Here is a 220,019-nt window from a genome sequence, read left to right on the forward strand (position 1 = left end):
AACTGGCCAAATGATTTGCAATGTGCATGATTCTTTTAAAAAGGGAAATGTAGACCAGGAGTAACAAAAATCAAGGCTATAGGCCTTGTTATTGCTAAAGCAGCAATCAATGACCCCAAGGGCAATTGCAGCATCAGCAGATCCTGTAAAGATGCAACCTCATGAAGAGGGAGGTAGTCAGCCAAGCAGCCACAGAGAGGGAAAGCAATCTGACCAGTGGAAATCTTCTAGAACAGGCAGTGAACTACATCTACCCTTGACAGATTTTAAGGTCAGGTAAAGCTGAGACAGAAGAAAAAAAAAAAAAGAAAAAACTTCTGGCCATTGAAACACTTAAAAAAAGGCACAGAAGAATATTTCCCAAAATAACTTTGTGGCAAATATCTTACTCTAGCATTTAAAGCATCAGTTGATACTGCAGCAGCTTGTCCTTTGGATGACAGAAAGAAATGCAAGCCTATATGATAATCAAACCAGTTAGCTACCATTCTGATAAATACATAAATTTTAAGCATTTATATTATTAGGGGCTGGATAAGGAAATGAATGATGCTGTTCCCTAACTCTGACAGCAGTTGCTAGGATCTGCAGACCCTGCCTGGAAAGGAACCCTATTTCCATATCTAGAAAGAGAGAAAAGAAGATAAAAATCGAGACACTGATGTGGTCTTGGTGGTCTCTTTAGACCCTTCAGATTATTTACACAAGAGGCTTTGTGTGGGGACTTCCCTGGTGGTCCAGTGGCTAAGAGTCTGTGTTCCCAGTGCAGGTGGCCTGGGTTTGATCCTTGGTCAGGAAACTAGATCCCCCATGCTGCAACTAAAGATCTCATGTGCCTCAACTAAGACCCAGTGAAGCCAAATAAATAAATATGTTTTTAAAAAAGGCCTTTGTGCTCGGTCCAGTTCCTGAAGCTGCCTTTCCTTCCTGCTCCATCTGCTGTACCAGTACGTTTTCCTGAGACTGACTCTTGGTTGGGATGTTATTTGTGTACCTGATTTGTTGCACAGATGTTTACTGGTCATTTGCTGTGTGTTTGACACTATTCTGGGAAATCTGGAGGGATCCAAAAAATATGTTTGTCCTGAGTTTACAACCTAGGTGGGGCTTAGAACATACTCACATCAAGTTAAAACAAAATACAAATTAAATAGCAGCCAAAACAACTCCCAAACAACACAAAACTATAACACTATGATTATATGACAAGTGAATTGTATGAATTTGGGAGCTTTAGTGACTTGGGAGGTTTTATGAAGAAATTAAGTCACATAGGAGCTTGGAGTGGTAAGGAGGTCCTTAAAAGCAAGAGAGAATGGTGCAAAGCAAATGCATGGGGGGCTTTTTTGCAAATATACAGTAAGACCTCCTTCCGGGCAGACCAATCACAAAAAAAGCATGCTTTTCTCCCAGCCCAGTCCATGATGAACTTCAATGCTGGCTTGTCTGGAAGAACTTGGCCTAGATTTGATCCCCTCTTGCCCTTCCCTTCCACAGGCTGCATTAATACAACACAAGACCATACAGCCTTCTGTGGTGACTGGAGGCTTAGAAGTGTGAGATGTTTTGGGTGTAGTTAGCCCAGGTTGGCTACAGCCAAGGGCTTGAATTGGCAAAAAAGGGAGAGAAAATGGAGATGTTTCAGGGCCAGAGTATGGAGAAGTAGAAGCAGAGCCCTAAAGAATGAAGGCTTATGAGGATTCAGTATAAGTTTTCAGGCAGGGAAGGGCTCAGATGGAATTGTTAAGAGTGCTCACTGGAGTATGGCCATTTCTCAGGAGTTCTGCTGAGCAATTTTTACTGCCGAGGCACTGAGCTGGGAAATCTTTCTTGGTCCTGTCTTTATAGGACAGTATTTACAAAGCTAATTTCCCACCTCGTCTTCTAGGTCATTTTATTATCAGTTTTTTTTCCTTGACTTTTAAGGAAAAAATTAATTAAAAATTTAATATATTCACATGCCATATATGTTTATACTCAAAAGTATATATACTATAAAGTTTTATCACTAACCTCTCTGTACTCACTGGTCTCCCCCTCTACACTCACAGAGGTAACTGCTGTTAGGAGCTTTTTTGTGGCAAATGCAAAGGTGAATATAGCAAATCTATAGTCTTATCTACCTTTTTGATGCTTCCCAGGTGGTGTATTGGTAAAGAATCTGCCTGCCAATGCAGGAGCTGCAAGAGATGCAGGTTCGATGCCTCAGTTGAGAAGATCCCCTAGAGAAGGAAATGGCAACCCACTCCAGTATTCTTGCGTGGAAAATCCCATGGACAGAGGAGCCTTTGGGTGTACAGTCCATGGAATCACAGAGTCAGTACACGACTGAGCACACACACACACATACCCTTTTTAACACAAATGATAGTGCTTCCTTTCCTTAACAGCAAATTCTAGTGATCTTTTCTAGTGTCTTTTTAAGACATTAAGACAGTTGTGCTGTTGACTGCAGTTAACAATAACGAAGCAGCTGGTAGATTGAGGTTTTATTCTGTTACTATATTGAGGGCCTGATATTCAACTTATAACAGCCTAAGAGTTAGGATTGACTTTTCTTTTGACAAACCAGGACACCAAGTTATTCCCTCATTTTATACACAAGCAAAGTAAGGTATTTAAATGACACCCAGGAATGCCAGTTGTCCAGTCTGTCCCTTATGAGTGCCTAGACTGTTGCTTAAATGTGGATCCTGCGAGTAGGAGGTAGGAGAGGAGGCCGAAGTGTGTCCTAGCATAGTGAGTGAAGGTTATTTACTTGGCCGTTTACCCCACAAGGCTGTGAGTCTCTGGAGGACAAGAATGTGCCTTATGTATTGTGGCAGCGCTACTGCCTAGCACTGTGCCTGGTACATAACAAACACCCTGTTTTTGGAAAGCTTTGGAACCTGATTCACAGTGGATATTATTGCAGAAAACAATTTTTCTATTTTTGTCCTTTGTAACATACTTTAGTATGTTGAATATTTATGACTTTGTTTTGCTTTTCCAGAATGAATATAACAATTACCAATTTTTGAGCACTAATCATGCATCAGTCATAATTACCAAACACATCTCATTTAACTAACTATGATGACTCTGTGGCTTGAGTATTCAAATCATTTGGCAGATGATGATGAAACGAGTTCAAAGAGGTTAACTAACTCACCCAACTATACAGCTAGTGAGCTAGAATTCAGAACCAGGTCAGTCTGACCACAAAACCAGTGGCCTTGACCATTCAAACATAACTATATGTCACCTACTTCTTGAAAACCACAAGGAAAGCTCAGCCTCTGGTCATACTATATGAGTGAGAAGGCTGAAGGCAGGCTCAAATCAGTCTTATCAATATTTAGCATTTTGTATCTCCAGGGTTTTGATAACCATGAGTACTTGAGAAGGAAACAATAATAACAAAACAGGCTTCTTGTTTACAGGGGTTGTTTTCTGAGTTGCGACTAATCCTAAAGCCTACCTATAATTTGTATTGTGTTGTTCCGAGTGCCAAAAACTTCTACAATATATGCAGAAGGCTGAGGTGCTGACATTGACCTTGATGATGTTATACTGAGCAAGATGTAATGTCAGTATTTGCTGTCACTTCCTGACAGGGTGCATTTCAATGTATCTCTATTGGGAACCCTTAAAATAGAACAGTGGAGAAGGAAATGGCAAAGCACTCCAGTATTCTTGCCTGGCGAACCCCATGGACACAGGAGCCTGGAAGGCTACAGCCCATGGGGTCACAAAGAGTCGGACACGAATGAGTGACTAATACACATTAGAACAGGGTATGTTGTTCAAAAGCAAAAAGTAGGTATTTAGTATTAAAGGAACAAAAAAGTGAGTCGGCAGTGTTACGTGTAACACGTACTTTCTTTATTCATCCTTTCAGTAAGTATTTGAGTTTCTACTTCCTGCCTGGCACTGTTTGGGGGCATTGGAGATACAAGCAGTGAACACAAACAAAAATTCCTGTCTGTTTGTAACTTATGTTCTAATGGGAAGAGACAAAAAGAAAAGTAAAACAGAAGTTAGATGTTGAGTAGTCTTATGGAGAAGGATGGGGAAAGGGAGTATAGGGGTTTCCCAGATAGCTCAGATGGTAACGAGTCTGCCTGCAATGCAGGAGACCCAAGTTCGATCCCTGGGTTGGGAAGATCCCCTGGAGAAAGAAATGGCAACTCACTCAGGTATTCTTGCCTGGAAAATCCCATGGGCGGAGGAGCCTCCTGGATGGAGGAGTCCATGGGGTTGCAAAGAGTTGGACATGACTGAACGACTAACACTATATGCTCATCACCACCATGTTAAATTTAACTTCCTAAATTGTTTATTGCAATTGTGACAAGTCATTAATCTTTGGCCCCCTTCTCTGAGCATGCTGCATTATGCCTTGGATTTGTGTAACATCTTGTAGGTCCTGCTTTCTGTGCATACAGTGTGAAACTCCAGTAACCACTTGTCCTGATATTCACATCTAGTTTCTTGCTGGCCAGTTAGTTTAGCTTGAATCTAGACTCACATATAATGCCTGGAGGAGGTATTCAAATAACCTTGAGAGTTTGCAGAGAATCAGAAGGGGCAGGGGAACAGAAAACAAAACAGGACCTCTTCAGGTAAGTTTAGGTAGAATTATCTTTATTTCTTTACTGCTGGCCTAATCACTCTGGGAGTGAAACACAGATCAAGGGCATCACACAGCCTAGAGATGGCTGGAAGGAGGTTCTGGGTAGGTTATTATAGGTAAGACAGAAGAAAGAAAGTGTAATAATGTGTCAAGTGAATGAAGCAAGGGTGATGCAAGAGGTGGTGGTGGTGGTGGGGACAGACACTTTAGCCTCTCATCAGATACTTACCCCCAAGACAACTCCCTACCCCAACAAATCCAGAATAACAATATTCTTCAATTGTGACAACTGCCAGTTTTGCAATCACATGTGAGTGAGACTAAAAGCATTTTTGGAGAACCGTGTTTTGTATTAATCTACCATACAGTTTAAGTAAGAGTGTCATTGCCAAAGCAACTTCAAGACAAGCTCCAGGAAGCCAGAGGTTTACAAAATAAGGCCATAGCTTAGAAAGGACAAAGCCAGTGGAAGGACTTTCCCTGGAAGTTATGTTAGCTGTTAAGAGTAGCGATGGTGCGCCATCAGGCTTGGGCAGAGACAGGAATATCGGGAGTAGCTGTAACGGTGATAATGAAGTCACGGCCTCCTCTCCTTGTGAAGTCAAAATCATTTAAAAAACCAGTGATGCTCACGTCATCCGTGGTTGAGGCCTCCCTTCGGTCCTTAGGGTAGAGTGCCGCCTACCTATGGCTCCGGCCAGCGTAAACATCGAAACCCTCTCAAACGCGGCCGGTAGGGGTCCGATGCTGGTTCCGCCAAGGCCTCTGACCTGGGCCTGGCCCTAAGACCAAGAGCTGGGCGGGGACCACTGGCCGGCTCGGTTCTCCCCGCATGGCCTGCTGGGAGTTGTAGTTCAGTCGTCGAAGAGCCGCGACAATCCCAGTCCCTCTCTTCCGCTTCCTCCCCGCCCCGGATGAGTTCGCCAAACGGGAACCGCTGGCGGGTAACCAGAGAACGAGGGGCTACAATTCCCAATAGACCGTTGCTCCCAGTGCGCAGCCCCAGGTATTCCAGACCGAATGTCGGACTCCAGCGCACGCGCACACGCGTCGGGCGGTGGCGGGATTTTGCCGCGTGCGCTTTCCCGCCCCAGTCCGCTAGGCGCTCGCTGCGCCTCGGTCGACCCTTGCCAACCCTCCGTGTTCTCGCTCTCTCGCGGCTTCGCGCGCCCCTCCTTCTCCCTAGTTTCTGTTAGAGCCCAGGCCACGCCCGTTTCCCGCCTCCTGTGCCTGGCTCGTTCCTGCCTCAGCCCTGCCCTTTTTGCGCCCCTGCTGCTTCTGCTGGAGGCGGAGGCTCCATGTTGTCCCCTCAGCGAGCGGTAGCGGCTGCATCGGGAGGAGCAGGTGAGGCGCCCGATTTCCCCCGAGCCCGCTCCGTGGCCACCTCCACCGCCCTCGCTGCTGTAGCTCCGAGGAGATCGCACGCCCGCGCCGCCGCCCTTCCTCGTCCCGGGACTGGGACCGCGCGTCCCTCGTTGGTGTCCCTTGGCCGGCTTATATTCGGGTCCAGGGGCTGCTCGCGGGGTCCGGACGGTAGGGCGGGGGCGCGGCGCCTCCTCGGCCACCGGCCTTGAGCGGCCACCTTCGGAGGTCGGGCCCTGCGCTCGGGGGAGACTGTTAGTGCCCCTCGGGGCTGCTGCAGCCCGCCTGAGTCGGCCCCGAGGGTCGGTGGTCCCGGGGCGTCGTTCCCAGGCTTCGCCCCGCCGGCCCCGCCCTGGCTGAGCTGGGCGCTCTTGGCTGCGGTCCCGTCCCTGCCTGGGCGCTTCGCACCCTCGCGGGCCGAGTGGCTCTGGCCTTGTTAACGGGCGCAGGGAGCTGAGAAAATATTATAGATGCCGTATTGTTCAACCTTTCAAAAAGCTGTGGAGGGCTGCGAAGTGTCTTTTGAGTTGGAAACTTTATTTTTATCCAAACGACCTTGAGTTACAAGAAGTATTAAGAAGGTTGATTTTCAACCCACGCTTATCTCTCTAAAGGAGATAATAGAATGTGGCCTAAATTGATTTTTAAGAAGTTCTTTTAGTACATGTGGTACAATACATGTGGTTCTTTTGCTTTCTTGAAGACATAAAGAATAGTGAAAGTATTAAATAAAAACAAATGGTCACCATAAATTCGTGGGTTTTGATTTCATCTGTCATTTTACCTGACTTTATTTTGTTTGCTGTGTGTGCTGTTGAAATGGCCAGACCAAATCTAAAGGCAACAACAGAACATTGAAGACTCTTCAATAAATCCCAGCCCTGAAATTTGAACACGAAGTTGATAGAATGTTTTGGGAAGGAGAGAAAAAAACTTAACGGACCAAAAACGTGGTTTCACGTTCTGGCTGGCTTTTGGAGAATCAAAGCCTACATAGTGTTAAGCCGAGACACGTATTCAGCATTGCATTGTTGAGTTTCAAATGAGTGCTTTTTTTCAGTCCCCACGGAAACTAGCTCACAGTGTAGAAATCTCTGTTGCTGCTTTAACACCTGTCCAGGAAACGCTTGACTGAAGATCTCTCCCTAATGAGGCATTAGGTTCCCAGAGCAGGTTGTTTTATTAGCTATTGTTTACTGTCTTGTTGGAGTCATTAAGTTAAGAAAAGTAGTAGTAGAGGAGAAATGTGATGATGTGTGCTAGCATAATTGTTTTAGTTTTCACTAAACTGGGCTTGTTGTTCAGTCGCTAAGTCGTGTCCCATCCTTTGTGACCCCATAGATGGCAGCAGGCCAGACTTCCCTGTTTAGAATAGGCTTTTGTAGAATTGGTTTTCTAAGGTGTAGCACATGCATTTTTTCATTTTTTTGATTCCTAAGTCATAAAAGATATACTCACACTAATTATTTAAAATGAAATAATGGAGACTTGTAAGAAGAAATGTCTTTCTACCTCCTCAGTTCCTCAGTGGTAGCCATTACTCACAATTTGGTCATATAGTCTAATATTTCTTTGAAATATTAGGGAACCCTAGGATGTATGAACTTGTTTGAGAATTGGTTTAAAAAATTTACCTCTGATGACTAGGCATGCCTTTAAAGTTTCTGTGGCCTTATGTTTCATATTGAGAAATTGTTTAAACAACACAACTAGAGTTTAAAGTTAGTCTGAATTTTAAAACATTTTCCTGACTTTGAGATTCTAAGAGCATATTCTCTAAAAAATATCAAGGGGGAAACATGATGGGAAAGCTTTTAGTTAAAAGGAGAAAAAAAAATCTTTTAGTTGCTATAGAGCTGTGGTTCCCAGCTCTGCTGCACATTAGAATAATTCAGAGTTTTTAAAACTTGCTAATGCTTTGAGCTCACTCACAGATTCTGATTTAACTCATTGAGGGGCCAGGTGCTAGTGAAAAAACTCCTAAAACCCAAGTAATTTAATTTTTATATTAATAGATAATCACATTTCCCTATAGGCGGTTGCTTAATTTGAATTGGTTTATTGCATTATAGGAAGTATAATTTGTAATGTCAATATTTTTGTATTGAGTTGTTACTCTTCTGGGCTTCCCCAATGGCTTGGCGGTTAAAGAATCCGCCTGCAGTGCAGGAGACAGGAGACGGGGGTTCCATCCTTGAGTTGGGAAGATCTGGAGGAGAAAATGTCAACCTACTCCAGTATTCTTGCCTGAAAAATCCCATGAACAGAAGAGCCTAGCGGGCTACAGTCCATAGGGAGGCTAAAGTATATTACAAATTAGAAAGTAGGTTTTACAGAATAGTAGGTGAAGAAGCAGAGAAGTAGATTAATTATGTCTTGAAATGATAAGGAATCCAAATCAAATATTGCCAGTTAAGAAAGTCTTATTCAACTGGAATACAGATGATTAAAACCTTCAGGTAACCAGGTTGATTTTGGTGGTGGTCTTATTTTTAGGGTTAAGTCAAATAAGGTGAATATTGAATTCCTTCTATTAAAAAGATTTTTTCTCCTGTAGTATAGGCTGGCATCATTTTTAGATTCAGTCTTTGCATTTCTGACATAATTGATTTTCATAAATCCATGAAGCACTGCAAAATTCTTAATTGACTAAGAAAAAGTGCTTTTTTGTTCAGCATTCTGTGCACTAAGCATTCTGTGGAGGCTTCCCTCATAGCTCAGTAGGTAAAGAATCTGCCTGCAGTGCAGGAGACCTGGGTTCCGTTCCTGTGTTGGGAAGATCCCCTGGAGAAGGAAATGGCAACCCACCCCAGTATTCTTGCCAAGAGAATTCCATGGACAGAGGAGCCCGGCAGGCTCTAGTCCGTGTACTTGGCAAGAGTTGGACATGACTTAGTGATCAAACCATTACCTGTGCTAAAATACAAAAATTTTCTAGGACACATGACTTGAAAATAATCTTCCTCGTAAACCTTTTAATTAATTAGAATGTAAATTTCCCCTAGTATTCTACTGAGTTGTGTTTAAATAGTATTTTCATGAGAACAACCTTAGAAATATATGTGTATCTACCAATATACTGCCTTGAGACAAAAGGCACTCTCACCATCAGCAAGAAGGAGCCACACCCAGTAGTTCTAGAGTTGGCTGAGAGCTTCCCTGTACCCTTGTATATGATAATGTGTTTTCTTTGGCGTTCTCTGTGAATTGGGAACTTTAAAAGACTGCCAGCAAGAGCAAGGCATGAAAATGGTATGCTTCTGTTTTTGGGTGTGTTGCTTTTGCTCTTTAGAAAATGTGGTATTTCAAAAGGAGAATGGAAAACTCAGGTCATAATTTTACCCTGAGTCATGCACGCTGCTCAGTGAAATGTTTCTTTAAGTATAGTTAGGATTTGCTTTTCAGAACTCTCTGGACAGTAAGGATGAGAACTGAGGCTCGCTCTGCCCCGGTGGTTTTTAACCCAGAGTGGTTTTGCCTGGTTGGGGCACTTAGCAATGCCTGGAGACATGTATGGGTCTCCCAATCAAGAGGGAGAGCAATTGATATCTAGTGAGGAGAGGTGAGAGATGCTGCTAAATATCTTACAGTGAATGGCATAGTTCCCCACAACAGAGTTATCCACCCAAAATACCAGTAGTGCTGAGGTTGAGAAACCCTGGTCTAAACTGTTGAATTGATCTACTAACTTCTGTCTGAATTACCTGAAATAGCAATTGTGATTGCTTCCAAATAACTGGTTTTGTTGAGTTTATCACTGTTTTCAAATATTTGAGGAGCATTTAAACTTCTTTTCCCCATAATGCTTTTTCTGATAGAACTTGTTTCTTAAAATGTATGTTTCCCATAGGGTCAGAAAGGCCACTTATAATTCAGTAGTCTTATCTACTTTTATTTAGTCTGTGCTGCTACGTTGTTTTCTTCTGTCCTTTAAAAATTCAGAAATCTAGGAAGAATTAGCGTTGTAATTTGCATAGTCTCTACAAATTTTTCCCAGTAATAATTAATTTCACTTGTTAGTCTTTCAACCATTCTATTTGTCTGTCCTTTTGCTGAAGTTGTTCAGTTGCTAAGTTGTGTTCGACTCTTTGCGACCCCATGGACGGCGGCCTGCCAGGCTTCCCTGTCCTTCACCATTTCCTGGAGTTTGCTCAAACTCACATCCATTAAGTCCAATTATACATCGATTAAATAAGCATATTTAAACCTAGTGATTAATCTGGATTAAGGTGTGTATTAAAAAGGAGAGGCCAAGTCAGGGCTCAGAAAAAACTTCCATGTCAGTTATTGGAATCCTTTATAATTATCCAAATATTTTCAACATTTCTACATACTTTGAAATGGTGACTGACACAGTGTTACTCTGAGCTATCTACAGCACTAATAATCGGCAGTATAATAGTTTTACCACTCACCTTTTTTTTTTTTAAATTAGGTTTTAAGTTCACTAAACTTCAGTTTTTCCTAAACTTAGGTTTATAAGTTTACTTAAATGTAAACAGATGGTCTGGGAACTGGGATCCTACAGACTCTGTGGTGCCTCCTCCCAAAAAAAGTGTATACGGAGGATAGATATGACTGGTCAGGCATATCTTTTGTATGTGTATAAAATGTCACATCTGTTGTTCATGTAAGCGAACATAATAAAGCATGAACTCTTCATATACTAAACAAATATTAATTGTTCATATAAGTGAGTGTTAACTCAGAAAATGTTGCCAACTTGGAAAATGATTGCTTTGCTAAGGGAGAAGGCATATAAGGTTGCCACTTAAAGGTTTTTCTAGCACCATCCCTGGAGGTTAGATCTCCGGTATGATTCCTGAGAAATGGAAGTAATTTCACTGCAAATGGGGTGTCCCTCCCCCTTAAAAAAACCTCAGGTCTTTTGTGGAGCCCTTCCTGTACACGTTGCCTTTTTTTATCATGAATTTTGATCTGTTCTTTAGCCAGGCCTATACAATTTAACTTAACCTAAAGCACGAATAGGTTCCATAACAAGTTTGGTCAATTTAGATAATTCAGGAAATTTTCAGTTGTTCAAGAGGCATTGAATTTTAGAGCTGGAAGATGGCTTTACCTAACTGCCTAATTTTGTAGAAGAAACGGAGACACAGGTAAGTAAAATGATTTGCTCATGCTGTTGAGTAATGAAACTGGTATGAAACTGGGCCCTGAAGTCTGGCCTTTCCTGATTGTTAGGGAAGGCCCCTCTCCTGTACATACTCCTTCACTTGCATAACAATCTTTGCCAAACCAAGAGCTGAAGCTATAGAAGGAAGAAATGATAGGGTTTGGTGGTACATTGCATATGAGTCAGGAAAGATGTGGAGGCCGAAAGGTAGAGATTTCAAAGAGTGGAGTAGCTGACAGGATTCACTTTGATGATACTAAATGACTAATGATACTATATACAGAGTTATAAAATGGTAGAGTTTTAATCTTGACTCATTTTACTGTTGAGACTGAAGGCTGGACATGCCCAGAATCACACAGGTTGTTAGTGGGAGAACTGGAACAGGAACTTGCCCTCTGACTCTTATACCCATGTATAAGTATTTCTATGTAATACTCCTCCAAGAGTGGGCTGATGTCTGGAATATCCAGGTAAATGTGTGCCTTGGCAGTTGCACATTTGGACCCAAGTGCAGGTTAGAAATTAATGAAGTTGCATCACCAAAATAGAAGGTGTAGTGAAATTAATTAATTAATGGGCTTCCCTTGTGGCTCAGCTGGTAAAGAATCCTCCTGCAATGCAGGAGACCTGGGTTCAATCCCTGGGTTGGGAAGATCCCCTGAAGAAGGGAAAGACTAACCATTCCGGTATTCTGGCCTGGAGAATTCCATGGATTGTGTAGTCCATGGGGTCGCAGAGAGTCAGACACGACCGAGCAACTTTCAGTTTCAGTGAAATTAATGAGTAGAGGGCTCAATCAGGGAGAGGATGAGAGCTGCACGAGGCTGAAGCAGGGCACTGGTGGGTATCACAGGCTGAAAAGGGGTTGATAAAGAGGCTGGAAGGGAACTAGGAGTGGGCACCGTTGTAGAGTCCAGAGGTTTTAACAAGTGTTAGAAGTCGTTGGCCATTGTGTTCTATCACAGGTGTAGAGTTGAATGAGAATCAAGAAAGGCCTATTGCATTTGGCAGGCGAGGTCACTGATGAACTAGAGAATGGTTTCACCAGAGAGACTGAGAGGAAAGTCAGCTGGCAAGGTGATGAGAAGGGAACGGGTGGATGGATGAGTGTGTGAAGACAGACATTCAAGGAGGCTGACAAAGAAAGGGGACTGAGAGGAGGAAGGGGAGAAACTGACTTTTACCACAATTCTTTACATGTACTGTGGGGTTTAGTGTTCACAATACTAGGAAGCTATTATTCTGTGGTAGATACTGGGCCTGAATGTGAGTTTCCTTACTCCCCAGGAGCTCATTACAGTATAAAGTTGTAATGAGTAGAATAATAGTATGTACTAGTATTTTTTTTAATTTATTTATTTTAAATTGAAGGATAATAGCTTGGCAATATTGTGTTGGTTTCTGCCACACATCAGCATGAATCAGCCATAGGTATACACATGTTCCCTCTTCAAACTCCCTCCCACCTCCCAATAGTATTTACTAGTAGTGGAAATAGGAAAACAGGTTCATTTGATTGAGTCCATAATATGTGTCATACGAGCTTCACAGGTGGCTCAGTGGTAAAGAATTCACCTGCTAATGCAGGAGCCACAGGAGACCTGGGTTTGATCCCCGGGTTGGGAAGATCCCCTGGAGAAGGAAATGGCAACCCACTCCAGTATTCTTGCCTGAAAAATCCCCTAAACAGAGGAGCCTGACGGGCTACCGCTCGGGTTGCAAAGAGTCGAATGTAACTGAGCATGCTCGCAGTATTGTCAGACACTGTTGCTTTGAGATGGTATTAGTTTTATAAATAAATGGAACTACAAATGGTAGATGTTTATCCACAATCACATTGTGACTAAGAGGTGGAGTTTGCTTGTTTATTATGCAGATGTTTACTAGATGTCTCCTCTCTGTGGGCACTGTTCTGGTTCTTGGTGGACATAGCATTGAACAAAAGAGACAAAAATTTCTGTCCTCATGGAGCTTACATTCTGGAGGTGAGAGAGTAAGGAAGCAAGCCCTGTGGACTCTTTTGCTTTTTAGTGTAAAGTGATGGGCTACGAGAGGAGTGGGTGGGAGATCAGCACTGGGAGGGTAAAGGTGAGTGATGAAGGATGAGCAAGTGTTTGCTGGAGTCAAGCGGAAGCACATTTCAGGCCGTGGAAAGAAATAGTTGAATAGGCTGTATATTTGAAATTTTGAAATTGGAACAGCACCTGGATCCTAACTTTCTCCTAGGAGGAGTATAAATTTACCTAGGAGGATGAGGAGAATAAGGCAGTAGGGTGAATGGTGAAAGGCTTTGACTTACAGAATTAAGATTTTAGCTTTGAGCCATCAATCCGTAAAATGTTTTTGATAGTTTTGTTACGTAGTTGCTGATATGATATGTTTATGTACTGTAATGAAGGTGTTCAGCCCTAGGGAATGATGTGACAATTCAAAGCAACACTCTGGGGATGTTGACTTGAATGATCAACCTGATAGGCAGGAAATGTTGGAAGCTGGCATGGCTAAAGGAGAGGGCCCTGAGGTTTTGATTAAGGGCTTTCTTTACAGGATTGGGGGGATCTGAGATGCAAGGATAAATGAGCAAAGGACATTTACATGATACCTAAAAATAAGATTTTTTCCTTGGATGATCAATAATATAGTTTTATTGTCTTAGGAAGTGAGAGAGAAAGATGGTATGGTGAAAAGTGAGTACCTCTGTTTGAATTATTGATGCGTATGGTTCAAAATGATTTTTCCCTTAAGTGAATCCAAACTGAGATCTTTTAAAACCCTGTGTGCCTAGTATACTGTCAGAGAGAAATGCAGGATCTCCCCAGCTCCCTCAACTAAATATAGCCTGGTTCTCTTCCTTTTCACTTTACTATAGGCAGAAAGAGGAAGAGATGAGGAAAGGTTTTATCTTTTTTTTTTTTTTTTTTAAAAACTGTCCTTAGTGGTCTTCATCTTTTCTTGAAGTGCAATTCATTGTGTACAACTGCATACATTTTTGTTAACGGAATTTTTCTATCTTGTTTGTAGCTTAGGTAACGTTATCTTCCATGCCTGTTGCCCTGACAGTACCACCTGCATCCTCAGGGTGGTAGCTTTCGACTATATTACATACATATTCATTCTTGTTTAACAGTTGTTTATTGTTTGCCTGCTTTCTGTTGGAAATTCACATTGCTCAGTAGACTTTAATGGTGAAATAGATGAAATGGAAAGAACCAGTATTGTGAAGTCCTGGGGGACTATTGTATTGGTTACTCGGTTTGGCTGTATCTCATAGACCCTCCAAATAAGTCCTTTAAACAAGGTAGACATTTTCCTTTCATGTGAAAGTGAGCCAGCAGTGGCAGTTGTGTGACACTAAGGCCTCAGCCCTACCTCTCTCGTTGCTCTAATATTCCCGAGGTGTTACCCTCACGTGCCTGGTCCAGGGTGACTTGCTCCTCCTTTTGCATCTAACCAGCAAGAAGGAGGAAGATGCATGATCTGAAAGTTGCTGTGTCATTTCCAGTCAGAACTGAGGCACATAGCGATACCCTGCTTACAGGGTTGGTTTGGAAATGTGTTTCTTCTGAGCATTTATATGTCCAGCTAAAAATACTACCGTAGCAGCAGGAGAAAAATGGATGTTGGGGGAGCAACCAGCCATCTCAGGGACTTTGGTACTGCTTTGAGTACTGCACAGCACTTAACCCCGTGCCTTATCCATAAAGTATGAATAAATTGTTCTCATTTGTTCTTTTATATGAAAGACTGAAGGTCTTCAGGCCCCAGATTCACCTGCTGTTACGTCAATAAGAACTCCAAGAGATTATTCACAAAAATGTTTCCTTTTTGTAATGGGAAATAATGGGAAAGAAAAGTGTTAGTATCTGTGTATTATAATGCCAGCATGACATTTAATCTATAGTTACAGGTTGTTTTCCAGTAGTTCGCAAAAAAAGTAAAAAGTGGCAAGCCTTTTGTTGCTATCTGATACTGTAAGTTTAAAAAATGAGCAGCAGTGCATACCTAAAGGGTAGAGTCTGGCAGTCAGGCTGTTTTGTCTAGTCTACTTTGCTTGCTATGATCATTCAGCCTTCAGTGCTTCCCAGATGAAAGGGTTTCTGGGACCGTATGTATGATTTTGGCCATATCTACCTATCTCTACTATGCTCAACTTAATATTAGTCCTTCAATTTACTTTAATTCATTAGTTTTTTTTTTTTAACTTAGCCTCCTTGTAAGCAATACTCCACTAAAACATGGTTTTGTTTCCTAATACTCATTCGTAATTTTCTGATATTCATTAAATACCCAATTATTAGAATCTGCTTGCTAATGCAGGAAACATGGGTTTGATCCCTGGGTCGGGAAGATCTAGAGAAGGAAAAGGCAGTCCACTCCAGTATTCTTACCTGGAGAATTTCATGGATAGAGGAGCCTGGCAGTTTAGTCCATGGGGTCACAAAGAATCGGATGTGACTTAGCAACTAAACAACTAACAACAGGTGTCCTTTTAACTACCTAAGAACATCTCCTTTAGTACAGGAAGTAGTGCTTTGCCTCATTTAGTAGGCGCCACTGCTGCTTTTTTTTTTTTTTTAGTAAACTTTCCATAAATCCACACAGCTAAGTGGCTCTGAATTTCAAAGAATTATCTTTGTGTTTTTAACCCTAGAAGAGAAACCGAGTTAGTGTTAATTTTGAGCTAAAAAATTGCTTGCCTCTAAAACCTTGACAAGGTTTTTAAGAGTCATCTGCAAAGCATAGTCACCTACAGATCTTTTCCAGTTTTCTCCAGGACCTGTTGGGACCTGTTACTTAACTTTTGTAGGCCTTAGTTTCTTTATTTTTAAAATGGAGCAGTCTTATTTACCTCATAGAGTTCTAAGGATTAAGTAAAATGATGTATGTGAAAGGCTTGGCAGTGGCAGGTGCCCTTTCTACTCTTGGTGGACTTTTGGTTTATTTTCAGTTTTGGACCATTTTGAATGAAGCTGATGTGAACATTCTTGTGTGTATGTCTTTTGATGGATATACACATTTATTTCTCTTAGGTATATACCTAAGAGTGGAATTGGCTGGGTCATAGTTATGTTTAGTTTTAGTAGATACTGCCTAGCAGTTTTTCAGAGTGATTCCATTCCCATCAAAGTGTATGAGAATTACAGTTGTATCATTCTGATGGGCAAGCAGTGGTATCTCCTTATGATTTTGATTTACATTTCTTTGTTAAATAATGGTGTAGAACATTTTCATATGATTATTGACCATTTGGATATCCTTTTAAAATGAAATGCCTGTTCATAATCTTTTGCTTGTTACTCTTCTTAAAGGTGGAATAGTTGTCTTTTTCTTTGGGATTTCTATAATAATTCTGGATATGAGTCCTTTGGATTTAGGTGTTAAAATATTTTCTTTTAGCCTGTAACTTGCATTTTTACTCCCTTAATAATGTCTTTTAATGAACAAAATTCTTAATTTTAATGAAGTCTAATTAATTTGTCTTTTTTTTTTTTCTTTTATGGTTGGGTGCTTTTGTGTTCTGTTTAAAAAGTTTTTACTCTTCCATGCTAAAAATACATATATTTGAAACTTTTTTTTTTTAAATCTCTATAACAACATAGGTGATGCTATGGAGAGTGGAAAGCCTGGTCCAGTGCAGGTTGTTTTGGTTCAGAAAGACCAACATTCCTTTGAGCTAGAAGAGAAAGCCTTGGCCAGCATCCTCTTACAGGACCACATCCGAGAGCTTGATGTGGTGGTGGTGTCAGTGGCTGGTGCCTTCCGAAAGGGCAAGTCCTTCTTTCTGGACTTCATGCTACGATACTTATATTTCCAGGTAAAGTAGAGTTATTTCATTTCAAATTAGAAAGTGGAGACTTTTGTGTCCAAAAGAGCAAACTCACCTCATGAGTTATCCTTGATGTGTAAAGTTACTTGAATAAGTTTTAATGGAAATTTCTTATTTCTCCTATAGAAGGAAGGTGGCCATTCAAACTGGTTGGGTGACCCAGAAGAACCGTTGACAGGGTTTTCATGGCGAGGGGGCTCTGACCCAGAAACCACTGGAATTCAGATCTGGAGTGAGGTTTTCACTGTGGAGAAGCCAGGTGGAAAGAAGGTAAGGAAGAAAAAGACTTACAAACTAACACAGTGAAATGAAAACCTTAATGTGTAGTCTGATAACCCAGTTAAAATGATTTTTACCAAAATGATATAAGTTCAAGATTTAAAAACAATGCATGAATGTAGTTTAAAAGGTCAGTGGTAACATAAGGCTTCCAAGATGACCTAGTCCTCCCTCTGCTCATTTTCACTTCCCAGAGGCTAATGCTCTCAACTGTTCAGACGTTACTTTACACTCTTACTCCTGTCAACATTCACTCCACCCACCCCTCCAGCTGTCAGCAGCTCATCTCATGAGCCTCATAAGCTTCAGTTGCAGAGCTTCTCCCCAGATTTCTTTGTAAGGGTCAGCTGGAGTAAGTTTATGTGTCTCCTCAAGTGGAAAGAGAGAATTTGGGGTTATGACTATTTCTTAAATAGGCTTTAACCCCTTCCTTCTGTTTTTAGTCTCACCCTAAAGCATGTTTTCACGGTTGGTTGTGCCTCTCATTTTTTGAGTCTTTCCAAGGCTTAAGATTTTGTATCTGTCCTTCATGTTGTTTGGTTTCAGCCTTTTCCTCAAGTCATTAAATATTTTGGGAGATGGAGAATTGATGGATGACTCTTGATCAGTGTTTCCACAGCTTCTGTTTTATTTTATGAATTTCCGTATTATTTCTTTAAATATTTTGTTTCTCTCTGTTTTAGTGAAGTTTCAAGAGAAAGGTATATTAGAAAACCCTCTAATTTTTTTTTGAATGCTTAGATATGCATACAAAAAAATGTGTAGCAAAATAGAGAGATTATTACACTTTTTTTTTAAAAGGAAGAGAATGTAGAGAATTCCCTGGCAGTCCAGTGATTGGGGCTTTGTGTGATCACTGCCGAGTGTACATGTTTGATTCCTGGTCAGAGTACTAAGATCCCATAAGCCGTGGGGGCGAGGTGGTGGGTGGGAAGAGAATGGAGGAAAAGGAGGATTTTTTGAAATATAACATTAGAAACTTGTGCTTGGAAGAATCTTTAGATATTATTTTATCCATTATCTAATTTTTTTAGCAGCTTTATTAAGATACAATTGATATTCCATTTATCCCCTCCCAAGTTTTGTGCTTTTGTCATATATTTTACTATAATAACATTGTTTTTATTTTTTTTAATTATGTTTAAATGGGCAGTTATCTTTTAAAGATATTTAAATAATAAGAAAAAAGCCATGTATTTACACATGCAGTTGCCATTAACTGTACTTCACTTTTTGCGTCCAGATTTCTGTGTCCAGATTTCTATCTATTTTTTGTGTTCATTTTTCCTTCCGCTTGAAGGACTTCCTTTAATAGTTCTTGTAGTGCTACTCTTCTGGTGCAGAATTCTTTTAGCTTTTGTTCTGTGTCTGAAAAGTATTTCACCTTTGTTTTGAACATACTTATGTTGGGTATAGAATTCTAGGATGGGAGTTTTGTCTTTCAGTGCTTCAGAGATGTCAGTCCCCTGCCTTTCTGCTGACATTGTTTCTGCTGACATTGTTTCTGCTGACATTGTTTCTGCTGTTATCCTTGTTTTTGTTTGTCTCTGTGTTTTATGTGTCTTTTTTGTCTGGTTGCTTTAAAAAAATTTTTCTTTATCATTATTACTTTTTTTTAGCAATTTGATTATGATATGTCTTTGTGTATTTCTCTTTATGTTTCTTGTGTTTGAATTTTGTTGAGCTTTTTGAATCTGCAGGTTTATAATTTTTATAAAATCCAAACATTTGGGGGGGCCATTGCTTCTTCAAATATTTTTTTGTCCCTTATCTTCTTTGGGGATTCCTATTACATGCATGTCAGGCTGCTTGAAGTTGTCCCATAGCTCACTGATGCTCCATTCATTTTAAAAAATTTTATTTCTCTGCTTCCTTTTGGATAGTTTCTGTTGCTAAGTCTTCTAGTTCACCAGTCTTTTAAATCTGTTGTTAATCCCATCTAGTGTGTTTTTGTCTTTAAGTATTTTTTCTTCATTATTTATTTTCACTGTACTGAGTCTTAGTTGTGGCTCACAGGACCTTTGTCATGGCCTGGGGGCTTCTTGGTTGCGGCATACGTGTGGTGTCTAGTTCCCTGACCAGGAATTGAACCCAGGCCCCCTGCATTGGGAGTGTGGGGTCTTACCTGCTGGACCATCAGGGATGTCCCTCATCTAGTGTATTTTTCGTTTTAGACATTGAGATTTTCATCTTCAGAAGTTTATTTTAGGTCTTTTTAATGTTTTTTATGGCACTTAATTTTTTGAATGTATGAAGTACAGGTATACAGAATACTGTTTTAGAGTCATTTTCTGTTAGTTTTATGTCTGTGACAGTTCTGGGTTAGTTTTAATTGATTTTTATCATCTGGGTGATATCTTTGCATCTTCATTTGGGTCATATCTTTGCATGCCTGCAAACTTTTGGTTGGATGCCAGATGTGTGAATTTTAACTAGTTGGATGCTGGATATTTTTGAATTCCTGTAAAATACTTAGCTTGTTATATGGGATGCATTTAAGAAATTTGGAAGCTGATGGATCCTTTTTGGTCTTGCTTTTAAATTTTAGGGTTTGTTAAATAAGACAGCTGTATTTAATCTAGAGCTATTTTTTCCTGACTACTGAGGCAAGACTTTAGAATTACAGGGCTTTTGTAGCCTGACTGGAGGGAAGAGGTGCCATTCTTGGCCCTCTGTGAGCAGTGAGTACTCTTCCCTCTAAGCCTTTTGAATGGCTCTTTCTCCAGCGCCAGGTAATTTCCTTATTCACAGGAGCCTGTCAAAGCTCAGCTGAACACTTGATGGGGACTCTCTGTGATCCATGGTGTTCTTTGTCTCTGTAGCCCCTCCTCTCAGGTGCTCTGCCAAAGAGTCCCGCTGCCTTGGTCTCCCTGACTCTCAGCTGTATTTTCTCAACTCAGGGACTCTGTGGGCTCTGCCTGGGTTCCCCCTCCCTGGGCCTTAGCCAGTTAGCTGTGCCCCCTGTAGGGCTCACCTCCTCTGTTTCCTTTCTCTCAAGGGTCATTATGCTTTGTTACCTGATGCCCAGTGTCTCGCAACTGTTGTTTCATAAAGTGTTAGTTGCTCAAACATGTCTGACTCATTGTGACCCCATGGACTGTAGCTCACCAGGCTCTTCTGTCCATGGAATTCTCCAGACCACAATACCAGAGTAGGTTGCCATTTCCTTCTCCAGGGGATCTTCCCACCCAGAGAATGAACCCTGAGTCTCCTGAATTCAGGCAGATTCTTTCTTGTCTGAGCCACTAGGAATAGTAATCATCAAATGAATATGTCGTATTTTATTTACCCATCTCCCTATTGGTGGGCATTTAGATTGTTTCTTTTTTTTCATTTTGTAATCCCTGCTATAGTGAACAACCTGAAAAATGTTTTTGTGAGTAGTGTGCAAGCATGTCTCCAGGCCACAGTTTTTTGAACTGTGTCCATGACCCAATAAAGTGTAGAGAAATCAATTTATTGCTTATGACCAGTTATTTTTTTCAGATTAGTTTTTCATTTTATTGTTTTAAATTAATTATTTTATTTTAATTGGAGGCTAATTACTTTACAATATTGTGGTGGATTTTGCCATACATTGACATAAATCAGCCACGGGTGTACAGTTCAGTTCAGTCACTCAGTCGTGTCCAACTCTTTGCAACCCTATGGACTGCAGCATGCCAGGCCTCCCTGTCCGTCACCAACTCCTGGAGTTGACTCAAACTCATGTCCATTGAGTTGGTGATGCCATCCAACCATCTCATCCTCTGTCATCCCCTTCCCCCGCCTTCAGTCTTTTCCAGCATCAGGGTCTAATGAGTCAGTTCTTCGAATCAGGTGGCCAAAGTATTGGAGTTTCAGCTTCAACATCAGTCCTTCCAGTGAACACCCAGGACTGATCTCCTTTAGGATAGACTGGTTGGATCTCCTTCCAGTCCAAGGGACTCTCAAGGGTAATAGCCTCAAGAGTCTTCTCCAACACCACAGTTCAAAAGCATCAATTCTTCAGCGCTCAGCTTTCTTTATAGTCCAACTCTCACATCGATACATGACTACTGGAAAAACCATAGCCTTGACTAGACGGACCTTTGTCGGCAAAGTAATGTCTCTGCTTTTTAATATGCTCTCTTGGTTGGTCATAACTTTTCTTCCGAGGAGCAAGCAGAATTTCATGGCTGCAGTCACCATCTGCAGTGATTTTGGAGCCCCCCAAAATAAAGTCTCTCACTGTTTCCTCTGTTTCCCCATCTATTTGCCATGAAGTGATGGGACCAGATGCCATGGTCTTAGTTTTCTGAATGTTGAGCTTTAAGCCAACTTTTTCACTCTTCCTCTTTCACTTGCATCAAGAGGATCTTTAGTTCTTCTTCACTGTCTGCCATAAAGGTGGTGTCATCTGCATATCTGAGGTTATTGATATTTCTCCCGGTAATCTTGATTCCAGCTTGTGCTTCATCCAGCCCAGCGTTTCTCATGATGTACTCTGCATATAAGTTAAATAAGCAGGGTGACAATATACAACCTTGACGTACTCCTTCCCGGTTTGGAACCATTCTGTTGTTCCATGTCCAGTTCTAACTGTTGCTTCCTGACCTGCATACAGGTTTCTCAAGAGGCAGGTCAGGTGGTCTGGTAGTCCCATCTCTTTAAGAATTTTCCACAGTTTGTCATGATCCACACAGTCAAAGGCTTTGGTATAGTTAATAAAGCAGAAGTACATGTTTTCCTGGAACTCTCTTGCTTTTTCAGTGATCCAGTGGATGTTGGCAATTTGATCTCTGGTTCCTCTGCCTTTTCTAAAACCAGCTTGGACACCTGGAAGTTCGTGGTTCACATACTGGTGAAGCCTGGCTTGGAGAATTTTGAACACGGGTGTACATGTGTGCCCCATCCCGAGTCCCCCTCCCACCTCCCTCCCCACCCCATCCCTCTGGGTTGTCCCAGTGCACGAGCTTTGAGTGCCCTGTCTAATGCATCGAACTTGGACTGTTATGACCAGTTTTCTAAAAATAAGAACTAGAACGTATTAGAGTATATATAGAACAGATAAAAATTAAGTTTCAGCTTTATACATGTACATATTTGGTTGTAATGTAAAATATATTTCTTACTGTGTGTTCTAGTCAAAAATATTGGAAAGTCTCTTAAAAATTGAATTACTAGGTCTGAGAATACCCATTTCCTCTATTTCTCACTATTGTGAAACTGTTCTTGAAGGTTGTTAGGGCATTTTACTGTTCCACTACATGATATATGAATGCCATTTCCCTCCAAATATCCAGCACTTTAAGTATACATATGACTCCCACTCCTCAAAGAGCTTGTCTTTAGTATTTCTTCTTTTCCCTCTAGTTAGCCTCATTTTTCTTATTAGCAGATGTTATGATTTTCTTTTTCATTGAGATATAATTTGCCTACAATAAAATTCATCCTTTCAAAGTATGTAATTCAGCTATTTTTAGTACACTTACAAGACTGTGCAAGTATTACCATCTAATGCCAGAACATTTTCATCACCCCCAAAAAGAAACTCAGTCATGTCCCATTTCCCTCTTCTCCCAGCCCCTGGCCACAACCGATCTCCTTTCCTCCTCCATGTTTGCTGTGTCATACAGATGGAATCGTATAAAATATGGGTCTTTTGTATGACCTCTCCCAGCCAGCCCAGTGCCCTCAGGGCCCTACCATGATGTAACATATATTGAGACTTGACTCATTTCCATGGTAAAATAATCCAGTGTATGGATATATACTCCATTTTGTTTATCCATTTATCAGTCAAACAACATTTAGCCTGTTTCTGAACCTTGGTTATTGTGAATAATGCTGCAGTGAATGTGGGAGTGCAGATATCTTTTCGATTATTGCAAGTTATATAAGGATGGTAGGTACTACATCTTTTTTTTTAAATTTTACATAAATCTCACTTTTAAGGTGGGAGTAGGTCATTAAGTTCCTTTTGGAAAGTATGAGGCTTCATGAAACCTAGTTACGTAGAGTGAATGATAGCTTTGATTCTGTTGCTTTCATTTGGCATCTGTGGTTGTGGTCTCTTTTTCGTGAAGATTGAAATAAATGTTTGTTTTTCTTTTACCAAATGACCAGAAAATCCTATAAATTAAAGAGAAGTATTCAGCTTTGCAGGGAAATGCCAAAAAGGCCATGTGTTTTATTTTTATTGGATAATGCCTGAGTTTAAACTAAGTCAATATTTTAAATTTGTTTTTCAACAACAAAAACATCCACAGGGCTGGCTTGAAAAGTGAGCTAATTGGCTCTAACATTTGGCTGTCTTGATTGTTAGGGTGATTTTCCTCTCTTTTCATATTGCTCTGTACACCTCTGTTCTGTACTTTCTGTCAGAGCAGATAATCTTTTTCAGCAAAGTTCTCTGGTCAAAAAAAACAAGACATCTAAATACTTATCTTTATTGAGAAAAATCTGCAAATAAGTGGACCTGTGTGGTTCAACCTGTGTTGTTCAAGTGTTAACTGTAATTGTGCTTTTCTGATAGAACCTACAAGCATGTGCTTCCCCCTTCTCACTTTAACATATTTTGTGTGTGTGTGTGTTTTATAGGTTGCAGTTGTTCTGATGGATACCCAAGGGGCATTTGACAGCCAATCCACTGTGAAAGACTGTGCTACCATCTTTGCTCTGAGCACCATGACTAGCTCTGTTCAGGTAAAACCACTTGACTAGGAAAAAATTTTGTAGAAGAAATAAGATAAAGAGGACACATCTAGTTTCAGCTATTGTTCTGCTATCAGAATTCCTATGGTGATATGTAAATGTTCTTTTTATACTACAGATATAAGTGAAGCTCTTTTAAGCTCAAGAAGCAGCCTAAATTACTAATATTTTTCCACTTTGGTCATAAATATATATAGTATATTCCAGGAAAAGTCTGAAAAGTGGAAATTGAAGTTAAATCAGTTGTATTATATGGAAATGTAGATTTGGTGAAAAAAGTAAGAAAACTGTATTTTAAACTATAAAGGAAAAATTATGCGATTTCAACCTTATATGCGTAGTTCTCCAAAAAGACAGATAATATTACTGTTTAAACAGACCTCATATTCTTATATGCAGACCTTTAACTGTACAAGCTTCTGTTCACTGCTTTAGACTTACTTGGGATTCATCTGAAGTAGACTAGAGTAGTATCAATCTGAATTTTTGTTTTCTAGATTTATAATTTGTCCCAGAACATTCAAGAAGATGATCTTCAGCAGCTGCAGGTATGTATTCCTCATAAAAATGTTAATAATGTCATTTAAAAGTTTTAAGGCCAACGTGCGTTTTACCACTGAGTAGTTTCAGCAAAAGATTGAAATGTGGAGGAAGGTGTGGGTTCATGCTAATCCTTCACTCTGTGTATCTATGATTGGAGTGGTCAGGGATGCTGTTACTGAGTTAAGCAGGGGACTGAAAAAAGTGAGTAGGTAAATCCTGCAGATATTTTGGGGGGAAAGTGGTGCAGGGGAGGAAACAGCAGGAAGAAAAACCTTGAGGTGGAGTGTCCTTGCTGGGATACAGGAACAGCAAGGAGGCCAGTGGGTGAGGTTGGAGGGTGAGACAGGAGAAGGGCAAGTGATGAAGTCAGAGAGGCAGGCACTCAGCTTCCTGTGATGCCCTGCTTTGTAAGGACTTGGGCTCTTCCTCTGGGTGAGATGGGAGCCATGTTTTGATCAGAGGAGTGATATTGCTTGACATGTGATAAAAGGATCATGGTGACTGTTGTGTTTAGAGTCTATTTTAGAGGTGCAATGATGCATTCAGTGAAACTGCTTATGAACCTACTGCAATAATTCAAGTGAGGCTAAATAAATTAATATTTATAAAAGGCATAGGGTCATTGTTTGGAATAATATGTGCTTAATACATGCTAGCTGTTACTTATTAAACCTGTTACTGTTATTAGTCATTGTCCTCTCTTCTCCATAGCAGCAGTTCTTACATGTTTTTCCTGTAAAATCCTCTTCTTTGGGTATCCCAGAGTTGGATGCGGCCTGGCATGCTTCTCGAATTCTACTTCTCCCACTGACATTCAAGAAATATATCAGAATACTAGAGTGGGGGTGTCATTTATTATAGAGATTACCTTGAGTTAGTTTTAATTTATATTCCTTTAAAAAAAACAAAATAATTCCGAAATTCTGGCTTTTAATGTTGCTATTAGCAGTTACTTGTACTTCATAATTGGTGTTTCTACACCAGTGCCATCATTCAGTGGTTGAGAGCTGTTACTCCGTGATATGTATCCATCAAAACTTGAGTTTGATATCTTTTCACCTGAAACTGACTCCTTTCTAAGCTCCTTTCTTTCACACATTTTTTGGAATACCTAATTTGTGTGAGGGCTTCCCTGATGGATCAGTGGTAAAGAATCCACCTGCCAGTGCAGGAGACGTGCGTTTGATCCCCGGGTCAGGAATATCCCCTGGAGAGAGAATGGCAACCCACTCCAGTGTTCTTGCCTGGGAAATCCCATGGACAGGAGCCTGGCAGGCTGTAGTCTATGGGGTCGCAAAGAGTCGGATCTGGCTGAGTGACTAAACAGCAGCAACAACAGTTAGTGTGAGGCAGTGGACCAAGTGCTGTAGATACACTAGTGAGTGAGGTAGACGTGATTCTTTATGGATTTTGTAGTCCTGTCAGCGAGAGGGTGCAGAAATGACTAGGCGTGAATGTGCAGAAATGACTAGGCGTGAATGAGGTATCAGGACTACTGCACACGTGTCACAGAGTGCCATAACCTGGGTGGCTTAAAACAGTAGAAATGTATAATCTCACAGTTGTGGAAGCTGGAAGTGATATGTGTGTATAATATGTATGAAGACTTCCAACCATTTCCTTAGTCATCAGCCCCGCTCCCTCACCTCCTCTTTCAGGGTAACTGGTGCTTTAATTTCTGAGCCTTTCAGGGATTCTGCTGAGAGACTCTGCTTGTCAGTTTTTGGCCCCTGCCTCATAGATTTCTTATTGTTAGTGGGGTAAGAAAGCCAAAACCCAAGACAGTTCTCATTTGTTCTCCTTCCAGAGTGTTTGTGACGACTCTTCTTTTTCACACCCTTTCTCTTCCTCTCTGTCCTGTGAGTTTATAACTTTTGCACTTCATTTTGCTATACTTTCTGGTGCAGGTTCATGAAGAAATAGAGGTAAATGTGTAAACCCTAACTTTAAAGAATTCATTCATTGGGTCATTACAATGGCATGCATTCTACAGGTCTGGTACATGCTGTCCTCGGTGCTGGAGGTCCCATAGTGCACAGAACATCCTTGCCCTCATGGACTTTAAATGCTAGTAGTGAAATAGATACTAATCAAGATAAGTAAAGGTGTAGTGTTTTAGATAGACAAGTGAGGAGAAAAATTTGAAAGGACATGGGATAGGAAATACTGAGTGGAGAGATGTAATGTTTTTAGGTAGATGGCCATGGGAGGCTTCATTAGGAAGGAGTCATTGGAGTAAATACCTGAAGGAGTGATGTAGCTGTTCAGGTGTGTGGCGGAAGGACATTACAGGCAGAAGGAAGCATCACAAAGGCCCTAGGATGGCAGTGCATGCAGCAAGTTTGAGGAATATCAAGGAGGGCCAGTGTGGTGAGATCACACTGTAGGGTCTGGCTTTTATTTGCAATGAGGTTAAAGGGTTTCGAACAGAGGCATCATGTGGTCTGACTAACCTTACGTATAACAGAGCCACTGTGGCCGCTGTATTGAGGAGAGTGTGGCGCTGACACAGTGAGAAGCTATCACAATATTCTAAGCCACGTGGAAGTTGCACATGGTTGGATTTTGGGTTTGCCAAAGAATTGGGATGAGGAATTTGTGAGAGAGGAGTAGTCTAGCTTATTTTAAGGTTCGTGACTCCTGTGAGAGTGTAGAATTTTGGTCTCATATAAATAGTATTCAGTCTGTTAAAAGAATTATTTGCTACAGAATTACCATTAAAATACTGCATGTAATATTGCCTTACAAACCATAACTCTTCTTTTTTAAAGCTCTTCACAGAATATGGTCGTCTGGCGATGGATGAAATTTTCCAAAAACCCTTCCAGGTAGACTGTTAACTGTAAATATAAGTCACATCTTTGTTTTAGTTCGTAGATGAGCAAACTATAATCCACAGGCCAAATATGGCCAGCTGCCTGTTTTTATATGACCTGTGAGTTAGGAATGATTTTTTTTACATTTTTAAATGGTTGAAAAAAATCAAAAGAGGAATAATATTTCATGGCATGTGGAAATGATCTGAAATTTAAATGTCAGTTGGCCATAGTGAAGGATTTATTGGAACACAGCTACACTCATTTGTATTGTCCATGGCTGCTTCTTGCTACAATAGTCTGAAATATTTACTCTCTGGCTCTTTACAGAAAACGTTTGCTGACCCCAGCTTTAGCTAATTGCTTTATGAGGGTGAGAATACACAGTAACCTCAGTAAGGTTAAAGGATCTCTAAGCGTTATTTTTTATTTTAGTTTTTATTCCTGTCTGACGTTAATACATAATCATTTTATGATTAGCTAGTGCTGTTTTTTTTCTTGTCCTTCACCATTTTCTTCATACTTGCCTTTTGAGCAGACACCTGAATTTAGCATTTTCTCATCGGTCTATTTTCATCCATCTCTTCCTCTTAATCCATGAGGTCAAAAATATCAGATGGGATATACTGACCTCACAAATGGCTAATACATGTCCTTCTAGTCTTTATAGGGTTTCTAAGACATTACAGGGTAGAATTGGGTAGAAAAATCCTTAGCACATTTTCTTGCCCCTTTTGAAGAAGCTGGCGTTTTGCAAAGAAGTGTTTCAGTGGTTATTTTGAAAATAAATTTGCGCAGTTTTATAATGAGTTCTGCTGTTTTTCTAAATAGACACTGATGTTCCTGGTTCGAGACTGGAGTTTCCCTTATGAATACAACTATGGATTACAGGGAGGAATGTCATTTTTGGAAAAGCGTCTACAGGTAAATAGAAATATAGTCTTCTGAGGAATTACCTAAAAGTAGTGATAACTTTCTCATTTGCCTTTAGCTACTGAATATAAAGGGATTCCCTCATAGCTCAGTTGGTAAAGAATCTGCCTGCAATGCAGGAGACCTGGGTTCAATTCCTGGATCAGGAAGATTGTCTGGAGAAAGAAATGGCAACCTACTCCAGTATTCTTGCCTGGAAAATCCCATGGCCTCTGGACCTCCTGGCCAGCTACAGTCTGTGGGGTCACAGGAGTTGGACATGACTTAGCGACTAAACCACTCACCACCACTGTATTTAAAGCGGATTATGGAAAATTACATTGTGTGTTAAACACTTAGGAATTTAATTAGCACAAACTGATATTATTCATGGTAAGGTTATAGAACCCGTGTATATAACTCACAGGGATTGGAGAGAAAAACCCAGGGCGAAAGCCCGAGCTTTGATTGCAATTTCCATTTCACATTTCACATGTGAGTCTATATGTGCTTTTGGTTTCCGGTGTGGATACAAACAGGCTTAGCCTGTTTTCCAAAATTAAAACACAGGGATCCTTTGTCAGTCACTGCTCACTGGTTCATGCCCACAAGGCTTTCCTTGTCCTTCATGCCCGCAGATCTTTCCTTATTCTTCTTAAGTCTTGTATAATACTCTTTTAAGAAACTCTTTAGTACCTGTTCTTAGATAGCTCTAGGAGCCAAGCCATAGTTAATCAAATTTATGCATTTATTGCTTCTCAGGGTTCTGAGTTTTCTCACTGGACAACACCTGGGCCACTATGATCTTTTAGAGTTGGAAAGCCTTCTTCCCTTTGTCCTGTACTAGTGAGTGCTGGTTAGGAAAAACACATGGTCGTTTGTAAATTGTTGGCCTTATTGGCAGGTGAAAGAACATCAACATGAAGAAATTCAGAATGTCCGGAATCACATCCATTCATGTTTCTCCAGCGTCACCTGTTTTCTGCTACCACATCCGGGACTCCAGGTGGCCACAAGCCCTGACTTTGATGGCAAATTGAAAGGTGTGTTGCAAATGATGTTATTTATACATGTGATTGTTATCTTTGGAATTAAAGAGGGACCAGAAAATATCAATTATGAATAGTAAATGCTTAACAGAAATACTATGTTCTTTTAGAAAGAGTAGTGTTTAGAGTCTAGTTCAATTTTTTTCCCCTACCTTAGTGTGACCATCAGAATTATATTATCTTAGTTTCTCCATCTGAAATGGTTGTGGTAATACCCATTAATGATCTTTCTAAGAATGATGTTGTGATTCCTGGTTTACAAGAGATAAAAATGCTAGGTAAAGGAAGACTTAACATTAGTCAGCTCATTTTTATGAAGTAAAACTAAAGTCCAAAGCAAAGGTGGTATGATGCGTGGCATGGCTATTGTTTTCATCTTATTTGTTATTATAGCAAACTTGAGTCATGAGTTACTATCAGGAAGTGCTAACCAGAGAGTAGCTTAGAGAAATCAGAGGTGGGACTCATGGATTCCATTGTCTTATTTGTGTTCCATACTCACTGAAATCTTGAGTCATTTAATGGCTAGTCCTCAGTTTACACATAGGTTTAACCAAGCATTTTTGTTTATAAACTTAATCTGAGCTTCTTTTGTTGTTGTTCAGTCACTAAGTCCAGTTTGACTATTTTTTCGACCCCATGGACTGTAGCCCGCCAGACTCCTCTGTCCAGGGGATTTCCCAGCAAGAATACTGGAGAGAGTTGTCATTTCCTTCTCCAGGGGATATTCCTGATCCCCTGAGATTGAACCCATGTCTCCTGCATTGGTAGGTGGATTCTTTATCACTGAGTCACCAGGGAAGCCCGTTTGAGCTTCTTAGGTTCCTAGTAAAATTGAAATAATAGCAGCTGCCATGTTTAGAGGCCATTTGTGTTCCCAGCTGTCAGTCTATCCAGGCTGCTGTGACAAAATATCATAGACTGGGTAGTTTATAAAAAACAGAAATTCATTTCTCAGTTCTGGAGGCTGGATTTCCAAGATCTGAGTGTCAGCATGGTCCGGTGAGGTTGTCTTTCTGGCCTCAAAACTTCTGGTTGTATCCTCTTGCAGGGGAATGGGCTGGCGAGTGTGGTAGGATCTCTTTCACAGGAGCAGTGATCCCACTTGGCTTCACTCTCATGACCTAATCACTTCCCAGAGGCCCCGCCTACTAATACTGTTGCCTTTAGGGGTTAGAATTTCAACATGTGAGTTTTGGAAGGACAGAGACATTCAGACCATAGCAGCAACACTACGTGGAGTAGGAAATGGCAGCCCACTCCAGTATTCTTGCCTGGAGAATCCCAAGGACAGAGGAGCCTAGCAGGCTACAGTCCATGAGGTCGCAAAGAGTCAGACACAACTAAAGTGACTGAGCACCAACACTGTGCTAGTTACTTTTATACTTAATGCTCCCAGTAATTCCATGAAACTGATATTATCTCCTTTATCTTACAAATGAAGAAACTGGCTTAGAAAAGTTACATAACTTGCTCATAGGTGGTGGGGCAGAGATCCACATCCAGATCCTTCTTGCTCAAAGCTGTAGTGTGCTAGAACAGAAGTTCTGCTGTACTAGGCAGGTCACTTAGAGGATTTACACTGTTTAGTTACTAGAACTTGCCTTGTGAAGTGGAAGGTTTTTATTACTCCGTATTAAACATAAAATCCATAATTTTCAATTTATGTAACTCAGTGGATTCAAGAAAGTTAATATGCTTGTTCAGCTTAAGATTTACATTCCAGCTGGTCTTATTATTGCAAAAAAAATTGAGTCTGAAAGGCTTATCTTTACCTTCTATTTGTCACCTGTGTGACATTTTATGTGGTTGGCAGCTTTCCTGAGTGGGAAACTTCCACAGCCTATAGGTTGGCAGTTCAGAAACCCAAGGTTGGGGCCTGCCTTTGGAGAGAAATCTGCTTAGGCAACACTGGTGCTGAAACAAAAGCAGTTACGAGTGAATTCTCTGAGTTGAGTAGGTGAGAAAGTTGAGTTTGTAGGTGAGGTGTTTAGGATTTTAACGCTCCATTATTAGACTTGCATTTACCAAACCTGAGCTCTGGTGTATTCATCACTGGTAGGGAAGCAATCCAGTGGGGTCTTAACTGAAGATGTTTAAGAGAGGGTGGGTGGGAGTGACTCCTCATACCTTTTGTCTTGCTTTAGGGTGGTTTCAGGTTATTGGGCGTAAACATACATAATACACAAACATGACATTCCTCCATATTATTAAACATCTAAATATTTCATAATATTCTGTTTTAAAATTAATTTCCATCATGTTATTAAATAGGAAGAGCTTTTTAAAGTTCTGTAACCCTGACTTTTGAAATTTTCTATCACTTTTGGGTATGCATTTTATGTTAGTTTCCTAGGAACTGCTGTAAAAAAGCGCCATAAACTAGATTTCTTAAGAAATTCATCCTCTAACAGTTCAGGAGACCAGAATTCGAAAATCAGGGTGTTGTCAGGCTAGGTTCCTCCTGGAGGCTCTTGAGGGGAATCTGTCCTGTGCTTCTCTTGGTGGTTGCTGGCAGCCCTCGGCATTCCTTGGCTTTTAGCTTCATCACTCTGCTTCCTGCCTCTGTGGTCACATGGCCACCTTCTCTGTGTTCTCTCTTCTCACAAGGACACTGCTCTTTGAATTTAGGTCCCACTTTCATCCAGTATGATCTCAACTTATTACATCTGTAAAGCCTCTAGTTTTAAATAAGATCACATTCTGAGATTCCAGATAGACATGCATTTTAGCGGAGGACACTCCAGAGTACACAGATTTACAGATATGAAGGGTTTGTCACTAAACATTAAGGGTGCTAAGCTTCATATTATAAAATAGGGAAAAATTCTATATAAGCAAGCTTTAGTCTTATAGTTATTCACTATGCATGATAAAACTATAAAACGCATTTTTAGGGTTAAAATCCTCTTTTGCTACATGGAAAGGCAAGTCACAAAGGAAGAAATACAGATGGTCAAGACATAATTCATGAAAATATGTGCTGCCTAACAATAATCAAGAAAGTGCAAATGTGTTGGTACAAATTTGTATAGTCTATACCACAGTAACAGCATTGTAAATGTTCACATCTTTTGATCCAGTATTTCACTTTTCGGAAATTTTCCTAAGGAATTATCCATATATAAGTAGATAAAAATATGTGGACAAGAATAGTACCACTGCTGCATTATTATAATAGTGAATTATTGGAAGCAACCCAAATATATATTTCTGAGGAATTGGTTTAATTATGGTACATCTCACAAAGGGATGAAAATGAATAATTTAAAAGGAAAAGTAGATAGATGGATCTATCTGTATTTACATAGAAAGATGTTCATGATATGTTGTTAAATGTGGAAAGTACAGAGTAGCATATATTGTATGATCCTAATTATTTAAAAGTGAATATTTATGAGGTTTTTTAAAAAGGAAGGATTTGAGAAATAAAAATTTCCTTTTTTATTTCACTTTAAAAATATGTTAATAGTTTGCCCTTGTGTGTCTTTTAAGGGAACTGTAGTCATTAGGAGGGTTGTTGATGAAGAATTCTTGTTAGCTCTGCAAAGGTATATGTAGACGGGTATTTTTTAATTTTAGGGAACCTTTAAAACAAGATATTGAAGGGTTTTGAGTGAAGAGCAAATTGAGGATGTTGCATTGCAAACAGTGTGTGACTTGTGAATATTTGGCAAGTGCTTGGTTGAAACCCACATAAACTTCATTGTGGGGGACCTTTAAGTAGAGTTGATAACATTTCTGAGAGTTAAAAAAAAATACCTAGACATTGTGTTTTCTCAAGCATATACTTGTACAGTGACTTGGTTGAGATCCTATAGCTCTGCTCTATATAACCTGGATAAGACATTAGCCTGAGAATGTTTAGGGGTAATCCAGAAAAAGACCTTCATGTAGTTTTTGTAGAACATTTAAATTTATTAAGAACTGCATTCTGAAGCTGTTTCTGCAAATGTTCCCCTAATTACTTCAGGGATTGTTTTACTGGTCTTACTTTATTTTTTAAAAGAATAACCATTTATTCAAAAGTGAACACCTGCCAGACACAATCTTAGTTATGGTATAATCAGTGCTAAGCTGCTGCTTCCTACAGTAGTTAGCTAGGAGATTAGCTCATTTTTGAGACTCCTTTCAACAGACACAGGATGACTGTCATCACCATAAAGAAAACTATCTTCCTTTTTTACTAGAGCAGAGAGACCTAATACAGTAACTACTGAGATATTTAGCTAGAAATTAAACAGAAGACATTGTAGGGAGCAATCTTCTTGAACGCCATGAGATGTTGAGATTGTCTAAGTCATGTGACAGTAGTTCTTGTCTGTTCTTAAATCTAAAACTCATATTTTGGTACAGCCTTCATAGAAACATTAATAGCTGAGGGTCTATTAAATCTGGGTAAAACCTTGGACAATACCATTTGTGGTGTCTAGGTCCTGCTATTTCTTGTGTGAAATATTTCTGAAGCTCTCAGTCTTCACTTCCACTTTTCCCTTTCATGCACTGGAGAAGGAAATGGCAACCCACTCCAGTATTCTTGCCTGGAGAATCCCAGGGACTGCGGAGCCTGGTGGGCTGCCGTCTATGGGGTCGCAGAGTTGGACACGACTGAAGCGACTTAGCGGCGGCAGCAGCAGCAGGGTTTCTTTAGTATATGCAAAGCAAATATAAACATATATAGGATAGCACATTATTAATATGTACACTATGTGTTTTTCACTTCAGGGTTTTAAAGAATTTGTCCCACTTTTTCTTTCTTAAAATTTTGAGGTCCCATTTTTTCACATTATAATTTATAATCCAGTTTCAGTTCAATTCAGTTCAGTCACTCAGGCATGTTGACCCCATGGACTGCAGCACACCAGGCTTCCCTGTCCATCACCAACCCCCGGAGCTTGCTCAAACTCATGTCCATCGAGTTGGTGATGCCATCCAACCATCTCGTCCTCTGTCGTCCCCTTTTCCTCTTGCCGTCAATCTTTCCCAGGGTTTGAGTCTTTTCCAGTGATCCAGTTTGGATCCAGCTCATTATGGTTGTCCCAGAGCACCAACTTTGGGTGCCCTGTTTCATGCGTCGACCTTGGTTGGCACTGGTCATCTATTTTACATAGGGTAATGTACATGTTTCAATGCTATTCTTTCAAATCATCCCACCCTCATCTTCTCCCACAGAGTCCAAAAGTCTGTTCTTCACATCTATGTCTCTTTTGCTGTCTTGCATATAGGGTTGTCATTACCGTCTTTGCTTTATTTTTAAGGCTATCTGTATTATTGCATGTAATTGTAATTCATTCAGTTTCATTGTAGGATAAACAGTGCCTTCTGTGAATATAACAATTTATTATCAGTGAAAGTTTAGGCTTCTCCAGTTTTTTTGCTATTATGAATAGCACTGCTATGAACATTCTTGTGGATGTGGATATATGGGAGTTTCCCAGGTTATGTGCTTAAAGCGGGATTGATGGATAGTTGAAATATATATATCTTCACCTTAGGTAATGCCAAATTGTTTTTCAAAGTTCTTATTCCAATTTACACTCCCTTCATCAGTGTTATAAAAATCCCCATTGATCCATATCCTTGGCAACACTTGGTATTAACAGCCATCTTAGTTTTGTTAAATTAGTGATTATAAAATAGTATCTCATTGTGATCTTAAATTGCATTTCTCTGATTACTAATGGGGTTGAATACCTTTTCATGTATTTATTTCCATTCATGTTTCCTTTCCTCTGAAATTCTTCTTGTCTAGTTTTCGATTGGGTGTTCTTTCTCTGCAATGTCAAGATTCTATATGTCTGTTTTAAGTTGTGAACCTTGTATTCTGTCTTCCATATCTTAGTTTTCTTCCTCATTTTGCATCATCCAATCTCTCTGTGCTGTTCTTTGGTATATTATTCAGATCTTTTTTTTTTCCTCCAGAGGAGATTTGATCTGTGTTTGCTTCTTCGGGGAGCTAGGGGCTTACCAATCCAGGACCATTGCAGTCCCGTTTCAGGATCCAACTTAATTCAGAAATTATTTTTGCACAAAGCTTGTTATCCCATTATAGTGAATGGCCTCAAACGAGCCACAGCTTCACATGTACTCAGCTCAGTGCTCTGGTTTCAGCTCACTCCCCACCTACTCAGCCCCTTGCAGCTCTCTTTGTAGACTTCCAAGTCTACAATGGAATAGAATGTATCTTTTGCAGGATCTTGTTAGGAACAAGATCCCTTCCGATTCTCTGATGTTTAGTACTGTCAGAAGCAGAAGCTGCAAGATACGATTTTTCGCCAATCAAAGTCAGTAAAGGTTTTAAAAACAATAAAAATCTTGTACATTCAGAGTAATGAACATGCCTTCTCATATGTTGGTGATAGGGGTATAAATTGGTACAATCTTCTACAAAAGCGGTTTAGCAATATATGAGAGCCTTAAAAAGGAAGGGGAGGGTATTTTAAATGTTAATTATGATTGTCTGATGGTGGGTTTTATGGATGGTTATTATTTTTTTAATAGTTTTGAATATTTTCCAGAAATTTATATTTTTCTCACATACCTAGTAATACTCCTAGAAGACCCTATAATCTTTAAAAATAAAATAACCTGAAGTTTTTTCTGTGGAGATTTTTATGGTGATCCTTGTAGCTGGAAAAAATTTAGTAAACCACTTTTGTTTTATTCACTGCTCTATCCCCAACTCTTACAACAATGCCTGCCACAAAAAGGTGGTCAAAATCTGTTAAATGAATACATAAGACTGTCTCCATTTTGTAAATCTGGGTTATGCAGTGTTAAGGAGTTCCTACCTTGATGTGAGTTCCTGTCTACTTTATTTTTAGCTGATAGTTTGAATTATTTGAATTCAATAACTTGAGTTACAAAGATGCTGGATCATATAGATCAGATTCCTTGCATTTTCATACTTGGGCCAGCTAGTTCTCACTTTGAGGAAAGAGCTCTGTTTAATAGCTTCCTGAACCTTCTGTGGGAACTCTATAGAAGCTGGAAAGAAGCTGTCATGTTTCCTGAAATAGTAGTCTTTTCCTTTTGGGGTGGCCCAGAGAACCTCTCTGAGGAGATAATAGAAAATAAATATCATGAGGTTCAGGTGCTTCTACTTCCTTTAACGTTAAAAAAATGAACAAAAGTAAAGCAAATGGATAAATAGCAATTTATAATGCTTTTAAGGGGGAGAGTGAGGGTGTGGCAGAGGCCTGGCCTGGGAGAACCTGAAGGGTTGATAAGGATTTTCCTGAAGATCTGTTAATGAAATTCTTTTTTTTTTTTTTTAAGATTTTTTTTTTTGGATGTGGACCATTTTTAAAGTCTTCATTGAATTTGTTACAACACTGCTTCTGTTTTATGTTTTGGCTTTTTGGCCACAAGGCATGTGGGATCTTAGTTCCCTGACCAGGGATTGAACCCCCACCTCCTGATTGGAAGGTGAAGTCCTTACCACTGAACTGCCAGGGAAGTCCCGTAAAATAAAAAGTAAAATTTCTGGAACGGTGTAGGGAGTATACTGAATCTCGCAGAGTGAAAACCAGGGTAGCGATATTCTGCATATTCTGTTATGGACTAGAGAGGACTTAACACTGCAGAGGAGAAGGAGACCGTACAGGTCATTGCCAGGAAGGGTCAGGCTCACAGCCTGGGACCCCTGCCCCTCTCTTTCAGCTAGCAGATGTTAGAACAACCAGATAGACTGAAGATTGTGCTTTATGCTTCCCTTGGTTGAATAAATCTATTTGGCTTATTGTTTCCTTTTTCTTGTTCCTGCGAACAGACATTGCCAGTGAATTCAAAGAGCAGTTACAGACACTGATACCGTATGTGTTAAACCCAGCCAACTTAATGGAAAAGGAGATCAATGGCTCGAAAGTCACCTGTCGGGGACTGCTGGAGTATTTTAAGGTAAATATGAGGTTTTCACTATTAAAATATTTGACTTTTGGTGAAACTGATACAGGTTATGAACTAACTCGGTTCAGGTATTTTAAAGCTTGGAGGAAGTAGGAAGGAAAAGCCTTTTCAGACTCCGTTGTCCTTCCAGGAGTGGGCCGCTGGGTGGCAGTATTGATCTAGGCACCAAATGGATGTTCTCTGCACTCTCTTAGAGGAGTGATTACTGTGGCTAAAGGAAGACTGTTCCTCAAGGAAGATGGTGTGGAGAGGAGGTGGTTAGGAAGTTGCTGTGAGTAGGAGACGGCACCTAGATGTGACACGATTACCTTCCGGCGGATGGTCACTCTGCCCGCAGGCAGTGGTGAGGCCAGCGTGCACGGGGAGTCTGGCGGGAGCCATAGCCTTGGTAGGCGTGTGCTGCTTTGAGAACATTTTTAGTTAACTAAAAAAATGCTAACATGCACTCAAAGGTGTGCTGTGTTTTTGCTAATTCCTGGGTGTGGATCTAGGTCTTTAGGAAAATGCAGTTGTATGGTCACTGTTTCCGAAAAGTAAGCTGCAGTTAAATATGATGAATGGTGTTTTTCATAATTGTTTTTTATGTTTGTATTCTAAGGCATATATTAAAATTTACCAAGGAGAAGATCTGCCTCACCCCAAATCCATGCTTCAGGTAAGCAGTTCTTTGACAGTCCTGGTAGTTCCCCTTTTCTTTTTTTAAAAAACTTTTATTTATTTTTGGCTGTGCTGGGTCTTTGTTGCTGCGCGAGGGCTTTCTGGAGTGGGGGTTACTCTTTGTTGCAGGCCACTGGGCTTCGTTGCAGGCCACTGGGCTTCTTTCTGCGGTGGCTTCTCTTGTTGCAGAGCCTGGGCTCTGGGGCATGCGGGCTTCAGTAGTTGTGGCTCACGGGCTCGAGAGCATGGGCTCAGTAGTTGTAGCACACAGGCTTAGTTGCCTCGTGTGTAGAATCTTCCTGGACCAGGGATCGAACCTGTGTCCCCTGCATTGGCAGACAGATTCTTTACCACTGAGCCACCAGGGAAGGTCCCCCCTTTTCATTATGCTGAGGTCTGTTCAGGTTTAGCATGTTTTCAGCAGTGTGACTGCCTTCTGATTTTCTTGTCTGTATTCATGGTGATGGTGTTAGAACAAAACAACTTCTCCCCAAACGTACTGTACCCAGGTTAAGGATACCCCATTCCGTTAGACAAATCGTTTTCCTATTGCTTGTTGTCTATTTTCATAAAACATGTCCTGACTTATCTATTTACTAATCAAGTTTTTCACTTTCAGCAAGTTTTATTACCAACATTTTGATGTTTTCCAGATGTCATTTTGTGAATACATATGATTTCTGACTTACACATGCTGAAGATAAAGTTGTTTATTGCCAAATGTTTATTTCTTTAGTAGACAAACATTTTCACAAAGAGAGTTAGCATGTGGGATTGGTATTGTAAAGATAAATTTTTTCTCTTCCAAGTTACATCTATTTCTTAACATATAAAATTGAAGCAAAGGAAATATTTTCAGAGGTTTAGTTTTATGACAAAGATTCTTATGTATGAGAACATTTTTTGGCAGAAAATCTGGCAGAAAAGGTGTATTTTATTTAATCAGTTGGATTGTGAGAAAACCTGAAAAATAACAGAAGAATCATAAAGAAGGAAGAATGAGGAATAGAGTGAAACAAAACTTCTGTTTCGTTATTTGTAGAAGAATATTAAAAGAGAAATAATTTATAGTTTGTGGTTTTCTTTCTTAAAAGGCCACTGCTGAAGCCAACAATTTAGCAGCTGCAGCCTCTGCCAAGGACGTTTATTACAACAACATGGAAGAGGTATGTTGACATAAGTCTTATTCTGAAATATCTAACCTGGGCAATATTTGTAACTTCAGAAGTCCAAGCTTGATCCTGCTTAGTGTATCTTATGATGATGAGGCAACATTCTCTTACAGTGTCACTGCTCTCACTGATCAATATCACCCTGGTTACTAAGTGTGCTTTTCAGAAGAATTGAACCCAGACCTTTATTGATCTTAGTCATCATTTTAAAGTTCATTTCTAGTATCGTAAAATTTCTAAGCTTTTCAGCGTTTTCACTTGTTTTATTTGGCACTTGTTTCTGAAGGATTCTTTACCGCGTTCATTCTTTATTCTTGTCAGGTTTGTGGGGGAGACAAACCTTATTTGTCTCCAGACATTCTAGAGGACAAGCACTGCGAATTCAAACAGCTTGCTCTGGACCATTTTAAGAAGACGAAAAAGATGGGCGGGAAGGATTTTAGCCTTCGTTACCAGCAGGAGCTGGAGGAGGAGATCAAGGAACTCTATGAGAGCTTCTGCAAGCACAACAGTGGCAAGAACGTCTTCAGCACCTTCCGAACCCCCGCAGTGCTCTTCACGGGCATCGTGGCTCTGTACATCGCCTCCGGCCTCACTGGCTTTATTGGTCTTGAGGTGGTGGCCCAGCTGTTCAACTGCATGGTTGGACTGCTATTAATAGCGCTTCTCACCTGGGGGTACATCAGGTACTCTGGTCAGTATCGTGAGCTGGGCGGTGCTATCGATTCTGGTGCAGCCTATGTATTAGAGCAGGTAAGTGGTGCCAGCCCAGGAGGCTGACGGTTGATAACAGATAGATATCCATGCTTCTGTTGTAAAATGTCTCCATTTGGAAGAGTTCGATAGTGATAGAAGGCGTGAGAAACATGCCTTTTTTGTTTTTGATTGGCCTTATGTTTTATTATCATTCTTTAGGATGTTAATGTTTATTCCTAATATTTTGTTTCCATGCCTAAAACCTGCTCATTATGCAGAAAACTTTCTAACTTAACATACATTGTGTTCTTCACGGGAAACTTTTAAATACGTGTTCATCAGACATAATTCCTGTGTGATTATCTCCCACATCCAAGGTTAGCTTGCTTCACTGAAAGTCATGAGCTTTGAAAAATATGAATTTAGCAAAATGTTCTGTTTTGAGATCTGCCAGTGGATGGCATCTCTTTCACTTAAATCAGTTCATCAAACCAGTGGCTTTTGACGTTGACGTGATCTCCAGGTTTACAGATTTGGGACTCTGCTTTGTTTTGCTGAGTAGCAGGAACAGATCAGTTAAGTTAGAAGCTTGTGGTGAAGGCTGGCGAGCTGCCCACCCACTAAAGGTTCAGCTGACCTATTTTCTGGGACATTAGCAGCTGCCACAGGCTCCCTGACCCCTGCATTTTCATTCCCTAATTTTCTGTCTCAGTGTAGATAGAGATTTTTGAAAGTTTGTCTGTAATGGCTTGTTCTTTTGACACTGTGCTGTAATTTTATTAACTGACATGTTGAATAAATGGACTTTTGCAGGCCACTTCTCACATCGGTAATTCCACTCAGGCTGCTGTAAGGGATGCAGTTGCTGGGAGACCACCCTCGGATAAAAAGGCTCAGTAGCATCCTAATGAGAGGATCAGACAAGAACCGTTCTAGCTCCCTCTGATTTCTGGGCTTCTGCGACGGCCACAGGTCCAGGTCTTCAGGAACGCAGACCCGGGACCATCTGGGAAGAGCTGAAACACGGCACTAATAAATGAACAGACCTCTCCTGTGGTTTCAGATTCTTAAACACACTTCCATTTCCCTTGGAAGCATTTCTTTTCCTTGCTGGTGTAGATCCAAGCTTGTGTCTGTTTTCTTATTACTCTCTGCTTTGTGCACTTTATGGGGGAAAAAGCTAAAAGAACAATGGAAATGCGATTTTAAGTCCTTTATGTGCCGCTTTGTGCCTTTTAAGATTGAACCCATGCTTTCGAGGACTTGATCGGGAGGAAACTGAGGACACTCAAATGAAAGATGCTGTTTTGAGGTGAATTGTCAGTTTGTTTGTACCGTACTCTTTTGAGGAGGATTCCTTTTTTAAAAGTTTACAAAACTTGGCAAAAGCCTCAGAACTAAAGATTGACTAAAAATGATGCTATTACAGTTTTTACATCTTATGATATTAGAGAATTATGTTTGCCACATAATATGGAAAAATTGTATTTAAATCTACCATACACTGAAATTTAAGGTCTGTTTCCTGACAGGCTGGCAGTTTTGTTAGAACATATTCTGGTTTGTTTGTTTTGCCTTCATTCATTCCTATAGCTTCTTTCTAGAAAAGAGGCAAACATGCCTTGAAAAATCAGAGCTGCTCATAATGAATGAGTTTAATTCTTTAAGGAAAAAAACTTGAGTTTAAATGAACCATGTGACCTCTGATAAGTCATCTGAACTTGTGCCTTGGTCAGACTCGCTGATTGTAGGTTTATGTACATATGTGTATTGTACATAACTCACACACAGTTGTCATTCATGAGGACAGAACTTCATCAAGGACTAGAGGAAGGATTTTTACCAAACATGCTGCCTTTAATTGATGTCCTGTTTCATGTGGCTTAGCAGTACATCAGGTCTTTATCCACAATGTTTATTTCAGTCTCCTATTCAAGGTCTGGTATTTTTAATAATGAAGCTAAAACTGTCAGTTTTACTTAGTGAATCATCCTTTATTTAACTTTATACGTGACTAGTCTGGTAGCTTTAAAATATCTTTGGCTTAGTCAGGACCAAGTCCCACCCAAGTATGGATATATAATATCTAGAAAGTATCTAAATTCCTTATTTACCTTGATTGTGTGGTAAAAATTTTTGTCTATCAGTTGCCTTTTCCTTTGTTTATCATGGTGAATTGTTGTGGATTTTAAAACTTCATACAACTTGCCTGCAAGTGTTTATATAAGCATTCAGGTATATGAGCCTTAATTCTTACAATAATTTTTTTGTTGTGGGAAGGAGGTAGGGAGTTTTAGGCAAATTCTGAGTGTAAAATTCTATATATGTGAAGTATGAATGGATGGTGGAAAAAAGTCTTCTAGTCTGTCATCTCTTTATCAAAGAGTATTTCTCTTGACTGTTTTAACACTTGACCACTCAAGTATTTTTGTAAGTTTTGAATTAATTCTAAGTGTTTAATGTATTTTTCATATTTACATACCATCTTGCCCTGAAGTTCTTGATATTTTATTCAATCATGGTTAAATTTTAGAAAAATTCCAACTTGTTCTAAAAACTGTTTACTTGCATATCAATAATACTTAGCTTTATTAAATTAAAACCTTAGTTTTGAAATTTTGGTGCATTTTCAGGTGGCCTGTTATCTTCCTGAAGGTTGATACTTATTTGCTAAAGGCCTTACAGATGTTGACATACTTAGCTTTTAATGCACTGTATAAGCACGTTTATAGATTTCAAAAAGAGTTGTCTAGAATTATCCTACTTTTAATGGTGAGAAAAGGATGCTATGTTTAAAACTTATTTCAATACTAACATAATAGATTTTTCAAAAATAAAAAACATGCGATCATGTATGATTTAATGAAAGCTTAGAATTTAGTTACTGTTTAAATTCACCAAATTTCTGTTTTGATCATAAAGGAATAACTTTGTTTAATTACCTTGGGGAGGCCTTTTTTTGGGTCTTACTTTTTCTGCCTCTGGAAATTGTTTATAGTTTTCTCAGTGAGGATTTTTATGAGTTTCCTTTGGCCTCTATTTTTTTTTTTAAGAGAATTGATGATTTTATATCAACATTTCCAATAAAGGGTGCATTCTCATTGCTCTCTATAAGTAGTCTTGGGGAGGTTTATGACCAGGTTGAAAAGAATGCCTTTTCCTTCTTACCTCCCCATAGCTGTTAGTTTGTGGGTCAGGGACGTTACTTAGGACTGTAAGGTTTTGCCTGGTGTTTGTTTCTCTGCCACTCCTGCCTTTCCACACAAGCATTTTTAGTTTGCACATTCCTAAGAGTATATGGGACACATTCCTACTAACATATGAAAGGTTTTCAGAATTTTCTATGAAAAGAATTCATTTTAGGAGAGGTTAAATTTTTTTTTTTTAATACTTCCAGTTAGCTTCTAAGTAAAAATAATAGAATCAAAATTTCAATTCTTTCACTGAGGACTCTTTCTAGATTGATGTGTAGACAAAATGAGGGAAAACTATCATGTAAGATGATGAAACAGCCTCAGAGTCATACCTTATTTTAGCAGTATACCAAGAAAGCTGTCACGTGGAGGTCTATGTAGTTTCACACTTGGTAGAGTTGCTTATGAGTATTGTTTTTGTTTTACCTGGTGTTTCGTTTTTTTCTCTTTCGTGAAGTAAAATGCTTTAGGTGAACAAAGAGACAAACTGCCTCGTACTAGCAGTGCATTTAACAGGTTATACCTAGCGTTCCACCTGGCTTATGAAAATGGTGTCTTGGATAAGTATGTATGAGTTACAGAAAAATTACGTAGTTAATTTAAGTCCAGGCAAAAGTGAGTAAAAAACAAATAGTTTTATTTTTCCCTGGTTTTTTAAACAAAATAATGTAACTTATATGGATACCTTAATAGAGCTATTTTTCCCCCATGAAACTATTGAAATGTAATTTAGGATTATTTAGAATGGCTGCCATCTAAGGTAGCCAACATAGGTTGCATCATTTGGCTTAATGTTTAGATCCATCAAAATTTTAGTCAAGGAATAGGGGCATAGTGAAGAAAAGCTTCAGTTACTAACATACTATTTGTGTAGGTGGTGTTTTAAAATGACATTCCAAAGCCTATTTGTAAGAGACCTTTTGCAGTTGAATAGTTTTCCTTTTGTGAAGTCATATTGTAGCTGTGTTTTGAATGGTGGCTCTCTTCTCTCTTGATCTGCATAAAACAGCCCTGGGAGGCATGTTTAAAAAAATTCAAATTGCTAGCTTTGTACCCAGGGATTGCCTCTGGATCTGGGTCTGGGTTATGGCCCTGGAATCACCACTTTTAAAAACAGCATCATAGGTGATTCAGAGACCACAGTGGGAGAGACTGCTCTGAGGGATGGGAAAGTGCAATTCAGTGTTGCCTGGAGGCAAGTGGACACCTTTTGCCTGAGGTTCAGAATAGATGGTCTCCTGCCGGATACAATCACTGAGAGTTTAGTGTTAGGAGTAACAGGGATGCATTTAATCCAGAGGATTACCCAAGCTCTAAGAAAATGTTTCTCTAAATGAGAAAGTCCTAGTGCCTTCTCTGAAAAGTGAATGTACAAGTATCCTATTTACCAACAGGTGTACTTAGGATTAAAAAAACTAGTTTGAAAGTTGCTTTTCTTTGAAAAAGCAAAAATTTAGCACTGTGACTTGAACCTCTGAATCTTTTCATGCATAGAAAGCCGTAAGCCATAAGTAAAAATGAACAAAAAGGACAGAGAGGATCATAATTTTGAAAATTAGTGACAGAGTACCCCTTACCAGGGGCTTTCGAGATTAATCTAAGGGCAGAAAGATTTTAGAAGAAATTTTTCTTCTTGGGAAAGGAATCTCACATGCCAGAACTAAAATTATAAATGTAGTGTTCTTATGACCAGGGGAAGATGCATCTGATTCCCAAAGTGTTCCAATTTAGATACATAAATGCTGTCATGGACTTAAGCCTTAAAGGAGTTAATACTAATTTTGAGCATATACAAATTTTCTTCTCTGATTCTCTTTCTTTAAAAAAATGATTTGTTAAAAGCACTTTCTTCCTCCTAGACTTTTTGAATGGCTTTAAAATTTAATATACTTTTTAAAAAGTGCAATGGATTAGATTATGCTATTAGTATATTAAAAGCATGTTTCTCTTTCTTAGTTTTAAGGTCATTTAATGGAATAAAGATCACAGCACCGTGTTACTTGTGTTTCTCTTTTTTCTTTAATATGGGAAGATGTGTTAAGTAGATTTGGGCTTGGTAAAGTGAATAGGATCTCTAAGGGAATGAAGACTTGGTGTCAAAGTTGGCAGTGGTAATGTGGTTTGAGTGAGTCAGCTTTCTCTGTCCTGCAAAATAATACTGCACTAGTATCTTAATCTCTAGCATAATACCAGAGAAAGCTGTGCTGTTGACAGTATTGCATAAAATGGAGCACAAATTTTATAGTTACATGGACTTGTGAGGACCTTTGAATTTGGAGCACTTTCATTTAGTTGCCCGATCTGGAGCCAACTGGTTAAATGGTTTGTCTCTGGGAGTGGGGTGAAGTAAATACAGCTCTACGGAAGGCTTTCCCTTTCACTGGTGACCTTGGAGGCAGTGAAGAAATTGTTTGAACTCAAATACTGACTGATGACTTTACAAACCCTGTTCAGCCCTACAATAAAAAGGTTTCTTTCCTAGTTTGAAACATACACTGGTGGGGTCAGCAGCCAGCCGGCCATCCCTGGTCCTACCAGGTGGGTGTTGCACTGAGTTCACAGTTTAGTAGGAAAGGGGCAAACTCACAAGTTAATGTAATACGGAGAGTATGGGGAGTGTTGATCCCTCCATCAGTATAAGCTGGGGAGAAGAAAGGAGCAGGGTGGGGAAAGTGGTCATGTGTGGGTGGGGAGAAGTCAAGCAAACGATGACTTCTCTTTGGTGCATTGGTAGACACTTGCCTTTGATTACTATAAACAGTTTGCCAAAGATAAGTCCAATACTGATTAGCTTAATAATTAAAAGAATTTTTTAAATGAGGAAGCATTTTGTTTTAATTGGATGTCTAGAAGTTAAGCTGGCATGAATTGAAATGTCGACAGGACTATGATCTGTTTGCAGTAGCTGCATCATTTCCCCTTGCAGGTAGATTTCTTCCGTGCTGCTGAGGGGGACAGGAACAAACGGTTCCAGGCTTACCTCATTCCACTTTACTCTCCTCAGAGGAAACAGGCTATTTGACCCATTGCCTGTTACAAGGTGTGTTTGTATTTTATATATATACAAACCTCCATCTTAGAGGAAGATTCTGACTGGTCTGCCTTGGGTCATATGCTCCTTTCAGGGTCCCTGGCTGCCTTGAGGGCTGGGGCGTGATAATGAGCCAGACGTAGGTCATGTGTGTCCCTACTTAGGATGATGGGGGGTCCTGTGACTCGTGGCTCCACCAGAACCAAGCAGAGTCACCAAATGAGAGAATGCTGGACAAAAGCAAACGTCCTGTGCAGTTGTCAGTTCCCCAGACTGGCCATTTAGTGGAATGAGAGCCTGGAACATCTCGGGAATGTGCTTTTAAGGGGAAATAGAGATGGTTATGCTGCACATTTACTAGTGGAAGCTCTTCAGGGCCTCTCAATAGGGGTTTATTCTCACCTCTTCAGTAGGGCTTGAGGGGTTGCAGACCTAGGCAATTCATGAGGAAGTTACACTTCACCTTTCTTTCCTAAAAGCCTGATTTTTCTGGTCAAAGCGAACTGTCAGTGTACTTACATCGATTGCCCTGAATGACCTGGATACAGATCAAAAGCCTATTCACTTGGCTGGTGGGGTACATTTCCCCTGAGGAGCGATCTGGTTTGGAGTTGCTGTTCCACATCAGAGCTTTCAAGTCACATAATGCTCTGGATTCTGCTCCCTTAAACGCGGTTTGTCTGCCCACACTTCCTCCCCTCTCCTGCTCTCCTCTTGCCCTGGCCCTTGCTTCTCATACCTGCCCCACCTGCTCAGAATCCCTGCAGGGTCTTTTAGGTCTGCTCAGCGTGTTGTTCTGTAGTTGCCAAGTTGTGTCTGACTCTGTGACCCTACGGACTATACCCCACCAGGCTCCTCTGTCCATGGGATTTCCCAGGCAAGAATAATGGAGTGGGTTGCCATTTCCTCCTCCAGGGGATCTTCCCCATCCAGGGACTGAACGTGCATCTCCTGCATTGCAGGTGGATTTTTGACCGCTGAGTCACCAGGGAAGCCTTCTTGGCATGTAACCGTGTGCTGTTTCCTCCCACTTTCTCTGTTACTCCTTCCTCAGAGACAGCACGACAATGGATTCTCCTGGAGGAGAACCCTCAGCAGGCAGAGAATGGAGAGATGACAAGTAATGAAAAATTTAATATTTTCCACCTGTCACAAGAAGAATGGGCCTCCTTAGCTGTGGCTGCAGAAAAGACTGGAAGAAGCTTCATAGGCAGATAGCAGTTTGATCCTGGCTGTTTGGAACTTGGCCGTTCACGCACATCATGATGATGGACTTGGAATGGGGCTTAAGGACAGACTGCCTTGCTGATGATGGCGGTGGCAGCACGTGGTAGCTTCTCTTGGGGCTTGCCTACAGAGCTCCACTTTTGAGAGCTGTGTGAAAGGTGAAACCACACTTCCTGACATCTCTGCCGCTCAGCAGGGATGTTGTTTTTCCTGGCACAGTCACAGGGAGGGGGGGGCAAAGAAAGTAAAAAAAAAGTGACATCTGGGCTGATTGAAAGCAAAGAGTAAAGCGAGGCAGGAATAGGTGTGGTTTCCTCAAAACCAAAACTTTCCATTCTGGGTTTGGACGGCCTTACAGATAATCTCTTGCTCAATACACATAATACGATTTGTTGGGTGAGTAGTATGCAGATAAAACTTTGGTGTTTATTTCAGTGCCTCTGACCTCCTTGCTGGGAAACTGGTTTGTGGATAAGCATGTACCTTTCCTCCTGTTAACAACAGCCAACAGGTCCCCAGTGAGGACTTGCCCCAGGCCAGACATCAGGCTCCCACTTTATTTGCCTGGCTTTATCTGTTGCTCTCCCTTTGGGGAATGTATTTTTATTATTACACTGTGTGTGCTCAGTCCTGTCCGACTCTCTGCAACCCCATGGACTGTAGCCCACCAGGCTCCTCTGTTCATGGAATTTTCCAGGTAAGAATATTGGAGTGGGTAGCCATTCCCTACTCCAGGGGACCCAGGTATCAAACCCATATCTCGTGCATTGGCAAGTGAATTCTTTACCGTTTGAGCCACCTGAGAAGCCTGGCAGCAAAGCTGTGTATATTTTTATACATTATCTTACATACTGTACAATATCATCACCACTCCAGTTTGCAGATGAACAAACTGAGGCTCCGAGAGGGAAGGGTGCTCTTGACCTTGTAGGTAGCCAGGTTCAGGATTTGGCCAATGGGTCCTGATTCCAAGCTCAGTGCCAGCAGGGAAGGGGCAAGAAAGAGCGATGTACCAAAACTGCTTTTACCCATGCAAAGTCACAGCCCAGGGCACAAGGGCCTGTGTTTAGTCATTCATTCCTTCATTCATGAAATGCCTACCATGTGCCAGGTTGGTGCCAGAATTGGGGGATATCTGATGGCTTGGGGCGCAATAGTTAAAAATACTTTCTGCTAGGCCCTTGCTTTTAAATGGCTTTAAAATTTAATATACAGTCCCCCCTTATCCTAGGAGGATGTGTTCCAAGATCCCCAGCGGATGCCCCAAACTGGAAGTCCGGAACCCTAAAATAATATCAGTTTATCCACAGTTCTGTCTCTCCTTGTTTTTTTATCCAGCGGAGGGCAGATAGAGAACTCGTGGATAACGGAGGTCTACGGTAGTTTTAAACTGCAGGATAAACCCACTTGAGGGGATGAACAAATTGATTGCACTGCAGTGCGATATGTATAGATGGGTATAGGAGAGCTTAAAATAGTGAGTAGGGGTAGCCCCGAGCTGGGTTCAGGGGGCTACTCTGTTCAGGGGGCGGAGGGTGTGCGGAGAGGGTTCGGGGTGAGCAGAAAGCATCCTGGCCTGTCTGCCTCAGAGGCCAGAGCAGTCTGTCCCTGTCGCCCTGGGGCGTGGAGCTCTGCGAGGCTCTAGTCACACGGGGAGGGGCCGAGTGACCTCACGCTGGCCTGGACTCTGCGGCCATTTAACTGGTTCCCATCCTGGTGGAGGCCGCTACTGCCTTCCAAGTTCGCGAGGTGGGTGGAGCGGTACTTCCAGCTCTTAAGGAGGGTGAGACGCTTGGGGTGGCTCTCCCGGTATCCCAGGGTGTGTGGGGGATGGAGAACTTGGGTGAGACGGGAATAAACAAGTTAGTTCTGTTTAGCTGAGCATAGCGGCCGGGGAGGAAAGGCCGTGCGCGCGTGCGCGAGCGGCCCCGCGGACTTTCTGGGGCGCGGCCGCCCGGGCAGGTGACACCGATCGAGCTCCCCACCGCTGCACCGTCAGCCTCTCCGGTATCAGGTGAACGTTCCTGCCCGCCCTGCGAGGGTTCATGGCCAGGTGCCAGGGCTGGGAGGGGACCGGCAAGGACCTGGAACGGAGTGAGCTGGTCGTTGCCGGAGAATTTGGAGATCAACTGGGCACGGTCTCCTCCGCAAGAAGCTACTGGCCCCTGGGGTCTTGGGGACGCGGTTTCTTGTTACTGACGCTGACTCCCCGCTCCCTCCTGCCTCAGGCATTTACACATCTGATAAAGTCAACTCCAGCCTGAAATCGAGGGCCCCCATCACCCAGGAAGATGCGTGCACCCTTTGTAAGTAAGGCAGGCGTGCGTGGGCTGGGGGTGGGGGCCGTGGTTGGGCCGTGTTTGGGTGGGTCTGAGTCATCAGAGAACGGGTCCTTGAGGATGTGCGGGCCACACCTCCATTGGGCGGTGGGCATCAGGCGTGAGAGGGTCAGTGGTTAGAGTTGTCTTAGTGTGAGTACTTGTGTGGGTAGGTCCTGTTTGCCTGAAACAGGAGCGGGGGAAGGCAGGGCCAACCTGAGCTGGGAGGCAGTAAGGAGAGACTTGCTCTGCCAAGGGCCAAGGCCCTGTCTGCCTTCCTGAGTCAGACCAGAGCACCTGGAAGGGCTCCTGGAGCGCAATGTCTGGGACTGCACCTGCTGCCACCCCCCCCCCACCCCGCCTGGGTTTGACCACAGGGGCGTTTTTCTGGCCTCAGCTGAGACACTTCATGGCGCCCTGCCAGCAGTTTTCCAACTTTGACTTTCCCTATTTCTAATCTGGGATGTGGTTCAGAAATCATAAAGGGGCTTAGCACATGCTTCCTTTCAACTTAGCAGGACTGGCTGCAGAGAAGTTTTGAGCCTGGCTTTTGAGGAAGGTATCCCTGGGATTGTGTTTCCCTAACTGTGGCACTTTGATCACATTTCCAATCCCAGAGTGACGATTATGTGACTTAATACTTCTGAAGTGCTCAGAACAGTGCTTCGCACCCATGTTAAGTGCTCACCTGTAATTCATTGTTCTGATTATGATTATGTTGTTATTATGATTATGATTAAGGTTTAATCCTTGTAAAGAGCTTAAGGCAGTGCCTGGTATTAGGGTGTACCTGGCATATTTGATGCCGGGAGCAGTCATTTAAAAACATCCCTCTTCCTTATCTAACAACATTATTTTCAGTAATAATCATGAAGTAAATATTAGTAATGGCCAGGAAAGAAACACAGTAAAGTTGCTTCTGTTGAGCTTTGAATATGAAATCATGCCGGTGAAAAAATAAAAATTGAAAAGTAGGGTAGATGTTATAGAGAAAAATAGAAGTAATGGATTAATAGTTTTTAGTTGCATTAATGTAATTTAGAAGAAAACTTGTTCTTATAGTTAGGTTGGTTGGTTATAGTCATGAATAATGACAACATTATAGTTTCTGTTTTGAAACTTTTTCTGAAAAGTTGTCCTTGACTGTGACAAAACTGATCTTCTTTGCATATGCAACTCTCAGTAGAGGCAGACTTGTCAATCTATCTTTGCTCACAGTTGATTGAAGAACACTTTTTATTAATTTCAAAAGTCTCTCTCATATGAAACAACAGATATACAAACAGGAAAAGCCTTAAACAATAGAATCGGTTTGTCAGAGATTCATAACAATCCCATTTTGTAATAAATTCCAGAAACTGCAATGCTGCCTATGTCTTAAAAATTTAATTCTAGTGGCTTTAATTTTGAATTTTATTTATGTTTGTTGATCTCTAGGTTTTTTGTTTGTTTGTTTTGTTTTTTGTCTGTGCCGTTCAGCTTGCGGGGTTTAGTTCCCTGACCAGGGTAGAACTCAGGCTCTAGACAGTGAGATCGGAGAGTCCTAAGCACTGGACTGCTAGGGAATTTCTGATTTTTTAATTTTTATTTTTAAAATTTATTTTATTGGAGTATAGTTGATTTACAATGTGTTAATTTCTGCTGTACAGCACAGTGATTCAGTTATATATATATACACACACATATATTCTTTTTAATGTTCTTTTCCATTATAATTTATCACAGGATATTAACTATAGTTCCCTGTGCTATACAGTAGGACTTTGTTGTTTATCCATTCTAGTGGCTTTTAAATATATCCACATTTAAAACATTTTGACTAAAACATCTTCACCAGAAAATCCATCATAAGTTTTTATTTTATTTGGTGAAATTCTCCCAAGTTTTTCATCTTTGGCAAAAATCAGAGAAAATGGCTGAATGATGGTGAACTTTGACATTTATTTAATCCATTGCTTTAGAATGAGAGTTTAGTTCCCAGTGAAATTGATTCAGACTTTCAGACACTTCTCTTTTAATCTCTTTTCTTCTGGTTCTGGGAGCGCAGATGCTTGTCTTCTGTTTAAACACAGGAAAATGTAGGGAGGGATTGGTAGCCCAAACTGTTAGTGAACTTGAACCATTCTGAGCCATTCAGAACTTACTGTTGGAGCGGACACGTGCAGCTGAGTCTGTGTGTGTTGGAGCTTCACTGTATAGCTAGGTGTTCTCTGATTAGATTTCCACATAGAAAACTAAGCTTTTCAAAGAACAGGAATGTGAACTAATTTAAAGCTCGCATACATGTTATTAAATCTCAGCAGGAATTGCATGAGTTAGAACTTAGACCATTATCACTGATACTGTTTAAAAGTGTTGGCATATGGTGATAATAAACAGCAGACTGACTCTTGGTATGTCTTATTGTTTTAAAATTCTGTACGGACAGCTCTCGCCTGTTTGTCTGCACCCAGAGGATGGGTGCACTTTCCCCCTCTATGGATGCCACTGCCTGGCTCTTGTGAGTGTGTGTGTGTGTGTGTGTGTGTGTATGTGTGTGTGTGTGTAAGTGTGTGCTTTGTCATATCCAACTCTTTGCAACTCCATGGACTGTAGCATGCCAGGCTCCTCTGTCCATGGGATTTCCCAGGCAAGAATACTGGAGTGGGTTGCTATTCCTTTCTCCAGGGGATCTTCCCAACCCAGGGATCAAACCCACATCTCCTGGATGGCAGGCGGATTCTTTGCCACTGAGCCACCTGGGAAGCCTGGCTCTTAGGACTTGACAATTGTTAGTTATTCTGAAAGAAGCTCCTTGGATCTCCCTGAGTTGGGGAGGCTGCATGTCTACCGTATGGGCCCACATTTCTCCAAGCCGTTTAGTCCAGCCCTGAGGCCTCCAGGTCAGTGCCACTGTGTTCTATTAATACATTTGCTTAGGAGGTGTGGTCCAAGAGCTTTGCCTTCCCTTCTTCATGCATTCTGTCCTTAAACCCATGGCTTGTTGAGCAGCTTCTGCTGGGTAAGTGAAGATCCAAAGGGCATCTGAGGCTCTAGATATGCAGAAATTTTTAAAAAAATTTATTTCAAGCTGGAGGATAATTGCTTTACAGTGTTGTGTTGGTTTCTGCTGCACAACAACATGAATCAGCTATAAGTATACACACATCCCCTCCCTCTGGAGCCTCTCTCCCACCCCCACTCCCATCCCACCTTCTAGGTCATCACAGAGCGAGCCCTGAGTTCCCTGTGCTGCGAAACTGCTTCCCGCTAGCTTTCTGTTTTACACATGGTAGTATATGGGTGTCAGTGGTACTCTCTCAATTCATCCCACTCTCTCCTTCCCCTCCTGTGTCCACACGTCTGTTCTCTACATCTGCATCTCTGTTCCTGCCTGCAGATATGCAGAAATTGATGGGCCTGCTCTGGGCTCTGACCTGAGACTCTCTTATGGACCTCTTCACCACCCTCTAGGTTTGCCTGACATCCTGACAGATCTCTGTGGAGCTAGTTAAGGTGCAAAGGGGAGGAGGAAGAAGCAGATGCTTCAGGCAGGGCAGAGGTTCATCTGCACCGTGGAGGGGCTTGAGCAGGAAGCAGAGTGTTCCTCTAGCCCACAAACCTCTGCTGAGAACGTTGTATGTGCCTGGCTGGCTGCCTAGTCCAGCTGGTGGGCTGGGCAGGGAAATTGATCTCTCCTTTCCCGGGGGCTCAGCCCGACAATTATAGTCATCCTTATAGACAAACTGGTCTGTGGCTGATAAACACTCTCTGCTGGGAAGTCAGGGGGAGGCGCTGAGGAGGCGGAGACAGGAGGAATGAGTAGGAATTTGCTAGCAAACAGTCAAGGGCCTACAGGCCTAGAACACAGTGATGCAGAGGCATAGCTCACCGTGGGGGTGATGAACAGATGTCAGAAGCTTCCTGTGAATTACTGGGTGCAGCAAAGAGAACTTGGCCTTTGGGTTCAGGAAGACCTGTAGTGTAATCCTGGCACCACTTCTTTTTAAAAATAATTTAGTTAATGAAGTTATTTTTGGCTGTGCTGGGTCTTTGTTGCCGCGTGGGCTTTTCTCTAGTTATGGCGAGTGGGGCCTGGTCTCCAGTTGCTGTTCGCAGGCTCCTTATTGCTGTGGCTTCTCTGGTTGCAGAGCACAGGCTCTAGGGCAGGCGGGCTTCAGTAGTTGAGGCTCCCGGGCTCTAGAGCACAGACTCAGTAGCTGTGGGGCCCGGGCTTAGTTGCTCTATGGCATGTAGGATCTTCCCAGATCAGGGATTGAACCCATGTCTCCTGCATTGGCAGGTGGATTCTTTACCACTGAGCCACCAGGGAAGTCCCCTGACACCACTTCTCGGGAGTTCTCTTGGGCAGGTTACTTCCCACCTCTGAGCTGTTTTCTGGTGGTTAAAACAGGGCTGCTGTAAGGATTCCAAGTAACTTGTGAAACACCCCAAGGGGTGTCTGGTGGCAGCAGTGGTGGTTCCCAGATGAGTTCAGGGAAAGTCCTGGTTCCCATGGGCTGAGGTTCAACACGTGGAACAGGTCTGGGGCTTGTGGGAGGGTCAAGAGCCTGGGAAGGTGGATGAGTTTTGCCTCCTTTTTCCAGGATACCCATGACCTTTGGGCTGCTGGGGCTGGACTGGTGCCCGACTGGAACTGCCACTGTCCCTCTCCCAGAAGCTGGGAGGGAAGAGGTGATGAGTCAACCCAGCCCCTCCTCTACCTTCTTGCTGGACCTGAAGCTGGGGAGTCTGGCCTCCCCCTTCACCCAGTTCGCTGCACCCACCCAGCCTGGGGCATGAGGTTGGGACTCTCTAACAGGTTTTAAGTGGTTTTTAGAGTTCTCACCCCCGTTATCTCATTCCTGACACAAACTCTGCTAGAGAAGCTCAGAGAGGTTAAGTGATTCCTGAAGGTCACACAGCAATAGAGCAAAGGGGCCTCAGTCTCAGGTGGACTGGGCTCCGCTTCTGAAAACGCAGTCTCAGACCAGACAGTATTGAGGGTGGGCTCCTCCGGGGTTTCTTTTCTTCCTAAAGTCTTTGCATTAAAACTCCCAACTCTCTACCAGCAAAATCCGTTCTCAGCACCCTCCGCAGACTTCAGGGTTTCACTTTTGTTTTGAATTATGTGCCTCTCGAGGGTTTCCCCAGAGTATCAGAAATGGAGTGGGTGAGATGAGGGATTTCCACACTCACCACAGCATGTGACTTGGGAACAAAGAGAACTTGCTCTCAGGCTGGGTTTCACAACCTCCGGAGTGTCTCCAGTTGGTCCTGGAGCTGTCTGTGAACCTTCCAAATCAAGAATAATAAAAACACCCCCAAGAACAGCGGCAGCAAAAACTGCCATTTACAGAACACTACCTATTTGCCAGGGCTTCCTAGGTGGCGCTAGTGGTAAAGAGCCCACCTGCCAATGCAGGAGACACGTGTTCTATCCCCGAGTCAGGAGATCCCCTGGAGGAGGGCATCGCAACCCACTCTTCTTTTCTTAAAAAATTAATTTGTTTATTTTAATTGGAGACTAGTTCCTTTACAATATTGTGGGTTTTGCCATACATTGACATGAATCAGTCATGGGTATACATCCGGAACCCCCCTCCCACCTCTCTGCCCATCCCATCCTTCAGGGTTGTCTCACTGTACTGGTTTTGAGTGCCCTGTTTCATGCATCGAACTTGGACTGGTCATCTATTTCACATATGATAATATACATGTTTCAATGCTATTCTCTCAAATCATCCCACCCTTGCCTTCTTCCACAGAATTGAAAAGGTTGTTCTTTATATCTGTGTCTCTTTTGCTGTCTTGCATATAGGGTCGTTGTTACCATCTTTCGAAATTCCATATATATGCGTTAATATACCGTATTGCTGTTTTTCTTTCTGACTTACTTCACTCTGTATAACAGGCTCCAGTTTCATCCACCTCATTAGAACTGATTCAAATGCATTCTTTTTAATAGCTGAGTAATATTCCGTTGTGTATATGTACCACAACTTTCTTATCCATTTGTCTGCCAATGGACATCTAGGTTGCTTCTGTGTCCTAGCTATTGTAAACAGTGCTGCGATGAACATTGGGGTACACATGTCTCTTTCAATTCCCACTCCAGTATTCTTGCCTGGAGAATCCCATGGACAGAGGAGGCTGGTGAGGTACAGTCCATGGGGTTGCAAAGAGTCAGACACTACTGCAGCGACTGAGCATGCACCTATGTACCAGGTAGTGTTTGCTTTACAGATACTAACTTATGTGATCCTCAGGACAGTCTCCTGAATCATGTGCTGTAATTACCCTTATCTTAGAGAGCTGAGGGAACTGAGGCTGGGAGTTAGGTAACATGCCCAAGGCTACTCGGCTAATAAGTAGTACAGCTGGAATTTGAACCCTGGCTGTATGACTTCAGTGCCCCAAGGCTGTAATCAATATGAAGTTTATAAAAACCAAATGCATCCTGATTTAAAAACAGCAGTCATGCTCACTAGCCTACTTTCCGTATTTTTTTGTACACCTGAAATATTTCATTAAAAAAAAACCAACATTGACAGCCTCGTCAATAAATGGTGCTGGGAAAACTGGACAGCTACAGGTAAAAGAATGAAATTAGAACACTTCCTAACATCATACACAAAGATAAACTCAAAATGGATTAAAGACCTAAATGTAAGACCAGAAACTATAAAACTCTTAGAGGAAAACATGGGCAGAACACTCGATGACATAAATCAAAGCAAGATCCTCTGTGACCCACCTCCTAGAGTAATGAAAATAAAAACAAAAGTAAACAAGTGGGACCTGATTAAACTTAAAAGTTTTTGAACAGCAAAGGAAACTATAAGCAAGGTGAAAAGATAACCTTCAGAATGGGAGAAAATAATAGCAAATGAAACAACTGACAAAGGATTAACTTCCAAAATATACAAACAGCTCATACAACTCAATACCAGAAAAACAAACAACCCAATCAAAAATTGGGAAAAAGACTTACACAGACATTTCTCCAAAGAAGACATACAGATGGCTAACACATGAAAAACACATGAAAAATTCTCAACATCACTCATTATTAGAGAAATGCAAATCAAAACTACAGTGAGCTATCACCTCACACTGGTCAGAATGGCCCTCATCAAAAAGTCTACAAACAAAAAATGCTGGAGAGGGTGTGGAGAGAAGAGAGCGCTCATGCACTGTTGGTGGGAATGTAAATTGATGTAGCTGCTATGGAAGACAGTATGGAGAGTCCTTAAAAAACTAGGAATAAAACCACCATATGACCCAGCAATCCCACTCCTAGGCATATACCCTGAAGAAACCAAAATTGAAAGAGACACATGTATCCCATTGTTCATTGCAGCACTATTTACAATAGCTAGAACATGGAAGCAACCTAGATGTCCATCGATAGATGAATGGATAAAGAAGTTGTGGTACATATACACAATGGAATGTTCAGTTCAGTCGCTCAGTCGTGTCCGACTCTTTGTGACCCCATGAACTGCAGCACGCCAGGCCTCCCTGTCCATCACTAACTCCCAGGGTTACCCAAACTCATGTCCATCGAGTCGGTGATGCCATCCAGCCATCTCATCCTCTGTCGAACCCTTCTCCTCCCGCCCCCAATCCTTCCCAGCATTAGGGTCTTTTCCAATGAGTCAACTCTTCCCATGAGGTGGCCAAAGTATTGGAGTTTCAGCTTCAACATCAGTCCTTCTAATGAACACCCAGGACTGATCTCCCCTAGGATGGACTGGTTGCATCTCCTTGCAGTCCAAGGGACTCTCAAGAGTCTTCTCCAACACCACAGTTCAAAAGCGTCAATTCTGCGGCACTCAGCTTTCTTCACCGTCCAACTCTCACATCCATACATGACTACTGGAAAAACCATAGCCTTGACTAGAAGGACTTTTGTTGGCAAAGTAATGTCTCTGCTTTTAAATATGCTATCTAGGTTGGTCATAACTTTCCTTCCAAGGAGTAAGCATCTTTTAATTTCATGGCTGCAGCCACCATCTGCAGTGATTTTGGAGCCCCCCAAAATGTAATATTACTTAGCCATAAAAAAGAATGCATTTGAGTCAGTTTTGGTGAGGTGGATGAACCTGGAACCTATTATACAGAGTGAAGTAAGTCAGAAAGAGAAAGATAAATATCGTATTCTAACACATATATATGGAATCTAGAAAAATAGTACTGAAGAATTTATTTACAGGGCAACAATGGAGAAACAGACATAGAGAGTAGACTTATGGACATGGGGAGAGGGGAGGAAAGGGTAAGATGTATGGAAGGAGTAAGATGGAAAATTACATTACCATGTGTAAAATAGATAGTCAACAGGAATTTGCTGTGTGGCTCAGGAAACTCAAACAGGGGCTCTGTGTCAACCTGGAGGAGTGGGATGGGGAGGGAGACGGGAGGGAGGTTTGAAAGGGAGGGGATATATGTATACCTATGGCTGATTCATGTTGAGGTTTGACAGAAAAGAGCAAAATTCTGTTAAAAATATTTCTTCAATAAAAAATAATACAAAAAAAAACAACATTGCAAACTTCTGACAAGGGGGCCAAATGGGGCTGAGCGTGGGTGGACTGGAATGCTTCCTTAGTGGTCCTGAATGAAAGAAAAACATTCCTTTTGCTTTGTTTCAACCCTTGGGTTGAAAATTCCTCTGAAAGTGCCTTTCCTTTTCCCTCTGGTCCTGTGCAGTGCCCGCACCTGAGGGTCTCACGCTGGCTCTGAGTTGCAGGAGTGAATGTGGGTTATCGTGCAGGGGCAGATGGGGAAATCTGCTAGAGGGCTGGGCAGTGTCCCTCCTCCTTTTGGTGGGGATGAGGTCGGGGGTTCAGGTTCCTGAATGGCTACTTGTGGGCTGACTCTGGGTAAGTGACCTCATCTCTTAGTCTCAGTTTCCCCAACTGCAAAATGAGGTACGACTGCCCCTCTCTGTCTAGTCTTCTCTGCCCTACGGACACCCTCTCCTGTGGGTCTCCCTCTGGGCTGCACAGTAGAATCACCCGGAGGCTTAAAAAAAAAAAAATGTCAGGCCTGGGGTCCACCTCAGGGATTCTGCTTCTGACCCAACACTAAGATCGCCCTGAGATGCCCGCACTGCTGTGGTTTTGCTCCTGTCTGCCCCCACCCCTGTTCACCTGTCTCCATATGTCTGCTTTCCATCTATCTGCTTTTCTGCCTCCTCTGATTGCAGCAGACTGGGAGGGTTAAGAGTGAAGGATTTGGGGGACTTCTCTGGCAGTCCAGTGGTTAAGACTCAGCGCTTCCACTGCAGAGGGCACAGGTTTGATCCCTGGTCAGGAAATACCATCTGCCACATGGTATGGCCAAAAAAAAAAAAAAGTGCAGGATTTGGGTTTGAATACATGCTCCCCCTCATTTTTCAAGACTTCGATAAAAATCTCAGGTGCTGCCTTTCCCAGGAGGAGGTCCTCTCCTCCTGGTCTCTCTTATACCCATTTCAGCCAGGTTTTTGCCTCCAGCTCCCAACAGGAGCTGTTCTAAAGATCAGCAGTGACCTTCACCCCAGGCCCCTCCTCTGACCTCCCGACTCACACGTGCAGCTGCCCCGCTCCAGGTGGACATTTCAACCCGGTGTACCCTCCCCGCCAGCACCCAGCCCATTCGGCCCCCTGGAAACCTTGAAGTCACATTTCACTCCTCTTTCCTTCAAACCCTCCCTCATCGAAACAGCAAATCCTGTTAAGTCTACCTTCAAAGAAGTCCAGAATCCATTATTTCTCATCCTCTGCTGCCCCCATCTTGTCTGAGCCATCAACTTCTCTCTCCATCCTCCATTCTCCTCTCTCCCCCTCCCCGCTGCACTCCAGCCACGCTGGCCTCCAGGCTGTTCCTCAAACACACTCCTCCCTGGGGCCTTTGCTCAGGCTGTGCCCTTGGCCTGGATGTTCCCGGCGTCTGCGGGGCCCACTCTCTGCCTTCCCTGACACCCTTAGACTGTTGCAGCCCGCGTCCCCCACCACCCCCACCACATTGTACTCCAGACCTCTTAACCCTGTCCTACCTTTTCTTTCTTTCTTTTTGTTTTTATTTGATATCTCTTCTATTTGATATCATCATTTACTGGGGCTTCCCTGGTGGCTCAAACGATAAAGAATCCTGCTGCAGTGCAGGAGATTCGAGTTTGATCCTGGATCAGGAAGATCCCCTGGAGAAGGGAATGGCCCCCCACTCCAGTATTCTTGCCTGGAAAATCCCATGGACAGAGGAGGGTGGTGGGCTACAGTCCATAGGGTCATAAAGAGTCGCACACGACCGAGCAACTAAGTACACGCACACTGAGGCTTTGCATGCATTTGAAGAATTTCTCTCTCTCTCTCTGATACTGAACAAGAGCTCTATGAAGACAGGTATCTTGGCTTTGTTTGTGGGCATAGCCCAGGTACCCGGCTCTGTGAGCCTCTGTTGAGTGAATGAGCAAATGAATGAGTCCTTTGATCCTCCCAGGCAGAGGTGAGCATCCCCAAGGTGAAAGAATTCTCAAGGGGTATCGTTGACCAGTTACACCACTTCCCTGAGGTGGGAGAGGGTGTTTGTTAAGGGCAGGGTGATTCTGCATGCATGCTGGCAACCTCCTCTCCTGTAATTTGGGCAAGGCTCGGGTCTGAGACCACAGCTTGGGATAAAGGCTGGAGGCTTGAAGTCAGGAACCCAGTGAGTTCTGGAGCCCATCAGCGTTAGAGTACATCACATGCTTGTTTTACTGCTGTTGTCACTGTTGTCATTGTCCTGGACGCCCTCAGTGCTTTATGTCTGCCTTTCACAGATGTAAGAGGAGCTTAAAGATATATACAGTTGGAATGAATAGGTGGACATATTTGTGATAAATACAGTAACACAATGGTAGAATCTAGGTGGTGGGTATATGTTCACTAAAAAATGCTTTCAACTTTGAGCATTTGAAAAATTTTCATAATAAAGTGGAGAAATAATAAAGTTGGAAAGTATGCTATAAACTTAAAAATGCTCATTGCAGAAAAGCTGGGAAATGCAGAAAAATAGAAGGAAACAAAATAATCACAACAACCACCCTTAGCCCGAGCACCTGGAGGCAATCTGTTAGGATGTTGGTATATATCTTTCTAGTCCTTTGTGTATTTATTTTGTTACATAATAGTAATTGTAGGGATTACCCCAGACGCGCACACTGATGTTTATCAAACCTTCCATTGTTTTCTGATTCTAAAGCAAATATATATGTATTTACACTTTTGGAAAACTAGAAAAGAATTAAAAAGAAAATTCATATCCCAAATCCCACCACCTAGTAATAAATACTGTTTAGATTTTGGTGTCTTTCCACAATTTTTTTTTTTAATGTTGGTTTTCCTTTTGAAACAAACTTAAAAAATACCATTTTGTGTAAAGGTTTTTTTTTTTAAACTTAAAAAATTGAGTTATCCTTGATTGTAAAGCTTTTTTATTGACCATTATATTATGGATATTTCTTGTGCTTAAGTATTCTTTTAAAATATAACTTTTAAAACATAACTGTACAGTATACTATATAAATATGGCAGAATTTAACTAATATCTTTATGTAGAATATTTTGGTATCTAATGTTTTGTCATTAGATATGAGTTTGTGACATCTTTTGTAGGCGTTTCAGGTTATTATTAAGATCTGGTCTTTAAAGATGTGAGTCAGACAATATGAATATATTTAAGATTGTGTGCAGTTGTGCATACTAAGTTGCTTCAGTTGTGTCCGACTCTTTACGACCCTATGGACCGTAGCCTGCCAGACTCCTGTCCAAGGGATTCTCTAGGCAAAAATGCTGGAGTAGGTTGCCACGCCCTCCTCCAGAGGATCTTTCTGACCTAGGGATCAAACCCACGTCTGTTATGTCTCTTGCATTGGCAGGCAGGTTCTTTACCACTAGTGCCGCGTGGAAGCCCATTTTTAAGGTTAGTGATACAAATTGCCAAATTGACCTTCAGAAAAGTTGTATTGATTTATACTCCTATCAACAGTGACTGTGGGTACCGGTTTACCTGCATCTTTTCTTATGTTTAGTATTAGTATTTCCCCTGAAACCGTTTTTAATTTACTTTTATTTGACTACTATTGGGATAGAATAAGTTTTCTTGTTAGTGGTAATACATATTTCTCTTTTTAAAATTATTTATTATACCCTGTCTCCGTTTTTTTTTCTGTTTCAGTGTTTAAATTTTTTCTTGATTTATGAAAATTCTTTATATATTAAGGCTGTCATTTTCTTCCAGGTAGTCATGGTAGTTTGTCTGTGGTGTTTTTTTCAGTGCACAGAATTTTCTGGTCTCGCTCTTTTGATTACAAGCAGCCCACTTAAGCTAGCTCAAGTAAAGAAGGTTTATTCTAAGGACATATGTGGAGGGGTAAGGGGAAAACCTAAGTACAGGAGCTATAATAAGGCTGGACCTCCCAGGGGCTGGGAGGCAGTTCAGGATGATGGTGATTCCAGGCACTCCGCAGCTGAAATTTGTGCATCTCTAGTGCTCCACCCATGGTGTGACTCAGCTAGCTGTTCTTGATGTGGCTGCTTCCTTCTCTCCCACTGCCCACAGAGGTCTTCTGCTTGGTCAGAATGGGTGTGAGAACTCCAACCCTTGGTTTGGCCTGTGGTTCACTGGGATCTCTCTTGCCTCCTCCATGTCATGATGTTTCAATTTTAGCTCTTGTGTCAAAAGCTATTTTTTTTTAAATTACTTGATTCAGATTTTTGAGAGTGAGAGAGAGGACCATGGAGGATCACAGGACGCTGACCTGCTTGGGGTCTGTGCCTTTTTCTAGTCCAGCTGGTGGAGGCTGGGATGCAGTGGTCACATGGTATAAAATATGGCTGCAGGGGCAGTTGGGATTGTGGGTGGTCATTTTCTCTTAAAAGGGAGTATGAACATAATAGGCAATGATAGAAAGTTTAAATAAGAACTTTAACATTTTTTCAATCATAAAAACTTTTTCCCCCAAATGTTTATTATTCATTTATGTATTTTTGGCTGTGCTGGGTCTTCATTGGTGCGAGGGTTTTCCTGCAGTTGCGATGAGTGAGGTCTACTCTCTAGTTGCAGAGGCTTCTCTTGTTTGCGAGCACGGGCTCTACCGTGCGTGGGCTTCATTAGTTGTGGTGCCTGGGCCCTAGAGTACAGGCTCAATAGTTTTGGCACACGGGTTTAACTGTTCCAAGGCATGTGGGATCTTCCTGGATCAGGCATCAAACTTGTGTCTCCTGCATTGGTAGGTGGATTCTTCACCACTGAGCCACCACAGAAACCTATAAAAACTTTCAATCTTTTACTTTATGCCTTTTTCTTTGGACTTTATCTTTAGAATGTCTTTTTCTATTCTAAGATCTGACATGTATCCACCTATATTATTTTAGGTTTTATTTTGTGGTTTTATGTGTTATTAATACATTTAAATGTTAATGATTTTTAAGCATTATTAACATGGCAATATTTACAGTCTTCAAATGAAAGATGGTTTTAAGAGGTTTTGGTGACAGAGAATATTCACCTTTTCCAATTAAAAAACTGCAAGGTCATCAGTATGAAGGATTTTTTTCTCATTTAAAATTATTAAAAAAACTTTTATCACAAAAGTAATTCACATGGATTAAAAACAATAAAATAATATAATATAAAATGTAAAATCTCTGAATCCCAACCCCCCACTGTATATAGTATATAACAGTATGGTATATTTTCTGTAGTTCGTACATAGTGTATAATATGTTTTTGCTTATAAGTGTACAACGTGTTTTTTTTTTTTTTGCAAAAACCGAAGTTTTTATTTTTCTATTTAAAAAATGACTCCAGGCATCTCAGAAATGTTGACCTAACTTCCAGTTTACCAGTCCTCTCTTAAATTGTATCTAGTTGTTCGTTAAACCCATTTATAGAGACTTTACTTTCTTTTTTTTAAAATTTATTTATTTTAGTTGGGGGCTAATTACTTTACAGTATTGTAGTGGTTTTTGCCATACATTGACATGAATCAGCCATAGGTTTACACGTGTTCCCCATCCTGAACCCCTCTCCCACCTCCCTCCCCATCCCATCCCTCTGGGTCATCCCATTGCCCCAGCCCTGAGCATTTGTCTCATGCATTGAACCTGGAATGGCGTTCTGTTTCACGTATGATAATATACATGTTTCAATGCTATTCTCCCAGATCGTCCCACCCTCACCTTCTCCATTGGGGTATAGTTGATTTACAATGTTGTGTTAGTTTCAGGTGTACAGCAAAGTGAATGTGTTATATGTATACATATACCCACTCTTTTAGATTCTGTTCCCATATAAGCCATTAGAGAGTATTGAGTAGAATTCCCTGTGCTATACAATAGGTTTTTATTAGTTATCTATTTTATATATAGTGGTACGTATGTGTCAATCGCGACCTTCCAATTTATCTCTCCCTACTTCACACCACCGCCTCCCCTCCACCCCGGCCCCGGAGCCATAAGTTTATTTTCTACATCTGTAACTCTATTTCTGTTTTGTACATAAGTTTATTTGTACCCTAGTTTTAGATTTCACATAAAAGCAATATCATATATTTGTCACAATGATGTTTTTTAAACAAAAATGGGATAATATTTTCCAACTTGTTTTTTCGATTGCTTCTGTGTCTGCTCATGTAAAACCAACCTGTTCTCTCTATTGGCTGTATATACATACATATATAAGATAATTCATCTCACTGGTCCTTATTAATGGTCGTCTAGGAGAAGGCAATGGCACCCCACTCCAGTACTCTCACCTGGAAAATCCCATGGATGGAGGAGCCTAGTAGGTTACAGCCCATGGGGTCGCTAAGAGTCAGACACGACTGAGCGACTTCACTTTCACTTTTCCCTTTCATGCACTGGAGAAGGAAATGGCAACCCACTCCAGTATTCTTGCCTGGAGAATCCCAGGGATGGCGGAGCCTGGTGGGATGGCGGAGCCTGGTGGGCTGCCGTCTATGGGGTCGCACAGAGTCGGACACGACTGAAACGACTTAGCAGCAGCAGCAGCAGCTTGTTTTTCCAATACGAATTGCGGAGGCCAGACATTGTTCCCCATTTGCTTGCTAAGGAAAATGGATGTTACACAGCTCATTATAAACTGTGCTTTTGTGGAGAGGATAAAGACTTTTTGTTCTGAAATCCTGTGGGCGCAGAGTCTCAACTTTGCCATTGTCATTGCCTGTGTCGTGTGGGAGAGCCCTGGTTACTGCGCTCGGAAGAATTGCTGGCTTCCTGCTGCCTCACCTGTTCCTGGGGGAAGAACCACCTGGCATAGCATACAACTAAATTTTAGGGCTGTGTATCAAGCTAAGTGAGAGATGGATCACTGTTGATCCAAACTTAAGGGCCAGAGAGTGAACATTTTACTATGTCTGGTCTCTGTTGCCATAGAGAAAAAACAGCATTGGCCACAATGTAAATGATCGGGATGGCTGTGTGCCAATACAACTTTATAGATGCTGGAGTTTGAATTTCATATAATTTCTGGTGTCACAGTATATTCTTCTTTTGACTTTTCCCCCAACCATTAAAAAATGTAAACATTATTCTTTGCCAGCAGACAAAAATAAGCAGAGGCACACAATGGGCCCAAGGACTGTAGTTCTCATACTTCTAAATTTATAACATGATTTCTTGAGTTTTTAGTTTTGATTCAGCACAGTTGGCTGTGTGTATCATTAAGCAGTTGTTTCTCCAGTTAGAGTTTAGTGAAAGAGTGTGAATTATTCATGTCTTCTCTTCATGGCAACCTGTCCTCACTGGTCCTTGGAAGACCCCTTGTCTTCTCTTTACTTTTAAGTTCCATCATATCATCATTTTTCTCTCCATCTTCCCAATGGCTAGCTAGCATCCTAACATGTTTAATATGTGTTCTTTAGTTTCTAAAATGATGTGTGTGTTTTTGAGATTCTTTTGTTGTTGCTTTTTAAAAATAATTTTTTGGGGCATGGTTCTGATAAGATGTGTATTATTGGTTTGTGTGTGTGTGTCTTTAATTTATATAAGTGGTATTTTGCAGAGCTCAGTCTTCATTTTTCCATTCAGCACTGTAGCTAAGATTGTCCGTGTGGTCATGTGAACATCGAGTCCTTGCTTCTAACTAGTGCACAGGGCCCCATGGGTGAATCCATCCCTTTTCAGATCATTTTTGAAAAGAAGTTTCCTTGAGTGGTGGCATGTTTTAAGCTAGTGCATATTTGGAAATATGTGCCTTTTGCCTTTTATAAGAGAAAGGCAATATGATTGAATATTAAAAAAATCACAGCTTTTTTGCTTTCAAACTGTAGACAGCCATTTTTCAAAATTAAATTTTATTGATTAAAAAATTAAGGTCAAATTTACTTCCTTTGGTGTTCAGTTCAATGGGTTTTGATAAATGTACATACAATTGAGTAACCATTCACCATGATCAAATGTAGAACAGTACAGAAACTGTCATTGCTCCAAAATTCCCTCATACCCCTTTCTTGTCCACCCCTTTTAGCCCCTGGCGATTGTGGATTACTTTTCTGTCCTGTGGTGATGGCTATTCTGGAATGACATATAAATGGAATCACACAGTATGTAGATTTTCTACTGTATGTAGATTTTTGGTATGGCTTTTTTCACTTAGCATCAGTATTCAGTGTTATAGAGTCCGAGTTTCTTTGTAGATATTTTTGTTGCTGTGTGTGTGTATGTGTGTGTGTGTGTATATATATATATGGTAAACATGTTTCTCTGCATAAGTCTTCTTTCATTGTGATTTGCTTGGGACACAGTGAGCTCCTTGGGTCTGCATACCTACTGGCTGCTTATTACGTGACAGCATATTAAGTGAAAATGTTAGTCGCTCAGTTGTGTCTGACTTTTTGCGACACCGTGGACTGTAGCCCACCAGGCTCCTCTTGTCCATGGAAATCTCAGGCAAGAATACTTGAGTGGGCTGCCATTCCCTTCTCCAGGGAATCTTCCTGACCAAGGGATAGAACCTGTGTCTCCTGAATTGCAGGCAGATTCCTTAACGTATGAGCCACCAGGGAAGCCATCATATTATTCAAGTCCAAAATGTCTCCTTTTCTAATCTTTAGGCTCCCTGAGGCCTGGGTCTCTGCCTTGCCTTTATGTCCTGGCTTATTCATGGAAATACCCAGTTAAATTCCCTTCTGGGGATCCTTGAAGACCTCCTAACTCTTACCCAACAATTAATATACATTTTTTCCCTTTGTTTTGGAAAACAAATGGGATTTGTAAGTTGTAACCATTGTCCAGTGTTCTGAAATAGATTCTCAGAAAGGTCTGGGTGCCTTTTTCTGGGAAAATAAATTATAATTGCTGCAATAAGACAACATGATTTGTCTGTATACTTCCTGCCACATGGGATGCTTCTTGGCAGTTTTAGTGCTTCTATAAATAGAAATGAAGTGCCCTTGACCCTGCTTCACAGCTATTCCCACTGCCCATCATTGCTATCCTAGGGGAGGCCATACATGGGGGAGTCCACACTCCCTACTCATCTTTGATAGAATCTCTCAGTCAGACCAGAGTTTGGAGGTGGGATGTGGGCAGGCCCCTATGAGTCTGTCCCCTAAGAGCAAGGGGTGAGCGGGAGAGGACTCGAACAATCTCTGAGGGGCTCTGCCTCCAGGTGTCCCAAAGAGATTTACGGTTGGTTTGGATGAGAGAAGCTCATTCCCCAATTCTGGCCCAGGTCAGAGTGCCCCCACTTGCAGCGCTTAGCACAGTGTCTGGTGTTGGGACCTCGGTGCATTGAATGACAGTGATCCTGAAGCTCTCCTGAGTGTTCTCAGGCTCTAGGCCACTGCTCCCATCACAGGGCGGGGCTCTGAGGAGCATTTCAGCATCCTTCCCACCTTCCCCTGCGCACGCACACACGTACACCCTCACTCCCACACACGCCCACTGTGAAGTAAAGAGAAATATGTATTTAGTCTTGGTCCCGGGTTCCTGCTATGGAGCTTCTAAAACCCGAGTAACTTCCTGAGCGGTGAGGGTGAGAGGAATGCATTTCATGATTCAGAAGAAGCCCCTTTCAACTGACCAGGTGATCAAAGACCTGGAAGTAGCATTAATCACCAGTGGGCAATGATCTAATCAACCAAGCCTACATGATGAAGCCTCCATAAAACCCCTAACATGGGGTGTTGTTGAGAGTGTGGAGGTGCTGGAGAGCAGTGGTCCCCACAGGGGTCAAGGATGCTCTGAATCCCTTCCCCCACAGCTTGCCTTCTGCACTTCTGAGTTGCATATTTTCTAATAAACTGGTCATCTAGCAAGTAAACTGTTTTCCTGAGTTCTATGAGCTGTTCCGGCAAACCGCTGCACCCAAGGAAGGGGGCTGTGGGAACCCCCAGTGTACAGCCAGTTGTTCAGAGCACAGGTGACAACCTGCAACTTGCACCCAGCAGCTGAAGCTCAGTCTCCTGGGACTGAGCCCTGGGGTCTGCGTTGACCCTGGGCTGTCAGCGTCAGAACTGAGTTAAACTGTGGGACACCCAGTCAGTGTGCACCGAGGACTGAACTGCTTAGTGTGGAAAACCCACACATCCGGCATCAGAAGTAGAAGAGTGAGCACAGTGCAGAGGAGAGTTTTCCTTTGCTTGTCTCACACACACACACACACACACACACTCTCTCACCCGCAGGATGAGCAGCCAGGGGGACATTACTGCCTGAGGCTGACACCACCTCTCTGCCAGGCTCTGGGTCAGGTACGGGAGTGTCTGGAATACCACCCCCACCCCCGGTTTGACGCCTCTGCAGGGTCCCCAGGGGTCAGCTTTAGTCAGATAACCCGTGTGCTTGCCTGTCGGTCACTGTGGTGGTCAAGACGATGGCCTGGGAATCAGGTGGCCTAGCGTTGAGTCCTGGTCACATCACTCAGGGGCTGCGCAGTTTTGCAAAACTTTCTTTCCTTCTCTGAGCCTTGATTTCCTCATTCATCACATGGGGTTCACAACAGTGCCCACCTCATAGGAAGGTTGTGTGAATTTATTGAGCTGCACCTGTGAAACACTTAGCAGAGTGCTTGACTCAGTGTTCATTGGAAGGACTGATGTTGAAGCTGAAACTCCAATACTTTGGCCACCTGATGCGAAGAGCTGACTCATTGGAAAAGACCCTGATGCTGGGAAAGATTGAGGGCAGGAGGAGAAGGGGACGACAGAGGATGAGATGGTTGGATGGGATCACTGACTCAATGGACATGGGTTTGAGTGGACTCCGGCAGTTGGTGATGGATAGGGAGGCCTGGCGGGCTGTGGTTCATGGGGTCGCAAAGAGTCGGACACGACTGAGAGACTGAACTGAACTGACTCAGAGTTAGAGTTCAATAAATAATATTAAGAGTAACAATAAGCAATCCCACTCCTAGGCATATACCCCGAGGAAACCAAAACTGAAAGAGACACATGTATCCCATTGTTCACTGCAGCACTATTTGCAATAGCGAGAACATGGAAGCAACCTAGATGTCCATCGACAGATGAATGGATAAAGAAGTTGTGGTATACATACATGCTGGAATATTACTCAGCTATAAAAAGGAATGCATTTGAGTCAGTTCTAATGAAGTGGATGAACCTAGAACCTATTATACAGAGTGAAGTGAGTCAGAAAGAGAAAGATAAATATCGTATTCTAACCCGTATATATGGAATCTAGAAAAATGGTACTGAAGAATTTATTTACAGAGCAACAATGGAAAACAGAGGTAGAGAATATGGACATGGGGAAAGGGAAGGAGAGGGTGAGATGTATGGTAAGAGTAACATGGAAACTTACATTCAGATAGCCAACAGGAATTTGCTGTATGGCTCAGGAAACTCAAACAGGGGCTCTGTATCAACCTAGAGGGGTGGTATGGGGAGGGAGATGGGAGGAAGTTTCAAAAGGGAGGGAATATATGTATATCTATGGCTGATTCATATTGAGTTTTGACAGAAAACAGCAAAATTCTGTAAAGCAATTATCCTTCAATAAAAAATAAATTAATTTAAAAAAAAGAGTAACAATAAGGTAGAAGCCCCAGCGAATGAAGAAACCTTTTAGTTGTGCACTTTGCAAGTTGTAATGACAGGTGGGCAGGCCCATAGTCCTTGGCAGGTGTGTAAAGTGGGCCGGGCACCGGCGTGGCTGGGCGGGCTCAGGAGGACGTCCTGGAGAGCTGTGAGATGAAGCCCGCTGAGCTGCTCCCTCTGGGCTGAGCCCCACCCTGGTTCCCAGCTCTCCCATCACCTCTAACAGGCTTCTTCTTGGTTTTGCAGCCTGAACCCCAGCCTGGAGACCTGATTGAGATTTTCCGCCCTTTCTACAGACACTGGGCTGTCTACATTGGCAACGGATATGTGGTCCACCTGGCCCCACCAAGTAAGGGCACCCAGGGCCTCCACTGTGCTGAGGCCGGAGCAGAGGGAACGGGGGAGCTGTGGGTAACCAGGGACCCCAACATTCTTATTCTCCAACAAGACTTCAGCCACATTGGCCTCCTTGCAGCCTTCCTTCCTGAGTTCCTTGCTTTTGCTCTCTCTTCTGCTTGTGATGCTCTTTCCTGGCTCTCAGCACAGCTGCCTCCCCTTCATCATTCAAGTCTCAACTCAAATGGCCATTCCTGGGAGTGGTCCTCCCCAGCCTGAGCGAGGGCAGCCTCCCCTGGTCATCCTCTCCTGTGTGACTTCACTTAATTTTCCCTATAGCCTTTTCAAAACCTAAAAGTATCTTATTTCTTCTATTTGTTTATTGTCAGTGTCCTTTCACCAGAGCATAAACTAGTTGAGGGCAGGTGGGCTGTCTAGTGCATGTTCCTCTTCAGCACCTTGGACAAGGCCTGACACAGAGTAGGGCCTCAGTATTGAGTGACTGTGCTGAGTGTGTGTAACTAATGAACAGGAGGCAGGGAAGGCATGACAGGGGTCTTGGTGGACAGTGTGACACCCATCACTGAGTGAGCGATGCTCCTTAAAGGGAAAAGATGCTTCTATCTACATCTTCTCATTGGAGCTTCACAGGAATCTTGTGAAATAGGTGAGGCAAGGGGGACTGACCTCATCTACTGAGAAAATGGTGGAAGTCATAATTGGAAGGAAACTTAGAGAACAACCCAGTACTAATGAGAGCAAACACTTGCTGGGCACTAACCCTGTTCCAGGCACTGGGGGAGGCACCTTACCTAATCAGTTTCTTAAATCCTTGCAGCTCCCTGTCCACCACTGTAGGCACAGGTGGAATTTACTGGGCCTTTTCTACAGGGAATGGGGATGCAGAGAAGCTAAGCAATTTGTCCAGTCACATAGCAGGAAAGTCCTGGATGTGGGACTCAAACCCTGGCTCTGACTCTATTCCCTGCCTTTAAACCTGATGCTCTACTCTCAGTTCTGAGGTTTGCCCAAATTCAGTCATCAAGTGTTTGCCAAATCCAGATGCCCCTTCTCCAATTGTTTAATTAGTATTTTCTTTAATAGACTAACTTTAAAAAGTAAAATAATTCTTTTAAAAGGAACTTTTAAATTCCTATATTGATGTGTGTTCATGAATCCATCTTAGCTTGTATCTGTGGATTTGCAGCATTGGCTCAGCTACGTTAAGTGACATGTCAAGACCGTGCAGTGGTGGAGCCAGAATCAGCCCCCATTGCTTCTGACTGTCAGCCTGTGGCCGCTCTCACCAGGGCGGCACCCAGCGTGTGGAGTGTAAGAAAGCCCTCGCTGTTGGGTGTTGACTCTGAACTTGCAACCCTGGAGCTGGAACCTCCTGAAATTCTGTGCCCCAGGCACCTAGCTGGCCTCTCCTCAGCCCCAGCCCCCTACCTGCCCGCCGAGGGGCTGAAGGTGGGTGGGTCTCCGGAGCTCCCCTGATCCAGTCCCCACGCTGACCCTTTCCACAGTCTCAGGGCTCAAACACAGCATCATCTATTTATCTCACTGAATCCTCTAAGCACCACCTGCCCTACTAGGAGGAAGTCTGAATTCCTCTGATTTTCCAAATCTCATAGTTGTTCTCACGGCATAGGGGTTCAGTCCCCTTTGGAAAGCCAAGCAGAACAGGACCTGGACTCTGATCAGACCCTCTGGCCATTGCTTGTTACTGTCACATGGCGTCACAGTGCAAGATGGGTCCTGCCCCGTGTAATGGAGTGCTTCCCGTCCTAGGAGAGACCTGGGGGTTCCCAATCATGGCAGGGCCACAGAGGCTCTCTGAGGGGCATGAGCCTCCTCTGTGATGTTCCCTGGGGTCCACCTCTTTAATGCAAGCCCAGTTTTTGGTCATCATACCCTCCCTACATGATGTAAGCTGGTGACCTCAAGAGGGATCTCTGTGTGGGCACCAACTTTCACTCCACACCATCCTGGTCCCTGTATTGGCCCCAAATCCCTTTCTTCAAGGCAGTTTCATGTCTGGAAATCTGTTGCACCTTCCAGCCCCTCAGCATTGGCCCAGGGCTGTGCCAGAGTACCGCTTGAATCTCCCTGGTGTCATACCTCTAGGAGCAGCCGTGGGGTTTTGGTCCCTTTGCTCCAAGGGGAATGGGATCCGCTCCCAAATCCATCCACCTTTTCTGCAGTAATCAGCTTTGTGTGTGTCAGGGAAGTGGAGTCTTGGCGGGATCACAAAAAATTCACACTCTCTTCTCCCAGGGAGGTGGGTGTCCTCAGAGCCCGTATTTGCTCAATCAAGAGGGCCACTGGAATGTCACAAGGTGTACAAGGCCAGCTTCTCTAGGTTAAAAAAATCACAACAAATCATGGAACCTCAGTCCTCATTTCAGATAAGGAAACTAGAGACCAGAGACCACAAGAGTCTTATCCAAAGCCATATAGCTCTGACCCTGACTCATCTGCTCATCCCCTTGTGGATGTGGTGGATGCTAGGCTGGGGGCCGGCCCAGGACCAATCGTGTTCCTCGTCCTGAATCCACAGGCGAAATCCCAGGAGCTGGTGCGGCCAGTGTCATGTCTGCACTGACCGACAAGGCCTTAGTGAAGAAGGAGCGGCTGTGTGACGTGGTTGGCAGAGACCGGTACCACGTCAACAACAAGCACGATGGCAGATACTCGCCACTGCCTCCCAGCAAAATCGTCCAGCGGGCAGAGGAGCTGGTGGGCCAGGAGGTTCTCTACAAGCTCACCAGCGAGAACTGCGAGCACTTCGTCAATGAGCTGCGCTACGGGGTGCCCCGCAGCGACCAGGTGAGTCCTCAGTGTGTCCCCATCCCCATTTTCTCAGCTGATGCGGGCATCAGTGTGGACTAGGCTGGGGTGGAGACAGGCGCACAAACAAGACAGTATCGCAGAGACAGAACTCTGCCCTTAAGAACATCATAGTCAGGGTGGGGACAGGGGTGAGGTGATGGGCACGGAAGGCAGTTGGGGTTAGGGGATGCTGCCTGAAGGCGTGAGCACAGGCCTCACTGTCAGCCCGGTTGCCCAGCCCTCCCTGGCTGCCTGGCCCTGACATGGACCCTTCCCACAGCCCCAGAGGCAGGTTTTATATTGTTCTGCTTTACAGAGGCAGTGAGCTCCAGAGCGCTTGTTGGTGGCCTTTACTGTCATCAAACAAATCTGTGTTATCTCTTTTCCTGAGAGCTGTCTCCAACTGTGCTGATAAGTAGCAGACGTGAGATTTGAATCCCAGGTCTGTTTGACACAGCTTTTCCTGCTTATAAAAAGTACTGTGCTCAGTCTGGCTGTAACCCAAGGGGCAGTCCAGGAGCCCCCAGGGGATGTTTATTTACTTAATTGATTTTAGCCATGGCCACTCTCTTTTTTGAATCACTGCTCCTGGGAAACTAACTGCTCCTCATTTTCTCTCACTTCCTCCCCTCCTTTTCTGGCCCTTCCTCTCCTTTTGTGTGTGTGTGTGTGTGTGTGTGTGTGTGTGTGTTGTGACAACATTATTTCCAAAAGTTCTTAGATACCAGTTGATGCAAAAGAGTATGATTTTTCTTTTTTTTTTTTTTTGATGAAAGGTGAAGTTAAGATCCATCAGGTTGTTGATTTTCATTACTTTTTAACTTTTTGAGATTTCGTCTCTTTCTTGGTTAATGTGGTGGTCAAGAGTGTGGGCTTCTGGAGTCAGGCAGACCTGGGCTGGATGTGAGCTCTGCCTTTTGTCAGCTTTATGGCCTCGGGGATTAATTCAAGTTCTCTCAGGTTAAATATCATCTTTGGTGGTTTACTCGCTCAGTCGTGTCCGACTCTTGTGACGCCATGGGCTGCAGCCCACTAGGCTCCTCTGTTGATGGGATTTTCCAGGCAAGAATACTGGAGTGGGTTGCCATTTGGTAAAGTACAAGTGATGATATTGATCTCGGAGGGTTACTGTGTGAATTAGATAAGAGCATCCTTATGCTTAGCATAGTGGCAACTAAGAAAATTCTCTTAATAAATTGTGGTAGTTGAAGTAGTCATAATGGTCCTCATTTTCATTCTTTCTCTTGGTTCACCCAGTGTCTTGTCCACTGTCTGGGCCACAGTGACATCCTGGGAAAGCATTTACCAGCAAGGATAATGCTCAGCCTTCTTCCTCATACTGCTGATAACCAGCAGTGTTTACTACACTGACCTGCATGCAGATTAGTTCATCCATATATATGTATTCAGTTCAGTTCAGTTCAGTTCATTCGCTAAGTCCTGTCCAACTCTTTGCGACCCCTTAGCCTTGACTCAGTTCAGTTCAGTTGCTCAGTTGTGTCCGACTCTTTGCCACCCCATGAACTGCAGCACGCCAGGCCTCCCTGTCCATCACCAACTCCCGGAGTCTATCCAAACCCATGTCCATCGAGTCAGTGATGCCATCCAACCATCTCATTCTCTGTCGTCCCCTTCTCCTACTGCCCCCAATCCTACCTAGCATTAGGGTCTTTTCCAATGAGTCAACTCTTCCCATGAGGTGGCCAAAGTATTGGAGTTTCAGCTTCAACATCAGTCCTTCCAATGAACACGCAGGATTGATCTCCTTTAAGATGGATTGATTGGATCTCCTTGCAGTCCAAGGGACTCTCAAGAGTCTTCTCCAATACCACAGTTCAAAAGCATCAATTCTGTGGCACTCAGCTTTCTTCACCGTCCAACTCTCACATCCATACATGACCACTGGAAAAACCATAGCCTTGACTAGACGGACCTTTGTTGGCAAAGTAATGTCTCTGCTTTTAAATATGCTAGCTAGGTTGGCCATAACCTTCCTTCCAAGGAGTAAGCATCTTTTAATTTCATGGCTGCAATCACCATCAGCAGTGATTTTGGAGCCCCCCAAAATAAAGTCTGACACTGTTTCCACTGTTTCCCCATCTATTTCCTGTGAAGTGATGGGACAAGATGCCATGATCTTAGTTTTCTGAACGTTGAGCTTAAAGCCAACTTTTTCACTCTCCTCTTTCACTTTCATCAAGAGGCTCTTTAGTTCTTCTTTACTTTCTGCCATAAGGGTGGTGTCATCTGCATATTTGAGGTTATTGATATTTCTCCTGGCAATCTTGATTCCAGCTTGTGCTTCTTCCAGCCCAGTGTTTCTCATGATGTACTCTGCATATAAATTAAATAAGCAGGATGACAATATACAGCCTTGACGTACTCCTTTTCCTCTTTGGAACCAGTCTGTTGTTCCATGTCCAGTTCTAACTGTTGCTTCCTGACCTGCATACAGGTTTCTCAAGAGGCAGGTCAGGTGGTCTGGTATTCCCATCTCTTTCAGAATTTTCCACAGTTTATTGTGATCCACACAGTCAAAGGCTTTGGCATAGTCAATGAAGCAGAAATAGATGTTTTTCTGGAACTCTCTTGCTTTTTCGATGATCCATCGGATGTTGGCAATTTGATCTCTGGTTCCTCTGCCTTTTCTAAAACCAGCTTGAACATCTGGAGGTTCACGGTTCACGTATTGCTGAAGCCTGGCTTGGAGAATTTTGAGCATTACTTTACTAGCATGTGAGATGAGTGAGATAGTAAAAGAACCAAGAAATATTCATTTATTGTTCATTCTTTCTACAAACATCTTCCTGAAAAATGAAGCAGCACTAACTAGACACATGCTATTTCTCTTCCTGAGACTTTAGCCTGATGCGCCACTCATACACCCGAAAAAGGCAAAACAGCATCAGTAATTCTACTGGACCCCCTTCAGAGAACATGAAAGCAGGATAGACTACAAAGCAAGAGGAGGTGCCATTTAAACTGTTTCCAAAGATTTCCTCTTTTACTTTTTGGTCTAGATGAGGGTTTCTCAGCCTCAGCACTGTTAACGTTTTGGGCCATTGACAATGAAGTTAAGCCTACATTGTCCTGACTTGCTCTGTGCATTGCAGGATGTTTAGCAGCATCTGTGGCTTCTACCCTCCAGATGCCAGTAGCCTTCCCACCCCCAGGTGGAAGAGCCAGAATGTCTATAGATACTGACAAATATCTCCCAGAGGCCAAGCCTGTCCCCTCCTTGAGAATCACTGGCCAAGGCAAGCAACGATCATAATACACGGTGTGGCCAAATTAAAATGCAGCTTCCGCACTTGTCCCATCTCACCAGAGAGGGTGGAAGTAGCGGGTGCTGGACAATGTCCAGCAGTAGTTTTCTTTGTAATCGCTGTCAAAGCAGCAACTCTCTTTTTCATTTAACTCATGAGGACATTTGTGTTTGTGTTAAAAGAATCTGATTAGTCATTATGTTTATTTGTGTTCAGCCCTTTAAAGCAGACTAGATTTTCCTTCAACAGACTACATGTGACTCGTCTAACTTTCCAGCTAGAAAGGGAAGCAATGGATTAAAACTAAAATGTAGTTTGTGCTTTCCATGCCTGAGTATTCTAAAACAGATTCTCCTATTTTCCATCTACCTACCTAAAAATACTCAGGTTTCAAGAAATGTATATTTAGTAAGCTTTTATAAATAAGCCTTCACACTGAATAGTACTTTTTAACAAAAGCAGCTAGGAGGTACACACTCAGGCTGAAGTCTATTCTGTGTCAGATAAAATTTTAAGATAAGTAGAAATTGAAGATTTGGCCAATGGTAATGTGTATATTTCATAAACCTGGATAAATTGTAGGGCGTTATTTAAAAATTACTGTAAATATTAAAGCCAACGTGCTGTCAAATATTTTATAAACATTCTTAGTTTGTAACCGCTCATAGTCTAAATTCAGTTGCTCTCTGAGTAATATTACTCTTCTTATATCCACTTACAACATTGCTGAAAGTAAAGAAAGCACATTCAAATTGTCTTTTTCCTAGAAACAATTCCAGGGCTTAACTCAGAGTGGACGTTTTAGCATAAGCAGCTAGTTGTCTGCAGTCTGATAGAATTACACTTTGCCCACTTAAAAAAAAAGATAATGAAGGACAATTTTTCTCTTTCATAATATTCTGATTGAAGACCTCTGCTGCACACCATGTAGCCTATTTTCATGGTCAGAACTCCTGCAATTTCAGCACAGTGGCTGGGCTGGACCTAGCAGCCTTGCAACAAGAAAATCATCAATGGCATCTGAAGCACTGTCATCAATAGCACTGTCTCTCCCAGGAAGATCATTCTTTCTGTAAAATTTGCACCCTCGGGATTAACTATATACTACACGGTAATCCAAGTCTATGCCCCGACCAGTAACGCCAAAGAAGCAGAAGTTGAACGGTTCTATGAAGACCTACAAGACCTTCTAGAACTAACACCCAAAAAAGATGTCCTTTTCATTATAGGGGACTGGAATGCAAAAGTAGGAAGTCAAGAAACACCTGGCATAACAGGCAAATTTGGCCTTGGAGCGCAGAATGAGCAGGGCAAAGGCTAATAGAGTTTTGCCAAGAGAACGCACTGGTAATAGCAAACACCCTACTCCAACAACACAAGAGAAGAGTCTACACATGGACATCACCAGATGGTCAACACCAAAATCAGATTGATTATATTCTTTGCAGCCAAAGATGGAGAAGCTCTATACAGTCAGCAAAAACAAGACTGGGAGCAGACTGTGGCTCAGATCATGAACTGCTTATTGCCAAATTCAGACTGAAATTGAAGAAAGTAGGGAAAACCATTAGTCCACTCAGGTATGACCTAGATCAAATCCCTTATGAGTATACAGTAGAAGTGACAAATAGATTTAAGGGACTAGATCTGATAGAGTGCCTGATGAGCTATGGACAGAGGTTCGTGACATTGTACAGCAGACAGGGATCAAGACAATCCCCATGGAAAAGAAATGCAAAAAAGCAAAATGGCTGTCTGAGGAGGCCTTACAGATAGCTGGGAAGAGAAGAGAAGTGAAAAGCAAAGGAGAAAAGGAAAGATATTCCCATCTGAATGCAGAGTTCCAAAGAATAGCAAGGAGAGATAAGAAAGCCTTCCTCAGCAATCAGTGCAAAGAAATAGAGGAAAACAACAGATTGGGAAAGACTAGAGATCTCTTCAAGAAAATTAGAGATACCAAGGGAACATTTCATGCAAAGATAGGCCAATAAAGGACAGAAATGGTATGGACCTAACAGAAGCAGAAGATATTAAGAAGAGGTGGCAAGAATACACAGAAGAACTGTACAAAAAAGATCTTCACAACCCAGATAATCACGATGGTGTGATCACTCACCTAGAGCCAGACATCCTGGAATGTGAAGTCAAGTGGGCCTTAGAAAGCATCACTACGAACAAAGCTAGTGGAGGTGATGGAATTCCAGTTGAGCTATTTCAAATCCTCAAAGGTGATGCTGTGAAAGTGCTGCGTTCGATATGCCAGCAAATTTGGAAAACTCAGCAGTGGCCACAGGACTGGAAAAGGTCAGTTTTCGTTCCAATCCCAAAGAAAGGCAATGCCAAAGAATGCTCAAACTACTGCACAATTGCACTCATCTCACATGCTAGTAAAGTAATGCTCAAAATTCTCCAAGCCATGCTTCAGCAGTATGTGAACCATGAACTTCCAGATGTTCAAGCTGGTTTTAGAAAAGGCAGAGGAACCAGAGATCAAATTGCCAATATCCGCTGGATCATCGAAAAAGCAAAAGAGTTCCAGAAAAATATCTATTTCTGCTTTATTGACTATGCCAAAGCCTTTGACTGTGTGGATCACAATAAACTGTGGAAATTTCTGAAAGAGATGGGAATACCAGACCATTTGACCTGTCTCTTGAGAAACCTGTATGCAGGTCAGGAAGCAATAGTTAGAACTGGACATGGAACAACAGACTGGTTCCAAATAGGAAAAGGAGTATGTCAAGGCTGTATATTGTCACCCTGCTTATTTAATTTATATGCAGAGTACATCATGAGAAACGCTGGGCTGGAAGAAACACAAGCTGGAATCAAGATTGCCGGGAGAAATATCCATAACCTCAGATATGCGGATGACACCACCCTTATGGCAGAAAGTGAAGAAGAACTAAAGAGCCTCTTGATGAAGGTGAAGGAGGAGAGTGAAAAAGTTGGCTTCAAGCTCAACGTTCAGAAAACTAAGATCATGGCATCTGGTCCCATCACTTCATGGGAAATAGATGGGGAAACAGTGGAAACAGTGTCAGACTTTATTTTTTGGGGCTCCAAAATCACTGCAGATGGTGATTGCAGCCCTGAAATTAAAAGACGCTTACTCCTTGGAAGGAAGGTTATGGCCAACCTAGCTAGCATATTTAAAAGCAGAGACATTACTTTGCCAACAAAAGTCCGTCTAGTCAAGGCTATGGTTTTTCCAGTGGTCATGTATGGATGTGAGAGTTGGACAGTGAAGAAAGCTGAGTGCCACAGAATTGATGCTTTTGAACTGTGGTGTTGGATAAGACTCTTGAGAGTCCCTTGGACTGCCAGGAGATCCAATCAATCCATCCTAAAGGAGATCAATCCTGGGTGTTCATTGGAAGGACTGATGTTGAAGCTGAAACTGCAATACTTTGGCCACTTCATGCGAAGCGTTGACTCATTGGAAAAGACCCTAATGCTGGGTAGGATTGGGGGCAGTAGGAGAAGGGGATGACAGAGGATGAGATGGTTGGATGGCATCACTGACTCGATGGACATGGGTTTGGGTAGACTCCGGGAGTTGGTGATGGACGGAGAGGCCTGGCGTGCTGCAATTCATGGGGTCGCAAAGAGGCGGACACGACTGAGCGACTGAACTGAACTGAACTTTTTGTATTTAATTACATACTTTGTACAAAGCATGAACACAAACAATGAGGCTATTGTTGTTTTCCTTGATAAAGTACCTTTTGTATGAACTGGCTCCATCAGCATTTCTTCTCACACTATGAGGTTCTGTAAAGAACTGGGGGCTTATTATTCCTACTCCATTATCTGCAGATCATTGCTCCCACCCTGACACGTAGCTTAGCAAAGAAAACACTGGATATAAGTGGTTATATGCAGGTTCCTGAGCAAGAACGAAACAGCCACGGCTGCCATAAAGCCAGCCTAATTACCTTTAACAGGAAGCTCTAAAGACTGACCGACAGTGGAACTTCAGTCAGTTGCTTCATTCAAGCTTTTGTCCTCATGTGTTCTGCTGCCAAGGATACCAGTTCTGGGTACTTGGTGATGTTAGTTACACTGGTATATTTCCTGGAATTTCACATAGCTTTGCTGGACACATTTATGGCTCAGATAAGCCTGGGCAGTGCCAAGATACATATTTTTTAACCACTGAAGCTTTCCAAATTGTTCTCTATGTTGGGCATGTATGAGTTTTGCAGCCACAAAATATACAACCTTGACAAGCTCTGTGCTTAGGGTACCAAGGGCAGAGTTGGCGGGTCGTGTAAGGATGTGGATTTTGGGTTCCAAGTCCACATTTTCACCCTTTATATTATTGAGATTTCTGATATATTGTCTCACTGGATTTCCTGGCATCAAACCATTAAGAAAATATTTTCCTTTTTGAATCTTGATTCTGCTTAAATGCCTGGTTTGGTTTCAGGGAAGATTTCTTGATCCATGTTCATGATACTGTCTTAGTTAGGAGAAGTACGGTTTTGCTGATTGCGGCATTGTGCCTTTATTGCAGTTAGTGTTCTCTAAGTCCTAGTGAAATTATGCCTAAAACTAATGACTTACTTTATTCTTAGTTGGAGTTCAGGAAAGAGTGAAATTTGACATATGTTCAGTTTTTACCATGAAACTTACTTTTGCCCCAGTGTTGTTTTCTTTTTTTTCTATTATAAGCAATACAAGTCAGATATCTTAATAATTTAAAGCATAACATCATCACTCTTTTTCCTAGTTGAGTCATATATTTAAGAACACGCAAAGGTCAATGGTTGGCTGGACTGTGCTCTGGGGATTCAGCAAGGATGAAGATAAGTGAGGGATTTGTAGGACAGAGGTCAGAGTTTATTGAGGATCCAATAGCAATTCCTTTTCAACTTTACACTTACTTCAAGAGCTCCCTGTTGGCCAGCCAGGATTTCAACTATCTGGCTTGATCTCCCTGTCCTTTCTACAGCCACCCTCTGGGGCTCTGTCTTCTTTAAAAACTCACAGGGTCAAAGGAGTTTCCCTCTTCATGCCTGTGTACTTTGTTGGCAGCTGGCCCCATCCATCAATTCCTTTCCCATCCTGCCCTTCTCTTCCCATTTCCCTGCTGATATTTGTTGACTCCTGAGTTTGTCAAAGAAGCTAAGGGGCATGTCCAGCTCCCTGAGCTGGATGTCCTTGTTGAATGTACAGTCTGTTCTCAGCTTCCTGACACAGTCTGACTCACTGTCCTCTCTCTCTTGCAGGTCAGAGATGCCCTCATGGCAGTTGGCATCGCGGGAGTGGGCCTTGCAGCCATGGGCCTCATTGGAGTCATGTTCTCAAGAAACAAGAAACAAAAGCAGTGACTTTATACAGTCCTGTCTGCAGTGACTTTATACATTGAGGGGGTCTTGTTTTCCTAGAGGGTTTCTGCTTTGGTTTGTAGTTTTCATTCTATTTTACAATAAGCTTTATTTTCGCAGAATAAAATAAAGCCCAGTAAGGAAAGATTTTATTGGGGATAATGCATCAAGAACTGCCTGGCATGAAGTCTGTTCAGGGTGCAGCAAGGCTCTGTTCCTGCTGATGCCAGGCTGTGCTCTGGCTCTTCGGTGATTTTCTCTCACTTTCTATTTGTGGGCTGTGCTCTTCACCTGCAGGAAACAAAGTCCAGCTCTGGTTATCTCAAGTAATGGGTGTTTCCAGTTGTGTAGATACAGGTGGGCAGTAAGGGAGACAGACAAACCTGATTGATATGCAAGAACAGGAACCAAGGGAATCCAGGACCCTTGACCTGGAACTAGACCCAGGCTGGCTTCCAGGAGTCAGCAGCTGGAGTCTGTGGATGTCCAGTGGGGCTCAAACCAAACCAAACCACAGCCATAATGAAAATTTTATGCTCTGGCCAATCTTGTTTAAAACCTCCTCTGCTCTCCACAGCTTTTCTCTGCCTTATCACTTCAACCCTGTAGTGGTCCTGCGTGCTCTCCATTTGGGGCTTGTCACGACCCCCAAGTCTCTGATCCCATACCCTCTCCTGTGGCTTCTCTTCCCATATCCGCTCAGCTTCATCCCTACCCCTGGCCTGCGAGGCCCTCCTAGCACAGGCTCCTGAGAGAGAATCTGATTGGCTCACTCACCACACTGAGCTGTCTACTGATTGGTTCACTGCCATGGTCAGGTGGCCCCACTAGACCAATCAGCTCTGCCCAGTGGAGCCAGGTCTCGTGGTACAAGGCTGCCTCAGACCTTATGTATGAAGTGTGGGTGTGGATGGTCCTATACCTGACCTGCCTGCTGCTGAGGCCTCTGGGGAGGGGTTAGGGAAGGAGCTACGACCATTCGTGATTGGTCACTTGGGATCTGCTTCTGTTACTCGCTGGGCTTGGAAGATGTTCAAAGTGACCAGTTTCCTGAAAGGGGCTTTTGTGGGCTCCTCAGAAGTACCCTGCTGGGGCCAACTGTCGTTCCTTCCACGGGCAAGTCATCTCCTCCATCTTGTTGCCTATGTTTCCCTTGGCAGCCTTGGTTGTCTGGGGACCATCTGTCTGTGAAATCCTGGACAGAACTTAGAAATGGCTCCTTTCTAGTTCCCTCCTGCTTGGACCATACCTGATATAGGAAAAGCTTGTGCTCATTCTTTCCCCAGTGTTGACATAAGAATAGTTTTCTCCCAGGTAGTTTCTTTTAGTTTTATCTTAGCTCTATTGATACAACATCTCATGCCCATTTTCAAGTTTGCCAAGCCCAAGGGACACAGGCAAAAATTAAAGGGGAGTCTCTTGAAGGCCCTTCTCACACACTGGGCAGAATTGATGTGGACCCATGGAGTATATAGATCTCCAAATTAATTATGGAATCAAAAGGAATGAGGTAGACTAAATACAAGAAAGCAAAACAAAAGCACCCCGTTCAATAAAAAAATAATGAAACATTACATATAGAAAGTGGGATTTGTGGAAATAATCAGATAAGATGGAAGAACTAATTCCAAATATGTTGATAGTGACCATAAATACAAATGAACTAAAGTTGCCAAGTAAAAGACAAACATTATACTGAATTAGAAAACTAATCCAGGGAATACTGTTTACAGCAGATACAATTGAAATATAAGGACATAAAGGCTGAAGTTAATAAGATGGACAGTTTATGTGACAAGTCATTTGACATCTTGAAAACATTAATGTTATCAAGGAAAAAAATTGAGGGTGTGTATAAACTGTCCTAGACTGAAAGACATGTTGGAGACAAAGTAACTAAATGTGAGAAAGGACTGTAAAAGCAATTTGGGTTTACTGGGGAAATTTGAATGTGAACTGGATAATGAAGAATATTAAGGAATCATGAATCTTATTAAGTGTGATAAAGGTATGAGGTTTATGTAAAACACATGACATAAAAAATAGATGCAGATAAAGCAAACATGACAAAAAATAAGATTTTAACCCATGCATTAGGTATATGGGTAGCCATTTTACTAGTACTTTTGTATATTAAAACATTTACATAGTAAATACCTTATAAATAGCTGGAACTTGAAAATTTAAACAAAATAAAACTTTCAAAATTATTTCAATAAATTTTATAGTAATATTTTTAATTAAAAGAAGATATACTAGGCAACTACTAACTGAAAACTGGTTAATTAGTTGATACTAATTAACTGAAAGCTGGCGTAACTATATTGATATCAGAAAATATGAGCTTTAAACCACAAATGATTACTAGACAAAGGATGAAAAGTGTGGCATAATAAGAAATACACTTGGTCTTTGTCCTTGGTTCTTGGCCAGAGCTCCTAAAACCCTCAGAATTTCCTTGGTGATAGGCTTTATCGTTTGCTATTTCTAAGGAGACCCCTTTGATCAACCTGAATTTGTACTAATGGGGTGACTTAGACCCTAAGATAGCCTTAGGATGGGGCTGGTCATCAGAAAGACCCAGTGATTAGAGGGTTGGAAATTTCAGGCTACTGATCTCTAAGAAGGGAACGTGGGAGAGGGTGCTGAAGATTAAGATCTATAAAAACTGTTCAGCGAGGAGACTTGATGAACTTCCTGGGTGGTGAACATACCATGGTATCCGGAGAGTGGCTGCCTAAAGAGGACATGGAAGCTCCTCGCCTCCTTTGCCCCCATGCCTTGCCCTCCACCTCTCTTCCATTTGGTTGCTTCTGAATTGTATCCGTTATAATAAATTGGTAAACATTTAAAGTGCCTTCCTGAGTTCTGTGAGCCATTCTGGTAAACTACGGAAATGTAGGAGGGGTTTTGACAAAAGTACAGGTGAGTGGTGAAAGACATCTGATGTGAAGAAAGACAGTCTTAGGGGACTGAGCACTTAACGCTGTGAAGTCTTTGTTTAGTGTCAAAACTGAACTGATTCATTGAGCACCCAGTTGGTGTCTGAAAACTCAGAGAATTAACTGCTGGTGTTGAGAAATGCTCCACAAAGATTCTGATAAAAGTTTTAACTTTCTAGGAAGGTATGATATTAATAATTCTAAAATTGTTTGCATCTAATAAAAATCCTAAAACAGATATTAAAAATTTTGGTATGTTGTAAGGAGAAAATGACCAGTTCACCATAGTGGGAGATCTACATACACCTCTCTCAGGATCTGATAAATCAAAGGGACACAAAAATCAGTTAAGATACAGAAACTTCGCAAAACATACAGACAAGCTGATTCAGTGAAACACAGATTCTTTCTGACCACACACAAAGGAATGCTTACGAAAACTGACCATGCCCGAGTAGGAGGCAGGTGGCCCTTTAGGAGGCATATCAGACCTCCTGGGAGTCAGGACTCACTCTCTGACACACACATACTCTGCACATACAGTGCACTCAGACACCTAGCTTGTGTACATCACTCTGACTCACTCCCCTGCTGCCTGTCCACCCACACTGCCTTCTGGACCCCCTCTCCAGCTCTCCTTTGTCCTCTAAAGAGCGCCTTTCCAGCCCAGTCATCCCAGTAAAGAGAGGGACTTCTCACCAGTGCAACAAGGGCTCCCAACTGTTTCCTGCAAGTCATGAACAGAGGGAGCCTGCAGGCTGGACTGGGGCTCTTTGAGGGTCAGGTTCTAGAATGTTCCCTGCCAGGGCTCCCCTCTGCCTGTCTCTGGTTTTCCTGTCTCAGGCCAAGCCAAGGCCAAGACTTGGAGACCTGACTGAGATTTCTGCCTTTGGCTATGAACACTGGGCCTTCTCTGTGAGCAATGGCTATGTGAGCCATCTGGCTCCCTCAAGTAAGGACGGGTTCTCTGTTCAAGCACCAGGGTTGAGGTGGAGAGTGGGAACAGTTGCACCATCATGTACTTGTTCTCACTTCAGTGCCTGGCACAACAGGCACTCAAGGACCATTTGCTGAATTCATCATGCTTCCGACCTCCACGGTATACCGAGGGCTTGTCTTCATTAGAAGTGAGTTCATGGAGAGACTGTTGACTATATTGCATTAGAGAGTGGGGTCAGTTCCAACCAACCCCTGGTTCTTGGGAAGCATCCCTTCCTGGGTCCAGTCTCCTATATATTAGTTGTTCTGGAGGGACGAACAGGAATAAGACACAGTTACTTCCTTTCAATAATTAAACTGGCTGCACAGTGTAAGGAAAGGAGTGTGAGCCTCCCAACTAGACAGAAGCAGTTTGGGATCCTCGGTCTCCTGCTCCCTGACTGTGCAACTTGCACACGTGACTTCCCCCAGCCCCTGCTAAGTTCAGCTGCACCCTCTGGAGAGCAGATAATAATCCCTACCTCTGGGCTGTGTAGGGATGGAGTGAAGGCATTCGTGGGGAAGCACTGGGGCAGGCTTGGCCAGGTCCTAGACCAACTCCTTGCTTCCTTCCACAGCATCACGGCGTTAAAGAGAATGCCCAAACCCTGGAAACCACTTAATAGCAAAGAACTAGCCAAATAAAATAGATGTCTGCATTTAATGGCATGTTATTCAACTATTAAGACAGCTGGACAGCACATGTGTGTATACACATGTATGCATATGTGTTTATATATATATATGTTTATATTCAAAATAAGTATAAAAGTAGACTTATTGAAGAACATTTACAAACAGTAAATTTACCCTTTTCAGTATACAGTTCTTTGTTGACAAACTCACATATCTATGTAACCATCAGCAGAACACAGATCATAGGCGAGTCACTCACCCCTAAAGTTCCCCCATGCCTCTTTGTTGTCAGCCAGCCCCTCACCCCCAGCTCCACACCTCAGCTCCTGTGATCTCTTTTCTCTCCTTATAGCTTTGCCTTTTCTAGAATGTCATATAAATGGAATCATACAGAAGCTTGCTTTTGTGTCTGGTTTCTTTAACTTAGCTGAATGCGTCTGATGTTCATTTATGTTGTAGCACGTGACGTGCTTTGTTCCTTGTTACTGCTGAGTGGTATTCTGTTGCATGCATGTGCCAGCCTTTCTTAATTCACCAGCTGAAGGACATTTGTGTAGTTTTTGACATTTGACAATAATTATTACAGCCACTATAGGTATTCCCATACAGGTTTGTTTGTGTGCATGAACATGGATTTTAATTTCTTTTGGGTAAACACTAGGTGTAGCATTGCAGAATCATAAACTAAGATTATGGCATCCAGTCCCATCACTTCATGGTAAATAAAAGGTGAAAAAGTGGAAGCAGCGACAGCTTTTATTATCTTGGGCTCCAAAATCCCTGCGGACTGTGACTGCATCCATGAAATTAAAAGTCTCTTGCTCCTTGGAAGGAAAGCTATGACAAACCTAGACAATGTATATATTAAAAGGCAAAGACATCATTTTGCCGACCAAAGTCCATATAATCAAGGCTATGGTGTTTCCAGTAGTCATGTCCGGATGTGAGAGTCAGACCATAAAGAAGGCTGAGTGCCGAGGAATTAATGCTTTCTAACTGTGGTGCTGGAGAAGACACTTGAGAGTCCCTTGAACTGCAAAAGAGATCAAACCAGTCAATCCTAAAGGAAATCAATGAACATGCCAATGAATATTCATTGGAAGGACTGATGCTGAAGCAGAAGCTCCAATACTTTGGCCACCTGATGTGAAGAGCCAACTCATTGGAAAAGACTCTGATGCTGGGGAAGATCGAGGGCAAAAGGAGAAGAGGGTGGGAGAGAATGAGCTGTTTAGATAGCATCTCCAACTCAACGGACATGAATTTGGACAAACTCCAGGAGATGGTGAAGGACAAGGAAGCCTGGCATGCTGCCGTCCATGGGGTCACAAAGAGTTGGACAGGACTTAGTTACTGAACAACAACAACAATGGTAAGTGAATGTTTATTGTAAAATATTGCCCAGTTGTTGTCCAAGTACCTCACAGCATGCGGGAGCGCACGCCCTCTACTGGGGAAAGGAAGAAGCCCTCGAGATTGCAGGAGGCACTCAGGGTGTGTGGTCCCTTCATCTGTTAGTTTTCCCTGGCCCTGGCACCTCTATTTCTGAACTCTTTCCACTGAAGGTAACTCACTAAATTGCCTTTCTTCCTCCCCCCTCACCCCTTCCTTCTCATCACACTGTTTCCCTAGAAAGACTCTCCTCTGTCTCCTTCTCTCTAGGTAAGAATGTGGACCTGTGAGAACAGTGGAACTCGAGCCACAGAACAAATGCATCCAGACTTTTGCACCAAGGGACCGTCAAACTCCACCAGGGCTTCTGGCAACATGAGGCCATGTCTGCAGGATGACCCCTCAGATGCCTGCCTGAAAAAGCTCAATGCTGCCAGGACCTGAAGCCATCCCTTTGAAAGTGGTCCCCAGGAAGGATGGGGCCACTGTCTCCAAGTCTCTGTTGGATATAGAAGCCCAGCTTCCAATCTTACCAGCTGGCCCACCCCTGCCCATGTCACCATGTTGGTGAACACAGTGGAGCTGGGCTGAGTACACTGGTCTTCGGGGATCATCCTCACATATCTACTGCATCCTTTTGTGTTTTCAGAGTATCCATGTCTTTATCTAGAACCGTTTTCTGACCAGTGCTGTTGGGACTTGGAGTGGACTACCCTCAAATATATTACGATAGAACATTGCTTATTTTGAATTAAAGTTAGTTAAGAAATGGCCAAGGCAAGAGGGATGCTCTGACTCTACTTTCTGATCCCTTAAAAGCAGGAAATACACACCTCATGTGAAAGGTGCCCTTGCTGTACCTGGAGGTAGAAAGACATCCTTATTGCCAGGGACAGGGAATCCGGGGGAAGAAGCTTGGATAAACACCTCGTTACTTCTTTAGTTTACCATCCCAAGTGCAAACTCTGCTTAGATTCCTCACTAATTGAACACTCAATTCCCAAGTTTTGGGACTTCCCTGGTGGTCCAGTGGTTAAGAATCCGTCTTCCAATGCAGGGGACTCGGGTTTGATCCCTGGTCAGGATACTAAGATCCCACATGCCTCAGGGCAACTAAATCTGCGCAGTGCAATGAAAGAAAGCCTGCAACCAGAGCCAGCCTTCAGCTAGAGAAAACCTGTGCACTGCAACCAGGAGCCCTTGTGCTGCAACAAAGACCCAGGGAAGCCAAACAAACAAACAAACAGCAACAATAACAACAACAAACCACCCAAAACTCAGAACACACTAGTTTCTTTGTCCTGTCAATTTCTCACAAATGTATTGTTTCTTTGTCTAAAAACGTCTAAAAGCTGCCTGCTTTGGCTACTTCTTAGGGACTGTTTCCATGAGGCCTCTGTGTGTACGCATTAAAATGTTTTTCTCTTTCTCTATGAGTCTATCTTGAGTTGATTTTATCATTCAGTTCAGTTCAGCCACTCAGTCGTGTCCGACTCTTCACGACCCCACGGACTGCAGCATGCCAGGCTTCCCTGTCTATCACCAATTCCTGGAGTTTACCCACACTCATGTCCATTGAGTTGATGAAGCCATCCAACCATCTCATCCTCTGTCATCCCCTTCTCCTCTCGCCTTCAATCTTTCTCAGCATCAGGGTCTTTCCCAATGAGTCAGTTCGGATCAGGTGGCCAAAGTATTGGAGTTTCAGCTTCAGCATCAGTCCTTCCAGTGAATATTAAGGACTGATTTCCTTTAGGATGGACTGGTTGGATCTCCTTGCAGTCCAAGGGACTCTCAAGAGTCTTCTCCAACACCACAGTTCAAAAGCATTAATTTTTCAGTGCTCAGCTTTCTTTGTAGTCCAACTTTCACATCCATACATGACCACTGGTAAAACCATAGCTTTGACTAGATGAACCTTTGTTGGTAAAGTAATGTCTCTGCTTTTTAATATGCTGTCTTGTTGGGAGCTGTTCGTTCTGGAACTACTGCCGGATGACAAAGTCATGACACCGCTCAAGAAGAAACTGCAAAGCAGTTTCTCTCCTGGATCGAAACCTTTACTCCTTCCTGTTTCTATGCTTTTGTTGTGGCTAACTCTGTTTCATTCTTTGATGGCTGAAATTGTAGGGGTTTCCATGATGAGGTCATGAGAGTCCAGGAAAAATAAAAATGATCCCTTGCCCCAGAGAAACATTCCTGATTAAACCTACTGAGACCCCTGACTGGTGGGTCCCTATCATCCAGCCAGGGAATAAGGCCATGATCATTTGGAAAACAAGCCCTAAGCCTATTGTGACCTGGCCTCATGAGGAGATTGTTATTGATGACTGGAAAATTTGGGTCATGTATCCGGGAAAATTACAGAAACTAAGCCAATTGCCTTTTCCCCTCAGAATCTAAGCATAAACAGAAAAGATATATATGAACTGTATTGTAAATAGTTTCTAGGTAAACTGCAAAAGACTTGCCCATGCCAGAAACAGTCTTGTATGATGTGAGTAGATGGTAAACAAGCCACCGCTGACAATGGCTGTACTATGAGAAACTTTTACCCTTAGCTACTGCTATAGTACTTATTCACTGAAGCAAGAAGCTGTATCCGCTGTAGTAGCAGGCTGTACAGAAAAAGTAGATGGAATGATATGATTCATAGACTATGTTCTAGTAAAATAAAAATAGGTTTTGGGGTGAACATGTAACCAAAATGTGACAATAGACTAGGAAAAAAAACTTTTAACACATCTTAGAATCAGGGGATGTTGATCTGAATGGAAAAAATATTGTAAGAATCATTATGTAGAAGATCATGTGCTATATAAATAGAGACTAAAGCAATAAAGATTATGGTCCTTGGGCCATCAAAAACTCTCTGTCTCCTTTCTTTTCCTTTCGCAGACGCCGTTCATCCCTTGGGGACACCTGGACCAGCTGGAGTGGGACTCCGGCACTGTCTAGGTTGGTCAAAGCTTTTCTTCCAAGGAGCAAGCGTCTTTTAATTTCATGGCTGCAATCACCATCTGCAGTGATTTTGAAGCCCCCCCAAATAAAGTCTGTTACTGTTTGCACTCTTTCCCCATCTATTTGCTATGAAGTGATGGGACCAGATGCCATGATCTTAGTTTTCTGAAGGTTGAGTTTTAAGCCAACTTTTTCACTCTCCTCTTTCACTTTCATCAAGAGGCTCTTTAGTTCTTCTTTGCTTTCTGTCATAAGGGTGGTGTCATCTGCATATCTGAGGTTATTGATATTTCTCCTGGCAATCAAATACCAAAAGTCACAAAAACGTCCTTCAGCTGGTGAATAAACAAACGCTGGGACATGCATAAAACAGGATACCACTCAGTGGTAAGAAGGAACAAAGCACGTCACGTGCCACAACATAAATGAACGTCAGACTCATTCTGCTAAGTTAAAGAAACCAGACACAAAAGCAAGCTTCTGTATGATTCAATTTATATGACATTCTAGAAAAGGCAAAGCTATAAGGAGAGAAAAGAGATCACAGGAGCTGAGGTGTGGAGCTGGGGGTGAGGGGCAGGCTGACAACAAAAGGGCATAGGGGAATTTAGGGATGAGTGACTCTCCTATGATCTGTGTTCTGCTGATTGTTACATAGATATGTGAGTTTGTCAGCAGTCTAAGAACTATATACTAAAAAGGGTAAATTTACTATTTGTAAATGTTCTTCAATAAGTCTACTTTTTATATTTATTTTGAATATAAACATATATATATATATATATATATATATATATATATATATACAAACACATGCATACATATGTATATGCATATGTGCTGTCCGGATGTTTTAATGGTTGCATAACATGTCATTCATGCAAGGGCTTCCCTTAGAGCTCAGCTGGTAAAGAATCCGCCTGCAATGCAGGAAACCCTGGTTCTATTCTTGGGTAGGCTAGATCTGCTGGAGAAGGGATAGGCTACCCACTCCAGTATTCTCGGACTTCCCTGTTGGCTCAGTTGGTGAAGAATCCACCTGCAATGTGGGAGACCTGGGTTCAATCCTGGGTTGGGAAGATGCCTTGGAGAAGGGAATGACTACCCACTCCAGTATTCTTGCCTGGAGAATTCCATGAACTGTATATCTATGGGGTTGCAAAGAGATGTACATGACTGAACGACTTTCACTTTCACTTAACATGCCATTACATGCAGGTATCTGTTTTATTTGGCCAATTCCCTGCTATTCCCAGGGTTTGGGCATTCTCTTTAACGCCGTGATGCTGTGGAAGGAAGCAAGGAGTTGGTCCAGGACCTGGCCAAGCCTGCCCCAGTGCCTCCCCACACATGCCTTCACTCCATCCCTACACAGCCCAGAGGTAGGGATTATTATCTGCTCTCCAGAGGGTGCAGCTGAACTTAGCAGGGGCTGGAGGAAGTCACGTGTGCAAGTTGCACAGTCAGGGAGCAGGAGACCGAGGATCCCAAACTGCTTCTGTCTAACTGGGAGGCTCACACTCCTTTCCTTACACTGTGCAACCAGTTGTTAACTATTGGGAGGAAATAGCTGTTTCTTGCGCCTGTTCGTCCCTCCAGAACAACTAATATATAGGAGACTGGACCCAGGAAGGGATGCTTCCCAAGAACCAGGGGTTGGTTGGAACTGACCCCACTCTCTAATGCAATATAGTCAACAGTCTCTCCATGAACTCACTTCTAATGAAGACGAGTCCTCGGTATACCGTGGAGGTGGGAAGCATGATGAATTCAGCAAATGGTCCTTGAGTGCCTGTTGTGCCAGGCACTGAAGTGAGAACAAGTACATGATGGTGCAACTGTTCCCACTCTCCACCTCAACCCTGGTGCTTGAACAGAGAACCCGTCCTTACTTGAGGGAGCCAGATGGCTCACATAGCCATTGCTCACAGAGAAGGCCCAGTGTTCATAGCCAAAGGCAGGACTCTCAGTCAGGTCTCCAAGTCTCGGCCTTGGCTTGACCTGAGACAGGAAAACCAGAGACAGGCAGAGGGGAGCCCTGGCAGGGAACATTCTAGAACCTGACCCTCAAAGAGCCCCAGTCCAGCCTGCAGGCTCCCTCTGTTCATGACCTGCAGGAAACAGTTGGGAGCCCTTGTTGCACTGGTGAGAAGTCCCTCTCTTTACTGGGATGACTGGGCTGGAAAGGCGCTCTTTAGAGGACAAAGGAGAGTCAGAGAGGAGGTCCAGAAGGCAGTGTGGGTGGACAGGCAGCAGGGGAGTGAGTCAGAGTGATGTACACAAGTTGGGTGTGAGTGCACTGTATGTGCAGAGTATATGTGTGTCAGAGAGTGAGTCCTGACTCTCAGGAGGTCTACAATGCCTTCTAAGGGGCCACCTGCCTTGTTCCCTGGGCAAGTGATATGAGTGATGGAGCTCCAACCTGCAAAGCCCAACATGCCAGACATGGTGCTCAACATGGAGCCGCATTATCATCATTCCTGAGAGTAAGACCTGTCACTGCCCCACTTGACAGATGGGAAGACTGAGGCTCATGGAGGTTAGATGGCCTGTCTCACCTGTAAGTAGAAGAGCAAGAGCGAAACCTAGTTCTGAATGTTTCCAGTGTTATGCCCTTCATGATCCCAGGACATCCCAGGCCATCCTGGAACAGCTCAAGTCTGGGCTCCAGGCCTTGAGCCGGCTAGGGATCACAGAGTGTGGTTGGGGTTGGCAGTCGGCAGTGCCTTTCTGGAGTTTGCAGGAGCAGGAGGTATGTTGCCTTGGTCATACTCAGAATGCAAGATACGCCCTTCCCGCAGGAGTTTCATTTCAGGAATGCTCTGAGGTCAGCCAGCACCACAGCTCCCTGTGACCTGGCTGAGTCAGTCACACCCTGACCAGGGGAATGAGCGACTGCTATGGGCAGAGGATGCCAGCTGACTATGGGGAGACATGGCTGAGAGCAAAGCCTTTGATTATAGGAGTCAAGACTCAACTTGGCCTAAGATGCGACAGTTTGCACATTAAAAAGAATAATTACACATAGATTGAACCATATCCAATATATTGAAATCTATGTGCTCATAATGATATTTTTAAATTTATTTGTCACCTTTGGAAGGTATGAAAGACTCACCATATCATTTGAAAAACTGATAAACAAAGGAAAAGATCCAATCAATCATTTCTTAAATGAGCTATACTCAGGGAACCAGATGAAAAACTGCAGCAAAATCTAAAGTAACAACATAACACGGAAAAGGTAGCCATACTTATGTAGGCAAATGAGTAGAAAAGTTATCTGGAAGGGCACACACCCAGCTGTCTAAAGGAGAACTGTCTATATGGGAGACGATGGTGGAAAGGGATTTTAAGCCTTAATGCTGACAGTTTCGACTGGGGTTTGGTTTGGTTTTGTTGTGGTGTTCTTGTTATTGTTAACAGGGAAAATGTATTTACATGCTACTTGTGAAATTAAAGAAATTAATTGTTTTTTAAGTTCGGGCTTTGGAGTAGTTCCTTTACCACAGCATTCGAGTGTGAACTTGGGAGTAATTATTCCTACTTCACAGCTTCCCTGGTGGCTCAGCGGTAAAGAATCTGCCTGCAATACAGGAGATATAAGAGACGTGGGTTTGATCCCTGGGTTGGGAAGATCCTCGGGAGGAGGAAATGGATACCCATTCCAGCATTCTTGCCTGGAGAATCCCATGTCCAGAGGAGTCTGGTGGACTACAGTCTCTAAAGTTGCAAAGAGTTGTCACGACTGAGCAACTGAGCATGCACGCACACATTCCTACTTCACAGGGTTGTTTCAAAAGCTAAATAAAAGCCTTTCTCATACTGCAGGCTGCAGGGAGCACTCAGGGAGTGTGGATATTTTTGAGCCAGAAGGGAGAAGGAACACGAGGAGGACGATAAAGGGATGGAGAGAAAGCAGAGGGGCTGCTGCGATGGAAGATGAGGGGGGATAAGGATGCCTTCTGACAGCCCACTCGGGCCCACCACTATGAACCACTCTCCTGGTCCCACTGATATGGAGGTGGAGCTGGGCTCCCTGAGCCCACCATTCCTGCCTCCTCAGGACTGCCGGCAGGAGTGCTCCCCACCCAACCTGGACCCTCAGGCCTCAGCTTGTACCTGCGCCCCTCTGAGCCAGAGCTGCAGACCAACAAGGAAATCACCACCAACTGAGTTGTTTTTTTTTTTTTTTTTTTAAATAAAAGCTTATCTGCAGTTTAGACTGACCAAGGCCATCTTTTCTGTCAAGATGATGTTTGTCTGTTTTGTTGCCTGGACGTCCAGCCTTTATCGTTTTAAGAGTTTGGTTTTTCCTCTGACGCTGCCCAGGCGTACAAATCTTTAGAAATGTGAGTCAGAGTTCACGTGAGAACTGCTCTGTCTTTAAGCAGGGCCAGGCTATGTGCCAGATAGACAAGCAGGCCCTGAAAAAGAGCCATCAGAGTTTGAGATGTAGGTTCAGAAGCAGCTGGTGAGGTCAAGGTCATGGTCAACACTTGCAAAGTTTCAGGGCAGAGAGGAGAGGGGAAGAGGGCAGAAAGTCAAGCCAGGTGGCGTGAGGCAAGGCAGGATGGAGAGGCAGAGCACAGGTGAGAGAGTTTCACCAAGGAGGAGGAGCCCCAGGGAGACCCCAAAACTGGGACTGTTTTGCACCAACCTCAAAGTTGATGGAATAAGACCAAACAAGTCATCAGAGACACATGGCCCTGCCACACCCTGGAAAGAGTGTGAGCCTGCTCAGCTACAACGATGGCAGGAGACAGTTTCCCATTTCTCCCTCTGGCCCGCAGTTCAGAGGCACGTTCTAGACCAATGGAAACCCCAAATCCATGACAGCCTGGGTGTGGAGGGGCTTCTCTTTTAGGTACTGGAATGCTATCCTCCCCAAAGCCTCAAATAAATATCTCATACAACCTGTTCCAACCTGTAACACCCTGGGCAAACTGGGCGGGGGTGGAGGGTGGGAGTAGGGAAGGGCTTTAGGATCCTCATTGTTAGGCATGTGGCCAGGGAAGCAAGGACCAGTAACCTACCTTCTTCAGCTTTTTAGTGAAATATGCTAAGTCGCTTCAGTCATGTCCGACTCTGTCCGACCCCATAGACAGCAGCCCACGAGGCTCTCCCGTCCCTGGGATTCTCCAGGCAAGAATACTGGAGTGGGTTGCCATTTCCTTCTCCAGTGCATGAAAGGGAAAAGTGAAAGTGAAGTCGCTCAGTCGTGTCCGACTCTTAGCGACCCCATGAAAAGGGGGGCTTTATTTTCAGGATGCAAATGGACAGGAACTGGGACTGGACGTCAATTCAGCATCCGCTGCTCTCTGCAGACTGTCTGCTCTCACAGCTCACGTGGTCTTGCTCCCCTGGAAACTCAGCCTCTCTCAGCATCTCCACTCCATTCTCTGATTTCAGAGGACAGTCTTAGAAGTAACCCTCATCTTCTGTTCCGGAGGCAGTTAGTGCCGTTGGCTCAGCTGATTATCTCCTGAGTCCTTTGGCCCATCCCCACTTGAGGATGCTGGACACCTTTGAGTTGCCAGCCTGGAGTCACATGATCATGGTTCATCCGATCAGTGCCATCCCCTTGCCATGACATCACAACCCTGTTTCCCTGAGCAAGAAGATTCGCTGTGCACTTTTCAGCGAAAGAAAACTCAGATAGGGCTGGCAGAGTGAGTAACCTAGTCTTTGGTTGTTGAGACAGCAAGAAATGTCACTGTCCCCATGCTGGGGCTTGTGGCTTTTCACCTAATCCAATTTGTTCAGGGTGTTAGAGAATCAGACCCAAGAGCCATGTGGCAGTCAGCAAAGCAAGAGCTGGTGGGCTGGGGGTTCTGCGTGCCCCTGTACTGTCCATAAAGGTGCTGGGCAGAAAAGAGGCCAAAGTGCCCCCAACTGTGCAGAGGGAAGATAGGGGTACCAGCCTGTTCACAAGCAAGACTACAGCCTAGAAGACATACATTTTTGATCTTATGTGTGTTTGTATGTGTGTGTGTGTGTGTGTGTGTGTGTATGTGTCTACACTCAGTTGCTCAATCATGTCCAACTCTTTGTGACCCCATGGACTGTAGCCTGTCAGGTTTTCCTCTGTCCATGGAATTTTCCAGGCAAGAATACTGGAGTGGGTTGCCATTTCTTCCTCTAGGGGATCTTCCTTACCCAGGGATTGAAGCTGAGTCTCTTGCATCTCCTGCATTGGCAGGTGGATTCTTTACCACTGCACCATCTAATGTAATTAAAAATATATATATGCATAATTTTAAATATATATGATTTTTAAAATGTATAAAACAAAAGATAAGCCTCTATGCTCCCACCTCCAGACCTTAACCACCCAGATCCCCTCTCTAGAGGAAACTTTATTAATTTCTGATAGCCTTCCAGGAATATATTACACTACATATACTTTTTAATGAGTTTTCTTAATATTATATCTATAGAGAACAGTCGTAAGTGTAAGACATAAGAAGTAACAATAAAATACCCGTGCACCAACTTCTAGTTGAAGAAAGAGAAAATAACCAATATCTTAAATAAGGCCATGACGCAAAAAAGTCTGTATATAAATATTCACAACAGCATTATTCATAATTGCCAAAAGGTAGACACAACCCAAACTGATGAATGGATAAAAAACATTAGTATATCCATACAATGGAATATTACTTGGCCATAAAAAGAAGGAAGTAATGATTCATGCTACAAAGGGGAGGAAACTTGAAAGCATATTAGTGAAAGAAACAGGTCATAAATGCTACCTATTATAAGATTTTGTTTATATGTAATGCCCCAAATGAACAAATATATAGGGACAAAAGGTAGGTTCAAGATGGTTTAAGATTAGGGGCACAGGTGGTGCTTGGAGATGATAGCTAAAGGGTATGGATCTTCTTTTTCAAGTGGTGAAATTATTCTAAAATTGATTATGGTGATAGTTTCACAAATCTCTGGATATACCAAAACCCACTGAATTATAGACTTTAAATGGGTGAACTGTATGCTATGTGGATTCCATTTTATTTTGTTTATTTATTTATTTATTTTTCCTAACAAGAACGCTGGAGTGGGTTGCCATTTCCTCCTCCAGGGGATCTATCTTCCAGACCCAGGGGTCAAACCTGAGTCTCCTGCATCTCCTGCTTTGGCAGGCAGATTCTTTACCACTGAGCCACCTGGGAATCCCTATGTGGATTCTGTTTAAATAAAGCTGTTATAAAAAAGTTAATTCTATTTCCTCTCCCTCCTAATACTGTTGTGGACATGCTCCTGAATTTAAGGGCTTGCTTTTTAAAAATTTTTACACATATAAAGATATCCCTTAATGATATTTAAAAAAAATTGGTAAAAACAGAGTCAAACATCATACATTCTACAACTTAATTGTTTTTGCTCGTGATTAGGTTCCATGTTGATGGATTGCAGCCATTGTTCATACATGTTCACAGTATTCCCTTTGTAGAATGTAGCACAGTTAATTATCCTGTCTCATGTCAGTAGACATTGGGGGTCTTCCCAGGGCGTCACCATTACCGACCAAACTACCCTGAGCATCTTTACATGAGCCTCCTCGAGCACCTGGAAGTTCTTCTCTGAGCGGGGGCTTCCAAACGTTTTTGACCAAGATTCACAGTGAGAAATACACTTTATAATGCATCGGGATATATATATATAGACTTGACATATGTAAGTAAAAGTCTTACCAAAAATTTACCGAAAAACAAGACGAGATTCATTCTGATAAAAACTATTCTCTACATACTGTTTTATTGAATGATTTTTAAAATACTGACTGTGACTCACTAAATAGAAGTTATCACTCGCTAAAGAGTTACAAAGCAGAGTTGCTGGGTTGTAGGGTATGACCTTTGGCTTGGTTAGAAAAAGAATGGAAAATGAAGCTTTTCACTGGCAGAATACCAGAGGTGTAACTGCTCAGTATTTAAATATTTGCCAGCATGTTAGCTGCAGCATACAGGATCTTTCAATTAACATTTCTGTAATTACTTATGAAGTGCCTCATTTTGTCATGTGTTTGTGAGACATTTGTATTCACTCCTCTGTGAAAAGCCCATTGATGTATTTGTCCACTCATCTGCTGGGTTGTCTTTTCCTTATTGATTTCTTTATACAAACCGAATACTAATCCTTTGTCAGTTTTTGTGTTACAAATATCTTCTCTCAGATGTTGCTTGCCTTTTCATTTACTTTATTATTCTTATTTGATGGAATCAAATTTACCTTTTTGTGCTTTATTATTTTTTTCTGTATTATTTTTGCTACAAAATTACAGAAAGGTCATTAAGATGTTCTCCTGTATTTTCTTCTAAAAATTTTATACTTTTGCCTGTGATGGTTAATTTTGAGCCAACATGACTGGGCCAAGGTATGCTCAGATAGCTGATACAACATTATTTCTGGATGTATCTGTAAGGGTGTTTCCAGGTGAGATTAACCATTTGAATTAGTAGACTAAGTAAAGACCTGCTCTCACCTGTGGGCAGTGAGAAATGTGAAACAAAATGGAATCACAAAGGTCAAGTGTTTTTTAATGGAACCAGAAGGCCATTAAGTAGGTGGACCTTTCCCACATCCTACTTGGATGGAACTTGAGCTTTTGAACTGGGTGAAACTACAAATTCCAAGGACTCTGCAAAAACACCTAAAACTTGCTGTGTGAGTGTGTGCTCAATTCTCCAGGCAAGAATACTGGGGTGGGTTGCCATTTCCTTCTCCAGGAGATCTTCCTTACCCAGGGACTGAACCCATGTCTCTTGAGTCTCCTGTACTGGCAAATCTATACTTTACCACTGCACCACCTGGGAAACCCCTAAAACTTATCATAGCAACAGGTTTTCACCTTGCTCTAGTCATAGCTTTAGTAATCCTGTTCAGCCAGGTCTAGCTTCTGCATCCAGCTCCAATTAAAATTCTTTGCCATGCAAGCCTCCCTTCTTTGTCTTTAAAAACCCGTGATTCTTACTCCCTTCAGTTCAGTTCAGTTCAGTTGCTCAGTTGTGTCCGACTCTTTGCGACCCCATGAACCGCAGCACACCAGGCCTCCCTGTCTATCACCAACTCCCAGAGTCCACCCAAACTCATGTCCACTGAGTCCATGATGCCATCCAAACATCTCTTTCCCTGTCATCCCCTTCTCCTCCTGCCCTCAATCTATCCCAGCATCAGGGTCTTTTCAAATAAGTCAGCTCTTCGCATGAGGTGGCCAAAGTATTGGAATTTCAGCTTCAAAAACAGTCTTACACAATGGAATATTACTCAGCCATTAAAAAGAATACATTCGAATCAGTTCTAATGAGGTGGATGAAACTGGAGCCTATTATACAGAGTGAAGAAAGCCAGAAAGAAAAACACCAATACAGTAATACTAACACATATATATGGTATTTAGTCAATCTGTAAAGATAACCCTGTATGCGAGACATCAAAAGAGACACAGATAAATAGAACAGTATTATGGACTCTGTGGGAGAGGGCGAGGGCAGGATGATATGGGAGAATGGCATTGAAGCATGTAAATTATCATATGTGAAATGAATCGCCAGTCCAGGTTCGATGCATGATACAGGGTGCTTGGGGCTGGTGCACTGGGATGACCCAGAGGGATGGGATGGGGAGGGCGGTGGGAGGGGGGTCCTGGAAGGGGAAAACATTTACACCCATGGTGGATTCATGTCAATGTTATGGCAAAACCAATACAATATTGTAAAGTTAAAAAATAGAAAATAAACTAATTTAATTAAAAAAAAAACCAAAACAGTCCTACCAGTGAACACCCAGGACTGATCTCCTTTAGGATGGACTGGTTGGATCTCCTCACAGTCCAAGGGACTCTCAAGAGTCTTCTCCAACACCACAGTTCAAAAGCATCAATTCTGCGGCGCTCAGCTTTCTTAATAGTCCAACTCTCACGTCCATACGTGACCACTGGAAAAACCATAGCCTTGACTAGACGGACCTTTGTTGGTAAAGTAATGTCTCTGCTTTTTAATATGCTATCTAGGTTGGTCATAACTTTCCTTCCAAGGAGTAAGCATCTTTTAATTTCATGGCTGCAATCACCATCTGCAGTGATTTTGGAGCCCAGAAAAATAAAGTCAGCCACTGTTTCCACTATTTCCCCATCTATTTGCCATGAAGTGATGGGACCAGATGCCATGATCCTAGTTTTCTGAATGTTGAGCTTTAAGCCAACTTTTTCACTCTCCTCTTTCACTTTCATCAAGAGGCTCTTTAGTTCTTCTTCACTTTCTGCCATAAGGGTGGTGTCATCTGCATATCTGAGGTTATTGATATTTCTCCCGGCAATCTTGATTCCAGCTTGTGCTTCCTCCAGTCTAGCGTTTCTCATGATGTACTCTGAATATAAGTTAAATAAGCAGGGTGACAATATACAGCCTCGACGTACTCCTTTTCCTATTTGGAACCAGTCTGTTGTTCCATGTCCAGTTCTAACTGTTGCTTCCTGACCTGCATACAGGTTTCTCAAGAGGCAGGTCAGGTAGTCTGGTATTCCCATCTCTTTCAGAATTTTCCACAGTTTATTGTGATCCACACAGTCAGAGGCTTTTGCATAGTCAATAAAGCAGAAGTAGGTGTTTTTCTGGAACTCTCTTGCTTTTTCAATGATCCAACAGATGTTGGCAATTTGATCTCTTGTTCCTCTGCCTTTTCTAAATCCAACTTGAACATCTGGAAGTTCACAGTTATGTATTGCTGAAGCCTGGCTTGGAGAAGTTTGAGCATTACTTTACTAGCGTGTGAGATGAGTGCAATTATGTGGTAGTTTGAGCATTCTTTGGCATTACCTTTCTTTGGGATTGGAATGAAAACTGACTTTTCCAGTCCTGTGGCCACTGCTGAGTTTTCCAAATTTGCTGACATATTGAGTGCAGCACTTTCACAGCATCATCTTCCAGAATTTGAACTAGCTCAACTGGAATCCCATCACCTCCACTAGCTTTGTTTGTAGTGATGCTTCCTAAGGCCCACTTGACTTCACATTCCAGGATGTCTGGCTCTAGGTGAGTGATCACACCATCGTGATTATCTGGGTCGTGAAGATCTTTTTTGTACAGTTCTTCTGTGTATTCTTGCCACCTCTTCTTAATATCTTCTGCTTCTGTTAGGTCCCTACCATTTCTGTCCTTTATTGAGCCCATCTTTGCATGAAATGTTCTCTTGGCATCTCTAATTTTCTTGAAGAGATCTCTAGTCTTTTCTGTTCTATTGTTTTCCTCTATTTCTTTGCATTGATTAACTCATTAATTTGCACCTTTTTCTTTCTTAATGTAAGAATTCATGGTATAAATTCCTTTCTAGGTATCTCTTCAGTGGAATGACCCAAATACTGATATCTTAATATTTTTGTTATCATCTATTTCTAAATATTGTCTAGTTTCTATCATGTTTCCTTCTCTGACTCATAATTTATCTAACAGTGTGTTCTAAAATGTCTTAAAGTATAGGATTTTTCTAGCTATCTCTTTGTTATTGATTTCTAACTTAATTGCATTATGGTTAGAAAAAACGATCTCTGTCTTACCAGTCCCTTGAAATTTGTTCAGACTTGCTTCAAGGTCAAGGACATGGTCAGTTTCATAAGCATTCCTTTTTGTGTGGTCAAAAAGAATCTGTATTCCACAACTGTACTGTATGTGTTCATTAAATCAACTTGTAGGTAACTTTTTCAAAGCTTCTGTATCTTTACTGATTTTTGTGTACCCTTAATTTATCAGTTCCTAAGAAAAGTGTATGTAGATCTCCCACTGTCATGGTGAATTTGTTATTTTCTGCTTGCAACAGGCTAACATTTTCAATACCTATTTTAGGACTTTTATTAGATGCAAACAATTTTAGAATTATCATACTTTCCTACTGAGTTGCAACTTTTATCAGAACTGTTGTGGAGTATTTTTTAACACCAGCAACTAATTCTCCGAGTTCCAGACACCAACTGGTTGCTCAACAAGTCAGTTCGATTTTGACACTAACCACAGACCTCACAGCATCAGTGCACAGTACCCTAAGACTGCCCTCCTTCACCTTTAGACGCTGTTCACCACTTGCAAGTCCCAGGCCACATGTGTTTCTGTTAATGGACTAAAAATCACAGGTTCCCACAACCCCTCTGATGGTTCAATAATTTGCTAGAGAAGCTCACAGAACTCAGGAAAGCACTTTAATTATATTAACTGATTTATTATAATAGATACAACTCAGGAACCACTAAATGGAAGAGATGCATAGAGCAAGGCCTGGGGGCAGAGGAGGCAAGGAGCTTCCATGTGCTCTTCAGGCAGCCACTCTCCGGATACCTTGGTATGTTCACCACCCAGGAGGTTCAAGTCTCCTCACTGAACAGTTTTTATAGAGCTTAATTTTCAGCACCCCCTCCCACTTCCCCTTCTTAGAGATCAGTAGCCTGAAATTTCCAACCCTCTAATCACTGGGTCTTTCTGATGACCAGCCCCATCCTAAGGCTATCTTAGGGTCTAAGTCACCCCTATTAGTACAAATTCAGGTTGATCAAAGGGGTCTCCTTAGAAATAGCAAAAGACAAGCCTGTCACTCAGGAAATTCTGAGGGTTTTAGGCACTCTGGCCCAGAACCAAGGGCAAAGATCTAGTATATTTCTTATTATGCCACACTTTTCATCCTTTCTGTCTAGCCATCATTTTTGCTTTAAAGCCTATATTTAGGATATGAAAGTGCTATACAAGCTTTTAGTTAATTGGTATTACTAATTATTACTAATTGTTATTACTAACAATTTTTAGTTAGTACTTGCCTTGCATATCTTCTTTTAATTAAAATATTATATAATTTATTGAAATAATTTTGAAAATTTTATTTAAGTTTTCAAGTTCAAATTTCAGAAATTTTTAAGATGTTTTATGTGAAAATTTTAATATACAAAAAGTACTAGAAAGACTAGTACAATGACCATTCATATACCCAGTGCATACATTAAAAATTTTTTTTTGTCATATTTGCTTTATCTGCATCTATTTTTAAATTAGATCATGTGCTTTACATAAAATTTCATGCCTATCACATTTAATAAAATTCATGATTTCTTAATATTATAAAATACCCAGTCCATATTTAAATTTCCCCAGTTTTTCCAGATTGCTTTTATAATCATTTTTCACATTTAATTATTTTGCCTGCAAAATGATTTTCAGTCTAGGACAATTTATACACACCCTCAATTTTTCTTCTTGATAACATTAACATTTTAAAGACATCAGATGAGTTGTCATGTAAAATGTCCATCATTTTAACTTGTGTTTGTGTTCTTCTATTTCATTTTATCTGCTGTAAACAGTATTCCCTAGATTAGTTTTCTAATCCAGTGTAATGTTTGCTTTTACTTGGCAAGTTTAATCCATTTATATTTATGGTCATTACTAATACATTTGGAATCAGTTCTTCCATCTTACCTGGTTATTTCTACACATCGCACTTTTTGTATTTATATTTCTTTATATTTAAATTGAACTGGGTGTTTTGATTTGCTTTCTTGTGCTTACTTTTCCTCATTCTTTTTTTCCTACGTAGTTAGTTTGGAGGTTTATATTCTATGTGTCCACATCACATTCTGCCCCATGTTAGAGAGGGAGCTCTAAGATTACCCATCCTTTTATTTTTGGCCTGTGTCTCTTGGGTTTGGGAAGCTTGAGAGCTGGCATGACATGTTACATCAATAGAGCTGAACCAAAAAAGAAAGAAAAGCTACACTGGGAGAAAATTATTCTTATATCAACACTAGGGCATAAAAGGGCACAAGCTTATCCTAGACCAGATATGGTCCAAGCAGGAGGGAGCTGGCAAGGAGCCGTTTATAAATTCTGTCCAGGATTCCACAGACAGGTGGTCCCCATACAGCTGGAGCTTATCAAGGAAACACTGGCAACTAGATCGAGGAGAAGACTTGTCCTGTGGACTGAAGGACAAATTGGCCCCATCAGGGTGCTTCTGAGGAACCCAGGAAAGCTCTTTCCAGGAAAATGGTCACTTTGAACATCTGCAAAGCCCAGTGAGTGATAGCAGCAAATCTCAAGGGACCAACCAGGAATGGTCGTAGCTTCTTCCCTAACCCCTCCCCAGAGGCCTCAGCAGCAGGCAGGTCAGGTATAGGACCATCCACACTCACACTCCATAAGGTCTGAGGCAGCCCTGTACCACGTGACTCGGCTCCACTGGGCAGAGCTGATTGGCCTAGTGGGGCCACCTGACCCAACGGCAGTGAACCAATCAGTAGACAGCTCAGTGTGGTGAGTGAGCCAATCAGATTCTCTCTCAGGAGCCTGTGCTAGGAGGGCCTCGCAGGCCAGGGGTAGGGATGAAGCCGAGCGGATATGGGAAGAGAAGCCACAGGAGAGGGTGTGGGATCAGAGACTTGGGGGTCGTGACAAGCCCCAAATGGAGAGCACGCAGGACCACTACAGGGTTGAAGTGATAAGGCAGAGAAAAGCTGTGGAGAGCAGAGAGGTTTTAAACAGACTGGCCAGAGCATATAATTTTCATTATGGCTGTGGTTTGGTTTGGTTTGGTTTGAGCCTCACTGGACATCCACAGACTCCAGCTGCTGACTCCTGGAAGTCAGCCTGGGTCTAGTTCCAGGTCAAGGGTCCTGGTTTCCCTTGGTTCCTGTTCTTGCATATCAGTCGGGTTTGTCTGTCTCCCTTGCTGCCCACCTGTATCTACACAACTGGAAACACCCATTACTTGAGATAACCAGAGCTGGACTTTGTTTCCTGCAGGTGAAGAGCACAGCCCACAAATAGAAAGTGAGAGAAAATCACCGAAGAGCCAGAGCACAGCCTGGCATCAGCAGGAACAGAGCCTTCCTGCACCTTGAACAGACTTCATGCCAGGCAGTTCATGATGCATGTTCCCCAATAAAATCCTCCCTTACTGGGTTTTGTTTTTATTATTGTAAGAAAAAATGAAATCCACAAACCAAACCAGAAACTGATAGCTTATAGTGTTTGGTGTTGAATCTGTGGTCTCCAAGGGAAAAGATACAACTCTGGGATCAAAGATGCAGTCTCAGTCACTCAGAGCTTTGTGCAGCAAAGATTTTTATTTAAAGTAAAAGACAGAGAAAACTTCTGACATAGATATCAGAAGGGGGTAAAAAGAGTACCCACCTCACTAGTTTAAGCAAGGCATTATATGTTTTTCAACTGGTTGCTGAGAATAGATAAAAAGAATGCCTCAAGATTGAGAAAGTTTTATCCAGACCTTCTCCCACAGCAGACATCTTGAGATAACATTGGCCCAAGATTAGTCTGGAAGAATGGGTTTCAAGCACCTTGTCCCTGGGAGAGATGTGTATTATTGCTGTGTAAGCAGTGAGGAAACAGGTTCCCAGGCAACATTTGTTATAATTATAATGACTAACATAAAGACATAGAGTTTGAGAAAAGCATACCCATGAGTAAGATATATTATACTTAAAAGGCCAGTTTTCAAATGAAATAGATTGTTGCAAAATTAACAGAGGTTTTAAAATAAGCACTTCCTTGAGCAAGAAACATCATGGCTTATAGGGTCTAGGAGACTAAGGGAGAAGAATATGAAAAAGAAAGAATGTTTACTTCCTCCTTAAAGGGGCCTTGGACTCCCTATCAACCTGCCTAAGTTAACTCTCTCAAAACTGTCTAGCAAAAGAAGACTCCCCTCAGTGTATAATGTCACTGCTGACAAGACACTCCCTTCAGGTCACTGATTTTGCTTCTTGTTTCTTGAGGGCAAGACTCCAGCAAATAGGGCTATCAGGCTCATTCCTGTGAGGGTAGCTGCTATGACAGCAGCTGCTGTGACAACATCTCTGACCTGCAAGAGAGAGGAGAGTGAGTCAGACTCTGTGTCAGTAAGCTGAGTACAGACTGTACATTCAACAGGGACATCCAGCTTAGGGAGCTTCATGTGCCCCATAGCCTCCTTGACAAACTCAGGAGTCAACAAATATTGGCAGGGAAATGCAGAGAGGAGGGCAGCGTGAGGAAGGAATTTGTGAATGGGGCAGCTGACCAGTGACATACACAGGCCTGAAGAGGGAAATTCCCTTCAGCCTGTGAGTTTTTAAAGCAGACAGATCCCCAGAGGGTGACTGTGGAAAGGACAGGGAGATGAAGCCAGATGGTTGAAATCCCGGCTGATCAACAGGGACCTCTTGAGGTAAGTATAAAGTTGAAGAGGAATTGTTATTGAATCCTCAGTGAACTCTGACCTGCATTCTAGCAGAGCCCTCACTTGTCTTCATCTTTGCTGTAACCCCAGCGCCCAGACCTGCCAGGCGCCAGGTGCTCTCTGCACGTTCTTCAATAAATGACTCAACTATGAAAAAGGGTGGTGATATTATACTTTAAATGATTAAGATATCTGACTTATATTGCTTGTACTAGAAAAAAAAAAAAAACCTGCAAAAGTAAGAGTAAGTTTCAGGGTAAAACAGAACATGTGTCAAATTTCACTCCTTCCTGAACTCCAAATAAAAATAAAGTAAGACATTAGTTTTAGGCATAATTCCACTAGGACTCAGAGAACACTAAAGGCTAAGGCAGCTGCGGGAAAAGCTGAATATTAATCCTAAATACAGAAAGTCCCCTACATACGAATCTGGTCAGTTCCGAGAGCACGTTCATAATTGCAATTTATTCGTAAGTTCAACAAAGTTAGCCTACGTACCCAAGTAACACAATCAACTATATAGTACTGTACTGTAAAAGGTTTGTTATACTTTTCACACAAAAAATACATAAAAAACAAAAACAAAGAATAAAAAACACTTTTTTTTTTTTACTTCAACTTAAATTCTTTATTATCACACTCAAAGATGCTTACTGAAGTGAAAGCTTTAGCTGCTCAGTCGTGTCTGACTCTTTGCGACCTCATGGACTGCAGCCCGCCAGGCTCCACTATCCATGGAATTCTCCAGGCAAGAATACTGGAGTAGGTTCCCATTCCCTTCTCAAGGGAAACTTCCTAACCCAGGGATCAAACCTCAGTCTCCTGCATTGAACGCAGATTCTTTACCATCTGAGCCATCCTTTTAATAGGGTTCTCATACACTTTTTAAAAAAGGATTTATTCATTTATTTTTGGCTGCACTGGGTCTTCATTGCTGTGTTCAGACTTTCTTGAGTTGCAGGAAGTGGGGGCTCCTCTTTGTTGTGGAGTATGGGCTCTAGAACTTCAGCTTAGTAGTTTCGGGCTCAGTGGTTGTGGAACACGGGCTTAGTTATCTCAGCTCATGTGGGATCCTCCTGGACCAGGGATCAAACCTGTGTCCCCTGCATTGGCAGGTGAATTCTTTACCACTGGGACCACCAGGGATGTCCCTCTGATATATTTTTAATCTTACAGTATAGCACTTTGAAAAGTACAGTAGTAAAGAACAACAGCTGGCATACAGGGGCTGGTGTCAAGTGAACAAGCAAGAAGAATTACTGACTGGAGGAGGAAGAGGAGGTGGGAGATGGTAGAACTGAAGGATCATCAGCAACAGGAGATGGAGGGCAAGCTTCAATGTCACTCATTGCTGACTTTGCTGGAACACAAGTTTGCATCTTTGAAAATTCAAAACTTGAACGTTATATATAGGGGGCTAACTGTGTACAACAGAATCCCTGAAAAAGATCACATATTGACATCACCAGGTACTTCTGGAAGTGGGTGAAAGAGAGAGAGCTGAGGCCCCTCCCTAACCACAATGAAAATCAGAAGATTTGGGGGTCTGAAAACTGAAGCACATGTGAGGGTGTGGGTATCATACCTCCAAAAAGGGATTGAGAGGGCATAAATATGCTAAATGGAAACTCTTGGCCTTCCCGTCCCCTCTGCTCCCAGTACTTTACCCTCTACATAAGAGTCCGGAAAGCTTTTCTGGGGTCTCTGACTGGCCTAAGTGGAAACAATTAAAGGTACCAATACTGAGGGTTCCCAGTCTACTCAGATCATCCTGAATTGAAACTGAAAGTCAACAAGCCACTGCCCCCTCTGAGCTCACTCTGCAAGCCCCCTACTCTCAATCATGAACGCACAATCCAGATATACCAGCCATCTAGCAGGACCTCTGAAATAGAAGACAGAGAGCAAAACAAAAAGGAAAAAGCAATCTGGAGAAAGAAAAGATAACATCTTTTTAAAAACTGTCTTTAGAGAATAGAATGTATACAGTAAAGAAGAGGCACTTCCTGGTGGCTCAGTGGTAAAGAATCCACCTGGCAATTCAGGATCCCTAGGTTGGGAAGATCCCCTGGAGAAGGCACTCCAGTATTTTTGCCTGGGAAATCCCACGGACAGAGGCACCTGGTGGGCTATGGCTCATGGGGCTGCAAAAGAATCAACTATGACTTAGTGACTAACAACAACAACAATAAAGAAGAACACAGTGCTATTAAAAATAATGGAATGTTGAGAGGATAAAAGCAATTCTCAGAAAATAAAAATATGATGGAAATGACAAACTCAATAGACATTTTAGAGATAAAGTTGGAGAAATATCTCAGAAGGAACAGCAGAAAAGATGAAGCTATAGGAAACAGATTCCAAAGGTAAAAATGAAAGAATAACCCAGTCAGTATAACATTTGAATAATAAACTTTCCAAAAAGAGGGAATAGAGGAAACTCAGAGGAGAGGGAGCAAGAGTGAAATAACTCATGAAAATTTACTAGGACCAAAGGGTATATGTTTTCAGATTGAAATGGTGCTTTCAGGATAAAAGCAGACCTATGCCAAGGCACATTAGTGTGAGATTTTAGAACACTGGGTAAACACAAGACATTACATCTTCTAGAGCAGGAGAGAAAAACAGGAAACCGAGAAAAGATCAGGAATCAGAATTACTTTAGATTTCATCATAGCAATGCTGGAAGCAAGAAGACAATGGAAGAATGCCTTCAAAATCTTAAAGTAAAACAATTTCTAACCTAGAATTATATACCTATGTGCTTAGTTGCTCAGTCGTGTCTGACTCTTTGTGAGCCCACCAGGCTCCTCTGTCTGTGGAGAATCTCCAAGCAAGAATACTAGAGTGGGTTGCCATGCTCTCCTCCTCCAGGGGATCTTCTCAACCCAGGGATTGAACCCAGGTTTCCCACATTGCAGGTAGATTCTTTACTGTCTGAGCCACCAGGGAAGCCCGAGAATACTGCAGTAGGTAGTCTATCCCTTTTCCAGGGGGTCTTCCTGACCCAGGAATCAAACCGGGGTCTCTTGCATTTCAGGAGGATTCTTTACCAAATGAGCTACCAGGGAAGCCCTAGAATTCTATACCTATACAGATTATTAAATCAAGTGGGAGGTAAATTGAAAAATAATTCAGACATACAGGATCTCAAAAAAAAATTCTCCTTCCATGCATCCTTTTTTAGGAAGCTGCAGAAGGAGTTTCCACCACAAGAAATGTGTAAACCAAGACAGGGATTCCCAGGTGGCTCATTGGTAAAGAATCCACCTGCCAAAGCAGGAGACATGGGTTTGGTCCCTGGATTGGGAAGATCCTCTGGAGAAGGAAAAGGAACCCTCTTCAGTATTCTTGCCTGGGAAATCCCATGGGCAGAGGAGCCTGGAGGGGTACAGTCCATGGTGTCGTAAAGAGTCAGACACAATTTAGCTATTCAACAATAACAACAAACCAAGAAAGAGGACATGAGATATGGAAGATGGTGCTCTGGTGCAGGAGAGAATAGAGGGAAATCTTTCTAGAAAAACAGCAAGAGGCTATCCCAGGACAATAACTGTACCCAGTGTAAAGAATAACTGGTAGGCAGAAAAATAGCCCCCAAAGATGTCTAGGTCTTAATTCCATAATATGTCCTCATTCCTAATACTTGTAAATACATTATGCTACATGGAGAGAGAGAATTAAGATTGCAGATAGAATTAAGGTTGCTAATCAATTTACCTTAGAATAGGAAGATTATTCTGAATTTCCAGGTAAGCCCAATGTAATCACAAAGTTTCTGATGGAAAGGGGAAAGAGTTGAGTCAGTATCATAGTGATGCAATGGGAGAGAGACTCAACCAGCCAGTTCTAACTTTGAAGATGAAAGGGGGCCACAAGCCAAGGAATGCAAGCAGCCTCTTGAAGCTGGAAAAGACTAGAAAACAGGTTCTCTGTGAGAGCCTCTAGAAAATAACACAGCCTTGCTGACACCTTGATTTTAGCCCAGTGAGACCTGTTTCAGAATTCTGACCTCCAGAACTATAAGACAATACATTTGTGTTGTGTTAAGCCACTGAATTTCTGGCCATTTGTTACAGCAGCCACAGGAACTCATACAGCAACCAATTCAAGTTAGAGCCTGGCATGTAGAGTTAACTGTTGTCACCATTATCCTATATATCTTAAGGCAACTTCTGGGGGATGTGGCCTACCTGAGTAAGAGAAACAGCAGAGAAATAAGAAACTTAGAGACCATGGAGCTAGGGATACAGTGAGGACCCACCTGGTCGCTGCGGGGGACCCCGTAGCGCAGCGCATTGGCAAAGTGCTCGCAGTTCTCGCTGTTCAGACTGTAGGGGAACTCCAGGCCCACCAGCTCCTCTGCCTGCTGGACGATTTTGCTGCGAGGAAATGGGTTGTACTTGTCATCATGCTTGTTGTTGACCCGGAACTGATCTCTCCCAACCACGACACACAGCCACTCCTTCTTCACTGAGGCCTTGTCGGTCAGTGCAGACATGATACTGGCCCCACCAGCTCCCGCGATTTCGCCTGTGGATTCAGAATGAGGAACACGATTGGTCCTGGGCCGGCCCCCAGCCTAGCATCCACCACATCCACAAGGGGATGAGCAGATGAGTCAGGGTCAGAGCTGTGTGGCTTCGGAAAAGACCCTTGTGGTCTCTGGTCCCTGGTTTCCTTATCTGAAATAAGGAGGAGTAAAATCCTATAATTTGTTGTGATTGTTTTTTTTAACATAGAGAAGCTGGTCTGGTACACCCTGTGACACTTCAGTGGCCCTCTTGATTGTGCAGTATGGGCCCTGAGCACACCCACCTCCCTGGGGGGATAGAGTGTGAATTTTTTGTGATCCTGCCAAGGCTCCACTTCCCTGACACACACAAAGCTGATTACCGTGGAAAACGTGGATGGATTTGCAGAAGGGGATTCCGTCCTTCTGGGAACAAAGGGACCAAAACCCCACAGCTGCTCCCAGAGAAGTGACAGCAGAGAGGTCAAGGAGGGGTACATTCGCAAAGCCCTGATCAATGCTGAGGGGCTGGAAGGTGCAACAGATTTCCAGAAATGACACTGCCTTGAAGAAAGGGATTTGGGGCCAATACAGGGACAAGGATGATATGGAGCGAAAGTTGGTGCCCACACAGAGATCCCTCTTGAGGTCACCAGCTTACATCATGTAGGGAGGGTATGATGACCAAAAACTGGGCTTGCATTAAAGAGGTGGACCTCAGGGAACATCACAGAGGAGGCTCAAGTCCCTCAGAGAGCCTCTGTGGCCCTGCCATGATGGGGAACCGCCAGGTCTCTCCCAGGAGGGGAATTACCCCACTACACAGGGCAGGACCCATCTCGCACTGTGACGCCACGTGACAGCAACAAGCCATGGCCAGAAGGTCTGATCAGAGTCCAAGTCCTGTTCTGCTTGGCTTTCCAAAGAGGACGGAACCCCTCTGCCTTGAGAACAACTATAAGATTTGGAAAATCAGAGGAATTCAGACTTCCTCCTAGTAGGGCAGGAGGTGCTTAGAGGATTCAGTGAGATAAATAGATGATGCTGTGTTTGAGCCCTGAGACTGTGGAAAGGGTCAGCGTGGGGACTGGATCAGGGGAGCTCCGGAGACCCATCCACCTTCAGCCCCTCGGCGGGCAGGTAGGGGGCTGGGACTGGAGAGAGGCAAGCTAGGTGCCTGGGGCACAGAATTTCAGGAGGTTCCAGCTCCAGAGGTGCAAGTTTAGAGTCAACACCCAACAGTGAGGGCTTCCTTACACTCCACACGCTGGGTGCCGCCCTGGTGAGAGCGGCCACAGGCTGACAGTCAGAAGCAATGGGGGCTGATTCTGGCTCCATCACTGCACGGTCTTGACATGTCACTTAACGTAGCTGAGCCAATGCTGCAAATCCACAGATACAAGCTAAGATGGATTCATGAACACACATCAATTTAGGAATTTAAAAGTTCCTTTTAAAAGAATTATTTTACTTTTTAAAGTTAGTCATTAAAGAAAATACTAATTAAACAATTGGAGAAAAGGCAGCTGGATTTGGCAAATGCTCGATGACTGAATTTGGGGGAACCTCAGACTTGATAGCAGAGCATCAGGTTTAAAGGCAGGAAATAGAGTCAGAGACAGGGTTTGGGTCCCACCCCTGCGACTTTCTGCTATATGACTGTGGACAAGTTGCTTAGCTTCTCTGAGTCCCCAGTTCCTTGTAGAACAGGTCCAATAAGTTCCACCTGTGCCTATAGCTGTGGACGGGGAGCTGCAAGGATTTAAGAAACTGATTAGGTAAGGTGCCTCCCCCAGTGCCTGGAACAGGGTTAGTGCCCAGCAAGTGTTCACTCTCATTAGTACTGGGTTGTTCTCTAAGTTTCCTTCCAGCTCTAACTTTCACCATTTTCTTAGTAGTATGAGGTCAGTCCCCCTTGCCTCACCTATTTCACAAGATTCCTGTGAAGCTCCAATGAGAAGATGTAGATAGAAGCACCTTTTCCTTTTAAGGAGCATCGCTCACCCTGTGATGGGTGTCACACTGTCCACCCAGATCCCTGTCATGCCTTCCCTGTCTCCTGTCCAGCAGTTACACCCACTCAGCACAATCAGTCAATACTGAGGCCCTACTCTGTGCCAGGCCTTGTCCAAGGTGCTGAAGCCCTCCATGAACTTGACAGCGTACCTGTCCTCAACTAGTTTATGCTCTGGTGAAAGGACACTGACAATGAACAAATAGAAAAAATAAAATACTTTTAGGTTTTGAAAAGGCTATAGGGAAGATTAAGTGAAGTCACACAGGAGAGGATGACCAGGGGAGGCTGCCCTCGCTCAGGCTGGGGAGGGCCATGCCCAGGAATGGCCGTTTGAGTTAAGACTTGAATGATGAAAGGGAGGCAGCTGTGCTAAGAGCCAGGAAGGAGCATCACAAGCAGAAGGGAGAGCAAAAGCAAGGACCTCAGGAAGGAAGTCTGCAAGGAGACCAGTGAAGTCTGGAGACCCAAGAGGAGAGAAGAAGAGGAAGATCAAACAGGCAGCCTGGGCCAGACCATGCCAGGCTCAGAGGCCACAGCACAGATTTGAAACTTTTTCTATATGTGACGGAAATGCCAGTTGAAATTTTAAGGAGAGCAGTGACATAATCAGATTTATGCTGGCTGCCCAGTGAAGGAAGGACTGACAATCCGTGGACAAGAGCCAGAGAGACCAAGCAGAACTGCAGTAGCATCAGGTAAGAGAGCATGGTATCTTACCCCAGGCACATCAGTGGAGATGCTGAGAAGTGATCAGATCACAGGTCTGCTTTGAATATAAAGCCAATAGGATTTCCTGATGGATTAGATACAGGGTGAAAAGGATTAAGGATGATGTGTAGACTTTTGGTCTAAGCAACTGAATGGTATTGTCGTCTGGAGCCCTCCATCTGAGGTGTGTCAAGTTCAACATGCCAATTAGACACCTAAGTGAAGATGCCAAGTAGTCAATAGGTTGTACAAGTCTGAAGCTGAGCAGGATCAAGCCTAAGTTAAGGTTGTGGTCTTAGGGAGACATCGACAAATAGAAGGTATTAGAATCCAGGGGACAGATGAGGGAGGAGTAAAAATGAGAGATATGGGAGAGGAGGAGGAACTCACCTCACCCTCCTCCCACAGGAGGCCACAAGGAAGAGCCTAGTGGTGAAGAAAGAAAGGCAGTGCCAGGGGAAGCATAGAGAGAGGTCACTCATACTAAATGCTGCAGAGAAGCAAGGAGGCTGGAACCAGGATATTGATGAAGCTGCTCCAGGAGGGGCATAAATACCCCCTGGTGGAGGGAACAGAAGAGAGGATGGGAAGTGAGGAGCCAGCAATGGCCATGGCAGACAAGAGATCTACCCCATGGGAAATTAGCTAGAGAGAATGTGTTGTCAAGGGGGTCTTTGTTTAACAGTGGGAGATATTCCAGTGATTTCAACCCAAGAGGAATAACACAGAAGGCAGGGGGGAATTTGAGGGCAAAGTGCTTATGAAAGTAAGAGGAGGAGTCCAGGGCCCTAGTCCAACCCAGGGGCTGGCTTTATAAGGGCAAAGGCAGATTATGTGGATGTTGAGATTGATGATTTGGTTGATCAGGAGTGGTGACATCTACCCTGGTTACTTTGATTTCTCTGTAAATACAGCATGAGGTCACTGATTTTGCTACCATCCTAGGTCAGCAGAAGACACACCCAAGAATGTCCACAGCAGCTGCATGCAGAGCAGCCTACAACTGGAAGCATCCAATGCCAATCAGCAGAAGATTGGATAACAAATTGAGGGATTCCCATTGCCCGAGGATGCACAGCAATAGAGAAGGAAGAACAACATGGGTGACTTCATGGGGCCAATGGAAGAGCCGGACACAAGAGTTGCCCTGAAGTTCTAGAACAGGCAAACAGAAGCAGGAGGACCTAGAGGAGTGGCTGCCTCTCAGGAGGGAGAGAGGATCCTGAAGAGGCATGTGGGGCTTTTAAGGGCAGTGGAAATGTTCTAGGCCTTGATCTGTTCATTGTCACATGGATGGATACATTTAAAAAAATTCATTGACTATGCACTTGACTATATTGTGCACTTTACTGCATGTAGGTTTGTCCCCAGTTTAAGTAAATAATTTAGGAAAAGGGAGTGGGGAATGCTTGCAACAATACCCCAAGTTAAGAATTCTCAGCCTCAGTTTACAGATGAGGAATCTGAGGGTGGAGAGTGAAACTGGATCCACAGTCACCTCTGTTGCCCAAGCACCTGTGCTCTTTCCAGGTGATTGACTGAATTAAGATTCAACTTAAAAGTTGAATGTGTTTTATACAAGGTCATAATATATAAAATGCATTACAGTAGAACTGCCCCCTTGGAACCCCACCTCAATCTCTGCATACCCCTTGGGTTCCAAGGAGCAGAGTTTGAAAACCATGGCCCCACACCAAGATGTCTTCTTGTAGCACTCAGGAACCAACTGCCAGTTGGGGAGCAAACAGAATGTTGGGATCCCCGGTTACCCACAGCTCCCCCATCCCCTCTGCTTCCAGCTGCAGAACAGTGGAGGCCCTGGGTGCCCTTACTTGAGGGTGCCAGGTGGACCACATATCCGTTGCCAACATAGACAGCCCAGTGTCTGTAGAAAGGGCGGAAAATCTCAATCAGGTCTCCAGGCTGGGGTTTGGGCTGCAAAACCAAGAAGAGGGCTGTTAGAGGTGATGAGAGAGCTGAGAACCAGGGCGGGGCTCAGCCCAGAGGGAGCAGCTCAGCGGGCTTCATCTCACAGCTCTCCAGGACGTCCTCCTGAGCCCGCCTGGCCATGCCTGTGCCTGGCCCACTTCACACGCCTGTGTCCCAGACCTGCAAGGACTACGGGCCTGCCCACCTGTCATTACTACTTGCAAAGAACACACCTCGCTGGGACTTCTACCTTATTGTTACTCTTTCTAGTAATATTATACGGAACTGTTACTCTGAGCCAAGCACTCTGCTAAGTGTTTTATAGGTATAGTTCAATAAATTCGCACAAACTTCCTATGAGGTGGGTACTGTTGTGAACCCCATGTGATGAATGAGGAAATCGAGGCTCAGAGATGGAAAGGAGATTTTGCAAAACCACACAGCCCCTGAGTGATGTGACCAGGACTCAACGCTAGGCCACATGATTCCCAGGCCATCGTCTTGACCACCACAGTGACTGTCAGGCAAGCACACGGGTTATCTGACTAGAGCTGCCCACCTGCGGACCCTGCAGAGGCCGTCATATCTGGAGGGGGTATTCCACAGACACTCCCGTACCTGACCCAGATCCTGGCAGAGAGGTGGTGTCAGCCTCTGACAGTAATGTTCCCCTGGCTGCTCATCCTGCGGGTGAGTGTATGTGTGTGTGTGTGTGTGTGTGTGAGTGAGACAAGCAAAGGAAAACTCTCCTCTGCACTGTACTCACTCCTCTACTTCTGACACCGGATGTGTGGGTTTTCCACACTAAGCAATTCAATCCTCGGTGCACGCTGACTGGGTGTCCCACAGTTTAACTCAGTTCTGACGCTGACAGCCCAGGGTCAGCGCAGACCCCAGGGCTCAGTCCCAGGAGACTGAGCTTCAGATGCCAGGTGCAAGCTGCAGGTTGTTACCTGCGCTCTGAACAACTGGCTGTAAATTGGGGGTTCCCACAGCCCCCCTCCTTGGGTTCAGCGGTTTGCTGGAACAGCTCATAGAACTCAGGAAAACAGTTTACTTGCTAGATAACCAGTTTATTAGAAAATATGCAACTCAGGAATGCAGAGGGCAAGCTGTGGGGCAGGGTGGGATTCAGAGCATCCTTGCCCACTCCAAGGAACTCTGCTCTCCAGCACCTCCATGCTCTCACCAACATTCCAGCTTAGCAGTTTTATGGAGGCTTTATTATGTAGGCTCAGTTGATGAGATCATTGGCCACTGGAGATTAATGTTATTTCCAGCTCTTTGATCACCCAATTAGTTGAAAGGGGCTTCTTCTGAATGATGAAACGCATTCCTCTCTCCCCCACTGCTCAGGAAATTACTCGGGTTTTAGAACCTCCGTGGCAGGAACCCGGGACCAAGACTAAATACACATTTCTCTTTACATCACAGTGGGCGTGTGTGGGAGTGAGGGTGTGCGTGCGTGCGCAGGGGAAGGTGGGAAGGATGCTGAAACACTCCTCAGAGCCCCGCCCTGTGATGGGAGCAGTGGCCCAGAGCCTGAGAACACTCAGGAGAGCTTCAGGATCACTGTCATTCAATGCACTGAGGTCCCAACACCAGACACTGTGCTAAGCGCTGCAGGTGGGGGCACTCCAACCTGGGCCAGAATTGGGGTAATGAGCTTCTCTCATTCAAACCAACCGTAAATCTCTTTGGGACACCTGGAGGCAGAGCCCTTCAGAGATTGTTCGAGTCCTCTCCCGCTCACCCCTTGCTCTTAGGGGACAGACTCCTAGGGGCCTGCCCACATCCCACCTCCAAACTCTGGTCTGACTGAGTGATTCCATCAAAGATGAGTAGAGAGTATGGACTCCCCCATGTATGGCCTCCCCTGGGATAGCAATGATGGGCAGTGGGAATAGCCCATCACCACTCTACAGTGGCTGTGAAGCAGGGTCAAGGGCACTTCATTTCTGTTTACAGAAGCACTAAAACTGCCAAGAAGCAACCCATGTGGCGGGAAAAATATCGATTTTGCTGGAATTTTACAGACAAATCATGCTGTCTTATTGCAGTAACTATAATTTATCTTCCTTAGAAGAAGTCACCCAGACTTTACTGAGAACCGATTTCAGAACACTAGACAATGGTCACAATTTATGAATCTCATTTGTTTTCCAGAATAGAAGAAAAAAAATGTACATTAATTGTTGGGTGAGAGTTAGGAGGTCTCCAAGGATCCCCAGTGGAGAAGGAAATGGCAACTCACTCCAGTATTTTTGCCTGGAGAAGCCTATGGACAGAGGAGTCTGGCAGGCTACTGCTCATGGGGTTGCAAAGAATCAGACACGACTGAGCAACTGAGCACAGGGATCCCCAAAGGGGAATTTAACTGGACTTTTCCATGAATAATCCAGCACATAAAGGCAAGGCAGAGACCCAGCCCTCAAGTAGCTTATGGATTAGAAAAAGAGACATTTTGGACATGAGTAATATGATATCAAGTAATAAGCAGCCAGTAGGTACACAGACTCAAGGAGCTCACTGTGTCCCAGGCAAATACCAATGAAAGGAGAACTATACAGAGAAACATGCTTGCAAATATATATATACATATACCCAGCAGCAAAATTATCTACAGAGAAACTTGGACTCATCTCGCCTCCCCTTTCTTTCTCAAGTTCATGTCCAACCAAAAATTCTGACCCTAAAAGTTGTCCCTGAATTCACTGCCTCCTCATCTCCTGTCCACTGACTTGGTCCAGGGCAGCCCCAACCCTGCCTCTGTGACTCCCTCTGTCCCCTGAATCCCCCACCCCCACCCCACTTCCTGTCTCCATCTGGAGAACATATAGGGACTATTCACTCCATTCCCTAAGTAATCCAGATATCTAATACCACGGGGCTGGGGTACTGGCAACAGCAGACTGAGAAAAGACGGAACTTCAGCTCTGTCTCTACTTGGAAAGGGAACGGAGCAAGAATCTGGCACGGAGTAGCTCAGAGCGAGGCTTGATGCCGCCCTTCTTGAGAAATATGACACCTCTTCCCAGAATTGGTTGATTTTCAGTAACGGCAGGAATCTGGCTTGTTCCTTTCCAGCTGCACACTAGGAAAGGAGCCTGCCCCCACTACTGAAACTTCTCTCACTCAGAAACACTGACTGCTTGGGAGAGAGTGTTTCAGGATCAGAACGCTGAAATGCAAGTGCATTCTCTGCAGCAGGACCGACGCCTTGGGTGATGGAGGAGGCAGAGGAGGTGGGATGCACTCATCTCCCTTGTCCCAGGGTTGCCCCCTCCGCCGCCACCCCAGCTTCCTCCCCTTGGCCCCCCAGAACACCCACACCATGGAAGTCCCTCCCCCTCACTGCGCTGGGTGCAGACAGGAAGCTCACTCTGCCCAAATACCTCGCCATCAGGAAAAGGGAGTTTTAAATGACCAATATATTTTCCTATGAAAGCCTTCTCCGGACAGGCTCTGGGAAGAGCAAGACCCGACCTTTACAGGAGGGGAGCTGCCCTCTTATTTAGAGTCAGTGGTGGGGAGTTTCAGGGAACTTACCGAAGCCATCGCAAGCCAGAGCAGTACTGCAATCTCACCGCTCTCACAACAGCTTTTATGTCAAAGCTAAGAATTTCGCTTTCACTTTTCTTTTCTTCTTAAAAACTACGAAGCTGTGAACTTTTTTTTTTTAAAGGGAGACTATGATTTGCTTTAACTGGAAAGGTCAATGATTACCTACCTCAAAACATAAAATTGCCGGGTCTTTAAAGCCCCCTGGAAGTAGAGTAGGAGGCTGGTGCTATCATCTGGCCTTACTTGAGAAACCCCAGGTCTCTTCCAACAAAATCCTGGACGACTGTTCCTACTCCAGGAAGGGGGGCATTTAGAGGCTCAGAGGTGCCAACCCCCTAGTACACCTTCTAGGCCATTGTAACGACTCTAGGAAATACTGGGTCAGAAGCCATGGGGTGGGCCAGATGGGGTGTTGCTCTCCACAGGGCAAGCCTTCAGGAGGTGGGTGCCTCGTGGCATGTGGGACCCAGGACCTCGATGCCCCTGTAGGATGCGTTTGGCTGTAAGAAGCAGAACTTAACTAAAACAGGTTTTGACAGCCTGGACAGTCACTGACTCTGTAACAGGAAGACAGAAGCCGGCTACGCAGAGCCATTTCAGTAGCCCATCGAGGCCACTAAGGACCTAGGCTTTTCCATCATGCTGGTGCTGTGTCCCCAGTGACACCCTGCCTGGTCACCATGGCTGTAGCAGCCTCAAGGGGCACATTTTTACCTGGCGATGTCCAAATGCACTAAAGGAAGGTGTTACTCGTCACTTGTCTTTTTTTTGTTGATTTCTCCAGGGAATATAGTCTTTCCTATAAACCCCCTGGCTGGCCTGCTCTCCCTCTCACTGGCCAGAACTGAGTCACGCTTCCCCTCCCAAACCAATCTTGGGCAAAGAGAAAGGGGCTTCCACAGCAGCTTCAGACCACTCACGGTGGGTTGACTGGAGCTGGAGGGTCGCCTGCTGCCTGATGAACAGCAGGATTGTGAGCCTAGGAGAAGGTGAGGGACTGTGGTGTGTGCATGCATCACGGGGAGAGATGGCTACTGACTATACAATCAACATATGGGATTCACTCACCTGCTTCTCATCTAGGTGGGAAACAACTTATTTCAAGGCTACAGACAGGAACCAGTTCTCCAACAATTAGACAGCATCTGGCAGGAAAGTCAGGGGTGAATGACTCACTGGAGATGGGAGGAGGATGCAGAGCAGGCTTGTGGATATGTAGAGAGCCTCTGAATTACTGAAACTCAGTCAATTCCTGGAAAATGTATCATATTTCTCAGGAAGCATGGGCCTTTGTGGCTTTGCTCTGTCCTGCCCTGCACCTACATCCTGCCCCATTTCCTTGCCAAGTAGAGACACAGCTGACTGCCTTTCCACCGTCCGCTGTTGTCAGCGTACCAGCCGTGGTCTTGGACAATTGGGGACATTTGGGGGTGGAGTGAATAGTCTCCACATGCTCTCCAGATGTAGACTATCTCTGGCCCTGCCCTGGCTGAAGGGGCACTTGGCCTGAGACAGCAGGGGAGCTGGGCTGGAGTCCTGGCCCCACGGGGCCCCAGCCCACCTTCTTACACAATTGCTTTTCTCCTGTTCCAACCCAGGCCCGTCACTGGTGCTGGAGCCACAGGGAGGGAGGGACAAGCACACAGGATCCTACCTGGATGGAGCTCCAAGTCCAGAGGGGGTGCAGACAGGCACAGGGAATTCCAGCAAGACACGACCGTGGGGAAGAGGGGGAGGTCCTGGGGGCCTGGTGACCCAGAGGGTATCAGCTCACCAGACTGGGGCCTGCAGACCAGCTTCTCAGAGTGGGGTTGTCTGATGGGGGAGAAGAGGAAGGGGGTGTGGGGAGGGGTTGGGGTCAGAGAGAACCAGATGTGCAGAGGAGCAGAGGCAAGGGTGAGCAACTGGTCAGGGAAAGGGCAAGTCATCCAGGAAGCCTGGGAAGGGGGAGGCAAGAAGGTGGAGGAGGGGTGAGGAGAGTGGGTCAGGAAGGGCCTGTGAGCTGCCCAAACCGTGTGCCCTGTGCTCTAAGGTAAAAGGAAAGTCATGGGCAATACACCTTTGGGAGGCCACAGGGAGTCTTGGGGAGACTGAATGTGGAGTGATGGAGATAGGAGGTGGTCGGGGGCGGTCAGAGGGTAGAGGGGGTCACATAGCAGGGACAGGGCTGGCCTGGACCAAGTCAGTGGATGGGAGATGGACAAGGCAGTGAATTCAGGATAAACTTCCAGGGTGGGCACTGACTGGACTTTGTGGTTTGATGCAGGTGGCAGGGGTGGGGGTGAGTGTGGGGCAGAAGGAAAGGATGTGCTAGGGAGATGGAGGACTTAGGATGGCCCTCTTTGGGGACTAGGAAAGCTGGAAGAGGGGTTGGAACAGGGAACATCATTCCCCAGATCAGGAATGTAGAGGGAACAGAAAAACGACTCGTTTTTGCAGCTGGGGTGCCCTGGGGTGGAACACAAGTCACGAGGAATGGGGTGAGGAAAGGGAGTCAGGCAAGACTGTGGGGTGCCTAGTGAGAGATGTGGGCAAAGGCCCGCCTTGGCCTCTTGGCACAAGTGACCTTGAGCAGGTCATCACCCTCTGGGAACTCTGCTTCCTGTATCTCTACAATGGGATGATGCTATGCTGTCAGGTTGTTGTGTGGGTGGAAGGGCCACATGGTAGGTGTCCACCCCATTGCTGACAGCTGTGTGATCCCACAAGGTTCTGGTCCCTGGCTGAACTGCCTGTTGGGTTACATTAAGATCTCTCCAACTTGTATCTGTCAAGACATCAGCTATGAGAGAAGGGCATCCTGAAGGCAGGAGGGGACCTAAAGAAGGGGCTCAATGAGGCCGTGGACACCACAAGCACGGGGTGGTGGGCTTGAGGGTTTGTCCACAAGACTGACTGCCCAGCATTGCCCTGGCTGGGCCTGGTGCTAGGACATGTTGAGAAGATGCTGTGCATGCTGTGTCATGAGTACACATGTGCAGAAACACGTCTACACAGCCCCAGACGTATGAAGGCACATTTGAGTGAATATGGACTCAGCCAACACAGTCCCAGGACCCTCCCTCCTTTCCCATGTCTCAGCAGGGGTGGGGGCTTGTGCACAAGACAAGTGCTTGCACCATCCTGGTTGCCCATCATGTGATAAAGATTAAGCATCACCCCTTCTCCCCAAAGAAGCCACTCTCTGCGAGAGGGACGGCTTAGGCTCATGTACATCTGGTTGTTCTAGGGCAGGCAGGCCAAACACTGTACCTGGAAATCTGGCTGAGATTTTTTCAAAGAGGTTATTAGACAAGAATGTGGTCCATCTGGTCCCTGCAAGCAAGGACGGATTTTCTGTCTAAATGTCAGTCCTGTCCAACCCTCAGTCATGTCCGACTCTTTACGGTTCCATGGCCTATAGCCTGCCAGGCTCCTCTGTCCATAGGGATTCTCCAGGCAAAAATACAGGAGTGGGTTTGCCATGCCCTCCTTCAGGGGATCTTCCCAAGCCAGGGATTGAACTCAGATCTCCCACATTGCAAATGGGTTCTTTACCGTCTGAGCCACCAGGCAAGACCAAGAATACTGGAGGAAGTTGCCTATCCCTTCTCCAGGAGATCTTCCTGACTCAGGAATCAACCTGGGATCTCCTACTCTGCAGGCAGATTCTTTACCAGCTGAGCTACCTGGGAAGCCCATTTTCCACTAAGTAGTCTTTTTATTTTTTAAGCTGGGTTTGTTGTTGTTCAGTTGCTAAGTTGTATCTGATTCTTTGTGACCCCATGGACTGCAGCATGCCAGGCTTCCCTGTCTTTCATTATATCCTGGAGTTTGCTCAAACTCAAGTTCATTGTGTCGGTGACGCCATCCAACCATCTCACCCTCTGTCAGTTTATTGAGGTATCATTTACATACAGTAAAATTTTTCATTTTTAAGTTCAGGTCTGTGAGTTTTTGCAAATATTATGTAACTACTACCACAACCAGGATTGAGAATATTTCATCACCCCTCAAAAGTCACTTGTAGTCAGCTCCTCCCCCCACCTAGTCTTGGGCAGCCACTACTCTGGTTTCTGTCCTTTGCAGTTTGCCTTTTCCAGAATATCATGTGAATGGAATTGACCATATGGAGCTTTCTGGGACCTGATTCTTTCATTTAACGTAATGCTTTAAAAAATTATTATTATTCATCAATGTTGTTTCGTGAAACAGTAGTTTGTTATTTATTTTTGCTGGGTAGTATTCCATTATGTGGCTGTACTATAATTTTTTAATTTTAGCTTTTATTTTTAAATTAATTTTTATTGGAGTATAGTTGATTTACAATGCTGTGTTAATTTCTGGTGTATAGCAAAGTGAATCAGTTATACACATACACCTACTCTTTTTAAGGTTCTGTTTCCATATAACTCATTACAGAGTACTGAATAGTGCTCCTTGTGCTATTCAGTAGGGCTTTCCAGGTGGCTCAATGGTAAAGAATCAGCCTGGCAATGCAGGAGACGTGGGTTTGATCCCTGGGTTGGGAAGATCCCCTGCAGAAGGAAATGGCAGCCCACTCTAGTATTACTTGCCTGGGAAATCCTGTGGACATAGGAGCCTGGTGGGCTACAGTCCATGGGTTGCAAAAGAGTTGGACACGACTTAGCGACTGAACAACACCTGCTATGCAGTAGGTTCTTAATAGTTATCTAGTCTATCTCAATCTCCCAAATTATGCCTTCTTCCCCTTCTCTTCTGGTAACCACAAGTTTGTTTTCTATATCTGTGACTCTATTTCTGTTTTATAAATAAATTCATTTGTAGCTCAGTTGGTAAAGAATCTGCCTGCCGTGCTGGAAAGCCTGGTTTGACCCCTGAGTCAGGAAGATCCTCCGGAGAAGGGATAGGCTACCCACTACAGTATTCTTGGGCTTTCCTTGTGGCTCAGCTGGTAAAGAATCAGCCTGCAATGAAGGAGACCTGGGTTCGATCCCTGGATTGGGAAGATCCTCTGGAGAAGGGAAAGGCTACCCACTCCAGTATTCTGGCCTGGAGAATTCCATGGACTGTGTAGTTCATGGGGTTGCAAAGAGTTGGACATGGCTGAGTGACTTTCACTTTCATTTTTCATTTGTACCATGTTTTTAGATTCCACATATAAGCAATATCATATTTGTCTGTGTCTGACTTACTTCACTTAGTATGACAATCTCTAGGTCCATCCATGTCACTGCAAATGGCATTATTTTGTTTTTTTTTATGGCTGAATAATATTCCATTGTATATATGTACCACATCTTCTTTATCCATTCCTCCCTCGACGGACATTTATGTTGATTCCATGTCCTGGCTATTGTAAATAGTGCTGCAATCAACATTGGGGTGTATGTATTCTTTCAAATTATGGTTTTCTGTAGGTATATGCCCAGGAGTCAGATTGCTGGATCATATGGTAGCTCTATTTTTAATTTTTTAAGGAATCTCCATACTGTTCTACAATTTCCCTCATAGCTCAGTCGGTAAAGAATCTGCCTGGGTTCAATTCCTGGGTCGGCAAGATCCCCTAGAGAATGAAATGCCAACCCAGTATTCTTGCCTGGAGAATCCCATGGACAGAGGAACCTGGCAGGCTACAGTCCATGGGGTCAAAAGAGCTGTACATGACTTAGCCACTAAACCACCACCATACTGTTCTCCATAGTGGCTGGGATGTACTACAATTTGTTTATTCACTAAAGTGATAGATATTTGGATTATTTCCAGGTTTTTTAATTAAAAGAATTTATGAAAGTATAATAACATAGATACAAAAAAGTGCACAAATGTTGAGTGTACAGCTTGATACATCTTTTTTTTTTAAACTGAAGTATACTTTTGATGTATTAGTTTTTAATAGTCACTATGATCATTCAAATGTGGGTTTTTGCACTGACATATATTTTCATTTCACTTGGGTAAATTAGGAGTGGGATTGCTGGTCATATTGTAAGTGTATATTTAAGCTAATAAGAAACTGCCAAACCACCAACCAGTCTTTAAAATAAATCTGTATTTTGTAGACTTGTTCTTAAGGTCCTCACAACTTGACCTCTAGCTCCTGCTTCCATTGCTGTTCCTTCTTCCTCCTCATCTCACCATCACACATGCACACTCTGCCCACCCACTCCTCCCACCCCACCCCAGGCCCCCTCATACACTTACCATAACATACACCAACCCTACAATTCAGCAATTTCACCTGTAGGTGTTCAGCTATTCACCTAAGTGAACAAAAAATGTCTTCAGATGAAGGAAAACCAAGAAAATTCATTGCCAGCATCTGCTCTATAACAATTGCTAAAGGAAATTCTTCAGAAAAAAAGAAATGATACTAAAAGGAAATCTGGAACATCAGGAAGGAAGGAAGAACAACAGAAATTAAATATAATAGACCGGCAGTTTTCAGCTGGGGAAATTCAAACCCTCACCCCCCACCACCCGGGACATTTGGCAGTATAACTGTGTCGTGTCCAACTCTTTGTGACCCCATGGACTGAAGCATGCCAGGCTCCTATGTCCTCCACTATCTCCCTGAGTTTGCTCAAATTCATGTCCATTGAGTTGGTAATGCTATCTAACCATGAGAAACAGTATCATATCTAAAGCACTTTAATATGCACCAGAAAAACAGAACTTCAAAATAAAGGAAGCAAAACCAGACAGAACTGAAAGGAAAAATAGACAAACATGTAATTATAGCTGAACACTTTAACATTCTTCTCTGAAAACCTGACAGGACCTGTAGATGGAAAACCAGCAAGAATACAGAAAAGCTGAACAATACCATCAACAAATTGGATCTAACTGACATTTGCTGAACAATTAACATCAGAGTACACATTCAAGTGCCCACAGGCACTTAAAGTTTATATTCTGGATCATGATAAAATCTTAAAAATTTTAAAATAATCGAAATTATACAAAGTGTGTTCCTGACCATAATGGAGTTAAACTATAACTCAATAACAGAAAGATATCAGAATGATCTACAATACTTGGAATTAAATAACACACTTTTAAATAATCTACCTACCAAAGAGGAAGTCTCAATGGACATTAGCAAATATTTTAAAATGAACAAAAATGCAAACACAAAATATCAAAATTTGTGTGGTATAAGTAAAGTGCTAAGAAAAAATGTATTATCTTAATTGCTTACACTAGAAAAGAAGAAAAGTTTAAAGTTAGTACTCTGAACTTTCAACTGAAGAAATTAGAAAAAAAGAGCAAAATAAACCAAAGCAAGTAAAAAGAAGGAAATAAAAAAGATAAGGGCAGAAATCTATAAAGTTGGAAACAGGAAACAGTAGAGAAAATCAGTAGGGTCAAAGCTGTTTTTCTGAAAAATATCAATTAAATTGGCAAAACTCTAGTGAGACTGACAAAGAAAAAAAGGGAAAAAGATTCAAATTACCAACTGTTATGGTCCTTTAATGGACTGGAACTTGGGGGTACAGAGTTGAAGATAAGAAAGTGAAAGAAGGAAGAAAAGAGGCTGATATTCCCTGGCTTACACAGTATGTCAATAGAACTCTAGACAAAGAGTTAGCTCCATCTACGTAGGCACAGGGCCCCCTCTCAAAGAGGTCTTCAAAGCCCGGACGAGTAAGTAGACATGGAGGACACCTGTGCTCCATGGAAGCAGCCTGAAAGGGGGAGAGAGAGAGAGAGAAATGAAGAAAGACACGGGGATCAGTGTTCTGATGGAGCAAAGGCATTTATTCAACATATTGTGGGCATATATATACTGTCTTACAAGATAGCCTTTTCAGCAGAGATAGGAATAAAAAAATCTTACAAGTTATTCAGGAAGCCTGAGGCTAGAATCATTTTCAAGAGAGGGGATTGTAAAAGTTACTTTCCATATCAGAAGGGAAGAGAGTTGTAAATGGCTACTTTTCACCGTATGGAAAGGCTACTTCCCATACAAATGGGATACATAAATTCCTATTATTCCCAAGAGCTGGCTTGCCAGCCCTCTTGCACCTGCATTCAGGGTCTGTTAAGGAACAAAGGATTTATGCAAGACCAAAAACAGCACACAGGAAGCTTCCTGTTAAATGCTTCCTTACAACCAATATCAGAAATGAAAGAAGGGTTTTCACTAAAGACCCCACAGACATTGAAAAGGTAAGAAAATCATATTATGTACTCTATGTATGTGTTACATTTGATGACTAAGATTAAACATAGATTGGTACAGCCACTATGGAGAACAGTATGAAGATTCCTTAACAAATTAGGAATAAAATTACCATATGACCCAGCAATCTCACTACTGAGCATATGCTCTGAGAAAACCACAATTCAAAAAGACACACATACCCCAGTGTTCAGTGCAGCACTATTTACAATAGCCAGGACATGGAAGCAACCTAGATATTCATCGATAGATGAATGGATAAAGAAGATATGGTACATATGTACAATGGAATATTACTCAGCCATGAAAAGGAACAAATTTGAGTCAGTTGTAGTGAGGTGGATGAACCTAGAACCTGTTATACAGAGTAAAATAGTCAGAAAGAGCAAAACAAATACTGCATACTAACACATATATATGGAATCTAGATTAAATGGGCCAATTTCTTGAAAAACACAAACTAACAAAACCAATCCAAGATAAAATAGATACAGAGTCTATTTCTACGTCCTATTAAAGAAAATGAATTTTTAATAAAAAAATCTTCCAAATGGAAATATCTAGGTCTAGATAGCTTCCCCAGCAAATTTTATGAACAGTTTAAAGAAATAGTCCCAATTTTTACAAAATTCCAGAAAATAGAGAAGGGGACAGCACTTCTGAGAGAACACACAGATGGAAAATTAGCACATGAAAAGATGCTCAACATATTTGGCTGCTAGGGAAATACAAATTAAAGCCACACTGAGATACCTCTACACGTCAAGAATGGCTAACATAAAAAATCCCGACAATAACAAGCATTGATGAGCAAGCAGAACAACTGGAAATCTCATAGATTGCTGGTGGGAATGTGAAATTCCAAAAGCTACTCCGAAATAACTCTGGAGAATAGTTTGACAGTTTCTTATAAAAGTAAACACACATTTACCACATAATCCATCAAGCCCACTGGTAAGTATTAAACCAAGAGAAATGAAAAGTTACATTCATACAAAGACTTGTACACAAATGTTTTTAGCAGCTCTATTCATAATTGTTAAAAACTGAAAACCACCCAAATGTTCTTCACTGGGTCAACAGATATATTGCGGTACAACAGAATCATACTGAGTATTAATAATAAATAGAAATGGCTCAATGATACACACAGCAACTTAGATCAGTACCCAAAGGTACTGCTGATTGAAAGAAACCAGTTTCAAAGGGTCACATCCTACCTGATTCCATTTATAGGACATTCTCAAAATACAAAATACAGTAATGGAAAGCAGATCAGTGAGTTGCTGGGGGTTAAGGGAAGGGGTGGAGAAGGTGTGAATATGAAAGTTGTTGCTGAACCCACAAAAAGACGCTGGGATTCTTGGCCTCCAGAGGATAAGAATTCAATCTGGGGCCACAGATGAGGCTTGATCACTCAGAGCTTTTGTGTATTCAAGTTTTATTAAAGTATAAAGGAGATAGAGAAAGCTTCTGACATAGGCATCAGAAAGGGGCAGAAAGAGTACCCACTTGCTAGTGTTAGCAATGGAATTATATACTCTCTAATTAGTTATTATACTGAATCAAAAGAATGTCTGGAGGTTGTAAAGACCTCACTAGACCTACTCCCATAATTTACATTTTAAGATAACAGGATTAGCCGAAGGTTTTTTCCAGAGACTGTCCTCAAGCAGGATATATTATTGTTATATAATCCTAAGGAATGTAGAGAGAAAAAAAAGTTTGTCCTTTCTTCCTCCTTGAGAATTCCAGACCCCTCTCTCCTTGGGGACCTCTAGACTTCTTATCAACCTGCCTAGGAAATGACTCTCTCAATTACACAGAAGCGACACCAAGGAATTTTTTGGAATGATGGAGTTATATATCCAGATTGTATTGGTGGTCATCACACAAATCTAGAATTTTACCTATCCTGGAAAGTCGATTTTACATGTTAATTAAAAAATAAAATAAAAAGTATGGATAACCACTAGAAGTATATAAAATGGAATTCATAACTTCCAAATTAGCTTAAGAAAAAAATGGGAGGGTGATAAAGGAGACTTCATCAATCCAATAGTAAGTATGAAAGCCGAAAATATAAGGACAAAGTAGCAATAGTTAAGTAGAAAACACAAAATAAGATCATACAAATAATACCAAATATACCAGGAATCACAGTTGTGGACCTGTGACCGGGCTCATGGTCATCTCACAGAGAACACTTCCAGCCTCCCTTGTAGAGAGTGTGGCCATGTAACTGAGTATTTGCTGATGAGATGTGAGTACAAATAGCATGTGCCAATCCCAGGCCTGGGCTTATGACATCAGGTGGGCCTTGTCCATATTCTCATTTGCCTTCTCAGTGGTTGAAACCTAGATACACTGGTGACCATGCTTCAGCCATGCAGGTGATGCTCATGCTCTGGGGTTGGTGGGATGACCCAGAAGGTCCACAGGGAGCAGTTACCCACTGACCCGAACCATTTTCTGTTCATGTGAGAAGGAAATAAACATCTCAATTTTTAAAGCTGCTGTATTTTGGGGTACCTTCATTAGTACCTTTGTTAGGCTTCATTTGAAGTATCTACCTCCTTTTAGAGGTCCCTGAAGGGCGACAGAGCCAAATCCCAGGCTCTCAGAAGAGGGAGCTACGGAGTTTCTGGAGCCTTCACATTCTTGTGCCCACCTTCTGCTGTGTGGCGCATAGCATCTGCAGACTCAGGCTCCTGGTTCCGGAGGTAAGCCAGGCCTGACATCGTGGTGACACTTTTAACGAGGGGAGGAGAGTGGGGTCAGCTGGTGGGGCCCTCAGTACAGGCAGGTCCTCTTCTCTGGCTGGGCCCTCTGGCTCCCTCCTCAGTAGTGGACACAGTAGAGCTGGACGCTACCACTGATTCGCAGCTCCCGTAGCTGCTCCAGGACCTGCTGGCCCAGGCTGGTGGCCCCCACACCCTGCCCGTTGAGCGCCAGCTTCAGGCCTCCCTCCTGGCACAGGAGCAGCACCTGGTGTAGAAGGGCATGGGGTGCTGCAGGCTTCCGGACCCTCCCTTGCCTGCCTGATGCCCCACCCAGTAAGCTGCTCCTCCCATCAAAGGACACAAGGAGTGGACCCATGGGGCACCCAGTGGTGAAAAATATGGGATGATGGAGGGGCCCAGGTTGTCATCAGCCCTTCCACAAGGATCTTCCCAGGACTTGGCCTCCATTTCACCATCTGTAACAGGGGTTGCTTCCCCTGGAGGAGTGGTCTCAACCTCAGTTGCACATTGGAGTCATTAGCAGGGCTTTTTATTAATGCTGAGGCCAGGGCCCACTTTGATTAATTAAATTGGTGTTTCAGGGTGTGAGATCAGCCCCACTGATTTCCTCTCTCCTAGTGGCTCTGGCTCCACAAGCCACGCCCCCCCCTCCGCGGTCGTACCCCCACTCTCCCAGATGGGAGTGCAGCTCTGCGTTCCACCCCAGAGGAACCAGGGATCTGGGCTCTGACCCACCTCAAAGAATCGCTGGGGGTAGAAGAGGAAGGGGGCCAAGATCAGCTTCTTCTGGCCCCAGCGGGAGACCCAGGCCAGAGTTCTGTCTGCAAAGGACGCCCTGAGCGTTACGGGAACGTGGGTGGCCTTGTCTCGCAGACTGAGCGTGAAACTGTGGGAAGGGGCCGGAGAAAGGGCTTGCGGGCTTGCTAAATAAACACTAGGTGCTGTGCTAAGCCTTGAGGTCGGTGGCCCAGGGCTGACCTAACCTGTAGAAATGTTCTGGCTGGTCCCCAGTATTGTTCAACTTTAAAGTATTACCATTTTTGAAAACTGAGAAAGTTTATCTAAAAGAGAACTTTTGGCTTCTTTTTTTAAAAAAATTCAGAAGATCTGGCATCAGAAGATCTATAGAAATATTCTTTCCACTTCACCACATTCCCAACCTGGTGCCTCACTGTTTACGTGACCTGCCTGGCCTCTGAGGACACGTGAATTCACGGCTCTTGCGAGAGAGCAGTAAAATGATCTGTGTGTCAACTACTAATAACCATGTGACTTTGAGCTAAGATCTGCTTTCCTGTCTCCAAGTTTGGGAAGGGGCGGAGGTTCTTTTGTTCACTGGAAACTTTTTCATCTTCCCTGTTCCGGTGGGATTATCTTTCTCCTTTTTTTCCTGTGGGGGAACTCAGGGCTCCAGTGGGGGAACTCAGGGCTCAGAAGGGTGGAGTGACTTGCCCAAGACCACTGTTCGTAAAAGGCAAAACCAGGAATCCAACCCATTCGTGCCTGGTTTTTGAGGCCCATGCTGCCGAGGGCTGTGCTGCAAGCCCACCCAGAATTCACAGACCTGACCAAGAGCGTGAAGGGCAAGGGCTTAGTCGGGTCAGTGACTTAAAATACAAGAACAAAACAGAGGGGGATAGGGCAGGGGAAATACATGGCATTCTCCTTACTCCCCTGCTCCTCCACCACATCTGTGGACCACTTGCTATGTGCCTGGCATAATCCCTAAAGCTGGCACTATTTTTACCCCCTTTTACAGACAAGGAAACTAAGGCACAGAAAGGAAAATTCACTGCTGTGAAGCTGCTCAGATTTGAAGTGTCCTCAACAGAAGTCAAGGGCTTCCCAGGTGGCGCGAGTGGTAAAGAACCCACCTGCCAATGCAGGAGACATTAAGAGACACGGGTTTGATCCCTGGGAAGGGAAGATCCCCTGGAGAAAGAAATGATGACCCACTCCAGTATTCTTGCCTGGAGAATTCCATGGACGGAGAAGCCTGGCGGGCTACAGTCCATAGGGTCACACAGAATCAGGCACAACTGCAGAGACTTAGCACGCACGCATGCAACAGAAGTCAAACCCAGGAAATCGGGTCCAGAAACGTCATGAGATCCAATGCGATTCCAGAAGGAAGGAAAGGAAGAAAGAAGGAAAGATGATGGGGAAGAAGGAAAGAAAAGAAGGAAAAAGAAAGAAAGAAAAGATGCTTGTCTTACTGGAGCCTGCAGGTTTGAGGAATGAAGTAGTAGCGCCCCCTGTGGGAGAAGTCAGGCAGCATCCACTTGACTAGAGTTCCTCCAAGTCCCTACCTCCCAGCCCTGGGCCTCCTCTCTGGAGTCCCCTGGCAGTGTTTCCTAAACCAGGGCACGGTGGGAGATCATGCCCTCTCATCTGTTCGAGACTTTCCAAGTTGCACACTTTTATTTTCTAGTTTTTATTTTTTTTGGCTGAGAGGCATGAGGGAATCTTAGTTTCCTGACCAGAGAGCAAACCTGTGTCCCCTCACTGGAAGCGCAGAGTCCTAACCACTGGGCTGCCATGGAAGTCCCAGCCTGTGTCTTTAAAGGGCCTTTCCTGAGGCTGCAGCTGGGACCTGCGGGGAGAGGCTGGCCGGCCTGACCACACGTCCAGGCAGGGAAGACACTCCCAGAATTGGAGCTCCTGGTGCCACAAAGCCACCTGAGCCCTGGAACCAATCCCAGGTCAGACTTTCACAGGCTCTGCGACCTTGGGCAACTTGCTTCTGCTCTCTGCTCCTCTGTCTCCTCACCTGGAAGGTGCGGACTAAGGAGAGGTGCTGGAGATTGAAGAGGTGATGCTTCTAAAGCTTGTGCCTGGCACAGAGATGCGTACCGTTCCCCCGCCACCCTCCCCCCAGTTCTGCATACTTACTCCTTTGGCTCCGGTAAGACCAGCCCCCGCACTATGATGACCTGTCCGGGCCAGAGACCCTGGGGAAGGGCATATGAGCAGGGCACCTCCTGAAGGAACACAGGAGATGACTGAGAGGCAGGGTGTGTGTGTGTGTGTGTGTGTGTGTGTGTGTGTGTGTGTGAGCAGGGCACCTCCTGAAGGAACACAGGAGATGACAGAGAGGCAGGATGTGTGTGTGTGTGTGTGTGTGTGTGTGTGTGTGTGTGTGTGTGTGTCACAGAGGGGGTTGGGGAGGGCTACTGCCCTGAGGAGCTGCTTCCTTGGCTGTCCTTAGGGGCCAGGGAGCCCCGAGGCATGTAAATCTCTGGCCTGCAGCCAGGAGGAAACAGCTCTGCTCAGTTATTATGCACCTACTGCAGGCCTGCCTCCTGTACTCTGCTCTCCCTGGCTTCCCCTTCTTTTCACCTGTCCCCCCCGCCCCCGTGCCGTGAGCCCCTAATGCTGGGCTCTACACTGTAATGGCTTATTCCTCGGTCTGCCTCCCCACCAGCCTGTAAGCAGCTGGAGGGGTGGAGCTGATATATACCTCCACCCTAGAGCCTGGCGCTGGGCCCAGCAGGGATGACTATCGGAAAATTGTGTGCGGAATAAATGGAGAATAGGTAAAATGAAGCTGGAGCTTCAACTTGAAGTTGCACGTTCACCCACAACTTGCAATTCAAGGGGAAACCCTGATGCTGGGGGCCATTTCCTGCCAGGTGGGGGCACCCTCCCAGCCCTGATAGAGAAGGTGAGGGACTGTCCCTCCAGGAGCAGAGGTCACTCACCAGCCCCGGGCTCTTCAGCAGGAAGGGCTGTCAAGGAAAGAAAGAGGGACATGGAGGCCATGTGGTGCTCGCTCAATGAAAAGGATCCTTAAAAGCTGGGGGTACTGGGGGTTTGCTTCTCTCGGAGATAATACAGGAAATGATTGGAGCTCCAGTGGGGCCCTCTTGAATTCAGATGGACACCGGCTCTGGAATAATGGGGAAGAACTGGACGGAGGGTCTGTCATTCACACACTGTGTGACCCTGGCCGAGTCCCTGGGTCTCATCTCCCTTCTGCCCTGCAGGCCAACCTGCTACCTTGCAGGGTTGCTGAAGCTCCATCTGAGATGGATCTGATAGAAAGGCTGGGCCCTGCCCACTCCAGGAAGTCAGCCCTCCCCATCCGTCCTCCCTAGCTGGCCCTGGCACCAGGGAGAGGCAAATCCAGGCTCCCATGGACTGAAGCAGAGCCAGCTGTAACCATGGTGACTGCACAGTGAGGGAGGGGGCAGCTGGGCCTTGTGCAATGTGAGCAGCAGCCCAGTGACTGGCAGGTCAGAGGGAGGGGCACCGGCTCAGCTGGGATGGCTGGGGCCACAAGGGCCAACCCAGCTCCCAAGACTCACATGTCCAACCGGATACTCGCTGCCGCCCTCAGCAAATGGCTGTTGGGAGAGAGAAAAAGCAACAGGCAGGATTCAGGACCACTGCAAGCCTAGAGCTTGACTGTTTTGGCTCCCGTCTGCCCTGCTGTGCCTGGGAAGGAGGGCAGAGGCCGGCTGTGGCTTTGGTAGCTCCTCCTCTCCCCAGAGGCCTTGTCAGGGCTTCTCAAACCTGGCATTTTGATCTTGCTGAATCCTGGGCCCTACCTCCGACTTACTGAATCAGAATCTCTGGTGGTGGGTCCCAGAAATCTGCATTTTTAAATCAGCTCCTCAGCTGGGAATGATACAGCCAGTGCTATGTTTGGGTCCCACGGCTCCAAGACTCCAAGTCATTTGCCTTCTGGCCACTGCTCCACACCTGACCACATTGACCCCACGTCCAGGATAGCTCAGTTGGCAGCTCAGCTGGTAAAGAATCTGCCTGGGATGCAGGAGACCCTGGTTCGATTCCTGGGTCAGGAAGATCCCCTGGAGAAGGGATAGGTTACCCATTCCAGTATTCATGGCTTCCCTGGTGGCTCAGATGGTAAAGAATCCATCTGCAATGTGGGAGACCTGGGTTTGATCACTGGGTTGGGAAGATCCCCTGGAGAAAGGAACAGTTTCCTACTCCAGTATTCTTGCCCGGAGAATTCCATGGACTGAAGAGCCTGGCAGGTTACAGTCCATGGGGTCCTGAAGAGTCAGACATGACTGGGCGACTTTCACTTTCACGTCGAGCACAGACTTCTGCCCCAGGCTCTGTGCCCCTCTTCTGTGGTCACCTCTTCCCTCACCCCCGCCATGTCCAACACCTGGATGGATGCCCTCCACCTTGGCTGCAATTGGTGTCAGGACTTGTCTGGGATGGAAGGGGGTCCCGGGCTTGTCCAGGCATCAGGGGAAGTCAGAGGCCACTGCCACCCACACCTTGGCCCCAGAGGAACTTACATTGATGTTCAGGAATCCAACGGCTGTCACCAAGATGTTGCCATATATGCCCAGGGTGTCTACTCGAGACAGCGGGAGCCGGTAGCGGTAGTGGAGGAAATGCTGTCCATTTACACTCACCTGGAGAGACAGATGAGGCTGAGACCATACTGATGTGCCAGACATCCATTGAGTCTCTTACTGGAATTTTCCTCTTTCAACTTCACACCAACTCTAGGAGGCAGGTATGTTTTACAGACAGGTGCCCAAGGCTTGGGGAACTTAAGTAGCCTCCCCAAGGTTGTGGAACTGGCAGGCAGAGCACCTTCAATGTCCTGCCTGGTCCCTGACACACCATGCTGGCCCCCTTTAGCCTCTTAGCTGACCTGCCAGCAGCCGCAGCAGCCCTCCGCCTGCCCCATCCACAGGTGAGGAGCCTCAGGGGCTGTGGGACCCCTGTCCCTCCCTGCAGCGCTGGCTCACACCAGCGCCCTCTGCCCTGGAGAAGTCTGAAGATCCTTCTGGCAGGAGTTCACATCAGCAGTGAAAGCCTTGAGGCCAAGTTTCTCCCTCCCTTCCCTCTCCACTCTTCTGTGTGATGGGGAGAATGAAAGTTTCCTCCTCATGGGTTGTTGCGAGGAGTCAATGAGCTGCTATCTAGGGGCTGAGAACAGTGCCCGGCATCTGCAGTGCTCTCTAGATGCTTCCTGTGACAGTGGCAGCACCATGGCATCTGCTGAATACCACCATGTGTACCAGGCCAGGTGAGCCCAGGGCAGCTTGGAACCGGGCTTGGCAACTCCTTGGTCCTCTGAGTACTGGACTCTGTGCTCCATCCCTCCCAATACCCCTTAACACAGTGACAAGGGGAATGGCTGAAGGAAAGAGAAGCAGAAGGACACGAGTTCTAGACCCTGTGACGTCCCCTCCTGTGTCTGCATGCTAAGTCGCTTCAGTCGTGTTCGACTCTTTGCGACCCTATGGACTGTAGCCCTCCAGGCTCCTCTGTCTATGGAACTCTCCAGGCAAGAGTACTGGAGTGGGTTGTCATGTCCTCCAGGGGATCTTCCCCACCCAGGGATCATCTCTTGCATCTCCTGCATTGGCAGGCAGGTTCTTTGCCACGAGCACCACCTGGGAAGCCCTGGTGTTCCCTCCTGCTCACCTGCATCTCCTCATTTCCAAAGAGAAAGAGGATGAGGAAGCTGGCCCCCCTCTGCAGGTCCACGTGGGGCCACCGGGCCTCGGCTTGCCAGCGCCCACGGTACAGGGTGTTGCAGATGACGTGGGGTTTGGTGGTGTGGAAGCGAGGGTTGAAGTGGATGGCGATATCTGGCCGGGGATGCAGGCTGCAGCCGCACTGGAAGTCCACCTGGAACCTGGGGGGAGGTGAGGCTCTCAAAGGGCACCTCTGGTCAGAGACTCCCAGAGACCCTGAAGGCAGAGAGGAAGCCCCGTGAGCACTCCCCTTACCTGCGTGCATTTAGAGGGACCGCTCCCTGGAGCATGACCATCTTGCCTGCTCGCAGGCCACCAAAAATTGTTGTGACATAAGGAATCACCTGAACAAAGAAGAAACTCATCCATACCAAGTTGGAGAAAGGGCCTAGGGACCCCTGTGTTAGGGGTGGGATGGGGAGGGGAGAGGAACAAGATAACTCTCCCACCCCAAACAGAACATGTCCTGATGGGGAAAAATAAATTTTCTCCAAAATGTTCTCTTTCGTCTACTCTCCTTTCCTGGACCTTCATAACACCCAGGCCACACTGCACGGGGGAAGCCAGATTCAGCTCCACTGCCCCCTTGGAGCACCAGCCCAGACCCCCTCTCAGCTCCTAGGGCACAGTAGTGACCCCACTGAGGTTTACAGCCCCCTGGCTGCCACCCTGGCCTCCAGCAGCCTGGTGTCCAGGCTCCCCGAGGACTGTTTATAGGCCAGAGCCTGGGAACTGGGAGGCAGAGGGATGGACAAGTTGAGATCTGAGCACAGATCCTGGCATGGATGCCTCATAATGACTCAGTTTACCTTCCCAGCTCACCGTTCCCCCTGGTATTCCTAAAAGATAATGGACAATTTTACCGCTTCTGGCCCTTTCTGGGACGGTTTCCTCAGCCCTCCCTCCACCTTGTGAAATCTGACCTGACTTCCCAGGCTCTGATTGCTTCTCCAAGCATCATCCATTTTGGTGCCTGAATTATCCTTTCCTTCACTGTGCTCTCTGCTGCCGTGGCTAGTCTGGCCCTTGGCCGACTGGCTTAGACGGTGCCCTATGGCTGGTTGTTCATGCTAGGAGGCACAAGCCCCTCAAAGCCAAAGTCCTGTCTTTAGCTTCTACAGGCTCAGTGTCTGGCCTGGCACAGAGTGGACTCTAAAGAGGTGTCTGCAGAATAAATGTGAACTGCCCCAGGTACACCCTGGGCAGTGTCACAAGATGGGCCCTTACCCAGTGTTCTCCAACTCCTGGCAGCCTTCAGAAGCCCAAACAGCCGAGAAGAGCTGAGACCCAACAGCTCTGCCCTCCAGGTGGGAGCTTGCAGCTTGCAAAGCAAGGGGCCCCTCTAACCTTGTGAGGATCGGGAGGACCCGGCTGTCAGAGGGCCCACAGCTTAGCCGGGCTCAGCATGTCAGTCCCTCCCACTTTCCAGGCTCCCGGCCTGGCCTGTAATTAACTGAGCTGAAGCTGTTCTCCTGAGAGGAGAGGACCAAGTAAAGAGAAAGTGATAATTAGTGCTCATTAGTGGCAGGGTGGGTCTCCTGGGAGTTTGGTCTTCTGTAACACACTGTCAGGCTTCAGGAAATCTGCAGGGTTCTGGGCCAGAGGAGAAACTGGGAGGTTCTGACCCGGCTCCCAGGCTGGAGATGAGACTGCCCTTCCTAAGTGATCAGGGTCCCCCCAGCGACACTACACACTCCCCACCCCAGACCCTCCTAGCCACCCACCGTGGAATAGGAGGCAGCACTGTCTTCAGGCTCTACTGCTTTTAAAATGCAATCACCCCATGAGCTCATCAACGAGCAAGTGGGAATGAGCTGTCAGTCACTCTAAACTCAGGAGGGCCTTCCAAGAGCCATGGGCAGGGGCTGGGGAAACAGGGTCCATGACTCAGGGCCTCTCCAGCCCCCTGCCAACCTGGGAGACCTGGCCCAGCTGGAAGGGAAAGCCCTGAGACCCAGGAGGTTCCAGACCCGACCTGCTGCTCACCGGGTGGAAGACTGGCGGCTGCAGGATGAAAGTGTCAGGAAGCGGGTCCAGTTTCTCTCCAGGTGACATGGGGGTGGGGTGAGGTGCCTGGGGCCGCTCTCCCAGCTGTCAGTCTCACCTGCACCCGGCAGGGTCCTAGTGGCGCTGGGAGCTGTCTACCCCCAGTGCCTCACCCCAGCTCCAGCCCCACCGGCTGGACTGGGTGTCAGCAGAAGTCCAGGCCGAGGAGTAGGAAGCTTGCAGTAACTAATCCTCAGGGTCTGAAGCACGCAGCCTGTTGCAGAGGGCAGCCAGAAGCTAGTTCCTTTGAGGCCAGCAGGGGGTTGTGGTTTCCGGGGCGGCAGCCGGAGCCCTCCAGGGGTCAGAGGCAGACTTGGTGGTACATGTGGGCAGGTCCCAGGAGAAGCCCCGCCCCCAACTTCCTGGACACCAATGGGGGGCTTCCTCTTCCCTCCCCACAAAAGGTTTCCACCTTTCTCCCTCCTTTTCTGCCGCTTTCCCCACTCTTCTCCTTTTGGCAAGTTTTAGAGTCCTTTGGGGCTCCATTTCAGCAATGGCTGGAAATGCCAGGGCCCAGCTGGGGTCACAAGGAAGTGGGATGGGGAGAGGTAAGAACAGGCAGGGTGAGAGGAGACCCTCTTTGGCTCAGAAAAGGCAGGTGAGCAGAGGGGAGCACACAACTACACCAAAGGAGACCTGGCTTCTTGCTCAGCCTCTGTTCTAACGTGCTGTTCCCCAGGACAAGTCACTTACCCCCGCTGGGGCTCCTTTTGATCATTTACATATAGAAAATGTGATCACAGTAGCGTGTCTTCCGTCTTGAAGGGAGGTCTGTATCTGGGAGTGGGTCTAGATTTCAGTGTTTTTTTTTTAAGCTACCCTAGTCTCCTTTGGTGGCGAAGGAAACAGCAACCCACTCCAGTATTTTTGCCTGGAGAATCTCATGGACAGAGGAGCCTGGTGGGCTACAGTCTATGGGGTCGCAAAGTCAAACACGACTTAGCAACTGAACAACAACAACAACAAATGATCCTTGGGACCGGGACCATTCCAGTTTTGGTTCAAATTCCAATAAGCCTTTTCCTTTAAAAAGCAGCACAACCTCTCAACTTTATCCTGAGTTGGGAAGCCCCATGATCTGACCACTGTGTCGACTTGGCAACAGAGAATTCCTGGCAGGATGAAGCTGGGCAAAGGCTCAAGGGCCTGGGGTGGGGAGGGGAAAGGAAGCAGCTGCTCTGAGGGATAAGTCCCTAGGGGTGGGTCCTGGGGAAAGAGGCTGCATCAGTATCTCCTGGAAGTTTATTGGGCTTCCCTCGTGGCTCAGATGGCAAAGAATCTGCTTGTAATGCAGGAGACTCAGGTTCAATCCCTGGGTCTGGAAGATCCAGAAATGTAAACTTTTGAGCCCTACCCAGAAATACTGGGGTGGAAGAGCTCAGGAATCAGCATTTTAATGTTTGTGAAACACTGACTTAGATCCTAACCCCCAGGACTCCAGGTACAGAACCAGGCTGTTTGCTCAGACCCTGCTGAGTAGGGGGAGCTGGGCGGCTGAAGGTGTTCTGTGTGGGGAAATTGGATCAGAGGTGCAGTCAGGAAGAATAATCTACATACACAGCAGGGGGGAAAAAACCAAAGGTAGAGAAACCAGCTGGGCAGGGATGGGGAGCCCTGCACCTGGAGGGCGGGGCTTAGCTTGTCGGCACCCAAATGATGCCCCTCCCCCATACCCTTTCCAGCCTCAGTGCCTCCTCCCTGAACTGAGGAGCTAGGGCCAGCATAACAAAACACCGTGGGCTGGGTGGCTGAAACAACAAGTGTTTATTTTCTCACGGTTCTGGAGGCGAGAAGCCCAGATTAAGCTGTCAGCAGGGTTGTTTTTTCCCTGGGGTTGTTTTTCTCCTTGGTTTGCATCATCATCTTTTCTTGTAGGGAGACCATTCATATTGGATTAGGGCCCACCCGCTTGACCTCATTTTACCTTCCTTTTCCTTTTAAAGGCCTTATCTCCAAACAGAACGCACCTCACATTCTACATTCTGTGGTTTTGTTGTTTAGTCGCTAAGTTGGGCCCGGCTCTTGGTAACCCCATGGACTGTAGACCACTGGGCTCCTCTGTTATGGGATTTCCCAGGCAAGAATACTGGAGTGAGGTGCTATTTCCTTCTCCAGGGGATCTTCCCAACCCAGGATTGAAGCTGCATCTCCTGCATTGGCAGACGGATTCTTTACCACTGAGCCACCAGGGAAGCCATACTTGGGGTCAGGACTCAACAGATGATTTGGGGGTGGGGGACACAATTCAGCCCATAACAGGAGAGTGGTTCTGAAACCCCAGGTGGTTATAACTGTTTCTCTTTGCAACAGTCAGGAGTAGGGGCTGCTGAGGGCCTGCGGCGGAGGTGTGGGGGGGTGCGGGGTGTGGGGGGGTGCGGGGTGTGGGGGGGTGGGGGGTGCGGGGTGGGTGGGTGGGTGCGGGGGTGGGGGCGGCCAAAGAAAGGGGGATGGTGCATGTCATTTCTCTTTTCCTGGGACCCCAAGTTTTGACAGCTGGTGGTGGAGGGGGACCTGGTTGGTTTAAAGCACATGTCTAGACTTGCTGGATCTGATCTGAGAGGCTCCAGAGTAAGAGAAGGTGTTAGTTAGTTAGTCTGTCCAGGGGTGGCATGGGGCGGTGGAGTAAATTTCTCTTCCTGAGCCAGTGTGAGGGGGCACTTGTGGGAGAGGTTCAGGAAAGGGCTGAGGGTGACCTGACACTGGCAGGTGGGGTTTCCCTGCCACAGACTGGCACTCTCCCACACACACACCCCCCAATACCCTCCATCCTGTACCTTTTCCTCAGAGCATTTATTATAACTTGTCATTAGGTATTGAAGAATTGTTTAATGCCTGTCTCTTATTCCCCCCACTTCTCACGAGTAAGTTCCAAGAGGGCAGATTTATTCTTACCACCTGAGTACCAAGCAAATACCTGACACAGAGAAAGTGCTCAAAATATAGACTGCGTGACTATGAGAGGTGATGGTTTATAACTCCTGTCCTGTCTCTGCCTTCTTCTCTGTCTCTCCCTTAGCAGATGTGGAATCATGGCCCAACTGCAAAATAGCCCACATACTCTTCTAACTAGCTACAGAGTGTAACTGAGGCATTTTTTAAAAAATCAATATTTGTCAATTACCAATTAATAGTTTGGGAAACATAATCCATGCTCAGGGATCTCAAGGTGCCCCACTTTCCCCCATTCTTTGATCTAGCAGCCTCTTTCACTGCTCCTGAATAGGTATAACTCTCTTGGCCTAGGGAGGGACTACTGTATAGATTAACCTACTTCGGTCTGTGTCTCCATCCCTTTCTTCTATCTGATTCCCTTCTAGGTCACTGAAAATGCTCATGGATCCTTTTTCTCTCGGAACCAGTTTTGCATCATCCTAAAACATAGTGGCAGGATAGAAGAATTGAGAAGGCAAGAAGAATTGGCAGAACCTGACAGCTGGCTGGATAAGGGAGACAAGGAAAAAGGACTCCCAAAAGGGACTCCAACATCTTGAATCAGATGATCGGGAAAATTCTGGAAAAACAGGGAAGATTGAGGTATAATCTGGAGGGGGTGGCAAGCTGGTTAATTCCAGCCAAGATCATTTTGGAGGAGGCGGGGGTATAAGAATCAGTTTAGGTGGAGCCTGGACGCAGGGGATGTTCAATCAGTGTGTTTGAAGGAATGAAGGTGCTATTGTCTGAAAGAAGGTTCGTATACTCTTGAGTAAACAGTTTCAATTTCTTTTGGTGGCTATGCTGCCCTGTAAGTGAGTTTTAGTGACTGCAGCAATTTTTTAATAACTGGATGCTGCATTCGTTAAAAGGATCAGCAATTAATCTTGCTCTCAGGGTGCCCCCAGTCTAATTGGAGAGAGAAGACATATACTTGGAGGGGAGAACCAATACGACAAAGCCAGCAGTTTTTATTTCTCTCCCCCCCCACCACAAAGAGATGGATAGAAATATCATAAAATTGGAAAAAGGACAAGCAACACTCATAGGCTCAGCAGGCTAACATGACATTTCTTGTTATTAATATTTTGATGTGTATCTTACTGAACCAACCAACCAAAGAATCCAAAAATCCCAAACTACAACTCAATCAGTGCACAGCTTTTGCTCTCCTATCCTATTTGCTGGGGGAGAGATGCAAGGCCTGGAAGAGCAGAAGCACAGTCTGCTCCTGTGGGCACCTTCCCACTGCAGTGCCCTGAATGGGAGGGGAGGTGGAAACTCCTCCAGCTGGGGAATGTGGGGGTGGGGGAGGAGAGCCATGGGGCCCACCAGGCACTCCTAGCTCTGGGCAGTTCTAGTGCTGGGGGCCTCAGTAGAAATAGTGTAGAAATAGAACAGGTAAAGTTCTTTTACTCCAGCACTCTTTGTCATGGAGGAGCCCCTCAGAGAGGCACCTGGGTCTCCCTTTGGGCTCTTTCAGAGGCAGGAGCCTGTCCTCCCGCAGCCCGCCCAACCCGCCTGGCTGCCTGAACAGCCCTGTGGCTCTTGCTTCTCCATATGATGCCCCAGGAACCGCTGAGGTCCTCATCTGGGTACCTTGAGAGCCAGGAGTTCAGTTTAGTTCAGTCGCTTAGTCGTGTCCGACTCTCTGCGACCCCATGGACTGCAGCACGCCAGGCCTCCCTGTCCATCACCAACTCCTGCTTGCTCAAACTCATGTCCATCGAGTTGATGATGCTATCCAACCATCTCATCCTCTGCCATCCCCTTCTCCTCCTGCCTTCAATCTTTTCCAGCATCAGGGTATTTTCAAATGAGTCAGTTCTTCCCCTCAGGTGGCCAAAGAATTGGAGTTTCAGCTTCAACATCAGTCCTTCCAATGAATATTCAGGGCTGATTTCCTTTAGGATTGACTGGTTTGATCTCCTTGCAGTCCAAGGGACTCTCAAGAGTCTTGTCCAACACCACAGTTCAAAAGCATCAATTCTTCGGTGTTCAGCTTTCTTTATGGTCCAACTCTCACATCCATATATGACTACTGGAAAAACCACAGCTTTGACTAGACGGACCTTTGTCGGCAAAGTAATGTCTCTGCTTTTTAATATGCTGTTTAGGTTGGTCACAGCTTTTGTTCCAAGGAGCAAGCATCTGGAGCAAGCCAGGGGTTAATCACCCACAGATGTTTACTATAGGAACTTCAAAGGGCTATATTTTAGGAAGAAGAAAGATGACTTCAGAGGAAAGGTTTGCCATGGGAGAAGGAGTGATAAACAAATGGAGTGGCAAATGTATAGGCAAATCTAAGCATATATATATATAGTATAATAATGGTAACAATAATAATGTGAATTTGGGGTTTTAAAAAAGGGCAGAACTAAAATAGCATGGAAGGGGCAGATTGGAGTGAAAGTGTTCCAAAGTTCTCACATTGCTTCAGAGGGGTGTTTAGGATACTACTTTAAACCTTTGAGCATGAATGTTAAAATTTTGAGGGCAATAAATAAAAGAATAGAGTGTAAACTTTCAAATGAATAGATAAAAAAATGTAATACACACCTAAGATCAGATCTGTATGAAGAATATTATAAAACTTCATTGAAAGACATTAAAGAAGTCCTAACAAAAAGAGAGATATAATATGTAATAGATTGGAAGACTCAATTTTGTAAAGATCTCAAAATTGCCAAATTGATTTATGGAGTCAATGTAATGTCAATCAAGGTGACGACACACTCTTTTGAGCAACCTGACAAGCTGATTCTGAAATATTTATGGAAGGGCAAAAGCTCAAGAGTAGTCAAGAAACTTCTGAGGAAGAATAAGGGGAATCTGAAGATATCCACATGTTAAGATTTATCATAAAGGTGTAGTAATTAAGATCATATGATGAGATCGTTGGATCCCTTCCAGAGTCCAAGAGTGAGTGGGCACTTGTTTAACACTCAGAAATGAATTGTCCAAGGAGACACGCATAATGACAAAGCAAGAGACTTGATTGGGAAGGGGCTCCCAGGCAGAGAGGTAGGGTAAGGGAACCCAGGAGAACGGCTCTGCCATGTGGCTTGCAGTTCCCAATTTTCTGGTGATGGGATTAGTTTCCGGGGTTGCTCTGGCCAGTCACTCTGACTCAGGGTCCTTCCTGGTGGCACATGCATTGCTTAGCCAAGATGGATGCCAGTGAGAGGGATTCTGGGAGGTGGTAGGACACATGGTGTCTTATTTTGACCTTTCCCGGATTCCTCCCATTGGTGGTGGCTTGTTAGTTCTATGTTCCTTGCCAGGACCTCCTGTCGTAGAATAACTCACACAAATGGTTCCTATGGTGCCTGGCCAGGGTGGGAGGTTTCAGTCAGTGTGTTTCCCTTAATAGCAGTAGCACAAAGACAAACAGATTTGCCTGTGGAGCAGAATAAGAGCCAACAATACTCCTGCTCATTCACGAAAACCTGACATGTGACAGAGGTGGCCTTGCTCATCATGAGGGTGGGGGCTGGGGGTGGGGTTGGGAGGGAAGGGAGAAACTACCAGTAAGTGATGCTGAGATAAATGATTATTCATATGAGGAAAACACACATTGGATCTCTGTCTCACATGCACACAAAAATCAATTCCAGATTGACAGAATGAAAAAGAAGGTTTTAAAACTTTTACAAGAAAATGTAGAAAAATATTTTTCTGAATTCAGAGCAAAGTAAGACTTCATGAAAAGACACAGGGGGCTGACCTCAAAAGACAGAATTGGTAAATTCTGCTTCCTTAATGTCCATAATTTCTCTTCAAAAGATGTCATAAAGAGAGTGAAAAGACAAGCCAGGAACTGGAAGAAAATGTGTGCAAACAAATATGACTGGCTAAAGATGTCCATGGGATTCCCCAGGCAAGAATACAGGAGTGGGTTGCCATTCCCTTCTCCAGGATATCTTCCCAACCCAGGGATCAAACCCAGGTCTCCTGCATTGCAGGCGGATGCTTTACCGTCTGAGCCACCAGGAAAGCCCCATTAATGATCAGTTATGTGCAAATGAAAACTTCAGTGAAATCCTATTTTATATTTGTTCACCTGGAAAAATTAAGCAAGATAGTACTACGTGTTGGCAAAGATGTAAATCAACAAGAATTCTTAGCCACTGCTGGTGGAAGTGAAACTGGTACCACCAATTGGGAGAATGTTTTAGTGTTCTACTGTAAAGTTGAATATTTTCATATCTTGCTAGCTATTAAATTCTATAGACTCTCTTGCATGCATACACCAGGACACAGTTTGGGTTCTTTTCAATATTTTTCTAAATCCAAAACAGAAATAAAAAATCCCAAGTAGTTTCATCAGCAGATCAATAAATTGTGGTCTATTCACATAATGGAATATTTTTCAGCAAGGGAAGCAAATTACAGATTTGTATAGCAATGTGAATGCATTATAGAGATAACTTGAAAAGAAGCAGATTGCAGAAGATACAGCATGATTAAATTGCGTTATGAGCTTCAAATAAGCAAAATGAAACAGCGTGTTAGGAATACAAAGAAGAGATTTAAAAAATGTTTTATAAAGCAAGAGCATGATAGACAGGAGAGAGGTAACCTCTCAGGGGTGGGGGTGAGAAGGAGCTGGGAGACAGGATAAGGGAAGAACATACAGGCAGGAGGAGCATCTGTGCCAGGTATTGATGTGTTGCAGCGTTCTTACCAACGATGGTGTACTGCTGCTGCTGCTTAGTCGCTCAGCAGTGTCGAACTCTCTGCAGCCCCGTGGAGTGTAGCTTACCAGGCTCCTCTCTCCATGGAATTTTCCAGGCAAGAATACTGGAGCGGTTGCCATTTCCTACTCCAGGGGATCTTCCCAACCCAGAGACTGAAGCCGCATCTCTTGCGTCTCCTGCATTGGCAGGCAGATTCTTTAACCACTAGTGCCAGCTGGGAAACTCTGCATGGTGCATTCATGGGTAGTAACTTTATCATCGTTTCAAAACCACACGTATCCCATTATTATTTTTTTTGTGTGTATACATATATGTACATATATATATATAACATATGTATATAATTCAATTAAAAGTATGTAAAAGATTATCTGTCCATCTACCTAGTCTGAATCTCCCATGATTTTAACTCCTAAACAACAAGATGCTTCTCCAAGTCCTCCTAACCAGGCCTCAACTCCTGTCTCCATTTGTAGCTCCTCTGTCTGCACCGTTGACTTTCAGCTTCTCCAACCACATCAGATTCCACCTCTGAGTCCTATGCTAACGGTCGTTCCTTTCCATTCTCCGAGCAGCCTACACCGCCTTTCCCCGCCGTCCGTCTCAACATCCCTCCGCCCCCAGGTTCCTGGGCCTTCGAGCGCGCGATCGGTGCCAGCCCTGTTGGGGCACGTGCTCACCGCGCCCACGCGCTCCGGCCGCGCGCCCCCGCCGTTTGCTGCGCGCTCGCGTGCCGGCTCCGCGCCCCTCCGCCCTCCCCGCGCGCCGCCGACCGCGCCCGCGCCGTCTGGGAACTGGCCCGGCGCGTCGCCCTCAGCGAGGCCCGGGGACCGGCGGGGCGGCAGCAGCGGGATGGGCCTGAGCCCCGTCGTCCGGGGTGAGGGCGGGCGCCGCCTCCCTAGGTTCCCACGGTCCCGCCTCAGGTCCGCTTGGAGAACCGCGAGTACTGGGCCGAATGGCACCCAGCCCTCTCCTGGACTTCCAGCCGGGCCCCGGTCAGGCCGCCGCGGGCTTGGGGCTTCTCCCCACCGAGCCGCCACGCCCGGGCCTGCAGCCTTCCGGGGTCGTTCTCCGCGTCCCAGCAGGCCCTCGGACCCCCAGAAAGGTCACCGTGGTTTCCTTCAACTCTCCTCGTAGATATTTGTTCATTGTTAGAGATGCTTGTTAACCAAAATAAGTGAATAGTTAGGAATGGTCGTTGCCTATTAATTTAATCAAAGCGGGCTAGGCATCTAGCGACCCTCGCGAGTATTTACCGGGTATTTACCGAGTAAACAGACGCGGCTGCTGTCCGGCAGGTAGAGTTCAGAACGGCTCCAGCCCCACAGAAGCTTCTGCCATTGGGTTTAACCCCAAGGCTTCTGCCATCTGGGATAGAGGCAACTGCTCCCCGATTCGGTACCCAGGAATTCCAAAATCTCTCTTTCCCAGAGGAGGAACCCTCTTCAGGATGGTCCCACAGACCCCTTTATCCCAAAATTTATTGAGGGCTAACTGGGAGCCAGGCTCAGTGTTAGACTGGAGCTCCCACCTTTGCATCGCTGTCGAGGCCTGGTTCCAACCCTCCTTTCATGGGTTACACTCCCCATAGAAGGAAGTTGTGGTTTAAATATTCAGTAACATGATTTTTTTTTTTTTCCCTTTGAATTAGAAGAATCTGTGGGATCTCAGGCATTGGACCAACTTTTGCCCAAGCAGCCACAGCAGGGCACGATAGAACAGGGCAGAAGCAGTGTCCAGCAGGGGTAAGATTCTTTGTTTGTGTGGAAGGACTGGGTCTTTGGGTGGTTTTGAAGAACTGACTTTGATGACAGTTCTGTAATACAAATCCTTAGCTGGTGTCTGCATGAACCAGGCTGCCAACAAGGAAGCCTGGTGTGCTCCTGGTGATAACAGCCGGAGGGCAGTCCTGGGACCTGCAGGCCAGGCTGGAGGCTGCCTTGTAGTAGTTCGTAGCCACAAGGCCATTCTGCAGACCCCTGAGAACTGAACTGCTTACAATATTGCCAGCTGGTCTCAGTAACTAATGAATGATGCAACCATCTTCCAGTTTCTGCAGTTGACTTTCTTGAGAAACATGATGTTTGTCTCTGTTTAAGATTCTGAGAGCTGAAAGTTTGGAGATGAACAATACTGAAAATGGGGAGTATGCCCCACCTCCTCCCCCTCACTCCCATACATTGTACCTTTGGAGAAGAGTTAAAATTTGGGGATGGTAAGGAAAAAGCCATTTTGGGGGTGGTCATTCCGATCCCGGTGATCGAACCTGGGTCTCCTACATTGCAGGCAGATTCTTTACCATCTGAGCCACCAGGGAAGCCAGATATATATGTACGCTTTTCCATTTAACCCTCTTGATAACTCTGTGAGACCAATATTAGCATCTCTAGTTTATAGACAGTCAAACCGAGGTTCAGACAGACTAGTTTACTAGCTCAAGGTTGCACAGCAAATATGAGAGCCAGGATTCAAACTCAGGTCTTTGTGGCCCCATATATTTCACTCTACTCTTCTGCCCCCAAATCATGTCCCTGCCTTTAGTTTCAGTCCTCTCCTGTAACATTTTGCTTCGAGGGACAAAATATACAGATTTCTATCACATTACTGGCAATTACAGTGTTGTCAACAGAGTTTCTCAGAAATATGGAGCTGATTATTGGAGGAAACAGCCCAAGAGTTGAGGGGCCCTTCTTCTGTCCTGGAGGACTGGGAGGGGAAGGGAAGGAGGAGAGGCCTGATGAATTTCCTTAGAAGTCATTGTTATTTTAAAAAGCTATGTCTAAATATTTAAAAACATCAAAAAAAGATTATTAGAGGGAGGAAAACACCCCTGAAAGAAGCTACTCATTGTGGTCATTAGCATTTTAAACAATTGTCTGAAAAGCAGAAAACAGCCATTATTTTGCAGGACAGAATGGCATCACAGAAACAAATTTCATAGGCAAAATGTTTCCTAGAATCTCAAAACTGAAAGGTATCTTAAAATCGTGACTCTGAAGTAATACAAAAATTCCAATAGTTGTGAAATAGTGGTTTTTCTATTAACTATATGATCACAAAATTCATTTAGGGAGAAGCCTGTAGTCGGCCTGGAGTCCACATCCAACCAGAAGAGAGCAGAGCGGAATTCATCCCCGAAGCCTGGGACTGCGGGCAGGTTAACGAAGCAAGCGGCGGAGGTGGGTACTGTGGGAATTCTCAGACAAGGAATATCTTTAATTCCTGGAGACTTCTTTACATTATACTGTATTTTACTTTATTTATACTGTGGCAGGTTGAATTGCACACTGATTACGGATGTTGCTTTCAGTTCAGTTCGGTCGCTCAGTCGTGTCCGACTCTTTGCGACCCCATGAACTGCAGCACGCCAGCACTCCCTGTCCATCACCAACTCCTGGAGTTTACCCAAACTCATGTCCATTGAGTCGATGATGCCATCCAACCATCTCATCCTCTGTCATCCCCTTCTCCTCCTGCCTTCAATCTTTTCCAGCATCAGGGTCTTTTCAAATGAATCAGCTCTTCGCATCAGGTGGCCAAAGTGTTGGAGTTTCAGCTTCAACATCAGTCCTTCCAATGAACACTCAGAACTGATTTCCTTTAGGATTGACTGGTTGGATCTCCTTGCAGTCCAAGGGACTCTCAAGAGTCTTCTCCAACACCACAGTTCAAAAGCATCAATTCTTCAGCAATCAGCTTTCTTTATAGTCCAACTCTCACATCCATACATGACTAAAAAAAACTATAGCCTTGACTAGACAAACCTGTTGGCAAAGTAATATCTCTGCTTTTTAATATGCTGTCTAGGTTGATCATGACTTTTCTTCTAAGGAGCAAGCATCTTTTAATTTCATGGCTGCAGTCACCATCTGCAGTGATTTTGAGCCCCCCAAAATAAAGTCTGCCACTATTTCCACTGTTTCCCCATCTATTTGGCATGAAGTAATGGGACCAGATACCGTGATCTTAGTTTTCTGAATGTTGAGCTTTAAGCCAACTTTTTCACTCTTCTCTTTCACTTTCATCAAGAGGCTCTTTAGTTTTTCACTTTCTGCCAGAAGGGTGGTGTCATCTGCATATCTGAGGTTATTGATATTTCTCCTGGCAATCTTGATTCCAGCTTGTGCTTCATCCAGCCCACGTTTCTCGTGATGTATTCTGCATATAAGTTAAATAAGCAGGGTGACAATATACAGCCTTGACGTACTCCTTTTCCTATTTGGAACCAGTCTGTTGTTCCGTGTCCAGTTCTAACTGTTGCTTCCTGACCCGCATACAGGTTTCTCAAGAGACAGGTCAGGTGGTCTGATATTCCCATCTCTTTCAGAATTTTCCACAGTTTATTGTAATCCACACAGTCAAAGGCTTTGGGATAGTCAATAAAGCAGAAATAGATGTTTTTCTGGAACTCTCTTGCTTTTTCGATGATCCAGCAGATGTTGGCAATTTGATCTCTGGTTCCTCTGCCTTTTCTAAATCCAGCTTGAACATCTGGAAGTTCATGGTTCACGTATTGTTGAAGCCTGGCTTGGAGAATTTTGAGCATTACTTTACTAGCATGTGAGATGAGTGCAACTGTGAGGTAGTTTGAGCATTCTTTGGGATTGGAATAAAAACTGACCTTTTCCAGTCCTGTGGCCACTACTGAGTTTTCCAAATTTGTTGGCATATTGAGTGCAGCACTTTCATAGCATCATCTTTTAGGATTCAAAATAACAGGAACTCCATCACCTCCACTAGCTCTGTTCATAGTGATACTTCCTAAGGCCCACTTGACTTCACATTCCAAATGTCTGGCTCTCCATGAGTGATCACACCATCATGATTATCTGGGTCATGAAGATCTTTTTTGTGCAGTTCTTCTGTGTATTCTTGCCACCTCTTCTTAATATCTTCTGCGTCTGTCAGGTCCCTACCATTTCTGTCCTTTATTGAGCCCATCTTTGCATGAAATGTTCCCTTGGTATCTCTAATTTTCTTGACGAGATCTCTAGTCTTTCCCATTCTATTGTTTTCCTCTATTTCTTTGCATTGATCACTGAGGAAGGCTTTCTTATCTCTCCTTGCTATACTTTGGAACTCTGCATTCAAATGGGTATATCTTTCCTTTTCTCCTTTGCTTTTTGCTTCTCTTCTTTTCTCAGCTATTTGTAAGGCCTCCTCAGACAGCCATTTTGCTTTTTTGCTTTTCTTTTTCTTGGGGATGGTCTTGATCCCTGTCTCCTGTACAGTGTCATAAACCTCCATCCATAGTTCATCAGGCACTCTGTCCATCAGATCTAGTCCCTCAAATGTATTTCTCACTTCCAATGTATAATTGTAAGGGATTTGATTTAGGTCATACCTGAATGGTCTAGTGGTTTTCCCTACTTTCTTCAATTTCAGTCTGAATTTGGCAATAAGGAGTTCATGATCTGAGCCACAGTCAGCTCCCGTTTTGTTTTTGCTGACTGTATAGAGCTTCTCCATCTTTGGCTGCAAAGAATATAATCAGTCTGATTTTGGTGTTGACCATCTGGTGATGTCCATGTGTAGAGTCTTCTCTTGTGTTGTTGGAAGAGGGTGTTTGCTATGACCAGTGCGTTCTCTTGGCAAAACTCTATTAGCCTTTGCCCTGCTTCATTCTGTACTCCAAGGCCAAATTTGCCTGTTACTCCAGGTGTTTCTTGACTTCTTACCTTTGCATTCTAGTCCCCTATAATGAAAAGGATATCTTTTTTGGGTGTTAGCTCTAAAAGGTCTTGTAGGTCTTCATAGAACCGTTCAACTTCAGCTTCTTCAGCGTTACTGGTTGGGGCATAGACTTGGATTACCTTGATATTGAATGGTTTGCCTTGGAAACGAACAGAGATCATTCTGTCGCTTTTGAGATTGCATCCAGGTACTTCATTTTGGACTCTTTAGTTGACTATGATGGCTATTCCAGTTCTTCTAAGGGATTATTGCCCACAGTAGTAGATATAATGGTCATGTGAGTTAAATTCACCCATTTCAGTCCATTTTAGTTCGCTGATTCCTAAAATGTTGATGTTCACTCTTGCCATGTCCTGTTTGACCACTTCCAATTTGCCTTGATTCATGGACGTAACATTCCAGGTTCCTATGGAATATTGCTCTTTACAGCATCGGACCTTGCTTCTATCACCAGTCCCATTCACAACTGGGTGTTGTTTTTGCTTTGGCTCTGTCTCTTCATTCTTTCTGGAGTTATTTCTCCACTGATCTCCAGTAGTATATTGGGCACCTACTGACCTGGGGAGTTCATCTTTCAGTGTCCTATCTTTTTGCCTTTTCATACTGTTCATGGGGTTCTCAAGGCAAGAATACTGAAGTGGTTTGCCATGCCCTTCTCCAGTGGACCATGTTATGTCAGACCTCTCCACCATGACCTGTCCGTCTTGGGTGGCCCTACACGGCATGACTTAGTTTCATTGAGTTAGACAAGGCTGTGGTCCATGTGATTAGATGTTGCTTATGCCTTTTAAATTGTTTAAAAACAACTTTATGGATCTGTTTATTGAGCGTTACTGAGGTATAACCAACATACCATAAACTGCATATATTCAGAGTATACAGTTGGATATGATTTGACGCATGTATTTGCCCATGAAACTGTCATCACAATCAAGATAACGAATAACCAGGGAATTCCCTGGCTGTCCAATGGATAGGACTCTGTGCTTTCACTGCTAAGGATGTGGGTTCAATCCCTGGTGGGGGCACAGACATCTGCATCACTCCCACAGCTTTCGTTGTCTCCCTCTGTAAACCCCTCCCTCTTCCATTCCCATCCCCATGCAGCAACTGATGTGCTTTCTGTTGCTATGCATTAGTCTGAATTTTCTAGAGGCTTAAATAAATGGAATCGTATTGTATGTGCCTTTTTGGGTCTCTCTCCTTTCACATAATGTCATGTAATCATTCCAAGTTATATCTGTGCTGCTGCGTGTTATCAATAGTTTATTTCTTTTTATTGCCGAGTAGTATTTCATTAGGAGAAGGCAATGGCACCCCACTCCAGTACTCTTGCCTGGAAAATCCCATGGATGGAGGAGCCTGGTGGGCTGCAGTCCATGGGGTCGCTAAGAGTCGGACACGACTGAATGACTTCACTTTCACTTTTCACTTTCATGCACTGGAGAAGGAAACGGCAACCCACTCCAGTGTTCTTGCCTGGAGAATCCCAGGGACGGGGGAGCCTGGTGGGCTGCCGTGTATGGGGTTGCACAGAGTCAGACATGACTGAAGCGACTTAGCAGCAGCAGCAGCAGCAGTATTTCATTGTATGGATAGACCACTATTTGTTCATTCACTCACTCTTGATGGGCATTTGGGTTGTTTCTAGTGTTTGGCTGTTGCAAATAAAACTGCTTATGAACATGTGTGTACAGATTGTTACAGGGGAGAGCCAATTTTGACTCCATATTGGATCAATTTCTTTGACTTTAACTTGTGTTTCCCATCGCTTTTGGTCACTAAAAGGATACTGTCCATACATAATGGCCTGCCTCAGGGAACCCTCCCCTCTGCTGTAGGTAGGAATAAGCCCTCCACCTACTTCCTTGCCTCACCCCTCAGAGTTATAAGACTTTCAGAAACTTTTATCATCTAGAGGCCTTACAAAAGACTGGTTTTTCTAAACAAGTGCCTATCTCTGGGAGAAGGGCCAGGGCTGGGCTGCCAGCCTGTGCAAAGGAAATAAATAACAAGATGGATGGAAGATTTTGAAGTGACCTCTTATATCGAAGAGAGTAAAAGGGCAGAGAAGGCTTAATCTGGATTTGAAGACTGGAGCACCAGCTGGGACTGGAGGTCAACCTGGAGGATATAGACTGGTTCCCTGTGGTTCATGAAGTGCTGGGGACTGGGTAAAGTCAAGGATAAAGGAAGGATGAGACCTTGGAAAAGCTTCCAGTATGGCTACAACCTTGGCTGCCATTAGAGTCACCCAAGGAGCTCTTAAAACTCTGGTTCTCAGGCCATACTCCAGATCAGTCTTAATTTTTAAGAGCTCTGCAGGGGATTTCCATATGCAGCCAAAGTTGAGACCCAAAGCTCAATACAATCAGTTTATAGTGGGAGAAACTTCAGCAAGAGAGCAAGTGACTATTAAGGAGGTGACTCTAGGTGACTATTAAGTCTGTTGTAAATTCCACTCAAGTTTTCACCTTCCTACCCCTGTTAAAACTCAAAATTCAAAAAAACAAAGATTATGGCATATGGTCCCATCATTTCATGGCAAATAGATGGGGAAAATGTGGAAACAGTGACAGATTTAATTTTCTTGGGCTCCAAAATCACTGTGGACAGTGACTGCAGCCATGAAATTTAAAAGACACTTGCTTCTTGGAAGAAAAACTATGACAAACCTAGACAGCATATCAAGAAGCAGAGACATCATTTTGCCAACAAAGGACTGTATAGTCAAAGCTGTAGTTTTTCTGGTAGTCATGGACGGATATGGGAGTCGGACCATAAAGAAGGCTGAGTGCCAAAGAATTGACGCTTCGAACTGTGGTGCTGGAGAAGACTCTTGAGAGTCCCTTGGACTGCAAGGAGATCAAACCAGTCAATTCATTCAGAATATTCAGCCCTGAATATTCATTGGAAGGACTGGTGCTGAAGCTGAAACTACAATCCTTTGGCTATCTGGTACAATCCTTTGGCCATCTGATGCTGGGAACAAGACCTCACTGATCCTGGGGAAGATTGAGGGCAGGAGGTGAAAGGGGTGACAGAGGATGAGTTAGTTGAATGGCGTCACTGATTCAATGGACATGAGTTTGAGCAAACTCAGGGAGATAGTAAAGGACAGGGAAGCCTGGCGTGCTGCAGTCCATGGGGTGGCAAAGAGTCGGACGTGAATTAGCAACTGAACAACAACCCTTATCCAGTGGCAATGTTGCAGGTGGATTAAAATTCTAAAATCCCCTCCCCTCAGTGCTGCAACTTTCTGTTTCTTGTACCAAGCTTGTTGAACATCCTTGATGGCCAGCATGTGGATTTCTTTTGATTTTTTTTTTTTTTGGATTAGACTAGCATCAGAATAAATTATTCTGTCTTCCTAATGGCAGTTATTCCAGGAAAATTCAGCAGGGATAGTGATTTCACTGTCCAGAAAGGAAGGCTGGTTTGGGGCGCCCTCTAGTGGGAACTCAGTTGCTATTGTATTTTCTCTTTCAGGCAGGAGTTAGTTTGGTCAGGGGGTAGAAACCTGGTTTTGGTCCTCGCTCTGCCAGCTGACTTGCATAGGACTTTGGCAAAGCACTTCATCTTTCTTGGCCACAGTTTCTTCCATGTAGTATCACTGAGCCAATGGTCTGCTTTGTGCCCATAAAAATTCATTCCCTCCAGTGGGCAGGACTTCTGAAATGGCTGAGGATCTCAGAAAATCTCCCCAAATAGCAAAAATAAAGCTGGATGAAACTGTCAAATTTAAAGACTGTAAAATTTTAAAACTGTCAAATTTAAAGACTCTGGGGCTTCCCTGGTGGCCCAGTGGTAAAGAGCCCGCCTGTCAACACAGGAGATGCATGCTCAATCCCTGGTCCAGGAGGATCCCACGTGCTATGGAGCAACTAAGCCTGTGTGCCACAGCTACTGAGCCTGTGCTCCAGAGCCTGGGAACTGCAACTGCTGAAGCCACACTCCCTAGAGCCCATGCTCAGCAACAAGAGAAGCCACCACACTGAGAAGCCTGCACACCACGAGGAGGAGGGGCCCCCTGCTTGCTGCAACTAGAGAAAAACCTGTGCAGCAACAAAGACCCAGCACAACCAATAACTATATAAAACTCTGGAGTTTGACCAAAAGCATGTGGTAAGTTGATACACATTAAATCAAGAAAGTCTACTGAATCCTGGAATCTCAGAACAATGGAGGTCTATAGTGTCTTAGTATGCCCTCCATCCCCTACTTTCCCCAGCTCTGTGGTGGGAAAGCGGGTGGGACATGCCGGACGGACTGGCAGTGGCCACAGAGGGAAACTTTATTTGAAACAGAATGTGGGAAATTCCACGCCCAGGGATGTTGTTGAAAACAATAGTTACCTCAGTGACAAACATCACGGAAGGCCAAAATTGCAGCTAGCTTGAGGCTGCAGTGTTGGGACAAGCGATAGATTAACAGACCAGCCAGAAATTTGATACAGAAATGCAGGTACTGAGACAGTTAAAGAGGGCCTAGAAAAGCTGCTGGTCTGGTAGGGGTGCATAGGCTGCACACACATTCAGGAGACACTGGAGGGGCCTGTCCTTCCATTCCTGGAGGAGCATGAGGCCTGTGAATGCAGAAAGTATTAAATAACAGCTCACAGACTTTTCAACTTTAGAACCTTGAATGAATTCTCCAAACCACACCAAGCTCCATAGGAAAAAAGTGATGCCTGATTGGCCCAAGATGTGTGTCAGCCTCTGACCAGTCACTGGCTCAGCATTAAGCCATGTCAGGTTTAAAAATAAAAGCAAGAAAACAAAACTGGAGCAGATGATACACCAGGGGTTGAATACTGTGAGGGAAACAGACATTGCAGAATTAACCCAGGCAGGCCTCTAAACGAACAAACAGCAGCAACCACAGCTCTGGGGGAATCAGAATCAAAACAGTTGAAACATCTTGAAAGCCATGAGAGAGAGAGACAGAGATTGAGAAAAAAAGACTCATCATGTACAAAGGAACCACAATAAAACTGATAGCTGGTTTTTTTTGTCAGAAATGATGGAGGCCAGAAAGCAGTGGGATGGTGTACGAAAAGTAGACAAAAGAAAAAAAAATCTGCCAACCAGAAATCCTATGTCTGATAAACTATCTTTCAAAAATGAAGGTGGAATAAAGTGAAGTCTCAGGTAAGTGAAGACTGGTAGAAAGTGTTGCTAGAGGACTTGCCTGAAAGAGAGTAGCAAAGAAAGTTCTTCAGGCTGAAAGTAACTAATCTACATGAAGAAATACAAAGCACCAGTAAAGATAATTACATAGGCTATTATTGTAAAGGAATATAAATATATATTTTAGCTTTTATTCTAACTAATTTTAAAGTCATGGAGCTTATATTGGATCAAGGACTCCAGATGGAAATTTGAATCCACAGTTTCACAGCAGTTTGTGACTCAGACAGTCCAAAAAAGGATCGTCTGATTTGCCAATACAAGATCCAGTTACATGCTACCTACAAGAGACAAACTATTTATTTATTATTTTGGCTGCATGGCTTATAGAATCTTAGTTCCCTGATCAGGAATTAAACCTGGGGCCATGGCAGTGAAAGTGCTGAGTCCTAACCAGTGGACCACCAGGGAATTTCCAGGAGGCATTCTTTAGATTCAAGGTCATAAATAGGTTGGATGTAGAAAGATGCAAGCAGAACCACAGCTGGAGTGGTTATATTAATATAAAAAAATAGACTTTTAAGAGAAGAAATTTTACTAAGGAGAGGAACAGTTTTGATGATAAAAGGTTAATTCATCACGAAGATATAACAATTGTAAATACATATACATTTAACAATATAAGCCCCGAATTTGTGAAGAAAAGCTGACAGAATTGAAGAGAGAAATAGGCAATTCAGAATAATAGTTGGGGACTTAGATACTCTATTCTCAATACTAGATAGAACAACTGGACAGAAAATCAGTGAGCATATAGAAGATTTGCACAATGATATTAATCAACTTTACCTAACTGACTTTTACAGAATAGTCTACTCAGAAATACAACACATATTCTTCTTAAGCATACTTGAATATTCCCCAAGATAGGTCATATTCTAGGCCATAAAGCAAGTCTCAGCAAATTTAAAGGAATTGAAATCATACAAAATATTTCTTTGTTCACATGAAATTAAACTAGAAATCAATAACAGAATGAAATTTGGGAAATATGTATTTGGAAACTAAAAAACATACTTCTAAATAATCCATGGGTGAAATAAAAATATACAAATTAGAAGATATTTTCAGTTGAATAAAAATGAAAGCAGCATATCAAATTTTATGAGATGCAGTTAAAGCAGTGCTTAATATAAGCAATATTCTGCTGCTGCTGCTAAGTCACTTCGGTCGTGTCTGACTCTGTGCGACTCCATAGATGGCAGCCCACCAGGCTCCCCCGTCCCTGGGATTCTCCAGGCAAGAACACTGGAGTGGGCTGCCATTTCGTTCTCCAATGCGTGAAAGTGAAAAGTGAAAGTGAAGTTGCTCAGTCGTGTCCGACTCCTAGGGACCCCATGGACTGCAGCCTACCAGGCTCCTCCGTCCATGGGATTTTCCAGGCAAGAGTACTGGAGTGGGTTGCCATATATGTCTATATTACAAAAGAATAGAGATTTCAAATCAAGAATCCAAGTTCTTACCTTGATAAACTAGAAAAAGGAAAGCAAGGTAAACTCAAAGCAAGTAGAAGGAAGCCATATGTTGGTTCTCTGAGATGATAAACAAAATGGGCAAAACTTTTGCTACATTCATTGACCAAGAAAAAAAGAGAGAAAACTCAAATTACCAAAATCGACACTGAAAGAGGGAGCTCGTTAGCAATCTTGCAGAAATTAAAAGGAGAGTAAAGGAATACTATGGATAACTGTATACTAACAAATTAGAAAACACACATGACATGAACAAACTCCTAGAAAGACACAGATTACAGAACTGGCTCAGGAATAACTCGAAAATCTGAACAGACCTACAAGTAAATTTAATTTGTAAATAAAAGATCTTTTCACAAGGAAAAACTCAGGCCCAGATGGCTTGACTTGAGAATTCTACTATACCTCTAAAAAAGAAAAGTTACCAATCCCTCATAAACTCTAAAAAATAGAGGAAGGAATGCTTCCCAACTCATTCTGAGATCAGTGTTACCCTAATACTAAAGTACCCTGATACTAAAATCAGGCAAAGAAAAGAATTACAGACTTTATGAATGTAGATGTAAAAGTCCTCCACAAAATATTAGCAAACTGAATTTAACAACATATAAAAAGGATTATACATTATTACTAAGTGAGATTTATCCCAGAAATTAACGAGTTTGGTGTAACAAAGCCAGAACCTGCAGATCCCCTTCCTCTTGCAGTGTCTCTCTAGCTCCCTCTATTGAAAAAGTTTGCATGGTGCTCAGCGTCAAGGAGAATGAGTACAGGAGTTCCATCACTTACTGAAGGGCATGTATACGTGTGGAACTGTGCATTTGGAGCTGGCACTGTCAGCCTCTGTGGCTTTAATAATGAGGGTGGTAGCAGGAGTGAGTGGGTCCTTCAGTCATTTGTGTGGAGAGATCTTTTTGCACCCTGCCGCTGCTGCTGCTGCTAAGTTGCTTCAGACCCCAGGCTCCTCCATCCCTGGGATTCTCCAGGCAAGAACACTGGAGTGGGTTGCCATTTCCTTCTCCAATGCATGAAAGTGAAAAGTGAAAGTGAAGCCTCTCAGTCGTGTCCGACTCTTCGGGACCCCATGGGCTGCAGCCTACCAGGCCCCTCCGGCCATGGGATTTTCCAGGCAAGAGTACTGGAGTGGGTTGCCATTTCCTTCTCCTTGGGTTTCTGTAATGTGATGAAAGGCGGTATCTTCACACTGACTTGTTGCTGATCCCCAAACAGGATCTTTGGAGTTCCCTGGGCACGTGAAGTCTCATTTTATTTTGTTTTCCCATCATAGGATAAACCAAAACCCAGACCTGGAGACCTGATTGAGATTTTTCGGATTGGCTATGAGCACTGGGCCATCTATGTGGAAGATGATTGTGTGGTTCACCTGGCTCCCCCAAGTAAGAGTGGATACTCTATTGCAGGGGTCCCCAACCCCTGGGTCATGGACCAGTTCAGGTCCATGGCCTGTTAGGAACTGGGCAGTACGGTAGGAGGTGAGTGGCAGGCCAGTGAGTGATGCTTCATCTGTATTTATAGTGGCTCCCCGTCGCTCACATTTCCAAATTGTCACAATGTGATAATAACAGAAATGTAGTGCACCATAAATTTAATGTGCTTGAATCATCCCGAAACCATCCTGTCCTGACCCATGGAAAAATTGTCTTCCATGAAAATGGTCCCTGGTGCCAAAAAGGTTGGGGACCACTGCTCTATTGAAATATTGATATTGAAGTTAGCAACGTAAAAGAGACGGTTAATTATTGTGTCCCTCAGCTGCTACCTTCAGTTCAGTTCAGTTCAGTTGCTCAGTCATGTCCGACTCTTTGCGACCCCATGAACTGCAGCACGCCAGGACTCCCTGTCCATCACCAACTCCTGGAGTTCACCCAAACCCATGTCCATTGAGTCCGTGATGCCATCCAGCCATCTCATCCTCTGTTGTCTCCTTCTCCTCCTGCCCTCAACCTTTCCCAGCATCAGGGTCTTTTCAAATGAGTCAGCTCTTCCCATCAGGTGGCCAGAGTATTGGAGTTTCAGCTTCAACATCAGTCCTTCCAATGAACACCCAGGACTGCTCTCCTTTAGGATGGACTGGTTGGATCTCCTTGCAATCCAAGGGACTCTCAAGAGTCTTCTCCAACACCACAGTTCAAAAGCATCAATTCTTCGGTGCTCAGCTTTCTTTATAGTCCAACTCTCAGATCCATACATGACTACTGGAAAAACCATAGCCTTGACTAGATGGACCTTTGTTGACAAAGTAATGCCTCTGCTATTTAATATGCTGTCTAGGTTTCCTTCCAAGGAGTAAGTGTCTTAATTTCATGGCTGCAGTCACCATCTGCAGTGATTTTGGAGCCCCTAAAAATAAAGTCAGCCACTGTTCCCATTGTTTCCCCATCTATTTCCCATGAAGTGATGGGACCAGATGCAATGATCTTACTTTTCTGAATGTTGAGCTTTAAGCCAACTTTTTCACTCTCCTCTTTCACTTTCATCAAGAGGCTCTTTAATTCTTCTTCACTTTCTGCCATAAGGATGGTGTCATCTGCATATCTGAGGTTATTGATATTTCTCCTGGCAATCTTGATTCCAACTTGTGGTTCTTCCAGCCCAGAGTTTCTCATGATGTACTCTACATATAAGTTAAATAAGCAGGGTGACAATATACAGCCTTGACGTACTCCTTTTCCTATTTGGAACCAGTCTGTTGTTCCATGTCCAGTTCTAACTGTTGCTTCCTGATCTGCATACAGGTTTCTCAAGAGGCAGGTCAGGTGGTCTGGTATTCCCATCTCTTTCAGAATTTTCCATAGTTTCTTGTGATCCACACAGTCAAAGGCTTTGGCATAGTCAATAAAGCAGAAATAGATGTTTTTCTGGAACTCTCTTGCTTTTTTGATGATCCAGCGAATTTTGGCAATTTGATCTCTGGTTCCTCTGCCTTTTCTAAAACCAGTTTGAACACTTGGAAGTTCATGGTTCACGTATTGCTGAAGCCTAGCTTGGAGAATTCTGAGCTGCTATCTTACTTCAACAATAAAACACCAGAAGCATTTCTGGACCTTAATTTACTGTGTGATTGAGCTTTGTCTCTGTCCATCAGAAACCACTGAGTGTCCAGCCCTAAGACAGATGCAGGTGTGAAGAAATCCCTAAGTTCCCTGACTGCCTAGATCACCCTTTCTTTTAAAATAGAAATGTCAGGTGGCTCAGTAGTAAAGAACCCGTATGCCAAGCAGGAGATGCAGGTTTGATCCCTGGGTCTGGAAGATCCCTCAGAGAAGGAAATAGCACCCCACTCCAGTATTCTGGCTTGAAAAATCTCATGAACAGAGGAGCCTGGGGGCTTACAGTCCATGGGGTTGCAAAGAGTCAGACACACCTTGGTTCAAGATCTTCCTCTATTTCTGAGGATTCCCTGGGAGGGATGCAGATGCTTACGCATTCTGATTGCCCGCTTGCTTCCTGTTGTCCCCAAATGCTGCTTCCGGCTTCCTGGTCACCTTTGGCAGCTCCACCCTCACCGGGTCTCCCTGCTTTTCCAACCCATCCCAGGTGGCTCCGCCCTCAGTGTGGACACCATTCTCCTTTCATTTCAGCATGAACACAGGGCTGAGATTAAACAGGTGACTAATTAAATTTTAGTTGAGGTTTGATGGGGGTGGAAGTGGTGATAGTGGAAGATTACAGCACGGACTGTGAAACAGCTTAAAACTGGACATCTAGAACCATTGGTCACATGGTGTCCTCAGGAGATGGGATCTGGGGGAGCTGGAAGACGGAGAGGCATGGGGCTCCACTGTGTAATCTTTGACGAATCTGGAATTCTGCCTCCTGTGCCAGTACTGCCCGTTCAAGTTGAGATTACAAAAGGGCACTGATACCAAATGCCTATGGCCACACCTTGATCACACCGAATCTATGGACATGAGTTTGAGTGGACTCCGGGAGTTGGTGATGGACAGGGAGGCCTGGCATGCTGCAGTCTATGGGTTCGCAAAGAGCCGGACATGACTGAGCGACTGAACTGAACTGAACACCTTGGTCATGGCTCTCCTGCCCGTGTCCCGTCCCCTTCGGCTGGCCCAGCCTCTCACCTGGCTGGGACCTTCCTACAGAGCAGAGTCCCTCTCTCCTGCTTTGTTTCCCCGCTCATCCCACTGCCTGTCCCACTTCCTGTCTGGATGCCTACGTGAAAAATGAAAAATCACTTCACATCGCTTTCATCTCCCCTCTCCTTTCCAGGCTAAATCCAGGGAACTTCTTCTGGTATAACCAGAGTTGTTATAGGGATAAGTTAACAGTTATGTCCCTACCCTCTCTGTCAGATCTTCCTCTAAAAATGAATTCTGCCTTCTTTGTTCCCAAAAGCTGAATTGCCTACTGCCAGCTTTTGTGAAATCAGCAGATAGACTTCAAATGCTTCGCAAAGGAAACAGGGAACATTTCTTGCATTCACACAACTTACAGCGGAGGAGGGTTCCCGTGTTTGCATATCCATATGGTTGTAGCAGGAAAACAGTCCTGTATTAAATTGCCACTTACCTGGCCTTGAGCGGGTTCCTGACCCTTTCGGAGGCTCTCCTCTAAGGACTGGGTGTGATAATACAGCAGCTTTCAAATGTTTCTTTTTTCAAAGGTGTGGAACCCTGTTTTCAAATAAACCCTCAAGGAGAATCCTGATACTTGAGTGGAGAGAAAGGGAGAACGGCTTTGGGTGGAAGCTAGTTGGAATGGGTCCCGTCTAGAGTCCTGTCTGCGTGGCCTCTTGGCTTCACCTACACCCCTGCAGGGGCGGCAGGGGGAGGCCTGTCATGAAGCCATAATCCTTCCCCCAGGAGCCGATGACTCTTACATGTAAGGGTGCTTGTCACCCTGGGTTCTGGTTAGGAAAGCAAGATTCCAGTCCTAGGACTTGGTTGAGTCAGTACACAGAATGGAATCTGGGACCACACTGTAAGATGCTTCCAGAGCTTGGTGAGAAAGAGATTGCTGTGAGGGTTGAAAGTGGGGAGTGCAGAAAACAGGGCAGAAAGTTTCTTGGGGAGGCTGGCCCCTTGCATTTCATTTAGCCCAACTCCCCATTCTCTGTTGTGCCTTTTAGAGACAGTGAAACTGGGGCCCTAAGAGAAGCCATTCACTCAGCCCCTGGAGTGAGCCGGTGGCTCTGTACCGTGGCCCCTTGCAGCTCCCAACTTTGGCTTGTCTTTGGCCACCAGGTGAGGAATTTGAGGCTGGCAGCATCACTTCTGTCTTCAGCAACCGGGCGTTGGTGAAATACAGTCATCTGGAGGACGTGCTGCACGGCTGCTCCTGGAAGGTCAACAACAAGCTGGATGGGACGTACCTGCCCCTGCCTGTGGACAAGATCATCCAGCGAACAAAAAAGATGATCAACAAGATAGTGCAGTACAGCCTGATCGAGGGGAACTGCGAGCACTTTGTCAATGACCTGAGATACGGCGTGCCCAGGAGCCAGCAGGTGTGGCATTCCACTCTTGGGAGACCTTGCTCTAGTGCTCCAGGCTTGGTGGGCCCTGGTATGAGGGGTCTCCCGTCTCACGAGCATTTGTGTGTGGAAAGAAGACGCCAGGGAGCAAGGGAGTGATAGGAGGTCCTCCCAAGGAGCCTGGGCCAGGCGTTCAGGAGACCTAAGCCCAGGTCTGTGTGAAACTGATCCCTGTGTGACCTTGTCCAAGGGCGCTCCCCTCCGCACCTCTCAGACTCCCTGTTTGTAGAATAAGGGACTCAGTGGGTGTGCCCTTCTGAGTCTCACACTACAGGCAGACCCTGGGCTGAATGACTCTGGGGGAGAAAGAGAACTAGGAGCCCAGGTTGCCTCCTGGAGGAAAGGGCTCCCCCCTGCCTCCGATGCCAACCTCGGGCAATCCTGGCTTGTCCAGGTCTCTCGCGGCTCTGGCATCTTTGGGAATATAGGGTGGCTTCCTCCTAGGCAGGCCAGTTCCTGAAGGGAGTGGTGAGGTAGGGGTGGGGCAGGGCAGGATCCTAGGAGCCTCACCGAGGGTCCTGTGAGCTGGTCTCCTTTGCAGGTGGAGCACGTTCTGATGGAGGGGGCGAAGGCGGCAGGGGCAGTGCTGTCAGCCGTGGTGGACAGCATAAGACCAAAACCAGTGACGGCCTGAACGTGCTGAAAACCCCAGGCAGAGGAAGAGTGGCCGAGCTGGCAAAGAGAACCCGGGCCTCCTTCCCTCCCCTGCCTTCCTCTCTCCATGGCCCCTTGTAAGAAAATTGTGAACTTCTGGAAGAATCTAGAGTGTACCCAATTGCCTCTCCCGAAATACATCCAATATATGTGCTCATAGGCCCCTGGACTCTCAGGGTAGGAAGAACCTAATATTTGTTATGCATCTGTTAGGCACCAGGCACTGTGCTAGGCATTTTACATACTTCATCTTAACTTTTTTTTTTTTTGTAGGAAAGGGGCCTTACTTACTTCTTAGGCTGAACCTAGTCTGTGATGCTTTTAACATCCTGGAAGATCTGCTGAATGTTCCCAGGAGCAAAGAACTCTTTTCAGAAGTTCTCTTTACTGCCCTTTTCAGACCCCTCAGTGCAGTTCAGGGGAGGAAGCCTTTAAGGAAACCTGTAACTCACTGCTCAAGGCCAACTCTGCCTTCATCCAGAAGCAGGTTTCCCAAGAAATATTTTCTTTTAAAAATTATACATCAGCTTTATTCTTTATTGTCTAAAAAGTGTCCCAATGTAAAGTTTAATTCACGAGACCATTTATCTTGCTTTTTCTGCCTCATAAGCACCAGAAAATTTAGAATATTCCGTCTTCACCAATTTCAGAGGAATATTTAAAATAATTTAATCAATGGACTTTGGCATGAATGAGGGAGAGAAAGGAGTGATTTTTGTGCTTTGAAGAATGTGGACATGACAGTAAAGCTAAAATGATGGCTGGAGATTGTCAGTGCTAGCAGAGAGTTGAAGCCACCCTAGAAAGCCAGAGAATGACTCTCAAAATGCCTAGGAAGCATGAGAATTTGGAAGTGGGGGGATGGAACCCCCAGAGCATCTCACATCAGGTCCGTTAGGATCTTCCGTGAGTCTTTCTCCCGTTTGGAAGAAATAGACCTGCGGTGAAACCATTCAGTTTCCCCTGCTCTGTTCTGTTCTTAGCCATCCAAACTTGACTGACTCCTCCTGTCTCCTAGATTTTGGAGTCTGGATGTGTGTCTTTGATTGATTCCCCTCTGCCCTGCCTGAAGGGCCTCTCTCTCTGCTTTACACAACAGTTTCAGGTGCTGGCGAGTGGAGCCCACCCCCATCTCTGTGAATCACGACTAGAATCAAGTCGTTGCCCCTGGTTGCTGCCATCATCTCCTCCCTGCCCCCCAACATCACCGGAGTTCCCAGCACCCCTCCTTTCAGTCTCTTTATTCATGATATGGTCTAGGTTGGAGACTTCCTTTAGAGGAGAACCCAAGTGCCAGGGTTATACTTTATAGATTTTAGCTTTGAATGAACTCAGTGATAGATTAGTAAATCTTTTGATCTGAAGGTCACTTTGAACTCACAGACCATATTAATCATTAATCGAGGGAACAGTTGTTTGATTAACAAACAACTCTCTCATGCCAGGATGTATTTAGTAACTTTGAAATAAGGCACTTACCTATTTCTTGCTTGAGCTTGGAACAGAAAGACACTTCCCTGGGTCCTTTCTGGTTTGTACTAGGTGGGGCAGAGACCCACAGAAGTATCTTCAGGGCTTATATTCACTCAGTTCATCCAACAGACATGTCGGAATGTCTGCCATGTGTCAAGCCCTGGCTCCTCCCACCTTTTTCTGAACCCGTGAGTGGTGGTCTGGGATGGCAGTGAGTAGTTCTGACATGGTTGGAAGGATGCAAGACACAGTGGAGCATGGGTTGGAGGCCACCTACTGGACAGTGGCCTCCCCCTGCTTCCAAGCTGTCCATAAAGTCGTGAGCTCTAGGAGGCACTCTTCACACTCTGCAGATGAGGAGGGGAGGGTTTCTTAAAGTGTCATTAAAAACTTGTAGCAGTTGCTGCATTCTAGGGTAAAAAGAACTCTGCTTTTGAGTGGGAACCCCGTGTGTGTGTGTGTGTGTGTGTGTGTGTGTGTGTGTGTGTGAGCGCTCAGTTGTGTCCAACTCTTTGCAGCCTGTTTGATTGTAGCCTGCTAGGCTCTTCTGTCCATGGGATTCTCCAGGCAAGAATACTGGAGTGGGTTGCCATTTCCTTCTCCAGGCATCTTCCCAACCCAGGGATCGAACCTGCATCTCTGGCATCTCCTGCCTTGGCAGGTGGATTATTTACCACTAGTACCACCTGGAAAGCACTTGGGTGAGCCTGTTTAGTAGTGTAGATATAAAACACATACCCACAATTGGAGAGGAGATCCCAAGGGAAAGCCATCTGAATGCAAATATTTCTGAGATATTAACTACTGGTTTGTGTTCTTCTTCTTTTTTTAGTGTCTGTTCTTTTTTGCTTTGGCAGGCGTGGGCAAGTGGGGACAGTGGCATTGGTTCGCTTGGCCTATCACATGGAGCAGAGAACGTGAATGTGCTGTGTTGTTAATGGTGGGGAGGTCCATTCTAAGCGACTCATGGGCTGGTAGCTCCTAGGCACGACCCAGATGTTTTGCTTAATGCCAGAGGAGAGACAGACTTTGGGAAACCCTGAATAACCTCTGCAGAGATTACTGTGACAACAAAGGAATATGGTTTTGCTGGCCAGGCGTTGGGAGATAGGAGGGGAAATATGACAGTCAGGCGTGCAAACTGACACAATGGGAATGAACCCCCACCACTGGGGCAGCAGGCCAGAGCCTGAGGGGAGAAATGGAGGGGACCCCCCCAAGTGACACTGGGAGTAGAGATAAGCTGCTCCCAAGTTCCTGGTTTTAAGTTTTTGTCTTATGCCTGTTATTACTTACTGTTATCCGTAAGCCTTGTATTTGCTGCGTTTGGCACATAAAGGAAGGGGCTGGTATGCATGGTTTGTAGCACCTGAGAGGGCTGCAGCTAAGGGAATAAGAGTCTCAGGGACCCCCAGAGGGAGTGCATTGGAAGCAAGCTGACCAGAGGCTCTGTGGGGGGTCCTCTGGAATACTGTGGGACAGAACTGGATTTCCTGCAGGCCGGTGGGAGGGGAGCTCATTCAAAAAAGTAAAGATTTTAAAGGGGAAGTTGACTCAGTTCTGAAGGACTAGGATTTTTATATCACACAGAGTCAAGCACAACATAAGGAGAGGGGTTGCTGGATACAGTCTGATCCCAGGCTGTTCCTGCTGAAACTTCTGTTAACACTGTAGCAGAACAATACACGGTTAAACAAACTCTAAGGAGGCTGAGTTCAAACTCAAAAGTTCTGTTCTCTGGAAGAGTTTGTTCCCTGTGCTTTTGAAGCCAGCCAGCCCATTGTCAGCCAGCTGAGCAGATACTTCAATGAGAAGGCAGCTATTTGTCGACCGGATCGGTGATGTTTCTTGGTGCAGGGAAAGTGGTTCATTTTTTAAAATTTGTTAAATTATGGTGGTGGATATTAAAAAACATTCAATTTTCTAGGTTAAATATAAAAAAGATAATTTTTATGTTTTCAGAAAAATTGCTTCAAGTTCAACTTAAAAGGTAAAGCATATGTGAGTTTGTAGCAGTGTGGGGGGATGCCTTGTAAATGAGTAATTTTGGATTCGTCCAGTTGTGTTTCAAAAGAAGGTTGTTTGAAAAAGACAATAGACTGAGAAAAAAAACAATTCGACCGAGGCCGCAGGTTCCTGGCCTTGCCATCTTGATGCAGGAGGGCTGACCCGACCTTTGCATGAGCCTGCGAGCTGTGACCAAGGTGGCGGGGAGACAGTCTGAGTTGGAAAAACAAGGGAGGTCTGTCTTCAGGGGATTTTCCAGAGCAGTGCTTTCCAAGCTTTGCCTGAGCAGCAGAGCCCTCCCTGCAGGCAGAATATCACAGAGCTGCCTGATGCCGGAAACAGGAAAAATGGAGCAGCTGTGGGTGAAGCAGAATCCAGAACTTCATGACCGGCTAGCCTCGGGGGAGGGCGTGTGCTAGACCCGAAGCCTCCAGGGACAGGCTCCCAACAGTTAATAAAGGGAATAAAGTAATAACGCCAAGGACAGCAGTGACAGCAGAGTGCTCACCCTGTTCCAGGCCCGTTTTTTTTTTTAATTAGAGTGAATGTTACTTAATTTTTCATTTTTATTTAATTTTGGGGTATAGTTGATTTCCAATGTTGCATTTCAGGTGTACAGCAAAGTGATTTCCCTTATATAAAATACATGTATCTATTGTTTTTCAAGGCTTCCCAGGTGGCACTAGTGGTAAAGAACCCGCCTGCCAATGCAGGTGACATGAGACTCAGGTTCGATCCCTGGGTTGGGAAGATCCCCTGGAGGAGGGCATGGCAATTCACTCCAGTATTCTTGCCTGGAGAATCCAATGGACAGAGGAGTCTGGCAGGTTACCATCCATAGGGTTGGAAAGAGTCAGACACGACTGATGTGATTTAATACACACACACACACACACACATTCTTTTTCAGCCTCTTTTCCCATGTAGATTATTACAGAATATTGAGTAGAGTTCCCTGTGCTGTATAGTAGGTACTTGTTATTTTATATATAGTGCTGTGTATCTGTTAATCCTAGCCTCCTGATGACCATCAGTGACCTGTGGCTCTATGTGTTCATTATCTCCATCACAGACTCTGTGCCCACTGTGAACAGGTGGCACCCACTCACCCAGCTCTGCCCAGTCCTTTAAGTGGGTAAATGTTTATAGCAGTAACGTCTCCACTTGGCAAAATAAGGACTTTGAGATCAAGAGCTGCATTATAATGAAATGCAGGAAGAGGGTAATTAAGGCCAGAAGATGCATAATGAAAAGGCCTATGTGGGGCAGGGACAAAGGGTTCCTCATCCACAGCGAAGGCAAAATCAATTGCACATAATCTTTATATCAGACGTTGGCTGTTGGATGAATACTAACAGATATTCATAAGTAGGATAAACTTTTGAGCTGATCTATGGTAACTTTGGGCTTCCCTGGTGGCTCAGCCCGTAAAGAATCCGCCTGCAATGTAGGAGATACAGGTTAGATTCCTGGGTTGGGAAGATGGCCTGGAGAAGGGAATGATTATCCACTCCAGTATTCTTGCATGGAGAATCCCATGGACAGAGTCACAAAGAGTCGGACATGACTGAGTGACTAAGCACGCAGGCATGATACCTTTGGACAGGAAGTCGCTGCAGGATACGGACACTGACAGTATCTCTCTCAGGGCTGAGGCAACAAAGTGTGTCCTCTCTACTGGGAAGTGGTGGGAGAAAAGTTAATCTCTTCTTTTTGTACCTCTTTGATGCAAATCCAGGATTGATGCTGCACAGAGGCACATGCCACCCCTCCCCCCCTCCCCCCGCCCCCGGCCCCTTGCCCCTCGCCTGACCCCCTGTGGCTGTGGCAGAGCTTGCCTGGATGCTCTGGAGTCTCAGGGAGCCCATTCTGGCACACTGTATCAGGAGCAAGCTTCACTACCATCTAGGCTCAGGGATAAAGCAAGAGGTTTCAATATGTCTTGCTCACATGCAGACACTGAGGGTTCTGTTCTTCCATATATCTGTGCCTGGTGGGTGGCTGTCCAGGGCAGCCCTGGGACTTCACAGGGCAATAGGAAAACAGTGCTCTAACAGTGAAGAAATTACCTTTTAGAGGCTCACACTCAGGATTTCTAATCTGCAAGGCTGGTCTCTGGAAGGGTGGGGCGGGGGTGGAGCTCATCAAGCCTTGTCTAAGAGCATTACCCAGACGCCAAACAGGAGGACCCAGCCAGATATTAAGAAAAGTGTGGAAAGGATATTTGGTGTGGTTGAGCTGTCATCTTCCAAACACAGGTAAGTAATCCTGGAGTGTGAAGTCAAGTGGGCCTTAGGAAGCATTACTGCAAACAAAGCTAGCGGAGGTGATGGAATTCCAGCTGAGCTATTTCAAATCCTAAATGATGATGCTGTGAAAGTGCTGCACTCAGTATGCCAGCAAATTTGGAAAACTCAGCAGTGGCCACAGGACTGGAAAAGGTCAGTTTTCATTCCAATCCTAAAGAAGGGCAATACCAAAGAATGTTCAGACTACCACACAATTGTACTCATTTCATGTGCTAGCAAGGTAATGTTCAAAATCCTTCAAGCTAGGTTTCAACAGCCCCTGAACTGAGAACTTCCAGATGTACAAGCTGGATTTAGAAAAGGCAGAGGAACCAGAGATCAAATTGCCAGGATCTGTTGGATCATAGAAAAGCAAGAGAATTCCAGAAAAATATCTGCTTCATTGACTACACTAAAGCCTTTGACTGTGTGGATCACAACAAACTGTGGAAAATTGTTAAAGAGATGGGAATACCAGACCACCTGACCTGCTTTCTGAGAAATCTGTATGTAGGTCAAGAAGCAACAGTTAGAACTGGAAATGGAACAACAGACTTGTTCCAAATTGGGATAGGAGTATGTCAAGGCTGTATATTGTCACCCTGCTTATTTAACTTATATGCAGAGTACATCATGAGAAATGCCGGGCTGGATGAAGCGCAAACTGGAATGAAGATTGCCGGGAGAAATATCAATAACCTCAGATACGGAGATTATACCACCCTAATGGCAGAAAGGACAGAGGAACTAAAGAGCCTCTTGATGCAAGTGAAAGAGAAGAGTGAAAAACTTGGCTTAAAACTCAACATTCAAAAAACTAAGATCATGGCATCTGGTCCCATCACTTCATGGCAAATAGATGGGGAAACAGTGGAAGCAATGACACACTTTATTTTCTTGGGCTCCAAAATCACTGCAAATGATGACTGCAGCCATGAAATTAAAAGATGCTTGCCCCTTGGAAGAAAAGCTATGTCTAACCTATACATCATATTAAAAAGCAGAGACATCACTTTGCTGACAAAGGTCCGTCTAGTCAAGGCTATGGTTTTTCCAGTAGTCATATATGGATGTGAAAGTTGGACCGTAAAGAAAGCTAAGTGCCGAAGAATTGATGCTAGAGAAGACTCTTGAGAGTCCCTTGGACACCAAGAACATCAGACCAGTCAATCTTTGCCACCCTATGGACTACAGCATGCCCTGCCTTCCTGTCCCTCACTGTCTGCTGGAGTTTGCCAGTGGGGTGGCAAAGAGCCAGACACAACTCAGCGACTGAACAACAACAGCAACTGTTATATTGCCCACCAGACTAGCAATTCCATTTTGGCAGCAGCACCACCATCTTTGACTATACAGCAGAGTTTGTGCACTTATAAGTCCACCCCATGGACTACAGCATCTCAGGCCTTCCTGTCCCTCACTGTCTCCCAGAATTTGCCCAAGTTCATGTCCATTGGGTAGGTGATGCTATCCAACCATCTCATCTCATAATAGTTGCTCAGTAGCGCCAAATGCGTAACCACTGGTGTATGAAGAGCAGCCTATCAAAGGTGAATTTTAATGTCCTAATACATAAAGATTAAGATTGTATGAAACTCAAATGCATGGAACATGAAGCTGTTCCTGCCCTGTTAATACAGCATCATAATAACTACCCAGAAATACAGTAGTCCTTCCAATAGGAGGAAGTGCCAAAGAGTTGATGCTTTCAACTTGTGGTGCTGGAGAAGACTCTTGAGAGTTCCTTGAACTGCAAGATCAAACCAGCCAATCCTAAAGGAAATAAACCCTGAATATTCATTGGAAAGACTGATGCTGAAGTTGAAGCACCAGTTTCATTATTTTGGCCACTTGATGCAAAGTGCCGACTCATTGGAAAAAACCCTGATGCTGGGAAATATTGAAGGCAAAAAAAGGAGGAGGTGGCAGAGGATGTTTGTTAGATAGCATCACCGACTCAATGGACAGGAATTTGAGCAAATTCTGGGACATAGTGGAAGACAAAAGAGCCTGATGTGCTGCAGTCCATGGGGTTGCAAAGATTCGGATACGATATAGTGACTGAACAACAACTAAAGGAGGAATTGAGGGAAGGAAATTTATTCAGAGAAAAAATAGCTTATCCCCTGGCTACTTATAAAAGAGCTGTGTATTCCTGGCCATGGATGAATAAATTTGAACTAAACTGACCTATCTTAAATGGGGTATCTCTGCCCTCGGATTTATCATTCACAGCTAGGGTCAACCGGATGGGAAATATGTATGAGGTTGCCAGAGAATCATTCTGAGCAAACATTTCTCTCCTGGGAATTTGAAACTTGGCTGAAGAGACGCGCAGAAGGTAAATATTTGGTCTGAGTCATTTTAGTGAGTTCAGCCTAAAAATTCCAAATTCCTGCTATTGGGGCTCTAGAGGGACCCCCACCCCTGCCTTTCTGAGACTTACTTCTTCAAATCTTTTGATTTTCTAAGTGCCCCAGGGCTCAGGGAGATAGGGTGGGAGAAATATGGCTCCTCTTTGTCCATTGCTGGTCCTCTTCTTGCTGGAGAGTGGGGCCAGGTCCCCAGTGCCAATGGGCTAGAGGAAGGATTCCAAAATTCTTTGATTGTACCAGTTCCAGTGTTACTGAGATAGAACAAGCTCCCCAAGCTGATGCTGCCAGTGTCTCCAGGGGGGAGTCCCAGTTCCTTTTGCCTCTCCGGAGGCTCTCCAAGATCAGCCAGGCTGCTTTCAAACTATTGCCTCTGTGCTTCTGTGATAAGACTTGGGGCTTGTGAGATGTCGCATGTGCCATTTAAAAGCAGAGTCTGTCTCCTACAGCTCTCTGGTTCTCCTGAATATAATCCTACTGGTTTTCAAATAAGATTTTTTTTTTGAGTCTTGTTTTCCTGGTGCAGGACCTTTGGGCTAGGGAGCCTTATGTGGGGCTTGGACCCCTCAATCCTTGAGGAAGACCTCTACAATTGTGACAGTCCTCCGATTTGTGACAGTCCTCTCTAGGCCCTCACTGATCTGGGGGTTCTGCATCCTGACAATATTATGTCTCTGTCCCTCCTCCTGTCTTGCTATAGTTCCTTCTTTATGTCTTTAGTTGTGGACAGTCTTTTCTGCTAGTCTTCAGAGTGTTCTCATAGATATTTGTTCTAGTAGTAGTAATTTTGGTGTGTCCCTGCAGTAGGTGAGTTTTGGGTCTTCCTCCTCCACCATCTTGGTCACCTGCCAAATCATTGAATATTGGATTTAGGAATAGGAAAAGGGAAGAAATCAAACCAACTCCTCAGTTTCCTTTTTGTGCATTGGAATGACATTGTCTAAATTCAGAATACAGGAAGGGCAAAATTTTGCTTTCCTTCTGTTATTCTTTTGGGATATCTATGTAGGGTTTTCTACTTGGAATTTGAAATACTTCTTTAGACAAAATAGTGGGTCTAAGCCATAGACATAGCAGGTATAATTGTTGCTCAGTCACTCGGTCATGTCCGACTTTTTGTGACCTCATGGACTGCAGCACACCAGGCTTCTTTATGGTCTAATTCTCACATAGATACAAGACTAGTGGAAAAACAATAGCTTTGACTATATGGACCTTTGTTGGCAAAGTGATGTCTCTGCTTTTTAATACACCGTCTAGGTTCATCACAGCTTTTCTTGCAAGGAGCAGGTGTCTTTTAATAGCATGGCTGCAGTCATCATCCTGCAGTGATTTTGGAGACCAAGATAATAAAAGTCTGTCACTGTTTCCATTTATATAGCAGGTATAGGTGCACAATAAGTACCTATCAGTGTCAGGAGCACCAGAGAAGATTATATAAAATGAAAAGAGAAGAAGGCTGAGGATGAGCTTTTGGAACTCTGATTTTAAATAGAGCATTGAGAAGATAGAGCCAGCAAAGAAGATATCAGGAATGGCAAGACAAACTATAGGAGAAATAGAAATGTATCTTCCTACTGTAGACTAAAAAAATACTCATGAAACTTCCCTGGTGACTAGGGGTACAGAATCCACCTGTCAATGCAGGAGACACAGGTTTGATTCCTGATCCAGGAGGATCCCACGTGCCACAGAGCAGTTAAGCCTGTGTGCCACGACTATTGAGCCTGTGCTCTAGAGCCTGAGAGCTGCAACTACTGAAGCCCATGTGCCCTAGAGCCCATGCTCCAAAACAGGAAAAGCTATTGCAATGAAAAGCCTGTGCACAGCAGCTAGAGAGTAGACCTCGCTTGCAGTAACTAGAGAAAAGCCCACACAGCATTGAAGACCCAGCACAATAAGCAAAATTATTTTAAAAAAATCACAACCCGCAAGTTGAGAGTTATGTTTTATTTGGTGGGAGTTTTTAGGGCTGCAAGCCCGAGTGACAGCACTTCAAGTAACTCTGAGAGAACTGCTCTGAGGAGGTGAGAGGAGGAGCCAGGTTATGTAGAAGTTTTGCAGCAAAGGGCAGGTAGTTCAGATGTCAAAAGTTTTTGTAAATTAAAGAAAACCAGATATACAAGGATCTGAGTTCACTGAAATCCTTCCTTTGATATGCACCTCAGCTATCTGAGGCCGGTGTCCTGCAACTCCTTTTCCAACAACGCAAGAGATGACTCTGCACATGGACATCACCAGATGGTCAATACCGTAATCAGACTGATTATATTCTTTGCAGCCAAAGATGGAGAAGCTCTATACAGTCAGCAAAAATAAGACCGGGAGATGACTGTGTCTCAGGTCATGAACTCCTTATTGCCAAATTCGGACTTAAATTGAAGAAAGTAGAGAAAACCATTAGACCATTCAGGTATGACCTAAATCAAACCCCTTACAATTATACAGTAGAAGTGACAAATAGATTCAAAGGATTAGATCTGATAGAGTGCCTGAAGAGCTATGGACAGAGGTTCGTGACACTGTACAGGAGGCAGTGATCCAGACCATCCTTAAGAAAAAATTGCAAAAAGGTTTTCTGAGGAGGCCTTACAAATAGCTGAGAAAAGAGAAGTGAAAGGCAAAGGAGAAAAGGAAAGATATACCCATTTGAATGCAGAGTTCCAAAGAATAACAAGGAGAGATTAAAAAAGCCTTCCTCAGTGATCAGTGCAAAGAAATAGAGGAAAACAAAGGAATGGGAAAGACTAGAGATCTCCTCAAGAGAATTAGAGATACCAATGGAATATTTCATGCAAAGATGGGCACAATAAAGGACAGAAATGGTATGGAACTAACAGAAGAAGAAGATATTAAGAAGAGGTGGCAAGAATACACAGAAGACCTGTACAAAAAAGATAATCACGACCCAGATAATCACGATGGTGTGATCACTCACCTAGAGCCAGACACCCTGGAATGTGAAGCCAAGTGGGCCTTAGGAAGCATCACTATGAACAAAGCTAGTGGAGGTGATGGAATTCCAGTTGAGCTATTTCAAATCCTAAAAGATGATGCTGTGAAAGTGCTGCACTCAATATGTCAACAAATTTTGAAAACTCAGCAGTGGTCACAGGACTGGAAAAGGTCAGTTTTCATTCCAATCTCAAAGAAAGGCAATGGCAAAGAATGTTCAAACTACCACACAATTGCGTTCATCTAAACACACTAGTAAAGTAATTCTCAAAATTCTCCAAGCCAGGCTTTAATAGTATGTGAACCATGAACTTCCAGATGTTCAAGCTGGATTTAGAAAAGGCAGAGGAACCAGAGATCAAATTGCCAACATCCTTTGGCTCATTGAAAAAGTGAGAGAGTGTCAGAAAAACATCTGCTTTTGCTTTATTGACTGACTACTCCAAAGCCTTTGACTTTGTGGATCACAGCAAACTGTGGGAAATTGTTAAAGAGATGGGAATACCAGACCACCTGACCTGCCTCTTGAGAAATCTGTATGCAGGTCAAGAAGCAACAGTTAGAACTGGAAATGAAGCAACAGACTGGTTCCAAAATGGGACAGGAGTACATCAAGGCTGTATATTGTCACCCTGCTTATTTAACTTATATGCAGAGTACATCATGAGAAATACCAGGCTGGATGAAGCACAAATTGGAATGAAGATTGCTGGGGGAAAGACAAATAACCTCAGATATGCAGATGACACCACCCTTATGGCAGAAAGTGAAATAGAACTAAAGAGCCGCTTGATGAAAATAAAAGAGGAGAGTGAAACGGCTGGCTTAAAACTCAACATTCAGAAAACTAAGATCATGGCATCTGGTCCCATCACATCATGGCAAATAGATGGGAAAGCAATGGAAACAGTGACAGACTTTATTTTCTTGGGCTCCAAAATCACTGCAAATGATGACTGCAGCCATGAAATTAAAAGATGCTTGCTCCCTGGAACAGAAGCTATGACCAATCTAGACATCATATTAAAAAGCAGAGACATTACTATGCTAACAAAGGTCCCTCTAGTCAAAGTTATAGTTTTTCAGTAGTCATGTATGGATGTGAGAGCTGAACCATAAAGAAAGCTGAGTGCCAAAGAATTGATGCTTTTGAACTGTGGTGTTGGAGAAGACTCTTGAGAGTCCCTTGGACTGCAAGGAGATTCAACTAGTCAATCCTAAAGGAAATCAGTCCTGAATATTCACTGGAAGGACTGAGGCTGAAGCTGAAACTCCAATACTTTGGCCACTTGATGTGAAGAACTGACTCACTGGAAAAGACCCTGATGCTGGGAAAGATTGAAGGTGGGAGAAAAAGGGGATGACAGAGGATGAGATGGTTGGATGGCATCACCAACTCAATGGACATGAGTTTGAGTGAGCTCTGGGGGTTGGTGATGGACAGGGAAGCCTGGCATGCTGCAGTCCATGGGGTTGCAAAGAGTTGGACTTGATTGAGCGACTGAACTGAACTGAACTGAACTGATCCTGTTTTCACATCCTGAGCTTCCTTTTCTCAGGGCTCACAGTAGGCAGTGGCTACAACCTGATGACTGCTAGATGGCAGGTATTCTTTTCTTCCTGAATTCTCTCAGGGCTCACCGGCTCAATTGCTGATGACTGTGACAGCCTTGCTTACTGTAAGACTGTAGCTAAACCAAAGGCACAGATCACCTGGAAATAGCTTAGATCTTAGCTTGTTTGGGGGACAGTGTCTCAACTCATGTTTTGCCCTCCTCGTCACAGACCCTGAGTGCACAGCTCCCCCAAGGGACACTTAGAGGGTTTACTCACTCATTTTCCACATCCTAGATCAGGATAAGGCAGGAAATATTTCATTCCTCAATACTGTCTCCTTCTGATGTTCCCCTCTTGCTATCACTTGCTCCTCTTGTTTATTTCTGTAAATAGTACTCCCTTCCACCCAGTTATCCAAGTCAAAAGCCTTTACAATATCCTCTGACTCTCCTTTATGCTCACTCAAGGCTCAGTCAGTTCCAAATACAGTGAATTCTACTTACCAAACATCTTCCTATCATCACGATAAGATCAGAGAGAAAATTTTAGTGTTACTTGACTTAATATGGTTCCAGCCCAAACTGAAGTAATCATATTCATGCTAACTTGGGCTGCTTCCCTGCAGACCCACGAGTACCTTATTATTAACGTTTGCCTTGGGTTGTGTTGTGGCAGTCTGAGTCAGAAAGATTCAGATTTTCTGAAAAAGAATTTCCAGTATGGAATATTCAGAAGGGTTGAATTTATTAAGAGCAATGAGCAGAGATAATGAAGACACTGCAAATGCAGTGGACCAACCTTCTGACAGACAAGGGAGAGTTGACAGTTTTTGTGGGTTGTTGTTGTTGGTGGTTTAGTTGCTTAGTCATGTCCGACTCTTGCAACCCCATAGACTGTAGTCTGCCAGGCTCTTCTGTCCATGGGATTCTCCGGGCAAGTATTCTGGAGAGGGTTGCCATTTCCTTCTCCAAGGGATCTTCCCGACCCAAGAATCGAACCCAGTTCTCCTGCATTGCAGGCAGATTCTTTACCAACTGAGCTACAAGGGAAGTCCTTTTGTGGGTTAGTAGCCAATTTTTATAGCCACAAGGCAAAGAAAATTCCTGCCTCAAGGTTGGCATTAGGTGATTGGTTAGGGTACTATAGGGTGACTATTGGGGTGGGCATTTTTGCCTACTTTGGGGCCAGGAAACCTGCTGGTGATGATCAGGGGGGCCTTTGGCAATGCTTACAAGGGGCTCAGTCAGTGCTGGAGGTGATACTTGGTTCTTGGCTCTGCCTCAGTGGCCTTGGTGAAAGGCCTCACACCTGTGGCCTTGGGCCAGGACTCCACAGGCTGGTTTCTTGAGAGAGAAGTTCCAAGGTACAAGTGTACACATGGGTTTATTACAGCATTCTTTTAGAGCTACATTCCATAAGTGTGTGACAGAAGCCTGATTGTTGAGAGGTTCATGTTGAATCATGATAGACAGTTCTTAAGTCATTCCATGGCCAGATGGAACGGCTCTTTAGAAATGTCTGGAATTAAACCATAATGGGAATCTTCATAACTACACATTGATTAGTCAATAGATACAGGTTTCCCCTCACTAGATGGATGTAACCTTGGGGATATATTTCCCCTTGTGAAGTGAAGTGAAATTCGCTCAGTTGTATCCAACTCTTTGCAACCCCATGGACTATACAGTCCATGGAATTCTCCAGGGCAGAATACTGGAGTGGGTAGCCTTTCCCCTCTCCAGGGGATCTTCCCAACCCAGGGATCAAACCCAGTCTCCTGCATTGCAAGCATATTCTTTACCAGCTGAGCCACAAGGGAAGCCCAAGAATACTGGAATGGGTAGACTATCCCTTCTCCAGTGGATCTTCTTGACCTAGGAATTGAACTAGGGTCTCCTGCATTGCAGGTGGATTCTTTACCAACTGAGCTGTCAATAGTTCCCCTTGACCTAGATCAATTCTAATGGAGGCTATAAGCTATCACTTGCCAAAACTCACAGCATTTGGGAATTGCTATTTTGGCCCTGAAAGGGATATCTAGGTGGTACATCACACCTATCACAGCTTCCATTACAGTCCACCACTTGTGCCACACAGATCCACTTGATTTGTAAGAATTCTTCTTACTAGGGAACAGCTCCTTTAGGGAGAACTCATAAGAGAGAGTTAGAGTGGTGATCTACACACAGATCCCACCATTGTAGCTGGTCTCAGGGTTGCAGATGTTACTCACCATCCCTCTCCTGCACAATTCATTCTAGGCATCTCTCAACCTTCTGGTCTGGGCTGCATATGAGGAGGAATGACACAGACCCAATCCCTGAGGCATCAGAAGTCCTACTCACCGTGCTCTTTTCAGGTCCTGGCAATTTCTCATGTCCCTCTATAGTCAAAATCATGCAGGGCAATACTAAGAGATGTCCCAATGGAACACAGATAGCAGAGAAAAATGATATAAGCACACTGGGAAGATCAGCTCTACCTCCTGCTGCTTATCAGGGTCTATTAATCTAGATTGGTGACTACCTTCCATACTTACTAGCCTCTTAGTCCAGAAATCTGATGTGAATTGGGGGTAGACATAACTTTATGTTTGAGTTTCTTCTGGTGTCTCCTGGTAGAAATGTTTCCATTCTGTATACCAGTACCTATATACTCACAGATCCTTGATTTGAAGTGAGAGGAAGCACAAAGTTCCCAAATGGGGCACTGAGAGTTTGATAAATCAAGCCACTTCAACTTCTGCCATTTTGTTCTCAGGGTAAATAATTCTACCTGCGGGTGAACAAAGCACCATATACTGGTCATTGATTTGGAATATGTAGTGCATCCTGAAAAAAGTTTCCCATTTTGGCAGAATATCATCTCTTAATTGGAGTTGCAACTGCAGTTTCACAAAGCTGTTCCACTGCCCTTGGGACTGGCACCTTCTGGGTAGCAGAGTGGGTGATAGAACTAGGGGGTTCCATGGTTGTGAATTCACTGCCAGGCTTCTTTTCTTTCCATGTGTGTCTCTTGGTTCAGTGAAATGTTATCAAGAATCCAATATTTGGTTGACCATCCATTCTCAATGCCTTCAAATAGTTGAGGGTTGGTTGAGGGCATGAAGGCAAAAAAGAGAAATCCTTAACCCAGAATACAAGTTAACTTTATTCAAGGTGTCCCCTACTCCTCTAGAAATTAAAGGGACCTAATGTAATCAATTTTTCATCAAAGTACTAGTTGGTCTCCTTGAGGAAAAGTGCCATGTTGGTGACAGTGCTTATCTCTATTGCTTGCAGTTTAGACATTTGGGAGCCAGTTCAGAGGTAATGGGTGAGATCCCATGCCATTGGACCTGTACCTAGTCTCAATCGCTGCCTCTAGTTGGAAGCCAATTTTGCTTACTCTGGAGAGGCTGGTGACAGAGAATGGTGGGCATCAACTCTAAGTCATTAGGTTACTTCATTGTTTCGTGCCTCATCTATCCTGTATGGTGTCTAGTGGGTGATAAAAATGATGCAAAGACCTTCACAACTCATGCCACTCCCATAAGGGCCTCCTGCCCAGTTCTCCTATTTATCTATTATCCATTCTTTCTGTGTTTAGGCCCAGGCTAACAGCTCAGTTGGTAAGGAATCTGCCTGCAATGCAGGAGACTGGGTTCAATTCCTGGGTTGGGAAGATCCCCTGGAGAAGCAAATGGCAACCCACTCCAGTATTCTTGTCTGGAGAACCCCATGGACAGAGGAGCCTGGCAGGCTACTGTCCGTGGGGTCGCAAGAGTCAGACATGACTTAGTGACTAAATCATCAACAAGCTAAGCCATTTGAAAACCTCTGTAATTCATATACTGTGTATCTTATGCAGGCTACTTTTCTTTCCACACAAAGTGGTTGATCAGGTGTCATGCCTGAACCTCTGCCCATTTAGAGAATTTCCTTGAGGTCACCCAGTGTGGGGCAATAGTTCAGTAACAGTCAGTCTGTGTTTTGTACACATATTTGAGTCATTCCACATGTGAACCTAGCTCAATAATCTTCCTCCACTGTCTTCCAGTCATGACAGATACCTGGGGGTCAGGGTGCTTGGTGTGAAGGGAAATGAAGTGTAATAACTGGTAGATGACTAGGGCTTTGAACCACACTCTTAACATAACTTATATGTGTCCTCTGTCTCTGTCTGTGCTTGTCCCTTTCTTCAGAATTCTTGATCCTCAGAAACTGTGTAAGACAACAAATGGTTCTTGTTTCAAGCTGCTAAATACTGGAGTGATAGTTTTGCAGCAATAGATAACTTTACATCTCTACCAATACATCCTTTTTCTTTTTGGTAACAGTCACCCTAACAGGTGTGATTTCCATTTGCAACTCCCCAGTGATTAGTGATGTTGAGCGTGTTTTCATATACCTACTGGTCATTCGTGTGCCTTCTTTGGAAGAATGTCTATTCAGATCCTTTGCACATTTAAAATTAATTTATTTTATTTTTGACAGCACTGGATCTTCATTGCTGCACATGGGCTTTCTCTAGTTTTGGTGAGCAGGGGTTACTCTCTAGCTGTGCAAGGACTTTTTATCATGGTGGCTTCTCTTGTTGCAGGGCATGGGTCCTAGGGCACACAGGCTTGGTGATTGTCTACTCAGGCTTAGAGCATGATAGTGGTTGTAGTGCATGGACTCTACAGCAAGTGGGCTTTAGTAGTGGTGGTGCACAGGCTTAGTTGCCCCATGGCATGTGGAATCCTCCTGGACCATGGAATGAACCTGTGACCCCTGCATTGGCAGGCAGATTCTTAACTACTGGACCACTAGGCAAGCCCTCTTTGCACATTTTTAATTTTGATTTTTTGTTTTTAATATTATTGGTTGCACAAAATCCTCACATTTTCAATATGGTTGCTGTATTTTTCAGCTCAAGATTTTCTGCTTGGTTCCCTTTTATAATTTCTATCCCTTGTCCTTAACTTGTTCATATGCAGTTTTCCTGATAGCTTTTAGCTCTTTCTCCATGTTTTCCTTTAGCTCTTTCAGCATTTTTAAGGCAGTTGTCTTAAAGTCCTTGTCTAGTATGTCTGATGCCTGTGTTTACAGGGGATGATTTCTGCTACCATTTTCTTCCTTTGATTGTGCCATGTTTTTCTGTTTCTTTGTAGAACTTGTTCTGTTGAAAATTGGACATTTGAAGAAACAGCCACCTCTCTAAATCTTTATACATTGGCTTTCTGCTGGGGATGTCCTTCACTAGTTAGCAGAGTGTGTGTTTTGAGCCTTAAAACCAGCTCAAGGGGAAGCTTAAGCTTAAGTTCAGGTCATTCCTGAGAATGTATCCTATGTGGGTCTTTACATGACTTTATCAGTCCCCTGTATACACTGATGCTTTAAAATTTTTTAATTTTGCCAAGAGTCTCACCACAGCTTCCCCTCAGAACTTTGGGTGGCCTATTGTATTTTCCCACAGTGATCTCTGCCTCATGCATCTATAGATCTGTGGGCCCCCTGAGCTTCTATAACCACTGTCCATCACTTTTAGTTTCTTTTTTTCTCAGTCTGAGATCTGAGTTATACTCCTTTTCCTGCCTCAAGATCTTTGGTGAATCAGAGAACAGTACTTCAGGCAGCCCCCAGACCATTTAGACCATTGCAAATAAGGTCTTCTTGGCTCTTTCCAGTTCTGCAGAAGGGATTGAAGGCTGGGCTGTGGCTTCCCTCAGATTGTCACTGTGCTACCCTGGGGAAAGGATGGAGTAAAGGTAAGTAAAGTTTCTTACCCTTTTGAAAGTGCTTTTTTCTTGATTGGTGTTCTCTTGGTTGCTGCAGTCCTTTGATTGTTTTCCAGATCTCCTGTGAAATTATTTTATCCAGTCTCTGTAGTTTTTTTTTTAATTAATGTCACCATTGGGGAATGAGTGCTCTGTGTTTCCTAGTTTGCCATCTTTCTCCTTCTTACTTCATATATTTTGAAAGTCTCTTAGTAGATGTGTAAATGTTTGTAATTGTTAGATATTCTTGCCATATTGAAACTTTTATTAATATAAAATGTTTTGTCTCATAAAGTTTTTGATTTCAAGTCTATTATGTCTATTACTGGTGTAAGCAACCTGGACCCCATTTGCATCAGATATCTTTTCCCATCTTTTTACTTTTTTTTTTTTTTTTTATAAATTTATTTATTTTAGTTGGGGGCCAATCACTTCACAACATTGCAATAGTTTTTGCCATACATTGACATGAATCAGCCATGGGTTTACATGTGTTCCCCCTCCTGGACCCCCCACCCACCTCCCTCCCCATCCCATCCTTCTGGATCATCCCATTGCCCCGGCCCTGAGCCCTTGTCTCATGCATCGAACATGGAATGGTGTTCTGTTTCACATATGATAATATACATGTTTCAATGCTATTCTCCCAGAACGTCCCACCCTCACCTTCTCCCTCAGAGTCCATAAAATTGTTCCATGCATCTGTGTCTCTTATTCTGTCTCGCATATAGGGTTATCGTTACCATCTTTCAAATTCCATATATATGCATTAGTATACTGTATTGTTGTTTTTCTTTCTGGCTTACTTCACTCTGTATAATGGGCTCCAGTTTCATCCATCTCAGTAGAACCGATTCAAATGTATTTTTTTTAATGGCTGAGTAATATTCCATTGTGTATATGTACCACAGCTTCCTTATCCATTCGTCTGCTGATGGACATCTAGGTTGCTTCCATGTCCTGGCTATTGTAAACAGTGCTGCGATGAACATTGGGGTACACGCGTCTCTTTCAATTCTGGTTTCCTCGGTGTATATGCCCAGCAGTGGGATTGCTGGGTCATATGGCAGTTCTATTCCCAGTTTTTTAAGGAATCTCCACACTGTTCTCCAGAGTGGCTGTACTAGTTTGCATTCCCACCAACAGTGTAAGAGGGTTCCCTTTTCTCCACACCCTCTCCAGCATTTATTGCTTGTAGACTTTTGGATAGCAGCCATTCTGACTGGTGTGAAATGATACCTCATTGTGGTTTTGATTTGCATTTCTCTAATAATGAGTGATGTTGAGCATCTTTTCATGTGTTTGTTAGCCATCTGTATGTCTTCTTTGGAGAAATGTCTGTTTAGTTCTTTGGCCCATTTTTTGATTGGGTCGTTTATTTTTCGGGAATTCAGCTGCAGAAGTTGCTTGTATATTTTTGATATTAATTGTTTGTCTGTTGCTTCATTTGCTATTATTTTCTCCCATTCTGAAGGCTGTCTTTTCACCTTGCTTATAGTTTCCTTTGTTGTGCAAAAGCTTTTAATTTTAATTAGGTCCCATTTGTTTATTTTTGCTTTTATTTCCAATATTCTAGGAGGTGGGTCATGGAGGATCCTGCTGTGATTTATGTCGGAGAGTGTTTTGCCTATGTTTTCCTCTAGGAGTTTTATAGTTTCTGGTCTTACATTTAGATCTTTAATCCATTTTGAGTTTATTTTTGTGTACGGTGTTAGGAAATGTTCTAGTTTCATTCTTTTACAAGTGGTTGACCAGTTTTCCCAGCACCACTTGTTAAAGAGATTGTCTTTTCTGCATTGAATATTCTTGCCTCCTTTGTCGAAGATAAGGTGTCCATAGGTGCGTGGGTTTATCTCTGGACTTTCTATTTTGTTCCATTGATCTATATTTCTATCTTTGTGCCAGTACCATACTGTCTTGATGACTGTGGCTTTGTAGTAGAGCCTGAAGTCAGGCAGGTTGATTCCTCCAGTTCCATTCTTCTTCCTCAAGATTGCTTTGGCTATTCGAGGTTTCTTATATTTCCATACAAATTGTGAGATGATTTGTTCTAGTTCTGTGAAAAATACCATTGGTAGCTTGATAGGGATTGCATTGAATCTATAGATTGCTTTGGGTAGTATACTCATTTTCACTATATTAATTCTTCCAATCCATGAACACGGTATATTTCTCCATCTGTTTGTGTCCTCTTTGATTTCTTTCATCAGTGTTTTATAGTTTTCTATATATAAGTCTTTTGTTTCTTTAGGTAGATATATTCCTAAGTATTTTATTCTTTTTGATGCAATGGTGAATGGTATTGTTTCCTTAATTTCTCTTTCTGTTTTCTCATTATTGGAGTATAGGAATGCAAGGGATTTCTGTGTGTTAATTTTATATCCTGCAACTTTACTATATTCATTGATCAACTCTAGTAATTTTCTAGTAGAGTCTTTAGGGTTTTCTACGTAGAGAATCATGTTATCTGCAAACAGTGAGAGTTTTACTTCTTCTTTTCCTATCTGTATTCCTTTTATTTCTTTTTCAGCTCTGATTGCTGTGGCCAAAACTTCCAAAACTATGTTGAATAGTAGTGGTGAAAGTGGGCATCCTTGCCTTGTTCCTGACTTTAGGGGAAATGCTTTCAATTTTTCACCATTGAGGATAATGTTTGCTGTGGGTTTGTCATATATAGCTTTTATTATGTTGAGATATGTTCCTTCTATTCCTGCTTTCTGGAGGGTTTTTATCATAAATGGATGCTGAATTTTGTCAAAGGCTTTTTCTGCATCTATTGAGATAACCATATGGTTTTTTTCTTTCAATTTGTTAATGTGGTGTATTACATTGATTGATTTGCGGATGTTAAAAAAACCTTGCATTCCTGGGATAAAGCCCACTTGGTCATGATGTATGATCTTTTTAATATGATGTAGGATTCTGTTTGCTAGAATTTTATTAAGGATTTTTGCATCTATGTTCATCAGTGATATTGGCCTGTAGTTTTCCTTTTTTGTGACATCTTTGTCTGGTTTTGGAATTAGGGTGATGGTGGCCTCATAGAATGAGTTTGGAAGTTTACCATCTTCTGCAATTTTCTGGAAGAGTTTGAGTAGGATAGGTGTTAGCTCTTCTCTAAATTTTTGGTAGAATTCCGCTGTGAAGCCGTCTGGTCCTGGGCTTTTGTTTGCTGGAAGATTTCTGATTACAGTTTCAATTTCCGTGCTTGTGATGGGTCTGTTAAGATCTTCTATTTCTTCATGGTTCAGTTTTGGAAAGTTATACTTTTCTAAGATTTTGTCCATTTCTTCCAAGTTGTCCATTTTATTGGCATATAGCTGTTGGTAGTAGTCTCTTATGATCCTTTGTATTTCTGTGGAGTCTGTTGTGATCTCTCCATTTTCATTTCTAATTTTGTTGATCTGATTCTTCTCCCTTTGTTTCTTGATGAGTCTGGCTAATGGCTTATCAATTTTGTTTATCTTCTCGAAAAACCAGCTTTTAGTTTTGTTGATTTTTGCTATGGTCTCTTTTGTTTCTTTTGCATTTATTTCTGCCCTAATTTTTAAGATTTCTTTCCTTCTACTGACCCTGGGGTTTTTCATTTCTTCCTTCTCTAGTTGCTTTAGGTGTAGAGTTAGTTGATTTATTTGATTTTTTTCTTGTTTCTTGAGGTACGCCTGTATTGCTATGAACCTTCCCCTTAGTATTGCTTTTACAGTGTCCCATAGGTTTTGGGTTGTTGTGTTTTCATTTTCATTCGTTTCCATGCATAATTTTATTTCTTTTTTGATTTCTTCTGTGATTTGTTGGTTATTCAGAAGCGTGTTGTTTAGCCTCCATATGTTGGAACTTTTAATAGTTTTTTTCCTGTAATTGAGGTCTAATCTTACTGCATTGTGGTCAGAGAAGATGGCTGGGATGATTTCAATTTTTTTGAATTTACCAAGGCTAGATTTATGGCCCAGGATGTGATCTATCCTGGAGAAAGTTCCATGTGCACTTGAGAAAAAGGTAAAATTGATTGTTTTGGGGTGGAAACTCCTGTAAATATCAATTAAATCTAATTTGTCTATTGTATCATTTAAAGTTTGTGTTTCCTTGTTAATTTTCTGTTTAGTTGATCTATCCATATGCGTGAGTGGAGTATTAAAGTCTCCCACTATTATTGTGTTATTGTTAATTTCCCCTTTCATACTTGTTAGTATTTGCCTTATATATTGTGGTGCTCCTATGTTGGGTGCATATATATTTATGATTGTTACGTCTTCTTCTTGAATTGATCCTTTGATCTTTATGTAGTGTCCTTCTTTGTCCCTTTTCACATCCTTTATTTTAAAGTCTATTTTATCTGAAATGAGTATTGCGACTCCTGCTTTCTTTTGGTCTCCGTTTGCATGGAATATGTTTTTCCATCCTTTCACTTTCAGCCTGTTTGTGTCTCTAGTTTTGAGGTGGGTCTCTTGTAGACAGCATATATAGGGGTCTTGTTTTTGTATCCATTCAGCAAGCCTTTGTCTTTTGGTTGGGGCATTCAACCCATTTACATTTAAGGTAATTATTGATAAGTATGATCCCGTTGCCATTTACTTTGTTGTTTTGAGTTCGTGTTGAAACATCCTTTCTGTGTTTCCTGTTTAGAGAAGATCCTTTAGCATTTGCTGGAGAGCTGGTTTGGTGGTGCTGAATTCCCTCAGCTCTTGCTTGTCTGTAAAGCTTTTGAATTCTCCTTCATATCTGAATGAGATCCTTGCTGGGTACAGTAATCTGGGTTGTAGATTATTCTCTTTCATTACTTTAAGTATGTCCTGCCATTCCCTTCTAGCCTGAAGGGTTTCTATTGAAAGATCAGCTGTTATCCTTATGGGGATCCCCTTGTGTGTTATTTGTTGTTTTTCCCTTGCTGCTTTTAATATTTGTTCTTTGTGTTTGATCTTTGTTAATTTGATTAATATGTGTCTTGGGGTGTTTCGCCTTGGGTTTATCCTGTTTGGAACTCTCTGGGTTTCTTGGACTTCTGTGACTATTTCTTTCCTCAATTTAGGGAAATTCTCAACTATTATCTCCTCGAGTATTTTTTCATGGCCTTTCCTTTTATCTTCTTCTTCTGGGACTCCTATGATTAGAATGTTGGGGCGTTTCATATTGTCCCAGAGGTCCCGGAGGTTTTCCTCATTTCTTTTGATTCTTTTTTCTTTTTTCCTCTCTGCTTCGTTTATTTCCATCATTCTATCTTCTACCTCACTTATCCTATCTTCTGCCTCCGTTAATTCTACTGTTGGTTCCCTCCAGAGTGTCTTTTATCTCCTTTATTTCATTATTCATTCTATATTGATTCCTTTTTATTTCTTCTAAGTCCTTGATAAACATTTCTTGCATCTTCTCAATCTTTGTCTCCAGGCTATTTATCTGTAACTCCATTTTGCTTTCAAGATTTTGGATCATTTTTATTATCCTTATTCTAAATTCTTTTTCAGATAGATTCCCTATCTCCTCCTCTTTTGTTTGGCTTTGTGGGCATTTCTCATTGTCCTTTACTTGCTGAGTATTTCTCTGTCTTTTCATCTTGTTTAGATTGCTGTGTTAGGCATGGCCCTTCTGTATTCTGGTAGTATGAAGTTCCTCTTTGTTGTGGAGGTTCCTCACTGCGGTTGGGGTTGGACAGGTGGCTTGTCAAGGCTTCCTGGTTGGGGGAGCTTGTGTCGGTGTTCTGGTGGGTGGAGCTGGATTTCTGCTCTCTAGAGTGTAATGGAGTGACCAGTATTAATTTTTGAGATGTCTATGGATTTGGTGTGCCTCTGGGCAGCCTGTATATTGATGCTCAGGTCTATGTTCCTGCGTTGCTGGAGAATTTGCGTGGTATGTCTTGCTCTGGAACTTATTGTCTCTTGGGTGGAGCTTGGTTTCATTGAATTTATGGAGGCTATTGGATGGTCTCTTATTAATTAATGTTTCCCCTGGCTTTCAGTCTTATTCTTGCAGTAGCCTCAAGACTTCTCCTTCCATACAGCCTCAATAATAAAACTTTTAGGTTAATGGTGAAAAGATTCTCCACAGTGAGGGATACCCAGAAAGGTTCACTGAGTTACATGGAGAGATGAGGTGGGGGGGGTGGGTTGAGGTGACCAGGAGGGGAAGAGGGGAATTCAAATGTGGAGAGAGCAATCTAGCCAGTAAGCACTTCCCTCTGCGCTTTCCACAGTTTGGAACCCTCAGAGTGATTCACAGAGATACATAGAGAGGGGGGAGGAAGGTAACAGAGGTGAGCATGAGTAGAAAGGGAGGAATCAAGAGAGGAGAGAGAGATCTGGGCAGTATCCTGTTCCTGAAGTGTTCTCCGGTACCCAGAACACCCTCAGAGATTCACAGAATTGGGTTGAGAAGAGAAGGAGGAGGGTGGGAGATAGAGGTTCCCTGGCGGAGAAGAAAGAGCATCAATAGGGGGAGAGAGTGATCAGGCCAGTGATCACACTCCTGAGTAAAAGTGGGTCCTAAAGATTGGGTTCTTAAATGTACAAAGTTGATATCAAATATGTAAAACAAAGATTAAAAATCTAGAGTAGAGGTTAGACTCTTATAAAACTTACAATCTAAAAAAAAAAAAAAAGAAAAAAGGAAACAGTGTAAAAAGAAAAAAAAACAGTAAAACAGTAAAAAAAGAAACAGTAAAAAAATGTAGAACAGGAAAAAAACATTAAAAAAAGAAAACACAAAAGGTATAAGATATATGTATGTAGTTTGCTTCAAAAATAGGGTTTTTTTTTTTTTGCAAGTTAATAGTGGGTTATGAAAATGAAAGTTAAAAGTGTAATAGAGGACTTGAAGAAAAAGGAAAGAAGAGAAAAAAAAATTTTTTTTTTAATTAAAAAAAAAAAAATAGTAAAAAATATATATATCCCGGACTTTCTCTGGAGCTGTTGTGAGCAGTGTGGGATCTGCTCAGTTTTAGATAGATCCTTATTCCTGCTTATACTTTTCAAGATCTATAGGTCCTTTTCAATGCAGTCGGTATTAACTACAGGGATCTTAATCTGTTGGCCTGTCCCTTCCAAAGCGCTTCCCTCTGTTTATTTGGCTTCTGTTTGGAGATCTCTTCAGTATCTAATTTCCGCCCTGCAACAAAACGGTGGAGGTGATCTCTTTAGGTTCGCTTGTTCAATCGTGCTGTGGGGAGGAAGGAACACTGCAATTCTGGCGTGCGTGTGGTAAGCTCGCAGTGTCTCGGCCGCACTGGGTTCGCCCCCGCTCACGGCGTGTGTGCTTTCCCCGTCTACCCTGCTCAGGCTTCAGGTTACTCGGCCGGGGAGCGGGCCCTGAGCTGCGTGCACTTCCCAGGTCTAAGCCGCTCAGGTTCAGGCTCCCGGTTACTCCACAAAGGCGCAGACTCGGTTTCGCCCGCGGCTTGTGCCGTTCCCGGTCGGAGCTGCCCCGGCGGCCAGGAGTTTGGCGAGCGCGGTCTCCCCTGTTGGGGCGGTGCGGCTTATCACCTCCCTGGTCCCCGCCTCGGTTTACGGGCGTGCCCGGCTCCGGTGTGCTTTGTGTCGGTTCTGGGGAGCTGGTCTCTGGCTGCGACCCTCCCGGCGGCTGTCGACCCTCCGGGATCTCAGGCAGTCTTTGCTTAGAAACTGGGAGCCTGTTTGCAGTTTGGTAGGGGGTGCCCTCTCTGGAGCCGAGTTTGCCCCTTTCCGGCTCTGGCGGGCCCCGCCTGCCCGCTGTGTCCGGCGGGGGATGGGGCGGTCCGCAGCCGGCTAGCTCTCCTCTGGTATCGCTCAGTCCTTTGTTCTGTGAGCGGGCCGGCAGTGCCTTAGAGTTGGGCTTTTCGCGGGATAGTTCTTTCTCTCTCGCTGTCCCACAGTTTAGGTTACTATCTCACGTTAGCTCCCTCAGATTGCCCTCGGGGCACTCGGGCCCGGTCCTTACCCTAGGCAATGCCGCCCACTCCTCTCCGTTCAGCCCCCACTTGCTGGTGGCGGATGATGCGAGCGTCTGGGGTTCTTTGCTGGGAGTTGCTTTAGGCACGTAATCTGTGGATTTTATTTATTTTTTCCTCCCAGTTACGTTGCCCTCCGAGATAAAAAATCCTCCCCCACACCCGCCGGTGAGAGGGTTTCCTGGTGCTTGGAAATTCCTCCTCTTTTACGACTCCCTCCCCGGGACGGGTCTCCGTCCCTAACTCTTTTGTCTCTCTTTTTATCTTTTATAATTTCTCCTACCTCTTTTGAAGATAATGCGCAGTTTTTGTGGAAGCCTGAAGTCCTCAGCCAGCCTTCAGAAGTAGTTTTGTGAAGTTTGGTCAGCGTTTAGATGTTCTTTCGATACATTTGTGGAGGAGAGAGTGGTCTCCCCGTCCTATTCCTCCGCCATCTTATCCCCCATCCCCATCTTTTTACTTTTAACCTATTTATGTCTTTGGCTCTAAAGTGACTACTATAAATATATTAACCCACTGCCTTTTTACCCTTGTGCTTTTTGCACATTCCTACTATAGTTTGTCTGTGCTTCTTTGTCTCCTGAAGGGCATTTTGCAGGTGAAAAGTAGAAAAAGCTTGTAAGACTGATTGACTTTGTTTTACAAATCTGAATTCTATAGGGATAACTAAAAGGTCTCTGGAAGAAGTAATGAGAGAAGAAGAAAGACTTTGAGTGTTTGGGAGGGGTAGAAAATGGGGGATGTTTTGTGGCTTATGGAGGAGAAGGATCCAGTAGGCCCTGGGGAAACAACAGACCCATAAAAGAGTGGCTGCATGAAGAGCAGATCAGTCAGATTGGGAGCTCCAGATTCTAGCACCTGATGTGCTGGTGATTGGCAAAGTGGTAGCAACCAGATTCATACAGGACCAGTACTAACAGATAAGGACAATCAGCTGTCTTGTTCTTATCCTATCACTGTGGCATTGCATACACCCATGAGATCTGGACAGTTCAGGAAGGGAAGGATTATAGTAATAATCCCCCAAACTAACTGACTTGTGATTGACTGCCAACCTAGAGGAAAAGGGAACCTAAAATTATGTTCATCTGTAGAAATAAAGATGTGACACCACACCTGCATCTGTTTTGTGCCCATCTTTTAAATATCATCTGTGTATGTAGATCGCTTGGGCCTCCCAGGTTGCTCCTGCCAATGCAGGAGCTGCGGGTTCCATCCCTGGGTCGGGAAGATTCCCTGGAGGAGGGCATGGCAACCCACTCTAGTATTCTTGCCTGGAGAATCCCATGGACAGAGGAGGCTGGCGGGCTACAGTCTATGGGGTTGCAAGGAGTCAGAAATGACTGATCATGCAAGCACGCACTCATGCATGCAAGTACGTAGATTGCTTACCTTGGTAGTTATTATGTACTCAATAAACAGCTGCTGGATTAGCAAGTTTATTTTAAAGCTCTTGATAATGATGTCAATTCTGTGTTTTTAGCACCCATCTAGCATGAATTATTTTATAATTCCACCATCAAATAATACATTTCCATTGAACTGATTCTAACTAGCTTGACAATAAGAACACTTTAATATTTGGCCATTTGAAAATATAAGTTGATATTTCATTTTAACTTGTATGTCTTATAATTTCCACTGGGTTTTTACAGTTTTTCATACATTTATTACTCATGTGGCTTTTTTCTCTTAAAAATGATATATAATCTGAATTTTACACATGTTTCTATTAACTTATTTTACTATCTTTTTGGTAGGTATTTATGACAGAATTCTATGTATTAAAAGTACACTTTGAAAATTGTTCATTTTGTCATTTGTTCTTTCATTTTTGGCACCTTATAATATTATGAAATTTTATATATTCCTTGACTAAAACTTTGAATATAGAAATTTACAAAGAACAAAGTGAAAATCACTTAAAAGCCCACCATTAAAAGTTAATTGTTTTTATCATTTTGGTGAATATTTTTCTAGTTTGCTCTGATAAATTGTTAGGATTTTGCCAAATATAGGCTTTAAATGAGTTATCATTCAACTTGTTGTTCATTGTTGTTGTTCAGTTGCTAAGTCATGTCTGACTTTTTGCGACTTCATGGACTGCAGTACGCCAGGCTTTCCTGTTCTTCACTATCTCCTGGAGTTTGCCCAAACTCATGTCCATTGGATCGGTGATGCCATCTGATCATTTCATCTTCTGTCACCCCCTTCTCCTACCCTCGGTCTTTTCCAGCATCAGGGTCTTTTCCAATGAGTTGTCTCTCCCCATCAGGTGGCCAAAGTATTGGAGCTTCAGCTTCAGCATCAGTCCTTCCAATGAATATTTAGGACTGATTTCCTTTAGTATTGACTGGTTTGATCTCCTTGCTGTCCAATGGACTCTCAAGAGTCTTGAGAATTATTCAACTTCAAGTTATCTGTCTTTAAATTTCTGGCATTTGCTTTACTATTCAAAATATTTTTAATTCCAAGGTTTTGTAGCATTTTCTATTGAAAATTATGGTTTACTGATTCCATTTAACTTTATTAGATTATTTTTTTGGTTTAGGGTATGGAGTTACATTATTAGTCATTTATCTCTAAATAGTTATGCTATTTGTTGCATAGCTCCTTATTTTACCCAAAATTTGTGAAGCCAAAATTATATGTTAAGTGTTATATCTGTGGTCTGTTTCTGGACTTTCTTTGATTTGTAAATGCATCTGCTATTTTGACTATTGCATTTATAGTAAATGCTACTATGGAGTGCTACTCCATAGACTAGCCAGCACCTTCTCACTCCATGATCTTCTTTTTTGGGGGGATTCATCTTGCTTATTATTAAATTGTAGATAATTTTGTAACTATTTGTCAAATTCTTCCAAAAGTATCTGGTTTTCATTGTAATTACTACATCAATTATTCTACTGACTAATTGGAGGAAGACTAGTTATTTTCAGTTCCATTCTACCTTCCTATTCAGAAACATGCTAATTATCTACAATTATACAAATATTGAAAATCCTTTTAAAATATTATGGTTTTCTTCACATTTCTTATTATGGTTAATCAGAGGTATTTTACATTTCACAATTTAGTACCACAATTGTAAAAAATCAATTTTTTCTATTGTATATTTATTTATTTTACAAAAGTTTCCAGCATTTAAACATTACCTCATTTCCCCTTTTATTATGCTCTAGAATCAGCAGTTAGTTAATGGAATTCCTTAAAACTGTGTCACTTGCATGAAGGTTTCTTCCTGCTTTGCTTTCCTTGAACATTTTCCCCTGGAAAAAAATACAATGAAACCAACAAAGAAAAAATATCAAATAAGCATATATGTCTTGTATTCTCTAGAGCAAGCTTATCCTTTGCCATACAGCTTTGGTTATAAACCATGAGCCCTGCCCCAAAGGTTGGAGTAAACCTTGTGAATAAAAGGCCAAACTCCCAGAGCAAAATTTGGAAAGGAAGCTTTGATAGCTTCTACATTTACTTTTGGACATCTTTGCATTGGTCAAAAGAGTTTTTGGTAAAGGCAAATGGTACACAGAAAGTCATAGAATCATTTCCCAATTTTCATCACTTAAAATCTCAATATTTACTACTCTTCTCTCTTTTTGTAACATTTCATTTCCAGGGAAAGTCAGACGGCCTGAATCTCACAGGCAGCACAATAGCACTCTTTCCCCTGAGATATACTGTGTGTGGGGGTGGGGGGGGTGGGGAGGAGAGGAACTCTTGTCTTCTCTTTGGTCTCCCTTAGGTCTTCAGTGACCTGGGCAGGTCACAGACCTACAGACACCAAAAATCTCAGAGAGCTTACTGCCTTCACTGGGCTGAGGTCTGCCAGGGTCTGAGGAATGAGAATCTGGTGTTTAGATCAGTGCATGTTTGTGAAACACCTTCAGAGGTATGTATGCCACACCAGGGCATCTAACTTTGGCTTCTTCACCACTAAACCTACTGGTGAACACTGATGTTGGTCTGGGTGATCCAGGGAAGCTTGGGGGAGTCTGAGGTCACTGTGGGGAGGGATGAGACTGTAGCTAAACCAAAGGCACAGATCACCTGGAAATAGCTTAGATCTTAGCTTGTTTGGGGGACAGTGTCTCAACTCATGTTTTGCCCTCCTCGTCACAGACCCTGAGTGCACAGCTCCCCCAAGGGACACTTAGAGGGTTTACTCACTCATTTTCCACATCCTGGATGGAATCGGGCAGAGCCTTATTCCTGGTTTCAGGAAGGAGTCGGACAACAAAGCCACTGAGGATGGAGCAGACTCCATAGATGATCCAGGGCAGGTGAGGGGAATAAACACTTAGGATCATCAAGAGAGGAGCCAGGGCTGTCCCAGTAGCAGAAGCAAATCCTATGATTCCCAGAGCTGTTACCCTTGGGGTATAAACAATAATCCAAGAAAGTCAGGTAAAAATCTACACATGTAATTTTGTGATGTATTACTTTACTTTGATTATGGGAGACAGCATAGCAGTGTAGAAGGTTGACCACATACGCTTGCTTTTGAAATTTTCTCTTTAATTTGCTAGCAATTTTTTTTTTCAAATTCAAGTGCAGTAAGTGCATTATGTCCCAGTTTGATCATTAAGAATTACTGTTACTCATGACATCTTCCCTTCCTGTAGTTCAGAAGATTACATGAGATGTTGCACATAAGGACTTCACCCAGTGTCTGGCAAAAGCTTTAAATAACCTTTGGGTATACATTGTTAGGTTTTTGTTATTATACTTGGTTACTTTTGATAACTAACCAATCTTAGTTTTCCTCCTCCAGTAAGCGTCAGTTAGTTGGCAGAGGTCTGTTTTTGAGAGTATCCATGAATTTTCATACCTGAGTACAGTAGGAGTCAGTTCAAATGCATGAGAAAGACCACTGAAATATATGGCACAAGAAACTCCTATTGCCACAGTTGCTGTGACCACACGCAGGGTCTGCATTTCTGGAGAGAGGAAAACTAGTGAGGCTCAGGCAATTTGAGCTGAAGGAATTAGCATCCCCATAATTACAAATGAGATAGAGATAATGAGAGCCTGTCACACACTGTTTATGTGTGATCAGTCATGTCTGACTCTTTGCGACCCCATGGACTGTAGCCTGTCAGGCTCCTCTATCCATAGAGTTTTCCAGGCAAAGAACACTGGAGTGGGTTGATGTTTCCTCCTCTATGGGATCTTCCCAACCCAGGGATGGAAACTGTGTCTCCTGTGTCTCCTGCCTTGGCGGGTGGAGACTTTACCACTGCACAACTGGGCAGCCCGATCAAATGAAGGAGAACTTATTGGAGCTGTTCTCAAGCGTAAAATACATAGAAGAGAAATTACACAGAGGCTGAAAATGTGCGGTGTCTAATAGGCTGAGAAATGTGACTTAGCTGCATTTTATGGCTTATGGTGAATAAAAGGGGTCTGAATTATTTCATCAACTGTCCCTGCCTCTCTGAGATTGCCAGAAAAGGAGAGGGAAGGTGAGACCAGCAGAATTTGATTTCATTTATTTTCTCCAGTGTCTCCTCTGCCCTTCAGGTAGAATGTAGGATTGTCATGTGAGCAATAACTGAGGGGTGTAAGATTCATCCATATCTCAACAGATTAAAACCTAGGAGCTTTCACAATATTGACATGGACTAGTATTGCAGAAGAGATTAATACAAGGACAGGACTCCTGTGTTAATGGATAATGTGGAGAGTGTCTTGATCTAGGACAATGTTTCAATAATCAAATATAAGAATCTCTATTGGGAAAAGCCTGATTTTGGAAACAACAGAAGGGAAATTTCAGAGAGTCTCTTTTCTATGCCTATGTATCCTTCCCTGCAAAGAAATTTCATTATGAGTGCTACAATACTGGAGTGGGCTCTGTCATTAGATAGCAAACTTGCATCACTGCTAATATTCAAGGTGAGCAGTGGAACCCCAACAATCTGGGATCCCATAAAGTGCATCCCTGCACTGGGAATTAGGTGAAGCATGTGAACAGCTGGGTTTCCCTCTTCATTACATATGATCATTCAGTTCAGTAAAATAGATTGTAAGACAGGCTCTTAACTGCTTTCTGCCTTATTCCTACTGTTCTCTTCTCTGCTTGAAGACAAGGAATTTTTATTTTTTTGAAGTTAAGATGACACCCCTAAACTAGAGTTGCCCTAATGGTGACCAGACTTGAGACATATAAGTAGTTACATAGAGATCAGAGGATACATTTTCAGTGAAGCTATAGAACTAAGAAAGAGCCCAGTCAGAGGAAGTGACAATATTGTGTTCTCACATGAGAGACTATTACAAGGTCTAGACCCTCCTTGCTTACTGTGTAAAGTATGATTGGCCAAAGGTGGCTCAGCAGTAAAAGATTTGCCTGCAATGCAGGAGACACAGGTTCAATCCCTGGGATGGGAAGATCCCCTGGAGAAGGAAATGGCAACCTACTCCAGTATTCTTGCCTGGGAAATCCCGTGGACAGAGGAACCTGGTGGGCTTCAGTCTATGGGGCTACAGTCCATGAAGTCGTAAACAGTTGGACACAACTTAGTAAACCACCACCACTAAGTGATCAATTGCTGTCCTAGAGAAACTGCCAATCATAGATGGCACCAGTTTCCAGATATTTCTTAGATGTGATGAATACAATCATATGTCTGAGCTGACTTTAATTACGTTTGATTCTGTAGGGGAGCAAAACTCACCACCCCAAAATGTGTCTCTTTGGCATGAAGGTTAATTTAGGTTGATTAGTTTTGAGAAATAGAAGACTTAGGAAGTCTTTCTTTTTACCTCCCCCTTAGTTGATGAAAGAATTTAGGTAAAGGGCTTAGTCTTGGAATAGACCTAACACCAGAAATGTCTGCAGACAACATGGGCTAGGTATGGTGGGGGAAACTCGGTGGGGCCCAGAGACCAGCATCCACTCTACGTCCCATTGTTTCTACATGGCCAAGCGAACATTTGTTTACCAAACATCTTTTCCATCTCCAGGCGAATTGCCTTCCTCCCCTTTGAAGTCCCAAACCACTACCCCTCAACATCCTATTTTTCTCTTTTGTTTTTAGTTGAAGATGGTATTGAAGGTGGGGGCTTCGGCTATTTTGATAGGTTACTCAGTTTTGCCTGGGTCTGGCAACCCACTCCAGTACCATTGCCTGGAAAATCCCATGGATGGAGAAGACCGGTAGGCTACAGTCCATGGGATCGCAAAGAGTCGGACACGACTGAGCAACTTCACTTCATGCTTCGCTGGTGACTCAGTCAGTAAAGAATCTGCCTACAATATGGGAGACCTGGGTTCGATCCCTGGTTCGGGAAGATCCCCTGGAGAAGGGAATGGCTACTCACTCCAGTATTCTTGCCTGGAGAATTCCAGAGGCTTCAGTCCATGGGGTCGCAAAGAGTCGGACCCTCCCGCGTGATTAACACTTTCACTTTCCCAGGTATATACACGTTATTAAACTTTTGTTTGATTTTCTCCTGTTAGTTTGTCTCATGTCAATTTAATTCTTAGTCCAGACAGAAGAACTTAAAAGGGCAGAGGAAAATTATTTCCTTCTGACAGTTCTTTTCCCAGCAACATAAGTGCAGAAGCTTTACTAACCCCTTAGATTGGCTTCAGGGAATCCTTAGAACACAATGCTATCTTTCCTTCTGGCTTTAAGTAGGTGTGATCCATATAGTCCCTGAGGGGAGGATACTGAGAAACCTATTTTTCACCCTGAGTTATCTTCTCACCTTGGGGTATGAAGATCAGGGCGAGAATGGAGACGGCCAGCAGGAATATGAAAACCATCTGGCTTACTCTGCGACCCAGGTGATTCAGTGCTAAAACCGCAGCATAATTGCCTGGAAGATGGACTACGCCAAAGAGAATTTGGAGTAGGAAAATGTCTTCCCCCACAAACTGGAGGTGGAGGAACAAGCCAAAAACTGGTATGGTGGTTAGAAGTCTGTGGGTGAACAAAAGAGGAAAGACAGATGTCATGAGTTTAGATTCTCCAATCATACAAATAATGATATTGTGCCAGGAAGCTAAGGCTTGGTGTTAAGAGTATTCAGACATGGTCTGATTTGGAGAATATTTCAATTTTGATTATACTGTAAAATTTTCTGTATTTTTGGTTCTCTGGCAGATGGGGCCTTGATTGTGGAGAGTCTGCCTCTTCCAGACCTCACTGATAAGGCTGCAAACTGCTCCCCTGTGAGTGCACCTTTGATATACAAACCACCAATCCAGGGCCCACACCACCAAGCATCCCCTTTGTCAAACTCTCACACCAAGCCAATATTCTCCCTGCCCTAAATAACTCCAGGGTCAGGTGTTGGACAACTCAGAGCCATCTCTATAGCACAGATCCTGCTGAAATTATTCAAACAGTCCAACCCTCAGCTTACTCAAGGTACATAACCACCTCTCATTCCCTCCCACAAATCCCCAATAAAGGCTTGGGGCCATCCTCTTCTGACTGACCCAGGTGCTTCCCTGCATGGCCCCATCTGGCTTGTCACATACTTCCTTTTTCTAGGGATTTGTGAATAAAACTTCCTTCATGACAGTCATTTCTAAGTTTGCATGTCTTAACATACCTGGTTAAAACAAATCTCGGGGACTTTATAAAAACAATTTCCTTGTGAGGCGATGATTTAAAAATTATCACAAAATACTGTTCTATTTATCTGTGTCTCTTTTGATGTCTCGCATACAGGGTTATCTTTACCGATTGACTAAATACCATATATATGTGCTAGTATACTGTATTGGTGTTTTTCTTTCTGGCTTACTTCACTCTGTATAATAGGCTCCAGTTTCATCCACCTCATTAGAACTGATTTGAATGTGTTCTTTTCAATGGCTGAGTAATATTCCATTGTGTATATGTACCACAGCTTCCTTATCCATTCATCTGCTGATGGGCATCTAGATTGCAGGTGGGATGATATGGGAGAATGGCATGGAAGCATGTAAATTATCATATGTGAAACGAATTGCCAGTCCAGGTTCAATGCATGAAAGAGGGTGCTCGGGGCTGGTACACTGGGATGACCTGGAGGGATGGGATGGGGAGGGAGGTGGAAGGGGGGTTCTGGAGGGGGAAAACATGTACACTCATGGTGGATTCATGTCAATGTATGGCAAAACAAATACAGTATTGTAAAGTTAAAAAATAGAAAATAAACTAATTAAAAAAATAAACTAAATCATATGGTAAAAAAATTTATCACAAAATAATTATATGATGATGGAAGTCATAATTATTATTACACTTTTGGGGGGAATGCAGGGAATTTTGTTATGGAGGAGACATAATGGGGCCTTCCAGAATTTTAGCTTTTTTTCTAAACCTTGATCTGGGTGATGGTTATATATTTACATATGGAAATATTCATTGAACTGCATGCATCTGAGCACTTTACTTTTTGTTTATAGTTTTACTTCAATTAACATGAAAACAAGTGAAGAAACTTATAGCCAAGATCTGTGCCATGATTGACATTCTCAGCAACATCTCTAGTGATAAGCCTTTAGGGTGATGTGATAAATAGAACTCCTCACTATATGATTGGTTCTGTATTTGTCTTTGCATAACCCTTTTACTTTCTCCAAACATAGCAACCATGTCCTTGACTTCCTCATGTTTTATCTCAAATCTGTCTCTCTAGCATGTTATAGATGCTGAAATAACAAATACAATCACATCTCCACTATTTTAACATCCCTCATGTACTGTGTGAAGCCCACCTCACAAAGGACAGGAGACAGATCCTTTTACGCAGGTTGGGTGTGCGGAACAAGTCAAACAGAGAAGGTTTGGTCTCTGCTGCCTCCAGCTCCTCCTGCATGGCGGATCTCAGGACCTTTGAAACAGCAACAAACTATTCAGTTGTCACGCAATGGTAGGCAGTATGAGGTCCCCAACAGATGACTCCCTTTTCTTTCTACTGGAAAATATAGCCACTTAAGATGTAGTGAAGAGTAATGAAGAAGTAAAGTGCTGTGAATGGAGAATCAGGGAGGCAAAGAGAAATTGTGCAGTGACAAGGACATTTCAATAAGAGACTCAATTTGCCTGCTGGGCATCAAAAGGGATGTCAAGGTTATAGATTTAGATCAGGAAGGGACTAAAGGAAGAGTTATTGGATTTAGGTCCAAAGCTTCACTTGTACCAGAGGGGCATGAAGGTCTAGCATTGAGCTTGCTTCTCAGGTGACTGTTGGCAGAATTTTTTTCTTTCAGGAAGGAGGAGAATAATTTCCTTGAGAGACTTAATTTTGGCTCTTGGGTCAGCCTCTTTCAGGGAAACCCTAGCATGTTGTGCCTCCATAAATGAGATGCCTAAAATTAAGTCTGAGGACAGAAATCAGGGATGATATTAGGGTGGTATGATTTATACCCAGACTTTATTACCTGTCATTATGCAATGGCTTTGTTAAATGCTAAATATACACTTTAATGAAGGTAATAGGACATCTCTAAGCCTCAATTTCTTTCTCATTAAAAAGATGACTAGGAATAAGAAAATGTGTGCACTTAGTTGCTGAGTTGTGTCTGACTCTTTGCAATCCCATGGACTGTAGCCCACCAGGCTCCTCTGTCCATAGGATTTCCTAGGTAAGAATACTGGAGTGGGTTGCCATTTCCTTTTCCAGGGGATCTTCCCCAACCAGGGATCAAACCCGCTGCTCCTGCTGCATCTCCTGCATTGCAGGTGAATTCTTTACCGCTGAGTCACCAGGGAAACCCAAAAAAATGTGACAACCTACACAATGAGAAAAAATATTTGCAAATTATGTATCTGATAAGGGATTAAAATCTAAAACATGTAAAGGACTCATTCAACTCAATAGCAAAAGGCCAAACAATCTAATTAAAAAATAAGAGTGTCTGAATAGCCATTTTTTCTTCAAGGAAGATATACAGATGGCTAACAGATGCATGAAAAAGTGTTCAACATCCCTAATCACTGAAAGTGAAAGTGAAAAGTTAGTCATGTCTGACTCTGTAGAGTCCATGGAATTCTCCAGGCCAGAATACTGGAGTGGGTAGCTCTTCCCTTCTCCAGGTGATCTTCCCAACCCAGGGATGGAACCCAGGTCTCCCACATTGCAGGCAGATTCTCTACCAGCTGAGCTACCAGGGAAGCCCCTCCCTAATCATTAGTGAAATGCAAATAAAAATTACAGTGATTTATAATCTGTTGTAATGGCTATCATCTAAAAGATAAGAAATGTCAAGTATTGGCAAGAATGTGGAGAAAAGGGAACTCTTGCATACTGTTGGTGGGAATGTAAATTAGTGCAGCCAGTATAGAGAAAAGTGTAGAGGTTCATAAAAAATTAAAAAGAGAACTACCATATGATCCAGCAATTCCACTTGTGGGAATTTATCTGAGGAAAATGAAAACATTAATTTAAAAATATATCTACACCCTCATGTTCTCTGCAGCATTATTTACAATAGCCAAGATAGGGAAGCAACTTAAGTGTCCATTAATGGATGAATAGATAAATAAAATGTAGCATATATATCTAACAGAATATTATTTAGCTGTAAAAAGAAGGAAATCTTGCCATTTCTGAAAACACGGATGGACCTTTAGGCTATTATGCTAAGTGAAACAAGCCAGACAAGGAAAGACAAATATCATATGATCTCACTTACATGTAGAATCTAAAAACAAAACAAAACCAGGCTCATAGATACAGAGAATAGACTAGTGTTTGCCAAAGGTAGGGTTTAAGGGGTAGGTGGATGAAATGGGTCAAGGGGGTTAAAAGATACCAACTTGCGGTTAGAAAATACAAAAGTCCTGGGGTGTAATGTGCACCATGGTGAATATAGTTAGTAACACTGTATTGCATATTTGAAAAGTTGCTAAGAGAGTAGATCTTAAAATTTCTTCTTACAAGAAAAAAAATGTAACTGCCTGATGACAGTTGCTAACTAGACTTATTGTGATCATTTTGCAATATATACAAATGTTGAATCATTATGTTTACACCTGAAGCTATTATAATATTATATAACACTTACACCTCAGAAAAAGGAATCAGGATCAGAAAAAATAGGAGCGGAAAAAATGCCCCTCTCACAAGGATTTCCAAGGCTGTACAAGAAGCCCCAAGTGTACACATGAAATTCCATCTCACATGGTTCAGGCAGTTATTGATTTATTAATTATTCAAATACTATTAACCCCACTGTCATCCCAGCTCCACAAATAAAATTATACCACCAAGTTCATTAGAAAAATTTCATGATAAAGGGGATTCAGAGAATTGAAAGGCCACCCTTCTTGGAAATCTGGAGTAATCAATTGATCGGTATTGATATAAAGTGGAGCAGCCTTAAGCTAGAAGGATTTTTCGGAGCAGGTGTGTTTGGCCACCCATCAGATGGATTAAACAGGACAAAGATCACAAATTTCTAAATTATCTTTACAAAATAAAACAATTAAATGAAAGCCCATTAGCTATCCATTCAAATGTAGTGTAAGTTACCCTTGCATAAACTACATTTTAACTGCTACTCATGTGCGATGCTATTTTTGTTCCCTGTTGTCACTGAGCTGATTGTCAGTTGTCGTTCTTGATTATGAACTGTTCTTTTCTTGCTTCCAGCTAATATCACTTATTTTTGTATCTGCCTGGGCCTGTAGGTATTTAAGCTTTCCTCCTTTGTATTGGGCCAGAAGAATTGAATTTCAGAGCCCCCCCACAAATTTAAATGTTCACCTCCCCCATTTTTTTTTTAAAGCACAAGCCAACGCTTTCTCAATCATATCAAGAACCCTCAGTGCCACTGTCTCTGTAATGGCTTCATCTCAGGAAACTTTGGTTTCTTCTCACCATCTTCAGTGGACTCTTAATTCTCAGGAGTGTTTTCCTTTTTCTTATTTGAAACCTTCTAAAGGACCTCTGGAGAAGGAAATGGCAACCTACTCCTGTTTTCTTGCCTGGTGAATCCCATGGACAGAGGAGCCTGGCCGGTTACAGTCCATAGGGTTGCAAGAGTCGGATACAACTTAGCAACTAAACCACCACCCCACCCAAAGGACCTCTTCATTTTTCTAGGACTGTAGGAACCTCTACTGTATGTGTGATTACATGTTTACATTCATGTTTTATTCCTCCTTTTTGAGTGCCTAACTTTTAATATGCTCTTTTATCAGTGAAAGGGGGTAGATGTTTTATTCCTTGTCTCTGTTAGCATGCTTTACATTCTCTGATCATTTTAAACATTTAGATTAAAAAGTGTCTATTAATTTTCTCTCTCATACTAATAGGACAGCTCCTTGAAGGCTGGGACTCCGACTTATTCTATTATTCATGATCTGGCATCATGCCTGGCACAATGTAATTTTTCAATTCATACTTTATATATGTGCATGACATGAAGAATGATTTAACTAATGATCTGAAACAGTATCTGCCTTCTATGCCTAGGAGAGAAAATAAGACAAAAGCTTCTCTGAGACATTTTGGCTCATTTCTGCTATTGGAACTTGTAGTGTAGAATGTAAACTGTACACAACATGGATTTGCATGATGGTGGTCACACCATACTTCCTGGGACAGAACAGAACCTGCCACAGGTAGGTGCTCACTAAATAGACCGTGAAAGAGGGTGTATGGGTGAATGAACTGACAGGAGAACCTCCTTGTTCTCTATTCTATGGTCTCTATCCTTCTTGCCATTACCCTTGCTGCTCTGAAAAATGTCATCAGAACATTAGAAAAGAATGGATTTTAAAAAATTACTTTCTCTTACACAGTAAGACCAATACACAATCTTCATGATTATTACTGCTCAGTGCTTTCCACTTCTGTTGATTAAGATGTGTCCAGTCCTTTAGCAACTGCATATCCTACTCTAATTTTAGCTCAAATGATGTTGACACTCTTTGAAAACCAGGATGATAAAGTCAGAAGACCCACAACCACACCTGTGATCTTACCTGCGATTCTTCTTACAGATACTAACTACCTATAGATGTTAGGTTATATCTTCCCTATATTCCATAACCACCTCTCAACCTCCTCACCTCCATGGTTAGGGTGTCTCCAACATTCTTCCTTCCATTCCTGTGTGCAACTTTTTCAAGTTCCTTTAAGCCCTCCTCGGGTCTGTTGGTGATAATCAGCCACCGAGCAGACTCTGCTAGATACCTAATCAAAGAGGACAGGGTACAACTAACTCGCATTTCCCTGTTTTTCATATAACTTTTGTCCAGAAATATGAAGGGGTTTGGGATGTGCTATACAAAAAAATGATGCTTTGGTATATTGATTATTTTGAGCTGAAGGCACTGCATTTGAGAAGTGGAAGATCCAGGATGAGAACTCTCCGACCTCCCCCTTTCTACCTAAAAGTAGGTCATAAAATTTCCCCTGAGAAAGATGCCCTTTCTGTGTCAGGAAGGGAAGAATAGTCTTACCACCCAAGACTGGGAAATGATGCCAAAACAGACCTGTACAAACAAAAACTGAAACCACTCTTATTTTCCTTAGTTTTTCCGTAAGCTTTCTAGTCACTATCCCATAAATTACTGCCCTTTCCTCTTTGTCTTGTCACATACTCACAGTTTATTGCTTTTAATGTAAAAAGGCATATAAGCTTTTGGTCTTAATGGCTTCTTTGGGTTTTAATTTTCCTTCTGAAGACTCATTTATACATGGAAAATATTAAATACATTTGTGTGCATTTCTCCTGTTAATCTCTCTTGTGTCCAAGGCTACCCACAGAATGTAAGAAGGTAGAAGGAAGTTTTTCCTCCCGTGTAGATGCCTTTTCCCTCCCATCTAATACTCATCACTGATAGGTTATACCAGAAAATATAAATTTACTCCTCTTGTACCATAACAAAGAAAATGCAAGGATTACACAGACAGGAGGTTTATTGGCTCCCCTCTTATTCAGGAGATGTGCCAATTTTATCAAATAAAAGTATACTATGCTTAGCTAAATTTTTAATCAAACAAACTGAATAACTCCAAGAAATATTTTGGACATACTTATACTAAAATTTTATTTGTTATTTATCTGAAATTTGAATTTGATGGGATAGCCTACATTTCATCCAGCTAGCACGTAAAAATACAGAACTCTCAGATAAATGGAAATTTCACACAAACAATGAATAATTTTCATTGTAACTACATGTCATGTAGCATTTGGCATATTACTATACAACAATATTTGTTGCCTATTTGAAATTCAAATTTAATTTCATGTCCATAATGTTATTTGGCAACCCTATCTATTTAGCCTGTTGAATTGCACAGATTAGTAGAGTACATGCTCAAGGGTGGAGCAAAGACCAAACAGAATTCAAGTGTCCTGATTCCATGCTTCTTTCTTTCTTTTATTTTTCCGAAGTTTTATTTATTTATTTTAATTTTTGGCCACACCCTGCAGCATGTGGTATCTTAGTTCCCTGACCAGGAATTGAACCTGCACTCCCTGCATTGGAAGGTGGGGGTCTTAACTACTGGACTGCTGGGGTATTCCCATGTTTCTTTCATTCTAGGACCTTCTAATACTCAGGGAGAGTTTATACCTTGAAAAGAGGAAGCTGATAAATAATGGCACAGAAAACACCAGTTGAAGGGTGCACCAGTCTCGAATGGCAAAAGCCAGACCTCCTAAGAGTATTTGTGCAGCACCATTGGCACAGATCACTAGTGCTGTTCCCACGGTTTGGAATCGGGGCACCGTCCACTCTAAAACTGAAAGAAAATACAGAGTTTTGACCTCAAGCAAAGGTGGAATGTCAACATCACAATCAAGTCAAAATGTACAATATCCAAAGTGATGACTTACCAAGTATGGTGGTGTTTGCTATTATGGTTGGGACAGGAAGCCCAGCCAAGAAGCGTAGTGAGCAGTAAATGAGGAAGGTGGGAGCAATGACTGCACAGGTGTCAGCAATGGCGAGCTGGAGCAAACACCACCGGAGAATCATCTTTCGCCCAAACCTGAGAAACAAGTACAGGTCAGAATATGGAACGGATAGCAATATATTATAAACACACATGAAAAAAGGGCACATTGTGAAATTTAGGGAATGTTTTAACAAGTGAAACTTCACACTTGAAACCTAAAAGAATCAACAACAGATCTCAGAAGCAGCCTTCTTGTTCATAACCTGAGCATAACAAAGTGTCTTCTCTACTCTGTTACCAGTGAATCTTCAACACCAATTGAAACCAAATAAGACAGGCTGCAATATTAGAAATTTTCACACATCATAAATATTTCTTGTGCCAACAGATGTATTTAGCATAGTAAGAAGTCTTTTTAGCATCTAGAACACAGTGGACTTAGGGACTCTAGGACCCTGCAGGCTAAGGCTAAACTGATGTGAAAGATCTCCTCCTGTTTTTAACTTCTAGTTTCATACTGTGATCAGAAAAGATTCTTGTTACGATTTTAATAGTCTAAATTTTCTATGACTTATTTTCTAAGAAGCCACAGTCATTCATTCCATAGAGTCCAGGAAGGACTGAACATGGCAGCCCTAACCAAGGCCAACAAAGTAATTTTCCATATCTGTGTCTTCAAACAGGCTGAGTCTCATGCCATGAAGCATCTTCTTCTCTGTTTCCATAGATAACTCTTTCTCATGCTCCTAAACCACATGTTACAGCACCTCCTTTCTACATCCTGTCCTGCTGTGCTTCCAGATCTGATGGAAATATCATTATTGTGTTTAGTATACAAAACTTAATGTTGAAAAAATAGCATTCACCACACTGATTAATTCTCTGTTTGTGTTTCTAAAAGATTGGAGACCGGGGTAGCTCTAGGATGGTGAAATTTGTGATATTTAATCATTAATGAAAGAATGATTCTTGAATTGATAAAAACACCCAGGAATAAAAAGAGCTATTATCTAGAGATACTCACTTGTCTGATAAATAGTTATATATGATGCTTCCAGCAAGCATTCCAGCCATGAATAGGAATTTAGCCACTGAGTTCAGTGACTGATAATCACAGACCAGGTCCCACTGGAAGAGAAGGAGAACCAGGAAAGGAGAGCTCCATAGCATCTTATAAGTCCTCAGTGGAAACACCTTAATATTACTTGCAAATTTAATATCAGGCCTCTACCTTCCTCTTAATCTTCCCTTCCTGCATTAGCTGATCTTCTCATTCAGACTTCAGTTTAAACATTAAGTTTTGGGGGAAACCTCCTCTCAATCTGTAAGTTCTATTAATGCCCTGTTTCACTCCATACTAACTGGTTCTAAATCTTGGCCACAGAGTGCAGCGATTTGAGTTTTAAGAATTTATCAGTGCCTGAATTTTGCCACAGTTGTTCTTATATGATAGTTCTGAGGTAGTCTTGGGCATAGAGATTTTTGTTAAGCTTCCAGATGTTTCTAACTCACTACCAAATATCATGTAATACTTGCTTAAACCTGGTCTTCCTAAGAATAAAAGCACTGTGAAAGCAGGGTTCATGTCTATTTCTGAATCCATCATTTAATAGAGAAGTAATTAATATTTTCCAAAACAACAAAGAATGAACACCTACCTAGTGACTAAAGGATAGAAGCATGTTCATTCCTCTGTTACCACTAAACACTCAGACCATGTACTCACAAGAGGTAAATGAAGACTTTTACCTCAGTTACGGTGGTGGAGGAGAAGGTACTTCGGTCATACACCCAGCCGTCCACACAGGGTTCCACGTCCAGCCCTCTCATGTTGGAGAAGGTCCCATTCAGGTGAAGGAACTGCCACTGGGGGTGACTGAAGCGACGACATCTCTCTGGCTTCAAGGTTGAGTCCAGTGGGATGGAGATTCTCAGGAGGGCATCAGGGCTGAGGGTTTCAGTGTCATTAGCAGAGTCAGTGTCATTGTCCAAGATGTGGACCCAGCAGCGATGACCAGGGATGGCTGCAGTGAAGTTCTCCAGTAGGATGTGAGGGCTGACTAAAAGGCTGGAGATACAAAGGAAAAGCATCTGAAGGATCTGGAATCTCCCCAGGCCTCCAACTTGATCCAGGAGGTCCTGAAAGGCCATCAAGGCTGAGCAAGTGACCCCTAAGAAGAGGCAAAATGACTATCCAGAAAAGGTCAAAAGAAAAAATATTTCCAGGTGCAATGTTACACACCGTGTGTGTTGATCCTGACTACACTTTCTCCTCAATTGGCCCTGTCTCACCTCTAAAGCTGGGCCATAGAAGCTGCTTCTCCAAGTTGTTGGAGGGTCAGGAAGGTAGCTGGTTTCATTAACTCACAGAGGGAAATATTTTGCTGAGGTAACTTGAGCAGTTGACAAATCTGTTAAAAGTGTACTTTGTAAAAATTTTGTACTGAGCAATACCACGAAGTCAGCGTTGGACTCTGAATTACAATACTGGGCTTTGGACTTTGCTCAAAGAACTGTAATAAATCTGCTGAACAATTTGCAGTTCTTCCCAGAAAATGTAATTTGTGAGACACAAGAGTGAAACGCCTTTGATTTTTCTTTTAAAAGCACAGAAAGTGTATTACTTGTTTAGTATTGAACTTTAATTAAAGTGTTAATGAAAACTCTATCGAGTTAAATTAAACAAGTGAAATGTGATGCAACCCTTCCCATTTTGGTAAATGGCATTCTATTTCAGTTCAAATCATACCACAAATTCACACTGAAAATAAGTTACTCAAAATCGAGGCAGAGTGGGCAGTAATGGAGGCCAGAGAGGTTAGTTTGTGTCAGCTCATATAGAGGCTTATTTTTACTGGTTTATTGATCATTTCAGATAACATTTGTGAGGATCTTTTTCTGTTCCAGTTTTAGAAATACAGCATTATGTCAAACAACATCTTCACAGCCCTTACAGTCTGGTGAGTAAAGGAGAAATAAATAATTATATTCTGATATCATAAAATTCATATGGCAGATGCACAATGTGCTAGGGAAGAATTGCCGAGAAAATATGAGATAAAATGTCATAAGACTATTGATTAGCACTAAATCATCTATCAAAATTTCTGTTTACAATTTTATTGAGATATCTTTTTCATGCCATCTAAATCATCTATTTAAAGTATACAATTCATTGAGTTATAGTTATCACAGAATTTGTGCAACCATCACTATTATCTCTATAAAACATCTTTATCACCACCACAAAAGCCCAACTGTAGCTAAAGGTGATAGAAATTTCAATTTTATCTAGTGTGCTTATTTCTTTCTTCCCTGTGATATTGTGATTTATGATTAGAAATATATATTTGGTCTTCATCTTAGTTCCTGTCACAGAGCTCTTAAAACCTTAGAATTTCCTGTGTTGAGAGCAATAAAGCTCTCTTTTTTATGTTAAGTAAGCCACTCTAGCAAATTAATAGAAGCTGCCAAGTAAAAATTGGCACTTGCCATCTGCTTCTGTAAGAATTAACTTATTAGCCACTGCATTTGCTGACCTCCAACACACCCCGAAAAGATCTCAGGGTCAAGATCAGGAATGAGGCACACTGTGCTCTGGGAAAAAACTGGCAAATATCTAACTATACCTTCAGATAGTTAGATATTTTCAGAAGATTTTATGAGCCCCAAATCTTGCATCTCCTCATGTCTAGAAACGCACTAAAATTATTAATGTTGACACCTGTTCCTTGTGGCTAGCAGCAATCCTCTGGCAAAATGTGTGCTTGACTGCATTTATTGCCCTTTATTAAAACCATGTTGTAATACTGACCTTCCCCCAGAGCTACCTAAGATGCTGTCTCCCAGGTTATAGTCCTCATTTTGCCCCAAATAAAACTTAAACTCACAACTCTCATATTATGCCATATTATATTTCAATCAACAGTTTTGGTGACCATGAAGGGACCCAGAGCAGACTTCTCTTCTTCACCTGAACTCTATGAGGAACCAGAGCCTTGGTACCAGCAGAGGCCTCTCTAATTTGTCCAAATAGTTATTGGATAATTGAGAAATACTCACAAACTGGAATTTGTAAAATAAAATTGTTACCTTATGAAGTGTCAACTGAAAAAAATGCATCCCCCCCACACCTCTATACCCACCTGCACCTCCTCACTCACTCTCCGTTGTACCTTTGGTAGAGAGCCTCTTCACTGTCTTTATCTTACACTATCCAGAGGAATGTTCTGCAGTTGTAGATATATTTTTATTATCTAGGAGGAGGGTCACATGGGACCAGAGCTTAGAATTTCCACTGGCTGGTAACAACCAAGCTTTTGCTTTGCATATACACTGCAGGTGCAGGTTTATGACATTCCAGAACTTTGACTGCATCCACTCCCTTGAACCATTCTCTATCCTATAGTTAAAGCAGCAGTTCTCAACATTTTTGGCACCAGGAACTGGTTTAGTGGAAGACAATTTTTCCATGGATGGGGGAGACAATTTTGGGGATGATTCAAGTACATTACATTTATTGTGCACTCTATTATTATTACATTAGCTCCACCTCAGATCATCAGTCATTAGATCCCAGAGGTTGGGGACCCCTGAGTTGCAGAACATTTCCAATCTCCTCATAGTTCAGTGCAGAGAAGGCAATGGCACCCCACTCCAGTACTCTTGCCTGGAAAATCCCATGGACAGAGGAGCCTGGTAGGCTGCAGTCCATGGGGTCGCTAAGAGTCAGACAGACTGAGCGACTTCACTTTCACGCATTGGAGAAGGAAATGGCAGCCCACTCCAGTGTTCTTGCCTGGAGAATCCCAGGGATGGGGGAGCCTGGTGGGCTGTCATCTATGGCGTTGCGCAGAGTCGGACACGACTGAAGCGACTTAGCAGCGGTAGCATAGTTCAGTGACTGTCAGAACAGAACATACACTTGTGTTCTGGCCTTTCTGTCTTGGTTCCCCAATATTCCCCAGGTACTAACTTTTTCCTGCACTCCAGCCTCTTTCCAAATAGCCGTCACGGCAGCACCATTGGCCAGTTCCTCTGGCTCCATCCTCCAGTTGGACAATCCGCTAGTCTGGATGCCATGGACCACTCACTAACTGTACCTCACCCTCCCGCTTGCTCTGGTCGCTGCAGTCTGGGGGTGCATTGGTTGTCAAGTTCAGCTGGGCTGGAGAGCGTGGGGAGAGGCAATGGGGAAGGTCAATCCTGGGGCCTGTGGCCACTGGGACACAGTGCAGGGTGGAAGCTCCAGTTCTTGGAGTGTGAGTGTTGCAGGGAGATGCTTCCGCCACTGGTTGGTGTGGGCTGCTGTCCACTGCGGCCACCTCTCACCAGGTGGAGAGAGGGTGGTGCACCGCTGGCACCTGCAGGTACTCTGCCTGGCCACCGCCAGCAGGAGCACTTCGCTTAGCTAGTGATTTTTCCCAATTAGCTCTGTTATTCATTCCATGTTATGTTTCCTACGTTTGCACTTTCTCCCTTTTCCTTGATTACTTTAGCTAGCATTTTTGTATTTGATAAGTATTTTCAGAAATACAGTATATATTAATTATGTGTTCTTTATTCTGTACTGTACTCGAATCCTTTTTGTCTTTGATCTATTATTGTGATTTCTTTTGGTTTGTTTTGTTTAACTTTTTGTAGTTTCTTGGCTGGAAATTCATTCATTATTTTCATTCTTTTATTATTTCTGATAGAAATATTTAGTGCTATAATTTGTGTTTGATTACTGTTTTTAAAGAACCCTGTAATCACCTGTCTGTAGTGTTTCAATTATTTTTATTTTTGAGTAGTCTGAAATTTCAGTTGATTTTTTTACTCTTTCAACAAAGAGATACTTAACAGGTAGCTTTGCAAGTTCCAAGAGGGAAAGTCTTTCAATTTTTTTTCTTGCATGAATTTTTAATTTTCTTTAGATGATTAGAGGTTGTAGATTGGAATATGACATCATATTCTATCATAGAAATTACTGATTTTTCTTTGTGATTTAATATGATATTGTGATATCAGTTCAGTTCAGTCTCTCAGTCGTGTCCGACTCTGGCCCCATGAATCGCAGCACGCCAGGCCTCCCTGTCCATCACCAACTCCCGGAGTTTACCCAAACCCATGTCCATCAAGTCGGTGATGCCATCCAACCATCTCATCCTCTATCATCTCCTTCTCCTCCCGCCCCAATCCTTCCCAGCATCAGGATCTTTTCCAATGAGTCAACTCTTCACATGAGGTGGCCAAAGTATTGCAGTTTCAGCTTCAACATCAGTCCTTCCAGTGAACACCCAGGACTGATCTCCTTTAGGATGGACTGGTTGGATCTCCTTGCAGTCCAAGGGACTCTCAAGAGTCTTCTCCAACACCAGTTCAAAAGCATCAATTCTTCGGTGCTCAGCTTTCTTTATAGTCCAACTCTCACATCCATACATGACCACTGGAAAAACCATACCCTTGACTAGACGGACCTTTGTTGGTAAAGTAATGTCTCTGCTTTTAAATATGCTATCTAGGTTGGTCATAACTTTCCTTCCAAGGAGTAAGCATATTTTAATTTCATGGCTGCAATCACCATCAGCGGTGATTCTGGAGCCCCCAAAAATAAAAATAAAGTCTGACACTGTTTCCACATCTATTTCCCATGAAGTGATGGGACCAGATGCCATGATCTTAGTTTTCTGAATGTTGAGCTTGAAGCCAACTTTTTCACTCTCCTCTTTCACTTTCATCAAGAGGCTCTTTAGTTCTTCACTTCCTGCCATAAGGTGGTGTCATCTGCATATCTAAGGTTATTGATATTTCTCCCGGCAATCTTGATTCTAACTTGCGTTTCTTCCAGCCCAGTGTTTCTCATGATGTACTCTGCATATAAGTTAAATAAGCAGGGTGACAATATACAGCCTTGATGGACTCCTTTTCCTATTTGGAACCAGTCTATTGTTCCATGTCCAGTTCTAGCTGTTGCTTCCTGACCTGCATACAGGTTTCTCAAGAGACAGGTCAGACGGTCTGGTATTCCCTTCTCTTTCAGAATTTTCCACAGTTTATTGTGATCCACACAGTCAAAAGCTTTGGCATAGTCAATAAAGCAGAAAAAGATGTTTTTCTGGAACTCTCTTGCTTTTTCGATGATCCAGCAGATGTTGGCAATTTGATCTCTGGTTCCTCTGCCTTTTCTAAAACCAGCTTGAACATCTGGAAGTTCACGGTTCACGTATTGCTGAAGCCTGGCTTGGAGGATTTTGAGCATCACTTTACTAGCGTGTGACATGAGTGCAATTGTGCAGTAGTTTGAGCATTCTTGGCATTGCCTTTCTTTGAGATTGGAATGAAAACTGACCTTTTCCAGTCCTGTGGCCACTGCTTCGTTTTCCAGATTTGCTGGCATATCGAGTGCAGCACTTTCACAGCATCATCTTTTAGGTTTTGAAATAGCTCAACTGGAATTCCATCACCTCCACTAGCTTTGTTCGTAGTGATGTTTTCTAAGGCCCACGTGACCTCACATTCCAGGATGTCTGGCTCTAGGTGAGTGATCACACCATCATGATTATCTGGGTCGTGAAGATCTTTTTTGTACAGTTCTTCTGTGTATTCTTGCCACCTCTTCTTAATATCTTCTGCTTCTGTTAGGTCCATACCATTTCTGTCCTTTATCGAGCCCATCTTTGCATGAAATGTTCCCTTGGTATCTCTAATTTTCTTGAAGAGATCGCTATTCTTTCCCATTCTGTTGTTTTCTTCTATTTCTTTGCATTGATCACTGAGGAAGGCTTTCTTATCTCTCCTTGCTAGTCTTTGGAACTCTGCATTCAGATGGGAATATCTTTCCTTTTCTCCTTTGCTTTTCGCTTCTCTTCTTTTCCCAGCTATCTGTAAGGCCTCCTCAGACAGCCATTTTGCTTTTTTGCATTTCTTCTCCATGGGTATGGTCTTGATCCCTGTCTCCTGTACAATGTCACAAAGCTCTGTCCATAGTTCATCAGGCACTCTGTCTATCAGATCTAGTCCCTTAAATCTATTTGTCACTTCCACTGTATAATCATAAGGGATTTGATCTAGGTCATACCTGAATGGTCTAGTGGTTTTCCCTACTCTCTTCAATTTAAGTCTGAATTTGGCAATAAGCAGTTCATGATCTGAGCCACAGTCCACTCCTGGTCTTGTTTTTGCTGACTGTATAGAGCTTCACCATCTTTGGCTGCTGCTGCTAAGTCACTTCAGCCATGTCCTACTCTGTGCGACCCCATAGACGGCAGCCCACCAGGCTCTGCCATCCCTGGGATTCTCCAGGCAAGAACACTGGAGTGGGTTGCCATTTCCTTCTCCAACGCATGAAAGTGAAAAGTGAAAGTGAAGTCGCACAGTCATGTCCGACTCTTCGCGACCCCATGGACTGTAGCCCACCAGTCTCCTCCATCCATGGGATTTTCCAGGCAAGAGTACTGGAGTGGGGTGCCATTGCCTTCTCCGATCTTTGGCTGCAAAGAATATAATCAACCTGATTTCGGTGTTGACCATCTGGTGATGTTCATGTGTAGAGTCTTCTCTTGTGTTGTTGGAAGAGGGTGTTTGCTATGACCAGTGCGTTCTCTTGGCAAAACTCTATTAGCCTTTGCCCTGCTTCATGCTGTACTCCAAGGCCAAATTTACCTGTTACGCCAGGTGTTTCCTGACTTCTTACTTTTGCATTCCAGTCCCCTATAATGAAAAGGACATCTTTTTTGGATGTTAGCTCTAAAAGGTCTTGTAGGTCTTCATAGAACCGTTTAAGTTCAGCTTCATCAGCGTTACTGGTTGGGGCATAGACTTGGATTACCGTGATATTGAATGGTTTGCCTTGTAAATGAACAGAGATCATTCTGTAGTTTTTGAGATTGCATCCAAGTACTGCATTTTGGACTCTTTTGCTGACCATGATGGCTACTCCATTTCTTTTAAGGGATTCCTGCCCACAGTAGTAGATATAATGGTCATCTGAGTTAAATTCACCCATTCCAGCCCATCTTAGTTCGCTGATTCCTAGAATGTCAACGTTCACTCTTGCCATCTCCTTTTTGACCACTTCCAATTTGCCTTGATTCATGGACCTAACATTCCAGGTTCCTATGCAATATTGCTCTTTACAGCATTGGACTTTGCTTCTATCACCAGTCACATCCACAGCTGGGTATTGTTTTTGCTTTGGCTCCATCCCATCATTCTTTCTGAAGTTATTTCTCCACTGATCTCCAGTAGCATATTGGGCACCTACCGACCTGGGGAGTTCATCTTTCAGTGTCCTATCTTTTCGCCTTTTCATACTGTTCATCGGGTTCTCAAGGCAAGAATCCTGAAGTGGTTTGCCATGCCCTTCTCCAGTGGACCACATTCTGTCAGTCCTCTCCACCACGACCCATCCATCTTGGGTGGCCCCACACGGCATGGCTTAGTTTCATTGAGATAGACAAGGCTGTGGTCCGTGTGATCAGATTAGCTAGTTTTCTGTGATTATAGTTTCAGTGTGTCTGCCCTCTGATGCCCTCTCACAACACCTACCGTCTTATTTGGGTTTCTCTTACTTTGGACGTGGGGTATTTCTTCACAGCTGCTCCAGCAAAGTGCATCCATTGCTCCTTACCTTGGACAAGGGGTATCTACTCACGACGGCCCCTCCTGACTTTGAATGTGGAGTAACTCCTCTTGGCCCTCCTGTGCCCATGCAGCTGCTGCTCCTTGGACCTGAGGTTGTGATATACTAAGAAGTATATATTTTAGCCTTAGTACTTGGCTCCTGGCCCAAAACCTTTCTAATTTCCTGAGAGAGTAAGGTACTAGGAATATCTTTTATTCTAATATTTGATCTGTTCCTGACACATAACTTGTAAATCCCTTGTAAAAAGAAAGTGATGGACATCCTTTTGTTCTGATGAGGCTTCTCTTGCTGGGCTATAGGATAGCTTCAGGATGGGGTTGTTGTTGTTCAGTTGCTCAGTCTTTTCCTAGTCTTTGCAACCTCATGGACTGCAACACACCAGGCTTCCCTGTCCTTCACCATCTCTTGGGGTTTGCTCAAACTCATGTCCATTGAGTTAGTGATCCCATCCAACCATCTCATCCTCTGTCATTACCTTCTCCTCCTGCCTTCAATCTTTCCCAGCGTTAAGGTCTTTTCCAATGAGTCAGTTCTTTGCGTCAGGTGGCCAAAGTATTGAAGCTTCAGCTTCAGCATCAGTCCTTCCAATGAATATTCAGGACTGATTTCCTTCAGGATCGACTGGTTTGATCTTCTTGCTGTCCAAGGAACTCTCAAGAGTCTTCTCTAGCACCACAGTTCAAGAGCATCAATTCTTTGGTGCTCAGCCTTTTTATTTTCTAACTCTCACATCCATACATGACTACTGGAAAAACCATACTCTTGACTCTATGGACCTTTGTAGGCAAAATAATGTCTCTGCTTTTTAATACGTTGTCTAGGTTTGTCGTTGCTTTTCTTCCAAGGAGCAAGTGTCTTTTAATTTCATTGCTGCAGTCACTGTCCACAGTGATTTTGGAGCCCAAGAAAATAAAGTCTGTCGCTGTTTCCATTGTTTTCCCATCTATTTGCCATGAAGTGATGGGACCGGATGCCATGATCTCAGTGTTTTGAATGCTGAGTTTTAAGCCAGTTTTTTCACTCTCCTCTTTCACCTTCATCAAGAGCTCTTTAATTCTTCTTCACTTTCTACCATAAGAGTGGTATCTGCATATCTGAGGTTGTTGATATTTCTCCCAGCAATCTTGATTCCAACTTGAGCCTTATCCAGCCTGGCATTTCACATGATGTACTCTGCATATAAATTAATAAGCACGGTGATGATATACAGCTTTTATGTATTCCTTTCCCAATTTGGAACCAGTCTGTTTTTCCATGTCCAGTTCCAACTGTTGCTTCTTGACCTGCATACAGGTTTCTTAGGAGGCAGGTAAGGTGGTCTGGTAATTTCATCTCTTTAAGAATTTTCCACAGTTTGTTGTGATCCACACAGTCAAAGACTTTAGCATAGTCAATGAAGCAGAAGTAGATGTTTTTCTGGAACTCTCTTGCTTATTCTATGATCCAATGGATGTTGGCAATTTGATCTCTGGCTCCTTCCAGATGTACAAGCTGGATTTGTAAAAGGCAGAGGAAGATCAGGATGGGGGCTGGTCACCAGAAAGACCAAGCCATGATCAGAAATTTGGAAGTTTTTGCCTTACCCTTCTAGTCCTCTGGGAAAGGAAAGAGGGACTGGAAATTGAATTAATAATCCATCGTGCTTATGTGGTGAAGGCTCTATGAAAATCCCTGAACTATGGGGTTCTGAGGGGGCTTCCCAGGTGGCGCTAGTAGTAAAGACCCTGCCGCTAAGGCAGGAGACATAAGAGACAGAGGTATGATCCCTGGGTTGGGAAGATTCCCTGGGGGGAGGGCATAGCAATCCATTCCAGTTTTCTCGCCTGGAGAATCCTATAGACAGAGGAGCCTGGTTGCCTACAGTCCATAGGGTCACAAAGAATCTCACGTGACTGAAGAGACTTGGCATGCATGCATACAGGGTTCTGAGAGCTCCCAGGTTGGTGAACACACCCATGCACCGGAAGAGAGTGGCACACCACAACTCCTGTGTTTGGAACCCTTCTAGACATCATGCTATATACCTCTTCATCTGCGTGCTCATCCATATCCTTTATTGTAATGAGTCAGCGAATGTCAATAGTTTCCTTGAGTTATGTGAACTGTTATAACTTGAGGAGAGGGGGCCAGGGCCGACCCCAGTTTTGTAGCTGTCATACACAAGTGTGGGTAACTTGGGGACCCATTTCCCTTGACTGACATCTGAAGGGGGGGATAGTCTTGTGGGACTGAGCCCTTAACCTGTGGGCTCTGACACTAACTCCAGGTAGAGGCGTCAGAACTGAACTGAATTGTAGGACACCTGGCTGGTGTTGGAGAATTGGTTGGTGTGGGGAAAAACTCACACATCTGGTCACAAAGATGTTCTTTGATTAGACAGAAAACCTTTCACTTACTATATGATTAATTTTTTCATGTGAATTTTTAATATTTGCTTGATAGGAAAGCATAGTCTGTAATATTAGATAGTAAAGTTCAATAGGTTGATCCACCAGATTTACCTTAAGATATCTAAAGATACTGAATTTTAAAGGTCATCTATATCCTTTCTTGTTGATATGCCTTGTATTGAGGGAAGTGGTTAAAAATCTCCTGTTATTTTGGCATTTCAATCTTTGTCTTCTTTCATATAGATCACTTTTCTGAAGGCGATTGATGCAAATATACTCATAACTAATCTATCTTCACATGCTAGTAAGGTAATGCTCAAAATCCTTCAAACTAGGCTGCATGTGAATCAAGAACTTCAAGATGTACAGGCTGGATTTAGAAAAGGCAGAGGAGCCAGAGATCAAATTGCCAACATCCATTGAATCATAGAGAAAGCAAGGGAATTCTAAAAAAAATCTACTTCTGCTTCATTGACTGTGCTAAAGTTTTTGACTATGTGGATCACAACAAACTGTGGACAATTCTTAAAGAGATGGGACTACCAGAACACCTGACCTGCCTCCTGAGAAACCTGTATGCAGGTCAAGGAGCAACAGTTAGAACCAGACATGGAACAACAGACTGGTTCTAAATTGGGAAAGGAGTACATCAAGGCTGTAGATTGTCACCCTGCTTATTTAACTTATATGCAGAGTACATTATGCGAAATGCCAGGCTGGATGAAGCACAAGCTGGAATCAAGATTGCCGGGAGAAGTATCAATAACCTCAGATATGCAGATGACACCACACTTATGCCAAAAAGTGAAGAGAATTAAAGAGCCTCTTGATGAAGGTTAATGAGGAGAGTGAAAAAGCTGGCATAAAAATCAACATTGAAAAAACTAAGATCATGGCATCCGTTCCCATTACTCCATAAAATTTGCAAAGTACAAGTTTTTCACCTCTTCATTCTAACTATCTTATTCTTTTTTTGCTATTGCAAATGAAATTGTTTTCTTAATTTCTATCTTGGATAGTTCATTGTTAGTGTATTGAAATGCAACTGATTTTTGCTTGTTGATTTTGTATCCAGCAATGTTACTGTATTTGTTTATTAGTTCTCACAGTTTCCTTTTTTTTTTATGTGAAGTCTTTAGGGTCTTCTACAAATAAAACCATAATCATTGAAATCATACTAATTTTTTTCTACAA

At 43.5% G+C, this 220,019-nt stretch overlaps 6 protein-coding genes and 1 long non-coding RNA gene across 36 annotated transcripts; 4 read left to right on the forward strand and 3 right to left on the reverse strand.

Moving 5' to 3' along the window:
• The first annotated feature begins 4,814 nt into the window (after positions 1-4,814).
• Positions 4,815-44,838, forward strand: ATL3 (atlastin GTPase 3). 9 transcript variants are annotated; one of them, XM_081532832.1, is made up of 13 exons: positions 4,815-4,925; positions 16,715-16,929; positions 17,068-17,211; positions 23,782-23,886; positions 24,393-24,443; positions 27,210-27,266; positions 28,086-28,178; positions 29,071-29,209; positions 36,987-37,114; positions 37,722-37,778; positions 38,875-38,946; positions 39,274-39,705; positions 40,462-44,838. In XM_081532832.1, the coding sequence occupies exons 2-13, from the start codon at positions 16,723-16,725 to the stop codon at positions 40,546-40,548; spliced, it is 1,572 nt and encodes a 523-aa protein (XP_081388958.1). In that variant the 5' UTR covers positions 4,815-4,925; positions 16,715-16,722; the 3' UTR covers positions 40,549-44,838. The 9 variants fall into 9 exon arrangements, with proteins under 9 accessions (XP_081388958.1, XP_081388961.1, XP_081388954.1 ...); XM_081532835.1 differs by having other exon boundaries at positions 17,071-17,211; XM_081532828.1 differs by lacking the exon at positions 4,815-4,925 and adding an exon at positions 5,262-5,959.
• A 3,934-nt stretch (positions 44,839-48,772) lies between these two features.
• PLAAT3 (phospholipase A and acyltransferase 3) lies at positions 48,773-81,387 on the forward strand. 3 transcript variants are annotated; one of them, XM_081532840.1, is made up of 5 exons: positions 48,773-48,883; positions 49,329-49,406; positions 69,697-69,799; positions 72,347-72,615; positions 81,119-81,387. In XM_081532840.1, the coding sequence occupies exons 2-5, from the start codon at positions 49,392-49,394 to the stop codon at positions 81,218-81,220; spliced, it is 489 nt and encodes a 162-aa protein (XP_081388966.1). In that variant the 5' UTR covers positions 48,773-48,883; positions 49,329-49,391; the 3' UTR covers positions 81,221-81,387. The 3 variants fall into 3 exon arrangements, with proteins under 3 accessions (XP_081388966.1, XP_081388965.1, XP_081388964.1); XM_081532839.1 differs by having other exon boundaries at positions 48,773-48,849; XM_081532838.1 differs by lacking the exon at positions 48,773-48,883 and adding an exon at positions 49,033-49,114.
• A 23,826-nt stretch (positions 81,388-105,213) lies between these two features.
• Positions 105,214-119,122, reverse strand: LOC145523065 (phospholipase A and acyltransferase 3-like). Of its 2 annotated transcripts, none has more exons than XM_081532841.1 (4): positions 119,061-119,122; positions 115,415-115,517; positions 110,609-110,877; positions 105,214-105,987 (listed from the first exon to the last, which is right to left on the reverse strand). In XM_081532841.1, exons 1-4 carry the CDS (start codon positions 119,067-119,069, stop codon positions 105,874-105,876), a joined length of 495 nt encoding a protein of 164 aa, XP_081388967.1. In that variant the 5' UTR covers positions 119,070-119,122; the 3' UTR covers positions 105,214-105,873. The 2 variants fall into 2 exon arrangements, with proteins under 2 accessions (XP_081388967.1, XP_081388968.1); XM_081532842.1 differs by having other exon boundaries at positions 105,214-105,968; positions 110,605-110,877.
• A 9,526-nt stretch (positions 119,123-128,648) lies between these two features.
• LGALS12 (galectin 12) lies at positions 128,649-138,705 on the reverse strand. Of its 16 annotated transcripts, none has more exons than XR_014066335.1 (10): positions 138,425-138,705; positions 136,694-136,782; positions 136,386-136,599; positions 135,242-135,361; positions 134,273-134,311; positions 133,667-133,693; positions 132,858-132,946; positions 130,701-130,851; positions 129,795-129,972; positions 128,649-129,693 (listed from the first exon to the last, which is right to left on the reverse strand). XR_014066335.1 is itself a non-coding variant. In XM_081532851.1 (10 exons), exons 3-10 carry the CDS (start codon positions 136,732-136,734, stop codon positions 130,063-130,065), a joined length of 828 nt encoding a protein of 275 aa, XP_081388977.1. In that variant the 5' UTR covers positions 136,735-136,782; positions 137,666-137,910; positions 138,425-138,705; the 3' UTR covers positions 128,649-130,062. The 16 variants fall into 16 exon arrangements, 13 of the variants coding, with proteins under 13 accessions (XP_081388977.1, XP_081388978.1, XP_081388971.1 ...); XR_014066333.1 differs by having other exon boundaries at positions 129,795-130,209; XM_081532851.1 differs by adding an exon at positions 137,666-137,910 and having other exon boundaries at positions 128,649-130,209.
• An 8,184-nt stretch (positions 138,706-146,889) lies between these two features.
• Positions 146,890-165,216, forward strand: PLAAT5 (phospholipase A and acyltransferase 5). 3 transcript variants are annotated; one of them, XR_014066336.1, is made up of 7 exons: positions 146,890-147,220; positions 147,767-147,860; positions 149,186-149,294; positions 159,759-159,867; positions 163,693-163,955; positions 164,524-164,813; positions 164,910-165,216. XR_014066336.1 is itself a non-coding variant. In XM_081532858.1 (6 exons), exons 1-6 carry the CDS (start codon positions 146,968-146,970, stop codon positions 164,614-164,616), a joined length of 921 nt encoding a protein of 306 aa, XP_081388984.1. In that variant the 5' UTR covers positions 146,890-146,967; the 3' UTR covers positions 164,617-165,216. The 3 variants fall into 3 exon arrangements, 1 of the variants encoding a protein (XP_081388984.1); XR_014066337.1 differs by having other exon boundaries at positions 164,524-164,713; XM_081532858.1 differs by having other exon boundaries at positions 164,524-165,216.
• A 17,722-nt stretch (positions 165,217-182,938) lies between these two features.
• Positions 182,939-209,512, forward strand: LOC145523069 (uncharacterized). Its single transcript, XR_014066338.1, has 2 exons — positions 182,939-183,019; positions 204,372-209,512. It is a non-coding gene; the product is annotated as an uncharacterized LOC145523069 (long non-coding RNA).
• LOC145523068 (organic anion transporter 7-like) lies at positions 194,152-208,961 on the reverse strand. 2 transcript variants are annotated; one of them, XM_081532860.1, is made up of 11 exons: positions 208,560-208,961; positions 207,835-207,938; positions 206,749-206,903; positions 206,486-206,654; positions 204,971-205,094; positions 200,654-200,783; positions 199,813-199,818; positions 198,663-198,857; positions 195,778-195,886; positions 195,117-195,320; positions 194,152-194,212 (listed from the first exon to the last, which is right to left on the reverse strand). In XM_081532860.1, exons 1-11 carry the CDS (start codon positions 208,959-208,961, stop codon positions 194,152-194,154), a joined length of 1,659 nt encoding a protein of 552 aa, XP_081388986.1. The 2 variants fall into 2 exon arrangements, with proteins under 2 accessions (XP_081388986.1, XP_081388985.1); XM_081532859.1 differs by lacking the exon at positions 199,813-199,818 and having other exon boundaries at positions 198,663-198,877; positions 200,668-200,783.
• Positions 209,513-220,019: the final 10,507 nt, after the last annotated feature.

The sequence above is a fragment of the Giraffa tippelskirchi genome, chromosome 10, assembly GCF_054371585.1.
Source record: "Giraffa tippelskirchi isolate mGirTip1 chromosome 10, T2T-mGirTip1v1.2.pri, whole genome shotgun sequence".
Lineage (NCBI taxonomy): Eukaryota > Metazoa > Chordata > Mammalia > Artiodactyla > Giraffidae > Giraffa > Giraffa tippelskirchi.

Excerpts from the sequence above, each read along its gene's own strand:
- LOC145523065 (XM_081532841.1), bottom strand. Across the intron at positions 110,878-115,414 it reads GGTCCACCTGGCACCCTCAA|GCGAAATCGCGGGAGCTGGT; the intron begins GTAAGGGCACCC and ends CTGAATCCACAG. Across the intron at positions 105,988-110,608 it reads GGGTCCCCCGCAGCGACCAG|GTCAGAGATGTTGTCACAGC; the intron begins GTGGGTCCTCAC and ends TCTCTCTTGCAG.
- ATL3 (XM_081532828.1), top strand. The coding sequence starts at position 5,914 with ATGTTGTCCCCTCAGCGAGCGGTAGCGGCTGCATCGGGAGGAGCAG. Across the intron at positions 5,960-16,714 it reads GGCTGCATCGGGAGGAGCAG|GTGATGCTATGGAGAGTGGA; the intron begins GTGAGGCGCCCG and ends ATAACAACATAG. Across the intron at positions 37,779-38,874 it reads ACCCCAAATCCATGCTTCAG|GCCACTGCTGAAGCCAACAA; the intron begins GTAAGCAGTTCT and ends CTTTCTTAAAAG.
- LGALS12 (XM_081532843.1), bottom strand. The coding sequence starts at position 138,493 with ATGTCACCTGGAGAGAAACTGGACCCGCTTCCTGACACTTTCATCCTG. Across the intron at positions 136,783-138,424 it reads AGCCGCCAGTCTTCCACCCG|GTGATTCCTTATGTCACAAC; the intron begins GTGAGCAGCAGG and ends TTCTTTGTTCAG. Across the intron at positions 130,852-132,857 it reads GTCTTACCGGAGCCAAAGGA|TTTCACGCTCAGTCTGCGAG; the intron begins GTAAGTATGCAG and ends CCCTTCCCACAG.
- LOC145523068 (XM_081532859.1), bottom strand. The coding sequence starts at position 208,961 with ATGGCCTTTCAGGACCTCCTGGATCAAGTTGGAGGCCTGGGGAGATTC. Across the intron at positions 206,655-206,748 it reads AGCAAACACCACCATACTTG|TTTTAGAGTGGACGGTGCCC; the intron begins GTAAGTCATCAC and ends ATTTTCTTTCAG. Across the intron at positions 198,878-200,667 it reads TGTCTCCTGTCCTTTGTGAG|ACTTCTAACCACCATACCAG; the intron begins GTGGGCTTCACA and ends GTTCACCCACAG.
- PLAAT5 (XM_081532858.1), top strand. The coding sequence starts at position 146,968 with ATGGGCCTGAGCCCCGTCGTCCGGGGTGAGGGCGGGCGCCGCCTCCCT. Across the intron at positions 149,295-159,758 it reads TAACGAAGCAAGCGGCGGAG|GATAAACCAAAACCCAGACC; the intron begins GTGGGTACTGTG and ends TTCCCATCATAG. Across the intron at positions 163,956-164,523 it reads GCGTGCCCAGGAGCCAGCAG|GTGGAGCACGTTCTGATGGA; the intron begins GTGTGGCATTCC and ends TCTCCTTTGCAG.
- PLAAT3 (XM_081532840.1), top strand. Across the intron at positions 69,800-72,346 it reads GGTCCACCTGGCCCCACCAA|GCGAAATCCCAGGAGCTGGT; the intron begins GTAAGGGCACCC and ends CTGAATCCACAG. Across the intron at positions 72,616-81,118 it reads GGGTGCCCCGCAGCGACCAG|GTCAGAGATGCCCTCATGGC; the intron begins GTGAGTCCTCAG and ends TCTCTCTTGCAG.